The 268,210-nt window shown below is 29.1% G+C and overlaps 8 protein-coding genes and 1 non-coding gene across 18 annotated transcripts in view; 5 read left to right on the forward strand and 4 right to left on the reverse strand.

The window, feature by feature from the left end:
- The window catches only part of LOC123299785 (zinc finger MIZ domain-containing protein 1-like), a 6,384-nt gene extending 434 nt beyond the window's left edge, over window positions 1-5,950 (forward strand). Inside the window, exons 1-10 of one of the 5 annotated variants that reach the window (XM_044882168.1) lie at window positions 65-85; window positions 274-480; window positions 2,275-2,488; window positions 2,590-3,478; window positions 3,551-3,897; window positions 4,108-4,475; window positions 4,553-4,700; window positions 4,774-5,115; window positions 5,189-5,443; window positions 5,525-5,949. In XM_044882168.1, coding sequence (XP_044738103.1) covers window positions 2,312-2,488; window positions 2,590-3,478; window positions 3,551-3,897; window positions 4,108-4,475; window positions 4,553-4,700; window positions 4,774-5,115; window positions 5,189-5,443; window positions 5,525-5,671 — 2,673 coding nt within the window. In that variant the 5' untranslated portion in view covers window positions 65-85; window positions 274-480; window positions 2,275-2,311 and the 3' untranslated portion in view covers window positions 5,672-5,949. Of the gene's footprint in view, window positions 86-273; window positions 481-2,274; window positions 2,489-2,589; window positions 3,479-3,550; window positions 3,898-4,107; window positions 4,476-4,552; window positions 4,701-4,773; window positions 5,116-5,188; window positions 5,444-5,524 lie in introns of all 5 variants that reach the window. The other 4 variants (XM_044882151.1, XM_044882142.1, XM_044882176.1 and 1 more) reach the window with 4 other exon arrangements.
- Window positions 5,951-15,885: 9,935 nt separating this feature from the next.
- Window positions 15,886-34,576, forward strand: LOC123297755 (fatty-acid amide hydrolase 2-A-like). The gene is made up of 8 exons (XM_044879528.1): window positions 15,886-16,079; window positions 28,971-29,175; window positions 29,752-29,972; window positions 30,331-30,600; window positions 31,400-31,543; window positions 32,646-32,915; window positions 33,817-33,999; window positions 34,067-34,576. The coding sequence occupies exons 1-8, from the start codon at window positions 15,906-15,908 to the stop codon at window positions 34,196-34,198; spliced, it is 1,599 nt and encodes a 532-aa protein (XP_044735463.1). The 5' UTR covers window positions 15,886-15,905; the 3' UTR covers window positions 34,199-34,576.
- Window positions 27,425-27,618, forward strand: LOC123291148. Its single transcript, XR_006534939.1, has one exon. It is a non-coding gene; the product is annotated as a U2 spliceosomal RNA (small nuclear RNA).
- A 15,382-nt stretch (window positions 34,577-49,958) lies between the features above and the next one.
- On the forward strand, window positions 49,959-61,368 carry LOC123304061 (fatty-acid amide hydrolase 2-A-like). The gene is made up of 8 exons (XM_044886329.1): window positions 49,959-50,175; window positions 53,833-54,052; window positions 58,792-59,121; window positions 59,179-59,342; window positions 59,409-59,549; window positions 59,614-59,712; window positions 60,599-60,949; window positions 61,219-61,368. The coding sequence occupies exons 1-8, from the start codon at window positions 49,993-49,995 to the stop codon at window positions 61,306-61,308; spliced, it is 1,578 nt and encodes a 525-aa protein (XP_044742264.1). The 5' UTR covers window positions 49,959-49,992; the 3' UTR covers window positions 61,309-61,368.
- A 1,008-nt stretch (window positions 61,369-62,376) lies between these two features.
- Window positions 62,377-97,084, reverse strand: LOC123290778 (myosin heavy chain 95F). Of its 3 annotated transcripts, XM_044871101.1 has the most exons (18): window positions 97,054-97,084; window positions 74,010-74,224; window positions 73,860-73,933; window positions 72,893-73,022; window positions 72,662-72,826; window positions 72,337-72,599; window positions 71,869-72,281; window positions 71,652-71,809; window positions 71,343-71,507; window positions 70,856-71,277; window positions 70,183-70,615; window positions 69,869-70,110; window positions 68,304-68,524; window positions 68,015-68,245; window positions 65,873-65,920; window positions 64,362-64,482; window positions 63,391-63,730; window positions 62,377-62,744 (listed from the first exon to the last, which is right to left on the reverse strand). In XM_044871101.1, exons 2-18 carry the CDS (start codon window positions 74,188-74,190, stop codon window positions 62,593-62,595), a joined length of 3,759 nt encoding a protein of 1,252 aa, XP_044727036.1. In that variant the 5' UTR covers window positions 74,191-74,224; window positions 97,054-97,084; the 3' UTR covers window positions 62,377-62,592. The 3 variants fall into 3 exon arrangements, with proteins under 3 accessions (XP_044727036.1, XP_044727037.1, XP_044727038.1); XM_044871102.1 differs by lacking the exon at window positions 65,873-65,920; XM_044871103.1 differs by lacking the exon at window positions 62,377-62,744 and having other exon boundaries at window positions 63,569-63,730; window positions 65,873-65,985.
- A 2,664-nt stretch (window positions 97,085-99,748) lies between these two features.
- Window positions 99,749-131,123, reverse strand: LOC123305679. Of its 4 annotated transcripts, XM_044887461.1 has the most exons (23): window positions 130,604-131,123; window positions 122,847-123,029; window positions 120,876-121,016; window positions 120,698-120,733; window positions 117,994-118,176; window positions 117,377-117,520; window positions 117,000-117,314; window positions 116,305-116,619; window positions 115,684-115,998; window positions 114,835-115,149; window positions 114,437-114,766; window positions 114,029-114,349; window positions 113,149-113,331; window positions 106,914-107,045; window positions 106,525-106,848; window positions 105,738-106,064; window positions 105,529-105,642; window positions 105,108-105,205; window positions 104,827-105,043; window positions 103,127-103,450; window positions 102,740-103,063; window positions 102,232-102,414; window positions 99,749-102,011 (listed from the first exon to the last, which is right to left on the reverse strand). In XM_044887461.1, the coding sequence occupies exons 1-23, from the start codon at window positions 130,824-130,826 to the stop codon at window positions 101,824-101,826; spliced, it is 5,235 nt and encodes a 1,744-aa protein (XP_044743396.1). In that variant the 5' UTR covers window positions 130,827-131,123; the 3' UTR covers window positions 99,749-101,823. The 4 variants fall into 4 exon arrangements, with proteins under 4 accessions (XP_044743396.1, XP_044743399.1, XP_044743397.1 ...); XM_044887464.1 differs by lacking the exon at window positions 120,698-120,733; XM_044887462.1 differs by lacking the exon at window positions 105,529-105,642.
- Window positions 131,124-137,130: 6,007 nt separating this feature from the next.
- Window positions 137,131-140,369, forward strand: LOC123304938 (kynurenine 3-monooxygenase). Its single transcript, XM_044886497.1, has 7 exons — window positions 137,131-137,231; window positions 137,304-137,373; window positions 137,435-137,628; window positions 138,069-138,117; window positions 138,681-138,940; window positions 139,219-139,701; window positions 140,133-140,369. The coding sequence occupies exons 1-7, from the start codon at window positions 137,169-137,171 to the stop codon at window positions 140,367-140,369; spliced, it is 1,356 nt and encodes a 451-aa protein (XP_044742432.1). The 5' UTR covers window positions 137,131-137,168.
- Window positions 140,370-142,492: 2,123 nt separating this feature from the next.
- LOC123304674 (2-acylglycerol O-acyltransferase 1-like) lies at window positions 142,493-147,422 on the reverse strand. Its single transcript, XM_044886377.1, has 5 exons — window positions 147,115-147,422; window positions 144,909-145,180; window positions 143,714-143,888; window positions 143,454-143,653; window positions 142,493-142,679 (listed from the first exon to the last, which is right to left on the reverse strand). Exons 1-5 carry the CDS (start codon window positions 147,336-147,338, stop codon window positions 142,522-142,524), a joined length of 1,029 nt encoding a protein of 342 aa, XP_044742312.1. The 5' UTR covers window positions 147,339-147,422; the 3' UTR covers window positions 142,493-142,521.
- Window positions 147,423-160,573: 13,151 nt separating this feature from the next.
- On the reverse strand, window positions 160,574-211,225 carry LOC123305831 (protein GDAP2 homolog). The gene is made up of 11 exons (XM_044887699.1): window positions 210,970-211,225; window positions 202,487-202,681; window positions 202,154-202,429; window positions 201,975-202,084; window positions 200,114-200,353; window positions 198,299-198,470; window positions 182,021-182,174; window positions 164,265-164,404; window positions 163,058-163,112; window positions 161,452-161,595; window positions 160,574-160,622 (listed from the first exon to the last, which is right to left on the reverse strand). The coding sequence occupies exons 2-11, from the start codon at window positions 202,675-202,677 to the stop codon at window positions 160,581-160,583; spliced, it is 1,524 nt and encodes a 507-aa protein (XP_044743634.1). The 5' UTR covers window positions 202,678-202,681; window positions 210,970-211,225; the 3' UTR covers window positions 160,574-160,580.
- Between the last annotated feature and the right edge of the window lie 56,985 nt (window positions 211,226-268,210).

The raw sequence follows: 268,210 nt of genomic DNA on the forward strand, positions 1-268,210 counted from the left end.
TGAAGCATAACTATTCATGTGACAAGAAAAAAATTTAAGTGACTGTGAAGAATCATTTTTCCAAATTGACAAAAAAAAATTTTAGGTTAATATTTACCCTCAACTTATTTTTACCTTTTATAGAAATAAGTGAATTCAAAAAAGCCTGAAACGTTATTAGAGAGCGTTCATTAAAAAAAAAATTAAATAAAAATAATTAATAAAATAACAAATATTTACACATACGAGTAATTGTTTAAATTATTTTTAAAAAAAAACTCGTTTGTGTTTCAGGGATTGGTCGCCAGGTGGCGCCACCCCACAGCAATTATCTGTTGTGACAACTGTATGGGGTGTCCCACAATCTACAAATGAATCAGGGCCCCAAAACCATACATATCCCACACATAATAGGGAAACTGATTTTAACAAATTTCATGCTGGCCCATCATTAACCAGCAATCCAGCCTTTCACGGAGGCTATAACATTAGATCATCTGGGTGAGTTTGTTGTTTCAAAAACTACAAAAAAGTTCAAAAATAACTTTTTTAAATTAAAATAATTAACTTGGGTTATTGGATTTTGACAGATTTTAATAACTTATTAAACGAGCTTATTATATTATAACAAAACGCTTAACACTTTTCACGCTTTTTTGCTTTTTTACTAACTAAATATTTAAATAATAGTTATAACATTTCGATATAAAACAAACAATTTTTCAACATAACAAAATCGAGTGTCAGTGTGAATGTTTTACGTAAAAGAAAAAAAAAAGAAAAAGGGTTAGGGGTTTAAATTATTAGAAAAACAAGCAGTTGTACGTCTGCCGAATAAATGTGTATATATTAATCGTAGGAAGTAGTGTGTACATATATTGTATGCGACAATTGTTGAGAGGGTCTAACGACTTGGGGGAGCTTTACTATTAGATATACTGTATGTATGTGTGGAGTCAGTATTGAATTGCTGTAGGGGAATCGACCCAATTCAATACAAGCTTCTTCTATTAATGTTGGGCTGATGCACTACCGTATACATATATACATTTTTATCCCACAGTATATTTCAATTCAAATGTTTTTTTTTTGTCCAAATTCACAGCATCAAACATATCAGCCCCTAACGGATGCATTATGAACAATAACTCTATTGTGGTTTGTCGTTTCATTACTAAATATATATATTCTCTATTTGTTTCGTGGGAATCAGTTTCTACTACTTTCTGATCTAACGATTATTTCTTTTTTTAAATCTTTTGTTTAAAAAAATTTATACAACTTATATACATCTCGCCTGGGTTGTGTTTATCAATAAAAAAAAAAAAAAATTGAGCGCATTGCAAATTTTATCAATAATATAATTAACATAAACACAACCTTGATAATTTTTATTAATACTTGGAATACTAAATTTTTCCCAACGATTCATACAGAGGACACTTAATTAAATGTCAAGTGATAATATTTTTATAAGTAATAATGCCATCTATCGAATGCAAAAGTAAATTGAAAACACTTCGTAATAACTGTACACACTAAAAAGACCTAAAAAAGTATATTTTTAACCGTTTTTATTACATTGTTGTTAGGTATATATATATATATATTTGTATATTGTCTCTCCCTTTAATATATCTAACAGTCCTTCGAAAATATATACACTAGTTGATTCCCTGCTGAGCAATAGACCTTATTAAAGTAAACTACTATGGGTAGGTAGTAAAAATACGAAGGGTGGTTGAGTGTGTGAATATATAAAATAATATTGTGAATAAAATTACATAAAAATTAAATAAAATCAAAATGATGAATTCATCATCATCAAATCAATGAGGAGAAAGATGATTTGAAAGTTTATTATTGTGACTAGTAGTGTTTTTTGCTGTTACTTCAATTATTTTATTTTCTTGGTGCTATTCAGTTCTATCACGGCTGAATTCTTTCTTAAATTATTTCTCGATAATAAAAGTATTTATATATTTATATGTATAAATAAATATATTATATAAAATTTTGTTTTAGAGAGAAAGTATATTATTTATCTATGTATGTATGTGTTTATGTTTTGTTTTGGTTTTTGTATATGATTATTGCATGATTAATAAATACTTTCGAACTCTAGTTTAGAGTTGTTGCAATTGAGAATTGAAATACATTACGTGACTAAATCAAATTTCTTCTTGTTTTGTGATTTACTTCTAATTTACTTTTCTTTTATTTATTTTTATTTAAATATTATAATAATTAATATAGATTATTATTTAATTTTTCTTTATTGATTTCTTATTCTAGTGTTGGGGGCTATGGATTGCCGCAGTCTGTTAACGGAATGAACGGTGGCGTTAGTGGGGGTGGTACAGGAGTGACAGACGGCTCTATTGGCCAACAATACAATAATCAAGGAAATCCAATTAATAATACAGCAGCCATGGTCGCAGCTGCAACTGCAACAGCCACAGCCACTGCGAGTGTTGTAGCATTACAAGAAAATAATCAATTTAATCAAGTAAATATATAATATTAAATCAGCTGATATTATAAATAAATTAAAATTAATATTTTTCAATATTAAGATAAATTAAAACTAATATTTTTATGTTTTCATAGATGCAAAGTGGGGGAATGCAAGGTATGCAAAGTCAACAATACGGTAATAGCTATAGCCAACAGAGGACGCATGGTGGCCCAATGGGAATGTCGAATATAAATATGGCAAGTATGAACGGCGGTATGAATCCAATGAATTCAATGTCAAATATGGGAATGAATCCGGCAATGCATAATAATATGATAGGCGGGGGTACTGGGGGTCCAAATACAATGAATAAAATGAATTTACAACAAATGCCAACAAATCAAGCTGGTTATGGTCCTAGAAGGTTAGCGCCGTATCCATCACCAGCCATGCATATGTCACAAAAACGAGCACAACAACAAAATTACACAAATACCGGTCCAGGACCGGGCGGACCACCTACTATGCAAACAAATTTTAATCCAAATGCACCACAATATCCAACGACAGGTGGAAGTTATGGAACGAGCGGCGGAAGACCACCTAGTTTTCAAAATCAATATCCACCACCTCAACAGTCATTGGGCCCAACAGGGAATTTCGTACCAGGTGGTAATGGGCGGACGGTTGGTAATTTACGACAAACAACGCCTCCATATACAGCATCTGGACAATATTTCCCAAATGGTTCTATGAATGGTCCTGTACAATTCCCAACACATCATGGAGGCCCTGGTGGTCCTAACACAACTGGCCAATATGTGAATACGTCTGTAGTACCAAATAATCAGTATGCACCTACCAATCAATTTCAACAAGATGTAAATAGTATGCGAAATAACATGAGTTATCAACATAGTCCGATACCTGGAAATCCAACACCACCATTAACACCTGCGAGTAGTATACCACCTTATATTAGTCCGAATCCTGATGTTAAACCAAATTTTAATGAATTAAAACCACCAATGCCAATACAAAGTAAGAATTATTATCGATGATTAAATCGCCAATTCAATATTGCATAATTTTAATACTTTCTATTTTTTTCAGAAGATGATGAATTGAGACTGACTTTCCCAGTACGTGACGGGATTATATTACCACCATTCCGATTAGAACATAATTTAGCTGTCAGCAATCATGTATTTCAATTGAAAGCAACCGTATATCAAACATTAATGTGGCGATCTGATCTCGAATTACAATTAAAGTGCTTCCATCATGAAGATCGACAAATGAATACAAATTGGCCAGCGAGTGTTCAAGTATCGGTAAATGCAACACCATTGATTATTGATCGTGGTGAAAATAAAACATCACATAAACCACTGTACCTTAAAGAAGTATGCCAACCTGGACGGAATACAATACAAATAACAGTCTCGGCGTGTTGTTGTGTAAGTATTGACTTTTATTACATATTTATCGCTTTAAAGCGGAACGGAATGGAATGGTTACTTCCATTCGTTTTGATGCTTTTGAGCTACAGCGAAACCAGTAGCAGCATAATATCTTACCAGTAGATTTTTAAGTGAAAATTACTCTCATCACTGTGTTGCGAGTTCTTACATTCACAAATTAATAATTTTGTATTCATTTTGTTTCAGTCGCATTTATTCGTTTTACAACTGGTACATCGCCCAAGTGTTCGAAGTGTATTGCAAGGCCTATTAAGGAAGCGACTGCTAACTGCGGATCATTGCATTTCCAAAATCAAACGGAATTTCAATAATTCAGTTAATTCAGCGGGAGGCCCTGGAGCATTACCAACACCTGATGGACGAGGTAGTAGTGGTTCTGATCGTGATACTGTTGAACAAACGGCACAAAAGGTCACACTGAAATGTCCGATAACATTTAAACGAATTACATTACCAGCTAGAGGGCACGATTGTAAACATATTCAATGTTTTGATCTCGAATCATATTTACAATTAAATTGTGAACGAGGTTCATGGCGATGTCCTGTATGCAAGTACGTAAATTCAATAATTTTAAACAAAAATATTTCAACTGTAGACATGGAAGCTAATGGTCTTATTTATTTTCTAGCAAACCCGCTCAACTAGAAGGATTAGAAGTGGATCAATATATGTGGGGCATATTAAATACATTAAATTCGTCGGAAGTGGATGAAGTTACCATAGATAGTGCAGCTAATTGGAAACCATCGAAAAATGTAAATGCACAAGGAATTAAGGTACATAAACTTATCCTAAGAAACTTTTAGTATTGATTGGATTATTTTCTAATATGTATCATTTTTTGTTTAGATGGAAGATGAAGGTAGTGAATCTTGTGGCGCGAAACGTTTAAATAAAGCAATGTCACCTGGAAGTATGACATTACCAACGATGAATAATTGGGATATGTCCCAAGCAATGTCACCATACATTCCACCAGACATGAATAGTATAGCAAGTGGTTCAATGATGAACAATGGACCACCACCATATACTACAGGCAATAATAATCGTAATAATTCCTATGAATTTGGAGGATCAAATTCCTCGAATCCTGAATATACTACGGGTAATGGACCATTATCACATTTAAGCGATTCTGTGAATTCATTAGATCCATTAAATGCTATGGAAAAATCATTAAATGATCAGGTAAGTAAAAAGAAATATGAAAAAGATAATGTCATTTAATAATAAAATAATAATTTATATTTTTTTTTTTTAGATGCCCCATACTCCACATACACCTCATACACCACACACACCACATACGCCTGGCGGTACACCAGGAAGCGCTCATACACCGGGAGGTGGAAATAGTGGCCCTCCAAGTGTACCACCTGCAGGAGATACTAATAATCATAATAATAGTTCATCAGTAGTGTCAACCGACAATAGTGTTCCTGAAATACCATCAGACCTTAATTTTGATCCAGCCGCTGTTATAGATGGCGAAGGAACTGGACAAGAGGCACTAAACGTATGTATTAATGTATTTGCTACACTTTTAAATCAAGAAAATTTTTAAGTGTTGAATACTAATATTAAATTTCTATTTTAGTTGTTGCCGGATAGTGTGGATCCGATGGAATTATTATCTTACTTAGAACCACCTGACTTAAATACACCTCCATCAAGTGGTGCTAGCAGTAACGGTAATAATTCAGGTGCGGCAACTAGTGATGATATTCTAGCATTATTCGAATAAATTATTGTAAAACAAAAACATTTTTAAGAAAAATAGAGTTCCTCTCGCACAAAAACGAATTTTGTGCTATTTATATTTATATTTTTTGTTTTTTTTTTTGTTTCTTTAACTTAAGAATGGAAAAAGAGACAGTTTCGTGATTGTCGAAAGTAAAGAAATAAAACTATTTACTAAAGTGTAAAATTTTTTAAAGTGTGATATCTTTTTGGACAATTCATATTGAATTGAATTCGGTAAAAACACAATTCATATAAAATAAGTAAACATTATTATTAAATGTAAAAAGGAAAATTATTTTGAAAAGTATTGTATTATTTGTAAATAAACAAAATTATATGTTAACTATTATTTACATATGTAAAAATAAAAAATCAAAAAATGGCATACATTTAAAAAAATAATTATACCATTGTATACAATTTTTAGTCCAAGAATTTTAGTTGAATTTTGTGGTAAAATAAACATATGACCAGATGAAAAGAATACAGGATTTGAACATAAATTTTGGATATTTTCTTTGAAATAAATTTTATACCGAATACAACATTACACACAAAACAAAATTCTAAATCTCTTGAACTAATTTCAATATGGCCAGTTTAGACATTATATGAAAAGAAAAATAGTATTATTACTAATTAATACAAAACAAAAGTATCTAGAAAAATCGTTGGAACCAAAAGTGTACATAATCGAAATATATATATACATAGAATATATTTAGTATTTAATAATAGCGAAGTTCTTTTCTAGATATGTCAGCGAAATATTTAATTCTTAGTACGACGATATTTAAAAAAAATTGAGATATTGTGTATATGAAAAAATCTATTTTTACGGGGAAGAAAAAAAATTCTAACTTTTCCCAGTTAAAATAGAAAATTGCATTTATCCAAAAAAAAAAAGAAAAAAAACATGACAATTTCAAAAAATTATTGTTGCATTTTATGATGAAAACATTAAAAAATAATTTCTGTGGCATAAGTTTTTTTTAAAAAGTTTGTTGTAGATTTAAATGCTAAAACGTTTTTATCTATAACACTGGCCAGTCAAAATGCCATACTATTTGTTTAAAAAAATATATATAAATATGTATGGAACCAAACACTTTTCGGTTAAATACATATGTGAGAAAGATGTTATTTGAAAAGGCTTAATATAATTTTAAAGAAAATTATAATTGTATTTAAAAGAAAAACCACCAATTATTATTTAAGTTTAATAAAATTCCTGCTAAATAATTACATCGTGGTTTTAATTTATTTACATTCATTTGTACTATACAAAATGTCATTTCTAGATTTACAATTGAGAAGAAGCTTTACAGAAAGTATAAGAGAACAGGTAAGTATAAAATCAGTATTAGTTTTTAATAATTAATGTTCAAAAAAAATAAAAAATTCTATCTTACCAAAATAAGAAAATTGATCACTTAATTAAAACATGTCAGTTCGATTTTTTGTGGTTATGATTTTAGATTTCATAATACTACTACAGAATAACTAAGCATTTGTAGGGACTGCATGCACCATGGCCCAGGCACCTCCATGAAGTGGCGCATCTACATTCACTATTCAGCAATGGTAACTTTACGATCATGACTTATATATTATTTATGATCAGAATATCAGATATAAATAAGTTAGATTGATAAACATTTGAAAATAATCGTTTAAATTTTCGCGGTAATATTAAATTCGTATATAAATTTACTTAATTTAACCTTGAAATAATTAATAGTTAAGGGTTATTGTTTACTTTTAGTTCAAACAATAATATTATGAATGGTTTTTGTAATGTAATAATAAATATTGAGTATTTAAATCAATATTGAAGAATATCATATAGTTGAATAATTCTAATGAAATCAAAATTAAATCATCGAATCAATGTTAGAAATAAATTAAAATATTTCAAAAGTCAATTGCATTTTGATGGAAACTTAATACTTTTCTATATTTTTTATGAATTGTCATATCGTATTTTTTTAAAATAATATTTCTTATGAATTGTCCTATTGAAATTTCTTTAAATAATACAATACGGCTAAAGCAGTTAAGTACTATATCGAAAGTTTACAGTTTATGTCGCACACGTTTTTAAACAGAAAAATTCAAATTATAGACACTCCGATCAGCTTATTTACAACTTTTTTAACAATTATATACTAGAAGTTTAACAAACCGTATATACCGAATACTGGGTACCGGGTACGCCATTTAGTACCGAGTACTGAAACGTTACTCACGAATTTAGCTCGTTACTCAAACTTTTTATTTAAAATATATACTTTAGATAAGCCCTAGATTTGGTGCCTATAGTAATATAAAAGCTGCGACAGCCAATCATAGACTTATGATCAGGGTTGTTGTATAAGATTGAATCAAAAATTGAATTGGATTGTATTATATCTACCTTGATTAGTTCCAGACTGGAATAGGGAACAATGCCATCTATAGCGAATTTTAACAGATAATATATTGAATTGTGGTAAAACAGCGTAATTCAACTAAGACAACTCAATTCATGCCAAACTTTCAAAATATTTGCACAAGAACGATATTTGAGTGAACGGTTTATACATGTTACGGATACAAAAAGTAGGTATAGGTCCATTTCGAGCATTGGTAGAAATGGCATTGTTTTATTCAATGGATAATAATGTTTTGAGGGCATTATTAAACTATTAAATTGAATAAAAATACTATATAATAGTAGATTTTGCAATTAATATAAAGTGAATTGTTTCAGGAATGTAAAAACTTAAACGTTGTCTTACAAGACTGCACATCATCCAGAAAATACCTGTATTCATAAAACATATATTGTATGTCTACGAAATTTTTTTTTAAAATATTACACGATACCTAATCGAGTCGACTCTTTTGTTGCAACACTTGATACTGAGTAAGTATCGATGATATTTTGAAATTTTATAAAACTCTTCTTGTAGGTGGCTCCTCTAGTTCTAACTAGGTATGATATCATGTGCAGCTATGCTCAATTGAAAACATCCAATAACTTCACTTTGAAAGTATGCGCATATTGTCCTTCTAATGGCTGGTAGTGAGATTTGCGCATGTATCGCCAAAATGAAAGGTTTGCTTAATACCTGTGTTTAGAAAAATTATTCAGGGATGTTCACGCTATATGACACGGAAGATTATGGCTAAATGATTTGATTTTGACAAAATTTTCAATCACGAATTGGTGGAGATTTATAAACTGTACATTTTAAAATTATTTTCGTAATATACAGGGTGACCGGAACTGCGGAATGTATCAAAGTTGTATTTTTGTAAATGGAACACCTCATTATTATTTCATTTTCAGGTTCTACGATCAAATTAAAGATGTTTTCTGAAATTATAGTAGCAATTTTAACGTATAATTTCTAAAAGCTTATATTAGTCTTTCAAACCAAATTTAACTCGGAGTCTACTAATCGATTGGGTTTCTTGTCGCAACTGTAAATAATTGAATTATTTTAGGTTGCCTTAACTTAAATACAACACAGGGATTATGTCAACAGTAAATGTAAATTTTAACTGGTAACTATCAAATACCATCAACTTTTTTATAGCTAACTGTGTACGTTTTTCATGAAAAACGCACATTTTCAGAATCGAACTGGTTTTAACAGATTTAATATTCATAAAGTTATGACTAAAGTATTTAAAGTTTTGCACGGTGGTAGAGCCACATTGGCTGTGCATTTTAAAGTTATTTTGGTAATATACAGAGTGCCCGAAAAATTCGAAACGAATAACCAATTCGTTTTAGAAATCGTCTTAGACATGACACATTTTTCCAACGAAAAAGTTTGGCTCAATTTAGATAAACTAGAATTGTTCAGAAAAAGCCATCAAAAGAATTCTTGAGACAGGAAATGAAACAAATTAAAAGCTGGCATTACCCTAAAATAAAAATCATGTCGATCCGTTCTTTTCTTGACTAAACTTTCATTTTGGATTATAAAGTGAACAAAAAATAATCAAAAGCTACTATAACCTAAGCGAATAAGCCTAACCGAATAACTGAACAAAATATTTTGACTTTTCAAGTAAACATTCATAATTGACTTGATATCATGAATATTAAATCTGTTAAAATCAGTTCGATTCTGAAAATGTGCGTTTTTCATGCAAACGTATACGGTTAGCTATAGGAAAGTTGATGGTATTCGATAGTTAACAGTTACAATTTACATTTGCTGTTGACATAAACCATGTGTTGTATTTAAGTTAAACAAGTTATTATCGTCAAAAAAATTATTCTTTAGTTATATTTTTGGGAAACCTGTATACGCAATTCAATTATTCACAATTGCGGCAAGTATCTCAATCGATTAGTAGACTCTGCGAGTTAAATTTGGTTTGAAAAACTGATATAAGCTTTGAGAAATTATACGTTAAATTTACTACTATAATTTCGTAAAATACAGAATATTTGGCAAACCTTGAAGTTAAGTTAGAACGCCTTAATGAAAAACACCTTTATATAAACACCGATTTAAAAAAAATACCATTTGATACATTCCGCAGTTCCGATCACTATGTATATAACGAAAATAATTTTAAAATGCTCAGCCGATAAACCTCCATCCAATCGTGAAAGAAAATTTTGTTAAAATCAAGTCGTTTAGCCATAATCTTCCGTGTCGTATAGCGTGAACGACACGGTATACAGAAACGTTTCCCGTTGATTACGCGAAAACTTTCAAAGAAATTCAACTTTTAACGTAAACAACAAACCTTCAAACTTTTAAAGATTGATTCCTTTAAAAACACCGATGTTCGTATATCGTTGTTTGTGAACGATATCGCATTCTTACTTGTTATACGATCAGCGCTGTAATATGTACTTTTAAAATGTATCTAGATATAGATACTTTAAGTTAAATGCATCTAGAAGAAGCCAATTTAGAAACTTCACACTGCAATTTATAAAATCATATATGCAATGTATTTACACAAATGGTTAGACTTTTGCCGTTCAGTTTTATTTCATTTCATAATATGTTATATATAAAAAAAATAAAGGTAACAAATTAATTTTAATTTGTCCGTATGGCCGTAATCCATATAATATATATATTTATTATTGAAAGTGAAACACAAAATTTGATTATAAAAATATTTTATATCTATATCTGAAGTTCATTTAAAGATTCAAGATACATTTAAAATATACCAAGTACAGGTATAGATACTTAAAAAGTAATACAAACAAGTGAAGTATGTGTAATATGACAGTGTTGATTACTCTGTCATATTACACATACACACATGTCACACATATGTAACTGATATTCCCATATAATACATACCAAACAATTTGCGCTCTCACGGGTAAACAATGATGTTTACGAAAAAATGTTTCAAACAAAAGTTGTTTATTTTTTTATAAGAAACATTTTTTACATGTAAACTTTTTCTATCTTTAACGGTTTACAAGATGGGCCTATGTTTACTCATTTACAAACTCGACCTAACTTTTTACGTCCTGAGTACGCCGTAAAAAATTCAGCTTGATTTCTATTTTCGTTTTTGAGTTATCGTGTTTACAGACGGACGGACAACCGGAAATAAACTAATAAGGTGAATTTATGAATACCTATATCAAAATTTTGTTTATAGCATCTTTTAAGCGTTACAAACTTGGGACTAAACTTAGTATACCTTGATATATTTCATATACATGGTAAAATGTATCTAGATATTTGTATCTAGATATGTAACAGCACTGGATGCAATCGATTTGAAATATTGGCATATGCATTGGTTTTTATTGATAGTAACGAATATGACAGACTACCTAATTAATCGTTTTAAGATTTGCATACTATTTTGTGTAATTATTATAAATATCTATCATTTGCTCGATCTTAGTAATAACATCTGCAGAACATAGGATAGCTAACAAAACAGGGTTACTTTTTGCCTACGGAACTTTAAAAATGGTATAATTATAGCTGATACTCCTTCGTTACTGTATGTTTGAATCTATTTATGAGTAGTTTTGTCTATATCACGCATTTATCATTTATTTAATACAAAATTGCTTGTATCCTAATCAAATGAATTCATAAATCTAAGACAAACAAAAATTATTTGATTTTAATCTTTATTAATCTCCTTGACAAATAATCAAAATACTCACTTTATTTAGAGTATTTTCAGTAACATCCCACCAACAAAAAATTATTTACGTCATTATTCTTCCGTCACCTACATAATATCACTTGTCTAAATAAAATAAAAATTCTAAATTTTTTTTAACTTGTCTACGCGTGAACAGAGCCGAATTTACATAAGAGAAATCTAATAATAAAAAAAAAAACATGATTGAAATAGCTTTCAATTAATAAAGATGATAAATTATTTATCCATATACTTCTCAAAGTATAAAAACTGTCTATAAAGGCCCAAACACATTTTAGCTAGATTTGAACTATTTAGACCGAGATTTGGTCTAGTAGTCCAGGAGGAATCGGCGCATGAGTACCGAAAACTATTCCACCTCAATTTTTTTATGCGATCCTCTTCAAATTGCCCTCCTAATGATATAAATGCATGTTGCCATGGCGCAACCCGGTGCCATATTGTTTAAACCGAAATTGTTAAAAAAATTGCAAGGAATTGTTATTTTTCAACCGGACAAATTTTTTTTATATTCTTTATTGAAATGCCAATAAAAAAGGTACTATGACTTTTCACGATAAAGTTAATATTTTTAAAAATATGAATTTTTAAAGGTTCGAAAAATCGTAAATTTGGGTACTTTCGACCCATGAAAAATATATTTAAAAAAAAACATAATGTCTAAGTAATATTTTTTTTTAATTCTCTATACAATAGTTAATAATATTGTTAATAGAGATTTAAAAAAATTTCATTGTTTATATCTTTTTTTTAATATTATTAATAATTAAATTGTCTACAATTTGTTTGAGTTTATTTTTTCCGGATTTATTTTATTTATTTGTTTAGGAATAAAACTTCGGACCTATTTTTTCGGTCTACTTTCCGGGTTTATTTTTTTCCAGGTCTATTTTTCCCGACTTTATTTTTTTCAGATCTATTTTTCCAGATTAATTTTTTCTGGATCTATTTTTATTTCATGTTTATATGAAATATACATAGTATATTAAGTTTAGTCCCAAGTTTGAAACAAGCAAAATTTTGGGTAGAAAAATATGGACAAATCGTGCACAAACGCAAATTGCAAAAAAATTTATGCAAATTCTCATTTGGGGTGCTATGTTCACAAAGCTACATATTTTGTTGTAAGGGACATGTGCTCTAAAAGTCTAAGATTAAATATAGACTTTAAAGGCAACAAATTCTGTCTTTAAAGTTGACATTTCAAATTTTACGAATATTTAGGATATTAACTTTGTTAATTAATAATAATAGTTATGTTTAATTTGTAGACTCGCGTGTTAAGGCAGTCAGAATTTCATGTTAAAACGTATGGAAAATAATTATCTTGTAAATTTGTTTAAAAAATAAATTTGAAGAAAACATTCATCCTTGAGTTCAAATGGTTATAACATTATGTAAAAGAAGTAATGATCAAAATTTCCTTATACTGGGTTATGTTAATTAATTTAATTTCCATATTATTTTGATTTAATTAGCCGTACACAATGCAATTGTTTCTTCACTACTGTAGTTCTGAAGAATTGTAAGTCGTCTATTGGCTTGTATCACTACAGTTTCTACAGTTTATGATTCAATAAGTGATTGTTTGGTTTCAAGTTTAGTTGGCCTTAAGGCTTTGTTTGAAAATTTAAAATCAAAATTTTTCTCTTAGATATGAAAAAAAACTTTGGAAAATATCTTAAACATCTATCATCTATATGTACTTGAACATTTTGATTCTAAGCAAAACCAGTTAGTATTGGTATTGGCCGAGTCTAAAATTCACTGAAATTGGTCATATTTCAGCGCGGCAAGGCGGATAGAACGTAACAGAGAGAATCACGTGAATAGTTATAATCTGCAATTGAAATGTTAAATGCAGTTTATAATTTCTAAATCGTAAAGGGGGTCAGTAGGTGTGTTGGTTTTGTTTAAGATAGATTGAAGTTTGTCCAGTTTTCGTAGATAAAACGCGTAAGACACATGAAAAATTTAGCATTTTGTATAAGATCTGGAAGAAGTTTTATAAAATCTATAAAATTTATATTTGAATCAAATTCAATTAAACTACAGTCAATTAAAACAGATTATTGCACCAACCTTTCACTTTTTGCAAACAATGTAAGCTTTTGGTGATTTTCATCTTCAGCCAAATATTTTTCATTGTATACAAATCAAAGTTTATAGTGTTGTTAGTCAAGTTAAAACGTTTGTATATGTTGTCACGAAAATCCTGCTTGGTAACCGGGACCGAAAGTAGAGCTGAAAAGATCGCAGGGGAAAACCAAATTGTGGAACCCCAACCAAAAATCACTCGCTATAATAATCTTTTGGGAAAGGTGGCACTTGAATAAGTTCATTATCAAACTGTATGTTTATTTGCACTCATACAATTATAAAGGAAAAAATCACTTATAACTTTTGGTGTCAGAAAACAACTGAAGTGATTTAAACCAAAATGGAGCTGGAATTATTATTGAAAAAAAAGTAAGTCACATCCCCAGGTATCTTTATTCTTAATAAAGATACCTGGGGCTGTAACCCTCTCCGAGGTGGCTAATCGAGGTTATGTATATGTTATAAATAATTATTTAGCAAACTTTGCTTATATTCTTATAAGGGTAACATTTAGTTGATGTGCTTAGATTTAGATACATAATTAGCGTATATCAATTGGAATGTAATTGATATTGCAACCACTAGGGACGCTAAATTAAAATTTATTCTACAGTATTGGCGGGAAATAATTTAGTGCAGCAAAATAAAAAAAATTTCAAGTTAATTTTGTAATAATTTTTAAAAATTATTTTGAAGATTATCTTTATGGTTAAGAACTAAAACGGCCCCCACGCGTTCCTTAATGTAGTTTCGGCCCTGCCGGTAACATTAAAAATAAATTTTCTGTTTTAGATAACCAAATGAGACATATTTTTTATGAAATTTTATTAATTTTTAAACATCCCTATCATAGTTTCACGTTCATGGCTATTTTTAATTAAATTAATTTTAATAAATTTTTTCTATAAAAGGTTTTTTTTTTCAGGCAAGCCGATACCATTATATTCGTAATTAAATTACCTTTCTTCTGATACCAATTTCGATTGGTAAACAGATAGGTGCAGACTATTTATGGTATGAACAGATCTACACCGATCGTTACCGAACAGGTAAGTCAATATAAGTATACCGATTTGCTAACCAATCGAAATTGGTATCAGAAAAAGATAATTTAATTACGAAAATAATGGCATAGACTTATCCGAACTGTTCATGGAAAAAATTGATTAAAATTAATTTAATTAAAAATAATCAACATTTTTCGATAGAAATACTATGGTATGAGTGTTTAAAAATCAATAAAATTTCATAAAAAATGTCTCATCTGGTTATCATGATGGGTGAAGAATGACCTCATCCGTCTCGTAGATCATAACTGTTGTGTTTCATAACAGTTAACTAAAAATTGTAATCAAGATTTCACGGTCAAAAAAGATTCTAATAAAATTCTTTTTGACTAATAATAATAAAGAAATTACGTTCATGGAATAAAATTACGAGATAAAATGTAAAATAGAAGAAAAAAATGTCATTAGTTCATTTGTTATGTTATAATCTGTGTATGAAACAATTAAACATTATTTCATTTAGAACTAAAAAAGTACAACAAATCTAACTTGTTTTATTACATGAACTGATGTATTCATGTATTGTACAAATTCTTCTATATTATACCTTCAATAAAACAAATATTGTGTAAATTATTTATAAATCATATTTGTAATAATTTAATCACTATTATTATTATTTGTTGATGTTATTAGTTAGTACCTAGTATGAAAATATTTCTGTGAATATATATAAAGTATTATCAGTTGAATCGTGGGGTCTTTCCAATTCGTCTGTGATGCGTATAACTGTAACTTCCAATTGTTACAATCAAGTTTTAAAACTCATAAAATATTTAGAATGCTCATAAAAATTTGTTTATAAATTAAACTATTTATATTTTTTGTTGTTGAACTCATTTTTAGTGCGTTATTTTCAATTTTTTTTTTAAATATTGTTTTTTAATATAATAATTTTTAAAAATGATGCCAATTTTCAATTATTTGGTACGATTTGGTTTGTTGTTATTACGAGTTATAATTGTACCAGTAACTCGATTAGCCCAAATTGGCCAGTATAAACTTTTGCCACCAATTGGTAATACACTTGTGTTGAATAGTGGTAAAAAATTAGTGCAAATGATTAAAAATAAAGAGGTAAGTTATTAAAAATTAAATAAATTTTTTGGTTAATTTTAAATTCGAATTATTAATGGCGGCAGAGAGCGCGAAGGGTGATAAATAAATCAGTTAAAAGAGATTGTATGAAAATTGGCAAATATTTTTGCGAGATTTTCCATTTAAATTATAGAAACTACTTGCGCCGAAAGAAAGTGGGATCCATACATCTTAGCGAAAAACTAGCTCAATATTTTATTAAAATTGTTTAATTTTTTTGTACATCAAAGTTGCAACTGAGACAATAATCTCAAGTATTTGTAAGAAATTATAAGAAAATTTTCTTTAAACTCAACAATAAATACTTAATGTTATAATTTTAAGTCGTTTTATAATTCAAAATATTTCAAAGCTTAATTGTTTCTGTGATCAAGATTTCTTCAGTCTAAGCGAAATCATTGACTTGAATATTTCAATCGAACGCTTAAAACAAGGTCCAGGGAGAGTCATTTAACACCTTAAGTGTTTTAATGTCGTTAGTATTCCTCCCGCGGTATATGTCGTTGAATGAACTATGATGGAATTTAAATGATTTTAATCATTTCAAACTTTTATATCCGTTCAGATGTTCAGATATTTTATGAGGGTACATTGTATAATATTTTAAAAATGTTCACTATTTTATTGTTAAAGAAATTGTTTATTAAAAGAAACAATATATTTTTAATCTTCAACGTTTCTACCGCAAGTTAGTGCTAATGAATTCGACATTATTTTATAAGTGGTTTATTCATTATTACCATTTATATTCATTTCGCACCGTTATATAGTATAGTCTCGGAGCTGGAAAGCATACATTGTCATTGAGGTTGAAAAGGACCTACCTTTTCTTATTCTTAAAAATATATTCTTAAATAATACTACTTGCCCGAAAACTGCTTTTTCATTTTTCTGCTCCAAAATAATATACCCACAACTACAAATATTGATAATCTTGAATATTTCTACTTTTAAAGATTCATGCTTTTAAATAATTTTACTTTTATAGAGCAATACTTCTGTCAATAGACCTGGGTAGATAATTTTTGAAACCAAAAAAAATTACAGTAGGATGAAACCCATTAGAAAAGCAGGGGAATATGATCAAAATGAGAGGAAACATAAATTACGGTCGATCCGAGTTCGGGAAGTGGGAGGGGGTGAGCTTTTAAGGGTAAAAAATGGTTTATCTTGATTTCCGGCAAAACTACAAGTCCTATGGAAAAAAGTTAAATGGCAGAGTTGTAGGCAATAAAAAGATCTACAACTTTTGTATTTGCAATTTTTTCACATAACCTCAAAATTTAGGTGAAAAATTCAAAAAACCAAGTTTTTGGTTTTTTATTTATATCTTTGTCAAAAAAAATTTTTTTTCTACGAAATTTTGTGAAAACTTACCTTATTATGTCCCAAATACACTGTAATTTATTTGATTAAAAATATTTATTTTTTCGCTTCATTTTAACTTAATATCAAAAAAGCACCCTAATTTTCAATCGAAAATTCTGACGTCAAAATATCAGCTTTTTTCAAAAAGTTTGGGGGCTTTTTGTTCCTTGAAATATCTACTTTCTGATGGTGTAAAAAAAAATATACATTACTATAGGAAATATTCTTAGAAAATGCAAAAAATTGAAAAAACAAATTCGAAAATTTTTTTTTAATTACTATGTACAATTTCATCAAAAAATGTGATTGCTGCAATTTTTTTAGTTAAAAAGTTTATTTATTTTACTCGAATTACATTCATGTCATAGAAAATCTCATACAAAATAAATATACATGTAAATCGTACTATTGAATTTAGAAACTTAATTCTGATTACGTTAATCATTAAATTTTTTTTTAAAAACGTTAAATTTGTTATTTATAAATACCTTATCTGAAATTATAATCAGTTATTCATTAGTTTTTGTCTCTTTGGAGGCATTTCTTCATCGTCAGATTCGACAAATCTTTCCAACTCTAGTTGATCGTCGAAATCTTCAAGACCATCATCTTCGTCTCCAATGTTATTTCTAGTCTGCATTGGTTCTTCATCCATAATTTCCTCTGAATCATTTACTTCCTCGTAAATTCTTTCTTCCATATTGGAGCAATTTTCAGAACCATGACAATTAGTGCATAAATTTGTGCATTTTAAACCATGTTTTCGGCAGCCACATTTTAAACTGTTACATCCAGTTTCACAGCTGCAGCAAATAGTTTTGAGCAATACTTCCGGAATTAAATTCTTTTCTGTAAATTTGGGCATAATGCCACGCTGATGTTGCTTCCAGCCCCAATCTGTTGCTGTCAATTCGTTACCCAACCAAGTTTGAAGCTGATAATATGCTCTGTAATAATGTTGTTCTGCTGCTCCTTCTGTGGGTGGGAGGTTTGCCAAAATGAAGAATGATTTAATTTTTACCAATTGATATTTTTGAAACCTTAATTGATTCAGTGTTATTTTTTCTTTTTTACATTTATAAATAGATTAGATTAATTGTAATCCATTTTTTTTATATTTTCTTTACTTTCATCTTTTTTGTAAAAAACATTGGCCAAATTTGGCAAATTTTTCGCGTCCAATATAGAATTAACGATACTTTTCTTTCCTTTTCCGGCAATTATCTTGAAACAGCAATAAATAGGCATCTACAAATATTATTTAAAGAAGATTCTACAACTTTTTCAAAATATTGTAGATGTCTTATTAAATATTAACTTTATTAACTTTTTTGTTTGTTAATTATAGAAGTATATTTTAATTTGCAATTTTTTCGTTTATCAATAAAACATGAAATCTTACGTTTTTTGAGTAATTAAAGTGTAAATTTTAATAAATACCTCAAAATTGTACATAATGATTTAAAAAAAATTTTCGAATTTGTTTTTTCAATTTTTTGCATTTTCTAAGAATATTTCCTATAGTAATGTATATTTTTTTACACCGTCAGAAAGTAGATATTTCAAGGAACAAAAAGCCCCCAAACTTTTTGAAAAAAGCCGATATTTTGACGTCAGAATTTTCGATTGAAAATTAGGGTGCTTTTTTGATATTAAGTTAAAATGAAGCGAAAAAATAAATATTTTTAATCAAATAAATTACAGTGTATTTGGGACATAATAAGGTAAGTTTTCACAAAATTTCGTAGAAAAAAAATTTTTTTTGACAAAGATATAAATAAAAAACCAAAAACTTGGTTTTTTGAATTTTTCACCTAAATTTTGAGGTTATGTGAAAAAATTGCAAATACAAAAGTTGTAGATCTTTTTATTGCCTACAACTCTGCCATTTAACTTTTTTCCATAGGACTTGTAGTTTTGCCGGAAATCAAGATAAACCATTTTTTACCCTTAAAAGCTCACCCCCTCCCACTTCCCGAACTCGGATCGACCGTAATTTATGTTTCCTCTCATTTTGATCATATTCCCCTGCTTTTCTAATGGGTTTCATCCTACTGTAATTTTTTTTCATTTTCTACTATCTTTGAATGCTTCGGCACTGGTCTACAAATGAAATTCTGAAATAAGTCAGAAAAAACTGTAGGTGTTCAAATATTTTGGGCAAGATTGATTTCAATTTTTTTATTCTTCATTATTGTCTTGCTTTAATTATACCCTGTATACATCTATGAAATATATATCAAGATATATATTAATTTTAGTTCCAAGTTTGTACTGTTTACCCTTGAGGGCTCAGATTAGGTGAGATAACTTTGCTAGGTAATTTTGGTGTTCATTTTCTCCAAAATATTAAAAGATAGGGAGTTGAAAATTTGCAGATAGCTTCAACTAATGGTCTTGTAAAAGATACGAGAAAAACGAAAAAATTCTGGAAAATGCTTTCGAAAATTTTCGAAAACCAAATAAATAGCGGCTTTCGGCTTATTTATAAAAAAAATAATGCAAGCACTGACATACAAAACTATCTACACTGGATATTTCAACAATTAACTCAATCAATTGTTTGTTTTCACTTGTTATGATATGATATGTTATGTGCGAGCCGGGTTCATCAAAGAGGGTGAAGTTTGATTAATATAAAACTTATGTCAGATTTTCACATATTTATATTTATATGTAAATATATACATAACTTTTTTTAATATAATAACAATGATAAGTTATTGTTAGTACTTTGATTTTTTTTCATGCCCACGCCATTAAATAAAAATATAAATAATCTCATAATTTGCTCAAGTGATTGGGGGAGGGGTCACTTCATAGTTCCTTAAGACCCCAAAAGAGCCAACTGAGGGTGGTAAACGTTTGGTAAAAATCATGTAACTAGAAAAAATGACCAAAATTTGCAAAGCTGTATTTCCAAAACTATCAGTTGTATAATAACCGACCTGGTCTCAAATTGTTAAAAATTTAATCTTCTTTAAAAATGAAGACTACAATTTTTGATGAAAAACTAGGCCTTCCAGATCAAAATAGGCCAAAAATGAAATAAGGTGCAAATTTTCTAGTTTTTTTATTTTCGGCATAACCCTTACACTGTATCAAAAAAACAAAAATACCCGATTTGATGCAAAGTTCAATATTTAATTTCATTGGCCTAATTCTTTTTTCTCATTATTATTATGTATGTCTGTTGTCCGACACTCGAAAATAGCACTGGGTTTTAGGTACAAAGGTATATCAATCAAGATATTGATTGTATTTGTATTTGAGAAGAGGTCAAATTTTCGAGGCTAAGCATAATCAATCCCTACAATAACTTAGGCGTATATTTATCCATAATATAACAATATATTATGCTTAGGGCACTCATTGTCAGAGTAATAAATATGTATAATATTTGAAGATCTTACAATAATTATTCAACTCAAAACATTTAAAAATTTTCGAAGCAAAAAATACAGTTGACCTCTGATTATTTGGCGTGTTCAATCCTCTCAAGGTTTTAATTTTTACGGAAATTGTAATATTTTTTTAAATATAATATTTAAATTTGTTTATTCCTTTTTCTTTATATATAAACCGGTTGAACTGAAGTATAAAATAATTTTATGCTGATACATTTTTTTTAAATTTTTATTATGAAAACGCTGTAAATGATTCTACGAAAGTTTATTATCGTATTTAAAGTAGTAAATTTTTTTGACATGGGCCGTCCTACCAAATTTTAAGACATACAAAAGTTGTAAAGGTTGTACCCCCATATACAATTATCTAATCGTAATTTACATAGATAATATTTTCAACATCTGGTCAGTTTGTTTATACCTATTAAAAATTTCATAGCGCTTTTGGAAAGAACCAAAAAACTTAAAATACTCATAAAATTTAATAGGATGGAAATTCGTTTTGTCACTTTCGCTTTTTAAGGGACAACCTTTCATTGTACTAAAAAGTAGAAAATAATTTTATCTATGAGTCACTAATACCCGAATATTTGTACAAGCTTGAGGCGGTCAAGTTAAAATATCAAAAATGAATTGAAACGCTTCATCTACTCCACATGCCTAATTATTGTTCGATTCATTCTTGACATTAAGCGCTTCGAGCTTTAACAAATAGTCGGGTATGAGTGACTCATGGATAAAATTATTTTCTACGTTTTAGTACAGTAAAAGTGTGTCCCTTAAAAACTATTTTTTATTAAAATTTTTAATTTAAGAGGACTAAAAGAAATGTATATATATCAAATATGGTGGAAGTGATGGGAAAATCAGGACGCCACAACCTTACATACATTGCCATCCAAACTAATTGCGCATGCAAAATTTCAGCTCAATCGGAAACCGGGAAGTGGATCAAATTTGACTTGCAATTTGATAACAGATAGACAACGGGACAGGTGAAACTAAATAAAAGCTTGTAATCCCAAAAATTATTAAATACAGATTCGAACCGCGCCTAAATGAAATTAAACGGTTGAAACAGATAATACAAAATGTAACCACCAAATGGACACTAGTATTGCTAATGTGCGAGAAATCCATGGTACAAAATTTTTACACTGCACTGCGCAAAGCCTACACTACAAGCCATTGACCCTACATACATAAATTAAAAACCCTTTTGAAAAGGTTAAATCTTTTATACCTAGTTTGATTACAACAATTTATTATTATATTTTATTACAAAGGCAAAGAGTATAATAATAATAAACTAGTATCATACATAATAATTATTATTATTCTAATTAATGCTAAATCAAAACCTTCACCTTGAAGCTTTTGATTTTTTTTATAAATTTATAAATCCGTGATCAGTGATAAATTCTGATCATTTTTATTCAAAACTAGCACCTTCGCTAGGCAATTTCAACTTTAAAAACAAAGACTATCGCACTATACCTTCACTTTCCCTACCCTTATTCTCCACTTTTGAACACAATTACATGGGTTTTAATTTTTTAGAAATATAGCCTATGTTATTTTCTGACAATGTAGCATTCTATAGTAGAAATAATTTTTAAAATCGTAGCAGTGGATTCAAAAATGAAGAATTTTCATACAGATTTTCATCTACATATTTTGTTCATATTTGGTTTGACAACAGCTATTTTTGTGTTTTTTCAAACATACAAAATTTTCAAGATTTAAATTTGTTATTTTAACAAAATAAAAAATAGCATAATATAATTTTAAATGTTTCAAAAATTAAAAAAATTATAATTACAATTTTCCAACCTCTGAAAATTGACCTCAGCTCATTAGAAATACGTAAGGAAAACTTTATTGTGGTTTTGGGAATCCATTTTTTACGATAAATTAGCAGTTAAGACTTTAAGAGTAGCAGATTGCTTTTGTGTTGATTCATAAAATTGATTGAACATTTTATTATTTCATAGTTAAGTTAAGTAAGTTTCATAGTTAAGTGCGTAAGATTAATTTATTTTTATATAGAAACATAACAATTGGAAAATTAATTCCAAAAAAATGGTTTTGATCGCTTAATTAACATAAAAATTTTTTTGTCAGCAATCAAACATATTATTTATATTCAGTTTATATCAAGGTGATTAAGTCATTTTGCATTTATTTATAATAACTACTTAACCCCTAGCCGACAAGAATAAAGAGTCCATTAACTTGGCGTTTGACAAGAATTCTTGAATTAATATTATTAGCAATTAATTTAGCCTTGATAATTTTCTTCCCACTTTGCTTTAAAGTAGGTTATTTGATAATTGTAAATAAAAAATATTTTAATAAATACTTAATTCAGCAAAATAAACAAAAAATATGATTATACCAAGCAATTTGTTTTTGACACTAAAACTTTCTACTTTTATTTATTACCTTCGAGTATCCTCCGTTTAGTCCTTACTATCAGCAACAATAAATTAAAGCTTATGATCGCAGCAAATCATAGATTGCAAAATAATTTTTTGCTGGCATATTTCAGTTTTGTTTAATTTATAGTCGTTTTATAAGAATGTAGATTATATACACCGATTTTTACTAAACTGCACCTTTTCATTACTAAAACTGCATTCCTATACACCAATGCTTTATCAAAAATTAATTACTAACCGTGTGACAATCGTACTGTGGAAGACAAAATGTCAACAGCTCAATAAGTATTGCATCTTGACAATACTTACTAGGGATTTCTCCAATATTCATAAATAACTTCGATTTTCTAATACCACGCAAAGCTTAACATGAAATGAAATGTAAAATTATTACAAATTATTAATATTTGTATTTCAAACTGTTAATAATGCATAAAAAATTCTGGATAAATAAAATTTTTACATAAAATTATTTACATATTCTTTTGATTTGTAAAAAAATATTTTTTATTACATATTCTTTTATTGCAATTAATTAAATATAATGTAATAGTTTTTTTTATGCAATGAATGTTATAAAATAAACTACATTTTTTCATTATTTCCTCATTTTCTTATAAAATTTGAAAAAGTATCTGACACAAAGGCCTTCTAATTACAATAATATTAAAAGAACTTTGAATATAAATACACATATCTAAATAGTACCTATAGTATGTTTGCAGAAATCACTTGCTACACTGTAAAAATTTATTTTAAAATTTACTATTTAGAAAAAATTGCAATATTGCAGAACAAGAATTAAAAAATTGAATTTTACAAATGAAGAGAAAAAATGATTTACCATCTGGGTTTTTACCGATGTAAGTGAGATTTTAATAAGAAAATACATTGGTGATATAGAAATAATAATCTTAAAAATTCGTGTGATAGCTGGTTGGATTCGGAATGATGTCTAGAAAAATGTGCTAGAAGCGTTTTGTGGCACATAAAAAAGATGAAAAAAAAAGGTATTTCGTTTTTCGCCAGCATTTCATAAAATATTAATATTTAAGAAGTTTAAGAAAAAAAGATCCTTAAAGAGGAGGAAATATCCAATAAAAAATTTCCACTCCCGAAATTCTATCTCCATTATTAATAATTTTTATGTAACTCTAAAAACGCAAGTATATAGCCAAAAATGAAAACGAAAATTCGAGGAAATTTTGTTTATTAACAATTGTGTAACTTGTTGAAAAATTACTTGAAGATAAATTTTCAACGACAATAAATTCTTTTAAATCCACCATAATGATAATTTCTTCAAATTTTTTTTTTTCAAAACCTTAAAGAAATTATGACCGGGATGTACTCATTTATGTCGCTAGTACAACAATCTAAAAATGACGCAAAAACACCTATTTTCAACGTAAATTTAAAATTCTAAAGAATGGAGATAGAGTTGCGGGAGTGGAGATTCTTTATTGATAATTTTCTCCTCTCTTGCTCTACTCTTTTTTTTAGTTTCTTAAATATTAATATTTTATGAAATTTTGGCTAAAAACGAAAAACTTTTTTTGTCTTTGAAATTTGTTATGTGCTGAAAAACGCTTTTAGTACATTTTTCTAGACATCATTCCCAATCCAACCAGTTAACACACGTATTTTTTAGAGCATTATTTCTATATTTCACCAATTTGAACTAGTTGACTAGACTATACCATTATAAAAGATGCGATAGCAGTGATCGTTGGGTTCCCGAACTATTTAGTAAAGATGGATGAATCTGTGTACTGCTATTAAGTGTTTACTAATTTAAACCAGAGCAGGTAATTAAAAAAATACAAATCTGAATAAACTTATTTATTTTGAAAGTTTTTAAAAATTATCATACTTTTACTATGAGTTCAAAACAATTTATTTGGTAATGACTTTTGGTAAATATAAACGACGATCAGGTGTTTACTAAGCCGCTGGAGACACAGCTTCATTTTTTTTCAAAATAAAATTACAATACAAATTTTTAACAGTGTACTGTAACAAACAAGTGTAAGTAAATAAATATTGATAGTAACAAAATGGAAAAATTTATATTGAAAGAAAATACATGTGCCCTTGATTGCTATTATTGTACCTACTAAACTATTGCCTTATGCATGCATGTGTAATTACATGCAATTTGATTTGTTAGAAAGAATTATTTAATATTAGGTAATAATACTAATAATGAAAATAGTTAATTATTTTTGTTTCTATTGGATAGAAATTATAATTAATTTAGTAAATGAAGTAGAAAAACTTTCTAAGTGGAATGTAATAATCAATACTTAATATAGCAAATTCGGTCGCTGGGTGGACTTGAATATGAATAAATGAAGAATCCAAACTTATATTATGAGTTGCTTTTTCTATGAAAATCATTGTTGCCAGAATACAAAGTATTGTCAAAAGCACTCAGAAATGTATTGCTTTAATTAAGCCTTTTTTGAAGTAAAGCATTTAAAACAAACTATTTTTTAAATCTTATCATTAGTCATCACTTTGTAATGGGTTGAAACTAGTCAGGTGAAATGAATAAGAGTACATAAAAATATGAAATGAATCACTAAAAAAATTTTCGAAATTGAATTTCTCAATATTCCATTCTATCAGTATGATATATACGTATATTTCCAAAGTTTAAAATTAGAGAAGTATAAAGTAATGAAGTTACCTGATTAGGTTTGCACCGTTCAAAAGTTTGTACTAATTAAAATTCAGTTTTTAAGCTCCCATGTAGGAACCGCCATAGTTGAACGACGGGGCCTAGCCTGGTCCAGTACTGGGGATCCCAGCTTTGGCGCCCCGATATTGGCCCATGCTTGAGCCAAGATGAAATAATTAGCCTTGGCCGACCCAACGATTGCCCGAGCCTGGGACAAGGCTGGGTTGCCCAGCCTTGGCCGATCCAATGATTATCCAAGCCTGGGCCAACATTGGTTTGCCATAGAACGGCCAACACAAGGGAGCCCAGTCTTGGGCCAAGACTTGGCATCCTAGCCTTGGCCAATCCAATGATTATCCAAGCCTGGGCCAACATTGGTTTGCCATAGAACGGCCAACGCAAGGGAGCCCAGTCTTGGGCCAAGACTAGGCATCCTAGCCTTGGCCAATCCAATGATTATCCAAGCCTGGGCCAACATTGGCTTGCCATAGAACGGCCAACGCAAGGGAGCCCAGTCTTGGGCCAAGACTTGGCATCCTAACCTTGGCCAATCCAATGATTATCCAAGCCTGGGCCAACATTGGTTTGTCATAGAACGGCCAACGCAAGGGAGCCCAGACTTCGGCCAAGACTAGGCATCCTAGCCTTGGCCAATCCAATGATTATCCAAGCCTGGGCCAACATTGGTTTGCCATAGAACGGCCAACCCAAGGGAGCCCAGTCTTGGGCCAAGACTTGGCATCCTAGCCTTGGCCAATCCAATGATTATCCAAGCCTGGGCCAACATTGGTTTGCCATAGAACGGCCAACGCAAGGGAGCCCAATCTTGGGCCAAGACTTGGCATCCTAGCCTTGGCCAATCCAATGATTATCCAAGCCTGGGCCAACATTGGTTTGCCATAGAACGGCCAACGCAAGGGAGCCCAGTCTTCGGCCAAGACTAGGCATCCTAGCCTTGGCCAATCCAATGATTATCCAAGCCTGGGCCAACATTGGTTTGCCATAGAACGGCCAACGCAAGGGAGCCCAGTCTTAGGCCAAGACTAGGCATCCTAGCCTTGGCTGACAATATTCAATTATTGAAGGGAAATCGCAGAATAAATCGTCATATTATTATTATTATTATTATTATTATTATTATTAAATTAATTACATTGATGACATAAACTCCTGAAATGGACACCTTTGACATTTTAAAATACCTAATACCTGGAAAATTTTAAATACCTAACAAAAAATGGCATATACAACCAAAAGGTATACAATGCGCATGTGTAATACTGTTTATGGAGTAGGTACATGTACTTAAAATAACTTCCTCCTTCTCTGTCTTTTAGTCACTATCCTTTTTACAAAGTAATATTTATTTTTAAAACCTCTCACAAGTAAGATGTTCTAGTAATGTGTATATAAACATACAATGTTATCGCTTCTCGTCTCAATGAGCTGAGCTCAACGTGCAATAAGTGTTCTTATCAACTCAATATCTGGTACGCCTCGCATTGCGAGACCAGTATATTAAACTATTATTTGGAACACGGTAGATTGTTAGGAGCTTGCTCCTCTTCTACCGCGGGTTGACACAGTGTTGCGGTACAGCTGGGATTGGCCCTGTCAAATAAATCACAAAATAGAATTCTTCATAAAGTAATCTTAAAACTCAACTATGGCCTAGCCCTGCCAACCAGGCATGGGCCAGACTTAAAACTTAACTATGGCCCAGCCCTGCCAGCCAGGCATGGGCCAGACCTAAAACTTAACTATGGCCCAGCCCTGCCAACCAGGCATGGGCCAAACTTAAAAATTAATTATGGCCCAGCTCTGCCAACCAGGCGTGGGCCAGACCTAAAACTTAACTATGGCCCAGCCCTGCCAACCAGGCATGGGCCAAACTTAAAAATTAACTATGGCCCAGCCCTGCCAACCAGGCGTGGGCCAGTCGAGGTAACCAGTCTTGGGCCAGCATTATCATTCCAGACTTTACCCAAGTCTGGGCCAAGTCTGGCTTACAAGTCTGGCCCAGAGTTCTGCATAGTTGGACCAAGACTGGGCCAAGTCTGGGCCCGCCATACTTTCCTACATGGGCTATCTCATTCAATATCTCCAAAACACTTAAATTTGAACCAAAAATTTTGACTTTTTACCAGAAATGCTCAATTTTTTTTATCAATCAGGTAAAATATTCTAGGATATGGCACGTAAAAAAAAGTGGCGCATTTTCTCTCATAGGACATATATATGGCAGAGCGACCATTTTCGAAACAGAGAGGAAAGAAAAATAAAATATTACGTAATGTTAGTAGACATATCCCTCTTCCCTTCCCGACTAATATCAAACCATGTTACCCTTTTGCGATTGTTTGGGATTAGTGAGAGGGGGGGGGGAATGTCTGCCAGCAGTATGTTACGTTTGTGCGGCGATCATTAGGGAGCATGTTTAGTAAGGAACAGAAGTTTTGCTCAACTTTTAATAATTTTATTTCCTCCTTCTTGCCTATCTGGAAAATGGCCGCTCTGCCATATATATATCCTATGAGAGAAAATACTCGATATCGACTCAGGAGCTTATTAACCACGCGGCAGAAAGTTAGGGTTCAAGGATTTTTTTGCGTGCCATATCCAAGAATAAAAGTAGTTGTTGCATCTCTAAAACGTATTTCTAAACGAATCGTTTTCATACCAATACGAAAGAATCAGAACTATTACGTTTGTTACGTTCTAAGAAATACGACATTTGTCATGGCACACTAAGTAATATCAGCACGTTATATCTTTCGGGTTTTTTTCTACCTGCCGATGTCTCTATTTGAACCAACCAACTTTTGTTTGAAACATTTTCTTATATCTAACACATTCTTATAAGATATCTTTCATTAAAGGTACTAAAGAAAACATTTGAAAAACATTCCTACTATTTTGTTAAAATGGCTTTTTTGTTTTAATTGACTATTTTGATTTTTATTGTTTGCAGGTTTCTAGTGAAGAAGTTGTACGAGCATTTATCGACCGATGTAAACAAGTAAATCCAATTTTAAATGCAATTGTTCAAGACCGTTTCGATGCTGCAATAAAAGATGCTCAACTCGTGGATAGATTAATTTCAAAAGGCGATGATGTATCAAAATATCCATTGTTGGGTTTACCAATTACAGTTAAAGAAAGTATTGCTGTAGAAGGTAGGTATCATCTATACAAAGAAGTGATGTGCGAATATTTGCATCCGCGTATATTCGCATATTTCTTAGCATTCGTATTCAGCAAAAAACAATGAGAATGATTTTGACAAAAAAAAATTTATAAGGATATGTAATGAAAAAATAACTAATAAGATTTAGTTCTTTTATTTGCTTACATTTGGAAAAAATAATAAATTATTTATAAATAAAAATAAACTTTCGTCCCAACACTAATACCGAGTATAAAAGTTAAATTTCATGACAAAATTTATATTTAAAAAAATTTCTGCTATAAATTAAGAAACGTTGTAAATGCATTTAAGATGTCAATTTATCCTTGATAATAGAATTGATCTAATATTAACAAGAATATCAGGCAACAATATTTGGAACTTTTTTTTATCGCTAAGAACAAGCAAACGATATTGAAGACGAAGAAACAAAAGTTTTTAATTTGATGCAGATTAAATTCTTAATAAGAAATTGAATTATTTTTCTGTCTTTATTTTCAAGTCTCTAACTGTAAATTTCACGACTCTATTCAATTATAGAATAATGTTATTTTATGTATTTTAGGCTTAAGCAACAATGCTGGCGTAGTATGTCCTGAAGGTCAGCATATTGCAACGTCAGACGCTTTTAGTGTAGAATGTGTAAAAAAAGCTGGTGCAATTCCAATATTAGTTAGCAACACGCCTGAATTATGTATGAATTGGGAAACATATAATAAAGTATCGGGAACAACTCGAAATCCTTATGATACACGCCGTACTCCAGCTGGATCATCAGGAGGCGAAGTATTTAAAAAACAATATATTGTGCAACGAGTGCTAATTTGTTCAATTGTACACGATAAGAAAATCAGAAGCTCATACTTCGCTTTGCTTTTACTATTAGAGTAGATAAACGACAAGTTTCACGAGTTGCACATACTATTTTTATTACGAATGCATGATTAGTCCTTTCTAGATGCACGGTTTTCTGCATAAAAGGCAATGGCTGATTATTCATTGAGTGAGAAAAATTTAGTTGTCGCACTCAAATTAGATATCTGTCTCACGGAAAACCGTGCGCAAAGAAAGTACTTATTCTGCATGAGTAAAAAAATTGATTTTAAAATTATTACCAAATATATAATATTTTTTCCTTCTCTAGGCGGCATTGATTTCATCTGGAGGATCAATTATGGGAATTGCTTCTGATATTGGTGGATCATTACGTTTACCAGCAATGTTTACTGGAATTTTCGGCCATAAACCATCACCTGGTGTCGTTTCACCTGCTGGCCATGTTCCAGATTGTATAAGCAAAGATTGGTATAAATTTTTTACAATTGGTCCAATGGTTCGGTATGCAGAGGATTTACCAATTCTTTTAAAAGCAATTTCGTATCCTGATGGTCCTAATTTGATGTTAGATCAAAGTGTATGTTTTTTTAATTGTTATATATAGACACAATCTAAATTTTGTATAAAAAACTTGTAAAACTGATTAATTCGACTGCATATCTTTTAAATACGTTAATATCACTTGCAAGCAAACTGTTGAACGGTAAAGTTGAAACTCCATAAAGACGACATGAAACGTCAAACGCTAATTATAGGTCGCGTTAAACAATCGAAACATTCCATTTCCTTTGCATCGCGTTAAAGGTATCAACCAAAATCAGCCGACGTTAATAAATACTTACTATAAAACAAAGTCGCTTCCGTCGGCCAATCCCTAATCCCTATGTATGCTTAGATCTTTAAAACTACGCAACGGATTTTGATTCTCTATTAAATAAAGTGATTCAAGAAAAAGGTATTTATGTATAATACATGCATAATATAGTAGAGAAAGGGGTTGAAAGCCATGTGCTTCAAAAAACAAAGTAATACATATTTTAAACTCAAATATTAAAAAGATATACAACCAGCTTCAAGGATTGTTTTTATCTATTTTTAACCTTCGGGAGGGGGTGGAAAGGTGGAACGAAAAAGTGGGGATGAATAATCGAATATTATGAAATATACCAAAGTGGGATATCAAATAAAAGAGCATGACGTGTACATTACAAAACTGAAAACCTTATGCAAGAAGATATGAGGGGAGGAGTGAAAGTGGTGATGTTGCCCAAAAAAGCGAGTAGTTCACAGCTAGTGATATATAATTCCCATATTTTAACCCGACGGGAAACGTAGAATTTATTTTAATAATATTAACTCTGTTTTATTTTCTGTAGGTGGACATAAACAAATTGAATATATTCTATATGGAAAACGATGGTGGATCCATTATTGTGGATGATATTAGCGAATGTGTTTCAACTGCGATGAAAAAAGCAATCACTGGCTTAGAAAATAAATTTAAAATTGAAATAAAAAAAGTATGCAGCAATAAAAATGCAGAAAAATGTTATATTTGATCATAAAACATCAAAAATAGTGTCTTTCTTTTCAGGATTTCGTACAAATGATATCTGTGAAATATACTAGGAACTTCTGTTTTATTTGAAGAAGAGGTTTTTCATGCGTAAATGATACATATTTTATTGTTTGAGACAAATTTAGGATGACAGAAAACTGGGTTTTAAAGTGTTAACTTTAACTAGTTTGTCGAGAAACAACTCAAGAAAGTTCTCATAAGTTTTTACTAGTGTTTCAGGAGGTACGAGAGGTTTTGGTATCACCTCGCCTCGCCTCGCTTTTTCAAATATGACCTTCGGCTTGCCCCGACCTGAGCCGAGGTACAATGTTTACTATCCTCGCCTCACCTCGACCTCGGCCGAGGTAGAATGTTGATACCGAGTAAGTCTTTTAACCCATCTGGCTTTGCAAGTCTCCTAGCTCGTAAACGTAGCTAGATTATTGTATAAAAAATAATATTATTATTACAACTATCATACGTTTTAGTTAGCTACCACAGCTATGTGTATCAAGATCGTTTGAGAATTTAAAAAACTCAAATACTTTCAGCTCCTGCTCTATAATAGGAGGTGGCTTATTTATAGTTGGGATTCTCATAAATTGTAAAAATTGCCACTAATAATGAAAAAAGTGAGATAATTTGATAATTAAAGGCGACGATAAGGACAAATTGTTTTAAGTTTTAGATTTCACATAAACTGTCCAATTAAATTATTTTACAGTGTTTTGGTAGTACCCTCCATATCAACAAGTGCTGCCTACTCATTTGCACATTTGTTTTAGTATTAAGTACTAATCGTGACTTCAAGCTCGCTTATAAAAAAAGTCCAATTCAATCATATTGAAATCGTAAATCAATCCTAATATTAAAAATTAAATTTCTTATACTTTCCGAATGAAAATTAAAAATTTCAAATCTTTATGATTTAGTAGGGAAAAAATAAGAAAAAAAAAATTTGTAATACCTTTTCATTTCAAAGGAGAAACACAACTTTATCAGCTGTACGAAATCCTTAATAGTTCACATAAATTTCTAACTTTATTTTTATAAATTTTTCTTAGGTTTCAATTGATAAAATGAAATACGCATTTAATTTTGCTGTAAGTATATTATTAGGCATAGATGGAGTTGAAAATATATATACAGACAAAGGCAATCCAGAAAAAATGAAAAATGTCTATACAAAATTTATGAAAGCAATGTTTTGTTCATCAAATGTTACGATTGGTCCAACACTTTATGGTCCAATTAAACGAATTTTAGGTGATGTATCAGATGATAAAAAACGAAAAATTATGCAATGTAACAAAGAATTACAAGATGAATTTCAGGTAAATATAAAGTTTTTATTTCAATAATTATGTCAAGTGAAAATAGGCACCAAATTTTAAACACATTTTTTTAAAATATTTTAAATGAACTTTATTAAACCAAATATGCGCTTGTATTTGAGTAGCTCATAAGTTAAAAGTGACATTAATATACAAAAATTGTGCGAACTGCTGTGAAACGAACAGGAATAATGTTTCCATTGTGATTGGAAGATAATCGGACATTATGAACTGCTACCAACTGCGAACAATCAGCCTACTGAACCAATCCATTGAGGTAAAGCGCCCTTACATCACGGTCTTAACTAAATTTGACAATACTTGGCTTAGAAATCTGACCACCACTACCATTTGTTTCGTTAAAAAGCTGTTAATGGTGTCGAGCTTTCTTCAACAGACGCATGTTAAAATCACCTAAGATGATTGTTCGCCCAGAAATTCTCTAGCGCATAATTGCTTTGCAATATTGCATTATGGGATTTACAATAAAACTAGAAAAATATTTTCGATAAAAATAACACATATCGTTTTAAAATAAAGTTTAAATTATTCAGTTCAATTTATTAATTCTTTTTTTAACAATACATATTGTGTACAAAACATGCCATAAAATGTAGTAAGTTAAATTAGAGGAAGTGGGAGGTATACGACTATGGCTGGCTTTGCAAAGGCTTAAACACTGTGAAATATTCAATTTCTTTTATCTTTGAAAATGGTTTTACAACTACATTCAGGTTTCTTGACCAACTTCAATTCTAATAGACTTTTTGTAATGGATAAACTTTTCATTTAGTTAATACAATAAAATAATTCCAAACGACACGATCGATTAGAAGAAAAAAGTGTTTAAAATTTAGTTGAAAAGAATTTGGTCCCAATAAATTATATATTTTTTTTATAGAATTTATTAGGTAGTAACGGCGTGTTTTTATATCCCACATTCCCAAATGTAGCACATTTCCATAAAGAAGGTTTAGGAAATTTTACGAATGCTCTTTATATGTGTATTTTTAATACGCTTGGTTTACCAGTCACAAATTGCCCACTCGGATTAAATTCAGATGGATTACCAGTTGGAATACAGGTAATAGAGAAAATTTAATTTATTAACTAAAATTTGATATTTAAAAAAATTGTTTTTATTTTAATAGATTGTTGCGAATCCGTTACAAGATAGATTAACGATAGCTGTAGCCAAAGAATTAGAGGAAATTATGGGTGGTTGGGTTCCTCCCCCATTCCAAGAAATAAAAACCGAGGAACAATTGTTAACAGCACATTAATGAAAAATAAGTTTAATTAAGCATAAAATGCACGAATAATATAATATATTGCCAATGTTTGGCAAAATAATAAATTAAATATTCACAAACTGCAATTTCTTCACACTATAATTATTTAGTGGCAATATGTGTAGTTACAAGAACGAACTACTTGTGAGAGTAGAACCTACTTGTATATCAATGAAGTACCGCGTCGAATTAAGATTAAAAACCATTTCCTCAAACGTTCAATTTTTATTGTCAGTAGTATCCAAATATTTTGGTTTTCATCAAATGGATCCATCAATATCTAACATATTGACAATTCATCAATATTTCTATATACACAGTCAATAGTAAATTGTCTATTATTGATTTTGTGAAGGTGTGGAGGTAGCTTAATATATTGAAACAAATGATTTAAGATTTATTTTTGTAAAGTTTTATATTTAATTATTGTAATATTTATAAAGACTGAGTATACTTCCAGGAGTATTAAAATATTTTAACTAAATACCAATAAAGTTTTTTTAATTAGTAAACAAATATCTTATAATTTTTTCTTGGGTTTGAGTTAATAATTTGGTTATTCTTGAAGTTATTAAGCAAATACTGTCTAAGACAAAACACATAATAAAACAAAACTAAAAATTAAAATAAAAACACAGTTGGCAACTGTGGCACTGAGTTAAGACTTTGTTAATTCTTTACGTGGAAGGTCGAAATTCCAATGTAGCAATATGTACAGGTTAAATCAAAGAAATCAAAGCGCCTCTGTCATCAGTCTTCAGTGAATATTCAGTGAGTCAATGAAGCTTCTTATACATAGTCCCAATCTATGTCATTTACGTATTTCCAATTTCTTAATTGGAGGAATAAATATAATTTAAACGATAATCATCTAAGTATCTATAATGTACATTTGTGTAAAGTGTGAAAGCAATAGTGGTTGAAATTTTTTTTTAAATTTCGGAATTTTTGTTAATCCAGAAACTACGGATTTCAATCAAGATTCAGTAAATCAAGAATATCAATAGATGTGATGACATCGATTCAATTACCTTCCAAGTTTATCGGATTCGGTACATCGCAAGGCATAAATTTACATTCTTTGCATTTACAATAACGCATGTCTTTTACACTTAAAATAGGATTAAACAAAACTTTTTACTATCATTTGTCCATGGAATCCAAATTTAGTTTAAATTTCTAGTAAAGCTATTAAATCGACTGATATTTTACCAGAAACAGTCTAATTTTTTTGGATGTCATCTTTTACCTGTTTTTAAAGTTTCTGAGTAGAGGCTAAAGATGTATTAAACGTAGATACAGAACATAAGAATTTACGTTTAACAATTTTTTGGAATATAAAATCCTCAATTAAATAGATGTATACCACTAGTTCGATTTACATCTAGGCATATAACTATCACGAGTATGACAGAGTACATGTGTTAAGCAATGCATCTAAGTAAGAGGTATTATAGATGTTAGATAAAATTGCAAAAGTGACTTGTATCGTAGCTTCGATGCTATACAACAGTTGTTCTGTTGCATGCCTACAGAGAGTGGGGGTCAGCACATGTATATAATACCTCTCACTTAGATGCATTGCTTAACCCATGTATTCTGTCATACTCGTGATATTTATATGACTAGTTGTCAATCGAACTAGTGGTATGTAGTCAACAGTTCAGCACAAGAAAAGTTAACACCTTTTTAGTTAAACATTATAAAAACACCACTTAAAACAAACATTTTGATTTTTGAAGAACCTTGCAATTTAAATTGGAGAATACAAGCTTAAGAAGAAGTTTAAACGATTTTTATTTTATTTTATATTTGTACGTATTTTTTATCTATTATATCTACTTTAGCAGTATCCACGATTCATAAGAGGCACGATACTGCGAAGTTTTTTAGCACAAATAACTGTTCAAAGAGACAGCAAGGGTTTCACAATGGTCCTAAAACTATGTGTTGATAACATCCGTCGTGTTGAGGTACTTTCTCAACACATCTTTATTATTTTACGGGTCTTTATTTTATGGTTCTCGGTTTTTGTACTGACTGATTGATTTGTTTCCCGGTCGTTTGTTCTCTTTTTGCCTATCTTAGGCCTCCTATGATTATATACAAAGCATTGTTTGGGAACAATAGTTAAACCATAGATAAAATAATAGTAAGTTAAACTCTTAGACCGCTGAACTTTGCATACCTCGTAAAACTTATCTTGAAACATGCACGTTTTTTTAAAATTTCATTGTATTTATATCACACTATCAAATAAAAAATTTAATAAATAATGCCTACTCATTGATAAAATAAGACTATTTTAACATCAACAAATATTAAAAAAAAAATTATCGAGATTATTTATGTAGAACAAATAAGTGCAAAGATCACTTCAACTCTTTTTAGCACTGTTTTAATCTCTCTATCAATGGATCAATTCATCACCAAAAGTATGTTTACAGAATGTTTACTATTTATTTAAAGTGTGGTTTAGTAAGAATTAGCGGATAAACAGATAGACAGACAGACGCGGATAGTGGCTTTTTTTTATATTATGGAAAAAATTTTAATGTCTGAACTATACTATATTAGTCTACAGTACAGAGGGGGTATGGTTTCGCGATAAACACTCTTAGGAAACTTCGTGAGTGGCTTCATTTCAGTGTAACCTAAAACTTTTTCATTTACGAAAACTTTAGAAATTGGGACGTTTCTAATGTGGAAAAAGGAAAACATGTCAATAAAACGACCTATTGAAAAAATATTAACATCTATTTGAATTTTTCTTGAAAGCAAGATAATTGAATATAATAACAGAGAATAATAGTGGCCTACAAGAATATTGGGCCGTTGGTGTGACCTCCACCCCCAACATGTCGGAAAAGCGAGAGTATGAAAATTTATCAACAACTAGCTAATTTTTTCAGAAATGTTTAATAAATATTAGTAAAATTGAATGCTCATACTGGCCTACAAATTTCATGAGCTGTTTTCTCAGACCTACGCCTTAAATATGTCAATTTAACGATGTGTTTTATTATAAACTCTTGTAGGCCACGAAAAGCACATGAAAGTTGAGCTATTTTATGAATAAAAAAAGTAGTGGCCTACAAATAAATAAAGCCGCTAGTCGCAACCTACAAAAAAAAAATTCGCAACTTATTCGGTTATATAGATAGATAGATAAATGGTACTTAGTCTTCTAGGTTATCAATTGCACTACATGTACGAAGCCATTTAAACAATAAAACTAGTATGTTCGACTTGACGATTAAATTTGAAATGTTATTTAGTAAAATAAGGATTAAATAATTTTCTTTTAATATATGCTCCATTTATATTGTAGGTCACTACATTTTTTGATCATAAAATAGCTAGTAAGAGCATTTAATTTATTTATATTTATTAAACATTTCTGTAAAATTTTTTTTCACATATTGGGGATGGAGGTCACGCCAAACGGCCCTATATTTTTGTAGGCCACTACTATTTTCTCTTCTTGTATTCATTTATCTTGCATTCAAGAAAAAAAGAAATGGTTGTTCATATTTTTTTAATAGGTCGTTTTCGTGACATGTTTCCCGTTATCCATATTGAAAACGATCCAATTTCCAAAGTTTTCGCAAATGAAAACGTTGTAGGTTACACTGAAATGAAGCCACTTACGAAGTTTCGTAAGAGTGTTATATAACACTCTTACTGTAGTCACGAAACCATACCCCCCTCTGTACTGTAGACTACTTTGTGTAAAAAAAACGTATATCATTTTGTCGATTGATGTTTTGTAGGTAGAATAAAACGAAGAATAGAATTTTCAATAAAAGAGTGGAAATTCATTTTAAGAGTATTAATTAACAAATTTATTCTACAAAGTTTATCAAAAACAATTTTTGTAAGGTTGTTACCTCGTTCAATGTTAAAGGTCGAAGGGGACTACTATAAATAAATCTATAATTAATGCGAAAAATTGCTTAATTATTCAAACCAGTTCTTAAAATAAAAAAACCATGACCTATTGCACAAAAACTTTGATTAAAGTAAGTAGGTATTGAGAAACAAATAGAAACAAATATTAACAAATTTATATATATATATATATATATATATATATATATATATATATATATATATATATATATATATATATATATATATATATATATATATATATATATATATCAGGAAAATTTGAATTATTTATATATATATATATAAATAATTCAAATTTTCCTGATTCCGATAAGGTGATAATATTTTATGCACTAATACACTAAATAAAAAATAGAAAATAGCATAATGTAAAGCTTTCACGTTCAAGAAGTAGGATATTAAAGAAAAGGCATAGAATAATTGTTCCTTAACAACAAACCTAATAGTCATATACACCGCATTATAAAATCTCGGAATCCGGGACCAGTCAATGAATCTTTATAAAGGACCGAAGATCGTAAAAATTTTTGTTTTAACTTCTTTATGTGAGCTAAAAAATGCATAAAATATTATCACCTTATCGGAATCAGGAAAATTTGAATTCAGGCTGATAATCCTCTCTGGATTAACCATATGTAAGGTACAAATATGACCTAATAAGAGTGTCGGGTTGTAGGACATCAAGGGAGCATCACTAAACAGTCAAGTGTACCATTTACTAACAGCAACTCTTGAATAAAACTATGCTAAGAATGAAAATATTAGGGGAACTGGGTACTTCAACAAAATTGTTGTCAGAATACAATCGGAAACGTTCCGAAAGTATCAACTACCTTCTATGAGCCTCTATGGGTAACATAGTAGATCAATTACAGAACATTGACTCGGAGATAAGCAAACAGCCGCTGCAACTTAATCTAACCTACCCTTCGACTCTCACCTTCGTTTCTTCGGCAGAGTTTCATCTCTACTCTCCGATTCAATAGAATGAAAACCCTGTGATAGAATGAAAGCTAGTGTTTAACTCTTAACTCCCAATGTCATTTGTTAGTGTCAGAAGTTTAATAGTGATTTTATACCACAAGGCAATATTATTTTACAATTCTATCATTAGTATCATTATAGTTGTAATGCTATAGATTTGTACAATCGAAAAATAGATAATACAAGTGAAATTTACAAAATTAAAACACCTCTGACAAATTTTTCGGATACGGAACCCCAAACTAGCACTTGAAACATATCTAAGAACACTTTCCATTTAATTATCTTTTCCTTAAAGCCTTTTCCAAGCTGAGCCGATTTTGAAGATCATCGCCAAATTTGCACTTGAAACATAGCTAAGAACACTCCATTAAATTATCTTTCAAACGAAAAAAAAAATCGATTCATCCGTTTAGGCGCTATGATGTCACAGACAGACAGACACACGCACATAGCGATCAAACTTATAACACTCCCTTTTTTAGGCCGGGGGTTAAAAATATGTTTGTTAAATAATAATGTGTTTTTTCAAAAGAAATATTTCTGAAGTAAATTCTGTTCTAAGCTCATTATAAAAATCCAGACCAAAATTCTAAAAATTCTTTGTATTATAGTCAAAACTCTAGCTATATTTCGACCTAATTCCAGTGTCACCTACTTATAAAGCAGTAAGAGGGTATCTTTTTTTACGACTTTAGTAAATGGATATTATTATAATTCAATATTTATTTCCATAAATCAATTATAATACATTCTACAAAAAGGCAATAATAAAATACACCAAACGGCTGTTATTTGAATAAATAAACGAAAAATTACACTAGATCGGACATGGGAATTGAACGATTAAAAATTCCCGTTGCCGGGAAGATATTAAATAGTAGATAAGTCTTGCTGTTTGGATACTAATGTAAATAGAATAGTTAAAGAATGCACTAGTATCTATGTATACTTTTAACCTTACCTAAACGTTATTAGATACACCTTAATATGTCATACAATATTCGATTACCTTCATTATCCGATGAGTATTTGATCATGAGTGATGGTCTTCAACAGTTTAGTCACTAATCATTCATTTAATACTTATGCCCCTAGTTATATGTTCAAAGAATAAATGTAAATATGAATTTTAAAAATTTCCACTGGAAGAAAAATAACAAACTTTAGAATATTGTTTCTTATATGGATAAAGTCCAATAATATAATTTTTAAGTAACACTTTTACCCTAAACTTTAATGTAAGAGTGTTACTTAAAAATTTTATAATTGGACTTTATCCATTGGACTTTTAAATTGGTTGCATATAGGATATATATGCTAACGAGTTCTTTGGAACGTGGAATTATTATAACTTACAGAAAAAATCAGTAAACTTCGAAAATCGTAAAAACCTAGCCCAAGATTACCTTTTTCAGCTCTATAGATGTTAGAAAGATGCGGTTTTTTGAATTCAGTGTGAAATTCTTTGAAACTTATGGGCAAAATCGGAGAAACCTTAACATTTTCAACGCTAATCTACAAAACGCACATTTCCCCATAGGATACGCTCGTTTTAGCGTAGCATTCCTTCCACTAACTAAGGAATCTATTTGTTCCTCGACAAGCACTATATAGCTACCTATATTCTGAATTAAACCTGAATATTTAAAGAAATTGTAACGGAATTGCGAAAAGAGAAAAATATTGATCATATATATGTATACAATATCTTAATATACAAAAATCCCGTGTCACGAAGTTCGTTTACACTAAGCTCCGGCACCACTCAACTAATTTCAAAGCAATTTTGTAGATGTGTATTTTTTGGTCCAACTTAAAAGAAAGAAAAAGAAAGAGTTGAAATCATATGAATGAGATTTTTATATAGAAAGAAACGCTGTTCACAGAATAGCCAGAGGTGGATTTATGCTTAGGTTCGTGAGGTCAAGGTCTACGATGGCAACATGTGAGGGGCGCCTAAAATTAAGTAGCTAATATTTCAAAGACGCAATTAAGCTTCTCGCTAACTGTGAGATTGAATTTTACTATTTTTTCCTCTACTATTACAAAAATTCTTAATATTTGAAATTTAGATGTTTAGTTTAAATAATCACTTTCGCATTGAACAAAACGGGAGCCATATCGGACGGGGTCTAGGGTTACATCGAACTTAAACCCGCCATTGAGAATAGCGCTTAATTAAAATAGTTGAAATTAATGAAACGAAGTTCATAACACTAATGTGACATTTGGATTTAGTTCATAAACCAATATTAGATACTTTTGTATACATTTTGGACACTCTTTTTGGTCTCTGGGAAAGGATAATGACTGTGGTAAGTAACTAAGGTGGCTGGAATATTTATCAATTGCAATCACATATGCAGGGAACTACAACATTATTAATGAGAATTGTCAAGAATAACGATAATGTGATGCTCAAAATTTATTCATATTTGGGCGTCTAAAAAACGACGCACAATACAGTACACAAATATTATTTTAATTTTAAGTGGTTATCTATTCAAGCGTTCAACATTGACACGCATGTAAAAGTACAAGGCCAACAGACAGAATTTCCTTGTTTTAATTGTATTATTTGAACTTATTCATAATTATTACAATAATTTTTCAATGGTAACATATCATTTTTCAATCGTGACATATGGCTGCATTCAAAAGAATCGTATGATTATTTAGCGTTGAGTGTATGACCTATTACTAACTAGACTAGACTCGATTCAATTTAATCTTTAATTGCTGAAGTTTCGAGATAGGTAATTCTGATTGACTTATAAAGTACTAAATTTGAGCTAGATAAATTCTTATCAACTAGATTCTGATATCTTTCAGTGATAACTCAAATCATAAGGTGTTTAATATGCATTTCCCAATTTTTATATATCTGACATGGATATCGTTCATCTCTACGAGGCACTCATTTGAAAGATCTTCGAATAACAAACACACCTTTATTTGTTAAATATCATTTAAAATTTTAAGTCGTTACTCCTCCCCTAACTAACAATAAGATCTCTTTAAATTGCACCAAGAAAGGGCTAGTATGCGCTCATTAGAAAGGTCTTCGAATAACAGCCACATTTTTAAACGATATTTAACGTCGTTGCGACTCACGCAACTAAAATGGTGACCATTCAAATTTCGAATTTTCATGACGTCATTTTGGTTGGAGTGGGGTCATAATTACCCAACCCTTGGTGCAATTTAAAATTTTCAATCTCCCTTTTACTCCCACCTACCAAGGGAGTGGTCGGTATCCATGCCAAAGGGTAGCTTTTTGGAAAATCCAAATATATATTTTTCCGTTTCTTTATATTTTCGTTTTTACGAGAGTTATTTAGACAACTGGTGCAAAAAGTGAGCATCCTTCCGTTAAAAGTAGTCGTAGCCGCTTCTGGTCCATAATAAAGAATCTGGTAAAATTTGGAACGAAACGGAAGGTTGTTGTTTCCGAAGACCTAGCCATATAGCTGACATCGCATTCATTAAAACAATAAATAAATATAAACTATAATTAAATTCCAATCGAAACATGATGCAATGGAAACTGCCTCAGAAGGAGTAGAAAATAGTGTTTTCTAAAGATTACTAACTAATAAGCGGTTACTACAATTAAGGGTCTGTCGTATTTATGCATTGAACTTAAAATTAAAGCCGAAAATTTGTATTCATAATAAAACGCAGTAATTGGAAAAATTGGAAACCTAGAAGGAAGATGATAAACCTCGAACTATTGGAGTTTTTATACATGAATGCATAAATATTACAGACCCTCACAATATTCGTGCGTTAAACAAAATATCAAAAATCGATTACCAATCGAATGCGTATTGTATGTGTCACCTATATTGAACTTAAAATTAATTATAACAATAACAATATTCATAAAAAAACAAATTTTCCATTGTATTGAATTCATAAATATTTATACAATACAAAAAATAATGTCTTACCTTCAAAGTACATAATAATTTCAGTAAAGTCGTGTCTGCAGATGCTAAGTTTATAAGGCCGATTGTCTGAAATATTAGAACGAGTAAGAGGGATTAAAAAAGACGGCACCTGTATGAGAGGGTAGTCTAAGTCATAACAGGACTTCATCAACTGATAGATAACATTAAAAGAATAACAATTTCACAAGAAAATTATTGCCGAGAAAACGCTCTTTTCTAGATATGAGGTGTTGAAATTTTGTAAGAAAAATGATATTTTAATGAAGACTGTCAAAATACCGTCTTAGAAAAAATTGTAAATTGGGCAATATGCGCTAAGAATCCTTCTTTGTTTTAAGCTTATGGTGATAGATTACGAAAACTAGCGGTATAGATATGGGTGTACGATCACTTTGTTTTAGAAAAAAAACTTCTATCGCTACCAGTCTTATTGCAAATGCAATAACGTTTTGCAATACCATAACTTTTGAGGTATTGTGTGACGATAAACTTCACAATAATATCGTTTTTGTCTAAATTTCAACGCCCTTGTATCTAGAAAAGGAAGCTTTCTAGACTATTAAGTGTATTTAAAAATTGTCATTTTTTAACGTTATCTATTTGATGAAGTCCTGCTGTTATAACAGGGATCACGATGAAAAGTTTAAGATTAAATTTAGCTAGTATGTATAATATAATATCAACCGAATAGAAATAACTGGCCATAACTTGTTGCAGACTATACATATCGACAAATTATTGAATTATTTGATGGAATAAGAGATTAATAAAATAATTTATGATAATTATGTCGATATCGGTAATTTTTTGCATAATCTTTTTTGTTCCTATATTTCTTTGCGCTCTATGTGAATGACTAATAACGAACACAATCGCTAGAACAAGGAAACTTAGGTTATTCAAATTTCACACATTAGTAATACATAGAAAAATCAGCAGATGAGCTTCGAATCCCAATTTGAAAGTTTTTTAGCTTTTTCAAAATTTCTTAAAAACGGGGAAAATAATTTTTTTTTAATTTAAATTCATTCGATAAATCTTTTTGAAAATTACATTTTTATATAAAACTTTACATTATTCATCGATAAGAAATTAGATAATATTAATCGAGAGGATAAGTACAGGCTCATTAGTGGGAAAAACCATAAAAATGTTAATTTTTGCCATTAAGTTATTTTGAATATAAAAAATTCTTTTACATTAATTCATGTATCTACACATTTATACATGAATTTGCAATCTTTATTAACTGCAAAATAAATTTTAAGCTGCCAAATATCCTTAGAGTGCAGGAACGAGTGGAGACTCGGTTCAATTAAACCGCTTTACTCATGACCATTTTCTCTGCTACCATTAACCTTGACCAAAGTTTGGACAAGGATTGGCAAGGCTTGATTTATAAAACCTTGTTAAGGTTTAACCAAGGGTTAGTAAAGAAGTTTGGAGAAATACTGAACAAGCAAGGAGCGATTGTCAAATGTTTATCCAACCTCAAAACAATCTTCAAGCTTTGCATTTCCTACTTAGATTTAAGCCTAAATGTATGGCTTACCAGATGAGAGAAGCGAAAATCTTAAAAGTTACTCGAGAGATTTTCGTTTTTCCAAAATTCCATTCAATTTCAGTTTACAGCCGATCCTATACGAATTTTTTCCTTCGAAGATTTAAAAATGATGTAGGTACTTTTACCGCACTTTGCGTACCTTTGGCAATTAATTATAATAAAGATGAACTTTTGATTACACATTTTACATTCGGTGTAAGTAGAAAAGGATAGTGCTATCTAGTGTATTATTGCACTGTCGTTTTTTACTAGGACAAAGTGTTAAACGTTTAAAAATTATATGCTAAAAAACATCCCTAATAAAAAAAATTTGATGTAAAGGTTTATAATTAATATATTTGAGTGTAATAAAATCATTTTTAAGATAAGATTAGAGATAATGTACGTAGGTCTCTAATCGTTTTTTTGTTAATTAGACTTAATTATATTATAAAATATTATTGTCTAATTTTTTTTTAGATTTAATCATTTTTTTTTACATTTGCATATATATCCTAAATAATTTTAACATAAGAAACATTAACCACGTTATATCCAAAATTCAAGGTAATATAGTATTTTAATAAAATTAGTTCTATGTTGTTCCTATATACAAAGTTTAATAAAAAACGGTCAACTAGTTTTTTTAAGGAAAAATCTTTAATATTAAAATTGTAGCAAGTATTTCATTGATTACTTTGCGCGTGTATCAGTTTTGGTTATAGCTATATTTTATATTACATTGAGGTCCGTGCGAGGGTTCCTTGACTCCATTTAGGAAAATTACAAAATTATTGTCTCATTATACCTTTCCCATATTATGTACAAATATTGTAGCCACATTTTAATTTCGCCCATATTATAATGTACGAGTTAAGCTAATACGGATTGACCTTTCTCTTATTTCAAGGTGTCTAGCTGTTTATGAATTCTTAAAATAAAGATAGAAAATTACATTTAAATATAATAATATGTTACTAAATGTACACGGCAAGAACTATTTCGGTCTTAGAAAAGAACACTATATTTATTTTGAGTTGATCATGTTTAAACGAAGATATTTATCAGTATGTTATACCATGTGTGTTTGTACCATCTAGGCATATACATATCTGTAGTGTGACAAAATACATCCGTCTAGTATTTCATCTAAGCGAGAAGTGTTACATACATGTATTGAACATTACTTGGAAGACCCTTGGAGAGTGGGAGTTTTTTAGTTACAGATAACCACTCTCTGCATGCATACAACATAAGATCTGTCGTATCGTATATGTAGTCTTACAATGTATATGATACCTCTCGCTTAGATGCATTACTAAACGGATGTATTCTGTCATACTACAGATATGTATATGCCTAGATGGTACAAACACACATGGTATAATACACTGTGCAAAATATTTGTTTACGACAAAAGCTTTTACTAAATTGTGCAAGAGTATAAGCTCTGATGTAAAGCTCTTGTTAAAGTCTTTGCTGAAGTCATTGACCAGTGGGTCTAAGTCTAAGAAAGAAACAAGTGGATGGGAGAATGGTACAAGAAATGATCTTCGCTGCAAGAATAATTATTATGACGGTGACTGTTACTAAATTGTGTAGCTAGAGTATACGAACGCATCTGAAGCTATTAAGAGAGGGTTTACAGTGAAAGAAATGAAATTGGATGAATGAACAGCTCAACAGAAGAGATTCCTTCTCCTGAAAGACTAAGCTTATAGGTACTATATTCTTCTAGCTAATATACTATTCTGATATAAATGTCTTTATCCTTGGGGCAATGTGGTTACATGGGCAGACTGAAAAGAAGAGTAGCGCTTACAACTGTCGTAGATATAAACAAAATAATTTTTTCGCTAAAGAAAAAAATTCCAGCTGCTCTACAAGAGTTTGTACTCTACCGTCACTTACTCTACTTGAATTTTTACATAGAAAGAAAAGAAGTATTCGACTATATCAGATACTCGCGTAATTACTCTAATCGTGTAAATTCAGCTTATCTCATAAAATTGTTTGCCTATTTCCTTCGTAAAACGATTTGTTTGTTTAATAAATAAATAATATTTATTTGTTTAAAACAATTCTTTTTTGTTTTAACCATGATATCAATATTTGAATACATATATTACATCATGTGCAACTATCAATTATTGTTTTGTCATTCCTATATCCTAATCAATGATAATCTAACGAAAAGAAATGTGCGAAAACATTAAAAATTGGCAAGCAGTTTATTGAATAAAAAGTTTAGAAACTTCTGAATATCATTTAAAAAAAATTAATACTCAATTGAAGTATTTAATACAATTAATAGACAAATATAATGATATGAAGATCAACATTTTAATAAAATTATATATCAGTTAATCGATAAAATAAATAAATAATAATCAATAACGTCCTGTCATTCAACAAATACGAATTAAATTATTTTATTGTTGAATAACCGAGCTAATCACAATGTTTTCCCTGACTGTTTAGTTTTGATGAAATTTTGTATAGGGATTAATTCCTGAAGAAAAACGACTAAGGAGGATTAAACTTTGTGCCGCTCAAGCTATAAGAACTACAGTAAATAATATAATACATATACAACGATGGGTAAGGGGCCATTCATTAATTACGTAAGCATTTGGGGTGAAGGGGGTTTTAAAAAATCGATTCATGTGCTTATGTGGGGGGAAGGGTTGTAGGTGTTAAACCAATTCTTACGTAAGTTTTTATGAGTTAAAATTTAATATTAGAAATAATGTACGTATATATACATCGCGAACTAAAGTCTCTGTGCTAAAGAATAAAAATCTTTAATTTACGTCGGCAAACTTATAATTTACGTCGGCAAACTTAATTCGGCAAAACGAAATTGAATCTTACATAAGGTGGAGGCAGGAGGGCGAGGGTTTATGTATGCTTACGTGTGGGGTGGGTCAAAAATCGTCAAATTTATGCTAACATAATTAATGAATGGCCCCTAATTCAAATTCCGAACTTTTTTAATTAAGCGCCCTAAGCTTTAATTAATAGCAAATATATTGGGTGACTTAGCCATATCCATACCAAAGAAAATCACTAACGATATTAAGCAGCCTATATGGCAGTTATAAGTAGGTTAAAAACTTTTAAAAAAATAGCAGTCAATAGTCTATGGAATGACTAAATTAATGAGCTATATTTATTAGAACTCATTCATACATTTGAGCAGCAAATGACTATATGGTTTCTTAATATCCATCGACTTATTCAAACCCTGCTGAAACCCAGATTAAGCCTTTATTGTGGTTCTATTTTATGAAACCAGTCGCATGGCAAAGATGGTTCCAATATAATTTATAATCAAGGTCCTTAGACGTATTGGGCTAGACAAATAATGGCTGCTGCAGAACTTAGAATTCAATAGGGTAGTGACAAACATTAAAAAAAATATTAGCTTGTGTCAAATAATTCTTTTTTCCCATTTTTCGACATATCAAAATATAATTTGGATGATTTGAAATTTTTTTGACAAATATTTTTTAGTTAGAATTATACATACTTTGATCTCTGCTTAGATCATTATACATAATCCGATCTAAAATGACGACCATGCTATCACCTTCCTTTCTCTGTCCAATACATATTGTGTGTGCTCCACCCGAAAATTCGATGATGAGTGTTAAACCGATTTTTACATTTTCAGATTCTCTCACGAATCGAAGATGCCGAAGCAAGGAATTAAAGTCTCCCAACTGAACACAATGAGTGTTCAATCTTCAAATACTAAAACACGCTTCAATGCACTAAATAGTATAAAACAATTTTAATATAATGTAAAATTCAAAAAGTGGGTTGGTCTAATCTGTCAAATCAGCTAATTAAAAGAATGAATGTATAGAAACAAATTACACTAAAATTATATTACACTTTTTAATGCAAGCGTGTTTAGAACAAGCGCTGGATGGGGTTGAGTGTGCAAAATATGAGTACCGCATTTTGTCAATTGATTCTTGATCAGAAAAGCTTATAGATTAATATTTTAAATCTTGCCAAAAAACCCTATTGGTTCAATTTTTTATACCCCTCTCCAAAGAAACAGTTAAATGACATTTTTTTGAATCAAGTAAAAGTTACTCTTGATTCCATGGGTTATTTAACGTCAAAAAGGCTCTTTGTGATTTTTTCGTAAACTTCTTCGTTTTGGAGATAATAACAGTTTAATGTTTGGAAAAACTCCAAAAAGGCCATTTTATTGTGTTTATTTACGACATTACATTAGAAACCTCTAAAAATTATCATTGTTTCTCTTTTGTTTCTCTATAAACCTTCCTCTTCGTAGTTTTAAGGATCTAAGCATACCTAGGGACTGACAGCGGGAAGCGACTATGTTTTATACTATGTATCGTGAAGTCATTTAAAAGTTTTTTTATTGATACTATTCGCGAGTCCAAGAAACTATAGGTGTTACTTTAATGGCGGTATAAGCATCTATCTCTATGGTATAAACAAACAAAAAACATAGAACATTTAATCTATTTTATATCATTCGCAAGTCCAGTTCGTAAGTGAATTAGTAGAAATTCTCTTTTTATGTCATTTAATTAATTATATGTTCTAAGATAATATTTACATCCTTAGAGGTCAACTCAGTAAGTTGCGAATTGGTTGTTATGTGCTTGTATATTTTCCATACGTTTATCGTCAACCCTGAATTACCTGTATGTATTAAAGTACATTTTTTTGGAGCCAGACAGTAAAATAACAGATATAAATATTTATAAATTTATTAAATGATTTAATAAGTTCTCATCATAATAATGTTGTACCTATAAAATAGCAAACTAAACGCATTCAGTATAATAATTGAAAAAAACTTTCTCAAAGATTATTAAATGATTACTAAAATTTCCATGATAGTTTGTTGTAAAATAAATTATTATTATTATTATGTAAAACTATCACTTTTATAATTATACAAAATCAACTAGTTTTGCATTGAGGAAAAAGTCAAACATCATAATAGTAAACAATCTAAATTCAAAAGACTAACTACTACATATATACAAAATTAAATAAAAAGTAAATAAATAAAAACTTAAATTTATAAATAAATAAAATTTACTAAATGATGGTGAACTTGTTTTCAATTAGATTTATAATATAATTATGCTGACGGTCAACTGGATGGTTTTATTAGCTGCACAATAAATGGAAGTTTAACAGATAAAAAATTTGTGATAAATTCATAATTTTTTAAATTTTTGCCACCAATAAACAATTGATTGTGATTCTCAGTGACATAATTTAAAAAAGAATGATTGTGATTGTGAATTAATTTAATAAAAATTATTATTTGTTAGAATTTTCATTTAATTTTGTGTGTGAATGATAGTTAGAATTAATTATTTATAACAATGGTGTTACAAGCAGAATATGGATTACGCTTTTTTGGATTTTTACAAAGACTTTTATCGTATTTGTTTATGCCAATATATTGGTTTTATGAGACAAAACCGACAGTGCGTATCCCATCAATTAAAAATCCTTTATTACTAAAAAGTGCAACAAAATTAGCCGAAGAAATTCGAAAACAAACTGTAAGTGCATACATGTAAATTAATATTAATTATTAGAGGAACCTGAATCAAAACCGAATAATTAATAAAACAATTCAAAATTTTTAAATATCTACACAGTTTTTCTATTATTATTCCACTATTTTTTGTTAAAGCTTATTTAGTAAGTTCCTATGTCCATCGATAATTGTAGGTTTCTGGATTGCCAAAAAAGGCAGTCACCTAAGTTAGTTAAGAAAATTTTTGCGCATAAATAATTAAAAAATGTAACGAAATTTATAATTTAGCTTGCTCGTTTACTGAATCTGAACATGAATACAGAGAAGATTTGCTCCTCCGTTTTGATGTTAATATATCAGATTTCAAACATTAGAATTATTATTTATCGATTTGTGCACGATAACTGCCAAACCTAAATTTACCTAGGTACACATTTAAGGTTTTTATTGATAATGTAGAGATCTTCACTACACTTATCGATAGCCACTTGGTCTTGTGGAATATGGTTAGTCAATATAATTTATTGATTATTATAAAATGACACAGCCTAGACGAAACGATTTTTTTTTTCGATTTTTTACGTGTGCACCTGAGAATAAGGAATTACATAAGTATATATTTTGTCATATCTAAGTATATCTTCAATTATTCCTTCTGACTTGTTTCCTTCAAAATGAACTTCACTTCAAGTATCTTTAATTGAATTGGTTTTTCCTCATATAAAAACTGAGGAAACCTACAAAAGCGTTTAACGAATTTTACAAATTGACTGCTAGCTTCAACCCCTATTTTGAACCTCGAAAAATATATTTGTATCACTTGAAAATCTCAGAAGAATTTCTTTAGTAATCAAATAAAATCAAAATCTTTTGGAAGCAAGACCATTAAGTTGGTTTTTTGGACCTCCATACCCACGTAGTTATCTGGTATTCCAAATGACAGGGAGCATAGTATAATTTATAAAATTTGAAATAAATAAATCATTACTTTTTGACTAATTTTCAATTATTTACATGTAATTGGTATAGGAAATGTCAAATTAAAATTATTGGAAAATAACAATTAATTAAATTTGTTGCATTAGAAATTATGAAAATAAGATACGAAATTGCATAAAAATATTTTTATATATAAATAAATATGTAAATTAACAGAATTATTAAAGTCAATGTACAGCATATATGCAATACATACACTTATTATGTGCATCCATAAAATTATATTAATAAAGTAGCTTGACGTTACTATGGCAACTCCTTGAAATAAAAATCAAGCACGGAGCGAATAAAATATTTTGGACCACTTAAAAAATTTGACATGTATAGTAAACTTTATTATACCATGTATATATGGAATATACATAGTATATTAAGTTTAGTCCCAAGTTAAGGCTTAAAAATATTGATGCTACGAAAAACGAAAAAAATTTTGGTATGGGTGTTCATAGAATCACCTAATTAGTCCATTTTCGTTTGTCTGTCCGTCTATCTATCAAAAACGAAAAGAGATATCAAGATGAAATTTTTAAAGCGTACTCAGGACGTAAAAAGTGAGGTCGAGTTCGTAAACGAGCAATATAGGTTAATTGGGTCTTGGGTCCGTAGGACCCATCTTGTAAACCGTTAGAGATAGAACAAAAGTTTAAATGTAAACAAAAGTTCCTTATAAAAAAATAAACAACTTTTGTTTAAAACATTTTTTTGTAAACATCACTGTTTACCCACGAGGGCGTTAATTAGGTAAAAATTTTATTGTATGTATTAATGTGGGAATATCAGTTATGTGTGTGTGGCCATTTAAAAGTGGACCTTTTTTTAACGTTTGCGTTATCCACACTGTCTATACATGGCATTTCAACAATTAACTCAGTCAATTGTTTATTTTCACTTGTTTTTATATAGAATCATACTATTTAAGTGATTTCACCGTTACTTCCCGAATTCCAGATCTGGGAATATAATTTCTGTGTAATTAAGAGACAAAGATAATTCTGGCCTAAAGGAATCTTATAATCATGTCATCAAAAGTATGTCATGGTATGACTTTCTACGTTTAATTTTATTTAATTGTTATAATTTATAAGATACATGTCAACAATGACCAAAAACTCCAATTTACCAAAATGGAGTTTTTAACATAAACAAATTTTGAAAAAAATCTAAAACAAATATTTCTTTTTAAAATTTTCGAAAATATTGCCCTCCATATCGCTGGTTTCCATGGGAGAGACTCTGATTGTTTTTGAACCCTTTTAAATCGTGATAAATCGCAAAATCCATAAAAACAAAAACAATAAAAAGAATTTTATTTGAAACATTTTTTATATAATCTATCACCGTTTCCGACATATTCGAGTGAATTTTTTCTTCCCTCTCACAAACAGGATCATTAAATGAGTCTAATAAAATTAAGATTACTTGTATTATATGATTATTAAGGGGGAAATTATGGTCGTGATACTTGGAATATATTGAATACTCTACTAGTTATATGATACCTAAGTATTCAAAAATTTTCTTAGTATTCAAAAAAGACTTAAAGGTTCATGTGGAGACAAAACAGATGCTCATAATGAGATCATTGGGAATTTTTTTCTAAGTCGCATGGTTTTAATTAAAATAAATACATGGTGGACCATATGGTACTCTCGATTTAAATTGATTGATTTAATGCGAGCAAAATTTTGATATACGTGTTCATAAAATCACTTAGTTAGCCCATTTGCGTTTGTCTGTGAATCGATAGCTCAAAAATAAAGAGATATCAAGTTGAAATTTTTATTGCGTGCTCAGGACGTAAAAAGTTAGTTTGATTTCGTAAATGAGCTGTTTGATTTTGGGTCCGCAGGTAAGATCTACCTTATAAACCGTTAGAGATAAAAACAAAAATTTAAATGAAAAAATTGTTCCTTTTAATAAAAATCAACATTTGTTTGAAACATTTTTCCAAGACAAAATTTTGGTGTTCATTTTCTCCAAAACTATAAAAGTTAGGCAGTTGAAAATTTGCTTCAATAAGTGATCTTGTGCAAAATTCTCAAAAAACGAGAAAAAAATTATACAAAATATTTTTTTCGAAATTTTCGCTAACCGGAACAAATGGTGGGAAATCCGCCATAATTGTGTTGGTTTTTTAAGCTTTTCTTATTTATTAAAATAAATGCAAGTGCTGACATTCAACACTTTCTATACAGGATATTTCAACAATTAACCCAGTCAATTGTTTGCTTTCACTTATAGTTTTATTTATGTATCTATATGCCTAAGGTTAAATTTTATATAGCCCCACTCCAGATTTTTTTTAATTAAACTTTTAGTTTTTAAACATTTTAGACCATCATCAGTTGTCCACTTTCATGATTGCCTTAATTTTAATTTTGAAAGTTTGGTTTCAATTACATCAGAGGAACCTTCTCACACAAGGTAATCATAAGATAATTCTACGCTTTGGCTCGGACCAAATATTTAATAACTTGATTGTTTAAAACAAAAAGTATAATTAACATAAGATGCACAAAATGTCAAGTTTTTGTAAGTAACAAAGTAAAACAAGTTGACAAAAAATATCTGAAAATACATGGAAGCTTGAATTTGAAATTATAATAAATACACGGTTTTATGATTTGTTTTGTACAAGGTTTCTCGAAATACTTAAAATTAATAGCAGTTCATATTACAGATTAAAAGTGAAGATGTAGTTCGAGCTTACATTCAACGGATACGTGAAATAAATCCAATTCTGAATGCAGTTATCCAGGATAGATTTGATAGCGCAATTCAAGATGCCATCAATGTTGATAAGTTTATTGAATCTAAACAGAAAACTATTGAAGACTTAGAAAAAGAACAACCGTTGCTAGGTGTACCAGTTACTATTAAAGAAAGTTGTGGTGTAAAAGGTGCGTAATAAAATAGATTAAAATGAAATTCTGAGTGATAACAAAAAATCAACCTCATTAACTAAAATTCCACTGAAATTATTATAAGAAGATGCTAGATGTATCGACATACGTAATTAGAAGATATTTTGTTAAAAAAATAATAAACTAGAATTTACCAGTCAAATACATTAAAATCGCAAAGTGCGATGTAAAGCTATTTTTTTAGTATGTTATTTGGACCCCCTAGGAGAGTGTAAAACCACATTTTGCAAGCAAAAAAGGTTGTGCTTCCTGCATACTACGCGAAACTTTTCGAACTTTTTTCAGTTTATGCAGCACAATTCAAAAACTGTGAGCGTTTTGACATTAGTTGCCATTATCATTTTGAAATTATACTAAATTTGAAACAATTTAAGCCGATAAAGATGGAGGGATGAAAATTTGTAGGTAGTTTCACCTTGCAAGCCTTATGAAAAATTATTGAAAAAAATCCAAAAAGTTTTCTTGCAAATACTTCGAAAAATTTTCAAAATTTTCGACCACTGATACAAATGGGACCGAGTAGCGATATAAAGCTGCTTTTTTGGTGTGTTATTTGGACCCTTTAGAGCAGTTTGAAACTACGTTTCGAAAGCAAAAAAAAGTACCAAAAAAGCAGCTTTGTATCGCTACTCAGCCCCATTTGTACCAGGTGTCGAAAATTTTGAAAATGTTTCGAAGTATTTGCTAGAAATCTTTTTTGGATTTTTTTCAATAATTTTTCAAAAAGCAAGTTGAAGCTACCTACAAATTTTAATCCTTCCATCTTTTATATTTTTGGAAAAAATGGGCACCTAAGTTTTGCCCTAATTTGCCCCTGCACGAGAAAACAATGGTATTTATGAAAAATTTTTTTGAGTAAAAGTTGTTTATTTTGGTATAAGGAACATTTTTTACCTTTAAACTTTTGTTCTATCCCTAACGGTTTACCATAAGCAAAACTCAAAATTTTAGCATTTCTGAAATTTTCCAAGCATCATATCCCCTAAACTGAAAAAAAATTCCAGTTTTTCCCGTATTATGCAGGAAGCACAACTTTTTTTTTTGCTTACAAAATGTGGTTTCACACTTCCCTAAGGCGTCCAAATAACATACCCAAAATGTAGCTTTACAACACGTTTTGTGATTTTAGCTGATTTTATTGTAAGATTTTACTGGCGTAATTAGGTATTAATTAAAGTCGTTTTCGGTACAACTTAAATAAAAAAGCGATAAAATAAAATAAAATTGATTTTGAAGAATTGAAAATTTCTGGTAAAAAATTCACCGCCGATCCTTTCGAAAATTTTTTACAGTGTATATTGTATATATTATTATGAGTATATGTTTATAAAGAAAGGTCAAAATCATAAGCCTTTTGGCTAGTTCGTGTGATAGTGAATACTATGACGCTAGTACTCTGTATTAAAATTTTCATTGAATACTTTTCAATTACATTTTTGTATTTTTTTTAAATCTGCCGGTGTCCTTGCTATTTATTATAAAATAAATCAGTTTTTATGATCTTATTAATTAATTTTATATTATCGATATACAGGAAATTATAATATTTTTGTGAGTGAAATTATTTTAATTGCCAAAATATTCTTCATACTTGTAAATAACATTTGACGCTGTTACTATTTTACAGAGCTATGGTACGATGATATAGTGTCTAGGGTTGACACATATTTAGATTTGATCGCCATGCTTCAGAATTCCTCTTGAATTAAGTAAATAAACAAATCATTAATCAATAACAATTTTGAGCAGCAATTTTTAACCATGGAAAAAACAATACATTGAATATAAAATGTCTCTACTTTTTCCGGAACTTTGAGGTTGCAACCTCATTAACGTCCCCATCACCCCGCACTGTTTGTCTTTATATTATAATAGTCGACCCAAATTCGAAATAGCTTAGGTAAATTACCAACCTACAAAATTCTTTAGATAATTAAAAATATTTTAAATTTTGAAGAAAAAAAATTAGTTATGCAAGAAAAAAGGAAAACAATTAGTGTGGACTATGGATTAGGGTAAAAGGCAATAAAGTTCCAAATTTAACTGTAGATAATTGTATAATGGATAATTACTTATCCATTAAATCATCATAAAACTTTAAACTATGTTATTTCTAATATACAAACAGATAATACTTTTGTATAATTTAATTAATATTTTTTTTATAAATAAAAATCTCAGATGTAACAATATCTAATAAACCATGTAAGTATATACAGGGTGGCTTATTTTAAGTTGATATATGCTTGCAATTCATAAGTTCAATCGAAGAAAATGCTTCGAACGAAAAATTTTAATTTCAAAGGCACACATCTTATTAAAAAAACCTCACACTAATTTCTAACTTTAGCAAACACTTTCAATTAGAAGGACGTTCTTTATAAAAACAGAAACATGGGCGAGTTATTTTAAGTCGAAGTCACCATTATAGTTTTATTGTGTCCCATAAACTTTATTGTTAGTCTCTTTATCCAAGTCCGCATTGCTCATAGAGGAGGAAGTGAGACGGGTATACGACTCTTCTACCTATCTCAGTTTTTCTAATAGTAATGAGATAGGTAGAAAAAAATGTTGTCTCTCTGTCTTACTCGTATTTTTGGTTGTCACTGTTTTACTCGTATTTTAGTTACAGAAGTTTGAAGGACTTCTGTGAGTCTCATTTGCCCATGCCTGGCTTAGACAGTATAATTGAATAGCAAAAATACCTTATAAGACCTCATAAATAACTATATATCGTAGCTTTTTGAGCGTTTCTTCATTCAATTTGAACAAAAATGCTCTTTATAGAATACAACCACTTTTATTGGAAAATTTTTAAAGATTGCCTAGATTCCGCAGAAGACATTCAAATAATGTTACCTTTTTAATCAATAACAACTTTCATTTCAATTTAAAGTGTTTATCTATCTATTATCAGGTATGGAATAGAGTAATGTCCCTGGTAGAAAAAATATTTGAAAAAAGAATAAGTCTTAATAAGTTTTAGGAAACTCTGGAAAAGTCTTACAAACTTTAAAAAAGTATTAAGAACTCTGAATAACTCTGAATTAGACTAGTCCGAAAACGTTGAGAAATTTAAAGTTCCTAAGACTTTTTCAGAATTTCGTATTCTTTCTTCAAATATGTTTTCCACCAGGGGTGCCCTCGTAGGCCCAACATTGTTTGGATGAAGTATTTTTACCGATATAATTTATTTTCGTATATTAATCATATCAACATCTAATATTCAATCAATTCACTATCGTTCGACTGCCTTTTTCAATATTTAATTATTTAAACAACCCGCACAACTGAGTTGCTTTTTAATATTATAATTGAATTTAAAAAAAACTTTTTAATCGAAAGTAAACATATTAGCAATGACATAGAAAAGAAAAAAAACCAATTGTCTCCATCCATATGAGGGATGTACGAGCAGGGTAGTTTTAAGGTTAAAATTATTTTTATCTTATTTTCAACTTTGATGATGAATTTTAGTATATTTTTATGAATGTAGGCGAAAAATAAGAATAAAATTTTTCGAGACCTGCCTTGGTTTACCAAATATCGAAAGCTGAATAATTAAACAAAATTTTCAATTTTCGATATTTTGAAAAATACGCCAGATATCGAAAAATTGTATTGTTATTCTTTCGTCTTATATCGTCAAGTTATAACAATTCACAATCAAAATTGAAAATATCAATTTTTTGCCCTCACTATCGTCCTCATACAACCTTAAAGGAATGGAAACTATGTTTACTTAAGAATAAACAAATAGGTATATGAAATATTTTATTATTATAAGGAAAATCTTTTCATTTATTTATAATCATATTTGTTATTGTCGGAGGCCCCTTCTATATTTGCCTTGAGGGTCTGTTATTAGATACGCTACTGTATCGCGACTTCACTATATTACAACTAATAGTAGGTACATTCTGCGTCGTATACCTACAGGGAAAAATAATGTTAACAAAAAATTTGTACTTGAAATTTTTTTATATTTGTAAAAATGGAATTATTTATGACTTTTATAATATTTGGTATTATTTACACTTTACAGGTCGTAAAAGAAGTCAATAAAATTAAATTAATTTTAAAATTTTATTAATCTTTCCTTTTATTTAATAAAAATTAATACAAATATTTATAAATTAAAATTAATTATTTTTGTATTAATTCTTTTTATTAGTATGTGAAGCATAAACATAATTGTACCTATTTTTTTTATCACGGCTTGGAAATTGAAAAACCGTTGCGACCAAAATTGCGTACAATTTAAATACATCTTATACGCGCCAATAAAAATAATGGTTTCTTAAACAGAATCTGGTTAAGAAACCAGAATAAATAAAAAAATTGACGTGATCATTTATAAAAAAAGAAACTAATGTAAGATTTGAAAGTTTAAACCCAATTTAGCACCGAAGAGTTAAATTAGCCTATGTCATTTTCTGACCCCTAAATTACCACTACCTATGCAAAAAAATCACATAGATTCTTTGCTCTATGAAAAATTTAGACAAATCTATCCCACGGAAACCATACATTTTATCGGGATAAAAACTAGCCTATGTGCCAATCCAGACTATATATAATCTATCTTTGTGCCAAATTTCATTCAAATCCGTTCGGTAGTTTTTGCGTGAAAGAGTAAGAAACATCCATCCATCCAAACTTTCACGATTATAATATATATCAAATTAATAATATAAATAAATTATGAAATGCAGGTATGAGTCAAACCGGTGGCAGTTTACATCGAAAAGGAGTTGTAGCCGAAAATGACGGAACATCAGTATCAAAACTTCGAAATGCAGGTGCCATAATTTTAGCAGTTACCAATACACCAGAATTATGCTTGAATTGGGAAACAAATAATTTATTATTTGGTAAAACCGTAAATCCGTACAATATAAATCGAACCCCTGGCGGATCTTCTGGTGGGGAAGGTGCGTTAATGGGTGCTGGAGCATCGGTAATAGGTCTTGGATCTGATGTGGCTGGTTCAATTCGCATACCTGCAATGTTTAATGGTGTATTTGGTCATAAACCGACTGCTAGTATGTATAAAAATCTTTAAACCTTAAATATTTTTACAATCGTCACTTCTCTTGCAGAAACAGTATCGATTGAGGGCCATTATCCAACTTCGACAGATGAAATGCTACACAATTTTTTAACATTGGGACCTATTACTAGATATGCCGAAGATTTACGGCTCATGATGAAAGTATTAGTTTGTGATAATACCTTATTGCCTGAATTACGATTGGATGAGAAGGTAACTTCTTTGAAGTATTTCAAAATATGAAATTATGATTGCCACTCTCATATGTTGTAACTTTAGGTCGATGTGTCAAAGTTGAATGTTTTTTACAAATTAAACGCTGGAAAATCAATAGTACAGGTTCAAGTAACAGACGAAATAGAAAATATTACGCTTCAAGCCGCTAAATACCTTAAAAGTATTGGTGCAAATGTTTCAGAAGTAAGAATTTGTCTTTAGATTAATTACACGTAATGAGCAGAATTTGATCAAATTTTTTTTTTAGTCAACGATTAATATGCAATATACAGTAGAATTAGGCTGCGGAAATTTCGGAGCAATACAAAATTTACCAGATTTATTGCAGAGCCGTGAAAACCCAAAAGTAAGTTCGATATGTATTGTTCAAAATTATTGTTCAAAATTATTTTTGTATTAAATGGCAGTTGTAATCGAGACTCAGAAACAGGCTAAAGTGAAAAAACTTTTAGGGAGTAAAAAGGTTGTATTCAAACTTCCTAAGAAAATTTGAATTGACTGAAATATTTGAAATGTTTACTTACCATAAAATGTATTGTTATTCAATTTATATATGCATGCGAAATTTCAGCTCATTCGAAAACGGGAAAGTGGCTTAAATTTAACTTGCAAAATTCCAGGACATACATAAATTGAAATAAAAATAAAATCTTGTAATCAGTAGTAAGAAGGGCAAGTGTCGAGTAGTTACACAGCAGATGCTAAATTGTCAGTAACAACTACAGTATTTGTCGTTACACAGCAGGTACTAAATTGTCTACAACAACTACAGTATTTGTCGTTCCTATTTTTGGAGAAACCTATTCTCCGACTCCAGTATCTTATGATTACTCCACTGTTGCATAACTAAAATATAAGAAAAAATCTTCGTGGTAGTTTTGTATCTCTTATTACTTCATCGACAAATTATATCTAAGATTTGAAAGCACTGGCCGATGTAAATAGTTAGTCTATTACCTCCTTGAATTCTAATTTGCGTCACTTTGTTAGTCTATCTAATAAATTATTTCACTTCACATGCATGCACAGCTAAAATTAACTTTATTCACTCGAGCCTATGACTTGCCTCCGCCATGCTATGACCATGTCTTCTATCTATAACTATCCTTATAAATTATAACAGTCCATTCCTGTTGGTGACTTTCTTACTATCTTGTTTATGCCTGAATTTTAGACTGTAACACACTACATCATGTAACGCACTTTCGAATTATAATAATTTATTTTTTCAGGAATATCGAAATATCTTCATCGAAATTGGAAAATCCTTATTGGGGTTATCAGACATTTCATTGAGCGCTCTACTATTTCATTTCCTATTATATGTAAACTTTTTTATTCCACGATCAAAAACTCCATTCTATCAAAAAGAACTAACAAATATGTTAGAAGAATTCAAGGATATGTTAAAAGATAATGGAGTACTTTTATACCCAACTTTCCCAGTTCCAGCTGTTTTGCATTATCAATTATTTCTTAAAACAGCGGGTGTATTATATACGATGATATTTAATACATTAGGTATGCCTGCCACACATGTGACATTAGGTTTTGATAAGTCAGGATTACCAATTGGTTGTCAAGTAAGTAGGCTTTTAAGATGCAAAGGCTTTAATTACTGCACTCTGATTTTCGAGTAAAAATATGCCCACGTTACACGAAATAATAAAAGAATTTGCGATCATTATATATTTAACTTCCTCAATTAGTGTCTCAACAAAGATTATTGTTTTAGTTTGTATCATTTATTTCACACTACTATAGTTTACATGCCACCAGTAATTAAAGCTTATTTTTTATATAATAAACGGATTCAATATTTTTATCAAATAATATGCGATAATTTTTTTAGGTGGTTGCTGCTCCTGGTCATGATAGACTTTGCTTAGCAGTGGCTGAAAAACTTGAGAAGAAATTTGGAGGATGGGTGCCCCCGTCATAGTATTTTTTAAATATTGTAATAAATAGCAAAATAAATTTATTTGTTAAACGTAATTACATTCAACAAATATTTTTACTACAGCCCGAATTATTCACAAAACTTTCAAAATTCATTACTGAATATGCCTTTATCCTGATGTTGATTTCAATACATTTTTCGTTAAAATTTGAAAATGTGCGAGAATAGGCGACATAGTCTGAAATAAAATTTAAAATCAATTGATAAACATAAAATATATAAGAAATTAAATAATTTTTATGTTATTGTTGTAAAACAATTTTGATAGGAGTCCTTTTGATAGGAGATAGGATGGCAATTGCAGATTATGACGTCACCAAGTATTATTTTTCTTTCTGTCTATTTTTACATTTAAATCCTTCTTATTTGCGTAGTTACTGATGTTATTCAAAAATTGATTTCACGCGATGTTTTGGCATCGATACAGAACGTCTTCTGAAGCAATAAAAAACTTTAAGGACAAATGCTCATTATTGAAATGACTGAAAAAAAGTTTTTTATACCCGAAGTCTAAATCTAAATAGAAATTACGCCAATTTGTTCTGAAAAGCTGTTACAAATTTCTATTTTTTCTAAATGATATTTATTGCAAAGATAACATTAACATTCTTCCAGAAAACAGAAAAAAGTGTTTTCGCAAGGCATGGATCTCCATGGTTTGGGTTTTTAAGTAATTCGAATATCAGACTTGCATCAGAAACACTTGCCAAATACATTTCTTCTGGGCTACACGATATATTAATACAGTGTAATAATTTTTTAATTAATATGTAAACCTTCCGCAGTGGAAATGTTTTGTGAAGGATTGAGTGATCTAAGACGAGCTTAAGCAAGACGGATATAGTTTTATTAAATGAAAATTAATCATAAGGAAGGACAGGTTAGGATTAAACCTTGTAAATTGATAAGTTGTCATGATGAATACAAGTTGAATGAAATTCAAATACTAATTCAAAATTATTCACAAAAATTCGAATAATTAAAACACCATTGCTAAACTAAACATTTATTTATTTATTTAAATTAATTTTTTATAATATAATTGCACTTACAAATGTTTAATAGTAATCAATAAATATTTTGTTTTTTCAATCAAGACTAGGTCTTTACAAAGGAATGTTTTCAACATTTAATAGAATTTAATTTTTAATTATATAACTTAAAATAAAATTTTTAGGTGTAAATAATTTCGTTTATCTACGTGAACAAGAAGCTATATTTTTTAAAAATTTATTTGTTACGCTTTGCATATAAAATATAAGTTAATTATTTTTTTCGATCACTAGGGCAAGTATAGGGTTTACCACCATTACGTTCCCATTCACGGTTAAATTCATTTTCTAATATTTCTGCGCCTCGCTTTCGTGTTAATCCCGTTTCATCTAAGCTTAATTCACACATTTGCATATCATCAATTCCTGCAAACAAAAGTTGTTATAAAATAATGGACAAATTATAGGTTGGATCTGCTGATAGTTCATTTTTTAAATTTATTACTACATGAGCCGTTGAATATTTTTAAATAATTAATGTTTTAATTCCGAGAGTAAATCTTCCTATTATTTACGGGCATAAAATTAATACAAATTATATGGAGTTGGGTTGGAAATAGGGCATCCTGTTTTCAAATATTGAAGTAAATTTTCAATTATTTGTGGCTATATTCTACGAATAAGCTCGATAATTATTTTACTTTATAGTGACATCGATTTCTTCATAAAATCTCATTAAGCATTGCAGACTAGCACATCAAATTACGTCGTATTTTTTCCATCAAATCCGATAACAAAGCTGTTTCTAACTTTGTCAAAAATACGTCGTTTCAGTATTTGATTTTCCATGCAACCTCGCTCATGTTAAATTCTATATAAAGATTTTATTAAACAAATTAAGGGTATTTCCATAATTTTTACTGCTAAATTAGTTAAAGCAGCAAATAAATTGATATTGTTTTCCTTAAATCAGAAGCAAAAGTTATTTAAAAATATTGAATTGCGTAGTATTTCATCAGTAACTTCAAAAAGAAACCAAGTGATTGCCTATCCTTTAAAAAATTTAAATTACCGGCAATTAATAATATTGGAGGCTTATCAGGATGCAATTCCATTTGTCTGGCAACATATTGTCCATCAAAATGAGCATACCACCAACCACGTTTCCCATTTGGCTGTTGTTCAGGAGTGGTACCATTTATTAGATTTGGCGGACGGACAAATGGTATGCGGAAGTAACGTTGAGAATTCTCAACAGAATTCATTTTTGGTTGAACTTTAGGTGCTTTTACAGCAGCATCCATAATTGATTTGGGTGCGCGTTCATTTTCATCCATTACCGTGCGTTTACGATTTCTTGCTTTCCAAGCATGATATACTTTCAAACGACGATGGAATTCATGACGGCAAGCCTTAAAAAAATTAATAATTTTGTTATTTAAATGCAGATAAAGTAAATTATTTTCTTCAAAAGGTTTTTAGCTCCAGAAGAATGAAGAAGGATCTTTGATGTTCTTACTAATGACTCATTTTGAGACAGTGAGGAATGGATATTTAATCTTGTTTAAATCATATGTTGCAATATTTAACTAAATTTGATTCTTGCAAACGTCAAAAGAACCCGTTCTGTGAAACTTTTTCAAACTGCCCCAAATTGTTTTCAGATCGTCCTGATCATATAAACTTCCACGGCCACAAAATTAGCTAACGCGTAGTTTTCAAGGTACGGGCGATTAAAGCTACACACCAAATCGTGCGGGGTCCTTTCATAGTAAAAATAAACAGACGAATCTAGTTGACTTTTTTGTTATTGCATCTAATTTATCGAGTACGGAATCCTAAACTCGCATTTGAAACATATATAAGAACCCTCTCTATTAAATTGTCCTTTTCCTTAAAGCCTTTTCCAAACTGAGCCGATTTGGAAGTCAATCGACAATTTTTCGGGCACGGAACCCAAAATTCGCACTTGAAACATAGCTAAGAACACTCTCCGCTAACATTGCGATAAACCTTTTTGTAAACATACTTGTAAATACTTACTTCCAATAGTTCAATGTCACATGATGTATTAATTGTGTCACGTAATTCTGAATACTTCCATTTAGATAAATCGTATTTTTGTTTGCCTTGTATTGCCTGTTGATTGCGAACTGCTTCCGATCTATATAATCATAATTTTTTAAATAAAATTTTGGTTAAAATATTCAAAAATATTTTAAATAAGCAATGGATATTAATGTGTAATGAATCAATTCTTTATACGCTTAATGACGAAAATGATAATAAAATGAAATTACTATAACTAGTCATGGTGGATGAACTAACAAAGACGTGAATAAAAAACAAAAGCTATTTTTAATGACGAAAATGATAACAAAATAAAATTAGTATAACTATAAGCAGAATTCATGGTGGATGAATTAACAAACATATGAGTAAAAAACAAAGGCTATTAGCATTTTAGACAAATGAGCGGTTCATTATTAAATGCAAATAAAAACATTTCCTACTTTTGTACGGAACTAAGAAATTTATATAATCTTGTTGCATGTTTGAAAATTTTAATTAAAAGTTCAGTACAGTCCTAACAAATATTAAAATTATCTATAATTTCCATCTACTCTTAACGTTGTTCTGTTATGTAAACGTTTTTTTTATTTCGGATTTCAAAAAATATAGTTCTAATAAGGAAGTTTAAACCAATCATACCCATGAACAAAATGTTGGATATATTAAAGCAATTATTTTAATTCTGATCAGTTGTTCAGTCACACTTCCTTTCAGTATATATTCCTTTAATTCCTTATATTAATTTAATTTCAGTATATAATTCGACAATAGTACCGCAATTATAAGCCTAAGTTTAAAAAAAATAATAAAGTCTCTCCTGTCTTCAATTCGCGTCATTAAGAACCTATAGGTGATGATTGCAATACCCTGCCGGTTGAAAAGTCCATATACAACAAAATCCATAGTACACATAATCTATTTTGTATCATTAAAAAAAGTCCGCTTGAAAAAGATCCACTTACATTTTATATATTATGGTCTAAGATAACACCAAGAACATATATATTAAGGGCGTAAAACCAGAGTGGAGAGGGAAGGGCAGGAAAAAAGGCGCCTATCTGGGCGAGTCGGTAGTTGCGTACTTTGTACTGCGCATCAGGCTGTCTTTTGTTTTCAATTTTTTGTCTTTAGGTCATTATTTAAAATTTGGTTTATTATGATTCAGATTTGGTTAATTATGATTCAAAGACTTTACGAAAAAAAAAAACGTAAAAAATTGATTATCACATCATGGTCACACATTTTTAAAAAGTTAAAAAGTTATTTAATATTTTATTCATGCATTATTATAAAGGCAAACCATCGCCAGGATGAGGATATTAAATATATAATGTTAAATAAATTCTTCGTGCATTGTGAATACAGGAAAACATGCAATAATCTCTTAATAATTTTTCTCGTATGAATAGATTATAGTGTGTAAAAGTGTAATTAAAAGCCACAGATTATTTTGTTACTAAAAGAAGATAAATAGAATATACCTGTTGAATTTATAATTGTTCTGGAAACCGCATACATCCGAGCTGGCACTGTGGGTGCGCCATGGAAACAAGAAGCATAGACAAAAGACAACATTGGACCCAAGAAGCATTTCCTAGAAACATTGGTGACACCAGTGTATTCATTAAAAACAATTATTTGAGCGTGCCTAAATTTTGAATTTAATTTTTTGTTTGTTTTTAACGTTTGGTGTCACCACTGTTTCCAAACAATGGATCACTTAAATATAATACAAATTATCAATAATTATGTTTTGATAAGTACTTTGCTGTGTTGAAAAAGGAAAGTAACTATATACACAAAAAATAGGATATTGTTTCAAAAGGATTACTTGTTAATATATTTTCCCACCAAAAATGCTACATATAAAAATTAATTTTAAAACTAGGTTTAATCAAATTTTAAACCTAGGCTAAAACTAAATTTAATAATACCCGAATATTTTACTTGTGCTGTATCAGATACTTGCATCTAGATATAGATACATGGAAAAAATCCATATCTAGATTTAATTTATTCAAATAAACCTAGGTACAGAAATTATTAATTTTACTGGAATAATTTGTATAAAAAAATAGTAGGGTTATTTAAAAATATTAGTTATTTTTATTTCTAAAATTTATTTCGGAAAACATTAAGTTTTCTATGCAAAAAAGACTTAACATTTTTGGTAAGATAGCCCTGCATATCATTATAAGCTTACACATTTTTGAATTTAAAGTCATTTATCGTTCATAAATATACAATATTCTCTCCTACTATTAGTTGGCAATAAAAAATGGACCAATATTTTTAAGAATGTATGATTTTATTTGAAAATTTATTAGCAAGATAAATTTGTAGATCGAATCTTTTACAAAATTGCAAACCCTTACAAACAAGTGGGATAAGACAGCCTTAGAAGCTAGTGGTGCATTATGTAACCATATTTAAATGTGCCATATACAGGTGGGAGACAGTATTATACATTTGTAGCAGATAAATGAAAACTTCATCGTTCAATTTTTTACGAAAAATTTTCTGTGTATGAATATAAAAATATAGTATTGAGCCTTTTTCTGAAACACCTCTGAAAAATAGCACAAGATATCTTAGCCTAATTAAATGATTATTCTATTTGAATATAAAGTGATATTTCTAATTTATAACAATACTTCATAATAAATATTATAATCTTTCTTGGGAACTTGGACGATTAAGATAATCTAGATGTTATATTTCCAATTTTGCAACGTTATGGACTTCGAAAATATTTATTTGAAGAGGAATTTGAGTGAAATGATTTTCGATAAAGCGATGGAATGTGTTAATCTGACACACAAAATTGAGCTCGATTTATAGCAACCTTATTAATGTTGTAAGAACTTCTCTTAAACAATTTAAAAAACTATGTAATAAAATCACAGACTTTTAAATTAAAAATTTTTTTTTTTAAGAGAAGTTCTCACAACATTAATATGGTTGCTATAAATCGAGCTACTAGGTAGTGATTAATATTATATTATTTATTACGTTGGGTATGTCACTAAAAACAAATTATTATTTTTGTTCATCTTATTTAATTAATTGAAATAAAATTTTTAAGAAATTTAATTTTTAATAACAGTTATATGTATCAATTTGATTTCATTTTAAACACATTTTCCTTTCTTAAATTAGAATTAAATGTAATGAGTTTTTGTTCTTCAATTACCGTAGCTTACTTGACGAAGTTGGAAATAAAGGCCAACGAAAGGTTGCAAAATTTGAAATATAACATCAAGATTATTTTAATTGTCCAAGTTCCCAAGAATTATTGTAATATTTATTGTTTATAACATGGATGAGAATAATATATAATTAAAATCAGGGCTGTCACATTTGCTGAGAAACATTTAAAAGTAAACTTTTAATTTGGAATTACGGACAGATCAGAAACTATTATACTTTGCCAATTATATAATCCAATTATAATTTATATACACAAGTTCAATACTTTAACGATCTAATTATGGATGGCATTACTAAAATATAACTACATAAAATCAGAGAATTGGTAGCTTTTTTTCCAATAAAAGATACACTGGCTGTTGAAGATTAGATTTGTAATGTTCAATTTAAAAATACTTTAGACTTTAACATACCTGCGTATAGTGGGTGGAGAGTCTTCTAGTTGGCCATTACTTTCTTGCGCTAGTCGTAGCGCCAACTCCAGATCATGACGTTCTTGATCCAATTGTTGACGATAGTTACGCTCTTCCAGAGCTTCTTTCTCCAATTCAGCCTGTAGTAATGCAGCTGTCTTTTTATCTTCAATTTCTTGTCGACGTTTCTCTTCTTCTTCGATTTTTCGTCGTGCTTCCATTTCGGATTTTCTATAATATTAGAATATAATTAGTTGTTGTATACTTAGTTGTATATTTTTGAACTCACTTTTTGCGATTTTCTTCTTCTTCTCGTTGCTTACGTTCTTCTTCTTCTTTACGGCGCTTTTCAAGTTCCATTTGTTCTTGAATTTTTCTCAACCGTTCTTGTTCTTCTGCATTCTTTTGTTCAAGCATTCGTTTTTGTAATAAATTCATTTGATTATTTGTTAAATCTAATAATTGTTTATACAATGCCTCTACTTGACTGCCGGTTATTGAATCTTGTTTCTGAAAATGTATAAAAGCAATGTTAGTATGATTTTATCAAATTCCATGGATAAAGAGCTAACACACAAAGCTCCCACAGTAACAGTTAAGATAACAACGCCATATTTAACCAAAAATTAATCTATGATAAAATACATCCTTTTTTGTTTAAAAGTTTTCTTTTAGATAGTTCATAATTTAGGGTGTAATGATTAAACTTGACCAATCATATCGTATAACACGCTTTTGTGTGTTCTTATAACTCTTATCTCAGCAACTCTAACAATTCAGAACACTGAAATGCCTGGACAGAGTTAAAAGTTATAATTTACATTCAAAAAACTACTAGGATTTATTCAAAATACTAGAAGTCTGGATTAAGCGAAACTAGCTCTGATTAAATATATGACAATGTTTGATTTTTGACTAAAAATGACGCAAAATTGCCAACTTGCCATGAAGAGTACAATTATTTTTGAATTTTCTCTTATTACATACTAGAATAAACAAAGTATTGATAGTATTATTAGTGAAAAGATTCTCGAATAGATAATAGAAAAAATCGAAAGTCGATTGGCGCTTTATGCTTTTGTCTTTTTATTTACTTATCTGTGTTAAGTTACTTTTTTTTATCTTATTATTTACTGATATATAATTTAAATGAAAAATAAAAAAATCTAAATAAAATATATACTAATTACACAAAATTACATATTTGTTAATTATAAATATTTGAATTAAAATCCGTAATTAGAGTAATGGATTGCAAAAAGTTTTGGCAATGACCGCCATGTTTTATCCAAATGTATTTCTAGCGAAAATTTATATTTATATTCGGACTTATTCTTACAATGCGACCAATTCATCAATTTTTTTTTCAAACGATCATCGATTTCATTTGGTATCGAGGATTGCCAGATTGTGTTATTTTTCGAATTAGGCTTTTTTTATATGCCTGAGCAGTTACTTTAAAAAATGTTTGTGCTACAAAAATTTGCACACTATTGTAACATATTAATTATTGGTCGAAATTAAGGAGATGCTTTGAGTACTACGTTTGTCCCTTTTTTTATCACAAATGGGGCTACTTGATAGAAACTTTTCAATAAACTAGTCTGTCTACTTCTTTCCAAAAATTTAATTGCGAACCTTGGTTTGAATAAAAGCGTTTACTTTAATAGTGCTATTTTGATAAAGTCATTCACATTATCATTAAAAAATAATAATTAAAACTTTAATTTTTTTATTAATACTTCAAAATGTTTATAAAGTAGTATGATTTTGGTAAATAAAAAGACTAAGATAGGATCAGTTGTTAGTTATTTCTAGTTTTGTATAACTTTTTTATTTTTGTAAATCCCATACCTTAATTTTCATAATCGTCTCTTCAATACTTGATTGTATTTTATTAATATCTGACATAATTATATCTTTATCTTTCTTAATTTGCGAAGCAACTTCTTGCATTTGTTTCACTTGTGATTTCAAACTCTTAATTTTCTGTATTCCTTTAAAACGTGGCATATGTTTCTTTCGTACTAAATATCCTCGTATAGTCTTTTGTATAATAATAAGTGCTCTTCGGCGATAAAGTATCTTATTTTTTACTACAAAAACAATTAAAGATAAAATTGATAATCAATTTATAAAAATCATAAAACTATTTAGATTATACTTACATTTAATTACTGATAAGGCACAAAATTGTGATTTTAACCATCTAGATTTCACCAACCATTTTTTGACACGTTGAACAATTGCTTTCAAGTTTTCTGGATCTGATTTCATGATTGTATCAAATTCAGCAAATTTACCCGGCCGAAAGAATACTCGAGTAATACCAAACTTGAAATCTTTACTATTTAAATTTAAGCTATGTAACATGGCTTCACAAAATACTCTTGGTTCAAGTGTTAATAATTCCTTTGGCAAATATTGTTTGTACATTCCGTATAAATCGGCAAATGGTGCGCGTGATGGATATCCATGTGCCATTAAATCTAATACTGTGGTCATACCAGAACATTTCAATTGAGTTAAACTCAAACCACCTTCAAATTGATGACTAATCATCTTATTATTAGGTTTTACGCAACGAACAAAGTTTGTGCCCTGCGAAAAAATACCCTATTTATAACATCTATTAATAACATTTATATAATTTTTTGTAAAAGAGTAGCGATAATGCTATTTTACGACTCCGCTTCTAATATGTATTCCGAAAAGAAACTTTTTTTATAACAAATACATTATAAAATGAACAAAATTTTTTTAATAATTTGGACACATTCAATTTAATATTAATACGGAAGAAAATTGGACTTTATCGCTACTTATTTTGTATGAACATACTGTACTCTTCAGTTTATCCATCAATTCACTTAATTGACTTTTAAATTTTGATCCAACACTAATAAATGTTAATTTTCCTTTTTGTAACGATGAATTTGATGATTGAAACAGACTTTTTAATAGTCGATGTCCACTTTCTTGTACCAGCCCTTCAAGTGATGCATGTAAGGCATCATTATTTTTCTCAATGAATTGATTAGTTTGATAACATACACCACCAGCAAAATGACGTATAAGAAAACCTTCATCATCACGTATTGTTCGATGTAATTTTAATCGGGAAGCTCTTGGAAGTGCTAATCTAAAATGTTTAGGCCAATGATTATGTACTTCGGCTGTAAAATGTGTAAAACTCGGCTTTGGTAATTTAGACTCCTCGTCGAGGATACTAAATATGCCCGTTCCTTTGCATTCAATTAAATCTGAAATTGAAAATTGAATTTTTTTAAACTGAAATTGTTTACATTGTTGACCAAATTTCACTTACCAATACAATCTTGATTATCTGTAAATTTAATTTCGGGGACATTTAAACCCTCTTTTTTATACAAATCTTGTTCATGCTTTAGTATTCGTTCATTAAAAAATTGTTGCAATTTTTCGTTACAATAATTTATACAAAATTGTTCGAAACTATTAACGGTGAAATACTCTAAAACAGAAATCGAATTTTAACTAATTTTTCCCCTAAGAACTACTTTAACTAAGAGTATGAAGCATGCCCATGAAATTTATAGGAAAATTCGCTTATAACAGCTACGAAAAATCTTGAAATATATTAAGAATTAATAATTACCGAAACCAGCAATATCTAGAACACCTATATAATAGCTAGAAGCCTGGAATGGTATACTTTTATTGATACATTGTACAATATGATCGAATAATTTACTATAAATAGCTTTAGCTAAAGCATCTCTAGCATTATTGGCTTCATAAACTTTTAACGGAACCCTGAAATCAAAACAAACGTTAAACAAAAAGTTATTAAACAAATAAGAAAAAAAGCTTACATGATGACAGTTCCTTTAACACCACCGCGACTACTTTGCATAACACGTGATACTAGAGCTTGGCGTAATTCCATTGAATCAATTCCTAATAAACGTGAAGCAATTATTAATGACTTTTCTGAATTTGCTGTAACACGTGATCCTCCTTTTGCATCTTCTGGATTTTCTTCAAATGCTACATTCCCTAAATGTAGTACAGCAGCCACAAGACAGTAAATTTCCAAGCGTCCATTTTCGTCTAGACCCCCTAATCGTGATAAAGCTTGATCTAATTGTACAAAATCTTCTACATCATCCAATAAAGGATCTTTTAAATTTCCAGTAGATATATGCGTTTTACTTTTTTGTGACATATTTAATTTTTTCTCAGACGCTGCAGTTGTAAAATATTGTGTACATCCATTTTTCAAATACTAAAATATTAAAACAGTTACAATTTTATTTCGATTTAATTTATTTGAAACGTACTTGATAATCATCGGGTTTTGTAAGTTGTAACTTTGATCGTAAGCTCTCTGGGGCACCAGCGCATAACATATAAAATACATGATAATTCCTTTCTTCGGCACTTTGCGTACAAATTCGTGACTTTTCTAATAAATAATGTGAGATATATCCACCAACAACTTGATATTTGCTATTAAAATGCACTTCCATAAATTTTCCAAAACGTGAACTGTTATTATTACGTGTTGTTTTTGCATTCCCGAAAGCTTCCAATATTGGATTAGCTACAAATAGATGGTATTAATGTTACTTAATGACTTATCAATTTTACAAAATTTATTCATACCATCTAAAATTTTTTGTTCAATAGGACCAGCTGTTGACCCAAATAAGTCACATAAATATTTTAAAATATATTTAGTCGATTCAGTTTTTCCAGCACCAGATTCACCAGAAACAATTATCGATTGTGATTGTTTCAGTACTTTCATATCACGAAATGATTTATCCGCTAAAATAATTAAAACAAAATAATTTTTAGCTCATGGATTATTATTTTAACAAATTTTATTTTTACCTATAGCAAATACATGTGGAGGCATTTGGCCGATTGACTTTCCTTGGTATGATTTTATTGTCTTCGGTGAATAAAGATTAGGAATTTCCATATAAGGATTCACAGCAATTAAAATATTAGCTACATATGTCTGCAAATAAAATTCAAATTATTTATAACATAAAGAATAAATACTCATCTCCAAGTTAAAGATAATTCATTTAATTGGGTTTTAAATAATTTTTAGTCAACTTTCTAGTGTAAGTAAAAGTTTGACTTATTTTATCCCCTCACATATCCTTTTTTGAAGGGTAGGAGCAAATTTTATCTTATTATTTTATTTTTCATATTTTTATAAACTCTATCATGACAAAAACCATCGTAACTATGCCAGTCAAATTATTTCTAAGATGATATCATTCCGAGCAAGAACGTATATAATAAGGACGTAAAACTCAAGTGGAGAAAGTAGCAGGAAAAAAGGCGCCTATTTGGGCAAGGTCCAGTCCTCCTGGTTGTTGCGTACTTCGTACTGCGCATCCGGTTGTGTTTTGTTTTCAATTTTTTGTTTTTTTTCAATCAATTGTAAGTGATTGAAAACATGTTTTTTTAAGAGCGCTTATAGCTCGGCATAGGAAGTTTCATGTCCTTATTAAATGCGTTCTTGGTTACGGACTTTATAATTTACGGTTTAAGCTAATAAATCCCAAATTATAAAGTAAATAAATGATAGTAAATGTCATTTGCGCATGTTCAGTCAGTTTAGTCTAATGGCATTTGGATATTTTTAAAACAGCGTGGAATATACCTAAAGTGGAGTGTTTATAGACCAAAAAAATTTTCCGAAACTGTCTCAATATAATTTGTGATTGCAAACATACGAATAATTGGAAGAAATTGATATGATATACTTATTAAATTTCTTAGCTATGCTTGGAGATAAAATATTATCAACTTATTAAATGCCGCATATGTAAAATTAACTTACATAAATTTTATCTTTATTATATCTTGTTCGAATATTATTCAATAATGTTGCTTCATTTAAAAACATCATTTCACCTGTTAAAAAAAATATATATTTATTATATATGAAATATTAATTTAGATCAAAAATTATAATAATATTTGGCCTTACAATTATCATCAACATCTGTGGTATATTCACCAGCTGGATAAATATCATCAAAGGAACATGTCCGCTTTTGAAATTTTTTATCCAAAGGTACAACTTCAACTTCATCGGGTAAAATTTCATGTATGATACCTTGAATATACCCTTCATTGGGATCACGCACCCAAACTTGTTGTTTCTCCATTCTGCTTGCGTTTTATTGGAACTTGATTTTTCAACTATACGGAAATGAAAAAAAGTATTTTAGTTTGCAGTTACTCTTGTTGCAATTATACGCTTCATGGTTCAAGGATTTATAAACCCTAGCATAATATACATACAGCATCCATAATATTCATAAAGGTGAATGCACTGTTTGTGTACTTAACAACAAACCCATCCCACTTATTTTAAATAATATTAAAATTATTATAAAATAAATGGTAGATGCAAATATAGAAAAAGATTGTAGCAAAGAGTAATGTGATTATATTAATTGAAAATAATATTAGCAATATTTCTTGAGTTGGCTTTTAAAGGTATATATAAGAAAATGAGAACAACGCAGAAGAGCGCGGTTACGCTCTCTAAATAATCGTATGTTCGTGGTTTATAACTATCATTTGTTAACAAATGAATTCAATACTAGTATCACGAAAAACAAAACATTTAAATTTCACTTACATAGAAGAATAAACACTATTTGCCCTATGTAATATGTATCTATTTATTTATCTAACCTATTATAATATTGTCGCCATATTAATAATACTGTTTTGGACGTTAAGGGTTAGATTTTGTACTTGTTTTTAAATGATAAACAACGGTTTTTATTTCAATTGAAATAAATTTCAATTAAATATTAAAGATAGAGAGTAATTATTATTGTACGAAATAAAAACCGTTAGATGTATTTTATCTGCAAAAATACGAGACCACCTGACGTTTCATGGTTATTATATAACTTGTATAACTGTACTGCCTTTTTGCCTGTTTAATAACAACAGCATGGCTTGTTTGTTACCTCTATATACAACTTACAACGTAATATTATTATGTAATTTATAGGTAAGTTGTCTCTTTATTTTAGAGCATGGTTAGAAATAAAAAAATTCCTTGATAACTCCAAGGGTATACTACGAACATTATTCTAGGGCGATTATTCTATGGTTGCAAATTAAGAATTGTTGTGCTACATAAGAAGCGTGGGGTGAAAATTAAACAGGAGCCATAATGGTTTATTTGTTGTGTCATGGATAGCAACTAACTTAGTTTGTTAGTTGCCATTTATGACACTATGATAAGGAAATTTAACCTTTGTGTGGTTTGATGTGACCTAATGCCAGCGTTTTACGTTTCAATAGAAATTGGTTCTTAGCCACATATTTCAAAAATTTACTAAGGCAAGGTTCATAAACCACGTGGCACGGTCAAAAGCTACATGTGGGGGGGAGGGTGGTTGCAATGAAGTAAATCTATGTAATTTCTTTGATACATTTTCTTTTCATAATTTCATAATTTTCTTTGCACAATGACAATAATTTGAAATTTAAGTTGCGATATACGGAAATTTAATTTCAAAAGAGTTATACACGGTGTTCTGTTATTGACTGCAGATCGTGGGCCTACAGAATAAGCTCATAAATACGATGGAAAAAGTTTTTACCAATTTTGAATCTGAGCCCTAATTTGGGCGCTACAGGTATGATAAAAATTGATAAATTTGTTCATTCACTGAATATCATTCAATAACCAGCAGCCAATGATAATCAGTAGATATTAGTAAATGTAATGATTGATATTCAGTGAATGAACAAATTTATCAATTTTTGTCATACCTGTAGCGCCCAAATTAGGGCTCAGATTCAAAATTGGTAAAAACTTTTTCCATCGTCTTTATGAGCTTATTCTGTAGGCCCACGATATGCAGTCAATAACAGAACAACGTGTCTATTCTTACAATTCAGGAGCAGGTATTAACAAAAAAAATTTTTTTTTAAGTTTGTTAACAAATAATAAAAAACTGTGTTACGCAGTTTATGGATGCTCTCCAACTACTAATGTGTATACACGTAATATTATTGCAATATACACACATTTGGATTTATATTCAGTTGGGTTGTGTGTGAGTCTTTCGTTAAAGACTTAACAACCGAGATTCGAATTCGATTCACTATCAGATTAGCCTGCAGACATGAAATGTCAGCTTCAATCGATCCGCTGAGTCAATCAAACTGGAAAGCTTTTTTTTTACGTAAGTTATATTAGAGGTTAGTTTTATTAGGTAGTAACATATTGGCTGCGTTTGGCAGAAAAAAGCGTTTGAAAGCGCTTACTAGCGCTGAAAAACAACCTGTACAGTTTTCTTCCAGGACATGTTTGCTAACTTCAGTTGCGTTGACACAATCCGCCATTTTGCTTATTTATTTTGCAAACATTTATTTAAATAATAGCTTTATACTCCTTAAGTTGCTTGTAAAATTATATAATTAGTATATTTGTACATTATTTAATATATTATTCATTATTGGTAAATTTTTAATATGAATAATTTACAAACATATATTTAAATTAGGTTAGGTTCCCCGGTTAAAGCTAACTTAGCGTCCTAGAGGAAAATAGCTATTTACTATTTGACAGCGCTTACCGTTTAACAATCGCCATTTTGCTTACAAACGTTTACTAGTGCTTTTTTCCGCCAAACGCGGCCATTGGGTGCGTTTAGCAGAAAAAAGCGCTAGGAAGCGCTTGTAAGCAAAATGGCGATTGTTAAGCGGTAAGCGCTGTCAAATAGTAAATAGCTATATTCCTCTAGGACGCTAAGTTAGCTTTAACCCGGGAACCCAACCTAATTTAAATATATGTTTGTAAATTATTCATATTAAAAAATTACCAATAATGAATAATATATTAAATAATGTTGTGAATGATGAAGAAGAGATGGAAGATACTGCTATTGTTAACATGTCCTGGCCGAAAACTGTACAGTTTGTTTTTCAGCGCTAGTAAGCGCTCTCAAGCGCTTTTTTCTGCCAAACGCACCCATTGTTTCATATTTTTCCATTAATTTTCACAAATTTGAATGAAATATTTCATGAATTTGTCTGTTTAGAAGGAGAGAGTTAAACTGAGATTAATCATCTAGGAAAACACACTTTGTAAAATTTCATCATGGTAGAGTAGCCTTCATAAAAGTATTCACGTAAAATAAACACGTAAAATAAATATGTAATAAAGTATAATAATGTCAGATATTCTATTGTTTGGGGTTAATTGAAGTTTCCTTTGTCTATATACAACCCAAGGAAAAAAGACCAATAAGGTCAAATTACATGCTCTCTGACATGTGTCAAAACGAAGGCGGTTTCTCGAGATACTATTATTTACGATACATTTTTTCATTTTAGCTGCTAACTAAAATCGAAGCCCACGAAAACATACAACAAACTTATTTTTCTTAAAAACAGATGGCGCTGACTATTGAAATGTTGGTGTTTTTTTGAAAACACCTGTTAAATGTTTATTATTAATTTTTGTTTATTATACTAATGCATAGAGGCGGTGTGAGTGTTTCACACTAGATTTTTGTGTGTAAAACGTTCGTTCGTTGAAGTTTATTAAAGTAGGTATCTATGTATGTAATAAGGTTTCATCTTCTTTATATACTGAATAAATCAATAAAATGATTCTTAGGAAACTAATTTGTTTTGTGTCATTTGGCTATTGCACAGTGGTGTCTTATAAAATGATTCTTGTTTTATTAATATAATCGAATTATCTTTTACCATAGTTCACTTTATATTAGGCGGGTATTTATGTATATAGAGTGGACATAACATTGGGAAATGGCTAAAAATCTTGATATATTAAGAAAATAAATTCAGGTTCAAAATTATTGTTTAATTCGAAATCATTTCATGCATATGTCCATGAGTGTTCAAGAAAAAGGAATACGTTTGAATATCTCGAAAAATAGATTTCGAATCTTGATATTGTTCTAGAAATAAACAATGACAAAACCAATTTTGTGATAGTCTTTACACATTTCGAGATATTTAGAATAAACTACTTGTATCTTAATTCATTTCATAGTAATAGTAGTACGACTCTACAAGTAATGTTCAGAAGTTATTTAACACTTAAAACTAAGGTTAAGAAAAACAGAAATGAACAAAGCAACGAATGAGGGAGGAAATTGCTATTAATATAAAAATCTAAATAAAATTGAAAGACGGAGCTCTTAGGGTATAAAAAGAAGGGGGCGAAATGTTTTTCGGCTATTTTAAACCTAGTAAGAACTCATTATGAATTGATACAAACTTAAAAACCAGGCAGTGGAAATAGTATTTGCTCTAAGTTTAAGCTTTCAAACTATTTTTCACTACTGTGAGTGGTTCATTCAGATTCTCCATCTCTACAGGACGAACTTAAATCGAACCTGAATTATATTTAGCAACTTTGCTATGAAAAACTGCTGTATGTGTATTAATTACTATTTGTTGCTATATTCGAGAACTTTCCAAATTTTTTCATACACTCTATATAGCCACTAATGTTGATTGAAATTAATTATCTTTGGAAAATTTTTATTGCATGATAAAATATCATGTTTGATATGCCTATCTATTTATTTATAGCAGATACCTGCTAACGTAAATATATACTCAAATTGACATACATTTCATAATATTGCTTTTAGTTGAATTTTTCGGATATATATGCAGAGTTACATTTTATTGATCAAACTTTAAGGAAACCGGCCGGTAAATGTTGATATTTTTACTCGTATGCAGGGTGTCGCATCAACCGTACCTGCAACGATATAATTTGCACAGAAATATTATAGTAAAAATAAATTTGATAAAACATTCCAAAAAAGAATTCTAGAAAAAAAAAGGTATACTTATTTTCACTCACAGACCGAATATAAGAAATATTCATAAAATACGTCCAAATAGATGGAGAGAGGGGGTACTGCTTAACATAATGAAATTTTACATGAGAAGAGAGGGGCTTGAAGAAAACGTAACGTTCGTAGTACGTTGACAATTTTACTTTAATTTTAGTCTTAGCTTGTTCGTTTTTTGACGAAACAATAATCATTAGACGCATTATTTTTCATCCAAAATTATATAATCTTATCGATCAAACCACATAACCCCCAACCCCTTCCCCCAAGATTTTTATTCTTTGAGATGCATTAATGATTGATTGTAGAGTACAAAATTATGCCAAGCATGGAAAATTAATATTTTGAAAAGACCAGCGTAAAATTATTGTTAGATATATCCTTGTGTCTCAAATCGTCAAAATTTTGTTTACAAATTGAAGAGTCAATTTAAACCAAAAGAAACTAGAATATGCGATTCGATTTGTAATTTCGGAAAACTCAATTGTAGGTTGAATGTTCCCAACTTACATATTAATACACCCTAAACCAAAGAGTTTATATACATAGAGAACGCGAGGAATCTGCTGGCCTGTAAGTGGATGCGATATGACGAATGAGAGAGGAGATTGCCAGTGAGTTCCCCTGTGTCCTTGTGCATAAAGATTTTATGTCTGCTATTATATTTGTTTTGTACAAAGAGGTTATATACAGTTTTGTATTATTTTTTCTGGAAAATGAAAAAGTGTTTAATATGCAGATTTGCATATTATCCAATATGTGGCCGCAGTTTTCACAAGTCAGTAATAAAATAATACCTGTTGACACATTTGAAATAATACCTGTAAACAATATGTAGCCAATGACATATAGATTAGACAAGGACACAGAGGAATTCACTGGCAGTCTTCTCTCTCATTCATCATATCGCAAGTGTTGGACCCTGGCTTTCTCTAGTTGTATAAACTTTTTACTCCAAACATTAATGAATATGCTTAAAGAAAAAAAATTTTGAAGGTTAGGTTGATATCAAAATTATGTTAGTAGTTGTCGGTGTTCTATTAAAATTTATTATTTACCGGGTTATTCCCAAAAAATAAAATTAATTTGAAAAGTTTTACCGTTTATTCTAGTTATGTAAACAGCAAACATTGTTTTTGATTGCTTCCATGAATTGACGTAATCTTGTCTTACTTGTTGCGACTTGCGGAATAAGCAATTGTAAATGTAAGACCAAATGATTAATTTCATTGTTCTCGAATTCATATTGCGAAATCGAAATATATTGATATTTGAATAGATTTTGTTTTATATTGCAATGAGAGAATATATCGATCATTCGCATTTGTTTCTATCACTTTACTATGAACGTCCTTGGTTATATTAAACATATTCATACATTGTGTTATATTTAAATTATTTAAGTCACTTATATAATTAAGTAATATTAATTGAAAAAAATATAAATATATTTTATATGGCGATACAGAGTGGCAATCTCAATTAAATATAAATATTAGAACAAGAGTTAAGAGAATCATTTATTTTTCAGGCAAAGTCAGATTAGGTTAGATTATAGTGGCTGTGTTATGAGCCACATTTAGAACATTGGGTTCATTGAGATATCTAAATAGTAACTGACTCAACTTCGTCTTCCATTCCTTGAAACATTTGCAGCCCTTCAATAACAGTAAAAAAGATTTGACGTCAATATAATTAAATTTTGAAGGATTGTTAAGTACAGGAGGACTCATATGGACCAATCTTCTCACAGCAAGAGCTGGATTGTGATAGTGAATATGAGTAAACTATCTTTTTTGCTACTCATTGTAGCGGTTCTTGCAATAGCCGGGACGAGATGGTAGGCTCACAAACCCAACAAGTTTACCTCTTGTATTTAGCCAGTATCTTGAAACAGCTGTAACGGTATTACCTATAGAAACCCTAGAAAGAAAATTAGTATCTACAAAAACGCCTCCAATTGTACTCTGTCATAAGATCGTTCCTTTCTTCTCTTAATATTGGCCAATCTTATTTAAATATGTTCAGACGAAGTTCACAATTCTAGATATTTATTGATATTTGTGTTCGACAGCTCTGCGTTTTTTCTGGCAAGTAGAACTTTCTGGAATATCATCTACACAAGATGTACATTGACATTAGAGTAGACATAGCATAGGGATTTGATCGCCGTATCATGATGATACCGTTACACGTTGATGTTCCGCTCAGTCTATTAAAATACCTCGTCATAATGGCCTTGAATTTATGTTTGACACATACTGCAGTGTCCAGAGAGTCGGCGTGATAACCTTAAATCTAGATTTTCAAAGTATACTCCACACTCTACTCTCAAGTCTACATCCGCCAATATTAAAAACTAGTGCCCTTTGTTCTTCACCTTGAATCTATTCTTGCTTGGAATATAATCTTATCGATAACTGCTTCTCAAAACTGAGAAAGGAGATACAATACATAATGCATTTATGTCAAAGGTGAGACTAGATTAAACTTGTAAATGTATATTTTATTTAGAAAATGTAGTTTTTATGGTTTCTGACTAATATTTCGTACTACACTATCTTTACTTAAGGTATAAAATATATGTATACACTTTAATTTTAAAACAAACTTAAGTAAATTATGGTGGACACACTATATACAAGATACAACTTACCATATGTGCAATGGATGATTCATTTTCAAGGTCTAGGTTTAATAAGTTATTATTATTATTATTAAAGAGGTGATTATTAGTGTGGGATGGATGGATAGATAAATTGTATAACTAAATACGTAGCACAATTTTATTTATTACTTATCTATCAAATCTATTTTCTATTGGTAAGAAATTCAATAAGGTATTTACCTTTTTTAAATGGCCAAACAATTTTTAAATGGCAATATGCTATTTCAAGCAATGGTCAGTAGAAGAGAAGAAGAAATTGACTGACAGACGATCAACTCATAGCTTAAAACGTTAGACCTAGAAGGATAAAATTTTGCACGAAAGTTCCTTAAATGACTTAAGTGAACCCCAAGAAGAGATTTTGGAATTTGGAAGGTTTTTTATAACTTCGTGTGGCTAACAATATCTACAAATTCTAATTATTCTTCTCACAAGCGATATGTAAGGAATGCTTCCTTATAAATCGAAAATCTGAAACTATATTTTATCATTGTACGAAACAATGGTTATAAAGCCAAATACTTAAAGTTCAAAGTGGGACAAAAAGTCTAAGACAATACCATTAAAGAAGGAAATTTGAATTATTTTCAAAGATTTCTAAAAGAAAACTAGCATAATAGATGTTTTTACAAGATCAAATATCTTAGAAAGATTATTTGACACAGAAATATTAATAGTTACGGTTCTATCTAAATTTTCTATCCATCTAAAATATTTACTGAATTTATTCTTTCCCCATAACAATGAATTTAAACAAAAAAATTAGAATTCCGTGTCAAAAATTAAAACGAAACGAAATCGTGAACGAATGCAGGGATAAATGATGGCAAATGAAGTGAAGTTTATAACGCAATAGTCTTTGTATTTAAAATTATAATTGCCCAGCGAAGCGTGTGGGTAACTGCGAGTGTCTCTACAAATATTAGCTTTACAGAAAAATGATCTAATGATAAATTTTATTTTCAATAATTTTTGCGTATTCAAATTTCATACTTCATATTTCATATTTCATATTTCATAATATGTTTTCTGGTAGATTACAATTTCCTGAACAGAGTGATATAAATTTTGATATATTTAGATTAGAAAATTTTGTGAAAAATCTCTTAGTTGACTTTTTTTGTCTAGTTCTTAACATTGGTTTTATGAAAAAACCAACTGTAATTCATACATAAATACAATTATCTGTACAAAACAAAAACAAAAAGATAGTAAGAAAAATCTAACCGATTGTATCTTAAAATGTGAAAAGCATTTTTGCAATTCTTAAATATATAGAATACGTTAAAAATTGCGATTTACTTCGTTAAAAATAATGATAATTTGGTATTATCTCGTTAATGATATGCAGTGTTATTTATCACATCAGAAGACAATCAATATTGTAACAAAAACAATTAAAAAGAAATTCTATTAATAGAATTTAATATTAAAGAATGTCTGCTATGGTTATTAAAACATGATGTTATCCATGAATCTTTCTTTCAACACAGTATTATTAACATGCAGGATGTATCTCTCATTCCATTAACTTAAGGAAATGCACATATGGGATTGAATATTCTACATAAAAAACATCTAATCAGGTATTTAGAATTACTCTCAAAAATTTCAATTGAGATAGTTACTAACGTTTAACGAAATTCTATATTTCGAAATCTATCGAAATTATTTATAAAGATATAACTTTTCTACAAAAACACAAAAGTCCTTGATTTTCTAGCTTTAGAGTTATATTCTCCTATTATTAGGATTAATAGACATTTCCAGTAAATTTTTCGATGTACCAAAAACACGTCGAATTGATTGTAGAGACCAAAAAAATGATTCGTATGTAAAGAAATGCATTTCTTTAATTAATTACCCCAGCGCTCACTTGACCGCGGGTTGGTATGTTCGTATGTTAATTGTTGTTACTATAGATTTTGTATAAATAGCTTTTGTATAAATCATAATAAAAACTAGATATAGTTTGATAACTCGAGAGGGAATAAATGTCATTGTGAGAATTGACATTATTGTCGTTTCTCTATTTTCAGAGCAACACAAGTGTTTATTCAAAAACTGTCATTTATTTCCAAGATTCACATTATAAAACGACAATTTCGTCAAGAAAAAAATAGATAAACAAGAAGAAAGAAATATATTTATATATATACATTAAAACAATGGAAAAATTACAATTCACTTTCAAGCTTTTACCGAGCTCAGATAATAAGTCAAATATTATATGTGTAACTTCAATTGCGACTCCAGATGGGCGGAATTTCGAAGTGCCTGATGACTTAAAACCAGCAAAAAATCACACTTATGTTAATGCAACAAATACTTTTGAGAAAGTCAAAAACTCTTTAAAAAGAAGAAATCAATACAGAAAGGTATGGATTGCATTAGATGAAAATTTAAGGAGTACCTATTTAGATGATGAAGAAAATATTCAATTTGGAAATACCTACTTGGAAGAGACAATCATAGAAAATTCAGTGCAAAACATTTCAACCAATAATGGTGGTGATAATGAAAGCAAATTAAAAAATTTAGCTAAAGTAGCTGAGAGATTCACAATTAATAAATTTTCTAACAGAACATCAAACGCCTCACAGTGGTTGAAGGAGTTTGAACAAGAATGCACAAGGTTTGGTATAAATCAAGAAGAAAAAAAAATAGAAATCTTGAAGTTCTTATTAGAAAAACAATGTCACGATTGGTATAGCAGCATGCTAATAAAATATACCGTAGAGTCCAATTGGAACACATGGACTGCAAAATTTCTTGAAACTTATGAAATTAAAGGTTGGTCACAAGTTAAATATGCCTTTAATTTTAGATACCAGACGGGCCCAATATTAGAATATGCAACAAAGAAGGAGAGGTTGATTCTTGAAGTGAATAGAAACATAGATGATTCTACAATGATATACTTAATAGTAATGGGATTACCGGACAATATTATGAATAAAATAAAAAAAGAATCACTAAAGACAACCACAGATTTATTTAAAGAGATTAGCCAGTATGAGTTCTTAGCAAGGAAGAAGGAAAAAGAGAAACAAAAAACAACAAAATCAGATTATAAAGAACCAGGTCAGAGAACTCCGTGCTCTATATGCAATAGATTAAAAAAAGGAGTACGTTATCACCCAGAGAATAAATGTTACTACAAAGAAAATGATTATACAAAAAGAGTTCAAACAGTAAACAATGCTATTGATGCAGAATTAATTGAAGAAGAACAAAAAAACGAATAATGCCATTAATTGCAGTCAAACTACTAATTAATGATATAACAGAGGTGCTAGGAGTATATGATTCAGGTGCCAATATTTCATTAATTAATTCAAAATTATTAAAAATAAAAGAAAATAAAAATAATAATAATCAGATTAATTTAAAGACAATTAATGGTAATCAAAAAACTTGTGGTTTGACTAAATTAAAAATTAAAATATTTAACATAGAAAAATTAGTTTGTTGTCATATTATTGATAATGAAGATTTCAAATACGATTTTTTAATCGGATTAGATTTAATAAAAGAGTTTCATTTAACTCAAGATGAAAACCTTGAAATAAAACAAGGAAGAGAAAAAGATGATGTAAAGAAAATTGATAATAAAGATATTACATCAAATTTTGAGAAAATAGAAAAAGAGTGTTTTAAAAAAAGTTCAGTGAACTTTAACGAGCACATAGAAAATACAGAATATAATATTGACAAAAATTTATCAGAAGATGAAGAAAGAGAAATAAAACTTCTAATCGATAAAAATAAAAGTTTGTTTGCAAAAGATAAATATGATATAGGCACAGTAAAAGAATACGAAGCCAGAATTGACCTAACGGTAGAAAAATATTGCAGCAAAAGACCCTACAGATGTTCGATTGAAGATAGAAAAGAAATTGAAACACAGATATCAAGATTGCTAGAGAGAGGACTAATAGAAGAATCGTACAGTCCATTTGCGGCTCCGGTAACACTAGCAGAAAAAAAAGGTGAAGGTAAAACAAGAATGTGCATAGATTTCAGGGATTTAAATAAAATAATTGTTCCTCAAGCACAACCGTTTCCGATAATAGAAGATCTTATGGTAAAGACAAGAAATTGCAAATATTTCTCAAGTTTAGACATAAACTCTGCTTTTTGGTCTATACCATTACGAGTTGGGGATAAAAAAAAAACGGGATTTGTGACTCAAGAAGGACATTATCAATGGACAGTGATGCCATTCGGTCTAAAGACTTCTCCAGCTATCTTCCAAAGGATACTAAGTAATATTTTAAGGAAATACAAGCTGACAGAATTTGCAGTTAACTATATAGACGATATTTTGGTGTTTTCAAAATCCTTTAATGACCATAAGCAACATTTAGAGAAATTGTTTAATGCAATTAAAATAGAAGGGTTTAGACTAAAATTCGTAAAATGCCATTTTGCAGCAAGCTGGGCAAAATATCTTGGTCACATAATAGAAAATAATACAGTAAGACCATTAAAAGATAACCTAATAGCGATAAAGAATTTTCCAATACCAAAAACGCAAAAAAATGTAAGACAATTTTTGGGGAAAATAAATTTCTACAACAAATACATACCGAAGAGCGCAATTCTTCTGGATCCATTGCATAATTTATTAAGGAAAAACATAAAATTTATCTGGTCAGATAAATGTCAAGAAACATTTGATAAGGTAAAGGAAATGTTATGCTCGCAACCAATTGTGGAAATCTTTGATAATGAACTGCCAATAAAAATCTACACAGATGCAAGTCTACTTGGTGTTGGAGCAACACTTAAACAGATACAACAGAATGGTGAAGAAAAGCCTGTAGCCTACTTCTCAAAGAAATTAAATGAAGCTCAAAAGAAAAAAAAAGCTATCTATTTGGAATGTTTAGCCATAAAAGAAGCTTTGCGTTACTGGCAATACTGGTTGATCGGAAAACAGTTTTTGGTAATCACAGACCATAAACCTCTAGAGGATCTAAACATAAGATCAAGACCAGACGAAGAACTATTGACAAATAAAATATTTACATTTAAAAATGTTTTGCAATAAATATACTCGCTTGTAAAAATTGTGACATTAAAACACTTCAGAATCGTGCGCCATGATACATGATGTCTTCTGTTATGCCAATTCACAGTATATCAAAGAGTTTATACAACTAGAGAACGCCAGGATTCACAACTTGCGATATGATGAATGAGAAAGAAGACTACCAGTGAGTTCCCCTGTGTCTTTGTCTAACCCATATGTCATTGGCTACATATTGTTTACATTATTGCTATTAAATAAATAGTTAAAAAACGATTTATGGAATATTATTTAATACATTAAAAGTTATTCAAAAAGTAGAAACATCAAAAGAAACTTTATTTACATAACAAACACAATATAAACAGTTTAATTTTTAATAAAATTAACTAGAAGTTTTATTGAGTTTAATTATTATTTAAATTTTAGTGCACTTTCATCTACCAATATTATTTCAATTACAATATTTCTGAAAAAACAAATTGAGTATTTAGTATAAACTGCGGCTTCAGAAAAAATAATACAAATCTGTATATAACCTCTTTGTACAAAACAACCAAATCTCTATACATCATATGATTATGACATATGACTATGACAGGGACACAGGGGAACTCACTGCCAGTCTTCTCTCTTATTCATCATATCTCACCCACTCCATGTATATAAACTTCTTGGATTCAAAACCATTCTTAAAAGATGTTTATATAAAGGTGGATAACAAAATTATCCACGATTGATTATCAGAATGATTCACTTTTAACTGGTATTCTACCTCCATGTGGGCATTCAGCTAAACAATGGGTTAATCATTATTATGTTAAGCATTAATGTTTGTTGCAACGGGGACATATGGTAACTGCGATAAGTTGGCACCTTGTAATATCTACACGTGATTCATGTTTATTAAATTAAAAAATTTTGCGAGTATTGGTACGACTTGTGAAGGGCAAGCAAAAACTTTAATAAGTTTTTAAAATCGCATCTTTCAAACACGTACAGAAAGTAAGGAGTGTACTTTTGGGAAAACTTTCTCCATTTTTAGAATTATTCTGCTACTTTTGGAAAGTGCAGTCATTTTATTTTTATTCCACACATAAAAAGGTACACTTTACCAAAAACTTTTCTTTCAAACTCTGAAATAATCTTTCATAATGTGCTTAAAATATATTGTAAAGAGTGTTCGCTCAACGTATAGTCTCAAAAACGAACAAAAATGTATTTTCCGACTAATTCTTTTAAAATTATCACAAGTACCATCAAAAGGTAGAAAGATAGTCTTTTTAAGTGAAAAATAGCAAAGTTTTTAAATTGATTTTATTTAATTATCTAAGATAGCTGCCTTAATCTATATCATTTCCTTTGAATTAAGTGTTTAATTGATAAATTTATTTACAAGAATATTCATTTAAAAAATTTCCTTGTCGGTAATCAAATTCCTTTTGTTGTACAATTTTTTAATTTTATTTAACCCTTAGTCATTGGCGTTTAATTTTGTTACGCTAACACTGATGTATATACATATGACATGGGCCTATGTTCTAGACGGTGCTCTTAAACATTTAATATGCTTATTTTTCTTATAACAATATATATTAATAAATATTTCATATATTTAAAAAAATAATTTTAGAATCTGTATTTTTTTACACAGATTATTTTTATCAACAAAGTTACTTACAAAATCCTGATTCTTCAAAAATCAAATTTAATAATAATAAAAACTTATTTTCTTTTGGTTTTAGACTTAAAAAGGACGGATTTAATAAAATCACAATTAAAGTGTTTTTTAATTTTAAATCTAAATAGTTTTTACAACAAACCCAGAATAGAACCAAAAAAACATACCATTCCTTGCTCAAAATTAAGTTTTGAACGAAAAATTAAGACAACGTATCATATTAATACGTCAGTGGTTAAGGTTTAAATCTAATAAGTCTTAGCTGGATATTACAATATATATAAAATATATGTATATACTAGCTGATTCCCGCCCGCTTCGCTGGGCACACTAACCATTTGGATGTGAATCTATACTTCTTTTATTAACGAAATTTTTAATTTCGATTTGATATTAATTGTAAATTTTTCAAATTATAAATAGGAAAATATGGTGCCAGTAGTGCCGATAATTTCGGAGATTTCGTAATGAGTCAGTCAGTGGTAAATCGCTTATATATGTATATAGATAAGGGATTTACCACTGACTGACTCATCAGGAAATCTCCGAAACTAGCGGTCCGCTTCAAATTCTATATATATATAAGCGATTTACCACTGACTGACTCATCACGAAATCTCTGAAACTATCGGTCCGATTTACTTCAAATTTCGCATACTTACCTATTTCGTGACATAGACGACTAAGAACGGATTTTACGGAATTTTTATCCTAACGGATTTTCTATAGTTTATAAGTCTGTAGATACAGTCATAGAGGTAGAAGATACTGTTCACTACCCTGTCGAGTTATCCATTATTATGAGTTTCATGTACATGAAATATTATTAAATGTTAAAATTAAGAGAAATAAATTAATATGATGAAAAATGGAAATGTAGTTGTTATTTATAAAAATTGTCATACATAAAAAATAAAGGACGTAAAAATATAATTGATTACAAAAGTATGGTTACAATTTTTTCGTGGTGTAGGCCTACTGAGGATCGCGCCACAGCAAATAACGGGAACGCATACCAATACACAGTACCTCATGGGTGATGTGGAAATCTGTGTATTCACTGACTGCCACTATATTTTCCTATTTAAAATTTGAAAAATTTACAATAAATATCAAATCGAAATTAATCATTTCGTTAATAAAAGAAGTATAGATTCACACCCAAATTAGGTTAGTGTGCCCAGCGAAGCGGGCGCGAATCAGCTAGTATTTTATATACAGGCTATGTGAGTGTTTCATGTTTAGAATTTTGAGTATGTATGGCATTATTTTATATCTATGATTCTTTATTTATTATAAATCATAACATTGTGCATAAATAATATTATGGTTATCGATGTATGACAAAACTCATTTATTTTACTAACTAGGGGATACTACTAAAAGTATACCTAGCATCTAACATAATTATTTTATCGCCATAGATCTCTAATATTAACATCCGTGTTTTAGTGTAGGTAGTACATTATCAGTACACATGTCTAGTTTGTTAATTCAATGAAAATAATCACCATAAAACTACGCCATAAAGAATCAAGTACTTGGGCGACCGAGCCTTTGTTGGTTTTCGACCGAACATTATTACTTAAATTTCAATAGGCTTTCCTTTTGGGAAGCCACTAATTTTATTTAAATAAAAGCATGTTTACACCGACAGCTAATCATTTAATTGCTTTACACCGACATGTTTGCCTTGATGGTTTTGATAATCGAATATTTTGCGAAATTCCATCATCGATATCATCGATACGTGTTGACTATTTTGTTAAAAGGATTTTATCTTATGTAAGGCAGCTTTCTGAATCATAATTTCTAATGACTGACATATTAATATTAATTTAACTACGTTGCGTTTTTTGTTACAATTGCTGCGGGTAGAAAATTAAAACTTCTTATCTTTCATTAATATTATAATTCAATGAAACGCGGTTGGAAAATTTTTGTTTGCTTGAAGCATCCAATCGGTATTCTCATATATTTAAGCGTGCAAATTTTATATACAATGATAGCAAAACAGGTTGGTGAATGAACGTCCTTAAATTCTTATAAAATAACACAGTTATGCAACTGAACAACTGCGTAGAATTTTTTAACTGCTTCTTGTAAATATTTACACTTTGAAACTGGGTAATATATTAAATTACTTATATCACGTTTATTAATATGGGGATAATAAACCACCTTATTATCGCCATTTACTTTTTGATTTTTCTATTTTTCAAAAAAATTTTGCAAAAAAAATTTTGATAGAAGTAATTTTATGTTACCCTGTTTCAGTGCGTAAAAATTTACAAGAAGCTATTAAAAAATCCTGTAAGAAAACATTTTTTGGTAGTTTACAATTTGGCACTTTTCTGGAATTTACTTATACCATTTAGTTATACCTATTTAATTATTTTAGATTCATATAGAAAATATTACTAATAAAGAAAATGATGCTACACATGGGATTTTCATGGTTGGTGATTTGAATTCATTCACCTCGAAAACTACTTAAGTAGCATATTATTTATATTTTATTGGTTTTTTTCTGTTTAGAGTGTACCCGAAAGAGAAGGAGTCTGGTCACATAGCATCATCTTAAGTAATTAAACGCCTATTAGCACTTTTAAAATCGTTCTTGTATTTTAGAAATTGTAAAATCTATTAGAAATGATTTTTCTTGAAAAATAGACAGATATTTGAATACAAGTGCAGCAAATATAACACGACGTAATAATTTAGAAGAATAATTTTAAAGCTATTTTTAACTATTATACTTTTTTAATAATGTTTGCGATAATTTTGAAAATCATATTAAATTTGATGGTAAGAACAACATTTGTTTTTCTTAATATTATAATTATTGTTAATTTAAAATATATATTTAATATTATAAGCTTTTATTAGTAACAAATTTTAAAAAGAAAAAAAAGTGAAAACAAACAATTGACTGAGTTAATTATTGAAATACCATGTATAGACCGTGTTGATGACGCAATCGTTTGTTTTTTGACTTCAAGTAAATAAAGAAAGATATCAACTCTTAAATAGCCACACACATAACTGATATTCCCATATTAATACACACTTTTGCACCTAATTATTGCCCTCGTGGGTAAACGGTGATGTTTACAAAAAAATGTTTTAAACAAAAGTTGTTTATTTTTTTATAAGTAACATTTTTTACACTTAAACTTTTGTTCTATCTCTAACGGTTTACAAAATGGGTCCTACGGACCCAAGATCCAATTGACCTATGTTGCTCATTTACAAGCTCGACCTCACTCTTCACGTCTTAAGCACGCTGTAAATTTCAACTTGATATCTTTTTTCGTTTTTGATTTATCGTGATGACAGACGGACAGACGACAGACGATAGACAACAGACAGACAACCGGAAATGGACTAATTAGGTGGTTTTATGAACACCTATACCAGAATTTTGTTTATCAATATTTTTAAGCGATACAAACTTAAGACTAAACTTATTATACCTTGGTATATTTCATATACATGGTATAATAATTAAATAATAAAAGCGTGGAATGTTTGCCGTCTATAATTCCTTAAGAAGAGTATGACGGTTTTATTTCATAACAAAGCATTTTACATTGTTTCAAATTTTTGCTTTTAAGTGGGTGGAAAAACATGTTTTTCTTTTATTTCTTTATATTGTGTAAGGTAAAGCAATACATTCCCAGACTCCCAAATGTGCGCTTTTCCTTCGAAATGCACATACTATTTATTTTAAACAATCAACTTTCAAGTAGCATTTTAACGCCAAAAAACTTGTTGTTCCAGTACTTTAAATGGTAAAATTTCAAATTAATAATCAAATGTGGTTAAACGATACGGGAAAATTACTTTCTGCTCTAGGACGGAAAATTAACTTTCCTGTACTCTTATTTGTTTCATTGCCCGATAACCGTTAAAAAAAAGAAAAACAGTTTTCTGGCATCAAAACGCTACTTTAAGGTCGATATTCAGAAAAAAAAGCGTGTGTATTTCGTATTAAAAGGACATTTGCGGGTGTTCATTATTGCTTAACAACTTAAAAAAAAAAGAATTATGATATTTATATTTTTTAGTGGGACTAATCCCTGCTTGTCATGGAGAGGTGTGTATTGTTATGGAGAGGTGACTTATATTTCAATTTATAAACCGATAATTATCAAAATATGCAAATGAATCATTGGCAATCTAGTTATCTGTTTTTGTTAGATTCTGTCTAGATCTAGAAGGGGGAATTCTGTTTTAGACTAGAATGAGGATTTGGCTCCTAGTTGCCCAAATGGGTTCCCAGGATCTAGACTAAGGGAGATTCTGTGCCCTACTTGAGGACAGCTCGTCACCCGGAGTAAGAGCTATTGCATTCTATCTATAAAGATCCCACTTAATAGGTCTAAGATTTCGGACTCAAGTATTTTATACTTTACTTCCTGCAGGCTTCTGCATCTTTAAATAACATGTATGAAGGTTACATCATTCTCCATATGGACCCTACAAGTAGGATTATTTGAGATCCTAAAGCCATGATGGTGTAAGTTCAATCGACATTGTCCTGTTTAGAGATCCACCCTCCACCCTTCAGCTTGGCCTGTCGCATGTCCTGCGCAAAATCCCAGTAATCAAGGTGGGCATATCCACAGGATAGAAATACGCTTTATTAGTGTATTGCGTTGATGGAATGAGGATCTTAAATCAATCGCTGTGTTTCATTACTAGTTTTATATAATATAGTAATAAAAAATGATGGTTATTTTTTTGAAATTTTTAAAGTAATAAAAACAATTTTTTTATAATGTAAAATATTATTCATAAATATTAAAATAAATCATATTGACAAGCTTTAAAGGTAAGCTGAATCGAGAAAATGTTATGGTTACCTAACCTATATAAAAATGGTTAAAATAATCTTTCGGGTGGCAAAATGTGAAATATTTTTGATATAGTTCGTTTATATCTAAATGTCACCATGTCACCTAGTTTTTCTATATTCTAAACACGTTGGGAACACTATCTAGTTAAATACAAATACATTTATTATAAAAATGAACGAAACCGTAATTCCTGTTTTATTGTCATTGAATAGAAATTTTTATTGTAAAAAAAAAAATATAGTTCACATTATTTATAAAAATAAACTATTTTTTTAACATTCAATACAAGTTTTACCTCCATATATACAGTCTATTAAAAATTGCTCATTGCGGCAAACAGTTGTATAAGACGCCAGTCAGGTTACCTGGCGCTCAATCTCAACATATCGTGAGGTCGGACATTAATCTGTATACATAATGACTTTTGGTACCTGTGTAAGACATTTTTATACCATGTTTATATGAAATATATCAAGGTATACTAAGTTTAGTACCAAGTTTTGTAACTCTTAAAAATATTGATGCAACGATCAAAATTTTAGAGTGCATAAAATCACCTAATTAGTCCATTTCCGGTTGTCCGCCTGTGTGTCCGTCCGTAACCACTCTAAAACGAATTGAGACATCAATCTGAAATTTTTAGCGTAAAAACTGAACCATCTTGTAAACCGTTAGAAATAGAACAAAGTTTAAATGTAAAAAATGTTCCTTGTAAAAAAATAAACCTGTTAACCCATCAAGGCGCGCAAATTAGATGAAAACTAATAAGTAATTACATAGCCGTGATATATACGACTGTGGTTATCTAAGAGTGACTATCTAAATTAACTTTCATGACGTAAAAAAACAAACGATTGCGTAATCAATACTGTCTATACATGGTATTTCAACTTAACTCAGTCAATTGTGTGTGTTCACTTGTTTTAAATGCTATAGATATCCAGTCCTCGAAGTTGCCTCTTTGTCACTTTTTATTCCTTCACCCTCATCCACCACAACATTGAAATTTCGAATGGCACTTCCTACTTTGCCATACCTAATTTAAAAGGGCATAAAATTCTCTCTTTAACCATGATAAAAAAAATGAAATCGATCGATTGGTTCTTAAAATAAACTACCCAGAAGATCGAATTCATACCCTCTATCTTCTGTGTAGTCTATCTTAAGAACCAATCTATCGATTTCATTTTTTTATCATGGTTAAAGAGAGATTTTTATGCCCTTTTAAATTAGATATGGCAAAGTAGGAAGTGCCACTTGAAATTACAAAGTTGGGGTGGGTCGGGGTGAAGGAATGAAAAATGACAGAGATAATTTTATGTCGTTTCAAATGACGTATAACAAGGTATAGGGTGCCATTTGAAATTTCAAAGTTTGGGTGGCTAGGAGCGAAAGGGTGAAAGTTAAAATTAATTCTCCAGGTACCATTTTCGAACTTCCCCTCCATATCTAAATCGACTAGTTTCACAGAGTTATTAAAGGTGGATACTTTTGAAATAATCACACTGTATAATGTGAATTATATATGCAAATTATCTGAAACACAGTCCTGTTTTTTCAATGTATGAAATTACCGAATGCTCTAGCTGGATAGTTGGCTTTTATTAACAGAAACCCTTTCGCATTGCGTTGTTTTCCATACATCTATCTAAACTTCGAACACGACATACGAAATCTGTATACAGACTTCTTCTATACTACACATAGAGGTTGCGAAAACAGTTTATTAAATTTTATAATTTGTTTTTGAAATCATAATTGGTTGAAAACATCTTAATATTTTTTTTCATTAAAACATACAGTTAGTTTAGAGTATATAAGAGTATAAATATAGCATATATATATGCTCTGAATTAAAGCTCTTTACGATATGCACTTATAATAAACTAGTTACTAATTTTAAAGCCATATGTTATTTGTAAATTCTTTTTAAATCAATAATTAAAGAATTTTATAACAAGTAGTCAAAGACCGGTACCGTTCAATCCGTACCGTATCGTTCCACATTTTTGCCGAACTTCATTCGATCCTGCTCTACAAATGTTTTATGATAATGATACTTCTCTACAGGTTTCGATTTCGCTTTATCGATGTTCAGAGTGATTCTGCTGAAAACTAATATTTGTATTGATAAAAACAGGTCAGTGTACTATTGATATAAGTCCAGAGTTATTGAAAAAATCTGAAAAGATATGAACTGTTCGATTGCGATACAGTCAATTATTTTCTTGGATAGGTGCTATACTCAATCTGCAAGGGAAAATAATAAGTCAATTTTCCCTAATTCAGTCAGAAGAAGAATCTTCATTAAATATGTTACTAGAATAAGATTTAGTTCGAATAAAATTATTATTTTATCGGATTTCTCTAATCATCGAATTTTCATAACCACCAGTTCAACCATATAATGAAAATTGATAAAGGAGAACACTGTATGTTCTTATTAAAAGTTAGTTCATAATTAATGCTTACAAGTAATTAATGCTAACGATGTCATTCATGTATAGTATCACTTTTATTAAAAATAGTGTGAATTAAAACATATAATTATTTATTCGACCTCTAATACCGCCCGACTCCGACAGACGGCAATATAGTTAAACTATTGTATGCTATCAATTTAAAGTTTCCATAATTTAATTAACGAGTCAATACCCGAAGGCGGAACGCTAGTTCATATTCATTAATTTCTGATTTTATATATACAGCACAATCTGATTTTGCTTGCCTGATGTGTACCATAGTGAGAAAAATTTGGACAGCTGATTATGTATTTTATATTTTGTTAAAACGATATCGAACCAAGATTGCCTTGCATTGAAGGAAATAGCATGGTAAATATCGTACATTCCTAGCTGTTAAAAAGTTGATTATAGTTCCTGCAAGATACGACGGTTGTTGTTAACTAAGCACCCATACTAATAAATATAAAGGAATTAATCCATACTAATGGGTCATATACTAAGGCAGCCGCAAGAAGATAATGAAAAAATGCAAGACTAGTCATGGAATAGAACCCACAGAGCAGAGGATAATGAAAAACGTTCGTCAAGACCCTATACCCCCTCCGACGAGCTTAAGGAAATAATTCAATCCATTATTTTGTGATTTGATTATTCCAAAATATTTCATGGAGATGCAATGCCTTCTAGAACTTAATGCCCCTACGCACTTGCCTTATGTGTGTACACTAATTTAACCCTAAAAGTAGTTAAATATATTTAAAAATTTGGAATAAATTTCTTGTTTCAAATTATGTGCAATTATAATGATAAATATAAAACGTAATAGTTATAAGTAGGTACATTTATGTTTTACTTATTATGCCAAGGATGATAAAAAATTATTCCAACGATCTTTAAATTTAAAAAACTTTGGATATCATATATGTATAATAATCACCTGCTCAACGGTCATATTTAAATTAAGAAAAATTTAAAAACTTCAAGGTTTTTTTAATCATAAGTTAAGATATTTTTGATTGTATATTAATAATTAGAGTAATCATTTAGTAACAAATAAACAAAGGAAATACCATTTTTATTATTGAATCATGCATAAATAATTTTATTTGTTACACCGGAACAGCCAGTCTATTACCACTCTAACTATACAGTGGTACGGAAAAACTTACTCAAATGTAACGTTTAAATTATTTGTATTTCCGTTTTTTACATACTTTTTTTTTAATTTTAAAATTAAAAACACCTTCACTTGCGTTATCATGAAATATTCTATACTTTTTTTTATCTCCAGACATTTAATTACACCTAAATATTGCCTAAGAGCGGTAAGTAATTTTACTTTTTCTTGTGTGAAGAAATGCAATTCTCACATGAGATGTTTCTTTCTCACATAAAAACATTACATTTAAAAAATTACGTAACGTATTGTATTTGTTTATGACACGTACCTTTGTATTTCAGTAATTAATAATTTCAAATAACACCACAAAATAATACAATTGAATGCACCGAAAAGTTTATTTACATATAATTCCTCAGAAAACTCATTTTTCTTTAAATGAGTCCACACAGATATTTTAGATTAATAAATTTTTTCCGTAAATTTGATTTAAAAAAAACTTTGGTTTTGCTACCGATAAACACAAAATTCAAAAAAGGTATAAATAATAAAACAATACGTTTTTAAGTGAATGAATAATGTTGCTGTGCTAGCTAAACTTATTTGTGAGTGGTGTTTAGTGGTATGAGTTAATTTCAGTGAGTGTATGTTGTTCGGCTTCAGTCGTTTGTATTCGAATTTCCAGTTCAGTGATACTTCATGTTTATTCTCCAGTACAGCAGATATTTTGCCTACCTTATAATAAATTCTCTTTTTTAAGTTGATAAATTTTAATATTTATATGATAATCTTAGTCATTCAAAAATTTTACCACCTAAAATAATTTTGTGATAAGAATTTTTTTTAGATTAAATTTCAGTGTTTTTCTCAGGTATGCCATCTAACATTTGTCTATTAGTAGCATATTTAAAGTTATGATCATTTTTAAATTTTTTTCTAAATTATATTGATTATATTTTGTTTATTTTTGATGTGTTCGTTCACACTTTCTTCACAAAGTGGTAATTATAACAACAGTAACTATTTGAGAAATTTTCGATACGGACATTAGATGCATTTTAGGAAATTTATATATTTAAAACAAATTTTTACAACTAAAGAAAATTTATTCTATGCATGGTGTTATAAACGTTATAGTACAGGTCTTCAACTGAAGTAAACAGGAGTTTTAATTCATTCCGGATGAAAGCATATAAAACACCTTTTTTGGATACTATAAAAAAGTCAACTCCATTTTAGGAGACGAAAATCATAACAATTTTTTACAATTTAATTTAATTTTTGTACATTTGCTGTTTCATTGTCTGAATTAATACCCAGATATAATGAAAGAAAATGAATTTTTGTTATTATTAAAATATTTTGAAAACAAAAGGGGGTGTTCCACTTAAAGTAATGCTTTTGATTTCCAAACTACAACTTTAGATCTTATTTTAAAAACGTTAAGAGTTAATAATTTTAAATTTCTAAATCGTTTGTTATATCTGAATTGCAGCTGTGGCAAACTATCACAATACTAATTCAGATGGATTCATATTTAATTTTAGTGGCCAATTTCAAACTTGGGCTATGGCAATTTGTTTTGCATATATAAATGCGTCACACAAGCCTCGATACAAAATTTTGTATTACCCAACAAGAAAGTATACTTTAACTAATTCTAGAATAGGCAATAACTTTATATTTGCCATTATCAAAACGGTGGAATTTGGAGCTACCATTAAGTACATTAACTTTGGCAGTACAACTACAGGTGCTAATATGAAAGTCACATGCATGCCAAGTTTAATGCTTTTCTACAAAATGGTCTATATTTCTAGCATTGACGTTACATTACATGTATACCTATAAAGTCATTGATTCGAGCTGAGGCCCCGTACTATGATAACTAAGCCTTCTTTTCCCATACCATACAATATTGTGATAAGAAAAAATAGTAATTTGTATGTGAAGGTGAAATATTTTTCCAAGTCATAAATAAATACATATTGCATAAGTGGTATTTAATGAATATACGGTAAAGAAAGCTAGGAAAGATATTGTTAAGTTAACTTTTTTATAACTTATATTTTCAAAATTCATGCATCTCGTTATACCTACTAAAAAAACTAGCAAATATCACGGATGTCATCTTGATATATTAGTGCAGGCTCTGGATGGGGTTGAGTGTGCAAAATATGAGTACCGCATTTTGTCAATTGATTCTTGATCAGAAAAGCTTATAGATTAATATTCTGGATCTTGCCAGAAACCCCATTGATCCAATTTGTTAATATCTCGAAAACGAAGAAGTTTACGAAAAAAATCACAAAGAGACCCTTTTGACGTTAAATGACCCATAGAAACTAGAGTAACTTTAACTTGATTCAAAATTTCTGTGGAGGGGAGGGGTGTATGCAAAAATTGAACCAATGGGGTTTCTGGCAAGATCCAGTATATTAATCTATAAGCTTTTCTGATCGTGAGTCAATTGACAAAACACGGTACTCATATTTTGCACACTCAACCCCATCCAGCGCCCGCTCTGTTAAACAACGTAAGGAAATAAAGACTTCTGATTCCATAAACAAAGTCGTTGAGAACGATTAAAATAATATTTGAACAACAGCTTTTGTGAATTACTCAAACATCCCCTTCACTTCTGGGACCCGTATACGGTAACCGGTTGTTATTTCGTTAAAAAAATCGTATCATTCTAAATCCCTAAGGCCCAAAATTAAATGGCTAAAATAAAAGACACGCAAATACAAATAAAGGTTTATTTACAAACGTTTCGTTATTTTAATACCTACACAATTACTTGTATTATTTTAACTTATTTATTCAATATATTTACTCTTTTTAAAATTATTAACCAAAAAGCATTTTTATATAATAAAATAAAAAATAAAACCAATTGACTACACGAATTTTATGAGTAATAATTTTGAGAATTTTTAATAAGACATAAATTGCTAACAAAAATTAAAAAAAAAAATATCATCAAAATGCTTTTTGGAAATTAATTGAAATAAATTGTTCTACATTTTTTAAACAAATTATGTTAAGTATTTAAAATTGACTAACAATATGTATAACAATAATCTGTTATTATACTTGGTCCAAAGTAATCGGAAGTGAATGCGATTTTAAATCCGCAGATATATTCACATCACTTAATAATAATTAACAAGAAACAAAAAAAAAAATGTCTTCGATATACATGAAATTTTAAAACGAAAAAAAAACTTACTTATTTACATAGCTCTTTATGTCTGCTTCAATATTTTAAAATTGTTCGAAGCAAAATTAGCGAAATAGTTGGGATTGAGTATAAAAAATTCGAATAGTGAGTTTATTTTTTTGAGAGTATGGGTCTAGGGCGATCATTATGTAATGCAAAAATTTTTTCGATCTTTTAAACCGAATCATTTTGAAAACCAATAAATATTATAATTGTATGGCCTCCTGATTTTTAAATCACAGAAAATTGTAATAAGGTTATTAATAACTGGAGTGCCCATCCAATGAGCCAAAATGGCAGTTGTAGTCCTTGACTTCTTGAATAAAACTCCCAATGGTCTTAAAGTTATACTGTCAATAGTTTCCGAGATATAAAAGGGTTAAAATTTCATAAGCAATAATAAATGCCTTCACATAGAAAATTCTATTTGTTGATTTTAGCATACTCAATCCCAACTGCAGTTCGCTCTGTAACGCTAAAAGTAACAAAAGTTATTTTATTTTACCTGATTTTCATGAAAGAAATTACGCCTCTTTCAGTTAAGAAGTTGTCTCATCATTGTCTAATTCTACTCGGAAGAAATAAATCACATTTATATAAAACTATAAATTTATATATACAAGCGGTATTCAAAATGTTTTTTACATTGACTTTGTTTACTCAAATGTTAAAACTGATGCTCATATTAATAAGGACTTGAAACAATTTTCGCTATTCTCGACAAATGCTGTTACTTGACTTTTTTGATATTACAAGTATGTAGTCAACGCCACCGTCCAAGTGTATTTCATAGCGTTAAATATTTCGTGCAAACAAAGAGAAGATAAAGGCGGGGAATTTTATTACACTACTTGTTATTTTAAAAAAGCATCCGAAGCTCAATGAATGAGTGCTCAGACTTATGTTAATATGTAGGGATTGGTTAAAAAGCTTCAAAAATAATGATTTTGATATTGATGATAAAAACGCTCTACACCACCGAAAATTTGGAAGCGAAGAATTGGTAAACTCATAGCAGATGTCAGCTGAACAAATAAGAGTTGCGCACACAACGATCCGCAAATATTTAAAAGCAAGGATACTGAATCCTGTACAAATTGAAAAAACAGCAAAAACTGCTTCAAGTCGCATGAATACAAGAAACCTTGATAAAGTCTTTGTTATCGAATTTTTACATTGAAAGGATATTTATTCGTATTTTGAGAAATCTATTTCGTACAGCTAAACTACTGTACTTGGCAGTAATTTTTTGAATTTCAAGACATTTCAATCTTAGAAAAACAATAATATTTGATAAAGAAAGTAAATTATTAACGAAACTGCATTTTTGCCATAGCCGCCAGTGAATATTTTTAAAACCTATTAAGTGTACGAAGGATACACTAGCAGCGTGGTCACAATCGAACTAATTGGGAGAGCCAAATTAATAATATTTGTAAAGAATATCTCGTGCCGTTTTTGAAACTATTACAAATATATTCAATTTTTGTTCAGTATTGATATATTTGTTTAAAATCAATATCCACAAAGATGGTAAATTATTGATGAAATAATCTCAATATTGTTTTTTGTTGTGTTCTTAATCCACACTTCAAATTGCAGAGTAGGCAGCATTTTTGTAGAATTATATTTCCAAGACTGTTCCTATCAGTAACATCAATTTACTAATATTTAAGTGTCGATTTCTGGTTTTGCCTACAAAGTCGAGGGTTTTAAAAGTTTTAACAATGGTTTTACGTTTTACGTAAACATAATTTGTCGATAATAAAGTGATGATGGATTTCTGCGTAAACGTATATTTTAATTTTATTTAAAATTAATTCTAAAATAAAATTCAAATGAACAAAAGAAAAAAAAACTTAAAAGTAATTAAAATCACGCTTGTTTTGGATGTGGTGCTGGTGGTAAAGCATGTGATTTAAAACATTGTAATAAAAATGCTGTGTACACAATAAACGCTGCCGAAATTGCAATTAAAGCGTACATAAATATGTTTAATTCTGGTTGTCTAAAGCGATTTTTTCGCAACCAATCCAATACTTGGTCCTCTGCTCTTAAATCTCCTACAAACATAAAAAATAATTAAGCTGAATACCGAGCTCACAATAATATTCGCGCCGTCTCGCTACTATCAACATAATTTCTCTATCGATACGAGTATTGAAAGTGAAATATGTTCTTTGACAAGTGTATTGACTTTTAAGGAAACTATATTATGCTAATGTATTAGGTTAGAAACGTTTCAGATATCTCTCATTTGTATGAAATCATTGATTTGCTTACCTCTGTAAATACTTGGAAATCTTTTACGGAAATATACAATGGCTGGCAGTTTTGTAACACCCCATTTTCTGGCATATCGAGGATCACCCATTTTGACAAAAGTTATATCAAAATTATCAGTCTCACTATCAATATTCTCTAATTTATCCAACACTTGTCTACTTTCTGGAGCATCCATTTCATCTAAAATACAATGTATTTTTTTGTAATCAAGTACCTATTAATTGGTAATTGTTAGGCTAAAAATATTCTTAAACTAATTAGAATTTGATAATTTATCTTGTCGATATTTTTTATGATTTTTAAGAAGGTATACACAGTTTTCGAAAATTAACTATATGTTTTTAATAAGTCTATACACTTGTATTATAGACGGAACTAATTTTACTGTTTCAAATCAATCAGCTGTGTTTTTTAAAGTTACTGTTTCGTTTTCGATGCTAAATTTAGAAACTTAAGCTGGATTCATAGCTCTTACTCAGTATTTACGAATTATGAAAATACTTACAAAAGAAAACCGTTACAAATTCATTTTCGTCCAATAATTTATTTAACATTTTTCGATTGACTTCTTCAATTTCATTTTTGATTTCAAATATATCTTGTGATGTCAACCACTTCAATACTTTTTCAAATTGGCCTAAATCGCCATCATAAAATACTGGAACTTTTTTTCGGAAGTATACTAATGATGGTAAATTTGAGATGCCGTATTTTTCAGCCGCTTCTGGACTAGAAATTTTTACAAAATCAATACCAAATAAATCTGCTTCGCCATCAACTTGTTCTAACGATTCTAAGATTTCTGCACATTCTGGACAGTCTTCATCATCTGAAAATTTACAATAAAATGTAAATTTGTGATTGTTTCAATGAAATTGCTTTTAGATCTTACAGAAAAATACAGCAAGAAATGGTGATTCTTCCATTAATCTTTCCAACATTCGTTCATTCACAGCTTCAATTTCATCAGCTAGTTCGCGATTATCATCATCAATAAGCCATTCAAGGACCGATTCTTCGTTTTGCAAATCACCTTCAAATAGTAATGGATTGCCATTTCGAAAATATACTAATGCAGGAAATGTTTTGATGGAATAGCGTTTTGCCAGTTGTGGATCCTGAATTTTCACCATGTGTATGCCAAATACATCGCATTCGTCGTCTATTTTTTCTAAACCTTCCAATATCTGGTCACAGATATTACAGTTTAATTTATCTGAAAATATTGGTAAATAAGTGTGGATATTCCATTTAAATAGAGATAAAGTAAGTTTACAGACAATAAATTTTGTGTTTTGGAAATTTCATAAAGAAGTTTTGTACGAAGATGTTTAGCAGTATTTCAGACCGACAGTTCCTTGAAGCGATTGGTTGAAATTGATGTCTTAAAACAAGGGAATTAGGACAATATTCACATGAGAATAAAAAAGTTAAATCTCAAGTGATGCGAAAAAGAAGTACCTTGATGCTGTTTCTATAGAATCGTAACGCTAAAACATTTGAAATCATTTAAATTCGGCTTATAATATATTTAATCTTGAGCAGATTGAATTTAATATTATGGTATACAATAATATGGTAGGTGATTCGAAGAAACACATTGAAAAAGTGAGCTCAATTGGAAGTTATGCTTTGATGATGTTCAAGATCAAAACATTATTGTATCTGAGTATATTACAATGTAAGGTATGTATGGACATGACTCTCCTGGGCCTATTTTCTACCGGCCTGTGTATTCAAAGATGAGCTTAACTCTTCTAGAATACAAGATGATAAAGGAGTGGGTCCTGTGGAAATTTTCAAAGGTTTTAATCAAGATTTAATTGGACTAAAGAAAATAATAAAAAATTCCCACAATCACTTATGGGAATTAAATACAATGTACTATGAGAATTATATCAACAAAACATATCAGCACCATATTCGAGAAATACCAATGACGTACTTCTCTTTGAATGCAGCTGGAATTGAAGGAATGCATCGCAAAATGACAATATGAGGAACAATTTCTACGCTAAAAAGACAGTTAATATCTATCTCGCATCCAAGGTAGCGAGAAAGCTTAGATTAGTTTAAGGTTCTGCATTTGATCTCCCCTCTTCATTTGTTGATACTCTTACTAAGTTAGGATACTCTACCGATTTATTCAACGATGTGTCGCTCTGCAGGTTATACACCAAGCGAAGAAGTGTGAACCTTCTAACTGTTAAGGCGCAATTCCACTGAGGCAACATGTAGCATGCGGCATTGAAGTGTGCTACACATAGTCTTTCAATAGAGATAGAGGGAACACAATGCGACAAAAAATATGTCTCCTTGCCGCATACTACAAGTTGAACAGTAAACGTATCGATGCGGCTTGTAGCATGCAAAATGGAATCAGGACAAATTTAATTGAATTTTGTATTACGTTGTCACACGCCTATAATAAGCAACACTTGACAACAAGAACAAGACAAGTATATTACTATATATACTGGATTCTATGCAATGTGTGAAAAGTGGTGTGGAAAGTACGATACAATTGAATGGTTTGCAAAAACGACGTTGTCAGCAAAAACAGCTATTTGGCAAATATTTGAATTTACTTACAAAAATATACAGCTAGGTATTGTGTTTCTTCAACCGATGTTTCAAGCATTACGCGTGTAATTGTTTCAATACGATCTTCGGTTTTTTGTGTTATTAACCATTGTAAAACTTCCTCTTCTTCAGCCAAATCGCCTTCAAATACGTTTGGAGAATCATCTTCAAAGTAAACGAGTACTGGAAAATCTGTAATGCCATATTCCTCTGCTATTTCAAAATCCTATTAATTGGAAACAAAAAACAATCCTATTTGTGGTTTATACGAAATTTTAGTCAAATTATACCTGAGTTTTAACAAATGTTATTTTATGCCTGTCGCAATCGTCATCGATATTTTCAAGTTCTTCAAGAATACTTGCACATTGTTCACATTCGTCCGACGCTAAAATTGTAAACAAAATGTTATATGAAATAAATTATATAGTGTTTTTAATATTAAAAAATCCTTTGTTAGTGGAAAATCAATGTTACGGACTATTGTTAGATGGAAACATTTAACAAAGAACAAATTTTCGATTAAATTTAATAAAAATTTTAATTTTAACAACTAGAGATAAATTAAAACATTTGAATTATAAAATTTATCCTTTATTTATCTGAAATTGTATGTTTCCATCTACTCTTTGCAATCTATTTACACTACAAGTGAGCCCCAAAAGGAAAATTCTATCAAGGATTAGAAAAAACACAAGGGTGAATGAATACCCTCATCGCCGTGATCAGCATGTTGTTCTTCAGTATTTAAAGCGTCGTGCTCAAGTTTCTTCTTCAATTTACGCATGTGCTTAGCACCGCATGCATCACATAATGTTTTATTCCCTTTTAAATGTCAAAAAAGAAAAAAAGCATAATAAAAGCAAAAGCTATAAAACATGTTGCTTTTAATGTCTCATGATGTTATTTATTTTACTTACAGAAATAAACTGCTAATGATTCAGAAGTTTTTATCAAATGGCGTAACACGTCACCTTCCAATGCTTCAATAACTTCTCCAGATGGATCCTTTTGTGTCATTAGCCAATTTAATAATTGTTCTTCATCGTACAAATCACCAGCATATATTACAGGTTCTCGCGAGCCCATTTTAAAGAATAGGACAGCTGGTAATGCAAAGACACCAAATTCTTTTGCCATAGTCTTGTCGTCAATTTTAACAAAATTAATTCCTGCACTATCTGCTTCATCGTCAATATGCTCAATTTCGGCTAAAACTCTAGGACATTGTTTACAGTCGCTGCTAACTAAAACAAGTAACATTATGTAAAAGAATTCATAAAATTAAATACTATTTATTAAAGGTCAATTATCGGAATTCTTCAAAGCTCATTTATTTATAATTTGTAATGGGCTTATGAGACCTGGCCAGTGTAACACATACACGTATTATAATAAAAAAAATTATTTAAAAAATCAAAAAACTCGACTGAGTGAAATATAAACTGAAAAGTAAAAAAACTTCATTACTGCAATATCTTCAGTAGCACTCGCAAGGTTAAGATAAATCGATTGACGTCTGAATCATCAAAATCGGCGTTTGCGTTTGATCTATAGTGTGCCATATAGGAACACACACATATAAACTGATAAACACATTACCACTCTTTTACGTTGCTCAGTCGGGTTAAAATTGAAGTACTAATAGCACAGTTTCTGCACCTTTAAAACGTGAATAATTAATTAACAAGAGCAAAATTAACTTACAAAAAAATACTGCTAAGTAATCGGAACTTTGCCGAATTTTCTCAAACATTTTTCGATTCACTTTTTCAATTGCATCAGTTAGTTCCATATTTTCTGGGTCCGTTAACCAATCTAATATCTCTTCTTCGTCATCAATATCACCATCATAATTGATATATTTGCCTTTACGAAAATATGTAATGCCTGGTGGATTTCTCCATCCATATTTCTTTGCCATAAGTTTATCAGACATTTGTACAATTTTAATACCATACTCCGAAGCTTCATCATCAATCAATTCAACATGACGTAATACTTTTGGACTATCCGGATCGTCTTCTTTATCTAAGTAACTTTATGATATCAAAATCACAAGTTACAAAATTAGTAAAAACTTTAAAAATACTTACAAAATACAACAGCCAAAAATTCTTTGGTTTCAATATATTTAAATAATTGATCTCGATCGATTTCTTCAATACTAGCATCATTTTTTTGGTCAACCATCCAGTCTAAAACTTCCTGTTCATCCAAAAGATTTCCTATAAGCATAATTTCACGTGAATGCCATACAAAAATTTTTAAAAGTACTGTGAATTAAAATTAATAGCAGAAAAGGTATTGGAAAGGCTTTTTGAACTTACCCACATATATTTTCAAATATGGTTCTTGTTAATTCAAATACTGAAAAAGATATGAAATTTTTTTGGTCGAGGATGAAAATTTATTCGAAAAAAAACTTATGTAAATGCAACAACGAATCAAAGTTTATATTTTTGTTTTTGTAAACGCCATTCAACGTGAATGATTTTGAGAAACAAGCACAGATAACATATTTTTCGATGTTAATTAATAATTTGTATAATTAAATATGTATTATAAATCAGACTTTTAAATTGTAAATATTATTGTACAACAAAGCATAATATTTAATTTACAATAAAATTAATTTCAATATGAATTTATTAAATAGTTTTTACAGTGTTTTAAATAAATAATAAGTACATATAGAATTTAAAAACTTAACATTTTGTATATAATTTAAATTAATTTTTAACAATTTTTTTTAAAGTCAGTCAATAAGCCTGCTTTCACTTTTTTTCCATGCTGTTTTAATTATTATTTTCACTTTTTTTGTTAAATAATTTTTCTACATGCTTTGAGTATTTAGAAAGGTGGATATATCATCACATTTTCATAAGAAAATATAGTACATACCAAATTTGTTTTAAATATTGTTATTCTATAAAGTTTATTACTTTTTCTACCCATTTCTAGAAACTACTTGCGCGCTTATGTGCAAGTCTTTCAAAAAGAAACATCATAAACTAAGATTTCAGAAAACAATCTTAATAATTTTAACTGTAAACTTCGTGTAAGGGTTAAAAACATTGACAATAAGGAATCACATTATATAATCTATTCTCTTTAAGTAACGTTTTGCTATAAGAAATTTATTTGAACTAATCTGTTATGTCGAAAAATCTATTACCTATGTAATAAAATACAGTCCAATTAAGGTGCGATTTGATCAGGAATTTATGTTTTAGCATATAACAAATTTTTCAAACATTACTAATTGAAGGCTTGCACGAAGCGTTAAAGAAACAAATTTTAAGTGCTTTATAAAATTGATTTCGGGTAGAGGATGGTAGAAGTAATGAAAAAGGCTAAATTTTCTTCAGAAAAGATAAACAACTTTTTGTAAAATATCAAGATATTCTAATTTTCGTATAACCGTCCAATGCCAAGATAAATTTTTTTTTGCTCAAAATTGTCAAGATAAATAAAATCAATTTACAGATAATTTTTAATAAGTGTTCTACACTTTAGGGATTGATTTTTGATACCAAAACATTAGAAAAAGTTCATTTAAACATGGGCTCCGAAATGACATCCTTTGGAGCTAATCCGAATCCGTTGAGTTTTTGTAAAAATGTTTCATACAAAATATGTTTTTTTATTTTTATGAGACATTTTTATACTCTGCAGGTTGCCTCTATCTCGAATAGTTTGCAAAAAGTTTAGCTCTATCCCTAACAGGACTGTTAGAGAGAGAGAGAGAGCAAATTGTTCGAGAACCATTAAGGATAGAGAAAAACCTTTGAGTTTGACCCATGTTTATATTACCTTTTCTATGTTTTGGTGGCAAGAAAGGGCCTCTATAGTGAGTATATGATCATGAGTATATCATTAAGAAGATATAGAAATAGTAAGTGAAAGCAGCCTTCTAACGAATAAATAACGTTAAACTAACAGGTACCTATATTTATTTTTAAGAAAATTTGGTGTTTGATCTAACATGCAACATGATTAGATTATGACTAGTGTGTATTATGTGTATTAAGTGTATTTGTGTATCTGTATTGCCATCTTTAAAAAAATTATAACCCGGAGATTTTATATTTTAGCGTAAAAGAAAAAAAATTAGTTTTATTTTTTGAAACTTTTTAGAATCTAAAAATCAGCTTGCCGGCTGAAAATTGACTAGGTGGCAACATTTTTAATTTTAAGTTAACTATGCTCTTTTTCATACCTTGATCGTTTTTAAAAAAGAGTAATGGAAAATATAACAATGATTTTTAGTGTACTTAAAGCAAATAAAATTTCAAGAAATGTTATGGCATCAATTTTGTTTTGCGAATGCATTTCAAAACAAATATTATTTTATAAAAAAAATAGGAAGAAGAAATTTATAATTTTTTTTATTTGCACAAGAAAAGAGATCCATTTCTTCTTTATTTTTTTAACTTTTTTGAATTTATTCATTTATTTTTTAATATGTTAATATATCGAATGCTTCATCTTTAAATGGTAGGTAAGATTGGAAACAATTTTGAAAACTACCCATCCTTATTTTCCATTAAATCAATAATGTTTGCAAAATAAGAGAAAACTTTAAATTAAGTTTTAAATATCAGAACTAGAAAAAACTGTAAACGGCAAATTATGAAATATTTCAGTACAATGTGAAAAAAGAATTTATAATTATTAATATGTTAAATAGTTTCTTGGACGGAAAATATTTTATAAATAATTGAAAATAAACCATTCGATATATTTTTTCGAAAATCATAATAACAAGAAAATAATTGAATTATTATTATCGATTTTCAATAATTAATATGTTATGTTTTATTTATTATAAAATTGGATCTGTAACCAAATTCATTAGAGTTTTGAAATATACCTAATTATTACATAAGTTTATAAATAAAGACCATAAATGATTACAAAAATTTGGCTGGTATTTAAAAAAAATATTTATTATACGGCTCCAAAAGCTTCAAAATTTAAAATTTTTAATGTAGAGAAGTTTAAGATGCAAATAAAGAAAATATTTGGCCAAGATCCAATCGATTAATTTTTTATTTTTTTTTTTTTAATTATTTTATTATTAAATAGATATTAATTTGTATATATTCGTGTTTGTTAATAGTGTGTAGATTGTGTTTTGGTTATGTATATGATTTTGTATCATCTTGGAACCTTGCACCGTGTCATCTCAAGAAGTTTAATCGGCAACTGCAAGAGGAAAGCATATACCAGACAACTTCAGTATTTTATAATTCAGTGAGAATTATTTTTTTAATTGATCAAACCATCTTTAATTAAATTAAAACAAAATTAAATAAATAAAAAAAATTTTAAAAATTATTTCAAATGAAAAATTATCTTGATAATTTTGATTGAGATAGAGAGATTGAATGAGGTCTACCACCACCAAAGATATTTACCCCCGAAGAAACCTTTGCCTTTTCCACCTTTTTTAGGTTTGGTAGTTTCAACATCTTTTTTATTTGGTAACGCTGCGGCTGCTTTGCTATTTAACGCTTTTGAACCTTTTGTCACTGGCGGTGATAATTTTGACGACGACGATTTTGATGTTGAAGCTGTAGCTTTTGCTACTTTTGTACTTCTGCTTGGTTTACTAGGACAGCATTGGTAAGGTTCATATGTTGGTTTAGGAAGAACATTTTTTCCACCCAATCCGATGTAGAAACAGCCATCGCCTGCAGTAAGTAAACACAATGTCAGAAATATGAATTATTTTATGTTTTATATTAAGAAATTATTTGGTCTATAAACCCATCATTCACCAAAATGCATTATTAATTTAAATTGAATTTGCTGAGACAACGTGCAAAAATCATTTCAGAGAAAATTGAATTAGGTATTATTAATTAATAATATTATCTGTATATACCCAAGTAAAGTAATACTCGGTGTAAATTAATGAAAAATCTGACACCAGAGTTTAACTTCCTGCAGACAATAACTATCCCATCATGCAAGTTTTTTTTTTAGAATCTCTAATTTTTTAGTCGAATTTTTTCCGAGATGATTTCCAGCTCGTTGCCATTTTACCTGCAACTCTGCTTTTTACTAAGTTATCATCATCATCATCGTCATCATCATCATCATCATCATCATCATCATCATCATCATCATCATCATCATCGTCATCATCATCATCATCATCATCATCATCATCATCCTCATCATCATCATCATCATCATCGTCATCGTCATCATCATCGTCATCATCGTCATCATCATCATCATCATCGTCGTCGTCGTCATCATCATCATCATCGTCATCGTCGTCGTCATCATTGCCTGTAGGAATTAGTACACTCATGCATTGCGCTGCGAATTAGCTTATACCATTTTTAACATATAATTTAAGCCAATTCCATTTATAACTAACTCCTGATACACATAATAATCAAATAAGCCAATTTGTTAGACTTGCTTGCCCAGCAATTTAAAGAATCTATCAATTTCTTTAAATAAAGTAGAAAAAATAAATTTCCAAAGTTTCCTATCCCACTTTATTTGATTCTTATTTATTCAAATAGTAAGTTTCAGTCCGTAAATTTGGGAATGCATATTCGAACTGAAACATGATTTATTTATTTAAGTGGCATATTTCCGTCCAGATTATAATTTCAACTCAATATATGGAAACATTAACATTCTTCCGTAAACTTTACAATTTATTTATTTAACACTTCAATAAAGAAATAAAAAACAATTCAAGTAGTATATATAAAAAACTTTGAAATGGTTTTTTCTCCTATTTATTTAGACTTTACAAAGTAAAGTTTTACTACTTATCTACTTTACTTTTTAAAGTTTGACTATCAGAAATTCTTTATTTCGTTAGCTGATACTTTTTTCGTAAGAGGTACACATTAACCAGGATTCGAATACTGGATTCGAGAGTACCGAGCCCAACAACGCCTTAAACATTTTGTTCGATTATAATTTATGTTTTTAATAATCCCCGTGCAAATATTTATTAATATTTATCAGATAATCTGAATCCCATTGTTGGAAGGTAGTTAAAAATCCCAATTTGTTTTAGAACAAGTTGGTTCAAGAAATTTGTTTTAAATGGAATTGGCAAATTGTTTTATTTATACGAAATAAGTGGTGAATTCTCATGCATTGAATTCTAGACTATGAAATCTATACTTCATAACAGTATACATTTGTGGAAATTATAACAGTTGTCTCAAATGGGGAGGAATATTAATGGTGGTTAATCTTAGACAAACACATTAGCCGAATTTCTAATATTTATTTATTGGGAAAAGCTTGCAGAAAAATCTCCGAAGTTTTTGATTACCTGCTTTTATCTTTACACTGTGGTTCTATTTCAAACCTTTTTCAGAACGTCTCATTGAGATTTATTTGCTTATCCAATTCTTATTTATCTATTAAACCACTTAAAATAATTCACGGTGATTGTGAGTAACAGTGGCAAATCCACAGGGGAGGGAGTTCGGTGTCAAACTCCGTCGTACGGATTTTTAATATGCCATTTTATATAATTTAACTTTAAAAGAAATGGTTAAAAATCTCAAAAAAAGGAAGGTGATAAACCTCCCCCTCCTCTGGACGAAATCCTTTATACATCATTGGCGATAACATATTCGTTTGCTAACTCAGTCTGTAGGGTGAAGATACTAGTTATGACGAATAAACTTGAATCAACTTCGAAGTTAAAATAACGGTCATGAAATTTTATCTCATCATTTTACTCATCATTACTCGTTTCTCAACCGTGACATTTAGCGTTTTAACAGGCAAGCAAGTTTCTTAATCAAAGTAACTTAAAAAGGCTATGTGTTTGCTATAAGATTAAAACAGTACAGTTTACACATTTACTCTCCCTCCTTTATTTTATATGAATTATGGGATAATTTACAAATAAGATATGAAAGTGGGTGATACCATCAGTATGAATCCCAATTGAATGCGCACATAGTCTCTCAGTGTACCTAACTACGAGATTATAGCAAAGCATTAGTGGCAAGTATACAAAGCAAAGGTAATGTTTGTTTTTTATTTATTGCATCCACAACTCTACTAACTTATAAACTAAATAAAAAATATGTGTTAACTGTGCTTGGTCATTTTAATAAACATGTTTAAATAAATTAACTATTATTGAATGGCTTACTTTTTTGTTCAATTAACCATGCCAAAACCTTTTCTTCGTGTTTAAGATTTCCTATAAAAAGGGGAAGAAATATAATAACATTATAAATTAAGAAAAAGTAGTGAAATAAATTCGAAAGAAAAACTTGTGGATAAAAAGTAAAAATTTTAGGTTATTTTAGTGTAAAACTTTACCATCATACATAATTGGAACACCCGTTTCATAATAAACCAATGCTGGAAAACTGAATATACCAATTTCGGCTGCTAATTTAGCATCTTTAGACTTGACAAATTGTATACCATGTTTATCGGTGTCATCATCGATTGTTTCTAGTTCTTCAAGAATCTTTGGACATTCTTCGCATTTATCATTATCTGTTAATCACAATACATAATTAATAAAAATTTCGGGAAAAGTGTAAATAAGAAAACCGTAAACTGTAGGACTTTACTTATATTAGCATTCGTGTTCTTAGAATTAAGACAATGGAAATCTCCAAGGCCTATCAGCCAACATTAGGTAGCGAAACACAATAAATTTAAATTGTAATCAACAACTAACTTAGTCAAGTTCACGTTAAAAAGACGAAAAAAGATAATCTTAGAAGAGCCAAGAGATACATTTTTTCAGACCTCTTCTTTAATTAATGAATTCTATTGTAATAGAAAATATTATTTATATCTACCGAGATTTTAATTTACCTGGTGCGCTAACTTATTCGTGTGTCAATATCGAAAAAACTGAAATTTTGTATTAACTTTTGGCTTCAACAAAATCGGGAAATTGTAGGTTTGATACAAAAAATGAGTTTCTGTTTCGCGTTAAGAAGGCAAATTTATGTTTCAATAAATAAAGATTATTAAGAAACAATCTCGTCAAAGATTGGATACAAGTAAACATTAGGAATAGAACATTGAGAAGGTCGTGAGGAACAATAAGAGGAGGCAAAAAGTTAACTTGTAAATTGATACTTATCTTTCTTCAGTTAATCGATCATACGAGATGTAATTAATTAAATAAAATAACAAAGATCGTAATAAAATTGAGAAACTTAATCTATTCTGTACTTACAAAAGAAAACAGCTAAATGTTCAACATCGTTAATAAGAACTTGAAGTGTTTTACGATCAACATTTTCAATGACATCAGGTTGTTTTTCAGAGCTTTCTAGAACCCATTCTAGAATTTCCTCTTCATGCATTAAATCGCCACTGTAAATTTCACGGAATTTATGACGATAAAATGCCAACGCAGGCAAATATGGTAAATCATATTCCTTTTCAATGTCAGCGTCAGATGTTTTTACAAAATCTATTTCTTTTTCTTCACATTCTTCATCAATATTTTCTAATTCTTGTAAAATTTTCATTGATTTTTTGTCACCTTCCTTATCTGATCGAAAATAAAACAATGTATTAATTAAAATGGAATAAAATTGTTGATCACATATACTTATATCAACAATTTACTTAAACTTACAGAAAAATACGACCACAAGGTCGTTTTCATTAAGAATTTTTTCTAACATTTTGGAGTTAACTTCTTCAATTTTTCCAGGAATTTCAAGAGTATCTTCATCAGTAAGCCATGCTAATACCTCATCTTCATCTCCGATATCTCCCTCGTATATAAGTGGATCTTTGTTTCGGAAGAATACAAGACTTGGGAATTTCTTAATTCCACGTTTTTTGGCAACATTTGTATCTTCAGTTGTTACGAATATAATACCAGTTTCGTCTAATTCATCGTCAATATTTTCTAATTCTTCCAAGATATCATCGCATGGTTCATCTTCTTCACATTTGCCGCCTAAAAATACAATTCAAAAAGTTGGCAATTATAATAAACTAATTCGTCGATTTAATCAAAAAACGTACTGAAGTAGACTACGACATATTCATGTTCATCAATCAAATCTTGGAGAATTTCATCAGTAACTTCTTCAATAGTTGCACTATTTTTTTGTTCTAGCAACCATTTTAAGACTTCTTCCTCATTCATTAAATCACCTTCATACAATGCTGGAATTTTATTCTCAAAATACACCAAGGTGGGTAAATGGTCAATGCCAAATTCTTTGGCTTCAGCATCGTTGTCAATTCGTACAATTATAATACCCTCTTTTTCCAATTCATCATCGATATTTTCTAATTCATTTAAAATACGAATATCTTGCTTGTCTTCTTTATCATCTAAAGCAATGAGATAATACATTAAAATACTATCCGTGATAATGCCACGTAGCTTGAAACTCCTTGTACATGCCCAAGAATTATAAGCTTAATTGGGTTTTAGCGCAGAAGGTACCTTTCTTACTTATTCATCTGCAGAAACCTGTATATTACTAGGGAAAAATCGAACTCAAGTGCATGTGTGTGCATCGTGCTAATATCAATTTACATAACAGTGTTTATTTTATTACTCCTCCTAAATGTGAATATTTCTGTAATTTTCTACCAAAGATGTGTTGCAGTCCTTAAGATCTAAATATTTCTATAATTTCCTTTCAAGGAGGTATTGCAGTTCGGAGTGAGCAAAATGAAGCACCTAAATAATCGAACGCACAATCTAGAAATGAGGTTGTGCTTCACTAAAAATTTAATTTTTGTGTGATACTGATCAAAGTTATGTTTTTGAGCTGATCAAAGAAATCACAATAAACTTAAATTCATTTATAGAATCGTATTTATAATTTTTTCATGGTTTGCTTCAATTAATTTACTTACAAAATAAGACAGCTAAATAGTCGGTAGTTTCAATTAAACGTTCCATCATTTCATCAGTGATATCTGGTATTTCTGTATGACGTTTTTGGTGCACTAACCATCCAAGTAATTCATCTTCTTTTAACAAATCCCCTTCATACATATGTGGAATACCTCTTTCAAAAAATACCAGTGTCGGTAAATTATCAATACCATATTCTTTCGCTTCAGCATCATCGTCTATCTTTACGAAGGCAATATCATTTTGGTCACATTCGTCATCAATATTTTCCAATTCTGCTAAGACTTTCTGACTTTTCTTTTGATCTTTATCATCTGGAAGTTAAAAAAAAATGCCATAATAAGAAAAATTTCATTATGTGTGCACATCTCCGAGGAAGTCTGTAAGAAAATTCTCAATAATTGTAATTTTAAGTGTCCGGTACAAAATGTCTTATAAAGCGATAGTGCGTAGATCTTAGTGTGATTGTCGGTATTGTTAATTACTATAAGTATTCAAATTAGAATGAGTATTTCTGGTTACTGTAAAATTCACTATTCAAGATATATCCCTTTGGGAACCCATAATTAATTTCGACTGTTCAAGGGGTTATACATGTTTACAAAACGGCAAATACTTACAAAATAAAACGGCAACATAGTGCATTTTTTCAATAATCAAATCTAGCATTTCATCTGTGACATCCTCGATTTCGTCACTTTTTTGTTGATGTTCAAACCATTTTAAAACTTTATCTTCATCTTCTAGGTTGCCTTCATATTTCGTTGGAATACCTTTTTCAAAGTATATCAAAGCCGGTAATTTTTCAATACCATATTCTTTAGCTTCATCAACATTATCAATTTTAACAAAAATGATGCCAAGCTTATCGCATTCGTCGTCGATATTTTCGAGCTCGTTAAGTACACGTTGTGATTTACGATCATTATTGTCATCTAAATAAATAATTAATAACAGAAAATTATTTTAAATTGAAACATCTGTTAATAGTTTCCGTATTAAACAAGCGCGGGGCCGTAGCAAATTCTATCGAGTGGCCCTTGAAATTATATTAATAAAAGACCTTTATTTTTATTAGTAGCTGTGAATATTCCGTCGCTCTTTTGTCGTTTATGGTCGCCTTTGAGAAAAAAATGTCTGCATCAAAAACTTTTTTAGCCAGTATTTCACCACTATTTATTAACTAACCTTCGTTACTATCCTTTTTTCGGCGCACTCACAAAAAACTTTGTTTTACGCTGAGTCCACGGGGACTGTAGCACTTGCTCTAGTTTTGCCATAAGGCTAATCCGCTGTTAAAGAAAAAAGCACTTACAGAAAAGTACAGCTAACGTTTTTCCTTCTTTAATTAATCGATCTAACATTTCATCAGTGACGTCTTCAATTTCATCCTTTTCCAATTGTTCCAATAACCACTGAAGTATTTCATCTTCATTCTCAATATCTCCATCGTATAAATTTGGTACTTCTTTCTCAAAATATACAATGGCTGGTAAATGATCAATTCCAAATTCCTTTGCTGCAGCTTCATCATCAATTTTTACAAATTGTATACCATGTTTATCACAATCGTCGTCAATTTTTTCGAGTTCTCCAAGGATTTTTTCGCTCTCTTCATCATCATTATCGTCTAAACATAAATGGAACAATGAAGTGAGCTAATTTAAAAATTGTGTCGTTGGTTTTACTTACAGAAAAGTACTACCAAATTATCAATATTGCCAATTAAAGTGTTTAAAGTTTTCGCAGTAACATCTTCAATGACGTCTTCTTCATCGCCAGTTGATTTATTTTGTACTAACCATTCTAAAACATCTTCTTCGCGAGTTAGCTCATCTGAAAATTAAAAAGTTATGTAAAAAACATTATTTCTCTGTGAAACAACGGAAAAAGCCTGGAGGCTCATTTTTTCAGAATAATACATTAAACGAATCTATGGTCAAAAAGAATGGTTTTAAACTTTGAAGCTCCTGTCTGTTTGTTATACTTTCAAAAAGGCTAACCAATTTCAATGCGAGTTTGTTTTAGAGGTTGATTCTAGCAAAATGGTTGTTGAAAATTTTTGGAAAGAGTCTGACCATACGTTTGAAGATAATCAGCTCCTTAGTTTTCCTAGTGATACGCTTCTATGCCAATATCGATGCGATAAGATCAGATGAAGGACATGAATCGCAATATTGATTTACTGTTTATATATTTATTTCCATATAGAAGTAATGAGCATAAATATAGCTCGTGAATAGCTTGATACCTAGGTTTTATCTTTATTTCAAATATAAGACTACTGTTATATAGATAAATTAACATACTTTCATAGATGATTGGTATTTGATGTCGATAGTAAACTAATGCTGGAAGTTCACCCAAATTATATTCTGCTGCTAATTCTTCATCGTGGATTTTAACAAAACCAATATCTAGTTGATCAGCTTCATCGTCAATATTTTCTAATTCTTGTAATACTTTTGAACATTTTTTACATTCAGGTTTATCTAGATGATAATTTAAAAAAAGGATGTTATTGATTTTGTAGTTATTTATAGAGATATCGCACATAGTAATCAAATCGTTTTTTTTCAGACATGTACAGATTGGTTCACCAAAAAATGTTATTTTTAAAGCCATTAAGAAGATAAAATGTGCTATTGTTTTTAAATTATATACAGTAAAAATTAAAATGTAAAAGGTAAATGTAAGAAGGTGATACCGAAGACACTTTCAAAGTGGCTTAAAGTGATTCTGCACCTAGTGTCAGTTAATGTCTATGGATAGAAGTGTTTGGTTTTAATGAAGTTTTCTTCAGCCAGAATCAAGTGTCAATTTGCCATTAAATGCTGACTTAGTTCTACGCCCTCCTAATTATGAGAATAAGCTCTCAGTTGACAACACATTCCAAGTCGAATAAGTATAATTTTTTGTTTAAGCCGAAAAGCGAGATAATTGTTCCAGGCAAAACTTATTTTGACGGTAACGTAAGAACAAAAAAACTGTTCTCTTTGATTAAGTCAAAATAAAATCACTAAGTTCGGTGTAAATACCCGCTAAGACAATTTAGAATTGTCAATCTTATCTGAATGAGTTTAGTTGGTGAATATAAATTTAAGCTTTATTAAAAAAGTGCCGAGGATTAAGGTAAAGATCATTACGAAGCACTGGCTGTGAAAAACATGTTGAACGTTTGAGCTATCTATGTATCTTTACCTGGAAGGAAAAAAACGGCGACTATGAGAAAACTCACACACTTGAATCGGCAACTCTTTCAGACCGCAGTTAATTTTAAATTTATTGAATCATTAAAATCTTTTTTCTAAAATGTTTTTAAACATCTGCAATTTTTAGATGTTAAGAATTCGCTACATAAAGTACTAAAAACTGTTGCACACATTCGTCCATGCGGTTCTATTTGTTACAGATGCTTTAAGTTATAATTTTGAATCTTTAAAAATTTCATTGGATATAGGTATTATTTTTATATTTTAAGTATAATTTTTGGTAGCCATACTGTACAATTGGATTTGAATACTATATGTGTTTCTATAATTACAAAAATAGCACATGCTAAGAATAGGATAGCTAAAAAGTTATTCAATTATTTGTATTTATTTAATTCAAATAGCGATTATATGTGCATTTTGTTATTATTATATTAGTGATTAGTATTTGACACAGCTTCCTGACAATAATTAATATGTCTGTTCAATCTATTTTCAATTAAATTTTCTCGTTATTTTCATCATATACGCATTGTATTGCTTAATTGAAAATGATTAATCATCTTTTGTTTTACGTAACACTAAATAACAAAAATTAAATTAAATGTTGCCAGAAATTAGGATGATTCTGTTTTTGATTGCTGCTGTATTTTGAAATATCTAAAGTATTCATTTTTTAATTAATGGGATATAATAGCCATTTTTATAAAATCGAAAAAATATTCTTAGTTTAATAATGAACGGGTTGTAGACACAAATGATGGGATGCCAAATATTGATTTCAGGGTTTAGCTTAGATTATTATTCATATAGCACAAACTCCCAAGTCCAAAAGGAATGGGAAAAATTGGAAAAAACACAAATGTAGTGGTATTCAAATACATTCATTCCTCGAGAACGACGATGTTTATATTTCGTTTCGCCAAATCAAACTGATTTAAAGGCAAAAGCCGATTTTTAACAATAGGTATATTCGATTTGTCGAAATAATTTATTGGTTGTGTACATTGTAAACGCACTTTTGATGAAATTGCAAGTAGGAGTATTATAGTAGATGAAAAATCGGCGGAATTGATTAAATAAATTCGACAACTGTGTCATTTTGATTGAATTAAAACACTGATGTTTAATTTAACGGTAAATCCTAACTTAAAATATTGTGTACATTTGTATTTTACACCAATTTTCCAAATCGAATTGCTTAAAGTTATGAATTTATCGAATACCACTAATTAAAGTCTTTAAATCTTTTCTGTTCATTACAAAATTTCATTTATTTTAAGTTGAATATAAAATAAGGAATAATAAAATCCAGCCTTTCCGTGGTCATTAAGTTACGTTCATGTGGGGAAGTTCTTTTTGATATTATATCCAAATATATTTTGTGGTATTGTAAAGAATGCAAAACTAAAATATAAATTTTTTTGGATACTTTGTATGTGTAAAAATATAAATAATTATTTGTTAGTTCACTTTTAGAAAACATGCTTGGAAAATTAATAAGACAAAAACGTTAGTCGATGTATAAAGACACATTTAATTTTCATATCACTAAAATCTATTCTACAATGTTTTGACTACATATTATGTGCTTTAAGTTTGTAATCGTGCTGAAAAAGACAAAAAGTGTATGTGCCCAAAAGGAAAAATTAAACAAAAATTTTGTGCAATATAAATTTTCTGTGAATCTAGATCAAACGAAATTGAAAAGCAGATTGTTTCTTATTTTGTAGCAGTTTTGAATTGAAAATATTCCAGCATCGAGCAAAATGTATATATAATTTGTGTATGTTTTACTTACTAGCCCCAAGAGGAGGACATGATTTTGAGTCAGGACCTACCAATATTTAAAATGTAGTCTGTTTCATTATTAATGTTTTATCACAATTATAATTTGTATATATTGTGGTTATTTACGAAAAAAAATTAATTATTTGACGAAAAATATTCTTGTTTTATTTTAATTTTGAAATACTTACAAAATAGAACAGCTACATATTCCGTATCTTCGACAATTTTCTCAAGGATTCTTTGATTTACTTCTTCAATACGATCAGGTAAATCCATGGCTTCCAAACTTGTAAGAAATTCCAGAACATTTTCCTCATCCATAAGATCACCTAAAGTGTGTTTTATTATATGCAACAGTCAAACCAATATTTGTAGTATATATCTGCCAGTAGGATATTAAAAATAAAATTTCTGAACTTGCGAACTTGAAAAGTTTCCGATCATTCAGGTATATTTAACAAACGTTTTTGCAAGAAGATGCAATATTTAATTATTAGATAAAGAACTGTATGATTGTCTCAAAAGACAATCATTTCATTTTAATAACTCGTGCACTCCTTCACCCATCGAGAGGATTAACAAGACACTAACATTAAGCTACTAATTAAGCTTCACTTATTTTTTTTCGAGAAAAAGTCGGAAAAAACACAAATAATATTAGTAGAAAATAAAAAAACCGAGTAAAAATTAATCTAGAATTTTAGAATCTCTTGGGGAATAATATATCATCTCGGTGCGTTCCTAAAAGTATAATTGTCGTGTATAAAATTTCGTGTGATGAACCCAGGAGTCATTTGATGTGATGCTTAGACTACACCGTATAAAGCGCGTTAAAGGTTTAGAATCTAATGAGCTTTCTTAGATAGTTGTAGTTTGTATACAAGTCATATACCGTCGTGGATGACCTAGTGAGATAGGATACTTCTCAGTCCACATCACTTTGTAATAGAATGATCACCTTGTGGCCATACTAGATAACAACAGTGAAGTTCATTTCGTATGTGACAAATGGTTTGTCTTATGTTCTAGGATATGGCAAGTAAAAAAATCCATGACCCCAACTTTCTGCAGCATGGTAAATAAGCTCCTGAGTAGATGTGGAGCATTTTCTCTCATAGGACGTATATATGGCAGACCAGAAAATTTCGAGATAGAGGAGAAGGGGGAAATAAAATTAGTAAAAATTGAGAAAAATTTCTGATCCTAATCAAACAAGTTCCCCGACAATCGCACAAATATTACATACTGCTGGGAGACATGTCCCCCCCCTTCTTCCTCCCAAACGACCGAAAGGGGTGATATGTCTGCTAACATTACGTAACATTTGTGCGGTCATTAAGGAATTTATTTGCCAAGGTGCAAAAAATTTTTTCCATTTTTACTAATTTTTTACTCGCTTTGTCATATACATGTCCTATGAGAGAAAATGCTCCACATCGACTCGGAAGCTTATTTACCACGCGGCAGGAATTTTTTTTACGTGTCAAATCCTAAAATATTATCACTAGTCAGGAGTCTTAAAAAATATCTAACTTAAGCATATCTAGACGTTTCAAGTTCTCTAACTCAGAAATTTTATTAATATATAAGATTCAGAAAAATCATATCAAGGATGAACCATTCTATATCTTTTGTGAAAGTCGAGTCTTACCTCTATTTGCTGGCTACTTAAAATATTATTCCTAGAGTTGAGACACATTTTTATATGCAAATTCTAATCTGCCTGTTGATTGGTAAGTTGGTGGTTCGTGATAAAATAAGACAATTTTCTGCCCAACGATTGGGTTGTAACCCAATCATTTTCAACATATTGGGCCTTGGACTACTTGAAAGGTTGGAAATTTTTTCTGACAATTTAACCGGTTGTTATTAAATACTTGACTTGTTATTGAATATTGTGCATATTACCAGACCAGTAGAAAATTTCTATTTTAAAAACCGTTTTGGATTCAATCAATATTTAAAAAAAATTATCCTTAGGTCAAAAATCTCGAAAACGGATGAGCTACCTCCCAAGTAAGGAAACAAAAGTCTTATCTTATGGCCAACTATGACGAAATTAGGAACCAACAGAACGTTAGAATATTTTCATAAATTGTTCATAAGATTTTATACTATATAGCAATTTAAAAAATTTAATGTGTTTACAATTAACATACCTTCATAAATAATTGGCTCACGCTCTCGGAAATATGTAAGGGCTGGGAAATTTTTAATTCCATATTGTTTGGCTAAACGTTTATCGTTTATTTTAACAAAATCAACACCAAATGTATCTGTGTCATCGTCGATTTTTTCGAGTTCCTCTAATACTTTATCGCATGTTACACAACTTCTTGCATCTGTAAAATTTATAAATATGTTTTTGACATTGACTGTATATTTATTATTATTCAGTAAATTGCAAAATCAGAACACTTTTTGTGACCTATTTATATTTCGATTTTAAAATATAAAATACCTACTTAAAATTAAAATTTATTGTTTTAAACATTTAAATTTTACAACATTTAAATCTAATTTTAAGGCTGTTATGTACAAATTTTTGATTGGCGTGAAACTTTATAATTTTTTTAAGAATCTTCTTAAATATTTATTGGTGAAAAATTTTTTTTAAAGAAAATCGGTTTTCCAGATAAGAATGGTTAAAGTTACAATTGAATTTCAAGCATTGCGATTATACCCTTTACTAAATCGATTCGAAATTTGGATACGTTATAGATATTAATATTCTACCTGCCCTGGGTACTATTTGTCGAAAATCCTGTTCATTTTTTCTAATTTTCATTTTTCACATCTAGGTCCCAGGTTAGGCGAAAAATTGCAAAATTTCTTTCACCATTTTTATAGGAGGGTATTTTTACCTGCCTGGGCTATAAAAATTTTTCATAAAATTTTAATTTAAATCAATTTCCGGTAATAAATTCTTTAAAGGGTTCAAAAAATACCATAATTTTTTCAAATTTTTTTAATATTTAAAAAATATTATTTAAGAATATTTTTATTTTTTATTTTTTAAATATTATAGTTTATGAAATAAATATTGGCGAAAATCGATATACCTTTTTTTATCATCTTCAACTGTTTATAACTTTTGCAATTTTTTGTAAGCTTAAAAACAAACAAAATGTGCTTTCGGCACATTTTTCTAGACCTTGTGAGAAAATGGTTTTCAAGACGTCAATTAGTCGTAAGAGCAATCTCTTAAAACATCAGAGTTAATAAAATATAAGAGCAACCTCTTACAACATCATTCCGAATATGAATTATCACACATATTTTTAAGAGCAATATCTCCACCATGACGTGCTTAATTATTGTCATCATGATTAATCAGAAATTTTTTTTTTTGTAAACTGATAAAAATAGACTTCTTAGGCCTTATAAGACTTAAAAAATAATACATATAAAGGAAATCGACCTACACAATACAAATATTATTATCAATCTTAATCAGTTAAGTTTTTGAAGGGTCAAAGAGACATTTTTCATTTATTTTAGGGTCAAAATGACTCTACTGAAAATTATATTTATCTAAAAGATGGATAGGGAAATTTTCCCGATTTTGCATTGGTTCATTTACCGATTCTATGAATAGTCTTTGACATATTTGGAGGAATCATCTAACCGACAAATGAATCTTATATTCTAGAGTCCTAGATAAACACATAAATCAGCATTATTTTAGTGACAGTTTACTTCCTCCTTTACCATGTATGGGAAGATCAGATAACAAAATCAAACAGCATTAAAAAACATCTTGTGTGAAGCATAATAAGATGGGACGAATGTTCAAAGTAAATGGGTATTACCACGGTTAAAAGGATTAAATTTGTCAATGTGTGAAAAGAGTCGGTAAGAAGTAACCATTAAAACTTTCTGTTAAGTTAAAAGCGGATAATCTCAGTCAGGTGATAATATCCGTTACTGATCTAGCTCAAAAATCAAGTGTAATACGGAAACTTACAAAGCACTTGTAATGACTACACTTTATAGTTTATACCTTAGAAACGTTCTACTTTCAGTTTTGAGCACGTATCGAAGAGAAATTATTATTATAATATATTGTTTTCCGATAACATCAATTCAATGCATTTTTTTCAAATTTTTTGAGAACAATTGAACGACAATATCTTCAGCCAACGTTAATTTGTATTTGCAATAGAAGCAATTTAAGACAATTTTATCAAAGTTTTGAAAACTTCAAAGAATTTTGGATTATAATGCCAACGCCAAGAAGCAAGCGATGCAAATAGCTTGCCTAAGTAAATTTTTTAAAGTTTTAAGTACCTTAATCTTAAACTTGAATAAATCATATCGAAATATTACAAGAAGAAGATTTGGATGTCATTAAAATAATTTGTATATATCTAACCAAACACTGGATGAAACTCCAAATGCAATTTTTTATGAAACGTCATTACCCACTATGCAAACTATAATAGACATTTTAGAAATACAAAATTGCAAATATTGAGAAAGAAAGATCAGATAAAATTCATGATAGTTTGAGGTAATATCTTTAAAAGTTTTGTATAATTCTATATCTGAATATTTAGTATTATTGGGAACAGCAGACTTAAATCAGAGTAAAAAAAAACACTCATCTATGGAACTAATTTCAAACCATTAAAAGAGTGCGATAATTTTTAGTAGACAGTTCATTCAAACATTTAAACGGTATCGATGTAAGTTAATATGTTTTCTAAATATCCATCTTTTGATTCAATATTTCAACAATTGTGATTTTCCCAACATTTGATTTTGCCAAAATTGAGGTTTTGTTATATTCATTGTTTTTCAACGGGTGCTTCCCTTCAGGCATCTTCCAAAAATCTAATAATAAAATATCTGAAAAACTCATCTCCTTCATTTATCTACTAAGAGACAGAGATATACTAGTGCTCAATAATGTCATCCTGACAACGCAAAGGAAAATATGGACAGAGCGTGTGGAATAAAAGAATAAACAGGAAAAGTGATATAAAGAAAATAATTTCTTTACATGTTATGCTTAGTTCCTACGAAGTAATGAATGTATAAGTTGAAATGCGCTAAATTTGCCGCGATGAAGTTTGTTCATAACGAAGAACTTTAAGATGCGTCAAAGTATGGACAATAGGTAACGTTGCTTCAATAGAGTCTTAAAATTTTCTTTAATTTCAACATACACTGTAAGTGACTCCGAACTGCACACTTGTTTTTGTATACTTGATCGAAATAAGGAAATCGGCATAAAGAGAAAAAACTTGAATGATATGACTAACAGCTCAATAAGCGTGAAAGAGTTAATTTGGCTGAAAATCTCATTCAATATGTTTTTACAATTGAATTTTGTGACATTTACACTTTCTTCCTCTTCATTTTGATTCCGTAATTTTCTCAATAAATAAGTTATTTTGGAATCTGATATCTCACACACAGTTAATAAACGATGTTCTTTATTATAAGAGCATTATCAAAATAACTTAAATAATTAAATCTTTTACGCAAGAAACTCAGGAATCATTATTTTTATAAATCGGTTTATCTTAAAGCAATCCGTTTTAATATAAATCCATTTACCGTCTTTGAGAACTCAATTCAATTTTTTAGTTTAAGCCTGTTTATGGAAAAATTAGAAAAATTAATAAAGATTGAAGAGGAAGAAAGTGTAAATGTCACAAAATTGTACTAATTTACGTAATCAAGAAATAATCAGTAAAATATTGAAATTAAAATTGTTGTTTATAAAATAATGTTAGAATATTTGTATAACAAAATAACATTATTTACAAAATAATTTTCAAAGGAAACGTTAAAATTATTTTAATAACGATGAGAACTATTGCAAGTTTATATTAATTTGAAAATGTAAATAATGTCTATGGCATTGACTGGCCGGTATCTACCATTTAATTGAAATAGAAAGTGAAATTTAATTTAGTCGAATTTAAAGAAAAATTATTTTGCCAGAGAGAAAACTTGAGTGATTGCATCCGACAGTTCAGTTATTATAATATTTAATTAATACTATATCGCTGTCTTTTTACTGGAAATTACCTAATTTTTTCTACAATTATCAGTATGTCATCAAAACACTCAAAGCATTACCAACAAAATAGAAAAATAACTAATCGGATATTTTCTGGCTTAAAGAATGGCTGAGGTCTGTCTTCGGATTATTTCCTAGAAGACAGACTTCAGTCAATTCGCAATGCGTTTTTAAGGGTAGAAAACCTTGTATCTCGCCCTCTTGATGTGTTGCTACCGTGGCAATACTTAAAAGTAGCTTTAAAACATGTACTTTGAGTGTTACAAAAGCATAACTCGAGGAACAAAGCTTCAATATAATGAAATATTTGACAGGCCATCATAAAATTGCCATTGTGTTTTAGAAAAAGATAATTTTTAAATCTTCGAAGGACTAGAGGCACAACTGAACCTTTCAGAACTTTCAAATGAGAACTAAATTTTTTTATCGCACCAGATTTTTTAGACTTTAAAATGAGAGGAAAAATTTAAACCGTGACCATTTTTAGGAATAAGAAAAATGGTTTATAATTGAAGAACTAAATGCATTACTATTAAGACCAAGTATCATCGTAAATTATGTTTTTCGTAGTTCATAAACGTGACGAAACATGTTGAGTGTGGAATTTCACGATATTCTTTCAAAGGGAAGAGTTAGAACTATTTCAAGGATTTTGAAGACTAAGAAAACAATACCTCAATGTACTCAATGGGATATTACTTAAATGTCAAACGCAGTTTTGAATAGTTAATCGCATTATTATAATTATAATAATGAGGTTTGACTTCCGTTTCTCTGGCAAATATGCCTTTAACAGGGGCCACCCACATCATTTTTTGTTAATCTCTATTTATTTTTAACTACATCCATATTTACAATTACAATTTTGATATGGGTGGAGTCGGTTACTTCGTTCTTATCCAAGCGACGACAAAGTGATCAATTCTACCGCCCTCATTAATTATAATTGCTCACACTGCCGCTGCCTGGATTCAAACCGGCAACCTAAGTCTAAGTAGACAAACGGTCAAATTCTAACGCCGTAGACCGCTCGGCCACGTAGGCTCTTATTAGACATTATTATTATACTACAACTGTCATGTTGACTTGGTTGTCAGGAACTTTATTGTCCGTTGGCATATCCATCACGAGGTGAGAGTTTGAGCAACAGCCGTCAACCTTAAAATTATCGAGGCTACAAAAAATTTATTTGGGCATAAGAAGGGTACCACGGTGAGGCATAAATAACATACCAATTTCTACAATGCACAGGATATTATAAACGTAAACCGCCATAATGCATACCATGTTATTCTTATATGGAGACTATACATCTATACTGATTTCAACAACAAAAAAAACCGTTAGAAACGTGAAGGTATTCCGGGTCGCCTGAAGAAACATTCTCATCAAATTAATCCACTGGATCCACAAACCGATTTAAATTATTGAGGTATCGTTAGAATTCTGACGGCAGTCCCAGTGGCATAGGTATGGTACGAAATGCTTGAACACTTCCATTAATCAATTTACATACCATTACTGTCATATCAGAAGTATACAGTCAAATCTGGATAAGCGAGACTTCAAGGAAGCACAATCTCTCGCTTATAGAGGTTTCTCACTAACCCGAGATTCTCGCTAATGCAGGTACATGGGTAGCGTTTCTCTCTTATAGAGGTACGCAGCAATAACAAGTCACAGCAAGTACGAATCTAATAAATTGTAGCTATAGTTCCTCCTAAATAATATAAATAAATAAAGCTCGACTGTAGCTTATAGAGGTATAGATAAGTAGCAGTCTCACTTACGGAGGTCCATGAGGAAAAAACGACTCTCTCTTACAAAGGTGTCTACTTCTCGCTAATAGAGGTTTTGGGAGCTTAAAATGACGGGTCCTGGCTATTACTCTCACTTATAGAGTTTTCTCACTTACCCAGGTTTGACTGTATTAGTATTGATACCTGTATTCATCTAAATACATGCATGGTGCTAGTCACGGTTTTTTCTTTACCATTCTTATGTTAAATATATGGGAATGACTTATGAATGAATTATGTTAAATATATTGTTTTTAGGAACAGGCCTATCATATTTGGGACGTCGATTCTGATATTTATTAGACGTTTAAGTCTTATGTGTCATGTTAAGGGTAACTTAACAGGCTTTTCAGAACTCACTGATGTGGTTTATATTAATTTAGAATGATGAAACTATTGTTTAAATGACAGAAATAGATACACAGTATAACTCATGTGGCATTCATAAAATGTATGGTTTATATAAGTGGATATAATTATGTTTAAAAGACTTTCAAGGTCAATCGAAATAGCAAAACCATTCATTATAAGAATATGAATACTAGATAAGTTAAATTAGTAAGTGAAGTATATATAAATTGATTGTCTCAAGAAATGTAAACTATTTTTATAAACAATAAAATCTAGTCACAAAAGCCAGTCTGTTTGTGTTTGCCATCATCACCAAAATCAACTACTATACAGTTAATAGACATTTTTTTAGTAACTGTTTTGCAATTCCCGTTTAAATTTATAGTTTATAAATAAACTATTGTTGCGAATATATATAAAGCATACAACATTATTCGGCTACTTAATATATTTGTTATGCTTCGGTGTCTAACAACCGACTATTTATTAAGTCTCGTTTAAATCGTATGAACATAACACATCGAACAGAGAGATGAGATAGTGGGATATCATCGGGATACGGCAACCATTTTAGGAGATAGGTGTACATGTCTGCCGGGGAAGACGTTTAATACACTACTGACAGAGATCACGAATTATTGTGGCCTGTATGCTATCTTAAATTGCTTAAAATATATTTTGTTTATTTATAAAAAAAAATTTAAAAAAACAATAAATAAATTTGACACAATAATTTGTTCTTTTTTCCTTTTAATTTATAAATAAGCTTGTAAAATGATGCAATTAATTTTTTTTTTCATTTTCTTTTTAAATAGCCAAATATTCATTTGGTAATGCCATTTGTCAAATCAGTAATTAATTTATCTAATGATTCAATTAATGACATGCTTATTAATAATCATCCTTAAAATTCTTCCTTAAAATCACATCCTTAAAATTAAGGAAATATTCAATTAATTTCGATTGTAGAATATGAGACATTTGGTTTAAATTGAATGTTTAAATTGAAAGAATTTTTTTTTGAAATATTTAAATAATTATTACCAATCTAATTCGGTTAGAGTTGATTAAATTGTAATTATATGTGTCATATTTAATTGAGAATTCTGCCAAATTATATTAACATTTCAATTTTATGGATAGCCTTCTTATAAATCACCGAATTAATTTATCTTTGATTGTTATATACTTTGATATAATTTATATTTAAACCACAAAGTTGATTTTTTAAATAGTTTTATTATTAATTCTGTATGCGGGCGGAATAACTTTTCAATCGTCGAGCCAGGTCGATCTATCTCTTATACTGTGTGCTAAAAATTATTTTGGCAATCGTTACAATAATATAAAATGTGTTTGAAAAAGCACTTTATTATTTTTCCCATGGCCATGGTAATGTAAATTTCTACATCAAATTCAATTATAAACTGTTTTTTCAATTAAATACCTATATTTTGTGATTGCGTGTGTTCTAGTAAAATTTCCAACAATCATAAAATATACGCTCGTAGTTTATATTTTTTAACGATGAAAGTAACAGTACTTTTTTTTTTTGAATATTTTTAATGATTTCATATGTAATGAAACACCAAATTCGTGCCAAAAGTTTCATAATCCATGAAGTTTTATAAATATAATTTTATTTTTACTAAGGGAAAAAAATAATCACGATTAGACTGTGAATAATCCGATAACAATTCACACAGAAAATAGTTGAGCATTCAACACTTACACCAATACACAGCCACAAAATCCTTTTCGTTTAATATTCGCTCTAGCTGTTTGGCGGTAACTTCCTCAATAACAGCCTCTTTGTGTGCACCACCACTCGTTGAGGAAGCTGCAGCAGCGGCTGGCTTTTTAACAGCTGCATTCACATCACTAATTAAATTAACAATAATAAACACAAGAAACACACAATAAATTATGTTCCGAAATAACCATCGAACATTCATGGCAGTGGTAGTTATTATGAGATCTTTGGGTACACACTTTGGAGTCGCATTCACCGGCTGGCTCTCCTGCACACAACACCACACTCCCGCACTTTCGGTCGAAACTTGAATTAATCTCGAACCACACTCTCTCAACGACAACAACAACCCTCCCAAAAATGCGACGCAACCGTGCCAATGATCTCCGCTGCCAAGAAGAACTACTTTTGAAAATTTTCGATGTGTAAACGATCTCCACCACCACCACTACCACTACGTGGAAGAAAAAATGTATGGCTGACGACGTCGTAATCAACGTTTTCGATACTAGCGACATACAAATTCTGATATAATAATATTATATAGGTATGTTGATATGGCGTCATAGTAAAGAGTTACTACTCAAAAATCTATTTTTGTCTTCAATTTGAAAACTTTATTATTAACATTTCATGTTCGGCGCGGCTCTTCGTTACATCTTTTACTTTTATATGTGAACGAATACAGTTTACATTGCTGTTAAGAAATTTTCTCTGTTTGTAAAAGTAATTTTTATCTTTCGTAGTATGACAAAAGAAGAAAGAGAAATTATCATAAATTGATTGAACTATGCGTTGATACTGAGAAATAAATAATAAAAAGATATTTTAATAAAATTATTTTCAGTTCAACTCTCACTCGTTATTTTGATCGCATTTGAATCTAGTATAGTAGTAATCTAGTCCTTCGTGACATCAAAATTTATATATGTCTAAATTTGCCACACTTTAACTATCAAGTTACTAAAACCAAAAACAAAAAAATAAATCTTAAGTGTCTATCTTTATTGCGATGGTAGAAAATATCGTATGTAAGAAGTGAATATCCTATTTATTGTCGACAAAGTTATTCGAGACACAAAATCCCAATTCTTAAAGCAATGTCAAGACATGCGTAAGAACTTGTATAATATATATTTTTTTATACTTAATTACAAAATTTAATTTTTAAACAAAATGGACAGATAGCTGTTGGTACCTTCTGCCCTGTTAATTTGTAGAAAAAAAGCTTCACTGGGATAGCTGTTCAAAATAAATTTCCATCAATACCAGACTATTTAAGTCAAAAAATATATGAAAGGAAACAAGATTAGGTACTATATCCAAAAATTTGTACAATCAAGCCATAAATTTCTTAATACACGTTAACGTACGCGACAAAAAAATTTCAAGTCGATTTGAATTGGTTTTCGAGCTTTAGACGATATGTCGACATATTCTTAAAAAAATAATTTTTTTTAAACCATTCGATTAAAATTTTTCCGAGGTTTTCCGCAAACAAAAACCGTACACACAAAATAATTAATTTATTCACTTCTTGAAATTAATTGTTTATACTCTAATGCGAAAAACACTTTAAGAAAATTTTAATGGTAGAATTAAACCAATTTAAATCGATTTGACACTATTTTTCCGCGTATCAATATATGTATTTTCCGTTATAAACGGAAAATTTACTGAGTAATTTTTTACATACAACAGTATAGATACAACAGTAAACAAGGACAATATTGAGTTAGTTAGGATCCCGTTATTTTGAATTTCTCCACCAGTGAAAATCTGTTTTTTCAATTATAAATAAATAATGACTCTACGATATGTTGTCCATTTTGATCCGACAATCTTAACAAAGGACTATAGATTATGAACAAAGTTAAAAAGGATAGACTTTATACCATAAGAATAATTTAAGTTCGGATAAGTTCGGTATCACGATGAAAATTTCTTTAGAAAATTTTATTATCTGTCATAGGATGCTTTGCCACATTATTAAATGTGATTTATGAACTGATATATCGTCCAAAATGATAAGTTCCTTCAATTTTTTTTCACGATGGAATTTTGTTAAGAAAGCTTATTGGCTGACAGAGTATACTTTGTCGCAATATTAAATGTTATTTATGAATTGATATACCGGCCAAAATGATAATTTCGTTAAATTTTTTTTCACATTCTACCGATGCCCGCGAATAATGGCCAACAGTTTACCGGGTGATATGGTCCCAACGTTTTTAACAACCTTATTTACTTAAAATATTAATTTCTTAGTTCCGTTTTCCTTTTTTGTGTCGTGGATTTTCGCGGTGCTTCTCTAAAGCTCCTCCATATTGAGTTGTTATTTGAGAATTGAATAAATGTTAAGTAAATGTTTTTAGTAGTATCGAAAAAATCAAAACACAAAATTTCAGTTTAATAGAAAATATAATTTATAAGAAGCATCTTATGAGGAGGAAATATGACCTAAGTAATGGAACTCTGCTGTTCAACAGTTGTTTCCTTTGTTCTAATATTTTTGGCTATTTTTCTTAAATATTCGTAAAACAGAAATATTTAAAGGTGAAACAGTCAATTTGGCATTAGCTAATCGTGTTCTAGCTCTATTACGTGCAGTGGGTCTAGACATAGGCGCCCTTACGGGGGGCAGGGGGGGGGGTCGTGCCTCCCTCCAATAATTTTCGAATAATAATAGATAATTATCTACAACTTTTGTATGAAACTTTTTTTCATAGAACCTTTAGTTTTTAAGATAAATAGGAAAAACCGACAAAAGTGAGTATTTGGTTAAAAATCTTAACATTGAAATATGTTTTTAAGGATGCCCAAATAGATAGTTTCCAATTCTTTTTTTTTTTCTATTAGCAGTTTTTTCAAAGACAGTGTACTTTTTTCTTTAATTTCCATAGGCTATAGCCTTAATGTGTTTTAAGATATTTCTTGCGTTAAGTTATTCGTTTACAAATTTGTTTAATGTTTGAAAAAGGGTTCACCCTCCTCTGTATTATCATGTGCTTTTCAAAAAGTGAACATTCCTTTTTCATTTTTGTAGCAATAAGCTGTCACATTATTTAAAATATATTTTAAAAAGTTTTACTAATAAAAACCTTTTTAAGTTAGGTAAATATTTACGATTTTTATATAAGGCAATATACTACAGTCAATTAAGTAAAAAAAGCAACATTGATTAAAAATAATGCAAATGGTAAATGAATTTATTTTAATTTTAGAAGAAGTAATTTTTTATTTCAAGAAATTTTATTCGAAAAATGTATTGTAATTAGGGCTACAAACACTTACATGCCTATTTTTAAATTTTTAGCATCAAATTTCTCATTTACGAATTTATAATTCGTTTAGACATGATTTCCTTCAAAATACGCATACATTAGCTGATATAAAAATGAAAAATTTGTTCTGGCATGTATTTCGAGGCGGCATTAATCGCTTTCACCTGGAGATTAATTTTTGTTTATTAAAGTGCAAATATCTGAAACAATCATGCACTTTCATTTAGAGACCCTTCTTTTTAGGACTATACCCGCACTCTTCAACTTATTAAATTACAACTGTCATTACTGTTATCGGTAGAAGCTTAGTTTAAACGATAATAGATGTGCAATGCTGATGCCGTAACATCAATTATCGAAATAAACATCACCTGATAATCTGAATCAAGTTTGGTACGGATAACCTAATCAGAGAAGAGCGATGAAAATCTTTAAGGAGGTATAGAATCCATCCACTGGGTAGCACACTTTAATAAGATGCCATAAAAGGGAAAATAGTATAATTTAAGTGAATTAATCTACTGATATCTGATGAGTCATTTACCTACTACATTGACTCCACTAACATTAACGACATAACTGGAAAAGTTGTACATAGGTAAAGGTAATTTGATCATTCTATTATTCTTCTTATATCATAGTTATAGATAAGTATACAGTTAAACTGCTTTGGAAATAAATAGAATAGGTAGGTATTTATCACATGGTACCTATCACAGTGTTGTCGTTAAGACCAGATGAAAGCCTGTCTTTTTTATTATCTCTACTAAAAGCTTTCTATCGGCTTGTATCTTGCCGTTATGGTATTCTAAAATAATGATTCTCATTTTATCTAATGAGTTTATACATTTAATAAAAATTTTAAATAAAAAATAATGCCGGTTTCTGATTAGTACATTTTCAAATATAAAAAATTAATAACCAACTTTCATTGTGGAAATATTTGTATTTATTTAATAATCAACCTCAAAATGCGTTCTGCCTAAGGGAACTAAAAGTATTACGTAAAATTTTTACCTGGAGGAAAGTGGTCAATAAAATATTAAGTTTGTTATGGGGGGAGGTATAAATACATTGTTACGTAACACTTAACTAACTATTAATAATAACTATTTTAAATAATATTATTTCGATTATAACATATTTATTTCTATTTTAAATATTAATATTTCTATTATTGGAAACCGGCTAGTAGCCGAGATTGTTAAGGCGTCTTAACTTGCTTAGTCTACTGGCTTCTTTTTACAATATGGCGTCTGGTGGTCGCCAAATAGAATTTTCAAGACGGCCATATCTTCAGTAGCACTCACAAAGTTAAAACAAAATCGATTGACGTCAAAATTATCAAAATCGGACTACTCATTTGGTCTCTAGTGTGCCACATAAGAATACATATAGATTATTTTCACTTTATCGTGTCTGGTGGTCGTCATATTGAATTTTCATTACTGTCATATCTTCAGTGCCACTTACAAGGCTAAGACAAATTGGTTGACGTCAGAATAATCAAAATTAGCCTACGCGTTTGGTCTCTAGCGCGCCACATAGGAACACATGTAAAGTCTTTTCACTTTATCGCATCTGGTGGTCGCCATATTGAATTTTTATTACTGCCATATCTTCAATAGCACTCACAAAGTTAAAACAAAATCGATTGACGTCAAAATTATCAAAATCGACTCGTTTGGTCTCTAGTGTGCCACATAGTAATACATATACATTATTTTCACTTTATCACATCTGGTGGTCGCCATATTGAATTTCCATTACTGTCATATCTTCAATAGCACTCACAAGATTCAGAAAAATCGATTGACACCAGAATCATCAGAATCTGTTCACGCGTTTGGTCTCTAGTGTGCCACCTAGGAACACACATACATTCTTTTCACAATATGGCGTCTGGTGGTCGCCATATTCAATTTTCATTACTGTCATATCTTCAGTATCACTCCCAAGGTTAAGACAAATGGATTGACGTCTGAATCATCAAAATCGGCCCACGCGTTTGGTCTCTAGTGAGCCATATAGGAACACACATATATAGACTGATAAACACATTACCACTCCTTTGCGTTGCTCAGTCGGGTAAAAAAAGACAATTTATTAGCGAATTGCCGAATGAAATGGAGCTATTGCTTATGTACTGATGATGGAACCTTGAAAAAAAAATATATATATATATATGTATATATATATATATATATATATATATATATATATTATCTATACGTTTATGTGTTTGTAAATTACTCTCTAGCAGTCGCATTTTAAGTCCGATTTGAATTAAATTTGGTATTAAGAAGGGTTTTGGTATTTGAAAGCTCAAGTTCGTTAATGAAAAAAATCAACAGACAAACAATGGGTGGGGGGTGGTTTTGAAATCGACAGTTAAACAAGGGTGCGCAAAGTTCAAAATTTTGAACTTTTTCAAAATAAAAATAAGCAAAAAAGTACTCTTTTCATTTTTTCTCTAGGCGCTTAGTTTTCAAAATAAAAATTCTTGAAAAATTAAAAATTCAATATTAGATTTTAAGAAAAATTTTTGTTTCTCTGAAGGTATTTGCTTTGCCTTCATAAAATTCCATGATTCCCCTCATTTTCAAGCTGTTATGTTGGCTTCTGACAAAAATCACGGTCTAGTAATAGAAATTGAAAACATTATTTCAAATTAAACCATTTTTAAAATATATTCTTCTAATACTAATTTAAGAACTTTTTTCACCACTTTTCCACTATGTTGTTTTTTTTAGCTACCCACGGGTACAGAGTATCCTCGGTTACGGTAGCAGCGGGAGCAGATTTCCGTACGGGTCGAGTTAGTTTGTTATAAAAACTATAAAGCATGCGGATTGTTTAGTGTTCTACATGAAAAAATTTAGTAAGATATTTTATTTACTATGTGTGTTTAATTTTAAAAAGTCGACAAGATGTGGAAATATCACTTGTTTGGAATTTGGCAAATATTTGTTATATATGAAACACCAAATTAACTCTAAATACGACACTGTACTGATAACTAATATATCTACACTTTTTCAAAAAAATAAATTTAAATTATTAGTTTTTAAACTAGTTTTACTGCGTTACCTGTTCGAAGACCTTCAAGTAGAGGATAGTAAACTTTTTCCCTACCTACTACAAATAAAGATGCCCCTTATTACATTCATATTATTTTTATTTAATTAATCCATGCGTACAAACAACTTCATTTGTTATTTAATTTTCAAAGTGTAAACAATTGAATTGATTATTTAAGAATGGAATCTAATCGAAATGGTATCACAAAACCGTCAAAAGTTGCAATTGTTGGGGGTGGATTGGTATGTTTGTATTGAACCTATTTAAATTATTGGTACCTATTTAAATATTTAATGTTATTTTTGTTCATAAAGGTTGGATCACTTTGTGCATGTTTTCTGGCCAAACGTGGTTTAAATGTAGAATTATATGAATATAGAAATGGTAAGAGAAATTTTTAAAAGTTTGTTTTGTTCCTTAGTATATTTTTGTCTGTCTTCGTTAGATATTCGTAAAACAGAATTAGTTAAAGGAAGATCCATCAATTTGGCATTATCCAATCGTGGGCGTGCTGCATTACGTGCAGTGGGTCTAGAAAGTCATATGGTACGAGAATATGGGATCCCGATGGCAGGCCGTATGATTCATAAATTAAATGGTAATCTACAAGAACTTCTTTATGATCCACGTACAAATAAGGTAAATTTTTTGAAAAATTTAAATAAAATTAGTCTAGGCATGACAAATCAACAATTAAATAAAACTTTTAATGAACCTAAAAAAATGGTGATAATAAGGAAAATTAAAAAGAATTATTTGATTTGATGAGTAGAGTTAATACGTCTTTTTAATTTACAAATCATAAATTTCCTACGTAGAAATTTGTTGTTTTTTGAGTAATGAAGTTTCAAAACAAAGTCATTTAAATTTCAGCATGGAGAAAAGTTTTAGAGACTATTTTTACCGCATTTTTTTGTTTTTTTTTTTTTTATTTTTTTTTTTGTTTACTAAACTAATTGTCTGAAATGTTTGTATGTGCCTTAGTACAAGAGGACTCTAATAACCGTCGAAATATATCACAATATATTACAAGATTCAAAAAAAAAAAGTTTTTGCCAATTTTTCCTTTATTGTTTTAGAATTTATATTCTGTTGGGCGCAAATACTTGAATGAGGTGTTATTAACAGGTAAATATATTATTTGTGGTTTAATTTATTAGACCACAACGCAGGATATCAAATTTTAGATTCTAATTTTTTTTATATCAATATGATATCCAGTTTCATTCATTGCGGTTTGACAAATCAATACTATTATTTTTAACTCTATAATAGTATAATACATACCTCAAAACGCAATAATAAATAGGTATACACCTAATTGAGATACATAAAAAAGTGCAATAACATAGACATAGACGCAATAGTAGCAGATTTCACTCTACAATTTTTTTGCGTATATCTCCAAGAATATCTACAAAGAAACATAACTGAAAAAATGAAAACAGTTTTATCATTTCAACACTTTGATCACTTGTATGCCTTATTCACACTAGTTTCTACTACTTGTGTGATATTAGAAGCCAAAAGGCGAGAAAATCGCCTACCTAAATTAGTTAGAGCTCAACTTTAAAAAAAATATAATTTTAGCCTTCCATAAACATTGTGTTAAATAGGACTGTTCGCACGGAATTTTAATATAAAAATTTTCAACAAAAAATTTAAATATTGATTTTTATGATCCATTTTAGCTGCCGAAAAATACGACAATGTAAAATTATTCTTCAATCATAAATTAATAAATGCAAATTTACAAGATGGGAAACTGGTATTTCGACAAATGGAAACGGATCAAACAATTGAATTAAATTTTGATTTAATCATTGGTGCAGATGGTGCATTTTCTGCAATACGTAAACATATGATGAAAATGCCATTATTTGATTTTAGTCAAACGTATATTGAACATGGATATATGGAATTATGTATTCCACCCGATTCCGAAGGCAAAGTAATTAAATATTACGCTTTATTTTATATTTTCAAAGATTTTTAACTTTATTAAGTGAAATCAGATACTTTTCTCTAAATGCTCAGAAAATTCTATATACATGACCTTAATCGAAATAGAATGGGCAATTTTAAGGCCATTAATGGGCTCTTTTTAAATATTGAACAGTTTTTTTTCAGGATCATATAAAATAAAGTCTATTTCTCGAAATTTTTTTAAATAACTTAAACTCTAAACATGACGTAATAAAAATTTTCAAATTTGATTTTCGTTTTTAGTTTCAAATGGAATCAAATTATTTGCATATTTGGCCTCGAGGTGAATTCATGATGATTGCATTACCAAATCAAGATCATTCATGGACTGTTACAATGTTTATGCCATTTGCAAAATTTGCAATGCTAGACACAACAGAAAAACTAATGGATTTTTTTCAAAAAAATTTCCCTGATGCGATACCACTCATTGGCGAAGATCGAATAATCAAAGACTTTTTTAATGCAACTGCGTTACCATTAGTCTCTATTAAATGTAAACCGTATCATGTTGGAAATCGTGCAATCATCATTGGAGATGCTGCCCATGCTATGGTCCCGTTTTATGGGCAAGGTATGAATGCTGGAATGGAAGATTGCTTATTATTGGATCAGTTGTTAGAAGAATATAATATGAATATTAGTAAAGTATTGCCAGAGTTCACAAGACGGAGGCATGAAGATGCACATGCTATTTGTGATTTAGCAATGTACAATTATATTGAGGTAAATTATTATTGTCTGTGACCTTAATTTTGAACTCAATATTCCTGATACATTTCATATAATGTTTTCGAACTAAGTTTTTAGTTCGATTTGCTATAAAAGCGTGTTTTTTTAGTTTTTTTAAACTATTATTTATTTAACATATTCCCTTTAGAACCTACAATTAAAAAAACAAACATTCCTTAATACTTCTCCAGACCGGTTTCGATTAGGTACTTAAAGTACCCCATCAGAATAAAGAATGATGTAACCGAAACCGGTCTAGTGAAGTATTGATGAGTTTTTATTATTTCTAATTTAAAATATTTTAATTATGCGTTCCCAAGGGTATACATTCTAACAAAAATGAATATTACAAGTTACAGAAATTCTTAATTTCAAAAATTATTAATATTTAAATCTAATTTTATAAAAAAAATTTGTTTTTTCAGATGAGGGACTTGGTGAATCGATTTACATATATTATACGAAAAAAATTTGATGATTTCTTATTTTGGGCATTTCCTATGTATTGGGTACCGTTATACAATTCAGTGTCGTTTTCAACAATGCGGTATAGCCTGTGTATTAAAAATCGTCAATGGCAAGATAAAGTCTTAAAACAAACCTCCATTATAGTTGTTTTATTTGCTCTATTTTTTGGATTTCTTTACTCAATTTTATTTTAAAATAAATTCGAAAATATTTTAGTACAATACAAAGTGTAAATGTGTAGTTTCAATAAAAATTTTTTTGTATTTTTATTTATTTAAAATGAGTATCTTTTTATTACTTTTTTTTTTGTTTTTTTATTTAATTTCTCAAATTAAAATTCCTTTAAAATACACGGAAATAAAAGCAAAAAAATAATGTAGGTAATAAAAACATAAAAAATAGAAAAACATCAATGTTTTTTCATGAAAATAATTTTATATCAAAAAAGGGTATTTATAATTTTTACTGCTAACTTTTTCATTGTGTTCCTGACGACAATGCTCATTTAACAGCTTGTCCATAAATTTATCGATAAATATAAATAAAATAAGTGACTTTTTGTAAAAATAATTTTAACTTCAAAACATGGAATTGTTTTATAATTTCCGATAAGGAGAAAACATTGAAAAAATTTTTTCGCTTTTTTTTATTTTCAGGTTGTATGACGAAAAATGCCCATTTCTTTGAAGTAGTATTAACCCATTATTACTCCAAGTAGTAATTTTACAATTTCAAATGTCTAGATTTAGATAATGTTTTGTATATACTTAATACTCCAAATAAATTTAATAAAGATATTTTTGGAAACATAACCAAATGAAGTTGTACTTAGGAGAAATCTCCGTAAAGAATTGATTTGAAGTGGTCGAATAGTGTTAACTTAAATAATTTTTAGAACTGCACATTAAGGTAGATAGATCACGCAAGCAAAATTTTATGAAATCGTTAAAACTTTAAAGTAATATAAATAACTATAGCTCGACTCGTGAGGAATTCCGCTCCCGTGGTTACCGTAATCCGTGGATACCCTGCAACAACAACGTGGCTAAGAACAACAACAAATTTCGTAGAAAAGTGTTGAAAAATTAAAAGTTCTTAAATTAGTATTATGAGAACAGTTTAAAAATATCTTTACAGTTCCTGTTAATTCGTAATGATGTCTTCAGTATTATGAGAACATGTGGTATTCGAATGTTTGCCTAGTACACTTATTATTTAAATTTTATTTTTCGTTAAAATTATGTCTACCCTGTTTTTTTAAGAGGCATATTTTAAACCGCGAGTTTATTTTTCGTCAAAAGCCAACATGATAAGCTTGAAAATAAGGAGTAAATCATGGAATTTGATAAAGGAATAAAGAAGATAAGGCTTTGACAAAAAAAACATGCTGGAGGAAATAAATATATAAGGATTAAAAGTCTACACACGCGATTAAAATTTGAACAAAATTTACCACTCCTCACATGAGATAATTTAAATTTAAAAATGATATTTTTAATACACTTTTAGTATGGTAAAAACGTTCGAACATGGCAATCTTTTTAATTTTTCCCAGTGAAGGAGAATTACCGTTTTGATAAAAAAATTAATATTTAGAAGGATACAATATTTCGAATCATTAAAAAAATTAAAATTATTTATCATTTAGTTTCCATAAAATATTAAGTTATATATTACATTTAGAGGATTATTTTTAATGGAGTAGAAGTATGTCTGTATCATCCTAGTATATATGTGTACTTATTCCTAGTATTGTGTAAGACAGTAGTAGTAACATTATGGTAACAGTAAAAACAGTTTATTTATAACCTGATCTATGAGTATACGTATAGCATGGGTAATAAGCCCATAATTTTTGGCTGGACTGCCGCGCTAGAACTACCTTAAGGCATTATCTTCATAAAATGTCAATTGCAGTTCCTAATCCGGGGTTTCCTGCTGGTGCGCAGCTTATTACATACTTACTGCCGAAAATAGCAGAAAACGTACTTTTAGCTCCAAGCCCTCAATAGTGCGCAACGGTACTACATCATGCACTTATGATATTAGCTTGCATAATTTCTTCTTTTGGTCTATGAAAATGACTAGGTTGAAATCATTCCGGGGCGACGGGGGAGGTTTTACCTAAATCGCCTAAGCAATTCTTCTAAAAATATAAAGAATCAAAATAAATAAGAACCTATCTTAGATATAAATAATTTATTTATTAATATACAAAATCTATTTACAATCATTTACAAAATAAATGTAACAAAATATTTTTTCACTTATATTAGTGAAATTTATAGACTATTTAAATTATCACAAAATGTGTGATTATATAAAGAAAATTAATACAATTTCATTTCAAATAATAATGAGTTTAGTTTTTTCAGGATTATCTGCATATTTATATTTTTCAGTCTCAAATAATTCAATTAAAGCTTTCGTAAATTTTGCATGGTACTCATCCACTAATTCTGTTGTTGGTTCATCTACACGAACGACATCTATAGGTTTTCCAACTAAAAATTATACATTTATATTTATATTTTTCCTGATTCTCTGGAAAATAAACATCCTTTCTTCTCCAAAAGTCGTCAAAACAAAACAAAAATAGGTTAAAATTCATTGAAAAATACTTGAAAATTTTCAGAATTTTTTTAAACAATAAAATTTCCTAATTAGTCCGTTTCCCAAATTTAGCGTGCTCAGGACGTAAAAAGTGAGTTAGAGTTCGTAAATGAGCAACATAAGACAGTTAGGTCTTGGATCAGTAGGACCATTAGAGATAGAACAAACGTTTAAATATAAAAAATGTGTCCAAAACTTTAGTGTTCATTTTCTCAAAAACTATAAAAGATTTAATTTAAAAATTTTCGAAAAAGATGAAATTTTCGTATCTTTCGAAACTCTAAACAAAATATTGTGTTGATTTTTTAAACTTTGCTAATTTATTAAAAATAATGAAAGCATTGACGTTCAGCACTTTCAATACAGGGTATTTCAACAATTAATTCTTTTTTTACTTTGTACAATATTTAGATAATTGTGGAATGTGTAAAAAAATTCTGAAAAAATTCACAAATATTTTGTCTCTATTCTATTTATGAATAGAAAATAGAATAGAGACAAATGAAGCTTTCCGAAAAACTGTAAAAGAACAATTTTTTGAAGAAATCCATACGTATTCTTTGATGAATTATACGCGTTTTTGTGCTGAATTCTATGCATAGCCCAAACGCTACAAATTTTGGAGAAGATGGTATGACCGTACATAATTATTAAATAACATTTACCAACGACAGTTATCGGATGTCTTTTTGGTACCAATCCAACATTGTATTGGAAAAATCCACGACCAATAGGAATAATTGGTGCAATACCTGTTAAGTTTTTGAATTGATTTTGTAGCCAGCGTAATAATGAACCATCAGGATTTGATACTTGTGAATATATATCAGTTTCACCAAACGAAAATACTGGAACTAGTGGTGCACTAAAAAAGAAATCCAATTTAGAAAATTGTAATAATTGAATATTTGAATCAGTTTAATACCCATTACGAAGTGCCAATCGAATAAAACCTTTACGTTTCTTCAGAATAATTTTATATTCACCAGGTCGGCAGTAAAATGATTCTTCAGCTCCACCTACTGCTAATGCAACAATATTCCCACCTTCCGGTTTACTTAAAATACAATTAATACTTTTTTTGGATGAAGTACACGCGCCTAAAAAATGTTTGCAAAAATTAAAAAAGTGAATGACATTGCCATGCAAGCATTTCACAACCTCTTGCATGACATAATATGAAATTTATCGTTTTACAGAAGTATAAAATCTTTTCTATCTAGACAGAATGTAAACCATCTTTACTTAAGGCTGTTGTCTTCGTACAACATTGTAAAAATGTTGTATACTACATAGTATATTACACACATACATATTCAAATATAGTATTAGTTTCAACTGTACTGTATGTATTCTGTATGATAAATAATAATAATAATAATAAAATCTGTATATAATAGACATCTCTCTTACATTACTTATGCTCTAAATATAATTGTTTCTGTTGTACAAAAAATTTAAATAACTTTAAGTAATTATATCTCAAGAATGAAGCAGTCAATAAATTGGATTTTTTTTAAAACTCAGAACAAATACATTAATGTTCAGTATGTTTTTTGAAAATATCTTAAATCTAGTTTTTTTTTTCAAGAATTAAAAACACAACAAAACACAACCAATCATATGCTCTCCAAGTTAATTATCCGAACTTTAATTGAATTTATCTCGAGTAAGAGACAGTCAATCGACTTCAAATTTGTATGGTAAATGTATTATTATATTCTTAATAAGTATGAACAAATTTAGAATTTCTGTCGATATGCCCATAGCGAGACAAGAACCTTAGAACGTCCTTCCATATTATGTTATAAGTATACATTTGTGACCAGTATTATTAAACTACAGTTTCACAAGTGGATTACTGTTCTTGCAAATTAATACTTATGGGATTGAGCGACGTACGTATTATAAGATTAGGTGTGATATATCTCGGAACCTGGAGTAAAAAATTTAATTTCGATTTAATACATGGTATTTGAATAGCTTGAGTAAGCATCAAACGAAGTTCGAATTATATCACTAAATGAAAAGTTTACGCAACGGTAGAATGGACACTAAATTTTCCTCTAATTGAATAATATTTTCCCAATTAAAAAGTTAAATACATTATAAACGCTTACCTAATGCCAAAACATAATCACGAAAGAATGGCGTTTTAAAATGTGAATCTAATGTTAATGGATGCGATTTAAAACCAGGAAACAATTCAGGAAAACCACAAACATCAGTAGCAAATGATCCAAAAAATCCCGTTGCTAAAACTCCATGAGGATGGTAACAGAACATGTAATTTCGTTTTGGATCCACTACACATTCATCAAGTTTAACTAACTTTATTGGAAAGTAATCTCGAAAATAGGACCATATTGTCCAGTTTCGACACCATTTTGAACTAAAAAAATTTATAGATAAAAGACATTTACAAAATAAAGAAAATATTTTACTGTAATTTTTTATTATAAATATTATCGAAGATAATAAATGAGAACTCTAGGATATTACGAAATAAATTTCGATTTTTGCCCCATTTTCCTAGATCAGTTTTTTGTATTTTATAAATACCTATTTCGACTACCAAGTAGTCATCATCGGTATGAATTAGCTAATCGTAATTACTCTTATTATGGTGCAGTCCGCCACCAAATTAGCAACGAGTAACATACATAATAAGAGTAATTACGATTAGCTAATTCATACTGATGATGACGTAATACGTAGTCGAAATACGTATTTATAAAATACAAAAAACTGATCTAGGAAATTGTGGCAAAAATCGTAATTTATTTGTAATTTTTTAGTATTCATTGAGAAATTGATGAATACCCTTTTTATATCCTTGCTGAAAGGATATCATTTTTTGCATACATCCAGATATCCTCAATATTGCTATCTGCGTAATTAGCTGGAATAATCAAAAAGTTAAGTATGTGTAGTAATATTCGATAAGAAATGTATGGCGTTTACTACAATGCTGGTATGGTATAGAGACAGATATCTATGTTAGCATAAGTAATATTACAGTATAGAACAGGGCTATCCACTATAAGTATTGTGATATGGCCAACTGGTTGGTATGAGCCTGACGCCCATATTGCATTGACTTGTCCGCCATAACTATTGCTAATGTTACTATTCCCTCAATGGTCAAATCAGTATGGCGGACAAATCACTGATACGGACATAGTGATATCCACAAAAAATAGCTTAGCGTGTATCATTTATACTGATATTTAAAATATTCAGATATGTCGAGTTTTCTAAGGACGTCTATCTGAAATGCAATTGTAATCGACTTTACCACACACACGTACCAATTGAAAAATTAATTGCCAAAAACTATTATAAAATGGCCACAAGGACAATTGTATGCTGCTTCCTCACGCGTCGTCGGGAAACAGCCTGACTTATTCGTGTATGTCCAGGCGGAAAAAACAAAAATATTATGTATAAAATCGACGTTAATAAACAGAATACACCCCCAAACATTTTTATACTTTATGTGGCATTACAACGCATGCCGGAGTACATATACGTTAATATAATAAAAAAGCTTTTAATTTTGTTTGCTTAAATATTTACTAAAACTATTATTTTATCAATTATTGATGAATAATTGTGGTTTATTTCTCCTTTTTTGAAAGCAACGTCGAAACAACCATGTCTATCAGCAATGTTTAGTCTAGTCAACATATATTTTTTAATATGCCATGATCGATGGTGAAAACATTTAAATTTTTATTAGATATTATAAAAAATTGCAACGGATAAACCATAAAGTGCAACGGATAAACATAAGTGTAACGGGTCCAAATTATAAAAATTTAAAACTGTGTTGATCAATCATGTAGGTATAAAATATAATCTATAATATGAAAATTATAAACAAAGTATTGTAACGTGTAGTTTTTAAGGATTTTCAGTAAAAGTATACTATTTTACTTCAGGGTGCTGTAGTTGTGTGAATGTACGAAAAACATTAACAAGACTTGTTTTCTTTCTTTTTAACTGCGATAATTGTCACGATTTTTGAGAAAATTGAAAATAAACTTTTTTCCGAAGATTTATGACAAAAATACAAATTTAAATTCCTAAGGATCGAAAATATTAAAGTAGGCTAATTTTACTTTTCCCTCGAGGCCCTGAACGATTCTATTTTAGTAGGATTTTGATTGGTCTATAAAAGCTCAAAATAATTCTCTGGCTACATGATTTGAACATGTTTTGTATAACCTTAATGAAATAAATTTACAAAAAAGTACTTGAAGAAAACAATTTTCCAAGTAATTTTCCAATTATAGAACAATGATTAAATATTTATTTACATACCTTCGACCGCCATTTTCTCCGCAATCTAAATCATAATAATACCAAAATCCATACAATATTATAATCCAATAATATTTTGTTGTTAACATAAACAATCCAATACCACAAAATAGAAAATTAAAGCCAACACATGAAAATAACCAAAATGCTGCTGCAATTGTTTGTAAGCGACGTTCTAATGGTATATTTATTGGTGCAAATTCAATACCGAATATTTTATACATTATTAATTTTGTAATAAATCACAATAATCACAGTCTTGAATTTCAACAATTCTTTGAATAAATCGTAAAACAATACCTGATAAAATAAAAATTAAAAACAAATCAAAATATTATTGACTTAATTCACCTTGACTAGATCTTCTAATAATAAAAATTTCTAGTAATTAATTTTGTTTTTGATTTTTTTATTATTGTTATTAATTAATTATATAATAAAGTATTTAAATAAATATTCAACTAATGTTTATAAAATTGTAAGAAATACAAGTTTATTGCTGCGCTTCAATGTATTAATAACTATAATAAATATCAATGACTAAAAATATTGTAAATATCTTTAATTAATAGCATTGAAAAAGTTAAGTGAGATTATGTCAATTTTTTTTTTTTTTAGTAATCATATTTTTTCTGTTGAAATACTTTGACTTGATCGTGACGCATAAATCAGGGACATGATATAAACACATAAAATAGTTGTTATTGAATTTGAAATTGGATTAGAACGAGACTAGTTGATTTTTTTTTATTATATCTTATCATTTTTTTGTGTGTATTATTCACGACAGGAGCGTACTTAGTAGCTAAAAAAAGTTTTTTATTTCTCTGATCGATTTCAAATTATATATGTCACCGTTATATTGCAATTTCCGTCAGATTGTGAACTATTTAGTCAAATTGTAAATTGGACTTCCAAGGGCCAACAAACTAAAAACCACCGAACCCGTGTTAACTAGACTCAGGCCAACGCAATAAGTTGATGTTCGTTAACAGATGTTGAGCTAGCACTAGTTGAAGTGGCTTTATGTAATCAGTTTACAATCTGACGGAAATTACAATATTACTATGAAGGGTATAGATAAGGAGAACTATCTTAAATAGGGATTAAAGTAAAAAAGTGTCCAGCTGAAAACAGCAAATAACAGTTCTAAAATTGATCAGAATGGCGCATGTATAGCAAAAGGTGTTTACTTTTAACTTCTCTATCCTTCTTTAACAAATTGTTTAAATTTTTATCTTACTCTTTTTCTTACGCCATCTTTATTTGCTGATTTTCGGTGGAAACTTTATATATACAGATGTGGTTCTCCTTATCTCTTACTCTCCGTAAATATAGCGTAGACATATACACTAAACAAAAAAAAGAACGAATATGTCAATTTCAGAAAAGATATTTTCCTTTTTGTTAAAATACACAATATTTACAGGCTTGTAACTTTGTTATTCTTAATCCTTTTGAGCTCAAAGGGCTCATTTTAAGGATAGAAAACTTCTTTACCATTAAAATAAGCGCTATTTGAGTCCGAAAAGGCTAAGGATAACCAATTTAAAAAAATTGATCACTTGAACAATATTGTGGCCTCTCTTATTATTATATTCTGAATACAGGTCTGAATGAATTTTGAATTAAGTATTATATTTTATGTATTATCACACGCCGTCTTTTGTGTATCAATTTGTATTCAAAAACCTATAAAATAATAAGCCCACACTTTCAAACATTTTGAACGAAATTATAAAACTGGGTAGAAAAAGATCAAACTTTTTAAGAGTTATAGTATTATTATTTTTTTGAATTAAGTATAAAGATCTTTGACTCAAGAAATTTTTTTTTTTTAAGGTTTTAAAGAATTCACTTAGAAGTGTTTTTATTGTGTTGAATCTACAGGGAAAAACATTTGTCTAAATCTTCTAGTATACATATACGTTAATCCAGATCTATTAAAAGCCAAGAGATATCGGATTACTGGGATTGTATAGAAAAATTCATGTATTTACGTGAGCGCCGTCAGGATTACTTTCAGGGAGATGTATCTGCATCTACACGAGAATGGATAATCAAGTGACGGATTTAAGGGGTGGGAAAGGAGCAGTCGCCCACTAAGCTCCATAAAAAGCGCACTAAAAGGGAGCCTGAAAGCTTGAAGAACATTTACGAAGACTTAAAAATAGAGGGGGGAATACGAATTTGTATAAAAGGACATGATAAGAGGGCACGTCAACTTCCAAAGCCGAAAAATTGGTTGCTACACTCTACAAAAGAGATCTCTTACACTTTTTTCACTATATATTTGAAGAACCGAGGAAATTTTCACTCAGTTCAATTAATAACATTCGCTAATTAATAAAACTCTTAAAATGAGCAACACATTTTTTTGTAGAAAATTAACTAATCTACAAAATGGTCTCTTTAGTTTAACAAGTTACTGTAACCGTTTGAAAGATATTCGAAAACAAAGTTCACCGCATACCGATTCTATTCTATTTATTTTTGGAATATTCGATATTTCTACAAATTCGAGTTGTCGAAGGAGTATATGAGGCAATCAAAAGTGGTTTAATTATTCCAGCAACACGAAGTGGAATGGGAAACGAAGGGAGGCGCAAGATTAAGCGGCCTGTGCATGCTCATAGTTCAGAAGAAAAGAGTAGAGGAATCTAAATGCCTTAAGTTTTTATTCAAACGGTGACTCAACAAAAGAAAAATTCTTAATATTTTTCTGTGTTTTTTTTCCTGCATCTTATTGGACATTTTTTTTACAAAATTTTGTTATTTGCGCTTCAACTTCAAGAAGTCAACAAAAGTACATTTTATTATTAGAATCCACTAAACTGGTAACACACCACACGCATTTCTCAATAGTATTTTAGTAGGTTATTTTTATGCCTCCTTCGTAAACAATAATTGTAAACATCAAATTGATTCATATTTGTTTTTGTTACCTTACCAAAAACAATTATTAATTTTTTTTAACGAATAAACAATTTTACTAATCAATTGCATTACTATTGTATTCATTTCTTAAACATACTTTAATAAATAATTAATCGTATTAATCTATTAAAACCGAAACGCGTGTCTAACGTTGGATAACGTACGTTTAATAACGTACGTTATTAAATTTAAATAATAACGGCGTGGTTAGTTTTTGAACACACAACACTGAAGAACTGATTTAGTAAGTCGAAACATCGTTATAAGGACATATAAAACTTACATTATTATCATATTTTCTAAAACAGTAACATATTTAAATAAAGTTTTTAAAATTTTTAGAAATAATTTAAAAAAAATTATAACTATAAAAAAAATGACTTCACACTTTTATTAAGTATCACAATAATTATCACAAGAACATTTGAGAATAAAATCATTTGTTTTAGAATGATTCACATTATTTATAGAACAATAAAATTGATGTATAAACTATAAAGTTATCTGCCCTTGATGTAGTTAGTTGTGTTTAAATGTAGGTCTTGTAACATAAAACAATCATAACAGATTCAATTTTCTTATGGCAAACAAATGCGACATATTTTTTAATTAACTATTTTAATTAAAAATCTTACATTATACTTTTTAAAGTTATTTAAGATTTATGGCCGTAACTTAGTCAGGTCAAGAAACGATTTTGAGGATTAAAAACATATTACAAGCATGTTTTCAATAACGCATCTGTAAAATTAACAATGGAATACAAAATTAAAAAATGAAAATCCATGTTTCGAATCTTCAACCTTTTTTTAACAAATCATGCATCCCTTTCATTACTGTACCTAATCATAAAATCAGCAGAAGGTATAAACCAGGAAGAGTGTGATGGTATTTTTTGAAGAATCTAACTTTTTACTTTAATAGTATTTTTTATTATTTTGTAGATTTTTACAAACATTATGTTCAGGAGAAATATTTATCGAAAAATTTTAGCGTTCACACATTAATAAAAGTTGAATAGCAACCGAGCTAATGAATAGTTTTCTATTCAATTTCATCAACTTAAATAGCCGAATGAAATTTTTGTTAAATATAAGCAATCAAATTCGACAGTTTTCTGTTCCGCAAAATTTAATTTTTCTCAAAAAAATTCTAATATATTTTTTTTGCAAGTTGTTCTGAATTTAGGAGATAAAAACTTGTGAAATAAATATTGGTAAACAACCGGAACTTAACAAAAAATTTGACTCCAAAACTATAGCGGTGATTTATTAGTTAAGACCAAAAATATTTTATTAGTCAAAATTCAATTTGCGTTCCATATGCGATGTACGTTTGAAATCAGAAAAGGACGCTCACAAATTACACAAATCATTATAGATGTTGTTCAGTTGATATCAAACTGAATTTAACAATCAAATAAATTGCAATTTATTGCAAGAAGATATAAGTAAAGCAAATTGTAATTTAAGAATATTAGCAAAACCGAAACGTACATTCAAGTTACATTAAATGGGGTATTTCTGATTTATGAATATATTTTTAACCGTACGAGGGTACGGGTTTCCGAAATCGCTACCATTACCTTTCTTAAAATACATTAAATTGGCTATAGAATTCAAATAGCTAGTTTTTTTTTCCAAAAAGTGAAAATTTTAAGTTTTAATTATCTATTATAAATACCGGCGAAATAACCAGTCCTAGATAAAAGTTATCGTTTAATTTTATTATTATTTTTTTTCATAATATATTTCCTACGGGTCCATTGTACTTCGAAGGCATCCTTACTCGAAGAACTGCCTCTGCAGAAATTTCACAAAGCTGAGCATTTCAGCCGATCTTTGTGAAAGCATCAACCCCAAGCACAGCCCTTCTTGTATTTACATGCATTGCAAAAGGTTTTTTGGTGTCGGTTACATTTCGGAGGTAACTGGTAGAAACCCCAACTTGTCCAACCTCCACTCACAGTCTGTAAGATTTTTATCTACTCCCAACCACTTTTGGTTCTGCAAAGAATATATAGTGTGAGTGATTAAATTAAGAAATGCGCATGCTTGGCGATACACACGATATGAATACACTTGGTGATACACACGTTGTGCCGCATTCGTTATTTTGGGCAGGCGATCCAGATTGAGTAATTTATATAATTAAAAATATAATTATTATTCAAAAAAATTATTTCAAAAATTGTATTTCCATTATGCTTACTTAATAATTTTTTCTACATCCAAGTATCGCCTTCAATTTTCATTACGATAACTTTTCTGTAGAACGCTATAGGGTCGCTGAACACGATATCGCGACAGAATTGGTATTCGAGGTACTTGGTACCCAGGGTGAACGGTATCCTCGTTTTCTTCATAAATTTATGTTATTATTTATTACATGCATTTTGTATATATTTTTCAAGTAATAATAATATTAATTCACGGAGACAACGAGGATACCATTCACTATGGGATCAGGTACCTCGGAGATTGATTCTGTTGCACTATTCGTGTTTAGCGAACCCAAAGCGAGTAACGAGTTTGGACCGATTATATATCTAATTTCCCGATAACTATAAGAGACGGCGGAGATACCGTTTACCCTAGGCTCCAGGGGACAGAATTGGTCTCCGAGGTACCTGGTGTCTAGTTATATAATCGGTCCAAACTAGTAACTTTGGGCTTGCTTTAATCTTTTTCATTACTATTAACCGAATTGTGAATTTAGTATTTACGGTCAATTTAAAATGAAATTCTAAAATGCATATTATTTTAGCTAATTGCATATTTTTAATTTCTTACAAATCAATTTAGGTCACAAAATTGCCTGACGCTCTAATGAATCGAATGCAGGATAACCGCATTCAAACCGTCTTACTGTTAAAATTTTCGAACTTGAATTTTCGAAGTGCTTCGTTCCGCGGCTAATTTATTATAATTATTAATAACGTATAAAAATTATAAAATATAAAAAAAGTGTTGATTTTATCTTTTTTACTGAAAATTCAAAATATCCTAATTGGCGACTTGCGACTTGTTAATTTGTATACTAATGTATACTATGGGTATGCGTCAATATTTGAAACTAAATTTTTTGTGTGGAAGACAGTCTTGCATGGAACAAAAACCTAACAATTAAGTTTTTTCATATTTAATTAAGTTTGTTATTGAATTGAGATTAACGATAAGATTAAAAGCCGACTCTGTAAGCTTATTATTAGTCTAAATTCCTTAAAAAAGAAAATACTTATTTTCTGTTATTAAAATCTATTTGATTAAATAAATACAGCTTGGAAATAATCCCGTTTTATATCCATATACACTTTGGCATCCATCTAGATATTATAATATATGAAGTAAAAAGAGTATAATATATGAAGTAAGACGTTCTCATGTATAAAACAAAGGAAACAACACGGCAGTGTTGAAAAGCAATCAAATAACTAGGCTGATTTCATGTGTCTATTGACAGCGAGCATACCACATAGGAGACAGCGCCTTGAATGAAGCATGATCGCTGTCAATAGACACACAAAACCTGCCTAGCTATGTGATTGCTATACAACACTGATGTCTTTGTTTTATGCATAAGAACGTCTTACTTCATATTTTTTACTCTTACTTCAAATATTCATTTTGTACTCTTACTTCAAATATTCGAGTTCTTATGGACGTCAATGTATAAAACAAAGAAAGAGAGATGCCGAATATTGTGTGTACCATGCGCGCGCAATTATCCATTTGATCGTGCTTGATATAACCAAAGAGCCTGTAAGTGAATGCGTATACGTCCTCAGATAGTTCAAAATCTATATCTAACTCGGTGCCGCTAGAATGTTTGGCCATTGCTATTGGACAAATAAATCAATTATTGGAATCCATATCTGGGGTGATTTTTGTAAATTTTAAAACTTCTTTAGCTTTAGAGGACGCAGGTCACGATTCCGAAGTCCGAATTCCAATCCTACCTCTTGGGGTAATTCACCCCCTGCTGGTTTAAACATGTAAATATTCGACAAATGAATCCAAAATGTATATTCAAGGGTTTGTGGGGTCACTGTTGACGATTCCGAAGTCAGAAATTCTATATGTTCCCCCCTTTCTGAGATAGTTCACCCTTTGCTGCTCCAAAACAGCAATATTTTGCAAATTAAGAGTTTTTAGAATCGCTGATTACGATTCCGAAATCAGAATTTTGATATGCGACCCCTCCCTCTGACATAATTCATAAGTTTTTCGAATATTTACCGTTGCTGATTTAGACCAGCGGGTGCAAATTCCCCAGAAAGAGTAGAGTATATTCACATTCGAACAACCCCAAAATTTAAAAAAATCGTAAATAGCAAACCTCCATTTTGTTGAATATCTTTAAAGTTTTAAAATTTTCAAAAATTATCTCAAAAATAAATTATAGAAATTGGCCTATTTGGCCAATAACAATGGCAATTTCTAGCGGCACCAAGCTAGATGTAGATTTTGATGTATGCATCTTCCTGAACAAAAAAAAAATTGGCCCGATAGGTCGAGGTACAAAAAAATTCTCTTTGAAATGCTAAAATGGCGCGAGCATAAGCAAAATTTTTATGATAGCTGTTCAATATTTAAATTCAAATTTAAGAGAAGGCCACAGATCATAATTTATTTTAAATTTTAACTATTCGCTCCGAGCGTGAATTTCGTTTCCATGACAACGATACACTACTTTAATTATAGAATTAATGGATGCATATATAATTGTGTGGATTGCATTGAAAACTTACATTTAAAATTTAATATTCTTGTTTCACAAATTTAAATAAATAATTACGATAATTAACATTTGAAAAATAATATTTGTACAATTTGATTTCTTATTTTCACAATTTTTAATGCATTAAGTTTAATTAATTAGTGTTTTTCAATCATTTTAATTTGACAGTTTCTATATCATTAACATGTAAATAATTGCAAATTAGTCATAACAGCCCACTTTATCTCCAAAATTTTTCACTTAAAGCGCTGGCATCGATTTTATTATCCCTACCATGACTACGCACACAACGAATAGTCTGTGGAAAAGACTGCTATATTTTAAAAAATGGCTTTAAAAAAAATGAATCTAAATTTTGAGGTACTACACTCTCCCCTATATATATTTTATTTATATGACAAAATTATTTTTTATTAAATTTTGAATCGTAGGTATCTTTTAAAAACTGATAAAAAATATCCTAGAACTCTTCTTCTTATTTATAATTTAAAATAATCGTATTTATCTTTTACAGTATTATCTTATCATTAACAGCGGTGGCGTAACTTCCTATTAATAGTTATATTACAAAAAAACGGAATAATTACTTTGATAATCATGTTTTCAACTTTAAAAAAATTTTTAAGTGGGTGTCATGAACAATGAGTACCTTATGACCTAAAAAAACTTCCCGATCGAATTTTTTTTTTTTTATTTGTGAAGAAACATTTTTTCTAACTAATTTTGGCATCGCTTGGCAGGGTAAGTATCTTCCAAAATTAACTTCAGTACATTCAAATTCGTAAGAAAAGCATTCATTAGCTTCAAAAAGACATAGTGTATTTTTTTAAATTTTAAATTACTTTTGAATTTCATAATATTGAATGACTACTTTAAAAAGGCTTAACCATTTGCCTCGTACCAGCGCGTGCGATTATATCTCCAAAGACAAATGAGGATAAGATGAATTTCCCAGATGAAGTGTAGTTTGGCGAACCGAGAAAAAGACACCTTGAATCTCTCAGGGTGCGAAAATGGATTATAAGGGTCTCAATCATATAGCAGGAGCTAAAAAAAATTCAATATCGGTATTCAGACTTTAATACAATGAATAAATCGGAAAAAGTGGGAAAACAGCACCGATTTTATTCAAACTTTTTGTAACATGTTTATAGAACTTCAAAGAACATTCAGCCAACTTAACCTAGTCATAGGGAGGTGTAGGGTCCTATAGGACATATAGTCCAAATTTTTTTGTAAAGCTTCTTTCGGCTTAAAATTGTCATCAATTAGGTATTTGGTCGTTGACTGCACGAATTCTGTCACATATTCCAAAAACCGTGCCATTTTTGACCCGAAATTTCACATTTTGGCACAAAAACGGAAACCTAAGTATTTATTGTCCAAACTGCTATCTAGGAGATATTTTTGCTTGATGATTAAGATTCTGATATCAGATTGATGGATTCTGTCACGTATTCCGAAAACCGTGACATTTTTGGCCAAGAATTGCACTTTTTGGCACTAAAACTACAAAAGAAGTATTTATGATCCAAACTTTGCTTTAGAAGGTATTTTTGGCCGAATCCAATGCCCGGCTTGGCGCCATTAGTGATTTTCTGAATATTTAAAAAAAAAATAAATAAATAATTGTTGGATGGATGGCAGCTTTATTATTTCATAATACTGAAATAAAATAAAATAAAATTCTATTATAAATCAAAAATTATTTTATTTACAATCTAAATATATATATGTATAATTATAACATGATTTGAAATCGTTAATAACGAATTCCGAAATGACAACAAGCAAAATTCATTTCTTTAATAATATATACAACAATATTTTTTATCATTTTAATAAAGGTTTCAAATTTTTTTCAATAGGATGAGCAATACTATTAAAAAATAAAATGATTAATGATATTTTCCAGACGCCTTTCTATCATACGTGAAATTTTTTGTAATTTTTGTTACATTTTTCAATTAAAAATTGTATTATTTTAACACATGCTACCAATTTAAGTGCGTGTATGTGTGTAGTATATTGCCAATGAAACTAGATATAAAACCTTTTTGTTTAAGAAGATTTTGCAAATTTCGTCAAAAGAAATTGTTACTCAAAATTAAGAAAAAACTCACGTGAAAACGGCCCAAATTTATAAAGATACTAAACTGGAATTGTTTTTTAATTATTGAAGAAGCCTTTCATAAAAGTATCTCTACAAATTTAGTACACATTTTAGAATTCTTTTGAATCTTATAAATTTTCATAGGCTATGCATTCGGTTAAAGTTATTATATAGAAATAAAATATAAATTAAAAAAATTAAAACTATTATCTAAGTCAGTTTTTCTTAAAAATATACAGATAAATTGATTCTTTGTGTTTAATAAACGTGAATGAATTTTTCTGTGACATGTAATTTTCATGCAATCGTTTAATATAAATTATTATTCGACCTCTTCGAGGACACAAAGAATGGCACTATTTAGCATTTAAGAACTAAAACTATAATTATAAACTTTGATTTTTTTATTTGAAAAACTAAAATTTATTGCTAACAATTGTTTGTGTAAAAAAAGTGAAATAATCGATTGTTTTAATCAACAAATTATGATTTTTTTTATATTCGTAGCATTCAATCTTTTTAGTACGTTTTTAAATGAATTACTAAATTCAGAATTCATCTTCTACGTTTTTCTAGAGGGCACCATATTTGAAGTATTTTCTAGTATTCATACATGTATAATTTTGATAAAATGATTGATTAAGTCATATTTAATATATAAATTATGTTGTATTTTTTAATCCAAAATAAGTTTTTTTAATACTCATACGGGAAAAGTACTCCTTTTTGGAAAATAGCAAATTTCTGTTAATTTATTTGTTTGCATCATTTTTAGAGATATGGAAAAATAGACGTGGTAAAACTATTTACATATGTTGGAAATCGAAAAAGGATTCATTGTAATCGCGACTATCGGTTTACTCTTCAACACAGATTTATAAATAGAACCGCATATGAATACATTGAAATCTAAAAATGTATAAATTGTACACCGTGTTTTTCATATCAATGTATAATATTTATTTAGAAAATAAACAATTAATGTAATAAACATCATTTTCGTCATGTGTAAATAAATGCCAGAATACAATTCTAATCGTCTGGTAAGGAAGGCTACCTCAAGACTTTATTGAAATGGTGAAGTTTCTCGTGATGTTTGAATTATTTATTTTTTAGAGAAAAATAGACGTGAACAAATTACACTAATCTGCCAGCCATCGAACTCGAACCGATCATAATCGCGAAATCTTAATTTTCACAAAATTTATTTATTTTGAAAATGTTTAATTAATTTAATAAAATTTGAATGCGACAAGTAAATTTTTACGCAAAGCACAAAGAGAGAACTCATCTCGTATTCGTTACAAAATACTAATGGACAAGTCTATGACATTATTTTATAGTTTAATAAATATGAAGATCATAAACAAGTATTTTGATAAAATTTTCATAAAATTTAATAATTGAAGATTAAAAAAACACATGAGTTTAAAATCTTGGATTGGTATGCCACTAATATAAAAAATGTTCTGTATTTATGTCATCATCTATTAACAAATTAATTTTTTTTTTTGCATATTTTTAAGAAACACAAAACATGTATGTAAAAAATATAACATCTAATAATAATAAGTGATTTTTAACAATTTATAATATAATATTCTTGTAACAATAAACATTTTGAATTGATAATATTATTATGATCACTTATGTTACAATCACATGACGTAAAAGGGGATGTTTTTCAATCAATTTGGCACTAATTGTTTTTAAATATGAATTCGAAATTGAACCATCGTTATATGATATTGAGCACTCGATTGAAAAACAATTTAAATAAAAAAAACATAGTTGGAGTTAGTAAGTATCTTTAAATTAAGTAAGTGATCATTAAACAAGATAGTGATGCGATAAATATCTATAGGGAGTCTTGATTTCCAAATTTTATGTGTGATTGGCCATTGATTGGTCATTTTTCAATTCTCATTTTATTTCAATTTATAATAATTTAATTTATGATTGTCACTTTATATTTTCTGAATATAGATCAATTTAGAGGCCAAATTCTATTAAATCACCGATCTAATCATTATAGAATATCGCTTATGACTTACGACTTCATGTTCATAGAATTTTAGAACATTTAAAAAAATTTTAACGATCCTGTTTTCTAGAAAGATAAATAAATGCTGATGTTAAAATTTTTAAGACCTAACGTTACCACATAGTTTTCAAAAAGTTAATATTTTACCTAAACAACTCTTGATATTATACTGTATGATACCCAAAATTTTTAATTCCTTATTCCCGAAGTTAAACCATATTTATTTTCAGTAATAATATATAATTTTCTTTAATTTTCATACCTCTTTAGATTAGATGTTCATGTTTGTTGATTAAGATGTTTTAAAGTTTTTATAATCAACATAATTTGAGAAGAATAAACAAAATACCAAGGTATAGCACTGGTGTTAACCCGCGTGAAGATCTAATTTTTATAATTACGTAGTATTAATTAACAAACTAGTTTGTTAGAAATCTGTGCCAGGCAAACAACAGCTAATATTTTAAATAAATATTCGTGCTTAAGTAAACTTGGCACATTAATATACACTCAACTCATTGTTTCATAGGTTTTTAAATCAATCCCGGATGGTTTAAAAACAAATTACTAATAGAATATTTTTTTAACTTTTGGAGTGGCGTTATGTCATTTGAAATGCAACGTTTGAAATATATTTCAAGATTAATTTAATAAAAAATTACGTCATATTACAATGCGATTACTACAAACATTAGTAGCTTCGTCATTTGCAATTAATTGAACAGTTTTAAGTGGCATTTAATAACGATACTTTACTCAGTCTCTATAATAAACAAGTTTTAAAATTAACTTAAAATCTAATAATACAAGTACAGTTACACTTATAAATCATCAACTACTTTCGATTTTTATCGCATCATCTAAAAATATCAATTCAAGTAAAAATAATTGAATAATGTGAAATGTCATTTTTTTTATAAAATACGACTAGAAAACTAAAATTGGAAAATATATCTTTGTTATTTTGTATTTAAAAAAATAAAATATATTTATAAATATTTAGTCACTGTGTAATAATAATAAGTCACGGTGTTTGTTTGTTTGTAGAGGGGATAATATTTTATTATATATTATTAATCACTAATTAATTTGTCAATAAATTCAATTTGTGTGTAAAGGTCAGAATAATTATTATTGCTTTAATTATATTTATATTTTAAGTTTGTTTAACTTCAAATAATATCGCCTCTACTTCGCTTACTTAATTTTTTTTTTTGCAATTTTTTTTTTAAATTTTTGTTATATTTTAAAATAAAACTCTATCAGTTTATAATAATTAAATTGAGCTAAAAACTATTTTTGTTTAATAATAATCATAAATGGTGATTTGTAATTTAAGTGGAATCGCAAGCGTAGTGTCTAATATAATAAAACGGCAACACACATAGGGAATTCGGCCTATGGTGTAAAATATTTAATTGTTTAATAGTATTTTTTTTTTGTTAATTGGCACGACATTAGCGTTTTTAATTTAGCATTTTTTGGTTTATAACATATTCGAAAAATTAAATTAATTAAATCAAAAGACCACCACCGATGATTGATTGCTGCGCTTGCTTTTTTTTGCTGCTTGCGATCTACAGTTGAAGTGTTATAAGATTTGTTTTAACACGCACTAGGTTTTGACTAATCTTACGTGGGTGCTTCTGGTTGAAAGTATCGTAATCCATTAATCTGAAAAAATTATTGAAAATTAGTTTACCCTTGAAAAATAACTGCATTTTATTCATTAATTATTTCAAATTAGATGTTCTGTTTGTTCATTTATATATTTATACGTTTTTACATATTTTCTGCAATATTTCGAAAATGATTCAATGGCAAAATTTTTTATGGAAACGCACAACCTTAGTAATAGTACTTTCGGTAGTGAAAACTAAAGTATGAAATTTGATAAAAAGTAAAATTTATGTAAATATTTTGAATTTGAGTACAAAAAAGGCACATTATTATTTTATTATATTAAAATTAAAAGACGTAATTTATAATCTGTATATCACGTGATCTTAAACACGAGCCGCCATGATGTAACATTATATGGGCAAAAATAATATACAATAATAACTATTTTGGTGATGACTTTCAGACTAATTGTAGGTTATGTTACCATCAACTTTATTTATATTTATAATAATTACATAAACGACTTTTGTTTTTACCAATATTACGTCACCAAAGTGGCTGACAGCGTTTTATGGGAATCAAAAAGTTTAAAATATAATTTAATTTAATGGCAAGAAAGCGTGTTTATTTTGCAAAAATATATTTTATGGTTGCTTTTTATTAGGAAAATCAACATTTTGAAGTACTTTTTCATAGTATTGGGACTGCATGTACAAAATGTTAGTAAAATCGGACGAAGGGTAACATTTCTTAAAAAGTGATAAGAATAAATTAAATAATTTAAAAATCTATCTACATGAAGTTTTATGATATTTGAATGCGTCCAAGGATCTGGAAAATTGTTTAGAAACAAAAAAGTTTTTCTGTGAATGATACTTACCGACATATCATATTCTGTAATATAAGCCGGTATTTCCAATTGATCTGGTGCCATTGCAGCATATAAATATTCAACACCCGGTAAACTATGAACTTTTTGTTTTATAGCTGGTGCCATAAATGTTGTGAACCACCATGTCATCATCTACGAAGTAAAAACATAAATTAAAAACTAATTTTCAAAAAACTAATTTTTTTTTTAATAGCGAAGAACACAATTTATTTCTATTTAAATGGTAAATAAATTTGTATGGTAAAAGTGAGTAAAAATGAGATAAAGGAAAATGTTTTTACTATTTATACAAATTATTTTTCAACAATAAGTTAAATCTTAATAAATCAAGGTTTCGTTGGAAAGTGAATCAACTATTTGTTGAACTGTTGAGAACAAAAGACTACCGCACATAAATAATCGTTTTGTTTCTTTTAAGGTAGTACCTACACGAAAGTGATATTCCAAGAATTTCTCAAAACTCAGAATATAAAATATTTAATTCATAATACACTTGCTGTTAAAATTAGAAGATGATTTACCATGCCATACATGAGATATTAGCAATTAAAAGTGCCGCAATTTGTACGTGTACATGGGAGAAGTGTATAAAAATACACAAATTTACAAATATTATATTTATTTACGAATGAATGACGTCCACCATCTCTATGAAAAACTAATATAATGTAGAATACTATATTTAGAAAATATATAAATAAAAATAAAAATTATTTACCATATAGTTTCGATAAAAAACTTAAATAAATAACTCGTTTTAGCGATGATTTTTGTGGAAAAGATATGAAGACTAATGTTAAAGGCATATGTCATAGTGTGTGTGCTTATATGTATACTAGAAACAGTAGTGAAGAACTACAGTCTTTTGAAAATAATATATGGTATATGTATAATAGTCATAGGACAGTTAATGCACTGAATGATAGTATTAGTCCAAAACTTTTTGACTGGACGGTCGCGGAGGAACTACCTTAAGCACTGAGTATAAAAAAACACTCCGAAAAATGAGGTAATAGTGTACACTGAAGTAAAAAAAGAATATAGATTTAACGATTATAAAATGCACTGCCCTTCAACTTTTAAAAAGGTCACAATACAAGTTAAGAATGTTTCCTATAAGTTGCAAAGATGGTCCAATGAAATTGGCAGGTTTTTAAGGCACGAAAATAAAAGTTTCCATATTCAATCTTGAGTATTTGGTTTAGTTTTATTATATTCCCAAGTGTTAATTTTCTATGATGTATTTATTACTCTTCTTTTATGAAAATAAGCTTCATTGAAGCATAGTTTGATCACAAGGAATCATTTAATATGCAACAGCAAAACTAAGTAGAATGGAGTTGAAAAGGTCAACGCGTGCTTTCGCCCGTTTTCGATCGAATTACTATTTTTATAATCTGAAAATGTTCCCAGCGCAGAAGGTACAGACATTCGGCAGCGTCTCTGGCCTTCATAAAAACTAGTAGCTGATAGACAAAACATTTCAGCAAAATTCAGATGGCCTTCAAGGATGGAATTCAATGATCTAATGTTCATATGCATCTCTCTTATAATTTAATATGATTAAAAAAAATTGAGTTTTTTAAATACTAACCTTTGTCCAGAATGTTGGATGTACTATATAAAAAGCTTTTAAATTTTTCTTGTATCTATAACAAATAAAACAGACATTAATAATAATTATATTTACAAATGCATTTATTAAGTAATACATAACACACATTTCTATTGTATTTCATATATTTGAAAATGTGTTTGACGCAGAAGATTTTTTTTTAAGTTGTGGATAACAAAAATATCACATTATTGTTAGATAGATTAGAAACTAAGTTGATAATTAGTATGTATAAACTAATTGTATGTGAGTTTTTTTACTATTTCAATTATTTAGTTTATGATGTGTAGAAAATCGTAAGTCGTGCATTTCGCAAAATTTTTAAACATGTAAATAAATACTCCGGGAGTTAGTTATAGCAGAGCATATAAGTCGAAATCTAGTCTAGTTTTCTATTATTAACAAATGCATGTTGCAAAATTGAATTTCTAGTGTATGTCTTGAAAAACTACACGCCTGCGGTAAATCCGAAAGACTGATTTTCTATTATTAAAAATTCTATCTAACGATATTTTACAAAATGGAATGCTTATTGCAAAAAAATATGCAATAATACACGCCTTTGACTCAATGGGGTACGTGAAATTAAAGATTTTCATTTATGATGAATATAGACTGGGGAACTTTCTGATAAATTTCTTATGTGTTTTAAAAAATAAAAGCCCCCATATTCCAATTATTCCAATTTTGTAACATGAAATTGTCTTAACATGAAAACTATTTTGTAGTCGTAGCCCAATATTCTGAATAATCGGCCCGGAAAATATAACCAAATTTGCTCCGCACGTACCATATCAAACTCTTCTGTTACTTCCGAAGCAAGTGCCCTCAAAATAATGTGTTCTTTCATTCTTGTCAAATTTTATGGAATGACAGACGTGTGTATAAGCCACAACTACTCATGAAATTATTGGAACAAATTTCAACTAATACCAAATTCGGCAAAATTATTCTAAAATCTGCTTTAATTCTTTGTACTGCCCTACTGCAATCTTACAGGATATTCTATATTATCTTACAAATGAATATCAAGAAAACATTTATAGTAAAAGAATCTTCGTATAATCATAGTTTCTATCATCGACGTCCACGAAATTAATTATAAATAATAGTTTTTGATAATAAAAAAAACCTCACCCAATAAGGGTGTGTAATAATATGTATTTTAAATGGAACTTATACTTACTTATAAGGCAGTACATTATAAACTTCACGCAACCACGAAAATGATGGATAATTGACATTTGACGTAAGCGTGTGAAAATATGCAATGACGTAATCCCCTTTTACGATTGGATCTAGTAGATATATTAAATAAAGTAAAGCCTGCAACAAAAAAAAAACTATTAGTAAAAATAGTAATGAGCATCAAGCATTCTATTACATAATAAAACTTTTATAGATTTAATAATAAATTATACTAGTGATCAATGCAAGATGCGTCTTAAGTTGGTAGTGCTTGCACCTTGAGGTCTTCGGGCAAAATAACACGATTAGAATAGTCGTGGTTAACTTAGTAATTTTTGAGTAAGTCTCGTGCTTATGACTTTTGGGCAAACTTGTTTTGAATTGTTCTGACCAATTACAAATTCTTATTTGAATAAATATTCGAAAATTTACTTAAATTTTAAGAATTTATGACAAATGGCATTGATTTTGGAGCTTGCCAAAATATACCTTAAAATCAATCCAGGAGAAAGTAGAATAAGGGTTGCACAAAGCAATAAATGGTTGAACGGTATAGAAGAAAAGCTGATATAAATGAATATGAGAGGAATTGTAAGCAGAGTGGAAGAGCATCTAAAAGCAATGTAGGATTCATCTAGAGCTTCAGCGCCGTAGTAATTTCATTAACGGTGAAGCTGATTATGTTACTGATTGTTCATTTTAATAAAATCATTTTCATAAAATGTAATTATTGTTGAAAATATATTTTAATAGTAATAAATTATGACATTTTACAAACTAGAGTTTGAGTATTAATCAAAAACACCTGTGAATGGTATGACTAACCGATATTAATCGATAGTAATTATACTTCAATGATTGTTCAAAGCTAAAAGTTTATACTAGAATATGATAACCAAATTAAAATTTTAATTATCAAATATTGCATGTATTTTCAAAATATGCATAAAACTATTATTTTGGAAATGTTTTTTTAAACTTAAATTTGTTTATATTTGTCAAATATAAGTATTATTATAATAATTAATTCTAGATTGAAGGTTATAATGCAACTAAAACTAAAACAAATATGCCAATAGAAATTGTATGCATGTGGAGAATTATTAGTGTTTGTTATCTCCTATTATCTTCTTTTATACGACATTCATGTTCGACAACAGAATATTTATTTCACTAACTTGACGAATCGTGTTTGAATTTAAATTGGAAATTTTCAATTGACGGGTGATTCTTGAGAAGCAGTATTTGCCAACTGCAATATTGCTATTTTAATTTAAGCAGAATTATTTTAATAATTACCTCAAACATGGAAAGAACCTTTAACAGTCGACGCTAAAAAATGATCAATAATATAGGTAAAATATAAGAATGAATTTGATTTCGAGTTGGGTCATAGTTATTGAAATATGTAAGTTTAAACAAAATTGGATAATTTAAATCTGAGAGCGTTAATTTGTGGAAGTTTGTGTTTATTTAACAAAATTGGGTGGCTAAACATAATTAGAGGATATCTAAGAGTTGATATAGAGGATTCTAGTTATAATTCTTTTCTAAAATATTTTGGAAACACTAAAATATTTGCAAAAATATGAGAGGGATTAATTTTACACAGTTCTACTAAAAGCTAATTTTCTTTCTTCTAGATTTATCTAATAGATTAAGATTTCGGTAATAAAAGAGAAAAAGTATTAAACCAATTATATTGGGACAATTAAAAAAATAACACACAGAACATGCAGAATGATAAATGGTTTGTCTAATTAAACGTAATTATTACCATAGAAACAAATCGAAAAATGTAAATGTCACTACCGTTTTTTTTATTCAAAAATATAACTCTTTTTTTATTAATAATTAATAGCAAAATGGAATTATTAATTTGAAAAAAAATTTCTTAAATATACATTAGATGAATTATTCTTTCATTTATATATCAATTTGTGGTAAAAAAAGAATTAATGCAAGTTCTCTATTTCATAACCTGGGCAGAGAATAGCGGGCTTGGAAATCAAGACTAGCTCAGTTTTGTATTAGTATCGTTTAATCTTGCCTACCAAGTATTGACCTAAGCCTAGTCAAGTCGTGTATGTAAAAGAAATTTCAGTTTCGCGATTTTCATGGTATAATGTTTAGTTTTTACCTGCAGTATATGTGCTTACTGTAAGTTAAACGCCTTTGCTTTCACGCCTATTACCTCTACGACCTTATATCAAAAAATATAAATATGAATTAACAACAAACTTTGGTTCCCTAACCTAGGTTAAGGTCGGATAAATCAATACTTAAGTAATTAGTGTTGATGAAAGCTTAAGCAAACGCTGGCAAACCAAATATTTAATTTTTAGACTTGGCCAATGATCGATAAGTTAAGACTGTGCATGCTAAAGCTAACTGTGACAAGCTACTGTGTTAAGCTTGATATTTTCTACTTTTATAAGACATTCTGTATAATTTATGGATTTATTTTGTAGTTCGTAATGCTAAGATATGTATAGAATAACACAATTTATGTAATTAATAATAATTATTGTGTTGAAATACAAAATCATCAGTTCACATTTTAGAAAATACAATTTTATTTTCGATGTATACCACGTACATTCGTATATGTATGTATTCGAATCGACGAATAGATGACCTCATTTTTTTGTAGATAAAATGAAAAAGCAATTCTCTGTTTTTTTTCCAATACGATACAATTTCTATTTAACACTTGAAAGAAAAATATGATATTGGTTATAACTTTAATTAAAATGTATTTTGAAAATTGAAAAAAATAAATAAAATATACTTTTATTCATTTTTAATTGAAATTTTATTTATAGGATTTCATTTACAATCTCTATACAGAAAGCTAATAGCTAACTTCAACCTCACGAGGGTAATATGGATGTACACAGTAACAAATGCATGGCATTTACTACAATGTTGGTATGATATAGGGCAGATACATATAGTATCTATGTTAGTATAAATAATATTACTGAATAGAATAGGGCTATCCACCAGAAGTATTGTGATATCGCCAACTTATATGAGCCTGACGCCCATACTCCATTGACTCGTCTGCCAAAACTATTGCCAATGTTACTATTCCCTCAATACAATATACAGTATGGCGTTCACACTGATGACTGGCATAGTGACATCCACAAAAATGTTCTTACTGTATATGATCATAAAACTAAAATAGACTAAAAAATTGTTTTTGAAAAGGGGAAGTTTGTACATAGAGATTTCAGTACTCATTTGCAACTCCGTACGCGGTATAACCACGGTAACGGGACCCTTTGTAAAATAATTCTAATTTAATTAATAATCGCAATGAACCTGTGCATTGCATGGTATATGTAGCTGAATCGCATATTTCGTTACATCATTTTCATTTTACGAAAATACCAATTGAACATAATAATTGATCGGACCAAATTTTTTTTATCACTTCAGATGAAGAATTCTTACTTCACGAATAGAAAAGTAAAGTTAGTTTTTAAAAATCTTTACTAGTATTCAATATATGAACGTTTAAAGTTCCTAATTAAACAAAGAGGAAGATATCCACTAGTGACGTTATACGTGGGTATCGCCATTTAGATTACATATAAAACTTCGTTTTGCTAAAAAAAGATGAGCAACCTTTGAATTTTAATCAATTTTAATTTCCCTTTCAAATTTTGTTATGGTATCAAGTCTAGTTTTACATTTTTGTTGGTAATATGGCCAATTCGACATCAGAATTATCCCCTATTTTGAAAAATCCTTAGATTTGTAATTTATTATCTGTTTTTAGATATTTGGTGGATGAACACTGTGTCGAGTCTACTTTTATTGTTTTTCTGTTCACTTTTTCCATTAAAATGTATATATAGCATAGAAGTTATTTTGAAAAACTAATTTTTATTTAATAAAATGAGGCAACATTTTCAAGAATGGTAGGTATTCAAGAAGTGATTAAATATTCAAAGGGTTTCAAAACGTCATATAATCAACAAATATTTTCTGTGCAGGAAAAATTGTAGTTAGTTTAAAATTGTATGCTTGGAAAATATTAAAATTGTAAGAATTATAAAATATTAAATAAACATATTTATAAATATTAAATAAATATATTAAACAAAGTTAATTAATTAACATCGGTTACTTTAATAAATAATTGTTACTGATAAGAAACAACCATTGTTTTTTTAATAATACACATAAAAAAAACCAGCGCGAAGAACCATACAACTTCTATATATACTCATGCGAGAATTGGTGACAGCAAAGTAAAAAAGGTTTGAAAAGCCTAAAAATTTTAAAATTGTTCGTCCATTTTCGTTTACAATTTTAGTTCAATGGCATTGAAATTTCAAAATTTTGATGTTTTCAGAACAGATATGTTGATAAACGTAACCGAAGCGTGTAGACGACAATTCGTCGACATCGCTGACAGGCATGTTGTGGAGGGTACTTTAATATTCAAACATTACAATGCCTTAATCTTTTTCATAAGCATTGCAATAAATTACTAATTTCAGCTTTGTGGAGGTGGCAACTACTTCACGACAAAGTTGGTTTCAAGACGGCTGGAGTTTGGATATTCATTGAAATTCGGTAGGGATGAAGTACCCTTGGTCCCTCAGAGCGGTTTACTACGATTACAAGTGCGCATTCACGAAAAAAGCAGCGAAATTTTAAAATAATTCTATTATCATTTTTCATGTCCTTTTAGCAATATAAATTTTAAATGGGAGACAGACAGTTTTACTCTTGCTAACACAGTGTCAGATATTATTCGAATAATTAAAATAACATTTTAAAATTATTTTAGTTTGGATATAATTTTATTATGATTTAGTTTTATAAGTAAATAACGTAATTTGGATTTGCCAGATAGAAATTTTTTTATTTTTCCACTTTAATCTTACCTAAATTCAATCAGAGAGGAAAAATGACTATCAAACTCATACTTATATAAAAAATAACTGAGTTGAATTCACTAAACTACACCGGCTTTTTTTGGTGGCTTACATTAGAAGTGTTATTTATTTACAAAAAAAAAATGCCGCGAGAGGTGATTGGAGGACCATTGAGTCGTGCGTGTCAGATGTAGAATGAAGTATCAGTCAATAATGATGGAAATCATTTCTACGTCGTGTCTGTACACAGTAGTAAAGTTGGACATAATTGAATAATTTATAAACACATTTAATATAAATCTACTGTCTGTCTTCCCAAAACACCAATTGTTATTATATTGTGAAAAAATGGAAAAAAACCTATATTAATTAGAATATTTTTAATTAGGTAAAAAAACCAGTTTTATTTAGTAGTATGGATAGGTATCATCTCTACAATCTATTGCTTAAAAATATTATTTACATCAAAGAACTCCAAATAAGGTTTTGTACTGCCATTATTTATTCAAGGACAATAATTTTAATTAAAATAAATTGGTATTTAAACCTTGAAAAGGAAAATTGCGAATATGTAAAACATATAATGATAATTAATTATCTACGGGATATTTAGTCCATAGTACGTAATCTCTTTTTTACATTTTTATACCATGTATATATGAAATAGATCAAGGTAAACTAAGTTTAGTTCCAAGTTTGAAACGCTTAAAAATATTGATGCTACCAACCAAATTTTGGTATAGGTGTTCATAAAATTACCTAATTAGTCCATTTCCGATAGGCTGTCCGTCCGTCCGACAACACGATAACTCAAAAACGAAAAGAGATATCAAGCTGAAATTTATATAGCGTGTTCAGAATGTAAAATGTAAAAAAAATATTTAAAAAAAAATTAACAACTTTTAAATTAGGATATACCCTTTTAGTATGTATATATGGTGTTTTTGTGTATGTGACACCACAGTCGTGTTATACGTACGAGACTGTAGGTGGCTATCTTTATTTGCTTACATGATGTATAAAAACAAACGATTGCTGTCTATACATGATTTCAACAATTAACTCAATTAATTGTTTTCACTTGTTAACTATATATTTGAAACTTTGTATATGGCTTCTTTATGAGTCTCACACAATTTTTATATTTGCAAAAATTCTCAAAATGCGGTCTTTTATTTCACCACTCTTGAAAAATTTTTTTAAGAAACCACTCACGATCAAATACGTAGAGAGAGATCCGTCATGAATCATGTAATTTTATGCATAGCATTCATTTAAGTTTTTGTTAATCTAACCTAAATTATGATCTTGTACAATTTGTATTGGCACCCAAACTAAATCTTAAAAATCGGAATCCTTATTTTCGTTTGGATTTTCTTTGTAAAGTACGAGTGGACCCAATATACTCTATTTTTTTCAAAATTAGGGCTTGGTAGTTTAAGAGATCAAATGGTATAGCTCATTTTTGTGAATTTTCTTTAAAAAATTTCGAACTACGCACTTACAAGAAAACATCTCAAAATTTTGTTTGTATAGGCTTATTTTCTTTAATAAATCTCAAATTATGTTTTATAAAATTATAAAAAAAAAATATTTTAGCATTTCTCGTATTATTCAAGGTGAAAAAAAAATTATAATTATTTTGTTCACGAAAGTCTCCGAAAATTTGTAATAACAAAATTATAATGTAGTATAATATGACCAGAAAATTGTTCACCTAATTGTAAGCATTTTAAAGTTTGGTGTCATACTTTTGTCTAGTAGTTTATATCATCTATGTATTTGAAATTTGGGGAATGTTAATAAAGACCTTAAACATTATGATAACACGATTGCCATATTAAAGAATTTTAATGATAATAATTATTACTTCACGCGTTTCATAATATTTAATAATAATATTAACAAGTGAAAACAAACAATTGACTGAGTTAATTGTTGAAATACCATGCATAGACAGTGTTGATTACTCTATCACATTACACATACATACATGTCACACATACATAACTGATATCCCCATATAATAAATACTTTACAATTTACGCCTAATATGCGCCCTCACGGGTAAACAATGATGTTTACGGAAAAATGTTTCAAACAAAAGTTGGTTATTTTTTTATAAGGAATATTAAATTTTTGTTCTATTTCTAACCGTTTACAAGATGGGTCTTACGGACCCAAGACCTAATTGACCTATGCTGCTCATTTACGAACTCGACCTCACTTTTTACGCCCCGAGTACGCTATTCAGCTTGATATCTTTTTTCGTTTCTGTGTTATCGTGTTGACAGACAGACAACCGAAAATGGACTAATTAGATGATTTTATAAACACCTATACCAAAATTTTGTTCATAGCATCAATATTTTTAAGGGTTACAAACGTGGGACTAAACTTAGTATACCTTGCATATTACATATATGTATGGTATAAAAATGTCTATACGTGTGGTCTGAAGAAATATTATAATGAATAAATAAACTATCAAACGGATATTAAAAACATAAAAATTATTGCATTAGTTATATAAAAGAATAGCTACAAAATAATTTGTCAAGAGTAACCTATCGGAAATATGTAACCTTAGCGGTTTTGTAAGTTCTGAAAAAATATCGTAGTTATACGGTATTAATACTGTATTTTTTCAGCATATTTTTAGTAGTTTCGTTTTTTCATCGAAACATTTACGGTAATAAGGCGGTAAAATAACTATAATTAAGTGGCAATAATACTGTACAGATACGAAATATTTATGATATCATTTATGGTAAATAATTGTTTATGTAGTTTACAAATCCGTTGTTGGAAAAAATTAACAGTTTTTCTTTAATTAACGAAAATCACAAATTTTCATTGTCAATAAAAGTTATTTTTCCTACCTAACAATGAATAAATGAATTACGTTTATTAAAATAGGTTATTAATTACCTTATGTAATATTAAATATGCTTAAAATGTACAAAAAATGTTGTTAATCTTGAAAAATGATTCGAAAATTTGAGGCTATGATGTAAAGAAAAAATATTGTATTATTCGGAATTTTTTGGCTTGAATTTGAGTATTTTATTACTGAAAAATTATTGTATTATTACGGCTATTACTAAGAATTTTTTGGGTTAAATTTGGGTATTAATGCAGTAATCGAATAGTATATTTTCGGTATCTGTACAGCGTAAGTGACTAGATAACTATAGTATAAAAACTGACCAACACAACTATATTATAACTAAATTATTACCAAATTATAACGGTAAATATACGGCATTGCGTAAATGCCGAATAATTACGGTATTTTTACGACATTTTCGAAATCGCTAGGGAAGGTAAAGAATATACTCTGCTAGAAAACTGAAATAAAATTATATTTAAACAAGTAAAGTAAATATTATTTAAATCAAGTGAAATTCTATACATGCTTTACATTTAAATGAACTACAAGAAAAACTTAACAATGAAAATTGTGTTAAAATAAATCATGTGACCTTAAATGCGTCTAAAAATGAATGTTACGTGACAGTTCAACATCTTGAATAAAAGTCCTTCTACTTGAATACTACTTTTGTTTGTATATGGTGATTTAAGTTATGATAGCGAAACTTCATCGAATGATAAAGTAAATATAATGACAATTTCACAATACACACATGACTGGGAAAGTATCATTTTCTAGATTCAGGGTATTGGAACTGGAGAAATAAAAGGGCATTGTTCTAAATATATATTGCCAAAACAATAGCTTAGAAAACTAGAGAATTTTTCTTGATCCGGAATGAAGGTACACCTATATCTCTACCGCCGTAGGTTTACGTAATAGGGAATACTCCTTTTTTTTTTGCTTTAATAAAAACTAATTTATGTAACAAACACCAGAGAAAAATTATTTTTCGAATAACTTACTATAAAAACAACAAGATAAAAGCCATCAAAGATTTGTTTTTAGCCGAATTTACCATGGAATCTTATAACAAACATAGAGTATATGACCTCAAATACTATGTCCGATCTCTCTGTCTAATTATTAGTTTAAAATGCTTATACGATCCTTATTTCTCGGTCGATTTTAATTTATATTCTGTTTTCTCTCTTTTACGATTTTCATATTTTGTTAAGATATGCGAAAAAAATTCATGAATATACCCTTTTTACAATCGCGAGCCCTAAATCATGAAAAATTCCTAGCTCATAATGTAAAATTTCCAATGTATCCAAACAGACATTTTGATAATATTCACAAAAACATTTTTTTTTTTTTAAATTGTAATATCCGTTATCTACTGACGCTTTCCTAGCTACAAGTTTATTGAGAAATTATCATCATTTTGCTTTTATAACTTGGAAAACCAGTATATTTTTTAACAAGCTTTCTATATTAAATATATTTTTTTTGATTAAGACGATTGCCGGCCAATTTCTTACTAATTAAAAAAAACTCCGTCTCTCTTATGTAAAAGCTCACTTAACTTTTCTGATACTTTGAAATGTTGCATTTCTTAACTTGCCGAAAAAAATTATCCTAAGACCTAAGTTCCATAATTTTCGAGTCAGAGAGATTTTAAATTTGAATTTCGGAAATATGTCATTTTGAAATGTCTTCATAGACCCAAAATCCCAAAGACCATAATTTTTTAGTAACGCAGGCACTTTCTCTGGCTCATGGAAAAGTGGTAATAGTAAGCTTCAGAAATTTTGACAGTTACACACACACAAGTCTACCTGTAGAACTAAAACTCCTTATGTGTCCAAATTAGACATTAGGTTCGAATTTCAGAAATAGGCAACTTCTTTCTGGTTAAGAAATATTTTCTGAAATTATGTTTGCCACAAATTTTACGTTATAAATGCACCTACCTCGAAAAGGTTTTAGCTAACGAAACTTTGGGGAGGGGAAATAAATATGGCAAAATTGATATTAACTCACTTTCCCCATTGTGTTTATTGAAAATTTACCAAATAGAGAAACGTCTCCATTTGGGAAAGTGGAAATTTTGTAAATTGTGAAACTGGGTGTAAAAAAGTAGACTAAACATTTTTCTTATAAGTCAGAAATCCTTATATAAAAAAATAATATTCTTGAATTAAAAGTAATGTATATTAAATTAAATTAAATTCATTGATAACTTAATAAAACAAAAATAACAAATTTAAATTGAAAAACGTAAAAATAGATAATAAAATGTACAAAACGTGCTCCACGTGAGCTTAAAAATGTACACCGCCAACGTGATCTTTAAATTAACATGAAACAGGGAAGGCGTAAATTATTCATAAACATAAACAAATCATATCAATGTAAAATTAAAAGTTAAAATACAAATATTGACGCTTGTATCAAAGGGATTTAAAACAGTTATTCAAAACTGAAGAAATGATAAAATATCGTGAAGTGCATTAAAATTAACTTTTAAAATTTAATTATTTACCATAAGATAAAGTACTAGTAATATCTATATTATAATTTTTTCGATTTTGAAGTATATAGAAGTGTTTCACTTAATATTTGGACGGCGTTAGGGCAAGAGTAATACTTTTTCAATTTTCCGTTTCTACCCTCAACTAACCTTTTATATATTTCTTTAGCTGGTGGAAGAAGTATATGAGTAGTGTAGTCGCCCGTGGGCGATTCTGTGGTTACACGTTGGTAAAAATATTCTATACAATATTATGGCCATCATTATTAACTTCCCAGTGGGAAGTTATTGCAATGGGTCCGATTTTGAAAAATGGAAATTTTGACATATCTCCACGTCTCAAGGCCTTTAGAGTCGAATAGTATGGTTTTTAAAAGGATGTTCGTGTGTGCACATGTATGTATGTATGTATGTTCGGATTCAATTTTCGTCTCGCGTATCTCGAGAACAAATGATGATATTGACATTTTTTAATTGTCATTATCATCACTTATCATTTATATAGTTTTAACGTCATCAGGGGTGCAGGGAGCTCGTAAAAAATTTTTTACAAAGAAAATAATAAAAACGATATAAAATAATAAAAGTAATGATAATAATAGGGGATTTGCAATAGTTAAAAAAAAAAAATAGAAAAAATATTAAAACATATGATATTTTTTTATCCTTTCAACTGGGAAGTTAGTCGTGTGGACCTTTTCTGTCGCACCTAGAACGGTTTTTCATATAAAACTAATATTGATAAATTGAATGAAAAAACTGCTAAGTTCTAATATTCATATGGTTCAAGGAGATCCAAAGAGATTTCCGTACAAATCAGTTTTTAATTAAACTGATTTGTATTTCCTGAACTTGAATTTTCCAAAGTGGAAACTCGGAAATTCGCTCGAAAAAATTATTTGACACTTTTCAACAAACTAAAAAAAGTTCGACTTTTTGAACAAACAAATTTTTTTCTAGATTCGTTGTTGGCTTATTTCAAGCAAAAGTATTTGTAAAATTTTTCTAAAACCTTTAATTCGTATTATTAAAATTGAACTTTTCCTTACAAATCATTGGAGCTATAACGACAACAGCTCATTCAAAAGCTTATTCTTTCAAGTTTTTTATGAAAAACAAAACTTTCTGTTATATCCTGCTGCTGAAAGGGATAATAAATTATTATTGAATTATTCATAAAGCGTTCAAAAGCGCAGATCCAACAAAAGCACTAGGAAATCTCTTTTCTTTTCGATAAAAAGTGCTTTTGCATATTCCGTTACACAAATTTAATAAAATCAAAAAATAAATTAATTAAAATTTTGCCTTCGGGATTTAAAGTGTTCTATCTTGATCGCACAGAGATCTTCCTAACAACTGAAACCTAAGGGAATAAAGTCAGTTATTATTCTCAAATATTTAGCAACTGATCTACAATGAATAAAATTTGTAAATAAATAATTTATGTCTCAATGAAGGTAATTTTATAACAATGACATTCAAAAAAGATTTTTCACATTAAATAATAATACAATGTGGTTAAATATTGACTAAAGTCAATAATTGTTCATTAGAGATTTTTCTTTACCAAAAAATAAACCTTGAAATTTATCACTATCAAAATATTCAATAAAAATTAACAGGAGCGTATAAAATTACATTTATATTTTTCTATGTAAAAATATATTGTGACATGTTGTGGAAAGCTTCGAAATGACCATTTTAGTCACATAATTTTTGTGTTAGTCCCACTGAATAATAATTATTAATTTATCACACCAGTCACCGATATCTGACCAAGTCGTCGGCAACTCCATCACATAAATTTCTGCTTATCGAAACAAAAATGGCGCTTTATGATTTCTTAGCTCAATTAAATGTAGTCCAAACTACAAAGTTTATATAAAAAAGTAGGACAACTGTCACAATTATAAAAGATAAGGGGAGCAAGAAGCAAATATGGCATAGCACATTAAAATGTAGCATGAAGTAGATATCTTTTGATACTTCAGTTGAGTCTAACACGTATGGCTTCCATTTTCTTTACTCGTGGCGCTGACATCTTAGCGTTAAAAATCCCAGTCAGTCAATTCAATAAATTTTTATGAAATTTATACGTACTGATTTATAATTAATTGTTGTGAGCTTTAATTTGTGGAAGTTCATTTTAAGTTAAAAAAAAGTGGAATTGCAAATTATAATTAATAAATAAATTTTTTTAAATAATTTACAAAACTTTATTTTTCTAAAATCGAATGATTTATAAGTTTATTTGTTGAATTCAAGGCAAACTGAACAAGCCATAAGCCATTACTGAAAAAAATATATGGTTAAAAAGTTGAATTCACCTTTGTGTAAAATCATGAGTGCTTCTTCTGTAGTAAAAGTGGATAAATATTAGAAATTATTCTGTTGTAATTTGTTTTTAAGACTTAAGACCGGCGAACCTTTATGTATCAACGTGCCATTTTTTATAAAAATGTTTAATGAGGCCATAGATGCGACCATTTTTTTTACCCTAGATAAAAAAAGACAAAAAAAAAAAAATGACGTAAATCGATCTTGGCACCCTACTCCTACGTCTTTTGTGTTTTTTGCGAAAGTAATGATACTAAATAAATACTATCAACTCAAAACTAGTTCATAATATAATATTTCATAGTGAACTTTGCAACCGGTGGTATAATCGCCCAAAATATTGTATCGCGCGACATTGGTTCGTTATCCTTGGTATAGAGTAATGTGTAGCAACCACGATATGTTATCCTACTTTGTATTATTTCTATTCATTACGTATACACGAATTTTTTATTTTTGTACTATTTATATCCAAAACTAGTTATGGATACATATGCATACCTAGTTTTGGATGTAAATAGTACAAAAATGGCAAAATTCATGTACTATAAATATGTGCGTCTTGGAAACCTGTCTACTTATAAAGTATTTATTTAACGTTTACATTTGTTTCTGTACGGCTTCATAAAGAACTTCGTCGGCTGGGACCCTCGCCACAACCGAAATATCTTTTTTTATATTTCATAAATAAACCACAACGCTAAGGAGCTTAAATTTAAATAAGCTGAACATGAAACAGTTTTTATTTTTACCTCTCGGGGACCTCTCCATTTTAGACAGTATTTAGACAATATGAAATAGGTGAAGTAGAACGCTGCGAATGACAAACTTACTAGAACGGGACCTGAATTCATTAGAGTGTAATTCATGGTACATTATATTTTGTATTATTGATAACAAGTTTTATCGACAGCTATTTAATATTTGAATTTTAAACAAAAAATTTTGTATTGGAATAACTATATTTTCATACCATGTATAAATGAAATATGTCAAGGTATTCTAGGTTTAGTCCCAAATTTGTAACGCTTAAAAATATTGATGCTACGGTCAAAATTTTGGTACAGGTATTCATAAAATCATTTAAAGAATCCATTGTCTGCCTGTATGTTGCCAAACTCAAAAACATAACTCAAAAACGAAAAGAGATATCAAGCTGAAATTTTATAGCGTGCTATGGCCGTAAAAAGTGAGGTACAGTTTGTAAATGAGCAACATAAGTAGATTGGGTCTTGCCCGTAGGTCCCATCTTGTAAACCGTTAGAGATTGAACAAAAGTGTAAATGTTAATAATGTTCCTTATAAAAAAATAAACAATTTTGTTGAATTTACAAAAATAAAAATTTTGATTTTTAGCGCAAATTAGGTTAGAAACATTCTATAGTATGTTATACTATATCCATTGAGAAAGTGAGAGGAAAGATACTATTATTACTTTGTGTGTAAGAGTGGCTATCTTTCTTTACTAACATGACGTAGAAAAACAAACTATTAATTATTGCATATAACTATTTTCAACTATTACATAATCAACACTGTCTATAGCTGGTATTTCAACAATTAACTCAGTCATTTGTTTGCTTTCACTTGTTTAATGTTAATCTTGATTCCCAATTCGATACTCTCTTTAATACCCATTAATCAAAAATGAGAACATTTATATAAAAATTGCTACGTCTGTGTCAATAAAATTATTGTATTTTAATAATTACATAATCAAATAATTTAATTATCTAGAATAAATAAAATAAAATAAAATTATTACCAATAAATTGATAATTATTGATCAATATAATATAATAAAAGTATACGATTATAATTGAATAATAAAATTGTCCCTATTTCCACGACTGACTCTCTCAATAATTATATCAATTCAATATACACATTTTTTATTTCACATATATTAATCAATAAATCCATATGGTCAATACAAACATAAAATCATATAAATTTATAAGAATTTTTAGAAGGTCACTGTGTTTAGTATCCAGAAATATATAAATTATTTTTACAAAAAATAAAAAATACACATATATGTAGGTCAAATTTAAATAAATGATTAATTTTAATTTAATTTTATACAGAACCAAAATTCATCGCACTTTGAAGTGTACCGTATTAGACCGTTAGCCCATAGTAAGGCAAAATTTTTAGACTTCAATTTGTCTGTTCTAGTAATAAAGAAAATGAGGTTTTTAATAGTGACTCTAGTGTCAAATTTATGGAAAAGAAATTTTTCAATATCGAAAATTTTCTCATTTCGTTTGTTTGTTGACTTTGTCCTGTCGTTTTTCGGCACTTACGCATCCAAATCGGACTTACCAGACGTCAATCGATAGGTTATTTTTAGATGTGTAACTTTTCAAATAATTTTTTTTTAGAATTGGACGTTAAACTTTTTTTTATAGCAAGACAACCGTTTTTTGAATTAAACGAATTTTTTAGGCTAACATAGATAGCCATTGATTAGCCGTAAACGTAAAACACTATTTCTTGGCTTGTTTTCTTCTATACCAACGGATTATTTGTTTTCTGATAGCAATTTTGTCAAATTTAACATTTGACCTCCGTAAATTAATTGAATTACAACTTTTGTTTAAGACTGTTTTTAACCTCCGAACCAAAAAAGGGGTGTTATATATTTGATCGCTATTTTTGTGTGTGTTTCTGTATATCTGCCTGCCTTGCCTCGTTTCGCTTGTTTCGTTTGAAAAGTAATTTAATGGAGATTGTTCTTAGCTATGTTTCAAGTACGAGTTTACGATTTCGAACCCGAAACAACTATAAAACAGGCAATGATATTCTAAATCGGTTCAGTTTGGTGAAAGCTTTAAGGAAAAAGATAATTTTATGGAGAGTGTTTTTAGTAAAGGGAATTTAATAGAGAGTGTTAAGTTTTACTAAACACTCGAATTCGTACCCGAAAAATTTGTCGGAGGTTTTTTAATTTTATAAATTTCGCTTGTCATAAAATTGCATTAAGATAAGTGAAATTTATAAAATTTAAAAACCCCCTCAGAAATTTTTCGGCTAAGAAATTTAAATCGGTTCATCCGCCACGATGCCACAGATAGACAGACACACACACATAGCGTCAAACTTATAACACTGCTTTGTTTTAGTTCGGGGACACTTTACTTTGTTGAGATTATCATCTTAAAAGAGTATGAAAAAAGGTAAATGTCAATTTAAAGCTGTTGCAGCAATTACAAATTTACCGAGTTCAGAATTTAAGACAATCTAAAGGCATCCAATTTTCTCATTTATTGCCCATAACATTCAAACACCTCAACGAGTTGTCTTATTTCAGATATTGAAAAAAATAAAAACGGAGACACTATAGATTAAAAATATAAAGATGGATACATATGGAAATAGAGCAAATATTTTGTATGTACTCCAATATACAGGGTTTTACGGAAAGAAATGGTCTACAACAATCCCTAAAAGCTTACGTTCTCATAGCTGACAACTCCATTTAAGATTGATTAAATAGCCAACATACTTCACTCATAAACATATTATGAACATGCAGGCAACACTACGGAACCTTAAAACTGTAGATACATCAACTAAATTATTAATTAATTTAGTTTAAACTGCATTAAAATGAAAATCGATATCCATGTAGAGTATGAGATTGGTTAAAAATAGTTTTACACTAATTATCTTATGATTAATTGAGCTAAAAAGAGTGTACTTCGTTTTCCTACACTTATTATATTTAAGTACATTAAATTTTTTAATAAAGATTAATACTATTATTTAATTCAGATCTTTCTGACAGGTAGCAGGAAGATATAATTTTTGTTTTGCCTTTAAGAAATTCAATATTTTTTTCCAAAACTTCCTTTTACAATATGAGATAAGTTAACATTTACCTAAAGAAAATGTATGCCTCTAGGCAAAACTTATCCACATAGCATAAAATAGTATCAAATTTTGTTTAAGGTATTTCCAGCATGGTATTTGGAGTTCCTATGCTAAAAATATAGTAAAACCCATTTTTCTACAGAATTTATCGAATTTTTTTCCCAGACTAAGAAGAGGGCTTGCTAAAAATCTCAAAGTTTCAGAAATTTTGACCGTTTAAAACATGAGATAATTAAAGCCTAAGTTCTCAATTTAGCAATTTGCGTCAAAATTAATATTTCGAAAACAAAACAACATAACGCTATATTTTTTCTTTCTAAAAACATTCCTTTCAACTCTCCTACTTTTTTTTCAATTCTATCGAGATAATTTTTTAATATCGTAAAAAAAAGCTGGAAGGTCAGCGAGGTCTTTATTTGACTCTCTAAATCGCGAACTTTGCAGCTGACTATTCGAGATCTCGCAGCTAACATTATTCTGAGTCGGTGAAAAAATATAGGCCAAATCTGTCGACAAGATTTAATGCTGGAAATACCTTAAGGTAGTACCAGCATGAAATCACTTTTCGACAGATTTGGCCGAATTTTTTTTCTCGGGTTTATAATAGCTTTATTTATGAATTCCTAAAATTTCATAATTTTTGACCGTTTAGATCGCGAGATATTTAAAGACAAAGTTCGCGATTTTGAGGGTCATGTTCCATTTAAATCACGTAAAATGTCCGGTCTCTCCAACTATTTTTTATGATATTATTATATATTGAAGAAAAAGTAGAAAAAAATGTTTATACAAGACAATTCTAAAAAAAAAATTTAGAAATTAATTTTCACTTTCGAGATATTAATTTTGACGTAAATTGATCGAAATTGGGACGTTGGCATAATTATTTCCCATTTTAAACGGTCAAAATTTCTGAAACTTTGGGAATTAATAGTAAGCATTATTAAATTCTTAAATTTAATTTTTCGTTAAATTCTGTCGAAAAAAAAATTGTACCATTGCTTTAACATAGAAACTGCAAATACCATGCTGGAACATCCTTAAGTAAAATGATGTTTGATATTTCTAAATGATATATTCACCTTTTCAACTTTGGAAAAATTTTTAGTCCTTTTTGGACATTTAGGAAAGCAGTTTTTTCGCTGAGTAAACATCTATCACATGGATCAAGAAATCTTTCACTACTGTATTTTAAACTATTTTATAATTAAGAAATATTTTTTAAAACTCACCTTATCTAAATTAATTTTATTAAATGGGAACCATTTACCAACAAAAATAACAACAGGTCGCCCTAAACGATCAACTCCACTTTGATATAAACATCCAATACCAGATATTTCAGATAAATCTTCAGATTTGGCACGGCGAAGAAGTCGTTCATATCTGTAATCAAAAGTGATTCATACATAAATACACAATTGCAATATTATTACTAGTATTATTCTTTGCAAAGGTCGTCGAATAATTAAAAAAACATTAAGTAGTACAAGAACAGCGCGCGGTGAATGCAACAACAACTCTGAGAAGAGTTTTCAATTGTGAGAAAATTTTTATAATTTATTTATTTTTTTATATTTAATTGATTACACAAGAAAAATGTGATGGAAAAAAGAACACAATAACATAAAAAAAATCGATTTAATACATTTTTGCATATATTTGAACAAATCGACGAGTCTTATTTCATTGAAGGCCAAGAAAATTAAATATTTTCATTGAACAAATATTAAAAACATAATTTTTTTTATTTATTTATTAATAAAATTAGAGTTGTAATTTAATTCATGATATTTTTTAACGCTTTCTTCACAATATTTTGTTATAAAATAAATAAAAAAAATCATTTTGCAATAAAAATAATTATGAAACAAATTTTCACTTAATATTGTTGCCTACAGGTGAACTAGTTTGTTTAAATCAAAAAACACTTTAAACTTCTATTTAAAAGAATCATTTCAAATTTTAATCTAAATAAAAATATAATTATATAAATTTTTAATGCATTAACAGGGAAACTGGTTTGTTTAATAAAAAAAACTATAAACGAATTAAATCGAAAAATAATTTAAAAAAATATCAATAATTCAATTTTTAAATCGAAAAACTATTTCGAATTATATATTAAATAACTAAAATTTAAATCTGAAAAAAAATATGTAAGAATTTGATAAATTTTTAATTCTGGTTGCTTAAACCAAAAGCAAAAAAAGTGAACGATTTATAAAATTAATTCAAAATTTGAAGAAAAAAAAACTATGAATTACTTTTCTTCTGGTGTATCAGTTATTTCAGCACCCATTTCAAAATTTTATTAGTGAAATAAATCACTTTCAATTAATAATAACACATCAATTTAAAAACATTCAAAAAAACAACAAAAATAAAAAAAATTATAAAAAATGAAATTAAATTGCAATGCACGTGAAAGCCGTAACAATGTTTAAATTACACTGACAATGAAAATTGTAAATTGAATTCAAATTCACATTACTGCGCTTGATAAATAATATACTGTGACTCCCAACTCTTAAAAACCAACAACAAACATTTTAAACGCGTTTCATTTCATCATTGCTTTTAGAATACACATATGATACATGTTATTTCACTCTCATATTATGTCTTGTCTGTCTGTAACTCTAACTAAACCACTATCAAAAAGTTTTCAAGAAAATTTATATTCTAGCATCAAGCTAGAAGTTAAGTCAACTTGTCGCCCGTTAGCGACACTCGAAAACGTGAGGTTTTGTTGCCCAATAACTTGTCACGAAAATAAAAATTTTCCAGGCTTCGAAAAATAGAAAATCTCATATGAGATAAATTCGTAGATTAAAAGAATTTGTAACCGACTTCAAACAAAAAAGGTAGAGGTTATCAATTCGACTGTATTTTTTTTATGTGTGTTACCTCAGAACTTTCGACTAGGTGAACCGATTTTGATGATTCTTTATCTATTTGAAAGCCATAAAAGTCTTAAATTTGCATTAAGTATGCACGACAAGAGGACGAATAACTCAATATCACGCCAACCAATTTCGATGATTCTTTTTATAGTGATAAATTAATTAATGTACTTCATATTCACTAAAAATCACAAAATAAAAAAAACTTTTAACAAAAAGAAAACCGACTTCAAATAGAAAAACTTTATTATTATTATTTTTGAAGTCGGTGTCAGCCAAGCTGTAGCGTACTGTTCTGTCAGAGCTGTTTCCTTGGCTGACACCGATTCCAAAAATAACAATAATTTTAACTACATTATATTATCGTTATTTTTTTACATTTTAGTGCATATTAATTTGTTTTTGAAAAGTTTTTCTATTTGAAGTCGGTTTTCTTTTTGTTAAAAGTTTTTTTTGTATTTAGACTAAGCATAATTTTGCCAAACAATAATTTCTAGACGTTTAGTTATTAATGACATAATTTGGTGGGACTATTTGTTGAATCTGATGTAATTATTTTGTGTTTTTATACTAAGGTGTTTCATTGGAGTGAATCATTCATTGATTTGTTTTGCACTCTTAAACTACATCTTGAATCAACTTTTCGAAAAAAAACTAATTTCCATGTGTGACTTCATTTTAAAATGACTAAATTTCTAAAAAAAATTCGTTTGAAAATTATCTCCTTTCATATCGCCATTAATTTTAATCATTTCATTTTATATATTCACATAATTGACCATTTTTTCAACACCAAAATACGATCCAAGACGATTTCTTGATAGGTAACGGCCCAAAAAAAAAAAAGATATTCAAAAGATTGGTTGAACATGCTTTTCTTGACAATGATATAGTTATTGAGACATTTTGTTAATGTAAATTTTATTTTTACAGCCCATGTTAGTATTTGAATGTCTACTAACAATAATATATATGTCTATAACTATTAAATGACATTTGCGTGAAAATTTCCGAGAAAAACGCCTGAGATTAACTAAACATAACATTTTCAAAAATTAATTTGTTTATACTTTGTAAACAAAGATAGGTCAGATGTTCAAAGATGTTCAATTTCAAACGAAATAAATGAAAATTTTTGGAAAAATTCAAGTAGTATTCTAAAGTAAGTGAACGTAAAATAAACATTAAATTAAATTTTAGATAGATAGAACAAATTTAAAATATTAAAATTAGAGTATATTTTTCTCATTTCTTATTCTTATTTTCGTATTTAATTTTTGGGTCTTGAAAAAAAAAATAATTTTCTAAAAACTATGAAAAATAGAACAAACTGACAAAAAAAATTTTTTAATTTGTTTTTTGATCAGTAACTATTTCGTCTATAATTAAAAAAAATCAACAAAAATTAATAAAACAATAAATAAGATCTCTCGAGATAAATATTTCTCTCAAGATAATTTTAGTGTGTATGCGGTTCTGCTGTCAGTTTTTCATGCAGCTCTGCAAGTGATATTCATAGACGCGAATTTTGACAAGATGTAATTTTTTTAAATATATATACAATTTATTATAAATGGTTTTTTTTTTCTTTTTTAATGAAGTTAAAATAGTGTGACGGATATTAAATTCAATGTCTCATTATGCTTCAATGTCTTATTTACATTAGTATAATTGAATAAAGTGGAGAAAACATCATCTTACACTCGCTTGTTTTGTTGGCATTTTGATCCATGCAAATTCAAAATCACGGAAAATTAAACAAAAATATTAAGTTCACCACGAAGTTCCTTGATGATTAATACAAATATTATTCAAAATTGATTATATTTACATTATTATCCATATTTTATCACCTAAATTAACCATATTACGTATAAATCATAGGTTTGACGTATTAATTTTAGGTTTTGACGATATGTTTATTGTGTAAAATGTTATTACATATTTGATTTAATAATATATAGAAGTTGCCTCAGACAATATTAACATCAAATATGTAATTTGAATTGCATAAAAAATTACAAAATGGGAATGAATATGAAATTTAAGAATTTTATATATTTTTATTTTTTTATATGAATTTTGATGTCTCTACAATGGAGGTTATAAAGAAGGAGAACGATCGCTATAGAAAATATTGTCCCCAAAATATGGACAAAATAAGTGAGGCGCTGGGATTGCTAATTTGTCTCATTAAAAGCGAGCTGTTGTGCGCTAATTTCAAATGATCTATCAATGTTTAATATACGTGTAAATAATATCATTCAAAGGAAAAAAAAAAGCAAATAATGAAATTATTATTATTATTTACTAATGAATAAATTATAAATTATCTATTCTACTTTATAAATTTATCTATACTACTTTATAAATTTGAATGGTACTAACTTCATCTACTTGTACTCATAAACAGATAACTTCGCAGACACTACTTACCGACGATAGCGCGGCTGGTGGCTGAAAAATGAACTATAAATTCTACAAATTTTCAGGGACAGACGCGCTAATGCTTTAGCGCGTAGCGATCGTTCTCCTTATTTATAACCTCCATGGTCTCTACGAAAAATATTATGGCCGCAGAAATTGCCAATCGTTAAAAAAAACCTTTTTGAATGTCTTTAAAAAGAGGTCTTTTTTTACCAATTTCACAGAAACTACTTAGCTTAGTAAAAAATACCACGCTATTAGGAATTCAAATAGATTCAATTGTACCAAATTACATAACGAATGAATTTTTTTGCGGAATAAAAAATTAAAAAAAAAAAAAGTTTTTTGGGTTTTACTCGAAAATTTTGAAGTTATGTTAAAAAGTTCTAAATTTTTTTACTGTCTAGAACAATTATGTTTAACTTTTTCTTCCACCCCGTTAAACCCCCACCCCCTTAACCGATAAACATTCAGCTGTTGGATTTTTTACCCAACATTTGTAGCCCCTTTATCGACCCTTTCTTGCTGAATTTCCTCAGTAACGAATTATTGTATGACGTAATAACTTTAATTTACAACTATAGAAAGGTGGTTTTAAAAACATCAGCTAGTTTGTTAAGTAACTAAATTAACTGATCAAGTCGGGAGCACCAGTTTATCCATATGATAAAAAAATATTTTTTTGGTGAATTTTCATTATTATATTATCTAAACTAGTATTATACAAAGGAAACATTTGATTTTTTGTTTGTTTGTAAAGGATAAACTCAAAAACTACTAGGATAGATTTTTATTTCAAAAATTATTTCACCAATACAAAGCTTCATTATCGTCAAGAAACACAAGCTGTACTTTATTTTAAAAAAAATAGGGTGCCGCATCAAAAAATTGAAACCTATGAAATTGAGAATAACTGGGGCAGGAGAGGGCAAGAGAAATGAAGGCTATAACGCAATAGGCTTTGTTTTTAAAGTTGAAATATACATTTGAAAAAAAGAAAAGAAAATTTAGTACAATGTAGTCAAATTTTCCTTATCAGCACGAAATAATAGACTAGCAAAAACTAGTTTCAAAATAACGTATTTTTTGAACTAGTTTCACCATAGAATTAAATTTACAATAATGGTATTTATTTGCCCCTAAGGCAGTGCACCTTAAAACGTAATTAAAATTATATCATATACTACATGGTACACATTTATAATAGACGTAAAAGTAATACTTAAGGACGAACATATGCGTCAATGGTATTAGTTACAGAAATTAGCAAACTTATGACAAATCGAGGTTTTATAAAAAATCGACAAACATGAGCTTCCCAAAAAAAAAAAAAAAATTTGTTAATAGATAGATAGATTTACCGTATACTTTCTGTTTAGTTAATTTTTTAATATTATCATCTGGCTTATATCTCTGTTTTTTAGTGGAAACATTAAAACGCATTGATGGCACGCACATATGAATTGTAAAAAATTCCTTCGAATATATACAACGTGTTTATGAATGGTGTCATAATTAAATACCAACAAATATTAATAATATAAAGTTTTATTTTATTCATAATCAAAATAATATACACTGAAAAAACAATTGAAATAATGACAACCTCATCCCGAAGTTTATTATTCCGTTTCATATTGAAATAAAATAAAAATACTTTCAAACAATTTCCTAATGATTGATATAAAATAACTGAAGTTAAAGAAGCAAAATCATTACTTCTATGGAAGAGATTGAGTTTAGTTTAAAGTCATGCATTTTATTGATAAAAAAAATAAAATTGTACTTAGTTGGAATACATACATAATCGTGTGAATAAATCGAACCGATGAATTAAAAGAAAATTTCGAGAAAGTTTGCTTTAAATAGAGTATTTGGTTATTATGATCGCATATCTATCATGTCTAGTCTCTATGTGATTGAGACAACTTCATGAAAATTGTTGTTACCAGTTAACAGAGCGTTTGAAATAACCATATTGATCATTTTTATAAAATTTACCATATTTTTTGATATAAACCAAATTTTGGTTCTAACTGTCTTAAAAATCGGAGTAAAATTTTTATTTAGAGCGGGTAGGCTAAGCTGGGAGTTGGGCTAGTGAGTGGGCTAGGCGGGCGAGCTAAGAACAGTATTATATATTAATGAATAATTAGAGCTGTATGTGTTAATTTAGATTAATAATCGCTGATCAAAAGTAATACTCAAATAAATTAATTATAGGTGAAACACAAAGTTCACGTAGTCAGCTAGTTTATTATAAATTTTTTGTATATCATTAGTTGTATAAGAAAAATAATTGCTGATTTGACTAAGAGATTTGGGTACACTACCTTAAAATTTACATACTATTTTCTTTGTGGCACATGAAGAACGTCCTTAAACGAATGTAAAGTAGACTGACTGAGTGACTGTATATCGATTGTATGTCGTTTCACAGTATATAAACGTATAATCAGCCCCCTTCATAAATAATGCTACTCTATTTTTGTCTACATAGATATATAAATGCAATTATTTACGTATGTTATATTACATTACCAACCTACATCACTGTACATCACCAACCCACCCACTTCTTCACTTCAACCACTCTTCACATAGTCACTTCTTCAACCACGAAAATAAATTCGCTCACTTGTGTGCTTGTCTAAATCAATCGATAGGTATGTTATTATTTTACTTTAAAGAAAATACATACCACTTACTTTACGTGACTATATTCCCTTATAAATTATTATACGGAGTGTGTATTAAATGAAAAATCTTTAAAAAAATATGTCAAGGAAAACACATCAATAACTTTCTGGTTATGGAAATTATTGTCAACTTCTATTTGACTGATAAGAACATTAAAATCGTAAATGTCTTAGTAAATGTTATATTTGCAGGAAGTATAAGGCATTTCCATAGACTAGGATAATGAAAACTAAGACAGTACTTAGGATACCAAGATAATCACAATCTTTTGGTTTTTTGAATAAGGTTTTTTGGACTATTGAAAAAAATCAAACGAACCCTAGCTTTTGTCTTAAAAATATGTAAACTGAAAAAAATTCTTAATACCACCCGATATGAGGTTATCTCAACCTCATCACGAGATTATATATGGTGAATGGTGCCACGAATGTGATACAACTACCGTACGGGCTTGAGTGGTGAAGTTGACACAAACGCATGAGTTGTTTATATAAAAGTAATATACTGTCTAACAAATTCCAACTGCGCTATCGATGCTTGTTACATATATACCAAAAAATATACCAAAACATCTTATAAAAATGATCAATATGTTTATTTCAAACTTTCTGTAAGTTAGTAACAATAATCTTCATGTAGTTGGCTCAATCACATATGGACCAGACATCGTAGATATGCACTCATAATAATAACCAAATACTCTATTTAAAGCAAACGCAAATAAATTTTCTTTTAATTCGTCATGAGTTTGTCATTATTTTAATTTTTTTTCAGTGTGGAATTATAGATAATGCATTTTTGTGATGTGACGAATATTTGTATTTACATTCGAGAATATTCGCATATTTTTTAACATTTTCGAAAAAACGAATCATGCGAATGTTTCTGTCAAAAAAATGGAATTATATAGAATATATAAAATACATTGTCGACATTGTAAAATAAGGTCAAACTTCATGAATATGTGCTTTACTCATATTTTTATATCACTGTTTAATCACAGTTAAATTTGACTCCTGGACAAATCTAGTAAAACTTTTCATTTTAAAAAATGATTATTTTTTGATTCGGGCAGTATGTCCGAAATATTTTGTATCTTTGTCCAACTTTTACTGTCTGCCCGAAACAATGGCGGAGGCGCTTGCTATTAATGGATTGTTATAGGGTCTATTATAGCAAACTAACCTTAAATCAAACTGAAGCTGATTTTTAATGGATCTATACGATATGTTTTTAATAGACTTATAAAGATTGTTTTTAATTGTCTTCATTTGAAAGTTAACATTCGAATTTGCGAATATTGAAATTATAAAATACAACATTTGTCCCATCACTAATACATTTACGGTACGATAAAATTGTTAAAGGTTAATTAAGTTATTAAAAATAATTGCAAAAAAAAATATTCTAAGAAAAAATTACCTTATCGCACATTATTATAAAAATTATAACTAATGTAACAATGTCATTAATAAGTTAGGTAATAAAATTATTTATTTTAAAAACACCTCCTTTTTTTATATTAAATAATTAATTACTAGTTCAATATTTTAATAAATCTTGTAAGAATTTTACTAATTTAGACTTAAGTTGTTATTAATATAACTTTAAGATACACGAAAAGAAATTTCTGTTAGGGCGAATTTTCTAAATATTCTACATAAAAATTATATAATTTATTTAATGTGCATTGCCCATAGTTTAAGGGCAGGAAGCTATTTTTAATATATTAAAATTTTTATGCTGTTTGAAAAATGAATAATATTCTACCTGCCTCAAGTATTTTTTTTTAAATACTATTTTTCGAAAAACCTGTTATTTTCCCAATTTTTATTATTCACACTTAGGTACATTGGAATAAGAACAATTTCTATATCCAGGGCAAGTAAAACTATTCTCCCATTAAAATGATGAGAGAAAAATTTTCTTTCGTTTACATGCTTTCGTTCTCTATCCTTCTTCAATTTGCTCGCACCTCTTACCTATGGCAGGTAGAATATTAATACCTATAACATATCCGAATTTCAAAGCGATAGAGTATAATCGTAGCCACCCAATGAATATTTAAGAGGATTCTTAAAAAAAATATAAAGTTTCACGCCAATCAAAGAAGGTTTTAAAGTTCTACATAACAGAATTGTAAGAATCCAATTCAATAAAATATGAGTTTAAGGAAAGAGAAGCTAATTTCAATATCTTCAAATTTTCAATTTGGACGTAAAATCCACGTCTATTTTTTAAATTACTGGACGGTTGTCAACTTAATAACTTAATGCTCAAGTTATATATTGTGACAAACTAGATGTTACTCATGTGGCTCTGTTCATGAAAGCTTTTAAATAATATGGACTGTAAGTTAAGAGTGTATGCTACTACACCCCTCCCTCCTTACCAATCCCCTAGTAATTTGACGTCAATGTATTTAAAAATAAGAAGGAATAGTTTTCAGTGTTGAGGAGTAATTTAATTGTATATCACGTTCGATAAAGACGAATAAAACTTTCATAATGTTTTGTTTTATTTATTATCTTAAGAAAAATTTAAAAATAATCTTTCGTTTAGATGCTTTGATTCTCTATCCTTCTTCAATTTGCTCGCATGTCTTACCTAAGGCAGGTAGAATATTAATATCTATAACATATCCGAATTTATTATCTTAAAGTTCATGGAAATTAGAAAGAATTAGAAAAAAAATTGGTACCTAATATAATCTAAAAAAATCAATTCCATACATAATAATATGTATCAAAGTTTTTAATACTAATTAAAATCGTCTATACTCTGGTTCATCAAGATATTCGTCCAAACAAAAATTAATTTAATTAATAGTTGTGATGGGCTGGTGTAGTGCATGGTATACTACTGTGCCCAAAAAATAAGGTGACATCGTATTTATTTTGAAAATTCTTTATTTATTCTTCCAAATCAATTTCATCCCCTTCAAAGTAATTCCCTCCCGATTCAATACACCTATGCCAACGGATATTCCAATCTTCGAAACACTGGTTGTAGTCACTTTCCGAAATTGCCTTCAGTTCCGTCTTCGATGCGGCTTGAATCTCCTCTATCGTATCAAAACGGTGTCCCCAGAGCGGTCTTTTGAGCTTGCTGAACAGCCAGAAGTCGCACGACGCTAGATCAGGTGAATACGATGGTTGCGGAACGATATGGGTTGAGTTTTTGACGAAATGATCACGAATTATGAGTGCAGTATGGGGTGGTGCATTATCGTGGTGTAAAAACCATGAATTGTCTTTCCACAATTCCTGCCATTTTAGGCGGATAGCGTTACGCAAATGACGCATAACATTCAAATAATATTCCTCGTTGACTGTTTGGTCGGGCGGAAGAAAATCATAATGCACAACAAACGTGCGCAGTTTAAATTCAAATGTCATCTTATTTTTTGGACACAGTATTATACATGAAAGAGGGGTACTCAGCCTCTGAAAATAATTGAGGAGCTGATAAATGAAATTATCAGCGCAAAAAGTAATAAAACACATATATAGTATCACAATGGACTCTATGTGTCCTTCGTGAACAGCCATTGTAAAAGCTGGTATGTTTCCAATCCTCCTTTATCAAATGAAAAATAAATAAAATTTGCAATATTTTAAAAGACATCTTTTACATTTCTTTTTTTAGACATATTTTCGCCGAAAATATGAACTTTTTCGAAAGTCAACGAGGACTTGGAATTTGTTATAAATCCATTTTATGACACTAAGGCGGATCGATGTTTTAAAGCGGAGGTTTATTTCAGTGGATTTCTAGAGGACAACTAGTTTTTTTTTCGGTATTTTTATGGCTACGCATATCTGTACAGCCCCTATAAATTGAGTAAGAGGGTCAAAATTGGTATTTAGGTAGGATTAATGTCAATAATATGCCTTTTGGAGGTAGCAACTTTTTATAGCTCTTTCCTTATCTTTTTATACAAAAAATTACCTCTATGCTCACTCTTAGTCGCGTTAAGGGAGTTAAAAATTTGAATGTAAATTGACTACATGTTAAGAAAATTCCTATGGGTTGTCTTAACACTCCAGGTGAGCTGCCGCTCTTTGTTGTAGATTTTTCATGTTTTCAAACATGAAAGAACATAAATCTCATTTCAATTAAAAGCATCTAACAATAAGAAACATTAAATGAGGGGGAAGTATGACTTAAGTGATGGCGCTTTGCGGCGCTCTTGCTGTGCAAACCAATTTTTAATGGTATCGTACTTTGTTCCAACTTTTTTTCACTATACTCCATTTTCATTTTTTACGTCAACGCAATCAAACTGTGAGAAACATCAACAATATTGTTACCATAGAATATTATACATAGAGCACGCGAGGGATCTACTAGCCTGTAAGTGGATGCGATATTATGAATGAGAGAGAAGACTGCCCGTGAGTTCCCCTGTGTCCTTGCCATAAACATATGTATATATACAATACATACTTATTATATGTATGAGTAAGTATAAGTATATGTATTAGACAAGGACATAAGGAAAATTACTGGCAATCTCCTCTCTTTCTTCGCATATCGCATCCACTTACAGGCTAGCGTTCTATATCTTCATATCTCTATGATTGTTACTTGCTGCCGCCATATTGACAGTGTGTGGGTTTCAGCGGCAGGTGAAAGAAGTGTAGCTAAATGACTAGGCTAGGTAAATAGTTAAACTAGTTGAACGGCATCGATTAATAAAAAGGTTAGGCTGTTAATTAAAGGGGTACTTAAGCTAGTTAGCTGCGATATATATAATCACAAAAACAGTGAATAAGAGTCCAACAATAGTGAATAAGAGAAAATGGTGAATAGGAAATGGTCTTCATTTGCAAAGTCATTTTGCGTTTTTCTTCCTGATGCATTGTTAACGATTTAGGAGGGCTTCATTTATTATCGTTATTAATTTTTAGAAATTCTCGACTAATATTATTAAAACCGAAAATTTTAATAATAAACAAATTAAATAATAAACTCAACAAAAAAATGGTCTGGCAATAAATTCTAAGAAACTTTTTGTAAAAATAAATTATAAAGAAATTAATAATAAGTTTTGTGTGTTAATTTTTCTTTGCATAAAATTAGTAAACACAGTTTTTTAATTAAATTTATTTACAAATATTCCATTCCAAGTTTTCCATAGGTTTTCCAGTATAATTTATTAAGCGACATTTGTAGTCTACTAAATAAAAAATTATTATGTAATGGACTAGCCATCAGTTTCTACGAAAAATATGATTTTTTATAATGTTTGTGTATTTTATTAATATGTGACTACATATATTACTAACGTCATTGTGACTATCCATTGAATACGTCACGCAAAATTTTTTCTTGCAAATATTCGACATTTTTGCTAAGGTAGACAAGTTACTTTAAAGACATAAAATATACGATTTTAACACTAAGGTATCAGAGCCGCCAATAAATAGGTCATAAATATTGTTGAAATCAGAGAAAAACCAGCAAAATGGCCAAAGGAAAGCGATAACAAAGTTAATATGTGACAGCAAAGACTATTCCATGTACAATGTGTCGCATTTAAAATGAAGACATCCTCAAATTTTCGTGATTTATAGGAATATCGATTTGAAATTATTCAAAATCATACAGGGTAACGGGTTACAATTTTTTAAGGTACTTAACCGAAATCCGAACTTTAAACTCAGTCTACTACAAATTAGCAACACTTGCTTAGAATATTTTTTTATATCCATATACCGATGATATTCATGGCAAAATTCGCTTTTTTAACTATGTACAATTAGCCCACACTCATAATTATTACAGGGTTATTGAAATATTTGAATACATAACACTATTCAATTATCAATTTGTCCAGTTTTTACATTCCAACACACTAGTTGTAAAATTAAAAAATAAACTTTTATAACTAGTGTGTTATGTATTCATATATTTTAATAAACTTGTAATAATTTTAAGTAAAGACCGAATAGTTTTTTTTCGATATCTCTAACCATCTTTGACGCTATGCAAAATATTAATAATCGGCCCCATTTGTCAATTTGTAGTAGGCTGAGTTTAAAGTTAAGATTTCGGTTAAGTATTTTAAAAAATGTACCCAATCATCCTGTATTATTACTGTACAAAATTGCAAATCGATATTCCTATAAATAACGAAAATATGAGAATGTCTTCATCTTAAATGCACACTGTATAACACCACAATATTGTATAGTTTATGAATCGATAAAAAATTTAGAGCTTTGAACTAAAAACCTATATTTTCTTACAAAATTACTTATAGCGTTAATTTTGGAATATCCTTTAAAGCATGTTATAGTAGACTACAGGATGTCCATTATTTTAAAAAAAAAATCCCGCGAAAATAATCCAACCTTATCATAATAGCCACTGTTTTTTCAAAATGAAATGAAACTTGTATTTTAAAAATTCCCTGGTCAAATAATTACTTCGAATTATCTTTGAAACGTGCAACGAAAATTTTACAAATAAGGGACAAGAAAAATCATAATACTAAATGCGACTTAAGATATTCCGATCACTTGAGTCTTTTTTTTTAAATAAACCTAATGAAAAAAAAAGTATACAAATTCTTTTAAAACTTTGCTACAAAAATTATAAATTCCCTGACATTTAACTTTTTTCGCGGAATTGCCTCACATTCCCATGTTTTCCAGCAATTTCGTGAACATATGTAAATTTAAACACTAATTGATCAGGCCACAGGAATATAAAGTGATAACGTTAATATAAAGACTGAAAATTTTACACTTTAATGTTTTTGTAATTTTTTCGTTTTACCATTTAGAAAATAGGAAATGGATTTGAAAAGCAAATTACCTAAATTTAATTACAACTTTAAAAATATGTTTACCAATATGAATTAAAGCCTTGAAAATTAATAAATATTTAAGCGTATGAAGCAACTCTTAATTAAATATGTGTTATCATGATTACGATATTATGGAATAGTAAACACTAATATGATACATTTTACATTGTCTCCATGTATAACTTTTTACAATTAATAAATTCTTAGGTAAAAAATATGTCGAATGCATTTATTAAATTACTCAGTTGAAATTTTCCAAATAAAATAAAATTATTTAAAAAATCATTGTAATAAGGAAAAAAGTGTTGCATCTTTGATATTTGGCACAGTTGTTTACTTGGTTGTAACGAATTCCTACCGAAAAATCGACTACTCTAAAACTTATTTGTGGGGGTTAAAAATAATTCATTTTTTACAAATAATAAAAAAATATGCAACCAATAAAAAAAAATAAAAAATGTAGCCGAAAAATTTTGAACATTTTCGATTTTTATTCGATTTCCAAACAATAGTAACAAGTGCAAACAAACAATTGACTGAGTTAATTATTGAAATACCATGTATAGACAGTGTTGATTAAGCAATCTATTGTTATTTTACGTTATGTAAAACATTCCCTCTTTGTTTTATACATAAGAACGTCCATAAAAACTTTTCTTACTTCATGTATTTTATATGGCTAAATAAAAAGCTTACAATTGGTGTAAATTGCGTTCTCACGGGTAAACAGAAATTATTACGAAAACATGTTTAAAAAAGTTGTTTATTTTTTTAAAAGGGACATTTTTAACATTTAAGGTTTTGTTCTAACTCTAACGGTTCACAAGGCTTAATTGCCCTATGTTGCTCATTAACGAACTCATCCTCACTTTTCACGTCCTAAGCACGCTATAAAAATTTCAGATTGATAACTCTTTTCATTTTTGAGTTATCGTGTTTAAAGACGGGCAGACAGATACACAACCGAAAATGGACTAATTAAGTAATTTTATGAACACCTAAACCGAAATTTTATTTGTAGGATCAATATTTTTAAGCGTTACAAACTTGGGGCTAAACTTAGTATACCTTGATATATTTCATATATACATCGTATAACTTATTTTAAAAAGAAATTTCTTAGTGGGTTAAGAAAAAAAGTATTGAAATTAAAAATTGTACAAAAAATTTTAAATCCTCCCCTTTAAAATGTTATTTTATATATTTTTTTTTTTTGATCCGTTTAAAAACGAAGAGCTATATTATTTTTAATATTGACAGCAGGAGATTTAAATCAAAAGATTTCGCGCGTGCTTGAATAAGCAAAAAAAAAGCACGATCTTAAAATTTGCATATCTCGGTCAATTTTGGAGCGTAAAAACAAAAATGACTTCCCTTCTCCCAGTATGTAATTAATAAACCAATGCGCCGCATAAAATAACAGAAAAATTAATTACTTATTGTTTTGAGAGACGAAATAATTTTTCAACTCATTGTATAAAATGTTTATAAATAATAGATATACGGGTGTTTTCTTGAACTGAAACATTTCAATCCTCAATAAATACACGCCGAAATATAATACAACAGAATACGGTTTCAAATATTGAAAAAATCGAACTCATAATTTTTCAAAACCTTTTACCTTCAATTAATTTGATCCATTCTTTCTAGAAGTCAAATCCGTGCAAGAAACAAATGTTTTGTCCCTACTTCACAATAAACAACGTCTCCTTCTTACAAGGATCACATATTTTTTTTAATTCAATACGTATAAAATGAAAGTTTCAATTTCATGGACATTTTAACCTGACCTGAGCACCTAAAGCATTTACTTATTTACAGTCACACATGTAGATGCCTTAGCGATAAAATTTATTTTGTTGTTCAGTTCATTATAATTTACTTTCTAATTCATTGTTTTAAATAAAAGCGTCTTTTTAAAGATGTAAATACGACTCAAATTTTTAATTTTCAAACGTTTTCAAATTTTATCCTTTCGGCATTATATCTTATTTTACTCACAAAGCGCTCTGAATTGATATCCATGTCAAAGGGGCAGCAAAAAATCTTTCTATGCAAAAATGTGAAAAACCATGTTTGATTTCTAAAATGATACATCGTTTCTGTCGTAGAAGTCGTTAGACAAACACTAACTTTGACACTTTAAGCATGACTAATTTCTTGTGTCCTTGAAAACCATACTCTTTAGAGTAGAACATAACCCTCTCAGACGTATTTCACTAGGTCTATTTAAATGGAATTTAAAATTTTTAGACAGCGGCACCCAAATAAACAGACAACAAAACAAGTTAAATAAAAGCTTTTACAAAACTATGATTTCCGATTAAAATTACAAGTTACCCCTGTAGTAAGTTCTGTAAGTTCACTCCTGTAACGGCGAAAAATGTCTCGAAAGTATTAAGATGTATCAAATTTAAAAGAAAACATCTCGTAGTTGCACATACAATATACATATATATATATATATATATATATATATATATATATATATATATATATATATATATATATATATATATATATATATATATATATATATATATAGATCATATTTTGCTATCATTTGTGTTCAAGGTTTATGTAAATTCCGTTACGCGCTTAGCATCATAAAAAGAAACATAAAAAAATTATACAAAACAAAGTGAAGAATCATTTACCTTTCTTGATGTTGAATTTCTTTGACCATAATATCCGACAACGGATCGCTGACAGGTCGTTCGCCTAGCAGGCGTTGCTGATCTAAGTCACCTTGCATTTGACTGAATGCGTGTTCACCCACGTTTACTGAACTTTCTAATTGACCAGACAAATCAATTGTCTCGTCTTCGGCTGTAATTAAAGAAACAAACCAATTAAACGAAAAGCTTTAAAATTTTTACTAAATTTTTACATACAAGATGGTTCAAATGATTCGTTAATCATTTTTTTTTATTATTAAAAAATTTGCTCGCAAAAAATTAAGAAAAACATTTATTTTATTTAAAGACAATGCTGACACACAACATTTATGCTAAGTAGTGTAATTTTTCGAGACAATTATTATTATGTTATCTTCACTTCAAGTTTGAATAGATTTATGGTTTATTTATCATTTAATAAACAAAAGACTTTTATAAACACGTTTCGTGTTGTTGAATAAGTAAAATGACTATTACCACATCGTGTTGTAAAAAATCGTCTCTCAATTTAAACAGAACAAAACTTAGTCTGCAATTAAGAATCATACTAAGGACACGCAACAATCATTTTGCTATCTAACAATAGGCATCAACGATTTCATAAGGGAAAATTGAAAAATTGTTGCACAAACGACGTCGAAGTTGTTTAATATCTTCAGCATTACACAAGAGTCGCCACCTTCAATTAAACCTTACTATTATTATAAATTTAAATTAAGTTTGAATCTAGACTAAATATTTTAAACTTGGTTTATATCTCTGCTTTAGGTTTATATTATCATAATATTCATCAAATATGTATAAACTAAGATATTAATTACGTTAAAAGCAACCTTAAATTAAAAAAAAATAAATAAAATAAAATAAAAATAAAAAGATATTAATTACAGCGATATACATAAGAAGTGATCAAAGTGAGTCATATCAAATTTTTATGATTGTGCGATAGATGTTGGTTAATCCATTAAGATTCTGAGAAATTTGGTTCGGGTGTTTTTATTAATAAAATAAAATTTGTGAATACATTCGAAATTTCAACCATGATATCGAAATATCTTGAACATTACACGTCTAAATTATTCATTAAATTATCAAGTTTATAGTAATTGTGATAAAAAAATGAAAAATTTAAGATTTCTGTGTGAATACCCAATACATAAAAGCAAAATGCCAGACTCCTTTCGAAAAATAAAATCGTATACACTTGAATGCTTTAAAAAATTATTGATAATGTAAAATATCATAATTTTCGCAATTTTTGCCCTGTTTTTGAATACCTAATCAATAGTCTAGTAACACATATCAAAAAAATCTCCTTGATGGCAGCACTAAAAATGCTACCAAAAAAAAGTAATAATAATAAATAATCCGTTACGCCAAACTGAGCGCTCATGAACACTCTCAACCTATATCTTAATGAACAAGCGCTCAGCTTGAACCATTTTTTCGATAGCACTAATTGTTTTATTTTTTATGCTCGTTTTAACGTACTTGTTAATTAATTAAGAAGTCTATTAAAATGTAAGTAAGGAGATAGGAGATAATAATAAAGAAGATTATTAACTGAAAATAAATTTAACACCAAAGGTATTATTAAATTTTATTACATAAAATTAGTGCTCTCATCAAACTGATTTTATTATAAGTGTAACTGAAAAGGTCTAGTAGGCAATCCACATGAATTAAATGACTTTTTTATAGGAATAAAAATAGTCCAGATTTATGAAAAACAGTCACATCTCTTAAACGGCGATTGGATTAATTAAGGTTTTTATAAATTGAAAATATACTTACGGTGCAAAGTATGTTGTGGATTATCAATGATGCGAATTTGTCTATCCACTTGAATTGGTTCACCGTCTACACCACCAATATCAACTGGAAGTTGCCAACGTGCAATATCTTCTTCGTACGTTGAGCGTGGAAAATATAATGGTAACAATACTTCGTAAATACCAATGTCGTGTGATTCAAGAGCAAATATAACGTGATCTAATGAATCAGGAAATTGTTCAAGAAAACGACGCACAGTGCCTATAAAGAAAGAATAATTAAAAAAATTATTTACAGAATTTTCATAAATCAAGTAGTCATCAACAACTAATAAAATGACTCATCACTATTTTGTTATAACATTGGTTTCAACCAGACTAAATATTCCGGTATGGATCATCTTATCTATGAAAAAAAGGTGATCTTTGTTATAAATTTTATTGTTCCTAATTACCATAATTTCAAGGCAATTCACCCACTTGTGATATTGTGAATTTGAAACAAAGCACAGTTAGAATAATTTTCAAACAGATAATAGTTTTGTACTGAAAAATTATATCGCTCACCGGAATGCACTTATTTTTTTATGAAATGTTAAATTTTAAGAACTGTATTTAGTGAGAAAATAAAAGCAATGAAATAAACAACTGCGTTGAAGTTTATTTGAAAAAGATAAGATACAGAACAACAAAGATAGCACTAGATATTTTATTACTAAACTACAGGTGTGCTTCTCGAAATTCGAGGGGTGTTATTTTTGAAAATTATGACGTCATTGTAAATATTGGCAGTCACTTAATTCAATAATTTTGAACTAAAATGAACTCATACATTTTTACTAGTCTATGGCAGCGGAAAGAACGAATGTTATTTTTTACACATAATACAGAAATTTATCTTTTGTTTTCTATAGAATTTCTTTATAAAGAGTGATGTTGTACTGAATACTTGTTGACATATTGTCAAAAAAGAGGAAATTTTATTGAAGAAAAATGAATATGGTAATAAAGAGGGTAATCTATGACCAAGCCTAAGCCAATATTTTTTGTATGATTAAAACTAAAAAAACACATTGAATTTGACAGTGGTTCTACTTTATATATTTTTATATCATAATTATAACCAAATTTAGAAAATATTAAAATTAACCACAAATAGAAGTGGGTAAGTTGTAGCTGTACTTATGTAAAATAAAGCCGTTTTAGGCCAATCTAATAAGAGTGACAAAAATTAAAAACAAAACAAAATCTTAAAATAAAAATATACATCATTACCATCGAAACAGTACGAGAATTAATAATGACGAATAATTCTCTATTTTCTTCAAATCGACAAATTTTATGTATATCATTTAATTTAAAATTATTATGATTAATTTTTATTAAATGAATAACAAATACCTTCTATTCTTGTCAAACATTGCTATCTGCTCGAAATAAAAATGAATTATTCTATCTTGATGGATGGATTAGTGAAGGGAGAAGTCAGCCATTGTTACGCCTTTTACTATCTGGTTCTTTAGTTATGATAAATACATTTTTATTTATAGATTTTTTTGTTAAATTTTAATTATATAACATACCAATATGAGAATTATCCTTCATTTCTTTAAATTGCCCTTTTGTGAGAAGGGAATTGAACTTTAAAAATTAAAAATGTACCGATACCTTGTAGAGTCATGTATGTGACACAAATTTAAAATATTTAGTGTAATTTTAGTTGAGAGTATTATATTACAAATCTATGGTCTGTTTATTATTTCACTGTTTATACTTAAATATTCTTTTTAAAACTATTCAATAATACCATTAAAATATGACGTCAGGTACTAAATGACATCAGAATATAATAAGATTATTGGAATATCAAATAATATACTTACGTAATGCAATATGAGCTCCTTCCTCTGGTGGATAGTTACGTTTTACAGAATTTATTACACAAAATGCCACTGTTCGTAAGTTCATTTCACAACACATTTGTAAAATTGATCTAAAATTATACACATCACTGTTAAAGAAATCAATTTATAACTCAAAAAAATGTTTAAATTCGACTTACCGATAGCATATATGCAGCGTATTTTCAGCAGCTGATTGATATTTAATATTATATTTGGGACCAACTGTGTGGATAATATAACGTGCTGGAAGAGCATGGCCCTGAGTGACACGAATTTCTCCAGTTCGACACTCAATCACATCTGAATATAGCTCCTCTTTCAGTTGTGAGCCAGCTTTAGAAAATATTTTATCACTAACTGGATTACTATCACTTAATGACTCATTTGTAGAATTAACAATGGCATCAACTTGCAATGTGGAAATATCACCAACCCTTTAAAAAAAATCAGTGTTAAATAAATTCGAATAACTTTCTGTTTCTTTTACTAACCATAAAATAACTTTACGATTTAAATCTAGGCTATATGGAAATGGCGAAACATTATATTTTGGCGTTTCTCCAGTAGCTGAATAATCAATTACTTGTTGCGTTGGTGAAATTTGACTCCAACGTTTCAATGATGACAAATGTACTACTTCGGTTGCCACTCCTAAGGGCTCACGTTCCATATCAAACCGCATTCAGCTGTAAGAATAAAAATATAGATCACTAAATCAGTTCTTTAAAATATAACGACTGAAATATTATCACAAACCATAAAAGAAGCATGCCATATTACGGTAATCCATTGTTTAAAAAAAAAAAAAAAAAAAAACACAATCACGGGGAAACACGATAAACTTTTATTACTCTCTGTTACTGTGTGTTTGCTTAGAGTTGAGTAGCTCTTATTATAATATGTATGCAAAATTTACCAATTGCAATATTAATGTAAATTGAAAATCGATAGAATAAAACTTATAGCTCCTTAAGTAGTTTATATTTAAAATACAAAAAAAAAGTGGGGAGTAAATAATATCCAACCTGGTTGATACAGGGTTGGCCAGTCAGATTTTTAAAATATTACGAAAAATTATCTATATTTTTGGAATTATTTCTCAAAATATCATAATAAAGCCTATTCCTCTAAAAATTTATAGGGGAATTTATTGCTTTTCCTATTTCTTATACCCGAAGAATATTAAGTATTTATCTTTTTATGAATTGAGATAGACAGTTTGATTTATCAGCATGTTTTCCCAATAGACTTTGGGCGGTCTCACAAGAATAGCACACTTGAAGCCAGAACCAAAAATATATGTACAAAGCTAAAATGGAACTGGATTGCACATGTTATGATTTGATATTCGGTAAACTATTCGAAGTACAGTTTGTGTACGATACAATGGGAAAAGGAAAATTGGTAGATTAGCAATGTGATAGCATGATGTGGGTGGATGTTAGTCGAGAGCCGAAAAATCAGAGAAGAAAAGTACTTTATAAGGGAGGCCTTTGGTCAACAACTATTATATAAAGTCTCGCTAGTAAAAGGCTGTAAAGCTTACCATTCAGTACATGATCGCTCAGAGGTGAGGTCTTCGCCAGCCCATCTGTTAATGAATGGTAGCAAAAAAAAAAAGTAAAGCAATGTAAAACCTTTAAGAAACTGGTCCAGGTTGTAAGGGTCTAATATTAGTAGGGCAACATAACTAATGTCTATACGTATTTCTACACATACAATATGTCTACAGTACAAGTAAGGCGTATGGTAGGTCGTCTAGAGAATGAGAATTTGATCGCAAAGGAGTTGTAGTATGAGCTGGTTTCGAATTGGCTAAGTGAATAATAGCGTAATAAGGCTGTTGTTACAGATCCCTCAGGTAATGGAAAAAGATTAAGACTGAAGACCACTGGTCCTCAATTTATCGCATGTTTAACTTCTACAAATTCAGTGCCGTCTAAAGTAGAAATGGTATTGTCTCTTTTATCACAAACACGCTACTTTGTATTATTATTAGGAATGGAAATTTTTTGAGGGAAGTAATCGACTAGAATCCCAACCCTACATTCCTCCCTCAATTTTGATCAGTAAGCCAAGCTATAATTATTTTGAATATATTTAGTTGACAATTAAAAAGAAAATTTATTTCCTATAATTTGTCGAATGTTGATTATATATAGTTTTTTATTTAGATAAAAAACTATTACACGAAAAAATTATTTTTGCGATAAGAGCACTCAATTTTTCAAATTCTATTTAATATGTGTAATAAAAACTGTACATTACGTACAGTTTTCCAACTTTTTTGAGCAATGGATACACATGTAATGATGAATTATCAAGCAAAATTTCTTTTTGTCGAGCGTATTTTACTAAGTACTACTAACTAATTTACCTAATATCTAAATATGGAAGATATTTAATATTAAATTAAAATTTTATTTAAAAATATCTTTATAAAAAGTAAAAAATAATTTTATTCCTGACATGGCTAATGTTAGTCTATTTGGGACTCCAAAATACTAAGCTAAACTCTATTGATTTAAATATGAAATGGAGAGAAGATAACTTTTTTAAATGCTAAAAAAGTTAATTTTTACACTAATTGACTTACGAACTAGAGTTGTGAATGATAAGCTAGCTAATATTACATTTTGAAAATGCATTAACTTAAAAATATATGCGTTTTGAGTCATTTCAAAATGTAGTGAGGTGTAAAATTTGTTTTTTGCAAACAAAAATAAAATTAAAGTACTTAAATGAGATCGACTATCGCGGATCGCCGTTTATATCTCAAAGATTCTCAAATTCTTGTTTCGAACATATGGGCCCCTTGTAGGTCGTCGTGGAACAGTGAGAAGTTCATATGGACCACTTTGGGAATCACTGGTATAAATAATGAATATAAATTTTTGTTTGTTTACATCATGGAGGTAGATGTTTATATCCTCTTTAACCGCCATAAAAGTGCCACCTATAGTTTCTTGAAGCCGCGAATAAAGAGAGATACATTGAATATAATATTTACAAAACCATAATTAAATTTTTTTTTTTGGAAAATTTCAAATTAAAAAATCAAAACGCATACGTCAAGTATTTACATATTTATATTTGGTCAAATGCGATAAAAAATAGTTACTTTGAATTAAGAAAATTATTTCTTACTCTTTCATGATTTTATTATTTATTATTTAAGAGACATATTTTGAAATGAGCTTCACTTTGTATTCTTAACGAGCCACACACATTTTTTTAAAGTGGAGCTGAAGAGTCATATTAAATTTCGGTGCTTTTCGATTCGTTACTCAGCCAATGAATCAATGATTTAATTGTTCTTTATATATTCACAGGTAATCTATTTTATTACCATTTTCGTCACGTTTTTGTTATCGTCTACTTTTTTGCATGGATTTATGATTTTTCGTTGTTTTGTATTCATTTAATGAATGGAAAATAATTTTGATTAGCATTTATAAATGTTTTAAATAGGGGAATCCCCATTCAAGTTAGTGCATCTGATCAAAACCATGCATCTAATTCATGTCATAATTTATTTTATTTATTATTTCAAATTTTCCAGGTGTTTCCATATATTTATTTTAAACTGTCTATTTGATTCATTATTTATTTATTTATTTCTTTTAAGTCGCTTTCTTACGTCGAGGTCAATAACGACTACTATTTACAAAACTATAATTATTTCATGTCAATCATACTTTATTTTTTATTTTATGGTTATTTGATGTCATTTTGTGTAATTTAAAATTGTGACTTGCAACGCGAGATATACCATAAAAAGTTCTTCTGTACTAGCCTTTCGTGTAATACTAAATCTAAAGACTTACGAATACACCAGATAACATATTTTGTGACAACGTACTGGATTTACTAGATTTGTCTTAGTATCTTGCCCGGCACTATTACTAGGCAATATATATTTCACATCGCTTTAATCGAATACTGTTGATTCTGGAGAATTCCACGGTGTTAATTTTTATAACTTGTTTGATATTTATCGACCTATTGACATTTGACATTTTTTTATGCTCGCATACATCACACAATATGAATTTAGAAACCTTTTTTGTACACGTTTCAATATTCCTTGATGTAAATCAACGAAATTGATTTCAAATTGAAATTCCGATAGGGATACTTATATTAGGAAGTTGGTAAATGTTTCTGTTATCAGCAGAAAACGTATACTTTGTTTTTCCACACTGCTTTATTTTTCATGTTATGAAGAAAAACAACAATTGCCCAAAATTAAGAATAAGGTATCTTCTTTTGTGTTTGAGAGTATACCAAAACTACCAAAAAAATAAAAGTGCGGTTTTCTCATGTTTTAATTCAATGATCAAGTTGAACTTAATGGCAATGTGAATGGGCAAGTTACTTAAATCGACTCGAATAAGTCTAAATGCAAAACATTATCTGTCATATCTCAAACAATTATTGTACCTATGCACATAAACCTACACCTGTAAATTTTATGAACAACTCTCTAACCCTGAAATTATAGCGTGCATGGTATCTGATGAGCTGCGACTGTTTTAATTTCTTTGAAAACAGTATGTTAATGGCACAGACATAAACTGGCTAAGATAATGTTTAAAACTTTTCAATTTCATTTTGTGTGCCATCATCTAACTCAAATATTGTATACTTGGTGCTATTAAGGTGAAAGAAATATAATGTATTTCATCTCTCTTTGTTCTCATGACTTAAGTTTAAAAATTCATCAAAATAAAGGTCTCACAAAAATCTTGTTGGATTTTATCACTCCAAAAATGACTCAGTCAGTTGTGTAAGTTTAAGCAGTTGTTGTTAAATAAAAGTGATCAAAGTATAAAAATAAATCAGTCATTTATTCAAAGACATACTACATATCCTTACATTTTGAACCATATTTTGTTTTCTTGAAACGAGGCTATCAAATATTTAGTTTTGTTTTATTTTATATGAATTTTCAATGAAAACTAATATTCGCTCATTAAACCTACTATGAACTTCCTTTCTGTCGTTAAAGATTTGAGCGCAAATGTGATATTATGCCGAAAAAATAAAACATTTAAGTTTACTTATAATAAAAGTTGTATCTTCATGTCAATCTTCAAGCCAATATTGGATAATTATCCCAGCAGTATGTAGCGTTGCCAACTTGCAACATAATATGTAATGTATATGGCCAGCATTCATTTTTAGAATAGCTCCATGACAGTACATATAATACCTCTGTTGTATTCTAATGTATTTTTTGAGACTTATTGAATTGTATATATTTGTAAATTGTGAAATGTTGTAGCCAACTGTAATTGAAAGTATTTAATGATCCTCCACGAATTAAAATCCTCCTGCACCTTTTTACTGGATATTGAGTGGTATACTATACTCATACTTGATAGATTTTTAGGCACAATTTTGTGGTTAATCTGACAATGGCTCTTCATAACCAATTTTTCTTTTCTAGGAAATCGAATAATTCCTGAGTATTAGTTGCATTTATATTATCGTATGTGATATAGAACAACAGAATCTTGTAATAAGCATAGTCAACCATCTCTAAACAGTATAATGCATTGAAGAAAAAATAAAGTTTTTGTATAGCCCTGTATTCGTACCTACATCAGAGGACACAACATTGTTAAATCCTGGTACAACTTTGTGTCTCTTACAGTTTTCATATTTGATATTATTTATATACATATTATTTATTATTCAATAAAATTATTATCTGAATATTATAAAATTTAGCGAAGTCTATCCATACGCCAACTGCCTGTTCGTCCTTCCCACTTAATGTCATGTTATTGCCTAACATTATCAACAAATCATAATCATAAACAGACTAAAAACAAACGAATATAAGTCTACATGATTTCCTAAGCACTATATGTATATATGTATTAGTATAATATCTTTATCTATTGATTTCAGTGACTATATTATATGATAACTACCTATTTCACTTTATCTTTTGATTTCATATTATTCAATTTAATCGTGAAAAGCAAAAAAAAAAAAAATCACAAGCCAAAGTACGTCATACCATACAATATTAAAGTATACTTCATATGGTTTCGTCACAATAGGCCACCAACTGAACCTACCAATGTATTTTTAAAACTCCCTGCATGTTGTTGAGGATATGAAGGTTATAGGTACATAGTACATATACACTACCGTACTAAATAAAACTTACATAACTTATTCATGATTAATATATTATGTATTTAATAATATATATGGAGTGTCCTCTAATGACCTCATTCGGACATGACAATGTAGTGATAAAGGAAATAAAAGTAAAAAAAGATTATTTTTCAGGGTATATGTATATAATTCATACATACACTGTACCTAGGGCTGGATCAGCCAAACGTTTTAGCTATTTGTAAAGACCTTTAAAACTGTAGTTAGGCTCAACGATCAAGTAGAGAGTTCTACAGCTCAAAGTTAAAGCGTTCTACGCGCTAGAACGTTTGTAAGATCTAGCTCTAGAGTAAATCAAGCAGAATACCTTATAATTTAGCTAGATTAATTCTAGCCTACCTCTATCTACAGTGTGCATGTGCCTTTATAAGTTTTTCGATAGTGTGTAACATTAATGAGGTAGAACATTTAGAACATGTTCAATGTTTTAAAAAGTTTTAAGAAAATTTAAAATTTTGAATGAAAATATCCTTGTCAACATAAGACTTGGTCAGGCGGAAAATTGCAATAAATTTTAACCGACAAGTTCTCAAACTTAAAAAGGATACCTAAGTAACAAAACCATATCTAGTTAATAGATCGAAACATTTCCAAATGCTTCTCTTATTAGAATTTGTACGTGATCTCCATGCAATTGCAATATTTAATTGCCGATATTATGTAACACCACTCTAAAAAGGTCTAATTGACAGATACAAATCTGTAGTAGAAGATCAAGTATCACATACATACGACTTAATAAATAAAAAAGAGACTAGCAATTATAAAAAAAATGCCCAGTTTTTGAAAAGAACTAGACAGTTGCTTCCAACTCTTATTGGCTATTCTTGTATAAATATTCAAGTTGCGTTAGTAGCGACATTTGAGAATTGAAAGAAGATATTGTTATTGATTAATATTTTAGGATTTTTTTATGGCCTATTATAATATGTTATAAGTAACAATAATTATAATTATAACAACAATAATAATTACAACAATAATAAATATTATGTACAATATTTGTCAATTCGCGACATGAATACTAATCTGTTCTCTATTTTCTTAATTAAAAAAGAAGGTATAATAACTAAGCAGTTTTAATTCTGAATAATGCGCAATTAATATCAAAATTATCAATTGGACTGAGTTAATTTATTTTGATCAACTATTGTATAATAAATAATTATTGCAATAAATTATACTTAATTACTTATAAATTTGTTGATACCTTTTTTAAAACGTCATGTCAGTGATTTCACATGTCAGTGACACACAGATCATTATTTTTAGCACGGGGATATCTTCCAATTATTGACAGGTTTATATGGATACCTGAAGTCTACTATAAAAACTTACATACGATATTTAAGATTGTTGTCACTCCAATACCCAAAATCGTTCCTCATGACTGATAAATCAATGGTAGTTTATGCGAATCTATAGGTACCATAGGCATAGAGAATAGATAAAGCAATACCCTCAAGAAATTGACCAATTTTCAGAAAGAGGGTAATCGACCGTGCGGCCCATTCCTGCCCTTTTCCATAGGTCTGTAACATGAGAAAAAAACTGGCCGCAAGATCTCTTTGTCTCTCTAATCCATTTCCGCCCATATTTAAATTATATCTGAATAGGGAAAGCTAACAATCACTCCATTATCTCTCTATATATATATTATAGGAACGCAGGAGGGCCTAATGACTGTAAGCAAAATTTAAAATCGTATAGAAATATTATTTGGCGGTGCTGGCAATGGAAATACTTCCTAACTATAAACGTGCTTATAATATATATCTTTATTAGAAGTCCTCAAAAAGTTTCAAGCATTTCTCAAACTGTGTACGATATAATTGATTAGAAATTATAGCTTCAACAATTTAACTGGTACCGATCAAGATATAAAGATGATACACAGCATCTCTACCTTTCATCGTTTAACCTTGAAATGAAGAATTATATTCTTTACTAGCTCCATATGTAAAAAGACATTATAGGAAAATAATTACATGATGTCAGATTCTTTAAAATATGCAAATTATTTGAATAAAATTCCTACATGTTTTGAAATTTATATGGAGACAAGCCTATATAAAATCAATTCTAATTGGCAAATTAATGTAAGTAATGTTATATAAATACACAATGACACAAGATAAAAAATATGCATAAATTAATTTTTTTATAAAATAACTTAAAATTTGCTTTTTATACATGCACTTAAAATTATTAAATTAAGAGAGAAAAATATACACGAAAAAAAGTACATTATACATCTTTAATTATTTTTATATACCGAAATAGGCATGCTCTTATCTATTATTCGATAACACTAATGACCTTAATTTATTTTCAAGAAACAATGTATTTGATTGCCCTTTTCCGAAACAGTCATATAAAGACAATACCTAAATACATAAATACCTCAGGTTAAGTATTTGCTACATTTAAAAACATCCGGCTTGCATGTTTATTTAGATTAATAACAATTTTATACAACATTAAACCTGTTGCAAAATTATATTAATTGTTTTGTTTTTTATTATTTTATTTTATTTTTTAACTTTAACTCTCATTACTCATCACGTTTGATAACAAATTTTATCTCGGAGAGAATTTGTAATGGAAAAATTTGTTGTAATTTCAAAGTAAAAACATTTTTCATGTATAAGGAAATTAAAACCAAAATGCTACAAGGTCAAGTATTTTTAGTGACCTAGACTAGAAATAGAAAACATTCTAAGATTGATCCTTAAAATATTAATAGAGATGAAACACTATGTTATATACACTTACGTACAGAATTTGTATTAATGAACCCACACCAAAAATACTCCAATAAATTTGACAAAATTAATCAATTTTAAATAAAAATGATATTTTGTGCTGAAATGTATAAATACTTTTAACAAAGAATATTATATTCAAACCACCATTATTTTTCACTCAAAAACCACATTAAAAAAAACTACAACCTATAAAAATGTCATGTGAAAAACTCAATGTTTTTTACTTATCGTCAACAAAATTAAAATAATTAAATTAAGCACTTCTCATTAAAATGAACTATATTTACTAACAAGCTTTTTTTTATTCAGATTTTCAATACTCTTATTATATTTCATGTATATGAAATATATATTATAAACTATATCTGATGGTTTTTCTCTATGATACTTTTAACCGACCGAGTAAATAAAACTCAGATTTAAATGCCAGTGCTGCCACCTATACAAGAGATTTTATAGTTAGGAATGTTTAAACTAGAGGGCAAGCACAACATGAAAATAAGTATATTTTTTTGACAAGAAGAATAGCTCTATGAATTATTATTATGCAATGAAAAAATATTTAATAATTAATTTAGCAGAACGTTAATATGTTCCAACCCAATTTTATTAAATTGCTCTAATTTGTTTCATTTTTTGTGTGTTTGTAAAATGAAGTGATGCATTTCAAATGATTTAATAATAATTTGTTTATTATGACATTACAGATTCCATTCACTTTTTGCTAGTCGATTTTGCGCACTCCAATACTTTTTTGTATAAACATTAATGATCGTTGTAGAAAAATATGTGTGATATATATATTATTACAATATCAAAATTCAAATATAATATCTGTTGTTCTACCATAATGATTATCAAGGACATAATCAGATCCGGCTTGTATTCAAAATTGTATTTAAAATAATTTTTTAGGGATGTTGGTACAGTGTCCGCTTTATGTCATTGTAGTTGGTTACAAGAAGTGCAAAAATGAAAGTTAAAGGTCATGGTCGCAGTTTATACACACCGATAAAAGAAAAAAAGTTTTTTGTACACTCGTCCAATTTTAGCTATTGTGCTTAATTACAATAATTATTTTTATATTTCTCTATTTGAATAAACATATATTTTACTGTCGGGCAAAGTCTGACAATCATCAAATATCTCCAGAAATAATGAAATCGAATAAAAAACAAACAATATCCTTCATATTACATTGTTTACTTTTACTTTTGCAGAGCTCGCAATCAACTTCGGCCTATTAACTATTCTGAAAGTGTTCAACTTTATTCAGACTTTTCGGACACTTATGTCTCGAGAGTAAAAAGGAATCAAAGAAAATCGTAAATGACAATTTTAATAGTGGTGGCTCAGATGATATAGAAGCGATATGCAAGATTTCATCTTCCTCGTGTGAACAAAATACCCGGAAGTGAGGTAGGGAAAAATTTTTTTTTCAAGCTAACAAGTCTAACAGCATTTATCGAATACCTTAAGAAATAATCATAACACGGAATCAAAAAATAAAAATTAGAGTCCTGTATCATTTTAATTTTTGTAGAGACAGCAAACAACTTAATTGGTATTGCAGCTTAGAAGAGTAATTCATCACAATGTCTTTGTAATATGAAACGTTTCTCAATCACAATCATGTGGCTCAAACATGAAAAGTCACATGCAGAGTTACGCGTTATTGAACGTGTAATTGGCAATACTAATTGATCCATATTATTGGTTAATATTATAGTACTATTCTCAATCAATCATCGCCATAATATTTTCGAAGTGTTCAATATCCAAATTGAACTCATGATGCAGATAATAAATTTAAAGAAAATAAATATTTGCTGAGTGTACCAAAGTAGAACGTGGACATTTCCCGATTTACAACTACATCAGTATCTTCTTTCCAAAGAATACTGTTTTTTGTGGCTTAGGGTTATGAAGATGTTGCAAAAATATTGATAATAAAATGCTTAAAACTGAATTAATAATTGATGTAAAATTAATTTACCTATCATAATAGATTGGGTTTAAGCAAAGCAAGCAACTTTTCAAGTAAAGCCAAATAAGTTTGTATGCGCAAGAACCAGATATTCTAAGAACGAACACCATCTACAGTAATCAAATGCAACAATTATTAAGGTCTACATCGTTAATAAGAGCATGGAAAACTGAATAATAAGAGCATGAATTGTCTGTGTTCGCATGTTTTAAATGATTTCTCCATTAAAATAAATAATGTGATGGAGAAATAATTCTTTAAATTCTTAGGTCCCTTTACTCTAATTTTTCATGAACATTTTTTTTTTATCGAAAAAATGGATTAAAAAAGACTTAACCATTGGTATTTAAGTACCAAGTAAATCAAGCTCCTTATATATTCAAAACACCATAAAAGATAAAGAAGGAGAATTTACACTAAGCAAGCGGTAATAATGATATACATTTTTTGAGAGCCTGTATCTATTCTGGATTACACAACGCTACAAAGTACAAATCAGGCAGTCGTTCTTCATTTTCTATATAAAAAATAAATAAAAAAGAGATGATAAAAATGCTGTAAATAGTAATACAAAATCCAATTAAAGGCTCATTCTATATGTGGCAGCTTCGATCGCATACGCAAGACCAGTTTCATTTAGCTACACTAGACATAAATTAACAAGTGACAATTGAAATAAGCTAGTACTACTCTTCTTTAGAGAGAATAGAGATAGTACATTTAATTCCAAACAATTCGAAAACTACTTATTTTTTAATTTGAATGCATTTACACTTGTGATCAGTATTTAGAGTTACTTTTACGACAAACTAATTAGACCATAAGTCATTTCTCACAAGTATTCTGAAAGATCCTTTAATAATACAGAAGACTTGCCGGGTCTGCTTTGCTTGTGTTTCATAAAGAGGAATGTCGAAATATACAAATAACTTTTAGAATTAATAAAAAAAAATTCAATTATTTCGAGTATATCATGTTTAAACATAAAAATTTATAGGTACTATCACTACTGACATTATTTCTTTTCGATTCAAGTAAACAGAAACATATGATTTTGATTAAACAAATGCTTAATGGCCTCCAATAGACATACACAATATTTTAGAGATAAAGTAGGGTAAGGTGTAGTACTAATAGTACAATATATCTTGATATATTACTTAATTTCTCTATAGATAATGACTGTAAGACAGCAAAAGACAATGGATAAATTTTGACTAGAGACGCAAGCAACGTAAAGAATGATTATGCAAGTGCATTTGTTTTCAAGTAAAGTAAAATAATATTTTAAGTGTTTCACTACTTATTTATTGGGGATAGTTGAGAAAGTAAATTTTGTAAAGTCACATCATGATGTATCTTGGATCAAGTAATCGGACCGTGCTGTACCACAAATACATGATAGTAGATACACAATTGTCGAGCAATGCTCAAAATACCAGTCACCATTGAAATTGAACATTGTAGACTTTGAAAAAGCGTTTGACTCCATATAAAAGCAATATGGAAATCATTAGAGAGTTTTGGAAAACCAAAGAAGATTATAAATCTAATAAACGAAATTTGTAGAGGCTACAGATGCTAAGTAATTCATGAAGGCAAAACTCTCAGACCCATATGAAGTTGGAGTTGGTGTTAGACAAGGATGTTTATTGTCACCGATAGTCTTTCTCATCGTCCTGGATAATGTCATGGAAAAGATCACTAACGAAACAAAAGGGTTATAATGGGGATTGGTAGAGAGACTCGAGAATAAAGATTTTGCAGACGACTTATGCTTGATGTCTCAAAGCCTTAAAGATATGAAGGAGAAACTTCAAGATCTCCATACCTATGGGATTAGAGTAGGTCTAAAAATAAATTTCGAAAAAACAAAAGACATGAGAATAAATCCCGGAAACAACCAACCGTTAGAAATTAACAACAAAATGATTGAACAAGTTGATCAATTTCAATATAACATTATGTCAAAAAGAGGTAGAACGGACGAAGATGTCGCAATCAGAATAAGGAAGGTCAAAGGAGCATTTGCAAAACTTGCACCTGTTTGGCGATCAAGCCAAATAAGAAAAAAATCTAAATTAAAATAGTTGAAACAAATGTAAAGTCTGTACTCTTATATGGTTACCAAACCTGTAAAGTAACCAAGACTAATTAATTTGTAATTTGTAATTTACTTGTAAGTAAATTACAAATTTTTATCAACAAATGTCTTCGAGGATTTTGAACATTCATTGGCCTCACCAAATAACTAATGAAGAATTACTCAGGGGAACAGGAAAAGTGGGAGGCCGAAGGCAACCTGGAAAATATCGGAACAACAAGGAAATCGAGGAAGAACGCAAGAGCTGGGTTGAAGTCAAGCAGATGGCACAGAAACGTGTACGGTGGAGGGCATTTGTGACTGCCCCACACTCCTCATGAGAAAACAGTAACTAATGAAATTGAATTGAGATACACATTCAATTTTATGATTATTATTTTCTTTGCTATTGGCTACCATGTATAGGCCAGCGTAGTAAAAATTGGAAGAAAGAAGTCTCATTCATCTCGGATCAATAAAAATACTAGCTGCACCTGTCATTAGGCGCTCATAGAAGAGGATACTAAGATTGATGTTTGTAAGAGAAACGTATAAGATTTTCCACATTGCACGATGCTGAAGAGAGCACTTTCAAATCAGTGGAAATCATTTTAGGTACATTGGTGGGATCCATGGTATATTATGATCTGTTGAGGACTATTATTAATTGTGATGGTATATGATTCAGTCAATATAGACGAAAAAAAGGCCGGACCTGGAAAAAATTACAATACTGGATCTGAGGTTATGGATCGTTAGGGGGGCATGTAAATAACTTAAAAAAAATTAAGAGAATTTTTCGTTCCGCTGTTTTTAAGAAAATCCAAAAAAATGGGAAAAAAAATTTGGAATGCGTTTTTCTCGGAATCTATTGGTTTAAGGGAAAAGTTTTTCAAATAAAAAATGTAGAAGACATTATCAGCTACATTTTATGTCATTGGAGCAACGTCATACGAGTTAAATTACAAAAAGTAGGTGGCGTTAAAGTATCAAAAAAAGGGTTTTTCACGATTTTCATTAAGAAAAAATGATGTTTTTGTAAAAGTGTAAATGAGAAACTTGTTTGACTCAAAATTAGCTTCAACTTTTATTAAAACAATTTTTATGAAAAACTTACCGTTTCCGAGCTATAGTAAAACAATGTATGTTTAAAATAAACCAAGAAAATAAAAAGGAAATCAAGTACTCCTTTTCAAAATTTTAAAAAACTTAACTTTCAGATTTTTTAGCAAGCTGTATTTCAAAAACGGTAAGTTTTACAAAAAAATTGTTTAAATAAAAGTTGAAGCTAATTTTGAGTCAAACAACTTTTTCATTTACACTTTTACAAAAAAAATCATTTTTTCTTAATGAAATCCGTGGAAAACACTTTTTTGATACTTTAACGCCACCTACTTTTTGTAATTTAACTCGTATGACGTTGCTCCAATGAAAATGTAGCTGACAGTGTCTTCTACATTTTTTATTTGAAAAACTTTTCCCTTAAATCAATAGATTCCGAGAAAAACGCATTCCAAATTTTTTTTTCCCATTTTTTTGGATTTTCTCAAAAACAGCGGAACGAAAAATTCTCTTAATTTTTTTTTTAAGTTATTTACATGCCCCCCTAACGATCTATAACCTCAGATCCAGTATTGTAATTTTTTCCAGTCAAAATGCCAGATTTACTGTACCAATAGGAATTTTAAAAGAATACATAAATTAAAATTTTGGTAGTAATCTGGTAGTACACCTTCCCCTTATTACATTTTATGAAAATGGTAATTACTATTAGATTTTTACCCACAATTTTAAATCCATTTATTATGATTCATCTAACAACGATTTACAAAATATGAAGGTCAATATTTATATTAATGTGTATGCTTAGACCATTGATAAAATAATTACATTTTTAAAGACTAAATGTATACGCATATAAAATTAATTTGTATTCAATTGTTTATTTCATTTATAAATTAATATATTAATATTTAATGTATTTATACTTAATCCATTTGTAATCATGTTGTATCAAATGATTGTTAATTTATACATGTATACAGTCAAAATCGATTTTAAAGTACATTGAAAGAACCAAGAACTATGGTCGTTATAACTAATAGTCGTTATAAGCGATATGTACATTTTATATTAAAGGTATAGAATGTGAAAATGGACTGACGTTGGTCGGTTTTTCTGACTAAATCCATTGACGATTGGTCGCTATAACCGATGTATGAGTTAATAGGATACAAAATTAAGTTAATAAAACTCGAAATAAAGTAAAAGACCCGAAGACATTTAATTACATATAATTGGAGTCACTCACATAAAACAAGAGTGACAGAGTTAGTTACGACTCAGTTTGTTACGCCCTGTAATACCATACATATTAGGAACTACTTTTTCTACTTCATAGCGAATTTCCTTCTAAGGTAATGGAGATATTGTTTAAATAAAAAATATGGAGTAAATCTATTAAAAGACCTCTAAACGTGCTTAAATGACGATGAATAAACCGTTTGGTAAAACACTGAGCCAAGTTTTCGAATATAGTCTAAATCAATATTTTATAAGATGGCAAAGTACAAACACATTGTCTTCAAACATTACATGTTTGCGATGATATTAGCTATGATAATTTTAAAAGTGTATACCTACTCGAAAGAGATTATACAGTGTTTTCCTAACCTAATCTCTAAACGATTGTGCAATATGCTGCATTTTCCATAAACTTTCCCTTGAGGAATTCGTTGATTAATATTAGCAACTAACTTCTTAAAGTTTGAAATGATTTCAATCGATTTCAAAATACAAAAGAAAAATTGATCTTTTGAAAAATTTAAATTATGAAGTCCCCTTATTATTTTGAATCATGAAATTTTTAATATCGAAGATATGTTATGATAGGTATGATGATTATGAGAATTATCTTGCGCTTCTAACAACATTAATTTCTGCATTACCTATATATAAAAATCTGCATTATATATAAAAATTATTTCGTATATTATCCATTAACTCGTTTAAGAGTATTTTTTCCCAACACTTTCACTATATTTTATACTCATGAGTACCTACCTATACAAAGTTTATCCAAAATTCATGCACTTTTCATGAATTTTACAAGTTTATTCAAATCATTAAATTTTCTTATACTATAATTCACAAATTCAATAAAATAATTTTTATTTTGTATGGCAATGACCTACAACACTCATGACCTTAGAGGCTAGTATATTTTATCGATTTACAAGCTAAAATGAAATAATTCATTAATGAAAAATTGAAAATGTTATAGGATGAATGTCCATAAAATGTTTAACCTTATACTTATACAAATAATTGATATTTTATTAACCACTAGCTGCGCCCCGCAATAAAAGACGCGATTAAAAAGTATGTCCTTTTTTCTATGTCTTTTCTGTACCCCATTGTCTGCAAAATTTCATGTTGATCGGTTGAGCAACCGAAGAACGAAGAAGAAGCAACCAAACGAAGAAACAAACAAACTCACTGTCACATTTAAATTTCTTAATAGCGTGATTAAAAAAACTTATATCTCGCCGTAACGCATCTAGTGGCAGATCGTTAGAACCAAATTCTTACTATATAACCAGAACAAAGGTGTTCGGAATCCTGTAAAAAGTGTCTATTTTAAGCCGGGGGAGTTTAATATTTTTTTGTTTTATTTTATTTTTTTGAGAGTTTTTATCATTACAGTGTAAATTAATCAAGACTTCTTGAAAAAAATGCGCTAAAAATCTATTTCACGAACTTTTACAAAACCCTTTAAATAATACGGTTCATGTATGCTAGCACAGGAACCGTGCTTTTTCCGGGATAAAATTAGCCTATATGCTTAATATGCCTCCTTTTCTGACCCCTAAACTACCTCTTCTTATGCAAAAAATAATGTCGATCCTTTGCTCTATGAAAAAATAAAACAAATATATCCCACGAGAACCATAAAAAGTAGCATATGTGCTATTATATCTATAGACTAAAATCTTTCTCTCTGCCAAATTTGATCCAGATCCGTTCTGCCGTTCTAACTTGATTGAGTAACAAAAATCTATCCATCCATACATCCAAACTTTCACGATTATAATATATATTTAATTAACATATTTTAATATGGCTTATTAAGTGAAAAAAACCCTCAGTTTTCTCAGGAAAGGCAATGATATAGGAAATAATTATAAACTTACCACCGTTAACATAACATGTCATTAGTTCTCGGTATTTGTTTATGATTTTTTACAAGTTTCGGGGGTGGGGGCGGCTTTAACTTACGGATGTTAGCTTGAAGGTGTCCCAACGTTGCAAGTTTATTGATGTAGACGCTACTGTTAAGCCAACACTACAAAAAAAATACAATAACGTATTTTTGGCTGAACACACTCTACAATGATACACCCGCCTCAGCCTACATCCAATTCTGACCGTTTCCTCGAACTTTTGCACAATGCAACAAATGGTCCCCGAAAAAAAATGTTAATTATTAGTTATGATATGTTGATGCTTTATCAACGTATTTGGAATGCATCCGCTGGGGAAAATAATTGCGAATATTTCTGTTAATATAAAACAAGCCGTGGATAGAGTCTGGTGTGATCCTTGAGGCCGACACGAATAACTTCCCAGCGTAATAAAAATATAAAAAAATTAAAATCGACCGATTCGAAACGACTCGACCGAATGTTATGAAATTCTTGCAGGAACGAATGTTATGAAATCGGATCATATTCTATGGACCAGATGGTCGTCAGATAGAAATATGGTAAATTGATTTTGTGGAAAAATAAATATACCTTTGCTACATTATAAACAGTAAAATTAATATAAACTGCAAATAATTCACTCCCGGGTGACTTAAATTGTATCGAGCCTACGATAAATCGTTACATTATATTAATAGTATAATTCACAACTATAGGTATAGAGATAACTTGTAGGCGAATTTGCTCAATCTGAAGAACTCGATATACATACTTTAAAGTAATTGCGTGATCAAAATCCCGTAGGCTTAAGTTAACCTTGCGAACTCGGGCTAATTACAAAATTTTTATTATTATGCAATAATTTTTTTCAAGGTATTTTTCATGTGATTAAATACTGTGTTTCTAGTACATAATTTGTCTATATGAATATTTTGGTAGATAATGAGTTGTATCTAGTATTCGACTAATTCGTAATGTATACAGTGCTGCAATCGTAAAATCTTCAAACGATATACGGTAAAGGGAAGGCAAAAAACAAAGGGTATACGATAGATATAAACCAGGAATGGGTATTTGAAATTTATTAATAAACAAATCCTTAGATTTCTTAATGTATGCCGGCAGGAAGGTTTTCTTTGTAAAATTTTCTTAAACTCTTAGTCTTGGCAAAGTATGTTTGAAATTTTCATTTTTTTCGAGAACATTTTTTGGATTGATATTGTCGAAATCGGTTATAATGACAAGCCCATTATAACAACGAAAATGAAAGGTCCCCTATAATAATCTTGATATTAAGCACATATATGAATAGATCGACTATGATAACATTAATTATAACGACACATCGGTTATAGTGACCAATATTCACTGTAATTATTATACCTACATAGCAGCTATAACGACCAACGCATGTACAAACACACTTTTGTTTCATAAACATACTTTTTCAGTTCAATAAAACAACATCATAATACTACTTTGAATTTTATGAACTTTATTATGTTTATATTATTTTATGAGTAATATTAACTTTATTTTGGATCTTATCAACTCATATATGGGCTATAGCGATCAATTGTCATTCGAATAACTTAGAAATGATGAACAACCTGTGTACATTTGTTATTACCAATTTTGACTTAATATATTTTTCGAAAAATTAAAAAAGTTGGGTAAGTTTTGTATACCTAACAGCATACTTAAATGCGAAAAAAAAATTCTTTACGCGAACAAGTTTACAAGATAGTTTTGTTGCTGAATACGTGTCTGCTAATCTAAAATATTTTTTATTTTTCCATAAAATTTAATTTTGTAAGTTCCTTGAAATAACTTAGGTGGGTCTCCAGTAAAGGGTCTCTCTGATGCCCGAAATGGAGCGGTAATTTTATATGTGGAATCGAACTTACATTATTAATTGAAACTTTTCCAGTGGTCTAATTAGAAATCAGCAAAGACGCTCTTAAAGCATTTGATTGTTTTAAAAATAAGTAGAGGGTATACGTTACTTATCAGAAGAAAATCACCGGATACCTACACGTCATATACTGCCCTATACCTTGTAGCCAATGGGTGCGTTTAGCAGAAAAAAACGCTAGGAAGCGCTTGTAAGCAAAATGGCGATTGTTAAGCGGTAAGCGCTGTCAAATAGTAAATAGCTATATTCCTCTAGGACGCTAAGTTAGCTTTAACCGGGGAACCTAACCTAATTTAAATATATGTTTGTAAATTATTCATATTAAAAAATTACGAATAATGAATAATATATTAAAAAATGTTGTGAATGATGAAGAAGAGATACATGTCCTGGCCGAAAACTGTACAGTTTGTTTTTCAGCGCTAGTAAGCGCTCTCAAGCGCTTTTTTGCTAGTAAGCGCTGCCAAACGCACCCATTGACTTGACTTTATTTTACTGTACAGTGAGAAGCGTGCCCATATTATAGGTCAGCTTAGGATATTTATAAAAACAAATACATTTATCAAAAAAATATACATTGAATATAGGAACATTTATCAAAAACATTTATACATTGAATGTCAAATTTTCATATCACCAAATTTTTTACCTAAAACATCGTGATTTTACTGAAATTTTTCGCTTTTTAGCTTAAAAAAATACTTATCACTTTACATTTTTTCTTACGAATCTACAATGGTTGGACCAATTACCTCAGGAACGCTTAAAATCGTTTGTCACTCAGTCTATATAACTCTAAAGCCAATGCTTGTAGCACTGCCTGTGTATCGATCATAAAAGATTTTAAAAATTAAAAAATATATTATCGCATAAATCGTTTTTAGTTAATATTAAGCATTTAAAATAAAAATATAACATAATTATTATTTTACATTCGTGGTAGTGAGCAAGCAAACATATATGAAACACTTTATTTAGATTTGACTTTCTCTTTAACATTCCAGACCGAAATAACCTTGATATATTATTGAGTAAATAAATAAAATTTAAAAAAAAAACATTTTTGTACTTAATTTTCATATAAATACGACGTATAAATACACACATACACAAACACACACATAGGTGCAATAATTTTAACCATTTTTTTTATTAATATTATAAATATAACTAATAACCAACCAACACTGCTTGCGATGTAATTAGAAAATTGTTAAGTTTAAATATTTTTGTTTAATATTTGATATTATTATAATTATCTGGCGAATATATACCAGGTGTCAACACCTAATTTTGATTATTAAAATTGAACCTGGATTAAAAAGTACTGGATAGATATGTTAGAATTCTGTCTATTAGGGAGAATAACTGTAGAAATAAAAACCTTAAGGCGTTTTATAGGCGCCAAACAACTTTTCGTAGCCGATGGAGGTCCAAGGCTGCACCAAAGTAAAACAACTTTGTAATTTTTTTTAAAACTACATTGCAAAAACTGCATTTTACAAATTAAAATATAATGCTAAATATTTTTATTCCTGAAATAAATAATATATTTCAATATATTACACCTTTTAACGCTATGGATTTTTGAGATTTTAAAGAATTGTACTGTTCTTGATATCTCGCGAACAGTAGGTTGGATTGATTTTTCACCGTCGGTATTTTGCTATTGAATAAGGATAGAAAAATGAATGCTATTGTTAAAATTGGGAACACAAAAATGTTATGGCATTTTTGCAACTTTTATCAAGGATATATCCTTGAATGAGATACGCAAAATTGAAAATAGATTTTAAAAGGGAATTAACGGAACATGTATAAAAAAATCGCAGAAGAATGACAGCAAAGAAGAAGAAATGAACAGCAAAGTTAATGGCATTGTGGGGAACCGTGTAAAATGGACGAATTATGCAACTTTTCATTTCCCAAGAGATTAAAAAAAATAACTAAGTAATAGAACAGTACCTAGCCCGAAAAATGGGTTGGGAAGAAAAAAAAAGTATAAAAATTCTTTAAAAAAGTATTTTAAAGGAATCTGTAATGTCATTCTATTTGATTTTATAGCGATTTAATGTTATTATTATTTTTACGTTTTTAAAAAAATTAGTGTCTTTGAATTAATGAAGAATAAGTGTTAAATATTGGATCACTCACTGAGCTTATTGAAACGAGGAGAGTAAGAAGACAAAGTACTCGACCTCCAGATGGATATATTTTCCCTGAAAGTTCCTGCAAAGATACTGCACGCAAACCTGGTACTGATTATCGAATACGACTTTTACAATATATTCAACGTAAAGCTGAATATGCAGAGCTGTATTAACAGGATTATGTATCCGTTACAAACCCCAACAATTGATGTGAGCTACGTCTAGATCAGAGTCCAATTTTTCTTGCTAAGGACTTGTCAATAACTAACTGCATAATGTGTCTGCATGACACATTTCATGTAAAATTTATATATTTAGCTAATAATTGTACATATATCGTAGGTACTACATCAATAAAATGACGTACATATTTTTTTTAATGAATATTATAGTGAAAATTAATTATTATTATTTCAATAAGTTGCATTAATTAATCAGTCATTGATAAAACAGAACACACATATATAAACGTCGGTCAGATTTTCATGTAATAAAATTCTGTGTGGAAACTTCAGCAAACCTCTATGTATATTTAGTCATACTAGTTAGACAACAATACCGAAAAAAAGTAATAGTTACAAGAAAATAAGGCTTAGCATGGTAGCAAGTAAATATTTTCATATAGTAAGTAGATATTTTCTTAATTCAAGAAAATTCATAAGTACTAATTAAAAAGTAGTTTTTTTTTACTAAAGTATTGAGATGGTTAGTTAACTGGTTAAAGAAATAAACTAGTAAACTAAGGAATATTAACTTGTTATAAAAACATAAACAGAATATAATTCTAGAAAGGCTGTAAATGTGAAATAATACATACGTTCATTGAAGGAAACAAACTTCTCACCAAACACTCCAAATCGAATATCGCTGCACAAAATAGTATTTTAGGTTCAACTTTAGGTATACTTGACTTACTTACTACAATCACAATAAACACTACACGTATATTCGCAGACGATGCAATACACAGAATAGACTGGTAGATTTTAACAGAAAAAATGTAATGATAGAATGGAGTCTGCCCTAATGAAAATCGAATGCGTAAAAGAAGATTTTTGTATGTAATTCCCGTCGTATTTATTCAAAAAAAGTTGTTTGTTCTCCATAGAAAATAACATTATAATATAAATTCTCTATCTTTTACCAGTTATGAACAATTGAGCTGTGAGGTATTTCGTCACCCAGTGTAATGTAACTCCTATGAGGACATAAAATTTTTTATTTTTTTATAAAATAACTTCCTCATTCATATTTCCTGAAAATAATCATTCATCTGCCGTAAGGTGAATCGTGATATATTGAGTATTAAACGATTTTTACTTGAAATCGTTTTAGTCTGGTTATAGAGGTACCTAAGACATGTTTTATTAATGATAATGTAAAGCACATGTAACATGTAGTATTTTACTATGTTATTTTGCATTTTTTGATAAAAATAATATTAATTAATAAAATATTAAATTCTGTTGATAAGAAATTCGATCTTTTATTTAATATAGTATGATCAATAAAATTTTGATTTAATATTTTACTTTATATAAAGGAAATAATTCACTATAAAAGAGGCTTGATAATGTAAGAAAATATTTCTAGACGAATCAGAAAATAAAAAATAACAGATATTGAACTATTGCTGGTGGCTTGTTTTCAACAGTCGGATAACCGTTTGAATTCACCATTTTGAATTTTCACATTTTTTTGAGACTTGATTTTGATAAAGCGACCGCAAAAATCCCTAACATAGATTTATTTTCTATTTTTGATGTTTTACGATAGTTTAACTTTTTTTGGGGGTTTTAAATGAAAGGGGGTCGTGGGCCAAATTCTAAAAGTATGGCTTTTTTCTAAATAAAATTGAAAACTCTATTTGCCTGTACTAACATTAATTAATCAATCAATAAAATCTAATTACATTAAAAATCTATACGGCATATAAAAAAATTTTTCACTAAGCACAAGAGCCAAAAATTTGGCCACATTTTCATTACGACATTCGGATTACAGCTTACAACTTTTCTTTAATAATCCTCAAAAAGTAAGGGACAGGAAACGCGTCCTACATTCTATGTGTGCTCCCGATCTAAAAATTGAATTGGCTATTTGACTGATTTCTATAGAACTGATTTCTAGGTAATTATAAAGACCCAAAAGTGTTAACCTTTGAGAATTTTAATTTTTCTTCAAAAAAAAACTCTATAATAATACTAAAAAAGTACATTTTTCTCATTTGGCAATAGCTAAAAAAAATTAAGTATGAATATGAAATAAAATTTTTTCGAAATTTGTTGAATCAATAATTCATAATTTTTTTGTTAAATTATAAGAAATACATTCATAATAGATGTAGTTTTTAATGATTATGGCATTATTTTGCATACTGTGAAAAAGGCTGTTTAATTTCCGAAAGCCTCCACCATTTTTGTCTTAATATTTTGAAATTCGTCGCTTCTACGAAAATTCCATTTTGAAACGGATCAAACACAAAATTATTGCCTGGTTTATTTATAAGCTCGTTTCCTTTTTCACTATCGACTGTAAAAGTCTATCTTTTTTGAAGGATATATCATTTGTATAAAGCATAATATTGCGCATAATCCAAACAGGCAAAGTACAAAAACTTTATTTTTAATAAAGAAAATTATCAATTTATTGTCTGGAAAGTTTGCTTCAGGAAATATTTAAGTAGTTTTATAACGGCTTTTGTAAAATGGAAAGTAAACACCTCTATAGTTCATTCGAAACAAGTTATAGGCTGTCATTGGTGGATAATATTTTGAGAAGCTAAAATAAAAATAAAAAAAAACCGCTTTGAATGATGCTGTAGATGTGAAATATCAATTTTTAATATTTAAATGTCAAGGAAACAATAAAAAGTTGAATTGCTGCTTGTAGTAATGAAAGCCATCAACTATTTCAAAAAATTTTATTCATTTTTATAAAACGTAATGATCCTTAAGGTCTTTTTAACTTTTGACTTGTAGCTGTAGCGTGCAATATGTTTTAATACGTACACATCTTTCATCAGAATCCATAAAATTTAATATAATTAAGCGTTTCTGATTTGTTTTATTAATAAAACATCGTGCTAAAGTATTTTTCAAGGTCACTTTTTATAAAATTTCATAAATTAGAATTTTTCATAGGGCTTTAGTTTCACAGTGTGTATGTATGAATGCCTGTACCTCATTTTGAGTACCAGCAGATTGTAGACAATTTTATTGTCAAGCTCTAGTCAAAAATCTCAGCGGAAATTATTTCTCAAAATATTTTTGGTCGTCATAAAGTCATTATTTCACTTTCTACTGAAATTCTGTCATGGTCATCAGAAATTTAAAAAAATGATTTTTAAAATCTTGCACCGGAAAAGAAATGCAAAGGGTAATGTAAAATCAAGGCGCTTTTTCGTCACAAATTGTTGCACTCCGCAAATATATAATATGAATAATAAAAGTGCGTATTAAGGTTTTTTTTTTCATTTTAAATAAAAATGGCCGTCGGTTAAATTAGCTATGTGCTGATAAATGTTCTCACGGGCAAGAGCCTTCAAAATGCGTTCTTGCTTGTTTTTTAAACAAAAATGGAAGGAAAATGATGCTATAAAAATAAAAATTTAGGCACACAAGTATGTCTAAATCAAATCAATTTTTTGTGTGTGTACATGGTATTCATTTCATTAAATTCTAGTAAAACCAAAGCTAATCCTAATGTTAAAATCTATATTTAAAATTAATGAGTTATGAAAATAATCACCGAAATTTCAAAACATTTACTTATTAAAAAGTTTTTTTTGTTTTTGACAATTTATACCAACTAATAATAAAGAAAACTTATACAAAAGTTAATATGATAAATGATTTTTTATTGTATTTACAATTGATGTTATTATTATATTTTTATTACGCAGATTAGAATTATTATAAATAATACGTTGTTTGTATATTATTATATTGTATAAAATGTACCAAATAGAATGAATTTGGAAGTATTTTTCATTAAACCGGAATACTTGAATGAGAGTCAAGGTCACGTACTTTTATTTTTATAAATTCATAAAAAAACATTCATTATAAATTTATACTATTATTAAATAATAATATTGTTTAATAAATTAATTATTAACTATAAATTTTTAGTAAGCTACGTTTTAATTTTTTTATTTATATATTTATATACAGTGTGTCCACAGGTGGTGTTGACAAAATAATTGTATGTTATTTTACGACGAAGTCATTGCTTTTTACCCGACTGACCAACGCAAAAGAGTGGTAATGTGTTTATCAGTCTATGTCTGTTCCTATGTAGCACACTAGAGGCCAAACGCCCCGGTCGTTTTTGATGATTATTACGACAATCGATTTGTCTTAACATTGCGAGTGTTACTGAAGATATGGCAGTACTGAAAATTCAATATGGCGAACACCAGACGCCATATTGTGAAAATGTAAGTGTGTTCCTATGTGGCACATTAGACACCAAACGCGTCAGCCAATTTGGATGATTCTGACGTCAATCGATTTGTCTTAACCTAGCGAGTGCTACTGAAGATAAAGCAGTAACAAAATTCAATATGGCGATCACCACACGAAAAATCCCTTTCCCTCCGAAAAGAAAATAAAGAAAACTAGTTGAAGAAGAAAATTCGGTTTTTTTATTTAGACTATCATAAAAGTATGTTGTTGCGAAAAGTAAAAGGATATCCGCTTTGATTGAGAGTTCAGGATAATCTTCCCATCTACCTGGCAGAAAATCACAGACCATAAATGGGTTTCGAATTCAACGAAATTTACCAACCATCTAGCCGCCATTACATAAATTTTGTCATGATCTCCCTACCGTCAAAAGGAGAACCCCTAAGGGTTTACGTACCCTCCTTTGAGTAACCCAACCATAGATAATCCCTATTCAAATACGTTTAAGAAATGTTTAATAAATATACCAGTAATAATAAAGATCAATTTACCAACTGGATACGTTTATCTAGGTACAATAGTAAGTTTTCCTAGAAACAACCAGACTACCACTATAAAAAAATCGCTAAATATTTAGAGCGTCAAAAATTAAATAAACAAATAAATAAAAATAAATAAATAAATAGCAATAAATAAATTAATTAAAAAATAGTCAATGAAATAAATAAAAGGGTTAAAATTCTTACTTCAGGTGTTCATTTTATGATTCAGGTGTTTGTGGAAAAGAATTACCTGGTAACTTTGAATGTAAAATTCATTCAAGCTCCTTTCTGTTAGTTTTTATCAAATTTATCTTAAAAACATTACAAGCAGCAAAAGTGTTTATTAAATTTTTTATGAAATTCAAGGATTCTTGACCAAAATTGATGACAAAAATATATGACGATGGATGCAATATAAAGTTTAAAAAAAACATTTAACTATGTGTTATTTATGAAAATTAGATGCACGGATAACGTAGACGGGTAACGGGTTATCAGAAATCATTTTTTCGAATGCAAGTGAAATTACCCATTCTCATGTTTTCTTGTGCTTAATTACTCGCCATTCCTTCTTTTAATACTGATAGACTCATGTATATTATGAATAGGTCTCGTGTTTGATCTACCAAACACTCCATTTTCGCCCAGCCACCTATTAAAATAACAATAATACCACAAAATATTGATCCCAAAAAAATATTCTTCAAATTGCAAATTATAGCCCGTCAAATTGCATGGTGTAGTATTTTTGTATATTCCATGTTCTAATATTTCAATGGTGCATAATTACAATATGTTGTATATAAAAAATAATAACTTGTTTTGTCAAATATAAAAATGTTACCTATATAGATAGGTAGGTACCATTTTTAATTATTATACGTATAAAGTAGATAAATAAATAATACAATCAATAAATCTCGTTTTTAGACATATAAGTATCTACTTGAATTTTCGTTTCCCAAAACGTAGTGAGTTGAAATTTTTTGCTTTCAATGGAGTTTAATAAAAGCCAATTTGCTTGCAATATTACAAAATTTTTCTAAAATGAAGCAAAACAATTTTGAAGTTTTCAACGTTATTAAATCTCTATATATTTAAATGTTATGTTCGTTTGTGTATTGCTTATGGACTCAAAAAGTTCTCCATCAATTTAACTTTTACACGATATACAAACTGCTTCAAGATAGTTTTTATATATATTTAGCCCTCAGGAGGTGGAAGAATGAGTGGAAGTGGGGATGATTTCGTATATGGAAAACCAATGTAATAAATTTTATAGACAAATATAGATCAACGTTTGCCTAAATGTCGTGTTACTACCATTTTTTTTTTTTTTTTTTTAATTTCATGTAATTTATAATGTTTACAAAAGATAATTATAATTATTATTCTCACAAGCAGTATGTTTGGAATGCCTCTTTATTAATCGAAAATCTGAAAATATATTTTATCGTTATACGAAAAATGTGAAACAATGTATACAGCTGTATATGTAAAGGTCGAACCGGCAGAAATTGGCAAACCATTGAAGATAGAAACTTGAATTTTTTAACAGATTTTTAAAGCAAATACAGCACAAAAGATTTTCCTTACAAAATCGAATATCATATAATGAATATTTGATGCAGAATTGATCATAGTTACGGTTCTATAAAATATCTAATAAATTTTTTCTTTTCTGTCATGGACACGCATGTTCTTCCTATTCATGAACAATCGAAAATTTCAAATTTACCCAAGTGGTGCGGTATCAAATAAAAGAAAAATATTTTCTTGCCTACTACCCCGGGATCTGTAGTCGATTCCAGATAGGCTACATTTTTTTTCTTAATAAGTAATTTTAACACATTTTTTTTAAATTTAACTTCTAAATATTAAAAAATTAATTCTAAAAACAAGAATTAAATAAATAGTTAAAAATGATTAAAGCTTGGTTTCGGTGTTTTTTTTTTAGATTTCTTATTTTATAGACTACCTGTTTATTCACAATATTTGAGGCTTCGTTAATTAACTAAAGTTTAAGAACTTACACTTTGTTTTGGTTGCCGTATCACTGTTTAATTTACGTTAAATATTTCTTGAAATGTTTTCCCCTAAAGCGTAGAGAATTGCGGATTTTTGCATCCAGAGAACATTATTTTAAAAAATTAAAAAAAAAAAAGAAACCTTATAAAGGAAAAAATTTATGTGACTCGCTTCGGCAGTTTTTGTAACAGTTACCCATTTTAGCAACCCTCTCCTGGTCATTTTTTTATTTTGTGTACTTGAAATCATATACAATTTTTTGATGTTATTATCTCAACTAGATGCAAAAGACAGCTAGTATATAAAATCAAATAAAAACCGAAAAGCCCACCGAAACCAAGCATCAGTAATTTTTAACTATTTATCTCATTCTTTTTTTCAGAATTAATTCATTATTTCATGTAATTATTAATTTTAAAATTATATAATAAGTAATGAAGTATTTAAAAAAGTTTTAAATTAACATTATTCCAATTTAAAAAGATAAAAAAGATCTTATACATTAAAATTAGATTCCGAGAAGGTAGGGAAGATCGCTATTCGCTGGTACACTAAATAATATAAGACATTGCACACAAAATTTGGAAACAGAGAATTATTTTTTCTACTGAATGCAACAAAACTCCAAGCGAAAAAGGGTTATTGACTGTGCTAAAATAAATAAATAAAATATAAATTTAATAAAATATATTCAAATTGAAAGTGTTTATTAAATTATCATTTTCGTTATATGGGCTAGCTTTTGTGGCATTTATTATTATTATTATTATTATTATTCAATATGCGCACATGTTTATTAAATTTTATCAATTGCGATTACTACTTAAACGTTTACGTGTAAATAATGTAATTTACACGTACACAAATTATTCTTACCACGTAAAGGTCTAGTCATATAAAAACGTGAGGTGGTAGCGAATTGAGTACAATAGTAAAAAATGAACGTTTTATTTTTAGGTCACTCAGTTGATCATTTTCATTGAATGAAACGATTATAGAACGATTATAGAATGCGTTGAGCTGTTTATTATACCATGTATATATGAAATATACATAGTATATTAAGTTTAGTCCCAAGTTTGTAGGTAACGCTTAAAAATAATGATGCTAGGAAACAAATTTTGTCATAGGTGTTCATAAAATCAACTAATTAGTCCATTTCCGGTTGTCCGTCCATCCGTCCGTCTGTGGACACGATAACTCAAAAACGAAAAAAGGTATCGAGCTGAAATTTTTACAGCGTACTCAGGACGTAAAAAGTGAGGTCAATTTCGTAAATGAGCATCGTAGGTCAATTGGGTCTTGGGTCCATAGGACCCATCTTGTAAACCGTTAGAGATAGAACGAAAGTTTAAATGTAAAAAATGTTTCTTATCAAAAATTAAACAACTTTTGTTTGAAACATTTTTTCGTACACATTACTGTTTACCCGTGAGGGCGCCAATTAGGCTGAAATTTTATAATATGTACTATACTTGATTATCAGTTATGTATGTGTCACATGTTTGTATGTGTAATGTGATAAAGAAATCAACACTGACTATGCATGGTATTTCAACAGTTAACTCAGTCAATTGTTTGTTTTCACTTGTTTATTTTATAGAAATGGTATTATTGTGTTTAAAGCGTGCTCTTGACAGCGGATTCCTTTCGTTATTTAAAAAGATTGCCCCTCTGTGTTGTTGATGTTTGTAATTTTTTGTTTTGTTTGAAGTGTTTTACTTGTAAATATTGTACTCTAATCATATTGTGTGTTTTTCTAAAAATACTTTTGATACTATTATTTTTTATTAAATTTTTGGTTGCCAAAATAAATTAAAAATAATATATCCAAATATAGCCATACAAATATATAAATTATTTAAGCGTAGGTAATCGCTATAAATAAAATAGCATATATTAAACAACCATAATTTATAAAGTGACCTGTAAAAAGGTTCCAATTAATCGCATAACATCATTTATAAGAAATATCACAGCCACACGACTTTTGAATATGTATAAAAAATACACAAAAAATTTTCAGGCAAAACCACTTTTGGTTAGATCCCAAAGCTCCCAAAGATCCCAAAGTGAAGCAAATACTTTACATATTGAAAAGGGAGGTGAAGCAAGTAGGTTGAATAATCCCGAACTAAAAAAAGGGGTGTTATAAGTTTGACCGCTATGTGTGTTTGTCTGGCTGTGTGTCTGTCTGTCTGTGGCATCGTAGCGCCTAAACGGATGAACCGATTTTGATTTTTTTTGGTTTTGTTTGAAAGGTAATTTAATGGATAGTGTTCTTAGCTTTTTCTTCTTCAAGTACCAACTTAGGGTTGCGTGCCCGGAAAAACTAAAAATTGGCGATGATTTTCCAAATCGGCTCAGTTTGGAAGACTTTAACGAAAAAGCAATTTAATGGAGAGTGTTCTCAGATATGTTTCAAAAGCGAGATTAGGGTTTCGTTCCCGAAAAATTTGTCGGGGGTTTTTTAAATTTTGTAAATATTGCCAGTGATTTGATGGATATGCAATAAAACTCAATGGTGATTTGATACAAATCTTACATAATTGTTTAAAATCGAATTTTTTTTCTTCACTTTGATTCTATTGTATGTCCCAAAAGTCCTTAGCCACTTTGCCAAAAATATCATGAAGGGCAACTAAGTTACAGAAAAATATTTGAAATAAAATTTTTTGGGCTTTAGTCCTTATACAGTAGGTACTGTTAATTTAAAATGACCTTGAATCTAACTTTGACTAGTGATTTAAGAGTCGATTCCTTGCTCGCACTTACGAGTGGGTCACTTCAAATTATACTGTTTATTGTTGTAAAACTATCTTTTGTTGAAAAATTTTCTTTCGATCATCACATAGATTCGGCAAGAAATGAAGGTTAACAAAATAAAGCTTTGATAAAAAATATGAGCTTTTAATATATCCAGAGACGAGAAATTGGAAATTATGTGAATCTGTATTTTGATTTTACCGTGTAAACAACTCAATCTTTTTTTTATTCGTATTATATATTTTTTTATTTATTAAATAAATGTATAGAGCATAATATTTTGTAACTTTTTATAAAATACGGTAAATAGAATATAAAAAATATTGGGTAATATACTTATTTATTTTTATTCATATTGTATTTAATCGGCCCCTTGTCAAATTAATGAGAAGATAAATTACATAAATACCCATCTTATAATGTACAAAATTCAATTTGTTTACTAATACTACGAATTACTTTACAAGCAATTCATTCTTCATTCATCATTCCGAAATACAAATTGCCATCAAAAAGGCACTTTAAAACATATTCATATGTTTGCGAAATTTAAAATAGCTATTATACAATTTTTAAACAAATTGAAGAATGTATATTTATGTTTTCGAATGCGTAATTGTTGATTACTTGCAAAAATTATATTTGGCCCCGTGTACGATTTCGTACGTTCACAGAAAATTATAAGACAGCTTTCTTTACTCTTTCAACCCTCGCCACAAAGCTTTGGGATGTGATAAAAAAACTTTCAACTTCGTATCCAAAAACTACAAAGTACAAGCTTTTGAATGTTTTACAAATCATTTGGATAAGACAGTTTTACTCGAAAATACAGCCAATATTTGAGCCAATAAATAAGGTATTATCGTAAGGCGAAAATAAATTATGAAATTTGAAAAAAGTTAAAATTTATATAAAAATATACTTAAATATTCTGATTTCGAGTCATAAAAGCACATTTTTCTTTTAAAATATTAAAATTAAAAATCGTAATTTTTCATGTCGGTATGAGCCATAGACCATCACTTAGTTCAGTGTAGACAGCTGGGTATAATATATCCATAGATAATCAGTACGTCATCAAATTGGATGCCCGCGTTTTTGACAGTTTAAAAAAGGATTAAAGTTTAATTTAAGTTTTTGGCAAGAAAGCGTGTGTATTTTTCCGATATAAATTTTTGATGGCTTTTTATTAGCAAATCAACATTTTGAAGTACTTTTTCAAAAATAGTAGAATATCCTATTTTTTTATGGCAAGTGTATTTTAGTAAATATCGATTAGCTGGCTTTTATTAGTTATATTTGTAACTAACTAACTATGTTATAAAATCTTAGAAATCATTTTTAACCTACTTAATTGTCCAAATAACTTGAAAATTTGTACATGTATCAAAGTTCGATGACAACACAATAATTTAATTTTTTCTATAGATAGGAAAATTCTAAGTTTTGAGAAAAGGTTGATGGTTTCTTAGGTGATACTGGTAGAAAATCGAGCACACTATTACTCGATGGGGTAAAGTAATAAAAATATCTTTTATTGAAATTGATTGTATTAAATTTTTTTGATCTTATTTTTTTATGTATATAATGAGTATATGTATTTTTTATGTTATAAGGATTCAAAAGACTAATAAAGTTATTTAAAAACCATTCCTAACATAAAATTCAATTATTTATTAATAATTAAAATATTTAACAAATTAAAATTTTATAATGTATTTTTCAACTATAGTAACTCCTTAAGTGAATTTTACATCCTTAAGTGTAGTTTAAACATTTTCAATAAAACTTGCTACATAAAATTCAATTAAGACACACCGGGCTGGCTCAACAAACATACAATAACTGATTATATTTGTTAACCTGTTTGTGATAACAAAACTACATCTGACGGCGGGACAGTGATCACGTGACGAATGTATGAAATAAATTGTAAAATGTTAATAAATAAATAATTTTATTTTAGAATGTAATTAGTTCTATAAAAAAAAACTAATAATAAATTTCAAAAATACTAAAATATATTGTACTTAAAATTAGATTTTATAAAAGAGAATTTGAAACCTGCTTACTTAAGTTATTAAGTTTCAGAAATAATTAATAATCTTTGCAATAATTAAAAGGTGGATTTATCAATTTAATTCCAATTTTTTTTACAATAGTTATACCTCCACCAAATTAGGAACGAGTATTAGGACTGCACCGGCCGTGCAGTCCGCCACCAAATTAGCAACGAGTAACATAAGAGTAATTACGATTACCTAATTCATACTGATGATGACTACTTGGTAGTCGAAATACGTATTTATAAAATACAAAAAACTGATCTAGGAAATTGGGGCAAAAATCGAAATTTATTTCGAAATATCCTAGAGTTCTCATTTATTATCCTTGATAATATTTATATTGTAGTATTAGTTTAAAAAAGGCATACTTTTGATTTAGTGTCAACCCCATATGTAAGTTCATTACGTTTGGTTTGATTAGGATATTTATTATGACATAATATAAAAATTGCATTGTACTTACTTAAATTATCTCTGTTTTCTTTAACTTCTGATAACTTTCACAACTCAATTTTTTAAATCATAAAACATAAAATTTTGACAAAAAATAAAACCTGACAGCTATAAAAAGATTTTTGCATTTTCTCAAAATTCATGGCAACTTGAATCGATTGAAAAAGTTTTACTTTCCTAGGTAACCTAGATGTCGGTTTTTGGTGTCTGTTGCAGTTTTTTTGGTTTTAACTCCCAACCAGTCAACCCTAGTAGCTCAGTTGGTTAAGGCGTAACCAATTCCGTCCGCGGTATTACTTTCCAATAGCTCGGAAAGTATTGACTTTTCGGAATATGTTCCAATGACACTTTTTGCTTAGAATTCATTACTATAATAATTCATTCCCGTTGTCATTTTCAGCATAAATTTTTAAAAGAAGCGTCCCAGGGGTGAAAAAGACCCTTCTCAGGGGTGAGAGACCCTTCTTTATGTCAGCTTTTAACAGTGCAATCGAACAGTTATTATAAAGATTCATTGACTGGCCCTGATATCCGAGGTATAAATCTTATGGCTATTACATTTATTTAATTCTTACTATTATTTTATTGTTACTATTATTTAAATGGACTTGACACACCAATTACAACATCCGCTTTGAAATTAAAGTATTTTTTTTTATAATTAATTAAATAGTTTTTAAATTTTTCATAGTTTTCTTGCTTATTCATTTTAAAAAAGATCTTTGACATTGAAGTTCGCTAATCTTCATGGATTTTAATTTTAACTCAAATTTTTAGGTTTATAATGACGGTATAACCCCTATATTCTTCAGGATTATAATGTTTGTGTTGTTAGCTGAGAATTTGACAAATAGATTTACCCTGTTGTTGTGTATTTAACTTTTATAGTGGTTACACGGTAAGCAATTTTTTGCGAATAGCACTATGTCAGTATCGGTGTGAACGTCATATTGATTTGACCATTGAGGAAATGGTATTATAAGCAATAGTTATGGCGGGTGAGTCAATGCAGTACCGCTCATACTGGTTGGCGATTTCACAATACTTCTGGTGGATAGCCCTATGCAATACTTTTATATTACTTATGCTAACATTGATACAATAGTATTTGCCTCTATACTATACCAGCATTATAGTAAACGGCATACATTTCTTACCGTGTAGTATCGTATGTAGGTATAGTTAGTTACACGTCAGTTGTTGTGGTTAATGCGCTTTTATGAGAAAATAGTGTGGTACCCAACTATCAGCGTCCAGCATTGACCTACTTATATTAAAAGTGAAAATGTATGTTTTTGGTAATTTTCTGCACTAGTGCATATTATATTTTCAAACCTAATTTGTATTCCTGGCATTGAAACTTCGAATTATTAATGAACATTTGTAAGAACGTAAAAAAAAGTTAAATTTGATTAGAAATAGAAATCAGTGCAAGAGTATGAGCTTTGCTCACGAACAATATGAAGAATACACAAAGTAAAGTAGGGCAAAAATGTTTCGAATTTATGAAAAATTTGAATAAATACTATGTTTTGAAAAATTTTTTTAAATTTAAAAAAAATCTTAGTGTATAAGTTTTGGGGTAGTTAAGTATCTCACTGAAAAATTAGCAGGTAGATCAGACACTGAAACATTTAATGGTGAACGGAAGGCAAACAATAAAAATTTTCATACAATAATTTATTTATTATTAATGACATTTAAATAAATGATTTTTATTAATTAACAGCAGGTGGTTGATGACATTAATTAATGTCTGAATAAAAACTACTAAATTTTATGTAAACATAATATATTTATTTCAAACCAACATTGCATTAAAAATAATTAATATTATCGATAATATGTATCCTTTTCTGAAACCGAATGCAACATAAATCGGCTCAAAGAATGTTGATTAGGCTAAACTTATCTTAGTAAAAAATTGGTTCAGTTCAGCACTATACAAAACCAAAGTAGTGGCCCAAACGCAAACCCTATGATTCCAATATTGTGTCATTGTCTATCAAATAAACCCATAATGCTTTATATACAAATCCAAATAGAAATTTTCAAGAAATCTTTACGTTTCATGGTCAGCATAATGTATTAACACCACATTTAGATAGAAGAAATTTTAGGAAGTATTTTAAAAAGTAAGATTTTTACTATTAATTTTCACTTTACAGCTTAGTTATTGGATCGAGACTAAATATTGGGACTAGCTTATGTACACAGAATAATATTATCGTTAATATTAGTGGCTTACCACAGAAAGAAATCCAGATTAGGTACATATTGTTTATTTGTGAATTATCGCATAGCTTTATTTTTGATAAGATTAAGTTTAACAAGTATCTATATCTTGATTTTCGATTCTGCTTACCACACTCATAGTTATCATATACCATAAAACACAAATTAACTTAATTTATGCAAATAGGCGGAAATGGCTTAGTGATATCCTGTTTAATTTATATTCATAGATTGAATGAATTAAATAGAAAATCAAAACAATAATATAATCAATCAAAAATATAATCCAGCATATATATATACTAAGATTCATATGGATCTCCTTGAAAAAAATCTAAAGTTGTCATATGACTTACTAGCGTCCTCGCTTAAACTAGTCATAAATCAACACGTATGTAGTGAAAAGGGATAGTGATAGTTTGTATAGTGAAAAAGGATATTTCTATTGACACCTATAAAAATCGAAAAGTGAATATCAAAGAAGCTCGTCGAAAGCTGAGGACATGGCCAACAAAACTATAAATTGCTTGATACCCGCCCGCTTCACTGGGCTTAAAAGTAAAAACCACCGCTTAATAGCCTCCACATCTCTTTATCTCACTTATCCCCCTTCCATAACACTTGAAGGGATTGTTTTACGCAGATAAAAGATATGCACAGTTTTCAATTTTTAATTGTAAAATAGTAATAATACATTGAGTATATCAGAAAAGATGGCCAGGAATTGTTTGACATTTACTATTTTAAATTTTTATAGAAATCTTAAATTTATGGTTCAAAATGATGGTCATAGATCTGCTCCATCTATTTTTTTTTAAATATATCTTTATAAATTATAGCTCATGTGTTATTCGGGTGTATGAGCTATATTGCTGTACAGTTTCATTAAGAAACAAGCAAACAGATAAACAAACAAACAAACATCCTTACAATCACATTTATAATGTATATAGGGATAGGGATTATTGATAACAATAATGTACTAAAAGCTAAAAATTATCAAAATTATCAATCATCAATCTGAGACTTTGATGAGTTGGAAAAAAACTTTACGAATTTACGTTTTCTTTTTACTCCAATAATCAATTGTCTTTTGAAAACCCCACAGTTTTGTTTAACCCTAATCCCCATTAAATATGATACTTGACGAAACTCTAATAATTATTCTTATAATTTTTGGAGTTTATTGGACTTGATTAATTTTTTTTTACTCTATTTTCTTTTAAATATAAAATTTCTAACCAAAGAAATGTCGAGAAGGGAGATTCTAGTTTTTGTATTTTTTAAAATTTAATTTTGATTATTATATTGCTCTTGTAAAAAACTATGCTCATAGAAAATTCGTGTTTTTGTCAACATGTGGAACTTAAAACAGCAATAGATCTGACAAACACTCATAGACAAAAAACTCACGTTGTAGCTTGTATATGGGTGCATAAAATTTGTAATCACAAAACTTAATCTGAAACAAAAAATATTCATAAAATGATAAAAGCAATGTTATCCATTATTATTACCACAATTAATGACAAGACAGGGGAGTTATTTAAATGTTCAAGGTAACTCAAAAGTATTCACTCTATTTTGATAGACACTAACTGTTTCACCTGTTTGGATGGATAGGTCTAGCCTAGTAAAGATGCGCTTAGTTACTAATGATGAATAATTTCTGAAAATTGGTAACTTGTTCTAGTGTCTGGTCATTAACATTCCAATCTGCCCAGCTACAATTTCTTAAAATATTGCCACATCATTTTGCCCAAAAAGTTTTGGGCGCCTATAATGAGTATTCTGAAATTTTTGTGACATATAATTTCAATTAAGATCTGTTGATTGAAAAATTTGTAAAATTCATTTTTTTTAATCATAATTTAAAGAAATTTATCTATAAGAGTCTGTCTTCCAAAAAATAGTATGTACTTCCAAAAAATATAATAGTAAAAACTAGTAAAAAATCTGGAAAATTTCCGTCATAATAATAGTAAAAGTTATGAAGTTATGAATTTTTATATATATTATTTTTTTCCCGTTTTTAGTAAACATTCGAATGTTTTAGAACCCAACTCTCGAGTAAACTATGACCCTAAAAGTAGTTGCTTCCAAAAAAGAAATCTATTCATTTTCTGATATGGGATGTTTACTTTTGTTTCACCTTGTTCAATATATGTGTACTTTGTGTTTCTTTAAGTTTGTTCATATAAAATTTTTAAATAAAATAGTAAGCATATTAAATAAAAAATTCGACAATAACCAAATTTACTATCCCAGACGGCATGGGGCCATTCATTAATTACGTAAAAATAAGTTTGACGATTTTTGATTCCCCCTCAACCCCCTTAGCATACATAAGATTTCTCAAACTCCCTCCTCCCCAATCTTACGTAAGATTCAATCTCGTTTTCCCAAATAATAAAACGTTGGTAGAAAAGGATCAGTTACACTAAAACTCAGTTTGACGTAAATTAAAGATTTTTATTCTTTAGCACAGAGACTTTAGTTCGCGAAGTGTATACATTATTTCTAATATTAAATGTCAACTCATATAATTATTACGTAATTACGTAAGATTGAGTTTAACCACCCCTTCCCCCCTCCCCCCACATAAGCACATGATAAAAAATTTTAAAACCACCTCTCTCCCCAGTCGCCCATTAGCTCAGTTGGTTAAGGCGTAACCAATTCCGTCTGCGGAATGCTTAGGGTAGCGGGTTCGATTCCCGCCGTCGCAACACAATTAATTTAATTAATAGTTGTGATGGGCTGGTGTAGTGCATGGCATATGGATGAAGGAGGTGCATTCAGTCTCTGAAATTGAATAGCTGATAAATGAAATTATCTGCGGAAAGGTGGCAAAACACATATATGTTATCACAATGGTCACTATAGATTAAGTGTGTCCTTCGTGGAAGATCAATATAACCTAACCTAATCCCTAGCCCCTCCCCCCAAAATGCTTTTAATTAATGAATAGCCACTATGAACATTACCAATTTTGTATTTAATAAATTAATATAACGCAAGTCATTTTAAAAAAAAAATTGAGTTCAATGTACACTCTCGTTTATATTACATGAACCATAAACACAAAACTATGATCATGCATAAAGATGGGTATGAAATTTCATAGGCATATGAGTAAAAATTTTTGACTTACGATAAAAACTACTGTTTGAAAACCAGGTATGAAATTTAAATAAGAAAAGATTATAAAACCTCACAGGAATTATTTCAAAAGATAATTATATTCGTCGAATAATTAACCTTAGATAAATTTATATAAAACAACATAGTTCTGGATAATCCGGAAGTTAAAAGTTAGAGAAACAGGGCGTACATAACAGGGTTCCTTAAGATCTCGAAAATGGGTTCAATTTCGTTTTAAAAAAACGTGAGACCCTTTTTTCAGGATACGATGTCAAAAGTGACAAAAATACATAAAGGTAGAGGAAAGGTATAGAAAAGTTCTGAAAAACGGTAAAAAGTTGAATCTGAACCGATCTCCCTGAGTGTTCCTTTGCTTCTCAGTGAACTTCTTTGTTTTTATATTACCTTTGACTTTATACAAATTGATGCACACAAGAAGGTAATTGGAACACCTTACTATTTAAAGGCGTGAATATTTTTTAACAAACTCTACTTATAAGTGAAAATTTATATGACAGCTTCAGAACTAATATCCAGTTTATAACCGTATTAATTAAGTATATAAAAAATGATGCATATACATCGCAATCGAACAACATGCAAAAACATATTTAAGAACAAAAGATTTTAAACAGGTAACACACCAATTAAATATGATGGGAGTTTAGTTGTTTACGAAACATTTATTCATTTTTTTATTGATCCCATAAATATTTTATACAAAAAAGTCGAGCTTCAGGACTCACAATATGTTATAATAATTGAATGATATTATACTTCAATAGGGAATATTCATTTATTTTTTTTTATTTTTTTAATTCATTGTTTACACCGATATAACAAAGTAAAAAATATGAATACTGCTTAAAAATGCTGTATTTAAGTGTAAAAAATTATTTAAAATACATTATAATTTTGAAATATTTAAACGCAGTTTTTGGGCGCTCTTTGTTGATGACGTATAAGTACGTGATCTGTCAATTTTTGACAGTTCAATGTATAATTTACACTTTAACTTAAAAAATGAATTTACTACAGAGAATTTACACTCGTTATTATTGAGTTTTCTAATAAAAATCCGTAATAATTTAATGAAATACCATATAAAATGTAAGTAATTAATATCATCAAGAGCCTAAATAGCCGAGCGGTCTAAGGCGTTGGTCTTAGAACGTTGGACTATTTAGACTTAGGTTGCGGGTTCGAATCCAGGCAGCGGCAGTGTGAACAATTTATAATTAATGTGAGTGCAGAATTGATCACATTGTCGTCGCTTGAATAAGAACGAAGTAACCGACTCCACCCACATCAAAAATGTAATTGTGAATATGTTTGTAATTGAATAAATAAAGATTAACAAATAATGATGTGGGTGGCCCCTGTGATAAAGCGTATCTCATAAAAACGGAGGTTAAACCCCCATTATTATTATTATAATTAATATCATACAGCATGTCAACAAATTTGACAAATCCGTACTATGATGTCACGACCGTATACAAATTTGAATTTCCGTTTTAGAAATTTTTAAATGCCTTCACTGAATTTGTACTTTTTATACTATGCATATATGAAATATACATAGTATATTAAGTTTAGTCCCAAGTTTGTAACGCTTAAAAATAATGATGCTAGGAAAAAAATTTTGTCATAGCTGTTCATAAAATCACCTAATTAGTCCATTTCCGGTTGTCCGTCCGTCCGTCCGTCTGTGGACACGATAACTCAAAAACGAAAAAAGATATCGAGCTGAAATTTTTACAGCGTACTCAGGACGTAAAAAGTGAGGTCAAGTTCGTAAATGAGCATCATGGGTCAATTGGGTCTTGGGTCCGTAGGACCCATCTTGTAAACCATTAGAGATAGAACAAAAGTTTAAATGTAAAAAATGTTCCTTATAAAAAAATAAACAACTTTTGTTTGAAACATTTTTTTGTAAACATCACTGTTTACCCACGAAGGCGTTAATTAGGTGCAAATTTTATAGTATGTATTAATATAGGAATATCAGTGTGAGTGTGTGTGTATTTAAAAGTGAATATCTTTTGTTATTTACGTGACGTCAAAAAAAACAAACAATTGCGCATCAACACTGTCTATACATTTTTGTATGTGTTATGTGATAAAGAAATCAACACTGACTATGCATAGTATTTCAACAATTAACTCAGTCAATTGTTTCTTTTCACTTGTTATTAATTAATTTTAAGTAATTAAAAAGATATTAATTACTAAAATAATGGTTTAGTTGAAATGTCCAGTCATTAAAGTTACGGAAGAAAAATATTTGAACCAAATTTAAATTTCATGAATATTCTGTTTTTTGACAATTTTTTTTCACGTTCTCCGCATTTTTGCATGGAATGAGACCTATTTCACTAAATTTTTTGTGTTCGCCAAGGCGCCAACCAAAACAGGTGATGGGCAAGGTACAGCCACCCGAAAATCGCCCAAATGTGAGTCGGAATATGAATTGCAGCTGATTCGACTACTCTACTGGATTATCCGTTTTGAATTTTTTTTTAAATTCTATGCATTTGTAGATTTGGTGCCAAAAAATTAACACAAAAAAGCTAATTAGATACCACTAATAAATTGGTCTACATATTCTTTTGTTTTTTAATTCAAGTGAAGGTACTTCAAAGTTGAAGTAATATCTACAATCTACATAATCATCCAATTCAAATAGCATATTTATTTTTCAACAGATTACTAGCAATAAAGGTAAAATTTAAAAAATTTCTATTAAACTATTTCACATCCATGTTTGTCTAGTAGTAATTAATAAACTATTTCATTTGAATAACAATAATTCAATGCAATAGTAACAATAAACAAACAATAATAATAAATAATTATTATTATTAAATAAATATAACCTTGAATTTAGGTACAGGATACAAAAAAAAATTTGTTTCAAACGGAAGTGTTATATATATATGTTTTTCTAATATAAAAATATTTTAAAAATATAAAAAAATTAAAATGGTATACACACACAAATAAGATTAACTTTTAACTTCCCGTGGGGAAGTTCTTGTAATAAATAGGTCCGAAAATTCAAAAGAAATGTAATAAATTTGTTTGTTTAATAGTCAAGACAATGTATTAACACTACTTTTATAGTCTAATCAACAAGTTCGAATTGGTGAATTAAAGAAATAATGGTCCTAAAATACGTGTGCAACTCGTTGGATTCAGAATGATGTCTAGACAATTGTATCGGAATCGTTTTTCAGCAAATAAAAAAATTTATAAACAACTCAGATGGAAAAAAAGGTTTTTTTTTTTTATTTCGCCGGGAGTTTTTTATTCGTAATTTCCTAAACTTTAAAAATCTTTTTTTTAAGATTTCGTAAACATTGATATTTTATGAAATACTAGCGACAAACCAAATATCTTTTTCTTCATCTTTAATTGTTTATTACTTTTGTAATTTTTATTTGCTTAAAAACGTATTAAACGTACTTTTACGACCATTATTTCGATATTTCCCAAATTTGAACTTGTCGTTTAGAATATTAGATTAGACATCTGTGCGTATGAATGTATGTGACTTTGATCGTAAGTATCTTTTGGCTCACGATTCCCTGAATGAAAGGTGATAACAATGAAATATTTCCGGCAATCGGAGCGTAATAACATCCAAATTTTCTGACAACAACAAAAGGAATGCATGAATATATATGGCGTTGGGAGAGCGAAAAAATGAAACTTAAAATTTTTTATACAGTTGTTGAAAATCAATTAAATAATAATTTATCTCCTAACCATTTTTTCTGTAAAACTGATATTTACAGTTACAGAAATATTTACAAAAATTGAATTTTATGAATTTTTATGTTTAAAAATAATTTTTTTTAACTACACATTCTTTTTTATAACAAAATAATTTTTATTAAAATTTACCATTTCTGAAGTTGATGATGTAGACCATAAGAGTCACATTCACCTGAACAGCTTGTTATTTTTACCGGCTAGACTGATAATTTTATTTGAATACCCAAACTTATCTCATCGTAATTAAGTAAAGGAACGACATTTCTGATCGGAAATATATGCCTTTTACACCTATGGCCTGTAACCGAATGCTTATAAAACAATTGAAAATATTTTGGTTGAAAATAAGGTAAAAGAACTAACTAAAATGGCATATGATTTTTGATAGTAGAATATGTACACTATTTTTTCTAAGCATTAACCAATTTTTCAGAACAGACATTATTTGCTCCATCTACCAAAAAAGATAAATTATTTGCCATTTTTATGAAAATAGGAAAAAATTTGCCCATTAAGAAGTTAGTATAAAAGAAAACGTTTTGTTATTATGCGTATACGAACGGTTTAATTTCATTTGGAACCCACGCCCAAAAGATTTTCCGTAACTATATTAATATCTAAATGGAGCTTTAGTATATCAGTGCTTTAGCGGCAATGCATTGTGAACTTTGCCGTGTTTAATAACTACACATTTTCCAAAATCGTTATTATCAATTTTGGAAAATGTGTAGTAATTAAACACGACAAAGTTCACAATGCATTAATATATTTGTCTATAATCGGACAATATGTACGCTGCTACCTGTTAAATATATTTAAGGCGGTGAAAATAAAAAGCGGAATCGCTTCTCACGCGATTTGAAATTATTTTGAGCTACTTTTATCGTCTGCTCAGTAAAAATCGTCTGCTTAGTAAACAGACATTCTACATATCGAATTTCATCTCATTTGAATCAATGAGTCACTGAAAAACCAAATGTATCCACAAACAGATGTGCCAATAGATAAAATGACAAGTGAAATTTACAAAATTTAAAAAACCCCCGACCAATTTTTTGGGTACGGAAAAATAAACTCGCCCTTGAAACATATATAAAAACACTCTCTCGGTTAAATTAGGTTTTTTTTAAAGCATTTTGAAGATTGTCGTAAATTTTTTTTTTTTTTAGGGTACGGAACGATAAACTCGCACTTGAAACATAGGTAAGAACACTCCTCGTTAAATTACCTTTCCACGAAACCTTTCTTTTCTCTAGCTCAAGAAGTTGTGAAAGGTAGCAAAGCCTTCAAAAATGATATTTTGGTATAAAAAAGGACAAAGCGGGAATAGGAAGAAGACACTCCTAAAAAGTACTTCCTTGATAACCTGTATACAGGCTATAAATACTCTAGCGTAATTTGGAAAGTACGTGGCAAGTAAACAAAGATTTTAAATCCGCAAAAATCTATAATATATATATAATGATATTATATCCAATATTTATCAAATAAAGACGTTATTGCGTTTCTACAAAACTTAAAGAAACAACATTTAAAGTCTTTATTTCAGATTCTTTTAATAATGATACTAATTATATTATTTAATTAAATTTTATGTAGATTGATAAAGTTCCAATTTCATTTATTTGTCAACTGCACAGATTATAGTTTTTTTTATGTAATAAATTATAATCTGTGGTCAACTGTCAATCTCGATCTCTAGTAGACTTTGTCGATAGTTAGGCTAATACAAATTTAAGAAAAGTGAAGATCAAGTTTCTTTATATGTATAGATTAGAAGTGTTCTAAGGGCTACTAAACGGAATTGCAAGTCTCATCTTAAAGACCTTCGATCTAGTGGATAGGTATATATTATCGTGGAAAATATGAATGAGAATAAACGCTGTTCTACATTATTCTGATATTATTATTTTGTACTTTGTAGTTAAATGAGAGTCTTAAAAACCGCGAAAATCAATTATTTATTTAGATAGTCTTCTACGGGCTAAAAGCGATATTATAGCACACTCCCACCCCATTGATCTTCGATGTAGTGGAAAATAGGACTAAAGATAAACGTTATTTATATCTTTTTTAACAGTATTTTGTTGTACTGTGTTGTTAAATGAACAATCCAATAGCATTTATTAAGAAAGACTACGGTAATGAATGTGCATCTATTTATACATAATGTAATTATATTTATGTACTTATACATACATCATGATGCATACCATTCAGACATCAGACGTTCTTATACAAAACTTTTACCTCTATGTACAAAGTAGGCTGAACAAGTAAAGGAAGGCTCCTTTTATGTAGCTAAGTGGTAACAGATAATTTGGAAAATTTGATATAGTTTTTTTTTACATTGTTTTCAAAATCTCACACAATGGAAGACCGACTCTTAAAGAGTTAAAGCGTCCACAAATTTATATTATTTATTCATTCATCACTGCTCGTATCAGGATGAAAGATGAGCTCAAAATAATGAATTCGTTTTACAAAGCGGTGAAAAATTACCAAGTAAGCAGTATGTTTAGATGCCGAGCGCCAAGAAGATTTCAAAACTGTTCTTCTCACCTCTTCACTTTTGTCAAAGAAACCAATGAGTGAGTCCCTCTGTTCATCACAAAACCACAATTCACACTTCTAACTGCACGAGTAAGATTGCAAAAAACCTCTACATTATGCCAGTTTGTATACCCAGGTGATGAGGAGGTCCTATAAGATTTTTTATAAATCACACATACATGCATATTAAATCTCCATAAGACATCATTTCGTTACATTAAATTTTTCATACTTTCACTAAGTACTTAGTTTAATTCTTCTTCGGCACTAGTTTATAAAGATTACCATTCACTCATTTACATTTTTACACGTTTTTCGGTTTGTTTTGTTATTTTAGGGATTATATTACTTAGCTGTCTGGCCAACTCAATGCGTAGCGTCAGAATAGAATTAATTGCCTGGCATGAAATATAATCGTATGACTAAGAATCGTAATCGTAGATCTAAACATACAAGAACAAAATTATCGGGTTCAGTTTAAATTAAGGTAACTTTTATTAAAATTAGTTTGTCAGTTTGGGAAGTACAATACCACAAACAGATGTGCAAATAAATAAAATGAAAATAACAAGTTATTATTACGGCGGAAACGTCGCGGTCGAGTGAACTCAATATTGTGACAAATACATACATTCGATTCGATTCAGAGGAGTTGTTTACGGGACAAATCAAAAGAAAATGAAGACACGTGCCGGACACTGGGAAAAACAGTAAAGAAAAAGTGTAGAGAGAAAAAAGCTTTTTTAGAGAACAAATTGAAAGCTATAGCAAATAATTGTTCTAAAAGGCAGTTACGAGAATTTTTATGAGATTTAAATCAAAACAAACAAAAGGAACTCAGTTTTTATGAGGAATGAAGAGAGAAACTTTGTTGGTGAAATCAAGGAAAAATTAAGCTGGGAAAGATATTTTACGGACGTACTAAACGCAAACGAAGAACATAACAATCTGATGCATGTACCAGACAACAGGACCCACCGGACACTCCTTGATTAATGAATATAAAAAATATTATTGAAAAACTAAAAAATAATAAGGCACCCGTAGTCGAGAATGATATAAACGACAGAAAATGTTAAAGAAAGGAGGTGAATTAATGTAAAATAAAATTTATGAACTTATATGTGAGGTTTGGAAGCAGGAAAGAAAATTGCACTTTTGGACATCACCTACAAAATATTAGCAATAGCAATAAAAGGTAGGTTATAAAAGCACATAGAAATGAAATAGTAGACTATCAGTATGGATTCCGGAGAAACAGAATGAAAAAGGTCTCCCTCTTCGCATTGTGTTCATCGATTTCAAGCAAGCGCACAACTCCATTAACGGGCACAAGTTTTACGAGGTAATGGAAAATTTACAAATTCAACTAAAATTTATAAGACTTGTGAAAATGACACTTACCGATACCAAAATAAAAATTCTGATCGAGGGTTATGTCTCAAGAGAACTGGAGATCAAAAATGGCTAAGGCAAGGAAAACCCTTGCCCACTCTATTATTAAACATATTGTTAGATGACACAATTAGAGAGAGTGGAATAGATAATAAAGGGACCTTATTCAACCATCTAAATCGGTTAAATCAGTGCCAAGCTTATGCAGACGTCATAACAATCCTGACAAGAATGAAGGAAAACCTCATAGATGCATTAAAGAATCTCGAAAAGGCAGCAAATTCCAAAGGATTAATGAGCAGAAGTCTAAATATATATATATAAAAGTATATATATATATACTATATATATATATATATATATATGCCTGCTTGAAAGCAGACATGTCTCATTCAGACTTCAAATTAAAAATAAAATTATTTTATTATGTTTATAGATGGATTTAATATTTGTAAGCATGATGGGTTAGATACCAAGAATATACTTATGGTTTGTATGTATGCATAGACAGGTAGATTATGATATAATAATTCTTTCTCATCTTCGTTCACTACCAGAGTAACTTGTTTGGTAACTATGTTGTTACTCTTTGCTTATTGACTGATTTGTAAATATATGCATAATATAATATGTATGTATTTATTATTCGTGCGATCATTTAAGTCCGAAATTATGTTGAGCCTCATGTGATCATGACTTCGTTATCAAATGATCTCCATATAATCTTACTAGCAGTTATCCACCGCTTCGCTGAGTAACTTGAATCTTAAATGCATAGAACAAATACTTCAAACAATTCTGTTAAAAAATGCTTATACAAAACTTGAAATAGATTGGACCAAGGAATCATCTTGTGCCATACAAACTTTGCCCCCGTGTTTCCTCCCCTTAAGAGTAGAATTTCGGAAAATCTTATCGAATGCTTATGTTATACACATCCTCCAAATTTCAGATCTTTACGATCAGCGGTTTAGCATCTGTGTGTTGATCCGTCAGTCAGTCATTCAGGACAAAGTATTTTATATGTATAGATAATATCTTGTTACTTTACCAAATACAAAGAATATAAGTGAAGTGATTATGAAAATATTAATACATATTAATTAATTATTAAAATATTAATTTTTCGAGTTTTCCTCAATATATTACATTTTATGGAATTAAAAAAAAGTTTTAAATAGTAAAATTTTTCTGCTTTTGAGGTTATACATAATCTTGAAAAGATAAATTTGAAATTTACAAAAAACATGTTTCGAGATTTTTTTTATCCATTTTATTCTTATTTTTCGTATTATCTGTGCGTATAACATTTTTTTATTGGTCATATAATTCAGGATATTGGGTAAGGCCGAAAAGCTTGTAAATTACCAAAAAAAATGGGAAGGTAGTATACAGGGGACCAGCAATTGAAAACTTTCAAATGATGAGAGGTATAGAAAATCTTGAAGAAAAAATTTGTATTTTATGAAGCTAAACAACTTTTGTTGCTCGAAACTTTTTTTTTATACAATTAAAAATTCGATAAAAATTTTCGAGTGAATTCTATTTTTTCCATTCGCATGCAGTTGAAGCTCATCTTATAAACTGAGGGTGAAGATGATTTGTATTATGTGCTGGTTAAGAATTGCTACCAAATGGATAATTTTTCAAACTACTTTTAAACATTTTTCAATTTTATTATAATAGTTTTGTGTAGATCCGCTCCAAGTTTTTTTTTCAGAAAATTTTGAAATTCTTTTACCTTAAAGTTCTCTAGTTTTAAGCACAATTGTATTAAAAATAAACTGAGAGGCTTAGTAGCAGATTTTGCAAGGCATAATGACCCGATTCATTTCTAACAAAATACGGTACACAAGTTAAAGCACTGTTTTATAAAAATATTATCAAAGATAATAAGTGATAACTCTAGGATATTTTTGCCCCAATTTCCTAGATCAGTTTTTTGTATTTTATAAATACGTATTTCGACTACCAAGTAGTCATCATCAGTGTGCAGTCCGCCGTCAAATTAGCAACGAGTAACATAAGAGTAATTTCGATTAGCTAATTCATACTGATGATGACTACTTGGTAGTCGAAATACGTATTTATAAAATACAAAAAACTGTTCTAGGAAATTGGGGCAAAAAATCGAAATTCACTGTTCTATACTTAAAAAGCAAAGGATACAAAAGGCAGACGAACCATATTGCAGCTCTATATTTAACAAAAACTTTGTGAATACATATCTCATTCATTTTCAACTGAGTATAAAGTTTACTCTTTACTTTGATTTCGTACTTGGCTAGTATATAACATATGTATTATAAATGTTTTGTACTGAAAAGAATCTTCCGTGTTTATTATTATTAACTTTCCGACAGAAAGTTTTGTTTTCTCCCCGAAAATCAAAAACAAATTTAATAATATTGATTTCAAACTATTTCAAAATTCAGTTCAATACTAGAATTTTTCAATGATTTTATAAAAAATAATTATGTAGAGAAGTATTTTTATGAGTTTTACATTGAAGGAAAAGCTTTTTTCGACGATTTAAGAATTTTTTTTTTTGCATATTCCAAACTAAGCTAGAGGAACTTGAAAATCTATATGACGAATGAGTTAGTGAGAAGGAAGTTCCTTAGGGGAAAGTCATCTTCCAAGCCCCCCTTCGTCTCTTTCTGCCGAAATATAATGGATTTTCGGTGTTTTAAAAACTTTGTGCACCTCCAAATTGCATAAGAGAGTGAAAAAGTTGTTTAAAAATATGGATAATTTTAACGAAGTGCCTTTTGGTCATGTCGACTTCGCAGCGCTTCGCCCGCTCTTGTATGTAAATATTATATGTATTCAAAATCATAGAAAGACAAAAATATCATTTCAATGAAAGCTATCCAAGAAGCATCTGATGAGGAGATAATATGACTTTATTGATGGAGCTTTGCTTCTCAGGAGGTTTTTAGATACAAAATCGGTAATATATTAATAAATGACTTTACCACTCACAGCTTTTCTATCTGCTATCATTATAACAAAATCAAAAATACGAGTTTACATCACACTTGGTTCATCCACATTGGCCAAGGCTTGGACAAAAGCTAGAGCCTTGAGCAAGAATAGTTGAGCTTAAGCAAATTTTGAAAACCCAGATTTGATTTATTAGCCTTAGCCAAGAGCTGGAAAACCAGCCCTGAATTTATTAGTCTTGAGAAAGAGTTGGGAAACTTTGAATGTCGTATTTATTTATATCTAACCTAAAGCCTAAAAATAAGTTTCAAGATTCTAGCTTTAAAAATTACGTTATTTCCAAATAAATTTGCGTCCCCTATTTGGACCTCTTACAACCCCTTTTTCGCATTAAAAATCTCTATACCAAATTTCAATTAAATTGGTTCATTAGTATAGGTGTGATTGCGTAACACACAGAAAGACAGACAGACAGAGTTCTTTTAGTAAGGACTAGTAAGGATTTGTTTATTACATAATCTATTGCTTAATGTACTTATATGCAGTTACATTATTTAATAAAAATTCCAAACTTAACATTACTTACATTATTATTAACAGATGTCCATAAACTGTATCTAGTTCACCCTATTTTATGAAATGTCAAAACAAAAAATATAATTTTTTTAATTTCTTTTTTTCACGCCTTAGACAAGACCTATTCATTTGCCCACTTCAATTTTTACTTCTTAGGTAACACAAATTATATTGGAAAAAGAGCGGACATATTTCATATCACGAGTAGATTTTTACTTTCACCCTCGTCTCCTCCGCCCACGCATCAGTGATTTTATTCACCATTACCGAAAAATGTTACCTGTACAACCCCTTTACATTATGACAATTATGACAACAACATTGGAAGGATTACAGATCACGAGCAGAACACGTCTCTATCCCTTCGACCATTAGCATATCCAACTTGGGTCAACCAGAAAGTTATTGCTTTGAGTCTTAAAGGCCAAAACCACCACCGCTCAGCTTGTTTCTTTATAAATCAAAGATTATTTATTAAATATAAGTAAGTTAGTTGTGTGTATTGTAAATTATTTATTACATGCATTGAACTGATCGCAAGTAATATTATATAGATATTGATGATTATTATTAATTTCAATATGTAACAACAACAAATTGTATATTTCATGTAATTCTTTTATAATGTTATTTAATCAAAAAATTATTACTGATTTTATTTTTTGTGAAAGCCAAAACACCATTATCTTATTATGTTTCCTTATAACTTATTTTTATATATATTTATTAATTTAGAGGTATTTATTTTATAGGTCATAAACTTCTTTGTGTTTGTGAAAAGAACAGTGGATCTCTAGTGTAGGGTGACGCAAACGTTAAGATTAATTTTTTTTTAATTTCAGAGATAGTTACATAATATTATTCTATTGACTTTTTTTGTCTTCAAAATTCTAACTTAAAGTTAAAAAACAATTTTAACGAATATATACTGCATATTTTCCTTGCTAGAGAGGAAATTTGATTAGAACTATGTATTTCTATTTCGTATTTTATATATCCTGATATATTTATTTATTATAAAATTTTGTGACGATGAATGAATGTATCAAACTGATTATAACTGTTAACCCATAGGTGTATATTTTAAACATACAGGACATGTCACATTTGAGAGCTACAACAATTCGGCTATTTTTTTTTAAATTCTGAACTATTTTCTTAAAATAACGATTATATACTGGCTTGCCTCTATACATAACTTTAACGAATTTTTAAATCATTCTAACCACTTCGAACTAATTACTTTCCCTATATGTATATGTTGTTTGTTTGTTTGTTACGCTTTCGCGCAAAAGCTACCGAATGGATTTGAATGAAACTGTAGAACAATATAGCTCATACATCAGAATAACACATGAGCTATAATTTATTTAAAAAAAAAAATTAAATATAATCTGACATTTTACTGCTCCATCCTTGATCATCATTTTGAACCATACATTAAAGATTTCTGTAAAAATTTAAAATAATAAATGAATTTAAATAAGTTCATGGTCATCTTTGCTGATATACTCAATGAATTATGAGTATTTTACACTTAAAAAAATTGAAAATTGCGTATATTTTAGCTGTGTAAAACAATTCCTTCGAGTGTTATGTGGTGGGATCTATTTTTTGCACATTTTTTTTACTGAAATGATTGTCATAACCTTAAAATTAATGGAAGTAATTTAAAACTCTGGGGAAATATTTTTGAATAGTATTGCTAATAAATAAAGAAATACAATACAAATCAATTTTTTAAGTAAACTAAAGCTAATTCCCTCCTTAAAAAAGAAAGATAAAATGGTACCCTCAATTCCACTGTTAGTAATTTTTTATACAGGTAAGAAAATCCATACTTCGTAACGAAAAGATATATATGTCAAGTGTCATTTCATAAAAATGATGCTATAAAATTTTGTAGTGATTTAGTTCATTGAAAAATCAACTAAAAGTATCTGCAACTATATAAGATATTTAAACAAACATCCTTGTTCGTTTAGGCCTATGATTATTATTTACAAGTATTGTAATTAAACATGTTGAAACCCGTTGGAAAATTAAGAATTTAAAGTTATTATCTTTTTTTCTTCTTGAGAAATTAACAAAAATTAGTTTTTGGACTATGATTATACACATTTTTATTAATTATTAATTGCAAGACTCGTAGTGCAAAACAGTACAAAATAATTTTTAAATATAATGCAAATTAAATGTAAAAAAATTATACTAAAAAAAGAGAATATTATTAGAGACTGCCTATAACTATAGTTAGACAGCTGGCCATATAATTTACTGATGGTCATGGTTACGGTCTGCTGAGTCTTAAATGTGATAGTAGGTAATGTCCTGTAAGGTTTCGCGAATTTCTACGTGGAATATTCACCCCCTGGAGGAAGTTTGTATAGCTGTTACCAAGTGATGGTTCTGGAAACTGTCTGCTTGTTTGATAATTCATTAGATGTGATGCTGAACAGTCATCCTACAAAGTTTGAGTACAGCATGTGGTCCCAAACTATATGCCAAAAAAAACCTTTGCTTGCTAGCTTTGAAGCTATGCCAAAAAAACCTATACTGTCACTAAGTGACGGTTCTGAAAACTGTCTGCTTGTTTGATAATTCATTGGATGTAATTCTGAACAGTCATCCTGCAAAGTATGAGCCCAACAAGTGATACCAATCTAGAGTTTTGCCGGAAAATCGACATTTTCGGATTTTTCGACATAGCTCTGGATTGGGACCACTGGCTGGGCTAAAACTTTGCATAATGTATAAACAATCACATATACTTAATTATCAAACAAATAGACAGTTTCTAGCACCATAACTTAGTGCCAGCTTTTCAACCCCGCCCCCTGGGAGGAATTTACGAGGACCCCTACAAGTTCACTTGGGGCATTACCTACAATTTAAGGTTTAGCATATCGTAATTATGACCATCGATAAATCATATGGCCAGCTCTCTTACTGTTAGCACCTTACGCTTCTTAAAAATATTTAATTGACATCCAACATTAAATTTTACAATCGCATTAATTTTAATAAAAAAAAATGAATGTAATGAATGCCAGTGTATGCCTTATTTTTAACAAATTAGAATAGTTTAAAAAACCAACACAATTATAACAGCCTTTTGCAAAATAGTATTGTCTAAAATTTTTTTTCGTTTCTCGAAAATCTTTCACTAGTTTTGATACCTTTTACAGTATTGAAGAAAATGGACACCAAATTTTTATCCTAATTTCTGCCTTCACGGGTAAACAGTGGTGAAAAAATTTTTATAATTAGTAAATTTGTAAAAAAATCAAATCTATTAAACAATAATTTATCCCCTGATAATTTTTTTTTTTTTTGTAAACTAATATTTACAATTAGTTCTATGAAATTATATAAAATAAAATATTTTTCCTTTCGGGAATTGACCTCATCAGTACCTCTTGCATAGATCGCGCTTATTTAACTTCGAAGTCGAATGTGTGCACCATAAGAATCGCACTTACATCAACAGCTTGTTTTATTTAATCGAAGGGACACGGGACATACATGATAACTATTATGTATTTACAGTAACAACTATTTTCAGTAATTTCATTGAAAAACAAGAAAACCATTAAAACTAGTTGTTATCAATATTCTTTATATAATTTATAATTTGAAAAATGTTAACTAATTTACGATAAAATTATTGACAATTAGCATTGCACACTTTTCATTTGTTATCAGTTAGGGGTTCAAATATTAAAAATGATAATGGCCGAACAAAGTAACGAACTTAAACATTTTTAAAAAAATTTTTGTTGTAATATGCTAACTACACAGGAAATATAAATTATGATATAGCTAATTTTAATGAAAATATGCATTATTAATAGTTTTATTTTATGATTACATATACATTTTTAAATATTATAGTTACTAATTGATGTGTTTTAAAATTATTTTTATTTATATAAATTATTTGTTAAAAGGATAAATCAAAAGCAATTAATATTTGTCGTTTTTTTAGTTGTTTAAATACCTAAGACTGTTGGAAACATGTGAAACAAATCTTTTAATGATTTCATAATTATTTGTTAATGATAAGTTTCAGTATTGATTTCTCGTGTCACAGAATAATACTGTTAAATAAACATACGTAAAAAGTATTTAGTCCGAAGGACGGCACTTTTTTTGTTAAATGATTAATGCATACTTGAAACAACGGGAGTGATTTCCTTTCGGCCAGAATACCAAACATTTTCAAATGAGCATAATAACGTTATATTTAAGATATCGGCCCGAAAAAAAACAATGCAAGGACAGTATGACCACTTGATAACGTTAATACTTACTAAACAATTCAGCAAAAGTAAACTATGAATGTATTAAAAAACAAAACTACTTGAGTACGGCATGTTCGAGGTGATACAGATGCTCATTGGTGCAGTATTTTTGTAGGATAAAATATTTTATTGTTTAATAATTACACTGGTCAACAAAAAACAACATTTTTAAACTCACGAAAGAAATTGAACTGATTTAAAGAGAACATTAAAAATCGTTCACAGTGGTAATAAGTTTATATTTTAGTTAGCTCAGTTTTTTTGTGGATATCAATAACAAGACTTACCAACTCAGTTAAAAGTTTATATTTACTTGATAACGCTGCTCTATGCCCGCTATATGGTGGAAACGCTCACCATGCTGATCACTAACGTCTCCCATACATTGAGGTAACAAATTTAAATTTCAGTTCAGAATATGTATTTGGAGAGGCATTTTACAGCCAATAATATGCAAGACTTCAATAATATCTTTAAGTGTTTCATAGTTTTCAGCTGTCACATTTCCGAAAAAATTTGTAAAAGCATGTACCATGGATTTCCAAGCCTTACTAACTTCTTTATCCAACTTACTATTGAAAGTATTGTCGTTAATCAACTTTCGTATTTTAGGTTCTATATAAAAATCTTTTAAACACGTTCGTGGGTATACGCGACGTTACTACTGAACGGAGCCCCGTACTGAACGGAAAGCTGAGATTTTAAGAATAATTTTTCAAGCATTTAAGCTACATAAACAAGGCCAGATTATTAGCCATCGTTATTATTCGGTTACTTAACCAACGACATCAAGATCGATTAAACAGTAATGTTTATTATAATAATTTATGACATGGCAGCAATATGTGTTTATCTCTTACCTTAGTCAACAAAGATATCAACAATCCTCGTTAAAAAGTTAGACGAGGCAGATACTGCATTACTGATGCAGAGAAGAGAGCATTATCTACTCTATTTCTATTCTCTTAAAGGGATGATTGACTAAGTGAAAATAAATTTTCCAAGTCCAACGAGAAGAATGCTCCAGACTAAATTTTTTGTTGGTATGTGCACAAATTTGTTACATGCATAAATACACAATTTCGAATAACACAACCTAAATATTTTGTCTACGGCCCCATAATATTCGGAATAGGTTTATTTGTATACAAGCGGTACATAGGGTGGTTCAGAATTCGGGACACCAAAATTGTTTACGAATGCTTACAGCAGCTAATCCCTCTGTAATTGACACGCTTTGTCGATTTGACCTAGATACTGGCTCATGCAGCATAGTTGCTGACACGCTTCCTGTCGTGTAAAAATATCATCATCATATACCAAGGAGACCTAACAAGACAATAAATAGGGATATGGATATTTTCGTCGATTTATATTTTATATAGATTTAGTTTTAATTTTAGGTATTTGATAAATATATTATAGCTTAGAAAGATTGTAGGCCTTATAATGGATGTCCTAGATAACTAGAGACAGAAATTCTACATCAAATTTACATTTTTACAAATCATTCAGTTCTGGATCCGAAATACGATTTAGGTGAAATTTGTAGAAAACATCATCAGCCATTTTCTATTTTACTTAATATTTACGGAGACGCTCAACTTTTTAAAAGTTTTGTATTTTATATTATTCTTTTAGTAATTTCTTGAATATTAACTGCGAAGGAACTTTTTGGACTGAAATTTCATATATTTTGGACGCCTTCTTGTTAAAGGTTATACATCCATACGAAGTCTTTCACCCAGACGAAGTTTCAACCAATAATTTTCACAAAACATAGAAAATTTGGTGGCACCTTTTGGAAGACGAAAGCTTGAAACAATTCCATCAGTATTCTTTTAAAATCATTTTTTGCAATTGATAGTTTACATTTGAGTTGTAGAAGTTAAATTTCTAGTCATAATGAATTTCTTATTAATCATCTTTCATTCATTAGAAGGCGATTCTTCTTCCTTCTGGCGTATGTTGACATAGCAGGTTTCACGTATGAATGTCTCCAAAAGATTGCAACCAAAATCCATCAAGAAACATTTAAATCATCTATAGAACATGATGCATGCGTTGATCCTACGTGTCGAGGCTTAGCATCCGGTACTTGAAAAGAAAGAATTAAAGTTAGTTGTAATTATTTTAATAATTGTTATTATCGAATATACTTCATAATTATTTATTATATTATCGACAAATTAAAATGAAATATTTTATTTTTTAAATATTTTATACTTATCTAATTATTATTTACTTCCGCTACAGGACACCTTCAACATTTTTTGTAATTTATCAGAATATGTATGCATATGTTAGTTCTACAAACTACGAAATTTTCTGCGCCTCGGCTCCTATTGGTCATAGAACACTCTTTTTTTTTAAATTAAGAGAAAAATTATTCCTTTACAATGGATAAAGTTTCGAAACGATTCCGTTGATATGTGTTGAGCTATTTCATTCGGCAAGTAAGCACTTTTTGCAACTAATTTTGCGAGGTTCCCGTTGAAAGAATTGATGTTTCATAAAAACAGACTGAAAGTAAAACTCTTAAGGAAGAAAATAAGCCTTGGTAGAAAAGTCTACGACCAAAGTTGTAGAAATTAAGTTGCAAAAAAAATGATTTTTTAATAAACAAATGGATTTTAGCAAAAAAATGTGAAACTAAAATTTAAAAAAAATATCACGCATATTCTACGTCATCAACTATAATCCATAATATATGCGTTACAAATTGTTAAAAAGATTAAATAAAAAACGGTAATTTTGAGCTGTTTTTTGCAATTTGTAAAAAAAACTACTAAATGAATTTGACGGATCTCATTTTGTAGATATTTGTAATGCCTACAACTTTTGTGCTACACTTTTCTTTATGTAGAACCAAAAAACCTTTTCCAGCTCTTCAGCGGCTAATTAAAAAAAATGCGGATAAACCAGCTGTTGGAATTTGGGAACGTTATTTTTAAATACTATATAAGGAACACAATTCCGCTTCTACATCTTAGTTGGCATTTATTTGATAAAACAGCCGTCCCACTTGCCCGATTGATCGGTCTAATTAGAATGTCAGACAAAAAATTTTAATTTCACCATTGCTATGAGCCCTGAAAGTGGTAAAAAAGTGAGAACATAATTTTACACATAATAAATGCAAAAGCGATTAAAATATACAATTTTGTCACATTTTTACTAAAACTCACAGTTTGTGACCATAAAACTGATAAAAGAGAATTTGAAATTTAATAATATTATAAATTATATATTTGCAACACATGACCAACTCACGTTGAATGTTATATAAAGCTGTTGGAGTTCTCCTAAATTTTGTAAAACCATAACGAATTAGTAGTTTTAATATTTAATTGTTTTAACATCATTACTACTTTCCAGTACATTTGACGTAGATAATGCATAAGCACTTTTTTGAAAAGAGTAAAATAATGAAAACAAAATTTTATGTAATGTTAACTTTTTTATAGGTATTGTATTTGCTTTTTTTATTTCAGGAGATATGCAAGGATTAATAATACTTGGGATTTCAAAAAAACTTTAAAATACATTTTTACATTTTTTTATTAACAAAGTCTAAAATCCAAAAATCATAAAAAATTCCTAAGTCATCGGGCTTTTTATTATTATTTTATCGTTCAAAGTTAGCTAAAAAAATGATGAATCATATAGGTTATCCTTTTCAATTGGATATTTCTATATCAAAAAATCTGGAGAGTGTGATAAAAAACTATTTAAAATATTTATCTTGTAGTTTATAATAATACCATAAATATAAGGTTGTCGATGATATATCAACAAAATTTTAATTTAATTATGAGTTCATCGAAGATCTATCATTTGATGAACAGAGACGACTATAGTAGACGAGTATTGATGATTGAAGAGCGATATATATATTATTAAATTTATAAGCCTCACTTGCACACAATATATTCAAAATTTTTGTAGTTGCGTGGTATTGTAAAGCTAAAAATAACTCATTACTTGACTACAAAACATGTATTTGGTGTATAGGTATGTACCGTGCAACAAACCAAAACTTCTTTACTAATACTTTAGGTTTACAATCACCTTAAGTCAAATATCAGAACGTTTTTGACTTATTAAAAACATTGAAATTGTATTTATAAGGGGCGTCGCCAGCTACGAAGCTAGAGGAGGGGAACCAGAAAGACACAAAATATGAATTATAAGCAAAATAAAAAAAGCCCCTGGTTGCTAAAAAAGAATTTTGGCGCTTTTCTTATCCTTGTGACTTTATTTGACTAGAGATATGCATTTTGGCTAAGTTGATTTTTCAGATTTCTTTGGAATATTGATTAAACAATCTTAGAAATTTTTGTGAAACATAATTACATTTATTTACAAAAATGTTTTCAGTATCTCTTCAATAGCCGTCCGTGAATTCGAATAACCGTGACGGACGAACTGACTGTTTTTCTACTGCAAAACAATGTAAAACTCCAATTATACCATTATTACCTACATCTACTAATACTTGGACACTAGTTTTTGGGTCGCGAAATTATTTTTACAGTTGCAGTCAATAAAAATGACTGAGCATCGTTTGACAATTCCTTAAAATCAAAGTATAGCAAAAAAAACTTGAAAATGTTAGTGTTTTAAAATTAAACCTATTATACCGATAAGTAATTTAAAGTAGACTTTGAATCATTTTTGTGAACCTCTAGGGAGGGAATCTGCCCCCATATGTCCCCCGTTGGCGACGTTCATGACTGATCATTTTCTTGACTAAAAACAAAATGATAACATAAAGCGTTACTTTTTTATCAGGATAGTGAGATGTTACCAAATTTTTTGAGTATTGTGCGGCACTCTCACCAAATTATTTAGAAATAGGAGAACGTTTAACGAGTTTAAATATATTTACGATCTCTATCTCTGCAGGAAAATCATTACAAAACAAGGTTGCAACAATTAATTATATCAGCACACTTAAGCAAATCGTGAATACTTTGAAATTAAAATATTTTTGATGATATTGAAAAAAATAAATATAACTGAAGCAATAAATAAAAACGCCACAAATGATTCCAAGACAATTTATTATTATATTCAACTAAACACTCATTGCTGTCTAATGTTGATTTTATAGGGTGCAATTGCTTGTATGTTAAAAGACACGGAGCTAAATTACACTGCACTCACCTCCTTAATACTAAGCTCAATTTTAAATTTATGGAAATTAAAATTTTACATCAGCACCCCCTCCTCCCAATTGTGAGTTTTTACAAAATACAAATGCCATTAGTTTGGCAACGGTTTGTCCACGTTTGCGCACCCAAAATTTTTGTTTGCCAATCCGTCAATTTATGACGAAAATAAAATTTTTTCTAACATTCCCAAATTTAAATTCTTCTCCATAACAAATGCATTAAACGTAAAAAATTACTCCACAATTTATAAAAATGTGATGGTAATCTTTTGTGGCACCATCGGCAGCATTTATTTTTATTCTCAAAAACACACAATAAATAGGCCGAGTAAGCGAGTCTGGGTCGCACTTAACCGGTTTGTGAATAGCTGTTACATTAGTGAAACGTAAAAATTCAGCTTGAATTCATTACAATATAAAAAAATTGCTGCCAAATAAGGTAAAAAAGCATACCATCGCATTTTTTTTGACGGGTTGGCAAACAAAAATTTTCAAAGGACAAACGTGGACAAATCGTTGCCAAACGAATGGCATTTGTATTTTTAAAAAAATCGCATTAGGGGGTGTTGATGTCAAATTTCAATTTCCTCAAAATTTATTTATTTTCGTTGAAACTTTTCTTTTTGCAGTTTGTCAAACGACTGGCATTTTGAAAAAATTCGCATTTGGGAGACATCAAATTTTAATTTTCTCAAAATTTAAAATTGAAAGGTATAGACCAACAAAAATTTTGGGTGGACAAATGATGGAAAAACAAATCCAATCAAAAATTAATGAAAATTCGCATTTGTGGGTGCTATTTCCACATAGGTCCAATAATTCCGTCCCAAGATACTCACATATTTTGATTTATTTCCAACGGTCTACGAAAATAACTCTTAAATAATAATTTTCCATCGTCTTTTCTTGGAGGAAATAAAGAATTTTTGTTGTTTTAAGCCTGTGGAGTTTTTTGTGAACCTGCTTCAGTGCATTAATTTTATTAAATCAAGTTGTAATCGAATTAGGATCAATTAGTCGTTGATATTAAGAAGCTTCTAACTTAAATTAATTTTAATCATTACCTACCCTTAATTGTGCAAGGCGTATCATTAAAGCGTTTGTTGAATTCTTTGAAACAGTCTATTCTTTCAAACGTATATCTATTACAATAGTTTATTATATTAAATTATTAATAAATATAGATAATAATAAACTAAAAAAAAATATTTACCAAAGAAATAAAATGGAAATTTATTCATTCGCTGTCTATTTATGTGTACATATACGAGTCGAGTCACCAGTATAACGCATACTCGTTTGCTCCGTGTACGGTAGGCCGTAGTGTAAGTACGCTAACTTAATATTATTGTTGCAGTTTAGTTATAGTTTATAATAAATAATATATGTATATAAAAAATGAAATATATATTATGTATAAAACTGATAATAAAACTGACTTGTTATAGTTGAACGGGGCCAAGGCTATATACCATGTATGTATGCCCTTTCCCAACAAATTTATAATCTACTTTTCAACAGGTAAAATAAATAACCTGTGAAAAATATTTTGTAACTTTTTTTTTTTTTTTAACATAAGTATTTATTATTTATTGCAGTTCGAAAGAAACTTTTTTTAGTCTTTAACTAAGACCAAACACGAACCATATAATATATTTGGTTTTCTAACTTTGCAAATTATTTTTAGTTATAGTCACATGTCTGTTTTTAGTTATAGAGAAGGTGTGTAAAGCCAATAACCCTAAATACTAGAATGTTTTTTTAAACAAATTTTTCATTTTTATCCCTAAATGACTTATTTATTACCAAGTTGTCAAGAAATCATTTATTACCAAGTTGTTAAGTACATGCAAAATAAATCGTGGACTAACAGTGACTTTTGTAGAAATGAAATCGAAAGTATTCGGGAAAATAGAGGTGCTAACTTCACATAGTATAACGTCTTTAAAAGCAAAAATAATAAACATTCTAATGCGTGGGAAGCTTTCTAATTTCATTTCTTTGAGGAGTAATAACTATATAACAGTTTAATTGCAACATAAAGCATCCTACGCATTCAATATTGTTACTAACAAAAGCGTGTTTATTGGTTTTTTCACAAATTATATACTTTTTTGTCTAGATCAACAACGTTACGATTTTATTTATAAAAGGGTTGATTTTCAAATTCGATAATAATAAACGACAGGCCCGTGCGCAGGAATTATCCAAGGGAGCGGTCCAAACTTTTGTTCGCCAAGTTAGATCATAAAGTCAATAAGAACCAGAAATTCTTTTTTCGAGTAAGGAAACTTAATAAGGTCAAAATGTGAAATTCAGTCACTGTTTTCAATAAATTCATTCTGCGAGGTACAGAAAAAAACTTTTCCAAAACTCTGTATGCATCGATCTCCACAACCCGATGCATATTGAACGAGGATTAAATCGTTTAGCCGATTTTCAGACATTATCGATGTAAGGTATATTTGAGACGACGGAAAATTGAAAGGAAGCGTTCATTCGTCGCTGTCATCACAGACAAAACTGCCAGAATACAAAGCATTTAGTAGACATTCGGAAACGCATCTTTATTGCAAATATAGAGTGCTTCGATTGAATTTTTGGCACCCCGTCTGGCAATGCTTTTTCGCCAAAAGTAATCTTCCGTCTACCCAGATATCACTGAGATCATCGTGCAAAATTGAATATTTTAGTTCAAAAAGTCGAGCAAGACTTTTCATCAAAATTGTTCATTTTATTGAGAAAGAGACAAGTTTAATTTGATAAAATATTGCGATGATTCAAAATTCTATCTATAATCTTCAACTAAATCAGTCTATATATTCGAGCAAGAGTTTGTTATGACGCAAACTTGGCTTCCGCACTTCTATGTCATATTCATCGCAGATACTTTTGAAAACTTTCCTGAATTCTTCTCCAACGTTTCCTCTTCTTTCAAGCAAAATGTGTTTTGCAACATCAGTTAGTTTGATAGCCTCGCCCAGATCCTGGTTTTCTGTTTGAAGTACTCGACTCAAAATCAAAGAATGACACTGAGCTCAAAATATGCGTGGATTTTTGATTCGTCAGTGCAAATGAGTCTCATAAATGGGTGCATTTACAGGAATATGTTGCCAGTGCAAAATTTATGTGGACAGATTCTCAATTGGAGGGGTTTTGACCCCCCAAAAACGAACAAATTTTCGAGAAATATTTGAACAGTAAATTTTAAAAATAATTTTTTTATGTTTCACGGATATTTTAACAATTTTAAATAAACATTTGAACACAACTTTTTAAATTTGATATTTTTTAAGTATTCTATGCTTCAAAATTATAACATATTTCAATTCTATTAAATATTTATTAGAAGTTCAAATTTTCAAAAAGTGTAGAACTGACCTTTAAATATGAATTGGTTTCCTTTAATCATAATTCTCTTGGGGTTATAAGTTAAATTTTCCAGAAAATTCGTTAAATAAGTCGCAATGGCCAGCTTTTGACCGTTTATGAAATAACAGACACGAATTTGAGTGAATGTGTCATGATATTTCATGTAGGTAGATTATTATGTACAATGTGTCTATAATCGGAAAAAATAGCCGGGGAAATAGATCCGGAAAAAATAAAATAGACCAAGAAAAATAGGTCTATTTTTCCCATTATATTTTTCCCTAAATCCATCGGGATCTTTTCAATCGCATCCACTTCCAGATCCAGAAAAACTTATAATAGGCAAAATGAATAATGAAAAATGTCTTGCTTGATTTCCTTGAAGTAAAATTCGAAATAGAAATAAATTTTCGATAAGTAGCCCATAATATGCATGCATTTTACATCGTGTCGTTTAAGGGCTTTAACAGAATATCCTCAGAAGAACAAAGCTCAGTGGTCAACATATTCCAAATATAATATTATCATGTTGTAATCGCTAATCGAATAAAATCCACGCCACTATGTGCTTATCGACATCCTTTTTCATAGGCTCTAAAAATTACAGAATAACACAGACTTACCTGTATTAATACATATATGATAAAATCTAAAATCCTTGGCTTGTATACGGATTTGATAACAGATACAATTTTAATCAGAGACCAAAATTAACAAAAGATACAAAAAAGTGACAGAAAGAGGAAAAAAATTAAAGTGTTTTAAAATAATGAATAGAATAGAATTTAATAAATGTTCTTGATGATGTTACTTAAGAGAGCACAATACCACGAATGAAGTCAGGCGAGCCTATTTGAAATAATTGCTAAAGGCAATTGTATAACCTACTTTAGGTGACTGCACTTTTACATATATTATATTATTTATATATGTGCAAGGACAAAAATATATTAAACAAATCAGTTTGAAATCTATTACAACAAATTAAATCAAAGTCCTCACGTACAATATGTTTTAAATATTATATATGAAACAGGATATACATTTTTTTGTTGCATTTGAGAATTTTTAAGGTGAGTCTCTGAAATGGAAAAAAAACTGACTGTAAAGCATTTACAGTGAAATATCGATAAATAAGAATTCTTTAGTAGCAATACTTGAATCAAGGGTGATGCAAGTAGTGGCCTCACATCCGATTATCCTATCAAAAATATATATTTCAATATTTTCATTTTATTAGTTTTTATTTAGTAATTTTTTTGATTGTTTCATTAATAATAAAGACGCCGATCGGTCTAGACAACAAGACGCTAATGATAGAATGATAATGAAGAATGACACCACCTTTAAGACTTGCTAGGTTTAATTTTTTGAGTTAACAAGTGAGATCAAGCAATTGACTGAGTTAATTGTTGAAATAACATGAAAAGACAGTGTTGATTACGCAATCGTTTGTTTTTTTACGTAAGTAAAGAAAGATAGCCTCTCTTAGATAGCCCACACATAGATACAAGCCACACACACATAAATGATATTCCCATATAACACAAAATATGTTTCAAACAAAAGTTATTTATTTTTTATAGGGAATATTTTTCGCATTTAAACTTTTGTTCTATCTTTAAGTGTTTACAAGAAGACCCAATTGACCTATGTTGCTCATTTGCGAACTCGACCTCAGTTTTAACGTCCTTAGCACGCTATAAAATTTCAGCTTGATAACTCTTTTTTATTTTGAGTTATCATGTTTACGGACGGGTAGGCGGAAATGGACTAATTAAGTGATTTTATGCGCACTTAGAGCAAAATTTTCTTTGTAGGATCAATATTTTCAAGCGTTATAACTGATTCATAAAAGTTTAAATATCTCATTTAGTTTCCGAAATATCGGAGTCTGGAAGCGAAAATTTCGTAATTATAATTCTAATCCAGTAACAATACACCAAAAGCAAAGCTGACTTACAAGCTATTTTAGCAAAGAAGGAATTCCAAGAATCGAATATTATACGCATCTTTCGAGAAAAAGGAACAAAATCAAAAAATATGAAACTACTCTCGAGCCGGATCATTTTAAACTGAAAATGCATTGCAGCCAGTGACCTGTTTTCCGTATTCAGAATTAAAAATTGAAGTTTAGACACTTTCTCCAGACACTTTCGGAGGAACCTGTAAATTTTGACAAAAAATGATGATACAATAATTTTCAAGATTGAAAATGAATAAAGGAGCTTACACGAGTTGAGCTAAGATGGGTTTAAAAAAATTTCTTTTGACATTTTCAAATATAAATTCTTGAAACTATTTAAAATTGAATTAAAGATTAATAAGAAACAAAGACAAAATATACAACTGCGCATCCTTTTCTTTGGGATCTGATTCCCCACCTAAGCAAGCATCGAAAAAGGTAAATAAAAAAAGTATGTATAAATAAAAACAACCAAAAATATTTTTTTCAACAATTTTTAATATATTTATTGGTAATTATTATCTGAATTAATTCAACTCAAATAATAAAATATTTTTTAAAAATATTTATAATGTTGTAAACAATGTCGGTTCCAAATCACATTTTATGATTTTATTTTCTCTATGTGTTTTTTCACATTTTGTTTTTCCTTCAAAATTTTCAATTTTACTTCATAATAATTATAAGTCTACATAATTTTTTTTTTTTGTAAATATACATTTCAAAGTTTTTGAATAAATTTTTTGGAAATTTTTAATATTTTTTTTTTTTGTAATATAATTTTTTTCCATATATAAATAATTAAAATTTGATGTTTATTAAATCATGCTGTACTCAAAAATATTTCTCCATTCTTTGAAATTCATCCATCAATATTAAAATAAATTATGAAAATATGTATGGCGTGTGTCGAAAAAAAATTCATTTCAATATTGAAAAGACAGAAGAAAGCAGGAAGTAACAAAAATTACTTTTACCAATATGGAATTCTGTGTAAAAAAATTTATTTTGTACTTGCCAAAAACGTTCAACAAAATACACTTAAAAATTTCATTTGACGACATGGTTGTATTTAATTGGTATTTGTATTAAGTACGAGTACACAAAAAGTCGTCTAAATTTTTTCTATTTAAATCACAGCCAGAAAAATAAGAAAACAAATTTTTTTTTTTGGAATAACTTGTAAAAATGAGAAATTTTT

This window comes from Chrysoperla carnea, chromosome 1 (assembly GCF_905475395.1).
Source record: "Chrysoperla carnea chromosome 1, inChrCarn1.1, whole genome shotgun sequence".
Taxonomy (NCBI): domain Eukaryota; kingdom Metazoa; phylum Arthropoda; class Insecta; order Neuroptera; family Chrysopidae; genus Chrysoperla; species Chrysoperla carnea.

Excerpts from the sequence above, each read along its gene's own strand:
- LOC123297755 (XM_044879528.1), top strand. The coding sequence starts at position 15,906 with ATGATGCCAATTTTCAATTATTTGGTACGATTTGGTTTGTTGTTATTA. Across the intron at positions 29,176-29,751 it reads AGAAAGTATTGCTGTAGAAG|GCTTAAGCAACAATGCTGGC; the intron begins GTAGGTATCATC and ends TATGTATTTTAG. Across the intron at positions 32,916-33,816 it reads AATTACAAGATGAATTTCAG|AATTTATTAGGTAGTAACGG; the intron begins GTAAATATAAAG and ends TTTTTTTTATAG.
- LOC123304061 (XM_044886329.1), top strand. The coding sequence starts at position 49,993 with ATGGTGTTACAAGCAGAATATGGATTACGCTTTTTTGGATTTTTACAA. Across the intron at positions 54,053-58,791 it reads AGAAAGTTGTGGTGTAAAAG|GTATGAGTCAAACCGGTGGC; the intron begins GTGCGTAATAAA and ends TATGAAATGCAG. Across the intron at positions 59,343-59,408 it reads AATTACGATTGGATGAGAAG|GTCGATGTGTCAAAGTTGAA; the intron begins GTAACTTCTTTG and ends TTGTAACTTTAG.
- LOC123290778 (XM_044871101.1), bottom strand. The coding sequence starts at position 74,190 with ATGGAGAAACAACAAGTTTGGGTGCGTGATCCCAATGAAGGGTATATT. Across the intron at positions 71,278-71,342 it reads AGATAATCAAGATTGTATTG|ATTTAATTGAATGCAAAGGA; the intron begins GTAAGTGAAATT and ends TTTCAATTTCAG. Across the intron at positions 63,731-64,361 it reads GTGACATTGAACTATTGGAA|GCTTGCCGTCATGAATTCCA; the intron begins GTAAGTATTTAC and ends AATTTTTTTAAG.
- LOC123305679 (XM_044887461.1), bottom strand. The coding sequence starts at position 130,826 with ATGAATGTTCGATGGTTATTTCGGAACATAATTTATTGTGTGTTTCTT. Across the intron at positions 117,521-117,993 it reads AATACCAATCATCTATGAAA|ATGAGCTAACTCGCGAAGAA; the intron begins GTATGTTAATTT and ends TTTAATTTTCAG. Across the intron at positions 103,064-103,126 it reads ATTTCTTGCTGTATTTTTCT|ATGATGAAGACTGTCCAGAA; the intron begins GTAAGATCTAAA and ends GTAAATTTTCAG.
- LOC123304938 (XM_044886497.1), top strand. The coding sequence starts at position 137,169 with ATGGAATCTAATCGAAATGGTATCACAAAACCGTCAAAAGTTGCAATT. Across the intron at positions 137,232-137,303 it reads CAATTGTTGGGGGTGGATTG|GTTGGATCACTTTGTGCATG; the intron begins GTATGTTTGTAT and ends TTGTTCATAAAG. Across the intron at positions 137,629-138,068 it reads ATGATCCACGTACAAATAAG|AATTTATATTCTGTTGGGCG; the intron begins GTAAATTTTTTG and ends TTATTGTTTTAG.
- LOC123304674 (XM_044886377.1), bottom strand. The coding sequence starts at position 147,338 with ATGTATAAAATATTCGGTATTGAATTTGCACCAATAAATATACCATTA. Across the intron at positions 145,181-147,114 it reads GGAGAAAATGGCGGTCGAAG|TTCAAAATGGTGTCGAAACT; the intron begins GTATGTAAATAA and ends AAATTTTTTTAG. Across the intron at positions 142,680-143,453 it reads ACATCCGATAACTGTCGTTG|TTGGAAAACCTATAGATGTC; the intron begins GTAAATGTTATT and ends TATAATTTTTAG.
- LOC123305831 (XM_044887699.1), bottom strand. The coding sequence starts at position 202,677 with ATGCGGTTTGATATGGAACGTGAGCCCTTAGGAGTGGCAACCGAAGTA. Across the intron at positions 200,354-201,974 it reads AGGAGCTCATATTGCATTAC|GCACTGTGCGTCGTTTTCTT; the intron begins GTAAGTATATTA and ends CTTTCTTTATAG. Across the intron at positions 164,405-182,020 it reads ATAAAATTAATTTAGATAAG|GCTTTACTTTATTTAATATA; the intron begins GTGAGTTTTAAA and ends TTTTTGTTGCAG.